Source organism: Amblyomma maculatum, chromosome 1 (genome assembly GCF_055883805.1).
Source record: "Amblyomma maculatum isolate TAMU_Amacu chromosome 1, ASM5588380v1, whole genome shotgun sequence".
In the NCBI taxonomy this organism is placed as follows: domain Eukaryota; kingdom Metazoa; phylum Arthropoda; class Arachnida; order Ixodida; family Ixodidae; genus Amblyomma; species Amblyomma maculatum.
This window is the reverse complement of record NC_139344.1, coordinates 238091175-238379532: the sequence shown is the minus strand read 5'-3', so window position 1 is coordinate 238379532 and position 288358 is coordinate 238091175. Positions and strand designations below refer to the sequence as shown.

At 48.4% G+C, this 288358-nt stretch overlaps 1 protein-coding gene and 4 pseudogenes across 1 annotated transcript; all 5 read left to right on the top strand.

Annotated features, from left to right (window-relative positions):
- The first annotated feature begins 36497 nt into the window (after window positions 1–36497).
- LOC146205996 (uncharacterized) lies at window positions 36498–49625 on the top strand. Its single transcript, XM_084608340.1, has 4 exons — window positions 36498–36680; window positions 40576–40746; window positions 46688–46880; window positions 49435–49625. The coding sequence occupies exons 1-4, from the start codon at window positions 36498–36500 to the stop codon at window positions 49623–49625; spliced, it is 738 nt and encodes a 245-aa protein (XP_084464466.1).
- A 1460-nt stretch (window positions 49626–51085) lies between these two features.
- Window positions 51086–112005, top strand: LOC146205995 (uncharacterized; annotated as a pseudogene).
- Window positions 112006–113465: 1460 nt separating this feature from the next.
- Window positions 113466–183915, top strand: LOC146205994 (uncharacterized; annotated as a pseudogene).
- Window positions 183916–187618: 3703 nt separating this feature from the next.
- Window positions 187619–247745, top strand: LOC146205993 (uncharacterized; annotated as a pseudogene).
- A 3707-nt stretch (window positions 247746–251452) lies between these two features.
- Window positions 251453–252808, top strand: LOC146205992 (uncharacterized; annotated as a pseudogene).
- The last annotated feature ends 35550 nt before the right edge of the window (window positions 252809–288358 follow it).

The following is a 288358-nucleotide window of genomic DNA, read 5'->3' as shown; positions in this document are numbered from 1 at the left end:
GGTATAGCTTGTGTGCCGGCCGAAGTGTAAGGCAGGCTTCTAGTAAATTACCTACCGTCGCCTCCTATAGCAGTAGTAGGAGAGAAAGGGCAGCTCAGGACTTCAGGAGAATCAAGCGTCCCTATAATTTTTTTCTGAAGTTGATTTAGTTTAAATGGCTTATTCTAGAAAACCTAAAATGGTTGCATAGAACAAGCCATTCAAACTGGGCTTTTGCGTTGAGTAAAGATATCTGTTAAAATAGATAGCTCTACTCAACTCAAAAGTCCAGTTTCATGTGTCGGGTATTTGACCTTCTGATAACCTCAAGGTCAAACATTTCAAAGTCAAACCAGAGGAACTCTGGCCGAAATTGAGGAGGCTTGAGCTTCGCCTTAAGAGTAGAGCGAGGGCGCTGATTGCCCGACTTCTAATGCCTGTGACCATCTATCTGCCTCTTAACGAGCGTTTTCCACCTTACTAAGTCTCCTTGGTAGTCAAGCACCACCAAACAAAGCCCCCAGACTATAACACTTATCTTGTACAATGCCAGGCGACGTTGCCGCATTAGTATACCAGCCACATATGTTCCATCAGAGGCGTTCAGACTGAGTGACACAGACACGATATTTCTCGTCTATACCACGATGATTTCATTCCACAGTCACCAATCCCTACTCACTAACCAATGAATGAATGAATCAATCGCATTATCAGTCATCCTTATTCAATCAACTTACCCCGCCGGGGTGGCACAGTGGTTACGGCGCTCGACTACTGTTCCCAAGGACGCGGGATCGAATCCCGGCCTCGGCGGCCGCTTTTCGATGGAGGCGAAAAGCAAGGCGTCCGTGTGCTGTGCGATGTCAGTGCACGTTAAAGAACCCCAGTTGGTCGAAATTTCCGGAGTCCTCCACTACGGCTTCTCTCATAGCCTGAGTTGCTTTGGGACGTTAAACCCCACAAACCAAACCAAACCTATTCAATCAACCAACGCTACGATATCATATTTACTCCACAAGGCATCCATAATTTCTCTGGCGCGTTTTCCGACTCTTGAAGTTTATGCGCAGTTCACACTAAAACGCTGTGGTGCCATGTACGTCGGCAGACACATAAAGTTGGAGTTAGGTGGCCTCCGCATCGGCGCCACCTAAACGTTTTTCCCGGCACGGTTTTCACTTGACCTTGAAAGGTCCATCGGCAACCGTTTTACGGTGACGTTTTTTCGGCATATATTAGCATTACGCTTCGTGTAAAACCTCTCGGTGGGTTCTATGGGGCTGCGGCGCCGCTGCCAGAGCCAAACGCCACGCCGCTATCTCCGGTCACACCCGTGGCCCCGAAAACGGACTCAGGGTGGCACTGTCAGCGGGTCAAGCTGTTTATTGGGATTTCCCAATGTATTCTCGCTTCCTCGGTATAGTGGTAGCACCGATTCACTCCAATGTCTCTGCGTCGTCTCCAGGAGAGTCTCAGGGGGTTCTGAGATCCCCCATCATTATTTAAGAGGGGTCTGAGACCCCATGTGCTCAAATATATAAGGACTGCATGAGTACGCAGCAGGCTGCTATTTTTTTTTTTATTTTTGTCAGTGGTTTCCAAATCATTCATACTGAAATTTCGGTATGAATGTTAATAAGAACCATTAACATATTTTCTAAAAGCCATGACAGAGAAATATATAATCTCTCCTCTTTGTACAAAATGATGTGCGAAGCAGGCCACCAGCCGCTTTCTTTCTGTCTCTCTCTCTGCCTCTTTATTTCTCTTTCCACCCGCACTCGAATCACTAGAGACCCCCCTCCGACGAAGCCAGACTTAAGTTTAAGCAAAGGAAACACGCAAAAAAAAAGGACACGGACGAGAAGTGCTCAAGGACGGGCGCATACTCACGACCGACTGTTCAGAAAAAAACATATATATATATATATATATATATATATATATATATATATATATATATATATATATTCATGCCATTATGTACACAGCACGTGCCAGGAACTTTTATTTCTATACTGTTTGATAGAGAAATTACGTACGCACGTATCACCAGAATATTCAATGAAAACAGCCTCTGTCAACTCACGTGTCGTGAGGTCACGTCTGGCCCTCAAGATTTTAGTTCTACAGCAAGCAAAGGCAGGCATGGATTATCAAGCGTAGCCGAAGAGCATGCCCCGCAATGTAAGGGCAAATTGGACCCTTTTCTGTTATTCACTGAAAGCTGATGCTCTCCCAGTCGTTCATTTATATACCAGCCCGTCACGCGGTGGGTTTAACCTTTACCTACGATATACATGACCGTAATAGATTACAGTATACATATATTAACCTCACCTTAACACTAGTTCACACGTGTTGGATGTACTCGCCTTGAGGGCGGAAAGACCTGTTATCGTTTGAACCTGCACATTCTATGGCGGTAAAACACGTCATTGTTTTGTTATGTCTGAAGAAAGCCTTGCAGAAGTCATGTGTTCACCTGGTGAATGACAGCCTCACCAATCAGGTTACCAGGTATCAGAAAGCTGGTTTCCCCATGTCAATCATAGTTGCTGCAGCAGAGAAGCTTCTAGAAAAGTTGAAAGTTGGAACACCTCCCGAAGGTGGCGACCAACCAAAGAGCAGACTGGCGGTTGTACCCTATATTCATACGGTGTCCCACAACCTAAACAATGTTGCCAATCGCTACGGTGTGCCACCGCGCAAGTTGGCGTCGTTCTGTCCATGAATCGTCTCCGGGGAAAGGTGCGCGCGAGAATGCACGAAACATCACGTCACTCGATATGCAGGTATTCAGCTGAGGTCGTATATGAAATCCTCCAGACATGTGGAAAAGTATACTTATAGGCCAAATGGGCCGGTGTATAAATGAACGACTGGGGGAGCATCAGCTTTCAATGAATAACGGGAAAGCGTCCAATTTTATAGACTGCGGCGCATGCTCTTCGGCTACGCCTGATAAACCATGCCGGTCATTGCTGACTAGAACCAAAATCTTTAGCGCAGTCGTGACTAGACGGCACGTGATGGCAGAGGCTTTCTTCATTCAAAAGTCTGGTGATAAGTGCGTAAGTGATATGTCTTTATCAAACACTATAAAAATTAAAGAAAGCTTCTTGCACGCACACTGTAGATAATGGCATGAAACTATAAATATGTATATCACAGGCTGCCACAAAGTTGGGAGGACCTGCTGACTCGGGTTGCTCATCTGAGGTGGGATAGAAAATAACCTTCCATGGCTCTTGGATGTCGAGTCAGTAATGACACTCCTAGGCATTCCCGGCACGTTCGAACGGCTTAGTTAGAACACGGCATTATATTTATGTCGAGAGGCCGGTTACGACTGGTATTTGGATAGTGGAGTATCTGAGGACTGTATAATAACGTCACAGGATCGCGTGGTCACTTTGTATAAATAGGTTGCACAACCTCTGGCTCGCCGGTCTTGGATCAGGGGCCCAGGAAGGGGGATCATGATGTCCCGCCATGGACACGTCGTGTTCCAACACTGCACATGTTTTAAGGCTAATAAAGCCTTTTATGGCACATGACTCCCCGGGTTGTCCGTTCGCGAGAAATACCACACTTTGTGATATTCCACGGGATACCGCAAGATTGTGGCGTCATCGGCCGTGACAAGACGTGACGTCATGACCGGATGTGACATCATATTGACGTCACGTATGGTCATGACCGATGACATCAACTCGCGATTCACGAATATAGGAAGCTGACATGCAGGGCTTCCGACCCAGGCGACCATGCTGCGTCTTTCATTTGGTGCTTCCTCAAATGGCGCACCACTTAGCCGATGATGTGCCTGGCCAAAGCCGCCCAGTAATTCAGCCGGACGCCAAACTTCTTCGGCGAACGCCTCCTTCACAAACTCTGGATACTTCTCTGCAAAGCACCAGTGCACTAGAGGCGAGCCGTGCCAAAGGGAGAGAAGCGACGTGTTTCAACATGAGCTGAGCGTCCAGACAGCACGGCGCGCCGTGGCCCTGACGGTGAACCCCTTCTCGCCCCGCGGCATATTTGAAGCGAGAGCGCAGCAAGCTCTCCCATTGGCCCTGCGAAAGTGCTGCCTTCGGATTGGACCATTTGAGCGTCAACGGTTTCTCGGTTACGGAGAGTCAAGTGCTTCCGTTCGAGACTCCGAGTGTGAGTTCGTCACTAGCGTCCATCGGGAGCAGTTCGCCCCCTGACAGTGCGGACGCGGCGGAATCTCCCCGGCCGTCGCTGCGCGAGAACAGTCGCGTATGGCTATGTTAGCTTTCGGCCCCAGAGCCGAAATCCTTGTTTAAATACCTGTAAATAGTGTATAAAGCCTTTTCTTCATCTCACCAACGCCGACTTGGATTCATCGCTACTGCCCAGGGAGCTGACAGCCCTCGTTCACGAAACGGGTGACGAGCGCTGCGTTACCAACTCCTTGGCACAACCCTGTTGACGGTGGGCTACTGTGTGATAACCCCACCGGCACAACATTGGTGGCAGCGGTGGGATCGACCGGCGTCAGGCACCTCGGCGCGGTGAGTACCTGAAGTTTCCCTCAAACGCCAGACTTCTCTAACACACAGGGTAGCTTAGAGAAAGGCTGAGCGTAGCATTGTGTTAACCTTGCGTGTTTCAAGCCTACAGGAAGTGTTTTGAAAACCAGGGGATGTTGAGAAGGGAATTAGTGTGAGAAAGGCTTGCGCATCTCTTGCTAGGAGCGAGATAGCGAACGGATAGTACACTATTCTAAAAAGGCAAACAACAAGAGGCCGGTAAAAGATGGAGAGTTACAAGGTCAAAGAACTTCTCCAAATTTGTGAGGAGTTGGGCATCGATTTGGGCTCAACAACAAGGAAAAATGATATTCTTGAGATCATGCAGGCAGAGGAAGTGACGGTTGAGGAAGCCGCAGAGGCCTGGGATGATATTCAAGAGAGAAAAGGGAAGGAGGAAGCCAAAAGGCTAGAACTCCAAAAGCGCGAGGAGCGTGAAAAGCTAGAACGCCAAAGGCGCGATGAGCGTGAAAAGCTAGAACGCCATAAGCAGGAGAAAGAACGTCGCGAGAAAAAGCAGAAGGAACGTCGCGAGAAAGAGGAACGTGAACGTAGAGAACATCACGAGAAAGTGGAACGTGAACGTAGAGAACGTCACGAGAAAGAGATGCGTGAATGCAGGGAACGTCACGAGAAGGAGATGCGTGAACGTAGGGAACGTTTCGAGAAAGAGGACGCCCGCGTAAGGCAACTGATGCAGCTGGAGATTTCAGCACATGGAATGAGCGTGGGAAAGATTAAAGCTTTTAATGCCATTCATTGTAACGGTTCAATACCGCGAGACTGTCCACCACCGTTCCTCATCGCCGAGGATATGGCAGTGTATTTGGCAGACTCCGAGAATGTCTGCAGAAGTAAACGTTTCGAGCGAGATAGTTGGGCGCAGAAGTTGGTAGCTCTTCTCTCCGCTGAAGCGTCGGAAGAAATCAAGCGATTGATTGGCGACCGCTTGAAAAATTACGATGAACTAAAAGAGTCATTGCTGATACGATATCAGATAACGCCTCATGATCTTCGAAAAAGATATGAGAGCGAGAAACATTGTTACAAGTCGTACTCTGATTTGGCCTATCAGTTGAAAGCCACTGTAAGCGAATGGCTAAACAGTGCGGAAGTTCCGGAGCAAATCGAACTTGCACCGGAGTGTGAGAAACAGCTTGGGGAAGCGGCCGAGCAACGCGACCGCAGCAGCGAGCCGATCGAGCCTCGAGCAGAAGTATCTGGGGTTACCTTGGTCGAGCCACTGGCAGCTGAGACGGTTAGAGCCGACTCCATCGGCGAGAAATCCGCAGTGACACCGTCCTGCACGCCGCCTCACGTAGCTGTAAGCAATCCGATTGCACCAATCGAGAGTGGGGAATTGGCAGTAAATCAACCGCCTGACAACTCAGAAGCAGCAGTTGTACAGCGTGGCGGAGATGTAGTCAGGCTAGGAGACGACAAATTGGCAATTTCCGAAGTCAGAGTCGACGTAGATCATGACACACAGAAAAACGAAGTTGTGCTCATGGAAACTGCGCAGCCCACGAGTGTTGAACAGCTATGGCAGACCCATGACGCGGACGCTGTCGAAAATCACACCTGTGAAGTCCACAGCGAGCGACTAGATAGGAGCCACGAATCTTCCTGTCCTGAAAACAACCCTAGTGCAAACATGGACCTCATGCGATCCGAAGCGCCCCAGCTGTCGGACGACCTTGATCGTGCGCCGGTTAGCGCTGAGCGATGCGGCACACCGGCGGATCAGAGTAACTTGAGTGGCGAGCCTGCAGAGGATATGCCTAGCTCGGGGGCTGGCGTGAGCGAGCCTTGTCCTTGTTCGGACGCGACTGGCAGTGAGTCATGGGCTGCTGGCCGCGATGCAGGCGCGGCGCCGCACTCCGAGGATGTTGGCGCCATACTAGCTCCGGTTACCGGCAGCTTGAAAGAGCTGGCACCATAAGAAAGAAAGCAAACATTCAAGTGCAGCCGCCGAAACGAGCGGAAAGGCAGGTGCATGAAAGAATGCTGTCACCGAAAGGTGAGAAAACGCAAACGATCGCGAAATGAAAAGAAGCGGCGATCTCAGCGGCACAAATGCACCCGTGCTGAGAAAATGCGCGATTGGTGCGCAAAGCGTAAGGAACGAGACAGATCGTTCAACAAAGCGAGCAAATTGTGCACGTCAGTTCTTTCACACCCAAAGTGGAAAGAAAGGTCTCGTAGAGAAATGGACAGCCGAGGCTGTAGCGGAGGGAGGAGAGCCAAACCGCCCGAATACTGCTACGCATTCTGCCGCTTGCGGAAGAGAGCAACAGAGTGCGAACTCGGATGCTTTGAGTCATGCATTCGAGACACAGCTACCTTCGACGAGCGTTTCGTCGCTAACGGTAATGCTCAAGGCAGATCGGGAAAAATTGAATGACCTCCTTGCTTCCTCAGGTACGGTCTACGGTCCAAGTGATTTCAAGGAGGCTCTTTTCCATTACTGATTATTACTTTCCCTGCTATTTAATGTACCATTAATGTGCAAGATTGTTGTTTGAACCTTGTACACTGCATCCTATACACTTGTCTCTTGTTGTAGTGGGAGCAAAAAGGGGACAACAATTTATATAGCTAATTGAATTTGAAATTTTGCCTGTCTGGTGTCTGACGGGTGACCGAGGGTACTTGCTTGTGTTGGGTGCTGCCTGTTGTCGGTCGGTTTTGCAAGCTGCAGAAAAGTCTACCGTGACCAGTGGCGAGTGCCAAGGGCATCGGAGCGACCCGAGCGAAGTTGATCGACGTGGCCCGGCAACAAGGCTGTCGGCAGAGATCCTGACCTGGCGAGTGGAACCCGAGGAACGTGAGGCTACCTGGCGCCCGGACACTGGACGTGAGCTTGGAGAACCTGGCGAACGAGCGCGCCCGGCATCCGAGCCACATGCGAGCAGCTCGTCTTCCCGGCGCATTGTCTGATGGCGGGGGTGCTGTTGTGCCTGGCCAAAGCCGCCCAGAAATTCAGCCGGACGCCAAACTTCTTCGGCGAACGCCTCCTTCACAAACTCTGGATACTTCTCTGCAAAGCACCAATGCACTAGAGGCGAGCCGTGCCAAAGGGAGAGAAGCGACGTGTTTCAACATGAGCTGAGCGTCCAGACAGCACGGCGCGCCGTGGCCCTGACGGTGAACCCCTTCTCGCCCCGCGGCATATTTGAAGCGAGAGCGCAGCAAGCTCTCCCATTGGCCCTGCGAAAGTGCTGCCGTCGTATTGGACAATTTTGAGCGTCAACGGTTCTCGGCGACGGAGTCTCAAGTGCTTCCGTTCGAGACTCCGAGTGTGAGTTCGTCACCACTAGCGTCCATCGGGAGCAGTTCGCCCCCTGACAGTGCGGACGCGGCGGAATCTCCCCGGCCGTCGCTGCGCGAGAACAGTCGCGTATGGCTATGTTAGCTTTCGGCCCCAGAGACGAAATCCTTGTTTAAATACCTGTAAATAGTGTATAAAGCCTTTTCTTCATCTCACCAACGCCGACTTGGATTCATCGCTGCCGCCCAGGGAGCTGACAGCCCTCGTTCACGAAACGGGTGACGAGCGCTGCGTTACCAACTCCTTGGCACAACCCTGTTGACGGTGGGCTACTATGTGATAACCCCACCGGCACAACACCGAAGAAAATCGTGCTTCAGTGGGAATCAAACACCTTCCCCTCCGATCACCAGCCGAACATATTGTGAGAAAGTAATCTAAGTTCTCCGTGTCTAGATTTATGCCAACGCGGTTGCCATGGAAACCGCCGCCGACGATGTCATGGCGCATCCTAGCAACAACGTGACGTAATAGGAGAAGACGGCGGCGCGGTGAGTCATGGAAAGAGAGTGGTGGCATCATGGGAAGAAACCTATAAGGTCGTGCGCGTCGAATTCACTTGAGGCGATTCCTGATTGTGTAGATGTCATGTGGTAAGAGCGATGCCGTATGTCCAATCCCACACTTGAATGAGCACTGCAATTGACGCGCGCTAAGGACCGCCAAGGAGAAAAGCTAGTGTGCGACCTTGCGTGCGTCCGTCCGTCCGTTCGCGGAAAGGGTCACATACATGAATAATTAAACGTGATAAACCTTAATGTCTGACTTTGTCGAATCATTTTACAGGGGCTAAAGAGTCAGTAAGCAGTCATCCACAGTTCAGTAAATATAACGCGCAAAAGACTCAAAAACCACCGCACGAAAAACCTTTCACCTCTCTTCACTTTAGCAGTCTAAAGTGCCCCCTGCAATTTTTTCATCCCGGAAATGGGCCGAAGTTACGCTGCCAGCATAGCGGTTATTTCTAAACTTTCTTGGTTCGGGTGAACGCGCGGCCTCTGCGCTCGTACAACTGAACGTCTTGCGCATGGACGATCTATCGTATGTGAACTAACACTGTTATTTCGTCTCTAGGTGCTCTTGTTTTTCATGACCTTCGCATCAGCGGTGAGGTCTGGCGCCACAACAACATATGTGTGAAGTGGGGGCAGCCCATCACTGAAGTCGCTCTGTTTTGTGGAGTTCCTTCCGCCGGCTGTGCCGGCGAATTGCGTTGCTGGTCCACGCGGTGAAAAGCTGACTCCTAAATCGTCTTTTTCGTGCGGAACTTGCTGTCGAAAGATGGCCCCAAGCGCTTACAATTGTGTCTTGGAAGCTGCGCGTAGCGGGGAGATAAGCTCCAGCTAAGATGCAGATGCTTTAGCTCAGGGAGCGTACGCTGACAGGAAACATACGCAAGTCTCTGTTCATACATTTACAGAAAAAAAAAAAAAAACATTGTAGGAAAGAAAGATATGTGCTGCTATTGTAGAATTTAGTGGAGTGCGCGACATAATATCTATTTTTGTGGACATCTAAGCCCATGTGTATGATCCATAATAAGCCTCAAGTTGATGAGATGACGAATTGTGATCGGCTTCTGTTTTGATTGCAGTGAAAACAACTACACTGGCTAAGCGGAAGTGCCTAACACAAATAATTAAGCGAAAAGCTGCTTTCGCGGCGGCATTCCCGCTACAGTTTAACGCCGTTCACGAGTTTGTATACGTGTTTGGCAAGGCACCGCTCATCCAACGGTCTGCGGACACGGCCTATGGGACTAGACGGTGTACTTTAATATTGCAGTACTACAGAGCATAGCTAAGTTACGTTCATCTGACGACGATGTTGCGTGTCCTTCACATTCTGCCTAACATACGCCTCACTTTTCCGTTGCCAGCGATTTTTCGTGCTCACAAGCACACACATTATTTATATCGGGCGAGAATAGCGGTATCACTGAGATGCGCCTTGCAGTCAACATTGTCCGCAATGCATTGCAAGATGGTTTCAGGGTGACCTGTTTTCGACACCTTTAGCATGTTCATATAGTCTATCGTTGATGCAGCGTCCGTCTTGCCGATGTAAAAATGGCCACATGACGTCGGGATCTTATAAACAACCCCAACGCATCAGTCGACAACCTTCTTGTACTTCTTGTGGCAGCTTTTTTTCTTGCTTCCATCGTCGTTCTCTCGTTTGCACAATCCACTCTATTTATTCTTCGCCGAAAGAAACAACCTAACGCCCGCTTTGATCACACGATTAGCTTCGTTAGTAATGTTCATTACGGGATGTCTTCAATAGATATTTCCACAAATTGCAGCGCCGTGCCATCCCCTGTCGGATCCAGGCAAAGCATGATGGGAGACGATCGCCTCCCGCTTCCTCGCATCTTCAGCGCGCTCACATCTCTCGTTTCTCCGTCCGCCACCGTTCGGCTGCTTCTCCGACTCTGCCGGTCTACGTGTTAACCTTTCTATCTCTCGACGACATCGCCACGCTGCTTCACGCTGTTTTCTGGTGAGACATATATTGCATGAAATGTGCGAATGCACAGCCAACTCGGTACTGGCAACAATGGGCCGGCGCAATGAATCTGGTTAGAGAGTGTTTTCTTCTATTCCTGCTTGCTTTCCTCAAAACAGTCTGCAGGAGCATAGCCTCCTTTATACTCTATGCCTGTCAACGCGCCGCGCGAACAAGAGAGCGGCGCCGTCGAGTAAAGTTGCGCGGTCCCCTCGCTGAGGGCGCCGCTGACGTAGGGGTCGAGGCGCACGGGTCGCACGGGTACGAATGTCGGCGCGGGGCGGGAGCGCTGTTATTCGCTAGCGAGATAACTGTTCCTAAGCATGAGTCGTGCATATTCAGCATATTTACTTGTAAGGCCGACATCCACTAAGCATAACAAGTGATCATGATACTTGTTAGGCAATAACACCCAACGCTATATGACATTTTATGTCAGGCTGTTTCAAGAAATTGCGCATGGCTCGAAAAACTGCATGACTGCTCCGCTAACACCAATGGTAATAGAAAAATTACAATGCTAGTCTACGCTGCAATAAAACAAAATTTAAGAAGAAAGGCACCAGCATTTATTTACACATTTCACAACAGCAATTGTGCTTCAAGAGTACCATGTAGAAGTGGTGTGATGAATAGCTGCCACAAGTAGGGAAAAAGTTCACGGTGACTGCTGTCACTGATAGCACTTCAGAAGCCAGCTTGATTTACAGATTACTGGAACAATTGCATCGCAGTATGCCATTGAGATCTGTAAGGAGAACAATTTTGGTATCAGCTGTTACTTTCAATGATTCAGCGCGTCGTACAAACGTTTTTTTTTTTTTTTTAACTAGAAAAACAAGGAAAGACAAATATACACGTTGCATCTTTCTGTTTCGATCACTCCAAAATAATCGTCACAATAGGAAAAGCTCGTGTTTTTTATTTTTTTACAGAATTGCGCAGTTAGCGAAACAAAAAATTCTGCGCTGGAGCACATGTAACATACCACACAGACGAGCTAACCACGGAGGAAGTTCGCATCGCAGTCCAGAAAATACACGTGCACATTTAATATTATTACCTTACTGACGCGTAATAAACACACTTCTGGTGCTGTCATTATTTCTCACAGGCCTTAATGCGGTTGAGTGCGAGAAGGGAAACTAATATAGGCTTTGCAAGATTTGGTTTAACTCACTTTAAAGTAGTCATCTTCACAATAGGTAAATCTTGTGTTTCTATTTTATCACAAATTTTCGTAATTAGCGTATACTGCAAAAAAAAAAAAAAAAGCTTCGCAGGACGTACACTAACACACTACGCAGACGAGCTAGGCAGGGAAGCAATTAGCATTGCAGTCCAGAAAGCACAGGTGCACATCTAACATTACTATTGCAATATTGACGCCTAATAAACACATTGGTGTTGTCACTATTTTTTGCAAGCCTCAAAGCAGCTGAATACTACGCAGCGATCGCCGGAAGGACAAAGCAAAGTTGGCACTTACTAGTTGGTGCAATGCTGTATTCCTGCAGCACCCGAAGGCAGAGAAAAGTAGAAGCATGACCCTGCACACAGCAGAACAGTCCACGAAACAGCGAGACAGCGGCAGTGCGTGGCTATCCGGACCGCTTTGCAACACGGCGCACCCGGCTCTCGCCTGGCGAAGGTGGGTGGACGGACGGACGGACGGGTGGACGGACGGGTGGATGGATTGGATGGATGGATGGATGGATGGATGGATGGATGGATGGATGGATGGATGGATGGATGGATGGATGGGTGGATGGATGGATGGATGGATGGATGGATGGATGGATGGATGGATGGATGGATGGATGGATGGATGGATGGATGGATGGATTGGATGGATTGGATGGATGGTGTTACGTTTCTCCACCGAGAAGTGGGACAGCTGACGCGGCCACCGCATAGCAACAGGCAGAACCGCGAGCGGATCGGCCATTTCGGCGCCGTTCATCGGCCGCGCAACGTTTCTTCCCGCCGACAAGTCTCAACGTGATCCTGCCACGCGCCAAATGTGTGTGCGTGTGTGTGCAAAAGCTGGCCAAGCCTGGAGCTCCAGGGAGAGTGCGTCGCCCTCTCATGTCTGCAGGAGGTGGAGGAGATGAGGTCGGAACACCTACGATTGAGTCATTCGTCGTGAACCAACATGTTTGGCTCTCCCTTTCCTGTGAGGGTTTACCCTTTCCCTGTGAACTGGAAAAACTATAAAAAGCAGCGGCCGACTCCGCTGAGATAGAGACTACTCTGACGCGCCGTTGGCACGACGCTAGACACCAGCTGTGTGAGAGTGTCTGTAATCTCTCCGGGTCAGCTTCACTGCCCGTTTCTTCATGATGTTGCAGTAAAGGTTGTTTCGTTAAAAGACGCCTCGTCTTTGCTGGCACCTTTGATGCCGTCCGCCGTCCACGGAGCCGCCAGGCCAACGCTACCGAGGGGCCGCGCGACGCACGTAATAACTGCTGGCAGCGGTACGCTACCCAGAGCCACGCGACCCAAACCTAACAATTGGTGGCAGCGGTGCGATACCGAGGCGCACGCTACACCAACTGTAACAATTGGTGAACAGCGGTGGGACGACGACGACCAAGCCGTAACCGTGGTTGGAGGGACGAGCCAGGCGATACCGTCGTCCAACAACTGGTGAACAGCGGAGAGACGAGGACGACCAAGCAGTGACCGTGGTCAGTGAAACGAGCCAGGCCTGACCGAGGTGCAACATCTGGTGGGAAGAGCGGAGATGTCCGAGGCGTGACCCGTGAATCAAGCAGCTTAGCGAAAAAGCGGGAGCAGTGCAACGAGCCCTGTGTGATGACTGGTTGCCTGCAGCGGAACGACTGCGTTGGATTCTTGGCTGCGAGGTTTGGTGAGTGCGGGACTTTCTTCTACTGAGTTTTGCCAGGCTTTTGTTAAGTAGAGAACAGAGCTGGTAATTGTGTTGTCATTGTTACTGGGTTAATTGCAGCAAGGCAATAGTGGGCAGTAGAGAAGGCAGCATTCGCAACAGCCATGGGTTTGGATTTGAAGTCGTTGCGGAAACCGAAATTGCTGGAGCTTGCGGAGGAGCTGGGTCTGAATTTGTCAGACAAACTCAGAAAACCAGAAGTGTTAAAGGCTATTCTTGCGTTGGAAGCTGAAGGTGACGAGCTTTCGGAATGCCTTGAGATCATTGACGAACGTCACGAGAAAGAGGAACGTGAACGTCACGAGAAAGAGATGCGTGAACGTAGGAAACTGATGCAGCTGGAGATTTCAGCACATAGAAGGAGCGTGGAAGGGATTAAAGCTTGCAATGCCATTCAGTGTAACGGTTCAATACCGCGAGATGGTCCGCCACCGTTCCTCATTGCCGAGGATGTGGCCGAGTATTTGGCAGAGTTCGAGAATGTCTGCAGAAGTAAACGTTTCGAGCGAGATGGTTGGGCGCAGAAATTGGTAGCTCTTCACTCCGCTAAAGCGTCGGAAGAAATCGAGCGATTGGTTGGCGACCACTTGAAAAATTACGATGAACTAAAAGAGTCATTGCTGATACGATATCAGATAACGCCTCAGGATCTTCGGAAAAGATATGAGAGCGAGAAACATTGTAACACGCCATACTTTGATTTGGCCTATCAGTTGAAAGCCGCTGTAAACGAATGGCTAGACAGTGCGGAAGTTCCGGAGCAAATCGGACTTGCACCGGAGTGTGAGAAACAGCTTTGGGAAGCGGCCGAGCAACGTGACTGCAGTAGCGAGCAGACCGAGCCTCAAACAGAGGAGTATTGTGTTACCTTGGTCGAGCCACTAGCCGGGACGGTTAGCGCAGGCTTAATCGGCGAGAAGTCCGAATTGACGCCGTTAAGCGAGGTGAACTGCATGCCGACCCATGTAGCTGCAGGGGATACAGTTCCATCAAATGAGTGTGGGCAACTATCAGTAACTGAACCGTCTCTCGAGTCAGAAGCAGAAGCTTGTGTAGAGCGCGACGGAGCTGGAAACGAGCTAGGAGAGGAGAAAATTTCGGCTTCCGAAATCAGCTGTCTCGTAGAGCAGGGCACGCAGAAAAACGAAGTGCCGATCAGGGACACTGCGCGGCCCGCGAGTTGTGATCAGCCAGGGCAGACCGACGAGGAGTGCGCGTCCGCTGTGGAGAGCGAGACTTGCGAAGGCGACAGCGAACGACCAGAGCGGAGTCAGAATCGTTCGTGCCCCAATACCATGCTAGGTTGTATTCGCGAAAGCAACCTCAGTGAGAACGCGTACGTGGCACATATGACCCTCGTGCAATCCGAAGCGCCCCAGCTGTCGAAGGAGCTTGATCGTGCCCCGGTTAGCTCTGAGCGAGGCGACGCACTGAGTGGCGAGCCGCCAGAGCAAATGCCTAGAAGGGGGATTGACGCGACTGGCGTGAGCAGTTGTTGTTCGGACTTGTCTGAAGGTGAGTCATGCGCTGCTGGCCTCGATGCAGACGCGGCACCGCACTTTGACTGCTTTGACCAATTCGATGACACCGGTGTCCTACTAGCTCCGGTTACCGCTAGCTTGCCAGAGCTCGCGCCGAAAGAAAGTAGGACTAGAGTATTCAAGTGCTGCTACCGAAAAATGCGGAAAGGCAGGCGCGAGAAAGAATGCTGCCATCCTAAGGAGAGCAAACGATTGCAGAAAGAAAGCAGAAGGCTAGTATTCCCGTGCTGCCGACGAAAAACGCGAAAGGGCAGGCGCGATAAAGAATGCTGCCATCGTAAGGAGAGGACACTCAAACGATTGCGAAAAGAAAGCAAAACGCCTGTGTTCCAGTGCTGCCGTAGAAAAAACCGGAAAGGCAGTCGCGAGAAAGAATGGAGCAAGTTGAGGCTATCGCGAAAAAGAAAGCGACTATCCCGAAGGCACAAATGCGCCCGTGCCGAAAAATCGCGTGACTGGTGCGCAAAGCGTAAGGAGAGGGATAGGCTGTTCAGAAAAATGAGTGACTCGTGCTCATGTGTTTCTTTGCCCAGAAACAGGAAGGTAAGGTTGTCCCGCGAAACGGACAGCCGTAGCTTTAGTGAAAAGGGTGATCTCAACGGTAACACCGATGGCTAAAGTCGGAGCCCATGACGTGAGAAGAAGCCTGTATTCACTAGTTGGTGTTTTTCTTCCTGGCATAGGATTTTGAACCTTTGTATTGTATTATCTTTGTTTGAAGTGCTGTTTTGAAAATGCGATTTTCAAATTTGTGGACGCGTTCCAAGTGCTGCTGAGCTGCCCTTTAATATAAATGCGGGCATAAGAGGGAAATAGTCTGGCATAACTTAGTGAAGATTGTGCCGTGCTTGCTGGCTGACCAGTTGAGTTGTTAGCGTGGTTGTGACGTTGTGGGTTGTCAGAAATCTCTCCTGAAGACAAGTTGCAGTGCCTTGGAAACCCGGACTTGCCAAGGGCTTCTTCAGGCTGACTGGCTCAAGAGAAACAGAGTCGGGCGACCCCGGTTAGCAGCAACATCCCGATCCCTCCGGACAGCGGATGCAGTCCCCTGCCCTTCGGGATCTCCCTCCCCCGGCGGGGCAGTCTGTTACGTTTCTCCACCGAGAAGTGGGACAGCTGACGCGGCCACCGCATAGCAACAGGCAGAACCGCGAGCGGATCGGCCATTTCGGCGCCGTTCATCGGCCGCGCAACGCTTCCTCCCGCCGACAAGTCTCAACGTGATCCTGCCACGCGCCAAATGTGTGTGCGTGCGTGTGTGTGCAAAAGCTGGCCAAGCCTGGAGCTCGAGGGAGAGTGCGTCGCCCTCTCCTGTCTGCAGGAGGTGGAGGAGATGAGGTCGGAACACCTGCGATTGAGTCATTCGTCGTGAACCAACATGTTTGGCTCTCCCTTTCCTGTGAGGGTTTACCCTTTCCCTGTGAACTGGAAAAACTATAAAAAGCAGCGGCCGACTCCGCTGAGATAGACACTACTCTGACGCGCCGTTGGCACGACGCTAGACACCAGCTGTGTGAGAGTGTCTGTAATCTCTCCTGGTCAGCTTCACTGCCCGTTTCTTCATGATGTTGCAGTAAAGGTTGTTTCGTTAAAAGACGCCTCGTCTTTGCTGGCACCTTTGGTGCCGTCCGCCGTCCACGGAGCCGCCAGGCCAACGCTACCGAGGGGCCGCGCGCCGCACGTAATAACTGCTGGCAGCGGTACGCTACCCAGAGCCACGCGACCCAAACCTAACAATTGGTGGCAGCGGTGCGATACCGAGGCGCAAGCGACACCAACTGTAACAATGGATGGATGGATGGATGGATGGATGGAATATAGGAGCGTCCCCTTTGAAACGGGGTGGTAGCAGTAGCTATCATGCTCATCTTTCTCCCTATATCTTAATTATTGATTTAGAATGGTTAACTAAACCATCATTCTATTTATTAAATTTGTTCCTACATTACTAACATTATGTCACTTCTCTGCCTTTAAGCCACCAATCTTCCAGTCGTTTTTTGCTAGTTTCCACCGCGGGTTTATTCACCCGGCCACTGTTATCTCTAAACCCCAGAGCTTCAGGAACAGTGATTGCGCCTGCACCAACTTCCGGATGGATACCATTACATTCAAGTATAATATGGGCAATTGTTTGACTGGAGTTTCCACATATAGCACATGCGTCATCACCATTGTTAATTGTCTTTTTGTAGCTGCGTTTTCTAAGGCACCCTGATCTAGCTTCAAAAAGTAGGGCACTGCATCTTGAGTTATCAAAGAAATCTTCCTTCCTGATCTGCATTTTCCACTTTCGGTGTAATTCCACACCCTGTTTCTTTTCCATCGAATTTATCCAATTTTTACCTTCTGTGTTTTTCACCTGTTGCTTAATGCTCTTTATTTCTCCGTCCTTGTTACTAGCATACTTACTAGTTAGTTTCCTAGTTCTTTTCCTCCATTGTGAGTCAACGCTTTTTAGGTACAGGTATTTAAATACTTTAGCTGCCCATCTGTTACTGTACAATTTCCTCAGGCGTTCCTCAAATAATATTTTACTCTGAGCTTCCCGCACTTCGAAAGATGCCCAGCCCATATCTCCCTGTTCCGCCTCATTTGTAGTTTTGCCGTGGGCACCTAGTGCTAATCGTCCAACGGATCTCTGATTTGTTTCTAATGTCGACTGTACCTCTGATTTTAGGCACGAAACCGCATTTCCGAAAGTAAGTCCGGGCACCATAATTCCTTTCCAAATACCTCTCAAAACCTCATACCTATTGTATCCCCACAATGCCTTATGCTTCATTATCCAGGCATTCCTTCGCCCTTTGGCCTTAAGTGATTGCTCATGCTTTCCAATGTATGCCAATCCTTCGTTTACCCATACCCCCAGATATTTATATTCTGCTACTCTAGGTATTTCAAGGCCTTGTATTTTAAGACCCTGATCAGTTGAGCCGTTGAAAATCATCAGACCCGACTTAATTGCGCTGAAACTGAAGCCTAGAGCGTCCCCTTCGTCTCCGCAATACTTAACTAGAGTTTGCAATTCTTCCAGACTCTCAGCTAGCAGCACAATATCGTCTGCATACATCAAACCGGGGAGGCGCTGCTCTACCGCCTTTCCACCTAATCTATATGACAGGTTAAAACCTAGGTTACTGTCTTGTATCCTCCGTTCCAGGTTTATCGTATAAAGCATGAACAGCACCGGTGATAGAGGACAGCCTTGTCTTAATCCTTTGCATACTTTGACATCCTCCGTACTTCTTATCCCTTCCCACGTAATTTCTACTTTGTTATCCCGGTATATTTCCTGTAGGAACTCTATTATCTCATAACCGATACCTTCTTTTAATATGTTCCACGGGAGTTCCCTGCTTACGTTGTCGTACGCCCGTTTATGTCCAGGAAGGCCAAATACAAAGGTCTATTTTCCACTCTAGATATTTCGTTGCATTGGGTAAGCACGAACAGGCTATCATCTAAGCGCCTACCATTTCACCATTTCTAAAGCCGTTCTGAAGTTCTCCGAGCATCTTGTTACTTTCAACCCATGCTTGCACCATTAATTTCACCGCCTGCATAGCTAACCTGTACATAACAGATGTTATGGTAATCGGCCTGTAGGATTTTATGTGCATCCTGTCTCCTTTCCCTTTATACATCAAATTCATTTTACTCTGCCGCCAGCTGTCCGGAATTTGCTTATTCGTTATGACTGTTTCCAGAGCTTTTAACAGCGTTTCCTTACTTTTTGGACCGAGTTCATTAATCAGCTTGATCGGAATTCCATCTCCTGTAGATGTGTTTTTAGGAATATTTTTTTCTGCCTTTTCCCAGTTTAGATTGGTCAGTTCTAAGCTGCTTTGTATTCTGCTACCTTGTGTTGCTTCCTGATTTGCGGAGATTACCCTATCGTCGCTCTTAAATGACTCGGCTATAACTGATGTAATGTAGTTCACTGCGTTATCTCCCTTTAAACAATTTCCCTCGTTATCTTGAATCCGATCCTGCTTTCTTTGATTCTTCTTCCCTAGCCAGCTTATATGGTTCCAAAATTTTCTTGCTCCGCCTCTCGAGGCATCGTGTATATCAGCCATCCAGCGATCGGTGGACTGTCTTATTTTACTTTGGACGAGGGCCTGCACCTGAAGTTTCTTTTGTCGATATGATTCCCATTTTTGGTCGATTTCCTCCTGAGATACCTGTGCTTTCTTTGCCATTCGGTGTTCCCTTGAAGCAGCCCGTGACCCTACGTCGCTTTCGCCATCTCTCGGCAGCCAGCGGCGTAACTTGTCAACGGAGCAGGAGCGACGGCCGCGGAGCGCGGAGTTGACAGGCACAGAGTATATAAAGGAGGCTATGACAGGAGGTATGCACGTGACGTCACAGCCAGGGGCGCGGCATTCGCCATATGCATGGTCGTGTGTGCGGGCGCCGCAACCAGCGCGGCAGTAAACTCGTGATCCTGCCTGCGCTTTTCGTCTCTTGTCGGAATTTCTCCGTGCGCCAGCGATAACCGTGAGAAGATATGTACTTGCACCCGTGTACTTCGTGGAACAAGAAAAACGTCGGCCTCGATAAACTGTTCGACTTCGTGAAAACATCGGCTCGTACGACTGCTAACTTCGACGTGGTGTGCGGCGTACTACAAGACCACTGCTTCGCATTGAATTCCTCGATATCGGGGCCTGCTTGTGAAGTGCACTCACAAGTTTTGCGACAGATGAAGATATTAAAACGTACAAATCGATGCAAGTGTTAACTTTTGAACAAGAGAGCGAAGCCAAGAGCCACGCGTGTGTGAGAGCGTCGACGGCCGGCGTGCCGTTTTTAGAGGCGAGTAAATTGCGATGTGACTGCTGTTTTAGCTAGCGCTTGACTTGCAAGTGACGTGTTACAACTGTATCAAAAGTTATCGCTGCACATCGCGTTGCTGTGAACCTAGGTTTCGTAGGTTATGTGCATTTTAAGCAGATCTACGTTGCTCAAATATGCTCGCTAGGTGAACCGTTTATGTAGCGAGTGTGTGAAAGTATTTGCTCGACCTTCTGTCACCCAAATTAAGCAACTGCATTGCTTCGCTTTACTGTTGGAACAGCGCCTATGTAAGCTTCGACCTGCAGTTTGTCGACTAGCGCCACTAGAAATGTGCATTCCTTGCCCACGTCAGTTTGGAATTGGGGCCATTAATAATGCGCTCTCTCTTCAAGATGTGTTCTGCCTCAATGGCACCTAACAACAAATTTAATGAGCTGCAAGTCGTGTAGCGCCCAACGGGCAGCCGGCCACTTCTGCTGTTTAGCTGTTGCATGGGTGAATCCGTGTTCCAACACCGAACAGGCAGTGTTATGTACCGGAGCACGAAAGTGCCGCTCCAGACTCCATGTGCATAAAGGGCTCCACAACGAAAGTGGATGTGGAAGTATTTAACAAATTGATCAATCTTTACGGATCACTTCCAATGTACGGCGGGCCCCTGAGAGCGAACCTGATACTGGGAGCGCCGATACCACCGACGACCTCTGATATGGCGGGCGAGGCGTGACGATGGACGCGCCATCTGGTAGTACGACCTCAGAGAGAGAGAAAACTTTATTTACACCGGCATGGACCTCGCGGCAGGGGCTCAGCCAGGGGGAGGATCTTCTTGCCGGCTTTCCTGCGCCGTGGCCGCAGAGAAAGTCTTTGAGTAAGCCTCCTCTGCCAGGCGTAGAACGATCTTCTGTTCATCCGCATTTGAGCTGCGGACATAGGAATCCCAGGTAATTTGATCAATGGGATCAGTTTCTTTCTCTCCCGGAGAATTGGGGCACATATGAAATGATTTTGACTCAGAGGTACGTTTCAGAGATTGCAAGCCTCTCGGTCAGCTGTGAACTCATTATGCAGAGTAACATGAGGAAAGAAACTATTGGCCTGAATTTTTCGCCAAGCCCTGCATTCTGACGGTGTTAAGGACCTATCTGGTGATGAGTAGATCCTTCTGCTTAGTCTGGGAGTTTCAGAGAGCTCCTTGTAGGTAATGAGGGGTACTTTGTTTTCGGGTAGCGGTGTCTCTATGGCCGCTCGGGCGTATACATCTCGAGCGAGGCAATGGGCAGCCTCATTGCCTGGAAGACCCTCGTGAGCTGGAACCCAGATGACTGAAACCTCCCGTTTTGAGAGCGCTTTCTTAGTAGACTGGCCACCTGCTTGGAAAATAGGCTTTGAAGAAGTTCCTAGCGGCCGCCTTATTATCTGAGAGGATAGATTTGGCTTTAGAGTGCATGCTAGCGCTATCGCAGCCTCTTCAGCTATTAATGCGTTACGCGAAATAATGGATCCAATGACTTTCTTGGAGTAGTTCCCATCTGCCACTGCTATGACCGCGGCCCATTTTAGCCCGCAGGCAGCATCGCAATAGGCTGATTCCTCAGGAGGGTCGTTTATTAGTTTGCTTTGAATAAATTTTGCTCTATGCGTTCTTCGTTCCTTGTCATGAATCGGGTGCATATTCTTATCGATAATTGCAATTTTAAATAGTTTCAGCGTCTCAAGCTCCAGGAGTTCAGCGACACAGGGTAGCACACCGGACGGAAGCTGTTGTTGTTATAGTATTTTTAGGCCCACTATTGTGGAGTTGAGCCGCCAGATCTGGGCCTCCCTGACCGCTTCAGCAATCTCTTCCCAGGTATTATGCATTCCCATAGCTAGAAGCTTCTCTGTTGACGAGTTGGGGGGGGGGGGAGGTGATGCCTAAAGCCCTTTAGAATGACGTTCTGATCACTTTCTCTAACTTCTCTTCTTCACCAGGATTGAGATTGAGAAAGGGGGTGCCACAAGCTATCTTCCTGATTATGAAGGCACGAAGCTATTGGGCAGTGTTCTCTGAGGCCTTTGTTCCTGAGAGAGATGCCTGAATATCCCCGTTACCTGGTTGACATACGTCTGATGCTTTTTAAGGATGGTGGCGTTTTTCCTATTCTGCTGTAGGAAATATCCCAGGATCCTAATGGTGCTGACTCTCGGTACCTGGCTCCCTCCCACATATACCTCCACTGGTTTGTGTAGGTGCGGTAGGTGGGATTCTCGTGTTAGTTGTGCTTTGCTGCACATTGAGAACAGTGGAGATTTTTGAGGAAAGCAAGATAGTCCTCTATCTAGGGCGTAGGTCTCAACTATATACGCCGCTTCTTGCAGCCTACACGTGAATGCCTCCTATACTCCTTTAAAACTACGCGCCCTCTTTCCTATTTGCATTGGTGCATAAGCGAGCAATGCCATAACGCATGAGCTTGCTGTCAGTCAACCACGGGAGTGGCATGTGATCGGTGCGTCAGCAGGGAAAGATAAAGACAGCGGTAGCGAGGCACAGGGAGTTTGGCGGGAGTCCATCGGAGCGGGTGCGCAGTCCGCGAACGACATGGGCCCGCCTGACGCACACGGACGGTGGAGCGGAGCCTTTTCCGGACGAAGAAGTAGTTGGAAGCCAGCCGGGGACCACCTTTGGGCCTATATTGGCCGAGAAAACATCACATCAAAGAGCATAATTGCATATTTAAGTTCAAAACAAGCGAGCAGTTTCGTCCTCGGGATTCCCGTCCACGCGCCTCGGAAAACCGGTCGCGCTCTCCGCGACGGCTGGTGGCGCGACGGCGCGTAAGTGAATGGCGATGCAAAATCAAACATTTATATCTGGTCATGCATAACAGTTACAGATAAGCTTTCAGGTACACAGGTAAAAATTGCTTAAACTTTACTTTAGCAAAGTTTAATCAATGTAGCTTAAATATTCCGTTTCCCTGAGCATCGAAATATGATGGAGCCCACGAGCCATGAAAAATACGCCTCTTCACATTACTTTATCACTGACCGCGCCTTTAATTTAAAGTATTGCGGCAAGCTTTCGGAGTATGCTCTAGCTTTACGAAAATGCAGAGTATTTTACATTTGAGTGGCGCAAAACGTTTCCTGTACTGTTTTTTAGTAAACATGCATTCCCCTCATCGGCAAGAACCATGTGGCGTCCTCTTTCGATGTGTTTGACCTGGTGCATGTCAGCGCTTTGGTTGGTTCATTTAAATAGGTTGTGCCTGCCCTATGAATGCACACTTTTCTCAAAAGTGCCCCCATGAGCGCGACTACAATCATGCTGCTACAAGAAAGCGTGCACCCTCTATGAGGTGTACAGAGGAGATTGTAATGGGGCTGTTTTTATTGACTGGAATTATTACTGCAAGCACTTACATGTAGTGAGCGCATAGACATGAGGGATGGTGCAATAGCGTGCACTGCACATTAACCGTACAAAGCAATCAAGCTCCCTGGTAGGAAATAGGAAAATGCTGACTTCCCGGATGCTCATACTGAAAGTTCCCACAGCGATGGTCATGGTTCTTGCATAGTGCATCGCAGATATTAATGTCATATATAACCACTGCATTTTAGCGCGTATGTTATTAGCCTCAACATCAGTTAGCTCTGCAAACATTTCGGCGACGTGGTGAAAATGCAGCATGGACACGTTGACGTGAATGCAGTCTGTAAGGGTTGTAGTATTTTGGGCGTCAAACATGCATGGTGCTGCCTTTTGTGTTTGGTGCACTCGTCGATTGTGTGCAATAGTTAATATCTTCAATGAAAAAATTCATACTTCACAGTATTTCTTCTAGACTGTTAAATTGCACCAGATGAATCAATCGTTCGCCGCCGATAAAGGCTCTTTGCTTTTGCGTAATCAGAGGTAATTTCCCCAATCACGACGGAGATAAGATAAAAAAAAGGTGGCATGCTGTGAACTGTTCTGACAAGTTTGCCTTGTGGTCGGCAGGAAGCTACGCATTTACTGAAAGTTGCATTACGAATACAGAGTCAAATCATGGCTGAATGGTGTCGATTATGATTTCGGTTTAAGAGAGAAATGCGCACCTAAAAATAAGTTCTTGTTGGAAAACACAGCGCTAAAAATCTGTCTCAATTTATTCTTCAAGTTTGAGGTGGCGATCCATGGCACTTTGGCTACTTGTGCGTGGACCGGACTTGCGATCCATTAGCAACAGGACACTATGTGCACATGGCCTTAAATATACAGTGAACTTATATGTGTTATGTGAAACAGGCTCCAGACACTGGTGCGTGAACGGTGAAAACTGTTTACATTTTGGGCTTAGTAAATACTCTGCAAAGGGTGCAAGGTCCTTCCCATCTTCTGGCTCTCATCAGTAATTCTCCTTTGCATTATGCTCATTTTACATTGTGACGTTTACTTGGGGTTTTTGCCAGTAAACCACTCTAAACACATCTTCAAGGTGTGTCTACGAAGGAGCTGTAAATCGCCAGATTTCGAAACACTAATAAATAACCACTTACTACTACTGGGGGCGCGAGAAGAGAGAGTGGTTCCTAAGGAACGATTAACATTCTCCCGCTTCTGATAGATATATGCGCCATGACTCAAACAGGGGCCCTATTCTCGACAATTCGCCATTTTGTTCAAATTGTGACGTACGCGTGACGTGTGGAGTAGGACGGTGCCAGGTTACGTAAGCACACAATCGGGTTACGCATTGTGAAGAAAAAGAGAAATAAAGTGACAGAAAAAAGCGCGCTGTCGTCTGCTACTATATATTGGCGCCAAGTATGAAAATCGACGGTGCTCCTGCAGGAATCGATACTCTGCAGTGCATTCCGTGATTCGGAAGCCTCGGGTTGCAGTGAGGCGAGTGAAGTATATTGTGGCGTTGCGGTATCGGTGTGTCATGACATACTTGCGGTCGAACATTCGGCATCAGCTACGCACGGAAAGGCTGCGCGAGTTTCAGCTGAAGAGCTTAAATAATGGAATAATCGCAGTGGGTTGGTGCAAAATGAGAGGGGGAAGTAGCATTGCTGTTCATAAGCGCTGATGACCTCTCACATTCACTTAGCGGCTTTGAAATGCAGAAACTAAAACGTTTAAGGACTTGGTCGAAAACAGAAGGAATCGACAGATTTCCAAAGTAGCTCCAGATGTCCATCCGTGAGGACAACGCTCGCAGTCTCAAAGTATCAATTACTGTTAGATACTCGCTGTGCTACCCATCTTTTTCTTTTTCGAAAAACAGCGTTATGAAAAGCTACGGTTATAACATATTGTGTCGGCTTGAGCTGTGTAGAGCGCGGAAAGCAGCGCAGAGAGAAAAAGTGTGTTGGATGCTGCAACCCGCATATCAAACTCGACATCGACATCGCCAAACCTCATAAAATTAGACAATGCCACCCTGCTTTTAACAAGAAAGGAGCACCTCTGGCGCCGTACACGTGCTCTTATACCTCCGTGTACGGTAAGCCTCCCCCGCGGTCTAACCCGTGCAGAGGAGGTGGCGCTTCGGAGGATTAGAGTTGGGGTGGCCCTAACACCAGCAGTGATCCGAAAGTGGCCACAATTTCGGTATTTATATCCACACCCTGGGTGCCCCATCTGCAAGTCTGAAAATATAGAAGCAGACATCCATCACCTACTGTGGGATTGCCCAGCGTTGAAGCCAACGCGGATCCGGCACCTGGTGTCACGAAATCGGCGCCCATTTTCATCAAGCCGGTACGGCGCGAGGCCCGCACGGCGTCGCGTGGAAGGCATGGAGAGCAAAGCCCCTTCCCCGCGCGGGAGAGCGCGTAGCTTTGTACGCGTTGCCGTCACCCTCTTTCCCATTGCCTGGGGAGGACGGTGATTCATCGGACTGGAATCAGCCAGAAAATTCTAGCATCTTCTATGGGACCTAGCCAATGACGACGCGCGGCTCGACGGGAGGAGAAGAGGGAGCTATAACCAGCGAAGCTATGTGTGTGTGTGCGCTAGCTTTGGCGCATGTTAACAAACAGACGCGGCGCGCCCTATTTAAAGCGACCGCGCCGCTTGTTGAGTCAGTCAGTCATTCAGTTCGTCAGCGTTTTGCTACGTGATCGCCTGCGCTTCGGCTGGACTCCCGGGGATCACCCGCTGCTGGCAAGCCCACGGACTTTCAAGGGAGCGGCGCTCGTCTCGTATGGCGGCCACATCGTGACTCTTGAGGCGTCGGACTGCAACAGTGCCCGGTGAACAATTTGGTGTTTGTTTATGTAACTCTCTCGTGTTTGATCTATTGTAAAGCCTCTACGTTATTGGATACCTGTGTAATTGCATGCTTAGCGTTTGTATTCTGTGAACCTCTCGTCTATGTATTTCAAGTGATCTTGTGTATTCCTTTGTATCGTCTCTTGCTGTGCATAAATTGTGTTTTGTTTGTTACTTCTGACTCCGATCCTTTCTCTGGTTTGAACCGGCGACCGCTGGGCACCAAACGACCACCCCCTTCTGTCACCACAAGGTAGTTGATTTCCGGCTGAGCTTGCCACGCAGGTCGAGGGCATCTCCTTTGCGACCGGAACAGCTACCCCCACTCACTCAAAGGGTGTCTGGGAGTGTGCGCACCGTTAAGGGCGCATCGTTAATAATACCCCCTTAATTATTAACGGGTGACACCTGGTGGCAGCTGGCCTCTCCCCCCATAATCCGGAGTCATATGCTGCTTGGACACTGGGACCGCATCATCGTACACTCCTCGACTTCATTGCATCAGCCAACCTTTTTTCATTTATTTGACCACATCCCTCATCCATCATGACATTCCTCTTATGCCCTGAGGCAATAAACTTCGCAAAAAAAAAAAAAAGAAAGTGTGTTCCACACACACACGACGTAGAAGGCATACGCTAGGCCTCACTCCTAGTCGGTTAAATTTTCATGCGCTGGCGTGCGATAAGCTCTTGCGAAACGCAAAAGATATCCGAGAAAGAGAACAAAACAGAACTGAATAGCAGGAAGGTTAATTAGGCGATTCTCAGCTTACCGTACACGTGCAGAGGGGGATAAACGGACAATAAGAAAAGAAAGCGAAAGATGATTGAGGAAATCATGGTGGCAGTCTCCTTCGGATCTTCGAGGGGAACGGACACGCGTCTTTCGCTCCCCTTCGACTAGGCGCGTTCCGCGTCAGTCGCCTCTCAGAGCTCGGCGAGAGCGGGTGCGTGCGGCGCTCGCTCCGCCGAGCTCGTGCGTTCCCGCTCTCGCCGCGCTCTCGTCAGCCTTGACCGACCCTCACGCATTCGTGCGTCCTGTTCGCCCCCTTCGGGGGTTCAGTCCTCCCTGCTCCAGCCCGCTGGTGCACATTCCCTGGGTCATCGTCCCCATATCGCTGGCTTCTGCCAACCTTCCTGCTGCCGTAGTGCCCCGGACCCGTGACTTCCTTCGCGCACCTCGTAGCTGCTGCGTGAGAGGTGCGACCCAGTGCTGCAACCGACTCCAGGATCACCGGACCCTCACAGTGTGCCCCTTCCGCCCTCGAGGCGTCGACCCAGTGCTGTGCCGGTGACCTGGATTTCCCCGCGGCACTCCCCTCGTTGCCTCCACGTTTGCGGCGCGCCCTTGCTTTGGACCGGGCTCATGGCTACTGCGGCGGCCCACTGCAGCTCCTCCGTGGGCGCATCCCTGCTGGCCACTGCCAGTCTCCCGCGGACTTCACGGTCCGCGGGCCCTGACGCACCCGCGTCCCCTGCCGCTTCTGCGGTTTCCCCGCTGCTTCGCCAGCATTCCCGTGGGTCTTGTGCTCACGGCCCTCGACGCGCCGCCTTGCCAGCGGTTTCTTCAGCGTCAACCGCCGCACCTCTGCCACGGCAGAGGTAAATCAGCGGTCCTCCCTGCTGCCGCCCGGATTCTCGAGCGACACAGTTTCCCGTGGGCTCCCTGCTCGCGGGCCTCGGCGCGCTGTCTACGGACGGTCTCCACAGCGCCACCCGCCGCACTGCTGCCTTGGCAGCAGTCTATCGCGGTCTCCCCTGCTGCGGCGGTTGCCCCAATCGCCGTGGTGTCCTGCTGTAACTAGCAGTCCTTCCTGTGCCTCGCAGAGGCGCAGTACCAGGCCTCGCCTGGACCACCCGCAAGCGCTGCTGCACCGGAGGCTGCGCACCGGACCACCGACCTGCCGACGCTCATCGGGCTGTTTGCTTGGTGCGGGCCACGACGACAAGACGATCTCCCCCCCCCCACCCCTCCCAACATCCCACTTCCCCATCCCCCGGACACCAAGAGTGCCGCCGCGACATTAGGCCGGCATAACCCGTGTCCGGTTCCCCCCCCTCCCCCCCCCCCCCCCCCGTGAATATCCCAAAGTTCCCAACCAACCAACCAATCATGGTATGAAGCTAGGGCGGCTCCGCGCGCGCGTATTCCTTACTGTCGAAACGGTAAAATGCAAATCAATAAAGTGAGAATATTTTGAGGGTGTATTAAAAAAAAGGAATCAACACAAAATGTCACTCAACTACATCATATGATTAGAGCGTACCGTCATAACGTGCTCCGGAGTACTTATTTCTTTCTAAAAAACAAGCAAATGGTGAGCCCGCATGCATATTAAAAGAAAACTTTATATACGAAACACATCACATATGGCAAGCGAACATGTGCCATGTACATGAAACATACATTTCTTTATTAAAATAGAAGCTGTGAGTATTTTTGCTTGCTTTGCTCATCGTAGAAAGGCTGTTCAATTCATTAACATTGCAGTGAGTGAATAATGCAAGGTAAAAAGGGCAGTGTTTAGGGCCAACGTTTAAGAAAGTCTTTGGTGATCCCTCGCTGCCTGTCGCTGTTCCTGCACAACCATCGAATCATATGACCACTCAGGTTGTACTCACGAACCAATCAGACAGATAATTAGAAGGTACCGTGGTGCTCTTTGAGATTCATGATGGTTTGGTGGACGCTGTTTAACACAGAAATAAAGAGAAGAAAACACAGAACTGGTGCCTTTATTTCTCTTCTTCTTTTTTTGTCTCTGTGTTAAACAGCGCCCACGAAACCATCATCAACAACCTACAACTTGCCCAACTTCCCCTTCTGTTGCTCTCTAAAATGCCTCGTCTCGCGCAGATTAAGCGCTTGAGTTAGCGGGCCGCATTGCTGCGCTGGGCAACGACGACGCGGATCGATGGTTTCTCTATGAGAGCAAAGCATTTGCAACGGGAGGGTAGGTACAACACTCTGTAAATCTGCGTCTTCATTATTAATCTTCTAAAAGATGACGCAGCTGATAATTTCCCTTATAACGTCGTTTCAGTGCTTTCTGCAATTACAAAAGATGTGTCAGCTTACTTAACAACCCACCAAAATCTGTACCAAACTGCGGTGAGTTAACAGCCGCCTACATTGCACGTCGAATTCGCCACGTTTGTTTCCCGTCCGCCTCGAGTAGCCCAAATTCCGCGCCCAACTATAGTACCTAGAATATACTGGCTAGTGTGACGAGCGCCCGCGCTTCCCTATGGGCGAGGATGGCGCTATTTGCAATGAAAGCCAATCGTTAGCGGCAGAGGGCGCTGCTTGTCGGGAGGGTGCCGCCTGAGCAGACGACGCAGTTTTCTCTCTTCAGAATAAGAATACGGCAATCTGTTGGTGTTGTGCGTGCGTGTTAAACCTGCTTCTGCGCGTCTTTTGCTTTCACGAAGGTGCAGTAGTTTATTTACGGTGTAGGTGTTTGCTCATGCGAGTCGTTCCGCACTTCCACCTGCTCGGCGACGATTGCATCGGTTTTTTTTTCTCGTTTTGTGCGCGCGTTCTGTGCTCGCCTGTATCCCTTCTTTTTTTACTGTGTCGCCAGTGGAGAAGCACGGTTCCCGATTGTTGTTTCCCCAGTGCCTCTCACTAGACTGCAGAGTAAAATGCCAAAGAGAAAGCGGTGGTGCACAGAGAAGACTTGCTTTTTTGGCAAACGGGGCTACCGCTAGAACAAGGAGCGTACGTATTACTGCGCTATCCGATGCTACGTAAGTACGCATTCTGTACAATGGAAACGAAGCATCGATAGAAATGACGGAAGGTAAACGGCAACTGCTTTTGTTGGCGAGACACATTTTTAGAGCATGCAGTTATATTCACAAGGATGCAAACCTGGGCGAGTCGGTAACGGTGCTCCATAGCAGTGTGTAGCACAGAGTGTACACAATCAGGCGCTACAGACAACACCTGTACGTGTTGTGTACCTTTTCTGTGTCCCTCGATTGTCCTTTTGCGCTACACATATATCATATGGATGCAGTTATATATTAGGCGCATGTTTCACCGTAAGCGCGGCATTACCAACGAGCTTCATCGCGATTATAACCTGCCGCATCTCGTGCATATTGTGTATCTGATAAAAAAAAAAAAAAAAAAAAAAAAAACCTCGTCAGCTTCTTCATTCAAAAGATGGTGACTTCAGCAAAACCTTGTGCAATCGCAGGCCGCGATGTACCTTAATTAGCCGCTGTAAGTAAAGGTTCCTCGTTTGTGTTCTGCTGTTTTTTTTTATTAATTTTTTTTATTCAAATACCTCACGGGCTCCGATTGGAGTATTATGTGAGGGGGGTTACATAACTGGGGTGCGAAACAAAAGCATGTAGAAGATGGTTATATGAACATCGTTATTTTCAAAACATTAACATTATACCCTCCACACCTTGTGCCCAAGACGGCACCAAAAAGGAAGGAAAGAAACATATGCGAGCAGCAACCAGCTCGTAAACGCCATAAGCGGGACGCAGGGACTGGACCCGGCGATTCGGGCTCGGAAATCAACGAGGGCTCCTGTTTTCTCGAAGCTGGCTTTCAAGACTGCAACGACTCCTCCGGCTCCAGTGAATCGGGCATTGCGGGTGAACAGAGTAGCAGCCAGGCTACACTGCAGACACCACCACGGAGGCCGTCATCCGTTTGAGGACATTCTCATTCCGGTTACATGGAGGCGGATACCTTCCGTGGATGACAGCCTAGCTTATGCTTAAGACCCAATAACTTTGAAAAGATGAAGGTTGACCTTGCATTCCAACTTTTTGGAGATGAGGTTATTAAAGGACTTTTTTTGCACCGGCGGGATGTGGAGACTATATACACTTGGGTGCAACCAACAGAAGACTTCGTCAAGCTAATCAATCGCCTGATACGAGTAATGAACTCCAGGATAACCAAGCGTGCACTTAAGCCGGGTAGCCCATGCGTTTCTTGGAAGACTTTTTAGGATATCTGGACAAGTGGGAAGAACATGCCAGCATTGCCTTCCACTCGCATTGTCACCTTTGATTAAACATGCTGCCTTCGTTCTATTAAACCGAATCTGTGTTTCGTGACTTGTATTCTTTGAGTTTGAATTCCTCCAAACGCGAAAGCTCTCATGTGCGTTTACCTGGTTAGCGTGTGGCTCACGTACCGATTGAGCTTTCAAGTTCGAGCAATCTGCACAAAGCAATTCGATATTAACATTAGCACGTTAAAACGTTATATCAATCCTAAGCTCCTGAAAGAGCGTTAAAAACAAAGTATTAAACGTGAGCCAAAGCAACGCGCAGCTCCCTTTCCAACTCTCAGCAGCGCGGCGCAATGTGCGCGAGAAACCGGCTCGCACCCTCTCGCACCACAGCGCCGCTATGCGGCCGCCGGCGGCTTTCATTGCTGTTCGAGCCATCCCAGCCGGCGCGCTCGACACACTAGTCAGTATATTCTAGGCACTATAGCCCAACTTAGGTCATTTACAGCAATGACAGAACATCCTTTACGTAATGAAACGTCATTTTGACGTCATCAATAAATGTTTATGTTTGACGTATTTTCCGCCACACAACGTCAGCCAATCAGATTTCAGGAGTCGGCTCTTGACAATGGGTGGTTCATTTCAGCCCATTCGTAATGCAAGCGTAATAAGTGCTTCCCTTTCTGTCATATATACCTCTGTTTTCCCTCCACAGTTACTTATATATACCCTCCATGCATCATGAATACCGCTGCTAAAAATCCGTTTTCACGCTCGCGTCATTCTTACGTCACCGCAAAAAGCTAATTCGACACTGCTGAAAAATTGCAATAGCGCTCGCTTGCGTTGGAACGGAAGCCAGCATAGTTATTAGTGACAGCAAAACAGCTGTCTGGAACTTTGGAAAAGGGAGGGTCTCGAAGGAGGCAGCCAAAATATTAGAGAAAGGAAAACTTGAAAGAAAGATTCGAAATATTTGGACCCTCGCGCACTAGTCCGTCCCCGGCAACGAGGCGGCGCACGAGCTAGCCCGAGCTCTCTACTTCCGGGCAGCCGTAGAGCCGCCTGATTGCGATGGGATGGACGATAGGCTGCAAACTTATAAGGAAATTTTAGAACACTACCGACTTAGCAGAAGGTCCCTGCCACCACCGGACCGAACGCTAACTAACAAGGCAGCCGTCGCTTGGCGGCGCCTGCAAGCTGGGAATTTCCCAAGTCCCGTCTAGCTTTTCCACGCGCAAGTAGAGGAAAAGGCGGACGATAAATGCGAAACCTGCGGAGAAAGGGGTACTCTGGATCCATAATCTAGCAATGCCTTGATTCCCCTGGCGCCAAGGAAAACATAAATAGTAGAGAAGCCTGGGAACTGCTACTGCGGAGCGAGTCCCCCGCCAACCAGCAGCAAGCTGTCCGCCTCGCGGCTGAAGTCGCGAAGAAACACTGTCGCTTCGCCTGTCTTTAGTCGCGGAGGCCCCGGCCTCCGTCCCATAGGCCTGCGTGCCGGGGGCGGGGAGTAGGGGGCCTCCTACATCGGTGGAAAATAAAGTTCATAACAACAACAACTAATTAGACACACCAAAATTTCGCGCCACAAATTTGAAACACGTGACTGTTCTGCGAAACAATCAGAGAACAAAAATGGCGCCGAACTGCAGCCATGTGTGTCGAGAATAGGGCCCCAGGATCTTCCTATGCAGGCTTGGATCTGTCTGAACATAGTGGTTCTGCCTAAGTCAATACGATTTTAGTTTCGATGCCTGGGCGCAGCCATCTTAGTTTTATGGTGGCGCCCCGTATGAGCCAAACTGCGAAAGTCCGCTCCGGCTCCTCCTGACGCCATCTTGAATTCTGTGCTGTGCCTGTTGATGCCGCGGTGCGGCCGTATAAAAGTGCTGTTTCGCGGTGTTTGTGAAAGCTATCCTACACCTTGGTACTATTTTGTGTTTTATTTGAGCGCGCCAGCAAACCGTATACAATCCGTTTGGCATGACGGCAGCTGTTGGAAACAGCACTAACGGCCGTGGCGACTGCGAAGGACTGCGCTCCGCTTCCGCACGCCGAACTCGTCAGAGATAACTGTGAGGATGTACCTATTGTATCTTTGACGATACACGTACATTAATTTATATTTTATATTCGCAATGGTTACTGTACACACAAACACACAGCAAATGAACCGCACGGGCAGCTATCGAACGCGGAATACACATACTGCGAAAGATGATTTCCCAGTCATCGCCGCATTAATTTAACTTGAAGTACGACCCATTTTATGTCATGTATTTCCTCTCGACCGTGCATATTTATATTCGATGTTGCACTGCTTTCATTTCGCATTAAAGGCACGGGCAGCGTTCACCGAGGTTATGCCGCTAACCGCTGCTATCACGTATACCGAGCTTGGCGAATGCATGCGTTTCTGTGATGCGCCGGCTACCAAGTGAGAACAGCATACAATCGAGCTGTCCTGCTTCAACGAGGTATACTTTCAAGTTACACCACGGTTCAAGAACAGCACATAAAAAAAAGTAGTGTCTAAAGCTCCAACCGTCGACGTTTTTACCCAGGTACGTATATGGTGATCCACTTCTAGCTATAACACGGTCACTGCTTTCAAAACAGCATTGCGTCGGATACAGGCGCTTATCGAAGCAAAGCGACATATGCACAGTGGGACGCGGAGGTGATCCTTCGCATGGCCTGCCGCCTAGCTTTATGGAATGGCCGAGTCGGGCGCAATGATGCTTTGAGTGCAGTGGCCGTGTTATATAGCTAGGATTTGATCACGCTGTACGTCCGGCGGCGCAGCAACTTCGTATCCCCGTCCTGTAGTAGCGGCATCATTTGCACGACGTATTGTTGAGCAAAACGTCGAAAAACGTGCGCTCTCAGCTGCACCATTAACGAAGACGACAAATTCGCAGCACGTGCCGCAGCGCTTAGGAAGGCGGTGCGCCTGCCGGTGCGGCGGACGACGACACTCTCGCCAAGTACTTCTCCCTAGCCGTCGCTAGGCCTTAATTGTTTCGCATCGAAGGCACATCCGACGGTGCTTTGTAATTACTCAGCGCTAGAGTAAACTGTCTCTCGTCGAACTGCCTCACTGCCGATCCCATTGTATCAGTAAAAGAAAGAGTAAATTTCGGTGACATCATATCAGCGGAGCCAGCCTGCAGACGATGAGCCACGCGCGCCGCACCAGAGGCTGTAGCAGGCTGTGTTGAGAAACTTGTTCGTATTGAAATTACTAACAACGCGGTATGGATCAGAGATCTACAAGGAAGTTCTTGTTTTTTTTTTTGTTGTTGTTGTTGTCGGCTTATTATTTAAGTGAAGAACCGATTTTAGCACGCTCTTCTGGCGCTGGCGGAAGAGATCCGCCGATAGTATCGTTGGCGCGGAGGGCTATCGGGAGGCACGGCCTGCCCGGCGCGCGTGTTTACTACAGCGGAGGAAGTAAAATGGGCATCATATTCGTGAGTCCGTCATTGGTACTAATTCTGCGTGGCTTACACAAAACGTTCATAGGCGAATTAAATCAGGATGGACTGTAAAGCGGTGAAGCAGAAACATATCACAGCCGCACTCGGCCTTGCATGCTTCCCGCATAGGTCCTCGGCAATCATCTTGCGATTTCTTTGATTGTTTGTGCAGTCCATAAACACGCATTGCTGTCCCGATGGCATTACCACTAAAAAGGAGTGATAGTAAAGGTGTTTAGGTCTCTCAAATGACAATATATCGAGGTGCAAAGCCACTCTGCTATGCATGAAGCGTGCGCTGCACAGTTCACTCGGTACTGGCAATAGTGGGCCAGTGCAATGAATTTGGTTAGAGAGTATTTTCCTCCTCTTCTGCTTGCTCTCGGTAAAACGGTGTATATGCGCGAACACAGCCCTGTACGTGTTCGCGCTTGCTCAAAACCAGCATGACTCCCAATGAGTGTACTAAGCATGTTTCTGAAAACTGAACACAGACTGTAGTGAATCACGATTTAGTTCTTGCCACACACCCACCTTCAGCGCGACCGCCGCCATCGTCCGCGGCAGCCCTGTCCCCGCCGCCGGAAACAACGCCACGCCGGCCGTGCCCATCGAGCCTTCCGCAAGCCGTCCGCGCCAGCGATACGGCAGATCTCCTGCGCCAGTGTTAGAAAAGCGTGCTGAAATTTAATTTTCTCGTAATAATTTTAGGACCCGGGAAGGGGAATTTAAAAACATAAATCCTTTTTGAGAAATGTTCACCCATATACGTTTGGAGTTTTTCTTCCGCCGATGTGGTGGCTATGTTTTATACTCATGCTCTGCTGCTAAAACATCGACGAAAATAATTTTCTTCACTACAAAACAATGGGGTTGACAGGAAGTTTCATGATTGAGTGACCCTTTTAATAAAACGTCTCGCTGATCACTTACAAAATGGCGTCCGCTGTGGCTTCCATGCTAAGCAATGTAGGCCTAGCGACGATTATGGAGAAGTAGACGGCCAGAGCGCCGTCGTCAGCAGCGCTCGTGGGCGGCACCATTGCTGTAAGCTTACGGCATCCTGTTCTGCAAGCCTCATGAGCTTAATTTATAGTTTCATGACGCGGTTGAGGCGAGACATGGGCCTAACAACGAGCAACTAAACGATCGATGCAGCTAAGAAGGGACGGGGTGTTCGGTACCTCGATGGAGCGTGCCGCACCTTATATATACATTATACGCAGCTGCGCTGTCGGGCGCTACTCGAAGACTACAAAAGCGCAGGTCGGTCCTGTACGCATATTACGTGTTCCTTTTGAGACGTGTATCAGAGTGCAGTGTATACGTTGTTCGAGCGGGCCAGCTCATATGCGGCGCAAAAGCGCTAACAGAGATCGAAAATCAGTTTGCGGTAACCTCGGTTAGCGGCATGATTACTATTTGGTCCGGTAAATCGGCTGCGCGCAACTATAGCGTGTAACTCGTGCACAGAACATGCAGAAAGCGACGCGGCATCGGTTTATGTCGTAACCGGCTACGCCGGTGGTCAGATCGGCCAGCGGTTGCCGCAAAGAAAAAAAAATACTGTAGTTTGAAAAATATCTGCGCAGCTCCGATAGGGTTGAAGCTTTGAAGTTTAGTTCTTGCCACATCAGGAATAAGATGTACTACACTGTTAATATTTTAAAATTGGTGTCATGGGCCCTTGAAGAGGCTTCTCTGCACTAAAAACACTTTTTTCCGCGGTCCTCTTCTTCCTCGGTGCCAATGGCTCATACCCACAGTGGGGTCATTTGTGCGCTTTTGATTTCTTTTTCTTCTAATTGACCTTTCCTAATTATTCTGTTCGGCGTCTTCCTCTTTTCGTTTATATTTAATTGGTTTTACCTGCGATAGCATCTGGTTCGGTATTTCATTTCTCTCCCATTTATTTCCCTGTGTCTTGAGAGTTTCACAATAAAGGGGCCTGAAGTTGCGCCAGTCACTTCCGCTGAGAGCGGTTGCCTCTCGCGGCAAGTTGCAGCAGCACGTGAGCCGTTGGCAGACTGGCGAGCGCTTCCCCGACAAAGAGGAGGAAGAAGACGGGGTCTGCGAAGCCATTTTTTCCAGAGGCCTACAGCAACAAGAGTTCCTGATCGCTGGTGGCTACGAGATGAACGAGTCGGCGACTGCGTCAGACACAGGAACATCGCTCCAAAGAGCGTCATCCATGGCGAGTGAGCAGCAGCAGCGAGCGGACCCGGCTGGCGATCGTAGCCCGTCACCCATCTGCCTCCCGGAGGTGGACATCAAAGACATGCTGAGAATCTGGTGCACTCTGAGCCACCCGAGCCAGGTACGCCCCGTACGGCCCGCAGCCGGCTACGTTATGCGCAACGCAGACGAAAACAACGGTCCTTGCCGCATGAGATCGACTCCCAGGCGGACGAGTTTCGAGTCGCCGTAAGCTGACGTGGCCATAGAACAAACCTGGGTTTCTGTAGCCTATTCTACTTATCCCTGTACGAGTGTTGCGGTCAACAATAGGCGGTTTAGCGACGTTCTTTCGCGTCTTCAATACACAGTGCTTTCAGGTATTTGCCCTATTGCCCGGATCGAAGGGACATCGCTGCAGAGTACGAACCAGTCCACCTAAAATAGAGGAAAGGGGATGATGGTGCTGGGCAGCTGCGCTGCCCTGCGATCAGTGGTTTTTGCTTCATGACGTTATTAACGCGAGAGCGTTACCTCGCTATGTTCGAAGATTTCTGTCCGCAGACCATGTCCGCAGACTGTGTCTGCAGCAGTTGCAAGTAGAGAAGAGGTAGAGGTTAATGAGTGGTATCAATCAACAGAGGCTACCGTAATGTTGGTGCGGAAAGAATAATTAGGCAATAAGTTAATCAGGTAATTAATTATAGGCAAAAAATGTAAAAGTTGTCCACAGTAGTTGTAATTGCGAAGTGGTAGAGGTTAATGAGTGGTGTCAATCGATAGAGGGTGACGTAATATTGTGTCCAAAATAATGAGGTCAGTAAACTAATTAGGTTAATAATAGAGGCAAAACACGCAAAATCGTGTCCGCAGCAGCTGTGAGTTATTTAAAAGTCGTAGAGATTAACGAGTGGTGTCAATCTATAGAGGTAGACGTACTGCGAGCGAAAAAAAGTAGGGTAATAAGTTAAATAAGTAATTATTTAGAGGCAAAAAAATGAGAAAGTAAAGGCGAAAATGGTCAAATTAGCTAGGGACAACATTTGAATGTATCACATACCTAAATATAATTAAATCAGTCAATAAAGGTGACGTCAAGTATGTGACCTCACGCAAACGGAAGTAGAGCAGAAAAAGGACGCAGGAAGGGTTTGGCACGCAACTTAAAAATACCAAAGACTAAAATGAATAAACAAGAGGTGAATTGATGTGACGAATATGATGTGACGTCACGCAACCGAAAGTAGAGCCGGAAAAGGGTATAGGAAGGGATTGGCGCGCAATTTGCAAAATCGTGACCGCAGCAGTTGTGAGTAATTGAGAAGTCGTAGAGGTTAATGAGTAGTGTGAATCGATACAGCGTGATGTAATGTTGTGGGCGAAAAAATGATTAGGCCATTCGGTTAATTAGGTTAATAATTAGAGGCATAAAATGAAAAAGTAATGGCAAAAACGGTCTCATTCGCGATTGGCTTGGCGCCTAATTTCAATGTATCAAATATTACAATTGTTATTTAAATTAGTCAATTAGGTTGACGTCAAAATGTGACATCACGCAACCTGAAGACGAGCCAAAAATGGGCATAGGAAAGAATTAGTGCGCAATTTGGAAGTACCAAAGACTAAAGTAGTTAAGGCAGTCAATTAGGGTGACGTCAAGGAGGTAACGTCACGCAACCGGAAGTAGAGCCGAAAATAGGCATAGGAAGTGATTGACGCGCAATTTGAAAGTACCAAAGACTAAGTAGTTAGCTAAAGCAGTCAATTAGGGTGACGTCAAGGATGTGACATCACGCAACAAGAATTAGAGCCGAAAAAGGGAATAGGAAGGGATTGACGCGCAATTTGAAAGTACCAAAGACTAAAATGAATAAACAAGAAGTGAATTAATGTTATGCAGATAGAGGTTGTGACGTCACGCAACCGGAAGTAGAGCCGGAAAAGGGTATAGGAAGGGATTGGCGCGCAATTTGCAAAATCGTGACCGCCGCAGTTGTTGGTAATGGAAAAGTTGTGGAGGTTAAGGAGTGTCAATCGATACAGCGTGATGTAATGTGGGCAAAAAATGATTAGGCCATTAGGTAATTAGGTTAATAATTAGAGGCATAAAATGAAAAAGTAATGGCAAAAACGGTCACATTCGCGAATGGCTTGGTGCCTCATTTCAATGTATCAATTACTACAATTGTTAAATAAATTAGTCAATTAGGGTGACGTCAAAATGTGACATCATGCAACCTGAAGACAAGCCAAAAATGGGCATAGGAAGGGATTGGTGCGCAATTTGGAAGTACCAAAGACTAAAGTATTAAGGCAGTCAATTAGGGTGATGTCAAGAAGGTGACGTCACGCAACCGGAAGTAGAGCCAAAAAAGGCATAGGAAGGGATTGACACGCAATTTTAAAGTACCAAAGACTAAAGTAGTTAGCTAAGGCAGTCAATTAGGGTGATGTCAAGGATGTGACGTCACACAACGAGAAGCAGAGCCGAAAAAGGGAATAGGAAGGGATTGACGCGCAATTTGAAAGCACCAAAGACTAAAGTAGTTAAGGCAGTCAGTTAGGGTGACGTCAAGTATGTGACGTCACGCAACCGGAAGTAGAGCCGAAAAAGGGCACAGGAAGGGATTGGCGCGCCACTTGAAAGTACCAAAGACTAAAATGAATAAACAAGAGGTGAATTGATGTGACGTAGATGATGCAAGGTCACGCAACCGAAAAAGGGTATAGGAAGGGACTGGCGCGCAATTTGCAAAATCGTGACTGCAGCAGCTGTGAGTAATTGAGAAGTCGTAGAGGTTAATGAGTAGTGTCAATTGATACAGCGTGATGTAATTTTGTGGGCGAAAAAATGATTAGGCCATTAGGTTAATTAGGTTAATAATTAGAGGCATAAAATGAAAACGTAATGGCAAAAACGGTCTCATTCGCGAATGGCTTGGCGCCTCATTTCAATGTATCAAATACTACAATTGTCAATACTACAGTCAATTAGGGTGACATCAAAATTTGACATCATGCAACCTGAAGACGAGCCAAAAATGTGCATAGGAAAGAATTGGTGCGCAATTTGGAAGTACCAAAGACTAAAGTAGTTAAGGCAGTGAATTATGGTGACATCAAGGAGGTGACGTCACGCAACCGGAAGTAGAGCCAAAAAAAGGCATAGGAAGGGATTGACGCGCAATTTAAAAGTACCAAAGACTAAAGTAGTTAGTTGATGCAGTCAATTAGGGTGACGTCAAGAATGTGACGTCACGCAACCGGAAGTAGAGCCGGAAAAGCTGATTGGAAGGGGATTGGTGCGTAATTTGAAAGTACCAAAGAGTAAAATGAATAAACAAGTGAATTAATGTTACCTAGATAGAGGATATGACGTCACGCAACCGGAAGTAGAGCTGAAAAAGGGCATTGAAGGGATTAGCGGGTAATTTGAAAGCACCAAAGACAAAAATGGGCAAACAAGAAGTGAAGCAACTAGAAGGAACCAGAAGCAACCAAAAACAGCATCCGTGCTTTCGCGTTACTCCAATACATATCCTCGAGAGCTCTTTAATTTTTTGCTTACGCCCTCTAGGGACATATTTATGCGGCATTGGATCTTTTGTGGAGTTCTTTACGCGAACTTCAGATGTGACTGCACATATTAATTGCTCAATGGCCCCGAAATGTATTATCGACATTCTTATTGCAGTCAATCTTGTACAATGCTAATAGGAGCTCGTACAAACAAAAACGCTCGGTATCGGATTCTCAAACATTGATGAGCAGCAGCTACAAAAGCTCAGTTTCTTGGTTCTTCTTGAATACTCAGCTCTTCGGCAAAGCGTTCACTTTTCATACGATATTTTCTGACTGAATCTGAAATCAGGACCTTCTTCTATTATGTTAGAACGCAAGACATCTGCATGCCTACCCGCCGGCCAAAACAAAGCCTAATACAAGTGCTTCATGAACGTCTCACTTCTGACGAAGCGCACGCGCTGTACGTATTCGTCGCGTGCCTGCAAGAATCTTCTTTTTCCGGTCGTCGGCAGCTGGCAACAAAGGGCGGCCCCAGCGCCTGGATGGCCGCGGAGCTGGAGACGACATGTGGCGAGGTGATCGAGATCAACTTCAACCTTCCTGCCGGGGATGTTTCGCCAGTCAAGGGATATCGAAAAAAGAAACGCCGACAACCAAGATATCCCAAAAAATCACGTCTACAGGTGCGTAATTGCGCGAACATCCGCGGCGGCTTTCGACTCGAGGTAGGCCCTATATTTTGCTGCTCTGGCGTGCAATGCGGGTTCCATTGTCAAACTTTTATTTCCCACCGGCCGATAGCTAGAGAGAAGGAAAAAAGACGAATGATGAAAATAAATCACAGACAGAGTTTGCTATGTTTGAATAATATTCGTAATTTTCTGAAATTCTCGGCTAATCTGGTGGAATCCGCCGAAATCCTGTAAGATGCTTACTGCCCGCTAGCTCCCCTACGAGGTACCGTTGACTGCGTAATCGAAGCCCTTTCACAGCAGCAAGGACTGGTTTTTAGCCCTGCTGAGCCATCAGGAGAGCGCAGTAGATAGAGACCCTCTTGAAACGACAAGTTACCGCACTAAGACCTATTTGGCCGCCTATTTTCTCGCCGGCAGAACGAAACTGGCAGGATGTACTAATTTCAGTAACCTTTTATCGGAGTGCGCTTGATCTCTTACATGCATGTCGGCACGATAGCGGCAGAAGGCAAGATAGTGCCTTCTCGGCCTCTCATATTCTTGACGGACACATTCTGCAACAGTGCGCAACACGAAATTTATACCCTATTAAACACCCAAAATTAAACAAGTTGTGTCACCTTGGGCCACAAAATGGTACTGTGCGCCGAAACGAGAAGGCTGCACAGAAATGGCACGTCATATTTATGAGAGAGAAACAGCGAGTGCCTCCTATGTCAAGTCTTACTGAAGCGGTCGATGCTGGTTGCCCCAGGACGTTTCGTGAAATGTAGCGTATACAGTCGACTTCCCCGTGACGATATCAATGTCTCGTAGAATGCGAAGTCCATCATCTAACCTTTCTAGGCGGAAAAGACGTCAGACCTATTGTGCCTATGCATTATGCAGCTATTCTCTATTAAAGCATGGTTTGAAAATGTCGTAAATGTACTGTTTGCAAGCGCATCTTTTCAAACACAGGCATAACTTGGTGATTTCGAATGCCGTGTGCGCGACATTTATGCTTTATATTTTCTTGTAGAGAAGCGAAGCCAGTTTTGTCAGCAGACTAAATAAATAGCCATCAATATGTAGAAGGAACTCGCGGTTTTCGTGGCTGTTTTTGAAAAGAATGCATCGTTGTCATCGCTGTTCTTACATCGCCAATCATTACAGACTCCGCAGCCGTCAATTATGCGCCGGGTGCACACATTTTACATTCTGCTTGTAGCCATTTTGTTTCGATAGCATTTAGTAGAATCATAAACTAAAGCAAGAGGTCGCCCGATGGTAGTGTCAACAGGATATCGATTAATATTACCTTAATATGGTGACAATAATTGAAAGTGTGCCGATATATAGTTGCTCGCAAGCATCTTCAAAAGCGCACTAGGTTGCCTGGGCTGGTTGGTTTTTAAAACCGAGGATTTGGAGGTAAAGAAAAGCTTTTTGCGGTTTAGTAATATCAGTGTTGGCGGACGTCAAAAATTAAAGTTCTTAATTAAATATTGATGGTAAATAATTACCTATTGGCGATAGGCACCCGTTTGTAATTAGTGATTTGTAGCCGGCCATTAGTTATAACACGATAAACATTTAGAATTTTGAAAATGCGATTACCCTCTCCGCTTTGGCTCGACTATTTTAGACCATTTCTCGTGCCATTTGAAAACCGCGGGCCGGCGGCGGGGCAAAAAGTGACGTCAATCAAACATGTCACTCTGTCACGTGGTCTGCACTGCCCCAAGACCCAGGCTTGAACACCGTGGCAATGCACGCGTCTGCTCGCGCTGCGCCGATGAAAAGTGATAAGGTGTAAGGTACTCCCGCTACATCCGCGGAGAGCATATATATGCTTTGCTGATGCATGGCGAGCGTGATAAACGCCGATAAAGCCTGCAGTACAGCACAAAGCGGCGCGAAGTATTCAGAAATAAAACAAGAATGAAAGCAGCGGAGACAGCTTAGGAAACGTCTTGGAGTCATCACCTTGCAAGCAGACTGTTTTCGCGTCAGTTGAGCGCTGACAGGGCCGCAGCCAAGGCCCATGTCGCAGGGAAGTATTTTAGGGCGTCTACTTTTTAATCTATATCTGAATGATATCGTCAATATTAACTCCAATGCAAAATTTATTAATTCAGACGACACTAGTATTTTTTCAGCCGGCAATGATATTAATCTCCTTGTTGAACAATGTAACAGTGCAATGAAATCTTTAGAGGAAGGGTCGAAAGTGAATGCAATCAAGATAAATGGAAGGAAAATAAAAGCGATTATATTAATCAAGATAATAAAATAAACTCACGATGCATCGATTTAGTGGAGCATTTCAAATGCCTTGGTGTCACCTCTTCCGCTAACCTGTCCTGGGCTAATGATGTCAAGCATGTTCTCAGCAGAATAAGTCAAATAACTAGTGTAATAGGTCGTTTAAAATATATTCTTCCCACACGCATCAAACTTTTGCTTTATAATTCACTCTTTCAATCCCGAACTATTGTCAGTTAGTATGGGGAAACACAACATCCACTAATATAGAATACATCCACCTGTTACAGAAAAAGTATCTCCGACACACATATAATGCTTCTTATACTGCTTCGACATCAACTTTCTTTAATAAGTCTGGTGTAATTACCGTTTACAATCTTTATAGATATCGCTAAGTCGTATGTACAAACAGGAAAGCCACAGGAACGTGAACAATCTACGTAACCTATCCCAATGACAGGACAGAATTCTAAGTTACATCACGAGACATTTCGAAGATTGGTCAGTACCGTCGTCGCGTTCAAATTACGGGAAACAGCATCTTAAGTACACAATACTGACACTTTTAAATTATTATAATTCTGTCCGTTTCGATCTTTTCACGGCATCCTACAAAGACCTCCGGGAGATGTATTTGATTTCTACGTAGTATTGTCTAGCATGCTGGTGTTTTCTTTTCCATTTGTAACAATGAGTTCCTATGTTCTCTTGGTTTAAATTTTTACTAATGTGTGCTATGTTTACATAATATTAACTACGTATGTGTATGCGTGTTTTAATGAAGAGTATGTGTACATATGTAATGCTGCCATGCTGCCGAAATAAGGGATTGCGGACCCGTCAAGCTGTCCATGGACAGATTTTTTTCTACAATCCCCCCATCTGTATTTGATGGCAAATAAAAGATTTCGTTCATTCCACTCGGGCAGCATACATGCTATGACACGTGTACCGAGCTGTGCCAGTTCAGTTGACGCGAAATCACAGAAAATCGAGGTAAATCGTCTAAACCACGCCAGTGATAATTCATGGTCATCCCCAGGCTAAAATGCTCTGTGGTTCCTATATTTTACCCTTCTAGCTTTACGAGAAACACCGAAATCAGGAAATCAATGCATAAGTCAGGGCTTAATTACTGTTGAATCTGACAGTTGATCGAGAGTGGTTAACTGAGCTGGGCACGCCGAATGACTGATAATTCTGCTTCAGGTACATCTTCGCTAAGTAAACATGACAGAAATCATTTGTTTTCTAATATTAATGTGGTGATTGTATGTCGGAAAGACCTGTATTGATCGCCGTGATCTCGAAATCACGAGACATGTTTAATTTCATCAAACAATCACGGTTTCAAGTATACAAAGTGGTATTTTGTAGCGGCGAATATTGCGATGTAGTCATCCTCGTTCGTCGAAAAAGATTTTTTTTTTTTTTTCAGAAAGGGTAATATATTTAGGTTCCAGTTGAGGATACCTTCGCTCCTACCTGGCCTTACTCCAAGATAATGCCTGATGTGTATCAAGTAAATCACAGCGCGAAACCTGTTAGTCATATCGAGAGCTGTATACGACAGCATTTTTCCGCGGATTATGTCACCCATGGTCGTCCGTTCTCAGCGTTGTATGCAGTAGCTGAAAACTGCACACGAACCCTATTCTTGATTTGCTGGTGCCTGTTTCGGCTCCAGTGAACTTGACGAAGTGAGAGAGTGTATAGCGAGGGGAAGAATATGGCTACACCGTATGAAAGAGAATCGAACTATAGGGTAAAGGGGGAACCTCTGCTCACAAGACAACTTTTGGTCTGGAGGACTAATTCGCACAGACGAGTCTCATCGTCGAAACGTTGGTTTGCGAACTGAGGCTCGCTCTCAACCCTTGTTCGGTTGTTTCACAAAGTGAGACAATGTTACTGTTTTCAAGGGTCCTGTTAGCCTCAATCGATAAGCTACCGCAAGTTATGCCACATGTATGCAAACAACAAGAAAACCAGAATAATTATAAGATCAGGCTTCAAACTGAAGCACAATTTCTCCATCACCGGCCAATATCGCAGGTAAAGTGCGACGCGTCATCGTCACTTTTGACACAGATATCAGAGGCCAGGCTACGTGACAATTCGCATCATAGAGGTGATCACGGGCTCTTTTTCTGTGCTAAAGTCACGCGTGTGAGTCGAGGGGCATGGCATTTACCTGCAGAAGGAGTACATGTAGCGATCCCGAATAAAAAAAAAAAATGAGCGTGTGTATATATTAACATAAATGTGGTCAGACTGCGCTTTCATCCCGCGGGAGATAGGCAAGCTTCCTTGGCCACTGCACGAGAGCACTACGCCATACCTAATCAGTGTAATTCTGCCACTCTCTCGCGCTGTGCACACAGCACGTCGTCGTGCTCATCAATCCATCCGTGCACAGTAACTCCAGAATGCAACCATATCGCATAGTCCTTGTAAGCGGCTTTATGCTTTCCCAAAATTTTATTGAAAGGAAGGTCACCAGTCACCGATTTCTCCCATATTTGAATGAAGCCTGAACTTGAAACTCAATCTTCGAGCTGAAAGCGAAGTGAAACGCGAAAATGCTAACGCGCATACTTCACATTAAGCCAAATAGCCTAAATCGACTGTAATAGTTTCTCTCCCCGCCGGAGAAGCACCGACAGAAAAAGAGATATAAAACTCATATTTCTCTCAGTAAAAATCGCACATGATGAGATTGGCATCTGTGCGTGATTATTGCTTTTCTTCTGGACGTTAGTTACTTTTTACCACCCATGTAAATAAATGACAGGTGACAACGAAATGAAGAGAAAAACTTTGTCGCCCCGTCTTCTACGTATCTTTTTTGTCTGGCTTTGCACCCGGTCTCCACCTGCCAGAGGCATGATCTGCATTTTTCGAGGCTGCAAGGCTTAATAAGAGAAGTGCAAGGATCCCAGTGTGTACGATGGAGCAATGGAGCTGTCCTAGTTGGCAGCTGCTTCCATCTCGACCATGTCGTCTGGTTTCGTGAAGTCACACAAGCCACCGATCCAACAGTGCCTTGCCGTATCACTCACCAGCTGCCGCCTTCCAGAGGTGGTGATTTTTGAAGGCTACGAGGCCTCAAAGGATCGACACCGATGGTGGCGGGTAATATTTCCCTGCCGTGATGGCTGTAAGGCTCACTCGTTAAAAGTAGACATTGGATTTAGTTAACTTTAGTACCCACTATCAACGTGCACGCATCCTCAGGATTGTAGCCGAGGAGAGCAGTCACGATGGCCGAAGCGACGGGGAGATAAAACCGCGTGGTGCTTGAATTCAACTTTCAGACATCACGTGCAATTCATCGCTATAACAGCAACAAGAATGAAGCGAAAGTGTAACGTGATAGCATGAACGCCTAATTGAAGCCGAAATTCCGCTTCCTACTGTATCGACCTAAGTAAGGTTTTTGGTCTTCACGGGGATACAGTAGATTCGACTTCCGGCCACAGAGAGCGGCGGGCGTGTTTGCGAGTGTGCTACTGCCTAACTGGACTGTTATTTCCCGCTTCAGTGACTGCTGTCTGGGACGCTGCTATCTGAGCCCATAATTGTCCCTGCCATCCGGCTTTCTGTTGGCGGCCACCGCTGCCAGGTATTACCCCGTCGAAGTTCTCTTTTCTTTTTTCTTGCTTGTTTGACCTCGCAGGACCACAACAAACGACCAGGTGTCGTCCCCGAAGGTGTCGACCTTGCGTCAGAAACCGCTGTGGGCCAGTCAAGCCCATGGATTCTTGTGAAGAATGCGCAAGGGGCCGTAATGGCTCCAAGGATGCAGCTGCTGCCATGCAGCAACCGCTTTTCTGCCCTTGCCGACATTGAGGAGTCTAACAGCACGGAAGGCAAGTGTCAGAATACTTTTCATGAATCTCGCTTCATTTCCACCGCCCCAAACGGACTGAAAAGAGCGCGAGAACCGTTCCTGTTGACGATCGACCGGCAATACACTACCCGCAGCATGTACGACTATCCCCAGACGACTGGCCAAAGTCAATTAAACGCTGCCCACTCCCATTATTTCTCGGAACGAAGGAGGCGTCTGGAACAAAGTTATCAGCGGTAAAAACAGAATGGCACGAAAGGCGTGTCAACGCCGACCGACAGGGCCCCGCGCAAATATACCAACACACCATCATCCTTTGTCCTAAACAACCATGGCGCATCATTGATGAATACTTTACACGGACAGACAGTCATTACGCGCCACATTTAACTCATCACCGTCTCCCTGAGGAAGATGTAAAACCAGAGTTTTCGGTCCACTACTTAGGCCACAGCATCCAGCTCACCGTTGACGTGGTGGATCAGGAGGCTCGCAATGCACTTCTCGGTACATAGGCTGTCGCAGCTAACTTGGACACCGTTTTTTAGAAAATACGGTATGACCTGGCACAGTGAATCAAATTCGGATATGTTCAGAGTTGCCTATATGCTAGCCTCCAGTACCTTTTCATTCACTACAGTTGGTTAATTTGTAAAGACTAATTAGTTATTTGTTTTAATTAAAAACAGCTACCTACATTATTTCCATCAAACTAGCGTTTACACAAAGGGATATTTTTACCTGCCGAAAACGACGCCTGACGCAATAAAAAAATTTCTCATGACTGCGGCGTCACTTTAAACCCTCGAGACGCGTCCGAGATAACAAAAGCCGCTTTTCTTGGTCGTGCTCTCTACGATTAAGGTGGATGTACGCACAAGGCAAATGATTTAAAATAACAGCTGGTCACGTGACATTTTTTTTTTGAAAACCTATAAATATTTAGGCGTAAGTCGTAGCGTGATGGAAACTACGTAGCTATCCGTTTCTCGAGAAGACCTATGACATTTACATTCACACTTTTTTTCTAAAGTCAATAATAAAAAATAGCTGATTCGTCTATACTAGTTATTCAACTGTAGTGAAAAAAAAATACTGGAGGTTAGCATAGGCGACTCTGAACCCCTCTGAATTTCTTTTACGGTGCTAGGGCAAACCGAATGTTCTAAAACGTTGGTCCAAGTTAGCTGGGTGCCGATCAGTGGGAAGGACGCCCCGTTTCAAGCATGCGAAACCTCTGACCATAATAAAATCAGAGGAATTGTTAGAAATGCGGGCGATATGACTTCTGAGGAAGTAATGAGCTATTTGTATTGCCACAAGGGCAAAATCCTGCAGGTGCGCCCACTTGGTGACAAAGGCATTGCCATGATCACTTTTGAAGGCAACAGCCTGCCCTACAAAGTCGGACTGCCGTCACAGTCCGTGTGTTTTCGTACCGTCCACGAGTTGTGGCTTGTGGTATATATCACAAGGTTGGGCATCGTAAGGAGCAATGCCCCAACGCGGACGCATCAGGATTCTCCACTTGCGGCTTGTAGCGACAGGCACGCCATACATTAACACGAAACCGAGATGCCGGAATTGCGGTGGTTCTCATTTGACTACGGCCAAAAATGGTCCAAAATGGTGTCAAGTAAACTAACAAATTGCGCAAAAAGCGTAAACCGCCTGCAAAACATGAACGCAAGAAAAGGCGAGCACGGGGCCGCCAGAACAGCGAATACGAGAACGGAATGGAACAAAACTCGTCCACACCGGTAGCCAAGGTAACACGGCGCAGTTTCTACACCACCTCGCAGACCTAGAAAGCAGCCAAACACCTACGCAAAAGTTGCTGAACAGAAGAAAGACGAATAACAGCCAGTCATAAAAATGCTTCGTCAGTTTCACCAAGTTCACCCAGTGCGCTCACTAAGCAGTCTGTTTTGTAAGGAACGCCAAAGTCAACTCAAAAGGAAGTAGATAAGCTAAAGACAGGGCTCTTGCAGTATCCTCACAATTAGAGCAGTTCATACGCCAGGGTCCAACAACGTATTAGCCAGGCCATAGAAACAAGCATCCACACCAACATGGAGCGCCTTATGCTTTCGGACACGTTTCCCGTTGGCACTATTCATCCAACAACCGCGGCAGCGCGTGCTCTAGCTACCTCTCAGGCAGGTCCAAACTGAAGTATCTCTAACGCCACACAGCCTCACCATGGCTAACTCCTGAGGGCCATTGTTGTGAGAAACCGTCCCACAATGCAATTACGGTCGCTTCGCAGCAAACGTGCGGACATAATCGCCCGGTTCTTCAGCAGGCAAGAGTCCGAGGTAAGACGATTAGCTATCGCCCTTCAGGAGGTCAATGGGCCAGGGCTGCAAATAATGGGCTATGATGAATATTACGGGCTGGCACTTCTTCAACACATCCCAAACCCACACTTGTATAGGAGAGACATGTCCTCAAGTAGACGCACACGCCACCAGATCTTACACTGAGCACCCGTCCACAAAAATTTCGATGGTAGTTGTTGGATGACTGCATGGGATGTGAACACTTTCCTATACTTATACATTTTCGCACAGGCCATGTCAACACGAAGGTTAAGCAAGCCGCCACTACAAGGCTAAGCCACACTGCACACTGCGATAAATTCCGTGAGGTACTGGGGCAGACGTCTCCACCCAAGAACATTAAAAAGTTGGTGCTACAACTATGCGAAGCCGAACGAGGGCCGCCAAGAGCCTTCGGGTTCTTCCTGGCCACCCGAGCCTGATCGGCCTTTGTCAACCTATGGAATAAAAGACGTTGGATTCCCGGACAGTACAGGAGGCCTGGTCGTGCTGCGTACCACAAAACAAGGTTACATAACATAACGCTCCGTTGAAAATTATACAAATACGCTCTCATCAGACCGCTCGATGAGATGACTATGTGTGAATCTGTTAACGAGCAAACTCATCCATCTAAATTTTGGGCCATCCGGCGTTCTCTTCTCTGCCAGCGGAAGACCGGCGTGCGTGGTACTCCAAGAAATAATCTGGGCTCAATCAGGCCGCTCAGGTATTCTTCCTGCAGATGTCTTGAACCACAGACACCATGTACGAAGGATGAACCTTTCGAGGACAGGGAACCACGCATCAGACCCTTCCCTATGCCGAGCTGGAGCATGCCCCGCATTATGCTAATGCGCGTAGTACTCCGGGAGTCCATCAGGTAGGAGTACGTGGCCGGCCTACGCAGTTTACCCCCAACTACAAGCAAGCTTTCCACGAAGAGTTTAACTGAGTCTGGGATGCTGTGGTACTGCCCTCCACTCGGAAGTTCTCAGCGGTAAAAGCCATTCCGAAGCTTGACAAGCCACTACACACCTCATCCAACCTCCGTCCTATCTCCTTAATCTATTGCGTGTGTAAAGAGTAATGAATATCATGGTCAACATGCGATTGATGTGGTACCTTGCAGATGTCAACATTTTGCCCCCTACACAGTATGCATGGATTCCTCCTTGGACTATGCACACAAGATGTACTGCTCCGTCTCAAAGAGGATACCCTTGACCCTACCTCGGTGCAACCACGGGCTGTTTGTAGTGGACAGGCAAACAGTTTGTTGGTGTCTCACACGGCACCATTATGACAAAAGTTCGCAACCTTGGATTAAAAGAGAAAATATACAACTTCATAGCTAGTATCTAAGAGGGGCGAAGCTACCAGTTCCACGTTGGCCAGGAGACCAGTTCTATCCGCGTGAACTAGGTAGGCGTCCCTCCGGGTTCCGTGATCTTCCCAACTTTTTTTTTATATAGTTATGAACGAGCTACCGAGACACCTTATGGACTTGCTGAAGCGAGTGGTTTAAGCCGACAACGTCACAGTGTTTACACATCACGGGTCTATCGGTGAGCAGGAGGATGTCTTACAAAGAGTTCTGACATCATTCATGACTACGTCAAGGAAACTGGTTTACACACTTCCCCGGATAAAACCGAGTGCGTTGTCATTCACGGTGGCCGGTCCACCTCAAGAAAACAGGAAGAGAAACAGCATTTAGAACTTTCCATCGGCAACCAATCCTTCGAGCAGCGAAAACCCGCTATCCAAATGCTTGGTATGCACCTGGACGAAAAATTCACAGCTAACACTTGTATCAAAGGCGTCGCGAAGACTACCAAAGAAATTCTGCACGTTTTTCGCATAATCAGTGACCCGCTCAGGCACAGTAAACGGACGTGAAATGCGGCAATTCTTCGAAGGTTTTCTCGACGCCAGCATCATGTACTGCCGTATCATCCTCTAAACCGTACCCAGTTGCTCGCGCTCAACCGCTTGCTGAACGAGGCCAGACGCATCGTCACGGGATTTCTGAAGTACACACCTCTTAATGCGCTCAAGAGCTTCAGCAAGCTCAATGACCTGTCAGAGCTCCTTGACATGCACACTCGCACGCAGGAGACGAGGCTCCTTAGCACAAACGCTGGGCAGCACATACTCTTGCTCCTCGGGCACGATGACCACGTATCGCCCATTTTTCCAGCAAGACTTCGCCGTTGGAAATCACGTCACCCACTGAGGGGAACCCACTTCCACTTCATATGGATGCTCATTAGCGAATTCGGCGTCGGCATTACGCCAAAAGGCATGCAAAGGCTACGAGCTTATTGCATTCATCTGAACGTGTAGTGTGCACGGACGCTGCACTTCCTGCAGAGGGCAGCAGTCAAACTTGCTATGCCACTGCTTCGTACGACGAGACAACCGGAAATCAGGACCGATATCACCATACATTGGCATTAGCGCCATTCAGTACCCAGTACCCAGGCCGAGCTAATGGCCATCTTAGACTATTTGGAATCGGTTTTCACAACTTCGTTTCAAACTGATCCCATTCACAGTCACGTGTATACAGACTGTCAAGTTGCCTGTCGGGCATGCGCCAACGTTATAATAAGGGCTCTGTACTGCAGAAGACAAGGCATAACGCATCCTTGGGCCGCGAACGCGGTCAGCATGTCACCATTCATTGAGTCCACGGTCATTGCGGTATCCCTGAAAATGAGAAGGCTCATAGACTAGCGCGTGCTGATCTCTCTACTGCGCTAGCCAGAGTTTCCGATGCTCCATCTCCTTCCTTCGTTACCACATTAGGTAGCAGATCCTATCGCGTACAGTCATTCGATCAAACTACATCGTGCCGCCTACCTCACGCCAGTGGGCAACCCCCTCTCTATATTTGCGCTTCTACCGAAGGTATTTACGCGGCGAGAATCGATCCTGCTGCGGCGGATACAGCCACCATTCTTACGCCTTTCTTGCTGAACCGTTTTTCCCGAGGTGGCACGACGCCCGCTGTGTCCACTTGTTATGGAAATGTCCGCTCAATATATAATCTCGGCTTCGTGCTCTAGACACCATTAAACGGGGACCATGGCCTTCTCCTCTCTGGACCTGTGCCTGCCTTAATCTTTCACCTCATACAGTGCCATCGCGCTCTGGCGGCCAGTCCTTGCACTTATCCGTCGGAGCTAGGTGCCGCTGGTCGCCGATCAGCTCCACAACGTCCACGAGACGCATGCAGCTACCACTTAGCTAACCCCATGAAGTCCGTCGATAAAACGGAAGCAGATTATTTCTTCTATTTTACCACGCCCTCCCTCCTTTTCACCGTAGTGGCTTCGAATGTAGAATAAACGTGGTTTCAATCTATCAGTCGGGTTACGGCGGAGCACCAGAAGGTGTGCAACATATCAGGCTCCCAGGACCGAATTGCCCGTGCCCGGCGTACGTCCCTGGCACGCGCCGCTCCAATTTTCTCCGCAGTCCGCCGCTTGTGCGCTACAGGCCTCATCATCCTACCAACCAGCGGAATGAAGAGGGGGGGGGGGGGGGGGGGGGGGCGCTTGGGGGTACCCTATCCTGCCTAGACTGGACGGTGAAATGGATGCTGCTGAGAGGCCATTTTCCATTTTATGTGTCCTCTCGAACTGAGAAAAAAAAAAAAAAAAAAAAAAAAAAAAAGTGAGAGGGAGTCCGGACCAGCAAAAGCTTTGCCAGCCTTAAAACCAATTAAAAATAACTAAAAAAGAGCAGAAGCTCGAGATAAAAAAAAAAGCACTTTTTAAAAGCGATAGAAGGTATTAAAAAAAATTAAAAAAAAAAACCAGGTCCATGTCGCAAGGTGGTCCACGCTGGTTTAAGAAGAATAAAAGGAAAAACCCAGAAGGTAGCATCAAGACCTGCAAATGAAACAAAACAGGAACCAGAACCAGAAAAGAAGGGAACAGCAGCAAAACAACAGTCATACCAAATGACAAATAACGTACGGAGAGGGAGGCTGACGTACAAAACCCGAAACATAAGAAAAAGGAAGACTGAGGTAGAAAAGTAAACAGGACCGTCCAAAACAAAGAAACAAAAATCGGGTGAACAATAGAGAATTGCAGTCTTTTACGGCATTGTAATCGTTGGTCCACAAATTAAAGAGAAAAAAAAATACTGATTTTAGGAACAGAAGAATCAAGCAAAAGAAAAAAAATTGCCGACACCACAGACAAGAGGTAGGAGATGAGAAAGAATGGCAAAACCTAGACAAAACATTAAGAGAGAAAAAAAAACTATTAAATCTTTTCTGATGCGAAAAGACGTCCGTCACTAAACCAAATTATATTAACCGCAAAATGCACGGGTAAGAGAAACGATGGAGGAAGATGCATAAAAAAAAAAAAAAAAACTACTGCATCACGATACCGGACTCGTGTGACAACCGCAGCAGAAAAGGCAAAATAAGTAAAATGCCACATATCACAGAGGAATAAGAAAAATAAACACGACTCCACTCATTTCATAGCAGTATGCATGCTGCCCATACGGACCTGGCTCTGTAGGCAAGAGTGACTGCAGTCACGGGCACATCCAGAAAAACTAAAAGGCATGCCTTAAGCACTCTGCTCAACACAGGAGCACGGAGCCCTCCCCTGTGCAGAGCGTGGTAGGGGGTCTTCAGGACTCTCCGATGAGACCCTCGCCCCCACCACCGTCAGGCTCAAGCACAGGATCAGCAGGTCGTCCGCTGGTGCTTGTAAAAACCAAGATGGAGAGTTGGCGGCATCGATGGGCACGCCACGACCTGCGCACTACAGTCTAATGGACACGTAGAAACGTGATCCAGTAGGCATAAGTGACCTGCGCACTACAGCCATAGGCGCCCCCATGCAGGCAAGTGGGCGTGTCCGAATCAGACAGGCTGAAAGGAAGAGCAATCTTCCTCCTCTGTACAGAGCGTGGTTGGGGGTCGGCAGAATACTCCGAGGAGTCCCTCATTCCCAGTCTCAAGTACAGGATCTAACGGAAATCCACTGGTGCTTGTAGAGCCAAGGATGGACTGTTGGCAGCAGCAGCGTGCACGCCACAACAGGACACAGGTCAAAAATGCACCCAAGTAATGAGGCAGCCAGAAAAAAAAAAAGAAAAGAGGGAAGAAAAACAATGGATTCAAGAAAAATATTATATATATATATATATATATATATATATATATATATATATACTGGATTAGGACAGAAATAAAGCGAAAAAGAAAACGCAAAGGTAACCTTTCAGAGGAGATACGTAGCAAAATAAACCCTGCGGCACATAATTTAAAGAATGCGAAATAGCAAGCAAATTGTTCACTTAACAGAATGATGTCAGCGACAATAGTCAGGTATAGTGCTGCTTATGTGTTGAACCATTTGAATTAAAATTGCACAAGCGACCGGATTCCGAAGCAACGTCGGGTATTGAGACGTTGTTATATCTGATGAGCAAAAAGACTTCAGGCGAGAAACAAAAGGAGCAGTAAGAGAGCAGTCTTGGAAGTAGTGACTACTTCCTACTACTACTAGGGCGGAATAGAGAACGGCGGATACGCCGACGAGATCAAGGAAGCTCAGCGGGAGGTTTCTCGAGGTAGGCCGGCTTAAGACGGTCCAGCGACACCACCTCTTCGCGACCCCTTAGTAGGATTGTCAGTCTTGGGCGTCTTGTAGAGGACAAGATAGGGCCTATTGTAGGAGGGTGTATGAGGCGCCTTTACAGTGTCTCGCCGGATAAAAACGTGGGTGAAAGACCCTAGGTCAGTAAGCGAAAAATGCGCCGTTCAGAACAGAGGTGGGCATGGGCGCCGCTGCTGAATGCAGTGTTGAAGACGTTGCGTGTTGAACAGCTTGTTGTAAATAGGTAGTTGCGTTCTTTGTTTACTTTCTTCAGATACATATATATATATATATATGTATATATTAAATCCATGTTTTTCCCTCTAAATTACGTTTTTGTTCTCATTTTGGGCGTTTAGCTCCTTTTATTTTATCCTAAAGTGCATTAAGCTCGGCAAAGCTTCGCTGCTCCGGGCTCCCTCTCTCGTTCTATTACATTTTTTTTTGCCATATTCTGAGAGGATTCATAAAAGATAAAAACAGGTGCATTGAAGGCCGTGACAAGGGAGCTGAAGGAACGAACTAGTCTCCGGGCAGCCGGTAGGTACTCCGAAGACGAGTTCGGCTGCTGAGCAGCTCAGTTCGTGACGAAGGACGGAGCGTAGGCCCAGGACCATTGGAAGCGGTCGACCCTGTGCTCCCGGTCCAGGCGCGTAGTGAGAGCAGCCTTGCGCTTACGATGAAACCGTTCGACCATGCTGTTTGCGCAAGGGTGGCACTGCAGTGCTTAGTGTAAACAAATTGTTGACGTAAGTTAAGAGGGTATAATCAAATTGGCCGCCCCCATCCGTTGTAACAATGCTGGGGCAGTCGATGTGGGAAACCCACTTTGATACAGAGTATTTCGCAATAGTTTCCGCAGTGATGTCCGAAATGGACACGGCTTCAGGCCAACGGGTGACGCGGTCAACCATTGTGACAATGTACCGGCACTCGTGAGATGGGGGTGGCGGTCCAACCAAGTCGAAATGTACGGGGTTGAAGCGAGCGCTAGGTGGCAGAAAAGACTGGTTGGAGTTCCCTTGATACTTTGAAAGTTACGCCAATTGAACTTTGCCGCCGTCGCGTTACCTCCTGGCCTCCTCCTCGCCCCTTGCGCGCCCCTTCGCTGAAGGCCGGCTCTCCGCCCAATTTCCTGAGCGACGATTGGTCTCCCTGCCGTTGCCCTTGGAAACCAACGCGCGTCCGGCGTTTTCCTTGTGTTTTTCTTTTTCCTTCGCGCCCTTTTTCTCCTAGGCTCGGCGAGCGAATATTGCGCGCTGTACTTTTATTGCAGTGTGCAAGTTCTATGCCGTGCAGTTGCGCGTACAACTGCAGCAAGCGGCCTGAAGATGGTTATGCGGTATTCATGATACCTCAAGGCAAGCTGACGGCTTGCGCAAGTCAATGGATTCACAAGATTAGTCGAAAGAAGTTTATTCCTAGAAAGAACAGATTTGTTTGCGACGTAAGGCGCCTTTCTCACTCCCCGTAATAACGCGTCACCTGACGCTGCGTTTTCTATTCCTGCTTGTTCCTCAATCCTTTTGCAGCGGCACAACGTTCATTGTATAAAAATAAGGTTGTCCTCTGCAGCATGCTGAATATTCGGCGAGGCTCCATCATTTCACACGCTGTCGACTTCTGTACAGTCAGACATACGGCACTATAACTGCTTCTTGCTGTCAGTGATAACTGGAAAAGTACAGTCTCTCGATTGAATTTGTCGCGATCATGCTAGGATCCCTGGCCTCCTTCACTAAAAATCAAAATTGGGGCCTGTAGACTAGCTAGTCTTTCCAGCTTGTACTTGTAGCGTGCATCGGTTACTCAGGAGCAATGAATGCTGGCCCTGAAAAACTCTGTAGCAAGTAAACCCGAGGTATTGCGGGTGATCTGCACTAGTTAGGTCGTACAGCATTTTTTTTTTTTTTTTCAATTCTTGAATGTGTCCTGCTATGCTTCGACGCATGCGTGGGTTAAAAAATATGCCTTCGTTTTATCAGGGATACGGCCAATGGGCAGGGGGTGTTCACATGATCACACACGCTTCACTTTGACCATGACTACTAGGCGTTGGCAGGTTGCCTTCACTTTGAAGCTGGAGCTCTAAAACCGCGATTCCGCTTATTCATTTACTGCGAGAAAAGTTTTCGCATCGATGTCAAATCAGTCGGAATCATTGCATCAATTTTCTGTATTTACGAAACTTAATCAATCAATAATGTAGTTATGATGTAAAAGTAGGGGAACATTTTGGGAGCAACAATTCTTAGCACTGTAACATATTACTAATTTCAATTGTATGCAAGAAGATTTTTTTGTTCACCTAGCCTGGGTGATTAACTCCTCGCTCTATGTTCTAGCTACATTTCACTGAAGACCAGTTTGAGCCGCCAATATTACACGAACTCGAAAAAAAAAAAAAAAAAAGCTGAGGCCCAACGCAGTTCCATCAATGTTCTCACCGACCTGTCCTAAATAAAGCAAAGGAAGCCTCCTCGACAGAAACATGAACGTCGCGCTGATAGTAGTCAGTTATTTCTGTGGCTTGCTCTTTTCCTACCTCCATTTATGAGAAAACAAGAAAGTATAAGAATTAAAAGTCAATGTATAGTTGTCTCGTCAGATATTATGAGATAATAGAGATATGACTGACAACGTAAGTCAATGAAAATTGAGGTATATGAATGGGTCATGGGACGGCATCAGATTAAATAGTGGTGGTTATGAATAGTGATAGCTAATGATTGTGACTGTTACGGATATTAATAGTAAATGATAGTAATAGGCCCGTATAGTTAGGTGATAGTGTTCTTTGCGGATAGTGAAAGTTATGATAGGTTACTTGACGGCATTAGTAGATATAGTGATAGATTGGATAGCGATAGTTAATGAATTGGCTGTTATATGCTTTCTCATTTCCGAACGTTGAAGACTTATGTGCACCCTGTAATTTTTTTTATTGTTGCGTCCAACGAAATTACGCTCTTTTACATAGCGCATGAGGGCACAGCATGCTTTCCCCAGAACTTAAGTGTGTCGGCAATAGGGCCCACCACTTCTCCCAGTGTACTCTGCTGTCTTTTAACCCCATGCGAAGTCAGTGAGTGGCCGTGTACTCATAAAATTATTTAATTCCTCCATCAGCATCATATCAAGACTGCCGTGGCAAACATGTTCCTTGCCCCGAAGCGGCAAGGAACAGCTCAAAGTTTGCTTTTATACAAAAATAACTAATTAACGCAGATTATTGTGGATCGCAAACTAGCACAGTGCCATTACACTTGGCCTAAGCTTTCCAACGGTATACGGTTCGATGCTGCAGCTAAAATGTAGATTTTAATTGCAATTTACTAAATTCAATATAATTTGGGCCAGAAATTGATCAAAATACATGTACAATTAACCAATAATCCAATCTCATGGTTGATCACGTGACATATACTACGCTTAGACAGATAGTTTGACAGTATCGAGATAGACTGCCCTGCTTTGACCTTCTCTGATCTTGAAGTTCAAAGCACCAGCCTGGATCGTTTTCCGAAGTCTTACCGCGGTGACAGATTTCACGCTTTAAAAAAAACATAAAGTCAGAGGCAGTACTAGATTAGGTGCACAAAGTAAAACACCTTATCATGTGACTTAAAAAGTGTCTGCAGCACAGAACTCGCCTGAATGCTTTGTTTATCAGTATTCCCCATTCAAAAAGTTCTAAGAAGAAACCAATCAATTCATGAACGTTACTTGCGGCATTCTAGATGCTTTTCTCGCAATTTTTCAAAACTTTTTTGCACTCCTGTAGCGCAGACCTGGCCTAAAAGCTCGCGCTTCACTCACTGCTGCGGCCGGCCGGCGGGCGCCAAGGAGAAAAAGCGTGTCGTGCGCAGCGCTCGCCGCCGCCGTGCGAGGAGAATCGAGGAGGAAAGCGCGGCCCGGAGGACAGTGTCGCTACTTTCAAATTATCAAGGGATTTTAGTTGGAGTCTGTGTGCCGGGTCACTTTGGCGGTCTGACAGGCCAGACACAAGCAGGCCCACCGGTGACCATCAGTGGATACAGAAGCTCAGCGCAGCGCGTATTAAACCGTCGTAGAAAATGACTAGGCCCAGAAACTCTTGCAGCTTGCACAGGGTAGTGGGAGCTAAAAAGTCTAGTTTTGACTGCCATGATGAGGGAAGCAGTGGACATATTCCGAACATCAAGATTTGGTGTCCCAGGAACTCGAGCTCAGAAGACTCGAGGATACAGTTCTGGGCGCTGACCATAGGCCAAATGGTTGACATCGGTGAAAGAGTTCACGAAGGTGACGCTTGTGCTCTTGAGGTTTCGAACTCGCTATGAGGATGTCATCGATGTAGGCGAATACAGCCGAAGGTCCACGCGTCATCTTAGAAATACATCGTTCAAATATCTGAGCTGCGTTGCGAAGGCCGAAGGGCATGCGTACATACTCAAACAGGTCGAAAGGTGTGATGGCTGTCTTTTGCATATCTGCAGGCTCAACGGGGATCTGGTAGTAAGCGTTTCAAGGTTCATTTCGCTGAAGATCTTGCATGCTTCCATGTGTGCGGTGAAATCTTAGATGTGTGGGAGGGGATAGCTGCCGTGAACCGTTCGAGCATTGAGTGCCTGGAAGTCTCCGCATGGTCTCCAGTCTCCTGGGTCCATCTTAGGCACCCGGTGTAGTGGTGAGGCCAAAGTGCTGGACGAAGGTCGAATTTCGCCCAGTTGGGAGCATGTGCTCGAATTCCCGTTTAGCAATTGCCAGACTCTCACCGAAGATGCGACGTGGGCGTGCGGCGACGAGTTGACCACAAGTATACAATGTGCTGGGTGGCACTGTGCCTCCGTGGTTAGTTGAAGTTGCAGGGCTTCGCGACATCTCGAAAGTCTTCAAGCACATTAGCGTACGCACGTCGGAATTAGCTTGCGGATGCCAGTGAGACAGCCGATATAATGCCAGTGAAAGACACGTCTCGCTGTCGATGAGGCAATTGCGGAGCATTCTGACGTCTAGGTGGAAATAGGTAAGAAAGTCGCAGCCGAAGATAGGGTGATGAGCGTCGGCAACAATGAAGACCAGTCGGAACGTCCGTCGCAGGCAAATGTCGAGAGTGAGCGACCACAGACCATACGTGGTGATGGAAGAAGAGATCGGCGCCCGGAGAGCAGGTTCAATCGGCAAACATGTGTGGTCAGTCTTGAGACCGACAGTACGCTAACCTCTGCGCCTATGTTGACGAGAAAGCGCGGGCCGGAAATGCGGTCCAGGACTAAGAAAAGGCGGTAAATTTGGTCAAAAAGCGAGGTCACATGCCGCCATCACTGATCTCGCATCGCGTTTCCTGACCAATTGCATTAGAAGTGCGCCGGTAAGCACAAGCTGGAAAGTACGGTGATACCAGCGAACAGTGAGGTCGGAGATTTGCCCGAGCGGGTGCCAAGCGAGGAAGGAGAACGGCGGTGACCACCTGGGGAGGAACCACGATGGCCTTGTGAGGACGTCCGAAGGTATTGAACCGAAACGGCGTGCTGCGCAGTCCCTGCCTCTTGTCAGGGAGATGGCGGAGGACTGAGTTGTAGAAGTGAGGGCGGCGACCTAACGAGATATCGCGTCGTGAAGTCGATCAGCTAACTGTGCGAGATTGCCGAAAGACACTTACTCTGCAACAGCCAAGATGAGGCCGATGGGCTGCCGCAAACGCTGTAGGTAGCGCGCCTTCTACAGCGCAGCGTTAAAATAGACCGCGCTTTCTTCCAGGAGCTACCGCGTGCTATAGTGAGCAGCTGGGATGGGCGACGGTCTCTGAGCACTTCGCCGATGAGCAGGAACTGAAGGCGCGCGTCTCGAATACCATGGTGCGGTCCAGAATGCTCTGCTCGACATGGCAGCTACTATGGGGCATGACACACTAGTCCAGAGATGACGTCCGCGACCGCATCAGCCACCTCTGAGGAGAGGTTTGAAAGTTGGTGCTCGTACCGAGAAGTCTCTGAGGTGACGCGGTGAAGGTGGAAGATGGCTTCCACCTGGGGGAATCACATATGAGTGTTCTTGCGCCCGAACGATTTAAGTTGAAGCTGAATGGCCGCAACGTCCTGTGGGTGCGAGGTAGTGCCAGGTGGAAGGTCGCCTGAAGAGGCAGGGTTACCGGGGTCGGTAATTTCTAAGCCCGGATCATCACTGTCAGTCTTCACAGGGTTACATGCGGAGCACCAGAAAAAGATGTTGAACGTATCAGCCTCCCGGAATTGATGTGCGCGTGCCCGGCTTGCGCCCCGAACACACACCGCTCGACTTTATTTTCTTTTTATTCACATTCCTCTGCGTGGGTGATACAAGGTCATTCAGACCTCGTGAAATGGCCGAAAATATGGTCACATTAGTCTAGCGTGGTGATGGGATCGGCGACAGTTGGCAGCTGCGTGTGGTTTTTTGCGCACATGTCTAGGCAGCTCTGTGTATCAAGTTGAACTGGAGGCACGAATCCGTGCTACATTTGTGTCTACTGTATAGATTGGAGAATACGAGTATCTCAGTGAAGACAGAGCGTTGGCAGGTGCACAGTCTGAGCGTATAGGGCCAGCGCCAATGGCTGAATAAAGGAAGCAGGGCGAGCAGACTTCCTATTTTAATGCAATCGCTTTCTCAAGATGTGATGTAATTAAGGGTCCCCTAATTTGTAAAGCGCTTTATCTCTTTTCCGCTCTCTGCAGAAGGAGCTCACGATTCGGCTGAAGAGAGTTCAATCCCCAGCAACCGAACTCGATCGGCGATCCTGAGCAGCAGATCTGGATCTGCGAAGGGGAAGAAGGAAACGGTGCTGGTCCATGACCAGTGAACAACGACGAGGACTCGTTTTTTTTTTTTTTTTTTACCTTCAGCGCTATGTCCTCATTTTTCCTTCACTGGAAAGGAAACTTGTGCAACTAGTTGCATTTGTAAATAAAGAGCACATGTGTGGTTTTATTTTTCATCCCGGATTCAAGGAGAAGGCAAACGCAGCGAGGTTGGGGCAGGAATCCAGGCGAGTGTACGCAATCGGTAAGCATGAGACCATATACACCGTGGCCTAACCTCTCACAGAACAAACAGGGTTATTTGGTGGTTCACGAGAGTGGCTATTTGTGTACCGCACCGGGTATAAGCCTGTTGAGGACGATGGCATACTTCAAGCTATTAATACGAAGCATGAGAGTCTAATTGGGCAGAAATTCCGGGATTCGAAAAGTTTTCCTAACTGATGACGCCCGACGAGGGCGATATTGCAGAGAGTTAATTGGTCGCCAGGGTAGGTGATGTCATGAGACCACGTACATGCTCGAGTTTTCAAGTGGGCTAGAACTAGGCAGATGTGCTGGTCACCTGGCCTGGCCGAGAGCGTCGGGGGTAGATTGAATTCACAGCCGCCTAAAAATTAACACGAAAGGAGCACATCTGGCTGCAGGGCAAACATATAGCAAGGAAATGGTGTTGCAAGCCTATCGAAGACAATTTTTCACGTACCTGGCGCCCTTCGGCATAAGTGACCTAGACGTATAAAAGCAGGTGGGGGCCACGTGTCAAGAAAATTGTGTCATGAGGTTGGCCAGAGCAAGGTATAGCTTGTGTGCCGGCCGAAGTGTAAGGCAGGCTTCTAGTAAATTACCTACCGTCGCCTCCTATAGCAGTAGTAGGAGAGAAAGGGCAGCTCAGGACTTCAGGAGAATCAAGCGTCCCTATAATTTTTTTCTGAAGTTGATTTAGTTTAAATGGCTTATTCTAGAAAACCTAAAATGGTTGCATAGAACAAGCCATTCAAACTGGGCTTTTGCGTTGAGTAAAGATATCTGTTAAAATAGATAGCTCTACTCAACTCAAAAGTCCAGTTTCATGTGTCGGGTATTTGACCTTCTGATAACCTCAAGGTCAAACATTTCAAAGTCAAACCAGAGGAACTCTGGCCGAAATTGAGGAGGCTTGAGCTTCGCCTTAAGAGTAGAGCGAGGGCGCTGATTGCCCGACTTCTAATGCCTGTGACCATCTATCTGCCTCTTAACGAGCGTTTTCCACCTTACTAAGTCTCCTTGGTAGTCAAGCACCACCAAACAAAGCCCCCAGACTATAACACTTATCTTGTACAATGCCAGGCGACGTTGCCGCATTAGTATACCAGCCACATATGTTCCATCAGAGGCGTTCAGACTGAGTGACACAGACACGATATTTCTCGTCTATACCACGATGATTTCATTCCACAGTCACCAATCCCTACTCACTAACCAATGAATGAATGAATCAATCGCATTATCAGTCATCCTTATTCAATCAACTTACCCCGCCGGGGTGGCACAGTGGTTACGGCGCTCGACTACTGTTCCCAAGGACGCGGGATCGAATCCCGGCCTCGGCGGCCGCTTTTCGATGGAGGCGAAAAGCAAGGCGTCCGTGTGCTGTGCGATGTCAGTGCACGTTAAAGAACCCCAGTTGGTCGAAATTTCCGGAGTCCTCCACTACGGCTTCTCTCATAGCCTGAGTTGCTTTGGGACGTTAAACCCCACAAACCAAACCAAACCTATTCAATCAACCAACGCTACGATATCATATTTACTCCACAAGGCATCCATAATTTCTCTGGCGCGTTTTCCGACTCTTGAAGTTTATGCGCAGTTCACGCTAAAACGCTGTGGTGCCATGTACGTCGGCAGACACATAAAGTTGGAGTTAGGTGGCCTCCGCATCGGCGCCACCTAAACGTTTTTCCCGGCACGGTTTTCACTTGACCTTGAAAGGTCCATCGGCAACCGTTTTACGGTGACGTTTTTTCGGCATATATTAGCATTACGCTTCGTGTAAAACCTCTCGGTGGGTTCTATGGGGCTGCGGCGCCGCTGCCAGAGCCAAACGCCACGCCGCTATCTCCGGTCACACCCGTGGCCCCGAAAACGGACTCAGGGTGGCACTGTCAGCGGGTCAAGCTGTTTATTGGGATTTCCCAATGTATTCTCGCTTCCTCGGTATAGTGGTAGCACCGATTCACTCCAATGTCTCTGCGTCGTCTCCAGGAGAGTCTCAGGGGGTTCTGAGATCCCCCATCATTATTTAAGAGGGGTCTGAGACCCCATGTGCTCAAATATATAAGGACTGCATGAGTACGCAGCAGGCTGCTATTTTTTTTTTATTTTTGTCAGTGGTTTCCAAATCATTCATACTGAAATTTCGGTATGAATGTTAATAAGAACCATTAACATATTTTCTAAAAGCCATGACAGAGAAATATATAATCTCTCCTCTTTGTACAAAATGATGTGCGAAGCAGGCCACCAGCCGCTTTCTTTCTGTCTCTCTCTCTGCCTCTTTATTTCTCTTTCCACCCGCACTCGAATCACTAGAGACCCCCCTCCGACGAAGCCAGACTTAAGTTTAAGCAAAGGAAACACGCAAAAAAAAAGGACACGGACGAGAAGTGCTCAAGGACGGGCGCATACTCACGACCGACTGTTCAGAAAAAAACATATATATATATATATATATATATATATATATATATATATATATATATATATATATATATATATATATATATATATATATTCATGCCATTTTGTACACAGCACGTGCCAGGAACTTTTATTTCTATACTGTTTGATAGAGAAATTACGTACGCACGTATCACCAGAATATTCAATGAAAACAGCCTCTGTCAACTCACGTGTCGTGAGGTCACGTCTGGCCCTCAAGATTTTAGTTCTACAGCAAGCAAAGGCAGGCATGGATTATCAAGCGTAGCCGAAGAGCATGCCCCGCAATGTAAGGGCAAATTGGACCCTTTTCTGTTATTCACTGAAAGCTGATGCTCTCCCAGTCGTTCATTTATATACCAGCCCGTCACGCGGTGGGTTTAACCTTTACCTACGATATACATGACCGTAATAGATTACAGTATACATATATTAACCTCACCTTAACACTAGTTCACACGTGTTGGATGTACTCGCCTTGAGGGCGGAAAGACCTGTTATCGTTTGAACCTGCACATTCTATGGCGGTAAAACACGTCATTGTTTTGTTATGTCTGAAGAAAGCCTTGCAGAAGTCATGTGTTCACCTGGTGAATGACAGCCTCACCAATCAGGTTACCAGGTATCAGAAAGCTGGTTTCCCCATGTCAATCATAGTTGCTGCAGCAGAGAAGCTTCTAGAAAAGTTGAAAGTTGGAACACCTCCCGAAGGTGGCGACCAACCAAAGAGCAGACTGGCGGTTGTACCCTATATTCATACGGTGTCCCACAACCTAAACAATGTTGCCAATCGCTACGGTGTGCCACCGCGCAAGTTGGCGTCGTTCTGTCCATGAATCGTCTCCGGGGAAAGGTGCGCGCGAGAATGCACGAAACATCACGTCACTCGATATGCAGGTATTCAGCTGAGGTCGTATATGAAATCCTCCAGACATGTGGAAAAGTATACTTATAGGCCAAATGGGCCGGTGTATAAATGAACGACTGGGGGAGCATCAGCTTTCAATGAATAACGGGAAAGCGTCCAATTTTATAGACTGCGGCGCATGCTCTTCGGCTACGCCTGATAAACCATGCCGGTCATTGCTGACTAGAACCAAAATCTTTAGCGCAGTCGTGACTAGACGGCACGTGATGGCAGAGGCTTTCTTCATTCAAAAGTCTGGTGATAAGTGCGTAAGTGATATGTCTTTATCAAAGACTATAAAAATTAAAGAAAGCTTCTTGCACGCACACTGTAGATAATGGCATGAAACTATAAATATGTATATCACAGGCTGCCACAAAGTTGGGAGGACCTGCTGACTCGGGTTGCTCATCTGAGGTGGGATAGAAAATAACCTTCCATGGCTCTTGGATGTCGAGTCAGTAATGACACTCCTAGGCATTCCCGGCACGTTCGAACGGCTTAGTTAGAACACGGCATTATATTTATGTCGGGAGGCCGGTTACGACTGGTATTTGGATAGTGGAGTATCTGAGGACTGTATAATAACGTCACAGGATCGCGTGGTCACTTTGTATAAATAGGTTGCACAACCTCTGGCTCGCCGGTCTTGGATCAGGGGCCCAGGAAGGGGGATCGTGATGTCCCGCCATGGACACGTCGTGTTCCAACACTGCACATGTTTTAAGGCTAATAAAGCCTTTTATGGCACATGACTCCCCGGGTTGTCCGTTCGCGAGAAATACCACACTTTGTGATATTCCACGGGATACCGCAAGATTGTGGCGTCATCGGCCGTGACAAGACGTGACGTCATGACCGGATGTGACATCATATTGACGTCACGTATGGTCATGACCGATGACATCAACTCGCGATTCACGAATATAGGAAGCTGACATGCAGGGCTTCCGATCCAGGCGACCATGCTGCGTCTTTCATTTGGTGCTTCCTCAAATGGCGCACCACTTAGCCGATGATGTGCCTGGCCAAAGCCGCCCAGTAATTCAGCCGGACGCCAAACTTCTTCGGCGAACGCCTCCTTCACAAACTCTGGATACTTCTCTGCAAAGCACCAGTGCACTAGAGGCGAGCCGTGCCAAAGGGAGAGAAGCGACGTGTTTCAACATGAGCTGAGCGTCCAGACAGCACGGCGCGCCGTGGCCCTGACGGTGAACCCCTTCTCGCCCCGCGGCATATTTGAAGCGAGAGCGCAGCAAGCTCTCCCATTGGCCCTGCGAAAGTGCTGCCTTCGGATTGGACCATTTGAGCGTCAACGGTTTCTCGGTTACGGAGAGTCAAGTGCTTCCGTTCGAGACTCCGAGTGTGAGTTCGTCACTAGCGTCCATCGGGAGCAGTTCGCCCCCTGACAGTGCGGACGCGGCGGAATCTCCCCGGCCGTCGCTGCGCGAGAACAGTCGCGTATGGCTATGTTAGCTTTCGGCCCCAGAGCCGAAATCCTTGTTTAAATACCTGTAAATAGTGTATAAAGCCTTTTCTTCATCTCACCAACGCCGACTTGGATTCATCGCTACTGCCCAGGGAGCTGACAGCCCTCGTTCACGAAACGGGTGACGAGCGCTGCGTTACCAACTCCTTGGCACAACCCTGTTGACGGTGGGCTACTGTGTGATAACCCCACCGGCACAACATTGGTGGCAGCGGTGGGATCGACCGGCGTCAGGCACCTCGGCGCGGTGAGTACCTGAAGTTTCCCTCAAACGCCAGACTTCTCTAACACACAGGGTAGCTTAGAGAAAGGCTGAGCGTAGCATTGTGTTAACCTTGCGTGTTTCAAGCCTACAGGAAGTGTTTTGAAAACCAGGGGATGTTGAGAAGGGAATTAGTGTGAGAAAGGCTTGCGCATCTCTTGCTAGGAGCGAGATAGCGAACGGATAGTACACTATTCTAAAAAGGCAAACAACAAGAGGCCGGTAAAAGATGGAGAGTTACAAGGTCAAAGAACTTCTCCAAATTTGTGAGGAGTTGGGCATCGATTTGGGCTCAACAACAAGGAAAAATGATATTCTTGAGATCATGCAGGCAGAGGAAGTGACGGTTGAGGAAGCCGCAGAGGCCTGGGATGATATTCAAGAGAGAAAAGGGAAGGAGGAAGCCAAAAGGCTAGAACTCCAAAAGCGCGAGGAGCGTGAAAAGCTAGAACGCCAAAGGCGCGATGAGCGTGAAAAGCTAGAACGCCATAAGCAGGAGAAAGAACGTCGCGAGAAAAAGCAGAAGGAACGTCGCGAGAAAGAGGAACGTGAACGTAGAGAACATCACGAGAAAGTGGAACGTGAACGTAGAGAACGTCACGAGAAAGAGATGCGTGAATGCAGGGAACGTCACGAGAAGGAGATGCGTGAACGTAGGGAACGTTTCGAGAAAGAGGACGCCCGCGTAAGGCAACTGATGCAGCTGGAGATTTCAGCACATGGAATGAGCGTGGGAAAGATTAAAGCTTTTAATGCCATTCATTGTAACGGTTCAATACCGCGAGACTGTCCACCACCGTTCCTCATCGCCGAGGATATGGCAGTGTATTTGGCAGACTCCGAGAATGTCTGCAGAAGTAAACGTTTCGAGCGAGATAGTTGGGCGCAGAAGTTGGTAGCTCTTCTCTCCGCTGAAGCGTCGGAAGAAATCAAGCGATTGATTGGCGACCGCTTGAAAAATTACGATGAACTAAAAGAGTCATTGCTGATACGATATCAGATAACGCCTCATGATCTTCGAAAAAGATATGAGAGCGAGAAACATTGTTACAAGTCGTACTCTGATTTGGCCTATCAGTTGAAAGCCACTGTAAGCGAATGGCTAAACAGTGCGGAAGTTCCGGAGCAAATCGAACTTGCACCGGAGTGTGAGAAACAGCTTGGGGAAGCGGCCGAGCAACGCGACCGCAGCAGCGAGCCGATCGAGCCTCGAGCAGAAGTATCTGGGGTTACCTTGGTCGAGCCACTGGCAGCTGAGACGGTTAGAGCCGACTCCATCGGCGAGAAATCCGCAGTGACACCGTCCTGCACGCCGCCTCACGTAGCTGTAAGCAATCCGATTGCACCAATCGAGAGTGGGGAATTGGCAGTAAATCAACCGCCTGACAACTCAGAAGCAGCAGTTGTACAGCGTGGCGGAGATGTAGTCAGGCTAGGAGACGACAAATTGGCAATTTCCGAAGTCAGAGTCGACGTAGATCATGACACACAGAAAAACGAAGTTGTGCTCATGGAAACTGCGCAGCCCACGAGTGTTGAACAGCTATGGCAGACCCATGACGCGGACGCTGTCGAAAATCACACCTGTGAAGTCCACAGCGAGCGACTAGATAGGAGCCACGAATCTTCCTGTCCTGACGTGCTCAATTGTGTTGGCGAAAACAACCCTAGTGCAAACATGGACCTCATGCGATCCGAAGCGCCCCAGCTGTCGGACGACCTTGATCGTGCGCCGGTTAGCGCTGAGCGATGCGGCACACCGGCGGATCAGAGTAACTTGAGTGGCGAGCCTGCAGAGGATATGCCTAGCTCGGGGGCTGGCGTGAGCGAGCCTTGTCCTTGTTCGGACGCGACTGGCAGTGAGTCATGGGCTGCTGGCCGCGATGCAGGCGCGGCGCCGCACTCCGAGGATGTTGGCGCCATACTAGCTCCGGTTACCGGCAGCTTGAAAGAGCTGGCACCATAAGAAAGAAAGCAAACATTCAAGTGCAGCCGCCGAAACGAGCGGAAAGGCAGGTGCATGAAAGAATGCTGTCACCGAAAGGTGAGAAAACGCAAACGATCGCGAAATGAAAAGAAGCGGCGATCTCAGCGGCACAAATGCACCCGTGCTGAGAAAATGCGCGATTGGTGCGCAAAGCGTAAGGAACGAGACAGATCGTTCAACAAAGCGAGCAAATTGTGCACGTCAGTTCTTTCACACCCAAAGTGGAAAGAAAGGTCTCGTAGAGAAATGGACAGCCGAGGCTGTAGCGGAGGGAGGAGAGCCAAACCGCCCGAATACTGCTACGCATTCTGCCGCTTGCGGAAGAGAGCAACAGAGTGCGAACTCGGATGCTTTGAGTCATGCATTCGAGACATAGCTACCTTCGACGAGCGTTTCGTCGCTAACGGTAATGCTCAAGGCAGATCGGGAAAAATTGAATGACCTCCTTGCTTCCTCAGGTACGGTCTACGGTCCAAGTGATTTCAAGGAGGCTCTTTTCCATTACTGATTATTACTTTCCCTGCTATTTAATGTACCATTAATGTGCAAGATTGTTGTTTGAACCTTGTACACTGCATCCTATACACTTGTCTCTTGTTGTAGTGGGAGCAAAAAGGGGACAACAATTTATATAGCTAATTGAATTTGAAATTTTGCCTGTCTGGTGTCTGACGGGTGACCGAGGGTACTTGCTTGTGTTGGGTGTTGCCTGTTGTCGGTCGGTTTTGCAAGCTGCAGAAAAGTCTACCGTGACCAGTGGCGAGTGCCAAGGGCATCGGAGCGACCCGAGCGAAGTTGATCGACGTGGCCCGGCAACAAGGCTGTCGGCAGAGATCCTGACCTGGCGAGTGGAACCCGAGGAACGTGAGGCTACCTGGCGCCCGGACACTGGACGTGAGCTTGGAGAACCTGGCGAACGAGCGCGCCCGGCATCCGAGCCACATGCGAGCAGCTCGTCTTCCCGGCGCATTGTCTGATGGCGGGGGTGCTGTTGTGCCTGGCCAAAGCCGCCCAGAAATTCAGCCGGACGCCAAACTTCTTCGGCGAACGCCTCCTTCACAAACTCTGGATACTTCTCTGCAAAGCACCAATGCACTAGAGGCGAGCCGTGCCAAAGGGAGAGAAGCGACGTGTTTCAACATGAGCTGAGCGTCCAGACAGCACGGCGCGCCGTGGCCCTGACGGTGAACCCCTTCTCGCCCCGCGGCATATTTGAAGCGAGAGCGCAGCAAGCTCTCCCATTGGCCCTGCGAAAGTGCTGCCGTCGTATTGGACAATTTTGAGCGTCAACGATTCTCGGCGACGGAGTCTCAAGTGCTTCCGTTCGAGACTCCGAGTGTGAGTTCGTCACCACTAGCGTCCATCGGGAGCAGTTCGCCCCCTGACAGTGCGGACGCGGCGGAATCTCCCCGGCCGTCGCTGCGCGAGAACAGTCGCGTATGGCTATGTTAGCTTTCGGCCCCAGAGCCGAAATCCTTGTTTAAATACCTGTAAATAGTGTATAAAGCCTTTTCTTCATCTCACCAACGCCGACTTGGATTCATCGCTGCCGCCCAGGGAGCTGACAGCCCTCGTTCACGAAACGGGTGACGAGCGCTGCGTTACCAACTCCTTGGCACAACCCTGTTGACGGTGGGCTACTATGTGATAACCCCACCGGCACAACACCGAAGAAAATCGTGCTTCAGTGGGAATCAAACACCTTCCCCTCCGATCACCAGCCGAACATATTGTGAGAAAGTAATCTAAGTTCTCCGTGTCTAGATTTATGCCAACGCGGTTGCCATGGAAACCGCCGCCGACGATGTCATGGCGCATCCTAGCAACAACGTGACGTAATAGGAGAAGACGGCGGCGCGGTGAGTCATGGAAAGAGAGTGGTGGCATCATGGGAAGAAACCTATAAGGTCGTGCGCGTCGAATTCACTTGAGGCGATTCCTGATTGTGTAGATGTCATGTGGTAAGAGCGATGCCGTATGTCCAATCCCACACTTGAATGAGCACTGCAATTGACGCGCGCTAAGGACCGCCAAGGAGAAAAGCTAGTGTGCGACCTTGCGTGCGTCCGTCCGTGCGTTCGCGGAAAGGGTCACATACATGAATAATTAAACGTGATAAACCTTAATGTCTGACTTTGTCGAATCATTTTACAGGGGCTAAAGAGTCAGTAAGCAGTCATCCACAGTTCAGTAAATATAACGCGCAAAAGACTCAAAAACCACCGCACGAAAAACCTTTCACCTCTCTTCACTTTAGCAGTCTAAAGTGCCCCCTGCAATTTTTTCATCCCGGAAATGGGCCGAAGTTACGCAGCCAGCATAGCGGTTATTTCTAAACTTTCTTGGTTCGGGTGAACGCGCGGCCTCTGCGCTCGTACAACTGAACGTCTTGCGCATGGACGATCTATCGTATGTGAACTAACACTGTTATTTCGTCTCTAGGTGCTCTTGTTTTTTATGACCTTCGCATCAGCGGTGAGGTCTGGCGCCACAACAACATATGTGTGAAGTGGGGGCAGCCCATCACTGAAGTCGCTCTGTTTTGTGGAGTTCCTTCCGCCGGCTGTGCCGGCGAATTGCGTTGCTGGTCCACGCGGTGAAAAGCTGACTCCTAAATCGTCTTTTTCGTGCGGAACTTGCTGTCGAAAGATGGCCCCAAGCGCTTACAATTGTGTCTTGGAAGCTGCGCGTAGCGGGGAGATAAGCTCCAGCTAAGATGCAGATGCTTCAGCTCAGGGAGCGTACGCTGACAGGAAACATACGCAAGTCTCTGTTCATACATTTACAGAAAAAAAAAAAAAAACATTGTAGGAAAGAAACATATGTGCTGCTATTGTTGAATTTAGTGGAGTGCGCGACATAATATCTATTTTTGTGGACATCTAAGCCCATGCGTATGATCCATAATAAGCCTCAAGTTGATGAGATGACGAATTGTGATCGGCTTCTGTTTTGATTGCAGTGAAAACAACTACACTGGCTAAGCGGAAGTGCCTAACACAAATAATTAAGCGAAAAGCTGCTTTCGCGGCGGCATTCCCGCTACAGTTTAACGCCGTTCACGAGTTTGTATACGTGTTTGGCAAGGCACCGCTCATCCAACGGTCTGCGGACACGGCCTATGGGACTAGACGGTGTACTTTAATATTGCAGTACTACAGAGCATAGCTAAGTTACGTTCATCTGACGACGATGTTGCGTGTCCTTCACATTCTGCCTAACATACGCCTCACTTTTCCGTTGCCAGCGATTTTTCGTGCTCACAAGCACACACATTATTTATATCGGGCGAGAATAGCGGTATCACTGAGATGCGCCTTGCAGTCTACATTGTCCGCAATGCATTGCAAGATGGTTTCAGGGTGACCTGTTTTCGACACCTTTAGCATGTTCATATAGTCTATCGTTGATGCAGCGTCCGTCTTGCCGATGTAAAAATGGCCACATGACGTCGGGATCTTATAAACAACCCCAACGCATCAGTCGACAACCTTCTTGTACTTCTTGTGGCAGCTTTTTTTCTTGCTTCCATCGTCGTTCTCTCGTTTGCACAATCCACTCTATTTATTCTTCGCCGAAAGAAACAACCTAACGCCCGCTTTGATCACACGATTAGCTTCGTTAGTAATGTTCATTACGGGATGTCTTCAATAGATATTTCCACAAATTGCAGCGCCGTGCCATCCCCTGTCGGATCCAGGCAAAGCATGATGGGAGACGATCGCCTCCCGCTTCCTCGCATCTTCAGCGCGCTCACATCTCTCGTTTCTCCGTCCGCCACCGTTCGGCTGCTTCTCCGACTCTGCCGGTCTACGTGTTAACCTTTCTATCTCTCGACGACATCGCCACGCTGCTTCACGCTGTTTTCTGGTGAGACATATATTGCATGAAATGTGCGAATGCACAGCCAACTCGGTACTGGCAACAATGGGCCGGCGCAATGAATCTGGTTAGAGAGTGTTTTCTTCTATTCCTGCTTGCTTTCCTCAAAACAGTCTGCAGGAGCATAGCCTCCTTTATACTCTATGCCTGTCAACGCGCCGCGCGAACAAGAGAGCGGCGCCGTCGAGTAAAGTTGCGCGGTCCCCTCGCTGAGGGCGCCGCTGACGTAGGGGTCGAGGCGCACGGGTCGCACGGGTACGAATGTCGGCGCGGGGCGGGAGCGCTGTTATTCGCTAGCGAGATAACTGTTCCTAAGCATGAGTCGTGCATATTCAGCATATTTACTTGTAAGGCCGACATCCACTAAGCATAACAAGTGATCATGATACTTGTTAGGCAATAACACCCAACGCTATATGACATTTTATGTCAGGCTGTTTCAAGAAATTGCGCATGGCTCGAAAAACTGCATGACTGCTCCGCTAACACCAATGGTAATAGAAAAATTACAATGCTAGTCTACGCTGCAATAAAACAAAATTTAAGAAGAAAGGCACCAGCATTTATTTACACATTTCACAACAGCAATTGTGCTTCAAGAGTACCATGTAGAAGTGGTGTGATGAATAGCTGCCACAAGTAGGGAAAAAGTTCACGGTGACTGCTGTCACTGATAGCACTTCAGAAGCCAGCTTGATTTACAGATTACTGGAACAATTGCATCGCAGTATGCCATTGAGATCTGTAAGGAGAACAATTTTGGTATCAGCTGTTACTTTCAATGATTCAGCGCGTCGTACAAACGTTTTTTTTTTTTTTTTAACTAGAAAAACAAGGAAAGACAAATATACACGTTGCATCTTTCTGTTTCGATCACTCCAAAATAATCGTCACAATAGGAAAAGCTCGTGTTTTTTATTTTTTTACAGAATTGCGCAGTTAGCGAAACAAAAAATTCTGCGCTGGAGCACATGTAACATACCACACAGACGAGCTAACCACGGAGGAAGTTCGCATCGCAGTCCAGAAAATACACGTGCACATTTAATATTATTACCTTACTGACGCGTAATAAACACACTTCTGGTGCTGTCATTATTTCTCACAGGCCTTAATACGGTTGAGTGCGAGAAGGGAAACTAATATAGGCTTTGCAAGATTTGGTTTAACTCACTTTAAAGTAGTCATCTTCACAATAGGTAAATCTTGTGTTTCTATTTTATCACAAATTTTCGTAATTAGCGTATACTGCAAAAAAAAAAAAAAAGCTTCGCAGGACGTACACTAACACACTACGCAGACGAGCTAGGCAGGGAAGCAATTAGCATTGCAGTCCAGAAAGCACAGGTGCACATCTAACATTACTATTGCAATATTGACGCCTAATAAACACATTGGTGCTGTCACTGTTTTTTGCAAGCCTCAAAGCAGCTGAATACTACGCAGCGATCGCCGGAAGGACAAAGCAAAGTTGGCACTTACCAGTTGGTGCAATGCTGTATTCCTGCAGCACCCGAAGGCAGAGAAAAGTAGAAGCATGACCCTGCACACAGCAGAACAGTCCACGAAACAGCGAGACAGCGGCAGTGCGTGGCTATCCGGACCGCTTTGCAACACGGCGCACCCGGCTCTCGCCTGGCGAAGGTGGGTGGACGGACGGACGGACGGGTGGACGGACGGGTGGATGGATTGGATGGATGGGTGGATGGATGGATGGATGGATGGATGGATGGATGGATGGATGGATGGATGGGTGGATGGATGGATGGATGGATGGATGGATTGGATGGATGGTGTTACGTTTCTCCACCGAGAAGTGGGACAGCTGACGCGGCCACCGCATAGCAACAGGCAGAACCGCGTGCGGATCGGCCATTTCGGCGCCGTTCATCGGCCGCGCAACGTTTCTTCCCGCCGACAAGTCTCAACGTGATCCTGCCACGCGCCAAATGTGTGTGCGTGTGTGTGCAAAAGCTGGCCAAGCCTGGAGCTCGAGGGAGAGTGCGTCGCCCTCTCATGTCTGCAGGAGGTGGAGGAGATGAGGTCGGAACACCTGCGATTGAGTCATTCGTCGTGAACCAACATGTTTGGCTCTCCCTTTCCTGTGAGGGTTTACCCTTTCCCTGTGAACTGGAAAAACTATAAAAAGCAGCGGCCGACTCCGCTGAGATAGAGACTACTCTGACGCGCCGTTGGCACGACGCTAGACACCAGCTGTGTGAGAGTGTCTGTAATCTCTCCGGGTCAGCTTCACTGCCCGTTTCTTCATGATGTTGCAGTAAAGGTTGTTTCGTTAAAAGACGCCTCGTCTTTGCTGGCACCTTTGATGCCGTCCGCCGTCCACGGAGCCGCCAGGCCAACGCTACCGAGGGGCCGCGCGACGCACGTAATAACTGCTGGCAGCGGTACGCTACCCAGAGCCACGCGACCCAAACCTAACAATTGGTGGCAGCGGTGCGATACCGAGGCGCACGCTACACCAACTGTAACAATTGGTGAACAGCGGTGGGACGACGACGACCAAGCCGTAACCGTGGTTGGAGGGACGAGCCAGGCGATACCGTCGTCCAACAACTGGTGAACAGCGGAGAGACGAGGACGACCAAGCAGTGACCGTGGTCAGTGAAACGAGCCAGGCCTGACCGAGGTGCAACATCTGGTGGGAAGAGCGGAGATGTCCGAGGCGTGACCCGTGAATCAAGCAGCTTAGCGAAAAAGCGGGAGCAGTGCAACGAGCCCTGTGTGATGACTGGTTGCCTGCAGCGGAACGACTGCGTTGGATTCTTGGCTGCGAGGTTTGGTGAGTGCGGGACTTTCTTCTACTGAGTTTTGCCAGGCTTTTGTTAAGTAGAGAACAGAGCTGGTAATTGTGTTGTCATTGTTACTGGGTTAATTGCAGCAAGGCAATAGTGGGCAGTAGAGAAGGCAGCATTCGCAACAGCCATGGGTTTGGATTTGAAGTCGTTGCGGAAACCGAAATTGCTGGAGCTTGCGGAGGAGCTGGGTCTGAATTTGTCAGACAAACTCAGAAAACCAGAAGTGTTAAAGGCTATTCTTGCGTTGGAAGCTGAAGGTGACGAGCTTTCGGAATGCCTTGAGATCATTGACGAACGTCACGAGAAAGAGGAACGTGAACGTCACGAGAAAGAGATGCGTGAACGTAGGAAACTGATGCAGCTGGAGATTTCAGCACATAGAAGGAGCGTGGAAGGGATTAAAGCTTGCAATGCCATTCAGTGTAACGGTTCAATACCGCGAGATGGTCCGCCACCGTTCCTCATTGCCGAGGATGTGGCCGAGTATTTGGCAGAGTTCGAGAATGTCTGCAGAAGTAAACGTTTCGAGCGAGATGGTTGGGCGCAGAAATTGGTAGCTCTTCACTCCGCTAAAGCGTCGGAAGAAATCGAGCGATTGGTTGGCGACCACTTGAAAAATTACGATGAACTAAAAGAGTCATTGCTGATACGATATCAGATAACGCCTCAGGATCTTCGGAAAAGATATGAGAGCGAGAAACATTGTAACACGCCATACTTTGATTTGGCCTATCAGTTGAAAGCCGCTGTAAACGAATGGCTAGACAGTGCGGAAGTTCCGGAGCAAATCGGACTTGCACCGGAGTGTGAGAAACAGCTTTGGGAAGCGGCCGAGCAACGTGACTGCAGTAGCGAGCAGACCGAGCCTCAAACAGAGGAGTATTGTGTTACCTTGGTCGAGCCACTAGCCGGGACGGTTAGCGCAGGCTTAATCGGCGAGAAGTCCGAATTGACGCCGTTAAGCGAGGTGAACTGCATGCCGACCCATGTAGCTGCAGGGGATACAGTTCCATCAAATGAGTGTGGGCAACTATCAGTAACTGAACCGTCTCTCGAGTCAGAAGCAGAAGCTTGTGTAGAGCGCGACGGAGCTGGAAACGAGCTAGGAGAGGAGAAAATTTCGGCTTCCGAAATCAGCTGTCTCGTAGAGCAGGGCACGCAGAAAAACGAAGTGCCGATCAGGGACACTGCGCGGCCCGCGAGTTGTGATCAGCCAGGGCAGACCGACGAGGAGTGCGCGTCCGCTGTGGAGAGCGAGACTTGCGAAGGCGACAGCGAACGACCAGAGCGGAGTCAGAATCGTTCGTGCCCCAATACCATGCTAGGTTGTATTCGCGAAAGCAACCTCAGTGAGAACGCGTACGTGGCACATATGACCCTCGTGCAATCCGAAGCGCCCCAGCTGTCGAAGGAGCTTGATCGTGCCCCGGTTAGCTCTGAGCGAGGCGACGCACTGAGTGGCGAGCCGCCAGAGCAAATGCCTAGAAGGGGGATTGACGCGACTGGCGTGAGCAGTTGTTGTTCGGACTTGTCTGAAGGTGAGTCATGCGCTGCTGGCCTCGATGCAGACGCGGCACCGCACTTTGACTGCTTTGACCAATTCGATGACACCGGTGTCCTACTAGCTCCGGTTACCGCTAGCTTGCCAGAGCTCGCGCCGAAAGAAAGTAGGACTAGAGTATTCAAGTGCTGCTACCGAAAAATGCGGAAAGGCAGGCGCGAGAAAGAATGCTGCCATCCTAAGGAGAGCAAACGATTGCAGAAAGAAAGCAGAAGGCTAGTATTCCCGTGCTGCCGACGAAAAACGCGAAAGGGCAGGCGCGATAAAGAATGCTGCCATCGTAAGGAGAGGACACTCAAACGATTGCGAAAAGAAAGCAAAACGCCTGTGTTCCAGTGCTGCCGTAGAAAAAACCGGAAAGGCAGTCGCGAGAAAGAATGGAGCAAGTTGAGGCTATCGCGAAAAAGAAAGCGACTATCCCGAAGGCACAAATGCGCCCGTGCCGAAAAATCGCGTGACTGGTGCGCAAAGCGTAAGGAGAGGGATAGGCTGTTCAGAAAAATGAGTGACTCGTGCTCATGTGTTTCTTTGCCCAGAAACAGGAAGGTAAGGTTGTCCCGCGAAACGGACAGCCGTAGCTTTAGTGAAAAGGGTGATCTCAACGGTAACACCGATGGCTAAAGTCGGAGCCCATGACGTGAGAAGAAGCCTGTATTCACTAGTTGGTGTTTTTCTTCCTGGCATAGGATTTTGAACCTTTGTATTGTATTATCTTTGTTTGAAGTGCTGTTTTGAAAATGCGATTTTCAAATTTGTGGACGCGTTCCAAGTGCTGCTGAGCTGCCCTTTAATATAAATGCGGGCATAAGAGGGAAATAGTCTGGCATAACTTAGTGAAGATTGTGCCGTGCTTGCTGGCTGACCAGTTGAGTTGTTAGCGTGGTTGTGACGTTGTGGGTTGTCAGAAATCTCTCCTGAAGACAAGTTGCAGTGCCTTGGAAACCCGGACTTGCCAAGGGCTTCTTCAGGCTGACTGGCTCAAGAGAAACAGAGTCGGGCGACCCCGGTTAGCAGCAACATCCCGATCCCTCCGGACAGCGGATGCAGTCCCCTGCCCTTCGGGATCTCCCTCCCCCGGCGGGGCAGTCTGTTACGTTTCTCCACCGAGAAGTGGGACAGCTGACGCGGCCACCGCATAGCAACAGGCAGAACCGCGAGCGGATCGGCCATTTCGGCGCCGTTCATCGGCCGCGCAACGCTTCCTCCCGCCGACAAGTCTCAACGTGATCCTGCCACGCGCCAAATGTGTGTGCGTGCGTGTGTGTGCAAAAGCTGGCCAAGCCTGGAGCTCGAGGGAGAGTGCGTCGCCCTCTCCTGTCTGCAGGAGGTGGAGGAGATGAGGTCGGAACACCTGCGATTGAGTCATTCGTCGTGAACCAACATGTTTGGCTCTCCCTTTCCTGTGAGGGTTTACCCTTTCCCTGTGAACTGGAAAAACTATAAAAAGCAGCGGCCGACTCCGCTGAGATAGACACTACTCTGACGCGCCGTTGGCACGACGCTAGACACCAGCTGTGTGAGAGTGTCTGTAATCTCTCCTGGTCAGCTTCACTGCCCGTTTCTTCATGATGTTGCAGTAAAGGTTGTTTCGTTAAAAGACGCCTCGTCTTTGCTGGCACCTTTGGTGCCGTCCGCCGTCCACGGAGCCGCCAGGCCAACGCTACCGAGGGGCCGCGCGCCGCACGTAATAACTGCTGGCAGCGGTACGCTACCCAGAGCCACGCGACCCAAACCTAACAATTGGTGGCAGCGGTGCGATACCGAGGCGCAAGCGACACCAACTGTAACAATGGATGGATGGATGGATGGATGGATGGATGGAATATAGGAGCGTCCCCTTTGAAACGGGGTGGTAGCAGTAGCTATCATGCTCATCTTTCTCCCTATATCTTAATTATTGATTTAGAATGGTTAACTAAACCATCATTCTATTTATTAAATTTGTTCCTACATTACTAACATTATGTCACTTCTCTGCCTTTAAGCCACCAATCTTCCAGTCGTTTTTTGCTAGTTTCCACCGCGGGTTTATTCACCCGGCCACTGTTATCTCTAAACCCCAGAGCTTCAGGAACAGTGATTGCGCCTGCACCAACTTCCGGATGGATACCATTACATTCAAGTATAATATGGGCAATTGTTTGACTGGAGTTTCCACATATAGCACATGCGTCATCACCATTGTTAATTGTCTTTTTGTAGCTGCGTTTTCTAAGGCACCCTGATCTAGCTTCAAAAAGTAGGGCACTGCATCTTGAGTTATCAAAGAAATCTTCCTTCCTGATCTGCATTTTCCACTTTCGGTGTAATTCCACACCCTGTTTCTTTTCCATCGAATTTATCCAATTTTTACCTTCTGTGTTTTTCACCTGTTGCTTAATGCTCTTTATTTCTCCGTCCTTGTTACTAGCATACTTACTAGTTAGTTTCCTAGTTCTTTTCCTCCATTGTGAGTCAACGCTTTTTAGGTACAGGTATTTAAATACTTTAGCTGCCCATCTGTTACTGTACAATTTCCTCAGGCGTTCCTCAAATAATATTTTACTCTGAGCTTCCCGCACTTCGAAAGATGCCCAGCCCATATCTCCCTGTTCCGCCTCATTTGTAGTTTTGCCGTGGGCACCTAGTGCTAATCGTCCAACGGATCTCTGATTTGTTTCTAATGTCGACTGTACCTCTGATTTTAGGCACGAAACCGCATTTCCGAAAGTAAGTCCGGGCACCATAATTCCTTTCCAAATACCTCTCAAAACCTCATACCTATTGTATCCCCACAATGCCTTATGCTTCATTATCCAGGCATTCCTTCGCCCTTTGGCCTTAAGTGATTGCTCATGCTTTCCAATGTATGCCAATCCTTCGTTTACCCATACCCCCAGATATTTATATTCTGCTACTCTAGGTATTTCAAGGCCTTGTATTTTAAGACCCTGATCAGTTGAGCCGTTGAAAATCATCAGACCCGACTTAATTGCGCTGAAACTGAAGCCTAGAGCGTCCCCTTCGTCTCCGCAATACTTAACTAGAGTTTGCAATTCTTCCAGACTCTCAGCTAGCAGCACAATATCGTCTGCATACATCAAACCGGGGAGGCGCTGCTCTACCGCCTTTCCACCTAATCTATATGACAGGTTAAAACCTAGGTTACTGTCTTGTATCCTCCGTTCCAGGTTTATCGTATAAAGCATGAACAGCACCGGTGATAGAGGACAGCCTTGTCTTAATCCTTTGCATACTTTGACATCCTCCGTACTTCTTATCCCTTCCCACGTAATTTCTACTTTGTTATCCCGGTATATTTCCTGTAGGAACTCTATTATCTCATAACCGATACCTTCTTTTAATATGTTCCACGGGAGTTCCCTGCTTACGTTGTCGTACGCCCGTTTATGTCCAGGAAGGCCAAATACAAAGGTCTATTTTCCACTCTAGATATTTCGTTGCATTGGGTAAGCACGAACAGGCTATCATCTAAGCGCCTACCATTTCACCATTTCTAAAGCCGTTCTGAAGTTCTCCGAGCATCTTGTTACTTTCAACCCATGCTTGCACCATTAATTTCACCGCCTGCATAGCTAACCTGTACATAACAGATGTTATGGTAATCGGCCTGTAGGATTTTATGTGCATCCTGTCTCCTTTCCCTTTATACATCAAATTCATTTTACTCTGCCGCCAGCTGTCCGGAATTTGCTTATTCGTTATGACTGTTTCCAGAGCTTTTAACAGCGTTTCCTTACTTTTTGGACCGAGTTCATTAATCAGCTTGATCGGAATTCCATCTCCTGTAGATGTGTTTTTAGGAATATTTTTTTCTGCCTTTTCCCAGTTTAGATTGGTCAGTTCTAAGCTGCTTTGTATTCTGCTACCTTGTGTTGCTTCCTGATTTGCGGAGATTACCCTATCGTCGCTCTTAAATGACTCGGCTATAACTGATGTAATGTAGTTCACTGCGTTATCTCCCTTTAAACAATTTCCCTCGTTATCTTGAATCCGATCCTGCTTTCTTTGATTCTTCTTCCCTAGCCAGCTTATATGGTTCCAAAATTTTCTTGCTCCGCCTCTCGAGGCATCGTGTATATCAGCCATCCAGCGATCGGTGGACTGTCTTATTTTACTTTGGACGAGGGCCTGCACCTGAAGTTTCTTTTGTCGATATGATTCCCATTTTTGGTCGATTTCCTCCTGAGATACCTGTGCTTTCTTTGCCATTCGGTGTTCCCTTGAAGCAGCCCGTGACCCTACGTCGCTTTCGCCATCTCTCGGCAGCCAGCGGCGTAACTTGTCAACGGAGCAGGAGCGACGGCCGCGGAGCGCGGAGTTGACAGGCACAGAGTATATAAAGGAGGCTATGACAGGAGGTATGCACGTGACGTCACAGCCAGGGGCGCGGCATTCGCCATATGCATGGTCGTGTGTGCGGGCGCCGCAACCAGCGCGGCAGTAAACTCGTGATCCTGCCTGCGCTTTTCGTCTCTTGTCGGAATTTCTCCGTGCGCCAGCGATAACCGTGAGAAGATATGTACTTGCACCCGTGTACTTCGTGGAACAAGAAAAACGTCGGCCTCGATAAACTGTTCGACTTCGTGAAAACATCGGCTCGTACGACTGCTAACTTCGACGTGGTGTGCGGCGTACTACAAGACCACTGCTTCGCATTGAATTCCTCGATATCGGGGCCTGCTTGTGAAGTGCACTCACAAGTTTTGCGACAGATGAAGATATTAAAACGTACAAATCGATGCAAGTGTTAACTTTTGAACAAGAGAGCGAAGCCAAGAGCCACGCGTGTGTGAGAGCGTCGACGGCCGGCGTGCCGTTTTTAGAGGCGAGTAAATTGCGATGTGACTGCTGTTTTAGCTAGCGCTTGACTTGCAAGTGACGTGTTACAACTGTATCAAAAGTTATCGCTGCACATCGCGTTGCTGTGAACCTAGGTTTCGTAGGTTATGTGCATTTTAAGCAGATCTACGTTGCTCAAATATGCTCGCTAGGTGAACCGTTTATGTAGCGAGTGTGTGAAAGTATTTGCTCGACCTTCTGTCACCCAAATTAAGCAACTGCATTGCTTCGCTTTACTGTTGGAACAGCGCCTATGTAAGCTTCGACCTGCAGTTTGTCGACTAGCGCCACTAGAAATGTGCATTCCTTGCCCACGTCAGTTTGGAATTGGGGCCATTAATAATGCGCTCTCTCTTCAAGATGTGTTCTGCCTCAATGGCACCTAACAACAAATTTAATGAGCTGCAAGTCGTGTAGCGCCCAACGGGCAGCCGGCCACTTCTGCTGTTTAGCTGTTGCATGGGTGAATCCGTGTTCCAACACCGAACAGGCAGTGTTATGTACCGGAGCACGAAAGTGCCGCTCCAGACTCCATGTGCATAAAGGGCTCCACAACGAAAGTGGATGTGGAAGTATTTAACAAATTGATCAATCTTTACGGATCACTTCCAATGTACGGCGGGCCCCTGAGAGCGAACCTGATACTGGGAGCGCCGATACCACCGACGACCTCTGATATGGCGGGCGAGGCGTGACGATGGACGCGCCATCTGGTAGTACGACCTCAGAGAGAGAGAAAACTTTATTTACACCGGCATGGACCTCGCGGCAGGGGCTCAGCCAGGGGGAGGATCTTCTTGCCGGCTTTCCTGCGCCGTGGCCGCAGAGAAAGTCTTTGAGTAAGCCTCCTCTGCCAGGCGTAGAACGATCTTCTGTTCATCCGCATTTGAGCTGCGGACATAGGAATCCCAGGTAATTTGATCAATGGGATCAGTTTCTTTCTCTCCCGGAGAATTGGGGCACATATGAAATGATTTTGACTCAGAGGTACGTTTCAGAGATTGCAAGCCTCTCGGTCAGCTGTGAACTCATTATGCAGAGTAACATGAGGAAAGAAACTATTGGCCTGAATTTTTCGCCAAGCCCTGCATTCTGACGGTGTTAAGGACCTATCTGGTGATGAGTAGATCCTTCTGCTTAGTCTGGGAGTTTCAGAGAGCTCCTTGTAGGTAATGAGGGGTACTTTGTTTTCGGGTAGCGGTGTCTCTATGGCCGCTCGGGCGTATACATCTCGAGCGAGGCAATGGGCAGCCTCATTGCCTGGAAGACCCTCGTGAGCTGGAACCCAGATGACTGAAACCTCCCGTTTTGAGAGCGCTTTCTTAGTAGACTGGCCACCTGCTTGGAAAATAGGCTTTGAAGAAGTTCCTAGCGGCCGCCTTATTATCTGAGAGGATAGATTTGGCTTTAGAGTGCATGCTAGCGCTATCGCAGCCTCTTCAGCTATTAATGCGTTACGCGAAATAATGGATCCAATGACTTTCTTGGAGTAGTTCCCATCTGCCACTGCTATGACCGCGGCCCATTTTAGCCCGCAGGCAGCATCGCAATAGGCTGATTCCTCAGGAGGGTCGTTTATTAGTTTGCTTTGAATAAATTTTGCTCTATGCGTTCTTCGTTCCTTGTCATGAATCGGGTGCATATTCTTATCGATAATTGCAATTTTAAATAGTTTCAGCGTCTCAAGCTCCAGGAGTTCAGCGACACAGGGTAGCACACCGGACGGAAGCTGTTGTTGTTATAGTATTTTTAGGCCCACTATTGTGGAGTTGAGCCGCCAGATCTGGGCCTCCCTGACCGCTTCAGCAATCTCTTCCCAGGTATTATGCATTCCCATAGCTAGAAGCTTCTCTGTTGACGAGTTGGGGGGGGGGGGAGGTGATGCCTAAAGCCCTTTAGAATGACGTTCTGATCACTTTCTCTAACTTCTCTTCTTCACCAGGATTGAGATTGAGAAAGGGGGTGCCACAAGCTATCTTCCTGATTATGAAGGCACGAAGCTATTGGGCAGTGTTCTCTGAGGCCTTTGTTCCTGAGAGAGATGCCTGAATATCCCCGTTACCTGGTTGACATACGTCTGATGCTTTTTAAGGATGGTGGCGTTTTTCCTATTCTGCTGTAGGAAATATCCCAGGATCCTAATGGTGCTGACTCTCGGTACCTGGCTCCCTCCCACATATACCTCCACTGGTTTGTGTAGGTGCGGTAGGTGGGATTCTCGTGTTAGTTGTGCTTTGCTGCACATTGAGAACAGTGGAGATTTTTGAGGAAAGCAAGATAGTCCTCTATCTAGGGCGTAGGTCTCAACTATATACGCCGCTTCTTGCAGCCTACACGTGAATGCCTCCTATACTCCTTTAAAACTACGCGCCCTCTTTCCTATTTGCATTGGTGCATAAGCGAGCAATGCCATAACGCATGAGCTTGCTGTCAGTCAACCACGGGAGTGGCATGTGATCGGTGCGTCAGCAGGGAAAGATAAAGACAGCGGTAGCGAGGCACAGGGAGTTTGGCGGGAGTCCATCGGAGCGGGTGCGCAGTCCGCGAACGACATGGGCCCGCCTGACGCACACGGACGGTGGAGCGGAGCCTTTTCCGGACGAAGAAGTAGTTGGAAGCCAGCCGGGGACCACCTTTGGGCCTATATTGGCCGAGAAAACATCACATCAAAGAGCATAATTGCATATTTAAGTTCAAAACAAGCGAGCAGTTTCGTCCTCGGGATTCCCGTCCACGCGCCTCGGAAAACCGGTCGCGCTCTCCGCGACGGCTGGTGGCGCGACGGCGCGTAAGTGAATGGCGATGCAAAATCAAACATTTATATCTGGTCATGCATAACAGTTACAGATAAGCTTTCAGGTACACAGGTAAAAATTGCTTAAACTTTACTTTAGCAAAGTTTAATCAATGTAGCTTAAATATTCCGTTTCCCTGAGCATCGAAATATGATGGAGCCCACGAGCCATGAAAAATACGCCTCTTCACATTACTTTATCACTGACCGCGCCTTTAATTTAAAGTATTGCGGCAAGCTTTCGGAGTATGCTCTAGCTTTACGAAAATGCAGAGTATTTTACATTTGAGTGGCGCAAAACGTTTCCTGTACTGTTTTTTAGTAAACATGCATTCCCCTCATCGGCAAGAACCATGTGGCGTCCTCTTTCGATGTGTTTGACCTGGTGCATGTCAGCGCTTTGGTTGGTTCATTTAAATAGGTTGTGCCTGCCCTATGAATGCACACTTTTCTCAAAAGTGCCCCCATGAGCGCGACTACAATCATGCTGCTACAAGAAAGCGTGCACCCTCTATGAGGTGTACAGAGGAGATTGTAATGGGGCTGTTTTTATTGACTGGAATTATTACTGCAAGCACTTACATGTAGTGAGCGCATAGACATGAGGGATGGTGCAATAGCGTGCACTGCACATTAACCGTACAAAGCAATCAAGCTCCCTGGTAGGAAATAGGAAAATGCTGACTTCCCGGATGCTCATACTGAAAGTTCCCACAGCGATGGTCATGGTTCTTGCATAGTGCATCGCAGATATTAATGTCATATATAACCACTGCATTTTAGCGCGTATGTTATTAGCCTCAACATCAGTTAGCTCTGCAAACATTTCGGCGACGTGGTGAAAATGCAGCATGGACACGTTGACGTGAATGCAGTCTGTAAGGGTTGTAGTATTTTGGGCGTCAAACATGCATGGTGCTGCCTTTTGTGTTTGGTGCACTCGTCGATTGTGTGCAATAGTTAATATCTTCAATGAAAAAATTCATACTTCACAGTATTTCTTCTAGACTGTTAAATTGCACCAGATGAATCAATCGTTCGCCGCCGATAAAGGCTCTTTGCTTTTGCGTAATCAGAGGTAATTTCCCCAATCACGACGGAGATAAGATAAAAAAAAGGTGGCATGCTGTGAACTGTTCTGACAAGTTTGCCTTGTGGTCGGCAGGAAGCTACGCATTTACTGAAAGTTGCATTACGAATACAGAGTCAAATCATGGCTGAATGGTGTCGATTATGATTTCGGTTTAAGAGAGAAATGCGCACCTAAAAATAAGTTCTTGTTGGAAAACACAGCGCTAAAAATCTGTCTCAATTTATTCTTCAAGTTTGAGGTGGCGATCCATGGCACTTTGGCTACTTGTGCGTGGACCGGACTTGCGATCCATTAGCAACAGGACACTATGTGCACATGGCCTTAAATATACAGTGAACTTATATGTGTTATGTGAAACAGGCTCCAGACACTGGTGCGTGAACGGTGAAAACTGTTTACATTTTGGGCTTAGTAAATACTCTGCAAAGGGTGCAAGGTCCTTCCCATCTTCTGGCTCTCATCAGTAATTCTCCTTTGCATTATGCTCATTTTACATTGTGACGTTTACTTGGGGTTTTTGCCAGTAAACCACTCTAAACACATCTTCAAGGTGTGTCTACGAAGGAGCTGTAAATCGCCAGATTTCGAAACACTAATAAATAACCACTTACTACTACTGGGGGCGCGAGAAGAGAGAGTGGTTCCTAAGGAACGATTAACATTCTCCCGCTTCTGATAGATATATGCGCCATGACTCAAACAGGGGCCCTATTCTCGACAATTCGCCATTTTGTTCAAATTGTGACGTACGCGTGACGTGTGGAGTAGGACGGTGCCAGGTTACGTAAGCACACAATCGGGTTACGCATTGTGAAGAAAAAGAGAAATAAAGTGACAGAAAAAAGCGCGCTGTCGTCTGCTACTATATATTGGCGCCAAGTATGAAAATCGACGGTGCTCCTGCAGGAATCGATACTCTGCAGTGCATTCCGTGATTCGGAAGCCTCGGGTTGCAGTGAGGCGAGTGAAGTATATTGTGGCGTTGCGGTATCGGTGTGTCATGACATACTTGCGGTCGAACATTCGGCATCAGCTACGCACGGAAAGGCTGCGCGAGTTTCAGCTGAAGAGCTTAAATAATGGAATAATCGCAGTGGGTTGGTGCAAAATGAGAGGGGGAAGTAGCATTGCTGTTCATAAGCGCTGATGACCTCTCACATTCACTTAGCGGCTTTGAAATGCAGAAACTAAAACGTTTAAGGACTTGGTCGAAAACAGAAGGAATCGACAGATTTCCAAAGTAGCTCCAGATGTCCATCCGTGAGGACAACGCTCGCAGTCTCAAAGTATCAATTACTGTTAGATACTCGCTGTGCTACCCATCTTTTTCTTTTTCGAAAAACAGCGTTATGAAAAGCTACGGTTATAACATATTGTGTCGGCTTGAGCTGTGTAGAGCGCGGAAAGCAGCGCAGAGAGAAAAAGTGTGTTGGATGCTGCAACCCGCATATCAAACTCGACATCGACATCGCCAAACCTCATAAAATTAGACAATGCCACCCTGCTTTTAACAAGAAAGGAGCACCTCTGGCGCCGTACACGTGCTCTTATACCTCCGTGTACGGTAAGCCTCCCCCGCGGTCTAACCCGTGCAGAGGAGGTGGCGCTTCGGAGGATTAGAGTTGGGGTGGCCCTAACACCAGCAGTGATCCGAAAGTGGCCACAATTTCGGTATTTATATCCACACCCTGGGTGCCCCATCTGCAAGTCTGAAAATATAGAAGCAGACATCCATCACCTACTGTGGGATTGCCCAGCGTTGAAGCCAACGCGGATCCGGCACCTGGTGTCACGAAATCGGCGCCCATTTTCATCAAGCCGGTACGGCGCGAGGCCCGCACGGCGTCGCGTGGAAGGCATGGAGAGCAAAGCCCCTTCCCCGCGCGGGAGAGCGCGTAGCTTTGTACGCGTTGCCGTCACCCTCTTTCCCATTGCCTGGGGAGGACGGTGATTCATCGGACTGGAATCAGCCAGAAAATTCTAGCATCTTCTATGGGACCTAGCCAATGACGACGCGCGGCTCGACGGGAGGAGAAGAGGGAGCTATAACCAGCGAAGCTATGTGTGTGTGTGCGCTAGCTTTGGCGCATGTTAACAAACAGACGCGGCGCGCCCTATTTAAAGCGACCGCGCCGCTTGTTGAGTCAGTCAGTCATTCAGTTCGTCAGCGTTTTGCTACGTGATCGCCTGCGCTTCGGCTGGACTCCCGGGGATCACCCGCTGCTGGCAAGCCCACGGACTTTCAAGGGAGCGGCGCTCGTCTCGTATGGCGGCCACATCGTGACTCTTGAGGCGTCGGACTGCAACAGTGCCCGGTGAACAATTTGGTGTTTGTTTATGTAACTCTCTCGTGTTTGATCTATTGTAAAGCCTCTACGTTATTGGATACCTGTGTAATTGCATGCTTAGCGTTTGTATTCTGTGAACCTCTCGTCTATGTATTTCAAGTGATCTTGTGTATTCCTTTGTATCGTCTCTTGCTGTGCATAAATTGTGTTTTGTTTGTTACTTCTGACTCCGATCCTTTCTCTGGTTTGAACCGGCGACCGCTGGGCACCAAACGACCACCCCCTTCTGTCACCACAAGGTAGTTGATTTCCGGCTGAGCTTGCCACGCAGGTCGAGGGCATCTCCTTTGCGACCGGAACAGCTACCCCCACTCACTCAAAGGGTGTCTGGGAGTGTGCGCACCGTTAAGGGCGCATCGTTAATAATACCCCCTTAATTATTAACGGGTGACACCTGGTGGCAGCTGGCCTCTCCCCCCATAATCCGGAGTCATATGCTGCTTGGACACTGGGACCGCATCATCGTACACTCCTCGACTTCATTGCATCAGCCAACCTTTTTTCATTTATTTGACCACATCCCTCATCCATCATGACATTCCTCTTATGCCCTGAGGCAATAAACTTCGCAAAAAAAAAAAAAAGAAAGTGTGTTCCACACACACACGACGTAGAAGGCATACGCTAGGCCTCACTCCTAGTCGGTTAAATTTTCATGCGCTGGCGTGCGATAAGCTCTTGCGAAACGCAAAAGATATCCGAGAAAGAGAACAAAACAGAACTGAATAGCAGGAAGGTTAATTAGGCGATTCTCAGCTTACCGTACACGTGCAGAGGGGGATAAACGGACAATAAGAAAAGAAAGCGAAAGATGATTGAGGAAATCATGGTGGCAGTCTCCTTCGGATCTTCGAGGGGAACGGACACGCGTCTTTCGCTCCCCTTCGACTAGGCGCGTTCCGCGTCAGTCGCCTCTCAGAGCTCGGCGAGAGCGGGTGCGTGCGGCGCTCGCTCCGCCGAGCTCGTGCGTTCCCGCTCTCGCCGCGCTCTCGTCAGCCTTGACCGACCCTCACGCATTCGTGCGTCCTGTTCGCCCCCTTCGGGGGTTCAGTCCTCCCTGCTCCAGCCCGCTGGTGCACATTCCCTGGGTCATCGTCCCCATATCGCTGGCTTCTGCCAACCTTCCTGCTGCCGTAGTGCCCCGGACCCGTGACTTCCTTCGCGCACCTCGTAGCTGCTGCGTGAGAGGTGCGACCCAGTGCTGCAACCGACTCCAGGATCACCGGACCCTCACAGTGTGCCCCTTCCGCCCTCGAGGCGTCGACCCAGTGCTGTGCCGGTGACCTGGATTTCCCCGCGGCACTCCCCTCGTTGCCTCCACGTTTGCGGCGCGCCCTTGCTTTGGACCGGGCTCATGGCTACTGCGGCGGCCCACTGCAGCTCCTCCGTGGGCGCATCCCTGCTGGCCACTGCCAGTCTCCCGCGGACTTCACGGTCCGCGGGCCCTGACGCACCCGCGTCCCCTGCCGCTTCTGCGGTTTCCCCGCTGCTTCGCCAGCATTCCCGTGGGTCTTGTGCTCACGGCCCTCGACGCGCCGCCTTGCCAGCGGTTTCTTCAGCGTCAACCGCCGCACCTCTGCCACGGCAGAGGTAAATCAGCGGTCCTCCCTGCTGCCGCCCGGATTCTCGAGCGACACAGTTTCCCGTGGGCTCCCTGCTCGCGGGCCTCGGCGCGCTGTCTACGGACGGTCTCCACAGCGCCACCCGCCGCACTGCTGCCTTGGCAGCAGTCTATCGCGGTCTCCCCTGCTGCGGCGGTTGCCCCAATCGCCGTGGTGTCCTGCTGTAACTAGCAGTCCTTCCTGTGCCTCGCAGAGGCGCAGTACCAGGCCTCGCCTGGACCACCCGCAAGCGCTGCTGCACCGGAGGCTGCGCACCGGACCACCGACCTGCCGACGCTCATCGGGCTGTTTGCTTGGTGCGGGCCACGACGACAAGACGATCTCCCCCCCCCCACCCCTCCCAACATCCCACTTCCCCATCCCCCGGACACCAAGAGTGCCGCCGCGACATTAGGCCGGCATAACCCGTGTCCGGTTCCCCCCCCTCCCCCCCCCCCCCCCCCGTGAATATCCCAAAGTTCCCAACCAACCAACCAATCATGGTATGAAGCTAGGGCGGCTCCGCGCGCGCGTATTCCTTACTGTCGAAACGGTAAAATGCAAATCAATAAAGTGAGAATATTTTGAGGGTGTATTAAAAAAAAGGAATCAACACAAAATGTCACTCAACTACATCATATGATTAGAGCGTACCGTCATAACGTGCTCCGGAGTACTTATTTCTTTCTAAAAAACAAGCAAATGGTGAGCCCGCATGCATATTAAAAGAAAACTTTATATACGAAACACATCACATATGGCAAGCGAACATGTGCCATGTACATGAAACATACATTTCTTTATTAAAATAGAAGCTGTGAGTATTTTTGCTTGCTTTGCTCATCGTAGAAAGGCTGTTCAATTCATTAACATTGCAGTGAGTGAATAATGCAAGGTAAAAAGGGCAGTGTTTAGGGCCAACGTTTAAGAAAGTCTTTGGTGATCCCTCGCTGCCTGTCGCTGTTCCTGCACAACCATCGAATCATATGACCACTCAGGTTGTACTCACGAACCAATCAGACAGATAATTAGAAGGTACCGTGGTGCTCTTTGAGATTCATGATGGTTTGGTGGACGCTGTTTAACACAGAAATAAAGAGAAGAAAACACAGAACTGGTGCCTTTATTTCTCTTCTTCTTTTTTTGTCTCTGTGTTAAACAGCGCCCACGAAACCATCATCAACAACCTACAACTTGCCCAACTTCCCCTTCTGTTGCTCTCTAAAATGCCTCGTCTCGCGCAGATTAAGCGCTTGAGTTAGCGGGCCGCATTGCTGCGCTGGGCAACGACGACGCGGATCGATGGTTTCTCTATGAGAGCAAAGCATTTGCAACGGGAGGGTAGGTACAACACTCTGTAAATCTGCGTCTTCATTATTAATCTTCTAAAAGATGACGCAGCTGATAATTTCCCTTATAACGTCGTTTCAGTGCTTTCTGCAATTACAAAAGATGTGTCAGCTTACTTAACAACCCACCAAAATCTGTACCAAACTGCGGTGAGTTAACAGCCGCCTACATTGCACGTCGAATTCGCCACGTTTGTTTCCCGTCCGCCTCGAGTAGCCCAAATTCCGCGCCCAACTATAGTACCTAGAATATACTGGCTAGTGTGACGAGCGCCCGCGCTTCCCTATGGGCGAGGATGGCGCTATTTGCAATGAAAGCCAATCGTTAGCGGCAGAGGGCGCTGCTTGTCGGGAGGGTGCCGCCTGAGCAGACGACGCAGTTTTCTCTCTTCAGAATAAGAATACGGCAATCTGTTGGTGTTGTGCGTGCGTGTTAAACCTGCTTCTGCGCGTCTTTTGCTTTCACGAAGGTGCAGTAGTTTATTTACGGTGTAGGTGTTTGCTCATGCGAGTCGTTCCGCACTTCCACCTGCTCGGCGACGATTGCATCGGTTTTTTTTTCTCGTTTTGTGCGCGCGTTCTGTGCTCGCCTGTATCCCTTCTTTTTTTACTGTGTCGCCAGTGGAGAAGCACGGTTCCCGATTGTTGTTTCCCCAGTGCCTCTCACTAGACTGCAGAGTAAAATGCCAAAGAGAAAGCGGTGGTGCACAGAGAAGACTTGCTTTTTTGGCAAACGGGGCTACCGCTAGAACAAGGAGCGTACGTATTACTGCGCTATCCGATGCTACGTAAGTACGCATTCTGTACAATGGAAACGAAGCATCGATAGAAATGACGGAAGGTAAACGGCAACTGCTTTTGTTGGCGAGACACATTTTTAGAGCATGCAGTTATATTCACAAGGATGCAAACCTGGGCGAGTCGGTAACGGTGCTCCATAGCAGTGTGTAGCACAGAGTGTACACAATCAGGCGCTACAGACAACACCTGTACGTGTTGTGTACCTTTTCTGTGTCCCTCGATTGTCCTTTTGCGCTACACATATATCATATGGATGCAGTTATATATTAGGCGCATGTTTCACCGTAAGCGCGGCATTACCAACGAGCTTCATCGCGATTATAACCTGCCGCATCTCGTGCATATTGTGTATCTGATAAAAAAAAAAAAAAAAAAAAAAAAAACCTCGTCAGCTTCTTCATTCAAAAGATGGTGACTTCAGCAAAACCTTGTGCAATCGCAGGCCGCGATGTACCTTAATTAGCCGCTGTAAGTAAAGGTTCCTCGTTTGTGTTCTGCTGTTTTTTTTTATTAATTTTTTTTATTCAAATACCTCACGGGCTCCGATTGGAGTATTATGTGAGGGGGGTTACATAACTGGGGTGCGAAACAAAAGCATGTAGAAGATGGTTATATGAACATCGTTATTTTCAAAACATTAACATTATACCCTCCACACCTTGTGCCCAAGACGGCACCAAAAAGGAAGGAAAGAAACATATGCGAGCAGCAACCAGCTCGTAAACGCCATAAGCGGGACGCAGGGACTGGACCCGGCGATTCGGGCTCGGAAATCAACGAGGGCTCCTGTTTTCTCGAAGCTGGCTTTCAAGACTGCAACGACTCCTCCGGCTCCAGTGAATCGGGCATTGCGGGTGAACAGAGTAGCAGCCAGGCTACACTGCAGACACCACCACGGAGGCCGTCATCCGTTTGAGGACATTCTCATTCCGGTTACATGGAGGCGGATACCTTCCGTGGATGACAGCCTAGCTTATGCTTAAGACCCAATAACTTTGAAAAGATGAAGGTTGACCTTGCATTCCAACTTTTTGGAGATGAGGTTATTAAAGGACTTTTTTTGCACCGGCGGGATGTGGAGACTATATACACTTGGGTGCAACCAACAGAAGACTTCGTCAAGCTAATCAATCGCCTGATACGAGTAATGAACTCCAGGATAACCAAGCGTGCACTTAAGCCGGGTAGCCCATGCGTTTCTTGGAAGACTTTTTAGGATATCTGGACAAGTGGGAAGAACATGCCAGCATTGCCTTCCACTCGCATTGTCACCTTTGATTAAACATGCTGCCTTCGTTCTATTAAACCGAATCTGTGTTTCGTGACTTGTATTCTTTGAGTTTGAATTCCTCCAAACGCGAAAGCTCTCATGTGCGTTTACCTGGTTAGCGTGTGGCTCACGTACCGATTGAGCTTTCAAGTTCGAGCAATCTGCACAAAGCAATTCGATATTAACATTAGCACGTTAAAACGTTATATCAATCCTAAGCTCCTGAAAGAGCGTTAAAAACAAAGTATTAAACGTGAGCCAAAGCAACGCGCAGCTCCCTTTCCAACTCTCAGCAGCGCGGCGCAATGTGCGCGAGAAACCGGCTCGCACCCTCTCGCACCACAGCGCCGCTATGCGGCCGCCGGCGGCTTTCATTGCTGTTCGAGCCATCCCAGCCGGCGCGCTCGACACACTAGTCAGTATATTCTAGGCACTATAGCCCAACTTAGGTCATTTACAGCAATGACAGAACATCCTTTACGTAATGAAACGTCATTTTGACGTCATCAATAAATGTTTATGTTTGACGTATTTTCCGCCACACAACGTCAGCCAATCAGATTTCAGGAGTCGGCTCTTGACAATGGGTGGTTCATTTCAGCCCATTCGTAATGCAAGCGTAATAAGTGCTTCCCTTTCTGTCATATATACCTCTGTTTTCCCTCCACAGTTACTTATATATACCCTCCATGCATCATGAATACCGCTGCTAAAAATCCGTTTTCACGCTCGCGTCATTCTTACGTCACCGCAAAAAGCTAATTCGACACTGCTGAAAAATTGCAATAGCGCTCGCTTGCGTTGGAACGGAAGCCAGCATAGTTATTAGTGACAGCAAAACAGCTGTCTGGAACTTTGGAAAAGGGAGGGTCTCGAAGGAGGCAGCCAAAATATTAGAGAAAGGAAAACTTGAAAGAAAGATTCGAAATATTTGGACCCTCGCGCACTAGTCCGTCCCCGGCAACGAGGCGGCGCACGAGCTAGCCCGAGCTCTCTACTTCCGGGCAGCCGTAGAGCCGCCTGATTGCGATGGGATGGACGATAGGCTGCAAACTTATAAGGAAATTTTAGAACACTACCGACTTAGCAGAAGGTCCCTGCCACCACCGGACCGAACGCTAACTAACAAGGCAGCCGTCGCTTGGCGGCGCCTGCAAGCTGGGAATTTCCCAAGTCCCGTCTAGCTTTTCCACGCGCAAGTAGAGGAAAAGGCGGACGATAAATGCGAAACCTGCGGAGAAAGGGGTACTCTGGATCCATAATCTAGCAATGCCTTGATTCCCCTGGCGCCAAGGAAAACATAAATAGTAGAGAAGCCTGGGAACTGCTACTGCGGAGCGAGTCCCCCGCCAACCAGCAGCAAGCTGTCCGCCTCGCGGCTGAAGTCGCGAAGAAACACTGTCGCTTCGCCTGTCTTTAGTCGCGGAGGCCCCGGCCTCCGTCCCATAGGCCTGCGTGCCGGGGGCGGGGAGTAGGGGGCCTCCTACATCGGTGGAAAATAAAGTTCATAACAACAACAACTAATTAGACACACCAAAATTTCGCGCCACAAATTTGAAACACGTGACTGTTCTGCGAAACAATCAGAGAACAAAAATGGCGCCGAACTGCAGCCATGTGTGTCGAGAATAGGGCCCCAGGATCTTCCTATGCAGGCTTGGATCTGTCTGAACATAGTGGTTCTGCCTAAGTCAATACGATTTTAGTTTCGATGCCTGGGCGCAGCCATCTTAGTTTTATGGTGGCGCCCCGTATGAGCCAAACTGCGAAAGTCCGCTCCGGCTCCTCCTGACGCCATCTTGAATTCTGTGCTGTGCCTGTTGATGCCGCGGTGCGGCCGTATAAAAGTGCTGTTTCGCGGTGTTTGTGAAAGCTATCCTACACCTTGGTACTATTTTGTGTTTTATTTGAGCGCGCCAGCAAACCGTATACAATCCGTTTGGCATGACGGCAGCTGTTGGAAACAGCACTAACGGCCGTGGCGACTGCGAAGGACTGCGCTCCGCTTCCGCACGCCGAACTCGTCAGAGATAACTGTGAGGATGTACCTATTGTATCTTTGACGATACACGTACATTAATTTATATTTTATATTCGCAATGGTTACTGTACACACAAACACACAGCAAATGAACCGCACGGGCAGCTATCGAACGCGGAATACACATACTGCGAAAGATGATTTCCCAGTCATCGCCGCATTAATTTAACTTGAAGTACGACCCATTTTATGTCATGTATTTCCTCTCGACCGTGCATATTTATATTCGATGTTGCACTGCTTTCATTTCGCATTAAAGGCACGGGCAGCGTTCACCGAGGTTATGCCGCTAACCGCTGCTATCACGTATACCGAGCTTGGCGAATGCATGCGTTTCTGTGATGCGCCGGCTACCAAGTGAGAACAGCATACAATCGAGCTGTCCTGCTTCAACGAGGTATACTTTCAAGTTACACCACGGTTCAAGAACAGCACATAAAAAAAAGTAGTGTCTAAAGCTCCAACCGTCGACGTTTTTACCCAGGTACGTATATGGTGATCCACTTCTAGCTATAACACGGTCACTGCTTTCAAAACAGCATTGCGTCGGATACAGGCGCTTATCGAAGCAAAGCGACATATGCACAGTGGGACGCGGAGGTGATCCTTCGCATGGCCTGCCGCCTAGCTTTATGGAATGGCCGAGTCGGGCGCAATGATGCTTTGAGTGCAGTGGCCGTGTTATATAGCTAGGATTTGATCACGCTGTACGTCCGGCGGCGCAGCAACTTCGTATCCCCGTCCTGTAGTAGCGGCATCATTTGCACGACGTATTGTTGAGCAAAACGTCGAAAAACGTGCGCTCTCAGCTGCACCATTAACGAAGACGACAAATTCGCAGCACGTGCCGCAGCGCTTAGGAAGGCGGTGCGCCTGCCGGTGCGGCGGACGACGACACTCTCGCCAAGTACTTCTCCCTAGCCGTCGCTAGGCCTTAATTGTTTCGCATCGAAGGCACATCCGACGGTGCTTTGTAATTACTCAGCGCTAGAGTAAACTGTCTCTCGTCGAACTGCCTCACTGCCGATCCCATTGTATCAGTAAAAGAAAGAGTAAATTTCGGTGACATCATATCAGCGGAGCCAGCCTGCAGACGATGAGCCACGCGCGCCGCACCAGAGGCTGTAGCAGGCTGTGTTGAGAAACTTGTTCGTATTGAAATTACTAACAACGCGGTATGGATCAGAGATCTACAAGGAAGTTCTTGTTTTTTTTTTTGTTGTTGTTGTTGTCGGCTTATTATTTAAGTGAAGAACCGATTTTAGCACGCTCTTCTGGCGCTGGCGGAAGAGATCCGCCGATAGTATCGTTGGCGCGGAGGGCTATCGGGAGGCACGGCCTGCCCGGCGCGCGTGTTTACTACAGCGGAGGAAGTAAAATGGGCATCATATTCGTGAGTCCGTCATTGGTACTAATTCTGCGTGGCTTACACAAAACGTTCATAGGCGAATTAAATCAGGATGGACTGTAAAGCGGTGAAGCAGAAACATATCACAGCCGCACTCGGCCTTGCATGCTTCCCGCATAGGTCCTCGGCAATCATCTTGCGATTTCTTTGATTGTTTGTGCAGTCCATAAACACGCATTGCTGTCCCGATGGCATTACCACTAAAAAGGAGTGATAGTAAAGGTGTTTAGGTCTCTCAAATGACAATATATCGAGGTGCAAAGCCACTCTGCTATGCATGAAGCGTGCGCTGCACAGTTCACTCGGTACTGGCAATAGTGGGCCAGTGCAATGAATTTGGTTAGAGAGTATTTTCCTCCTCTTCTGCTTGCTCTCGGTAAAACGGTGTATATGCGCGAACACAGCCCTGTACGTGTTCGCGCTTGCTCAAAACCAGCATGACTCCCAATGAGTGTACTAAGCATGTTTCTGAAAACTGAACACAGACTGTAGTGAATCACGATTTAGTTCTTGCCACACACCCACCTTCAGCGCGACCGCCGCCATCGTCCGCGGCAGCCCTGTCCCCGCCGCCGGAAACAACGCCACGCCGGCCGTGCCCATCGAGCCTTCCGCAAGCCGTCCGCGCCAGCGATACGGCAGATCTCCTGCGCCAGTGTTAGAAAAGCGTGCTGAAATTTAATTTTCTCGTAATAATTTTAGGACCCGGGAAGGGGAATTTAAAAACATAAATCCTTTTTGAGAAATGTTCACCCATATACGTTTGGAGTTTTTCTTCCGCCGATGTGGTGGCTATGTTTTATACTCATGCTCTGCTGCTAAAACATCGACGAAAATAATTTTCTTCACTACAAAACAATGGGGTTGACAGGAAGTTTCATGATTGAGTGACCCTTTTAATAAAACGTCTCGCTGATCACTTACAAAATGGCGTCCGCTGTGGCTTCCATGCTAAGCAATGTAGGCCTAGCGACGATTATGGAGAAGTAGACGGCCAGAGCGCCGTCGTCAGCAGCGCTCGTGGGCGGCACCATTGCTGTAAGCTTACGGCATCCTGTTCTGCAAGCCTCATGAGCTTAATTTATAGTTTCATGACGCGGTTGAGGCGAGACATGGGCCTAACAACGAGCAACTAAACGATCGATGCAGCTAAGAAGGGACGGGGTGTTCGGTACCTCGATGGAGCGTGCCGCACCTTATATATACATTATACGCAGCTGCGCTGTCGGGCGCTACTCGAAGACTACAAAAGCGCAGGTCGGTCCTGTACGCATATTACGTGTTCCTTTTGAGACGTGTATCAGAGTGCAGTGTATACGTTGTTCGAGCGGGCCAGCTCATATGCGGCGCAAAAGCGCTAACAGAGATCGAAAATCAGTTTGCGGTAACCTCGGTTAGCGGCATGATTACTATTTGGTCCGGTAAATCGGCTGCGCGCAACTATAGCGTGTAACTCGTGCACAGAACATGCAGAAAGCGACGCGGCATCGGTTTATGTCGTAACCGGCTACGCCGGTGGTCAGATCGGCCAGCGGTTGCCGCAAAGAAAAAAAAATACTGTAGTTTGAAAAATATCTGCGCAGCTCCGATAGGGTTGAAGCTTTGAAGTTTAGTTCTTGCCACATCAGGAATAAGATGTACTACACTGTTAATATTTTAAAATTGGTGTCATGGGCCCTTGAAGAGGCTTCTCTGCACTAAAAACACTTTTTTCCGCGGTCCTCTTCTTCCTCGGTGCCAATGGCTCATACCCACAGTGGGGTCATTTGTGCGCTTTTGATTTCTTTTTCTTCTAATTGACCTTTCCTAATTATTCTGTTCGGCGTCTTCCTCTTTTCGTTTATATTTAATTGGTTTTACCTGCGATAGCATCTGGTTCGGTATTTCATTTCTCTCCCATTTATTTCCCTGTGTCTTGAGAGTTTCACAATAAAGGGGCCTGAAGTTGCGCCAGTCACTTCCGCTGAGAGCGGTTGCCTCTCGCGGCAAGTTGCAGCAGCACGTGAGCCGTTGGCAGACTGGCGAGCGCTTCCCCGACAAAGAGGAGGAAGAAGACGGGGTCTGCGAAGCCATTTTTTCCAGAGGCCTACAGCAACAAGAGTTCCTGATCGCTGGTGGCTACGAGATGAACGAGTCGGCGACTGCGTCAGACACAGGAACATCGCTCCAAAGAGCGTCATCCATGGCGAGTGAGCAGCAGCAGCGAGCGGACCCGGCTGGCGATCGTAGCCCGTCACCCATCTGCCTCCCGGAGGTGGACATCAAAGACATGCTGAGAATCTGGTGCACTCTGAGCCACCCGAGCCAGGTACGCCCCGTACGGCCCGCAGCCGGCTACGTTATGCGCAACGCAGACGAAAACAACGGTCCTTGCCGCATGAGATCGACTCCCAGGCGGACGAGTTTCGAGTCGCCGTAAGCTGACGTGGCCATAGAACAAACCTGGGTTTCTGTAGCCTATTCTACTTATCCCTGTACGAGTGTTGCGGTCAACAATAGGCGGTTTAGCGACGTTCTTTCGCGTCTTCAATACACAGTGCTTTCAGGTATTTGCCCTATTGCCCGGATCGAAGGGACATCGCTGCAGAGTACGAACCAGTCCACCTAAAATAGAGGAAAGGGGATGATGGTGCTGGGCAGCTGCGCTGCCCTGCGATCAGTGGTTTTTGCTTCATGACGTTATTAACGCGAGAGCGTTACCTCGCTATGTTCGAAGATTTCTGTCCGCAGACCATGTCCGCAGACTGTGTCTGCAGCAGTTGCAAGTAGAGAAGAGGTAGAGGTTAATGAGTGGTATCAATCAACAGAGGCTACCGTAATGTTGGTGCGGAAAGAATAATTAGGCAATAAGTTAATCAGGTAATTAATTATAGGCAAAAAATGTAAAAGTTGTCCACAGTAGTTGTAATTGCGAAGTGGTAGAGGTTAATGAGTGGTGTCAATCGATAGAGGGTGACGTAATATTGTGTCCAAAATAATGAGGTCAGTAAACTAATTAGGTTAATAATAGAGGCAAAACACGCAAAATCGTGTCCGCAGCAGCTGTGAGTTATTTAAAAGTCGTAGAGATTAACGAGTGGTGTCAATCTATAGAGGTAGACGTACTGCGAGCGAAAAAAAGTAGGGTAATAAGTTAAATAAGTAATTATTTAGAGGCAAAAAAATGAGAAAGTAAAGGCGAAAATGGTCAAATTAGCTAGGGACAACATTTGAATGTATCACATACCTAAATATAATTAAATCAGTCAATAAAGGTGACGTCAAGTATGTGACCTCACGCAAACGGAAGTAGAGCAGAAAAAGGACGCAGGAAGGGTTTGGCACGCAACTTAAAAATACCAAAGACTAAAATGAATAAACAAGAGGTGAATTGATGTGACGAATATGATGTGACGTCACGCAACCGAAAGTAGAGCCGGAAAAGGGTATAGGAAGGGATTGGCGCGCAATTTGCAAAATCGTGACCGCAGCAGTTGTGAGTAATTGAGAAGTCGTAGAGGTTAATGAGTAGTGTGAATCGATACAGCGTGATGTAATGTTGTGGGCGAAAAAATGATTAGGCCATTCGGTTAATTAGGTTAATAATTAGAGGCATAAAATGAAAAAGTAATGGCAAAAACGGTCTCATTCGCGATTGGCTTGGCGCCTAATTTCAATGTATCAAATATTACAATTGTTATTTAAATTAGTCAATTAGGTTGACGTCAAAATGTGACATCACGCAACCTGAAGACGAGCCAAAAATGGGCATAGGAAAGAATTAGTGCGCAATTTGGAAGTACCAAAGACTAAAGTAGTTAAGGCAGTCAATTAGGGTGACGTCAAGGAGGTAACGTCACGCAACCGGAAGTAGAGCCGAAAATAGGCATAGGAAGTGATTGACGCGCAATTTGAAAGTACCAAAGACTAAGTAGTTAGCTAAAGCAGTCAATTAGGGTGACGTCAAGGATGTGACATCACGCAACAAGAATTAGAGCCGAAAAAGGGAATAGGAAGGGATTGACGCGCAATTTGAAAGTACCAAAGACTAAAATGAATAAACAAGAAGTGAATTAATGTTATGCAGATAGAGGTTGTGACGTCACGCAACCGGAAGTAGAGCCGGAAAAGGGTATAGGAAGGGATTGGCGCGCAATTTGCAAAATCGTGACCGCCGCAGTTGTTGGTAATGGAAAAGTTGTGGAGGTTAAGGAGTGTCAATCGATACAGCGTGATGTAATGTGGGCAAAAAATGATTAGGCCATTAGGTAATTAGGTTAATAATTAGAGGCATAAAATGAAAAAGTAATGGCAAAAACGGTCACATTCGCGAATGGCTTGGTGCCTCATTTCAATGTATCAATTACTACAATTGTTAAATAAATTAGTCAATTAGGGTGACGTCAAAATGTGACATCATGCAACCTGAAGACAAGCCAAAAATGGGCATAGGAAGGGATTGGTGCGCAATTTGGAAGTACCAAAGACTAAAGTATTAAGGCAGTCAATTAGGGTGATGTCAAGAAGGTGACGTCACGCAACCGGAAGTAGAGCCAAAAAAGGCATAGGAAGGGATTGACACGCAATTTTAAAGTACCAAAGACTAAAGTAGTTAGCTAAGGCAGTCAATTAGGGTGATGTCAAGGATGTGACGTCACACAACGAGAAGCAGAGCCGAAAAAGGGAATAGGAAGGGATTGACGCGCAATTTGAAAGCACCAAAGACTAAAGTAGTTAAGGCAGTCAGTTAGGGTGACGTCAAGTATGTGACGTCACACAACCGGAAGTAGAGCCGAAAAAGGGCACAGGAAGGGATTGGCGCGCCACTTGAAAGTACCAAAGACTAAAATGAATAAACAAGAGGTGAATTGATGTGACGTAGATGATGCAAGGTCACGCAACCGAAAAAGGGTATAGGAAGGGACTGGCGCGCAATTTGCAAAATCGTGACTGCAGCAGCTGTGAGTAATTGAGAAGTCGTAGAGGTTAATGAGTAGTGTCAATTGATACAGCGTGATGTAATTTTGTGGGCGAAAAAATGATTAGGCCATTAGGTTAATTAGGTTAATAATTAGAGGCATAAAATGAAAACGTAATGGCAAAAACGGTCTCATTCGCGAATGGCTTGGCGCCTCATTTCAATGTATCAAATACTACAATTGTCAATACTACAGTCAATTAGGGTGACATCAAAATTTGACATCATGCAACCTGAAGACGAGCCAAAAATGTGCATAGGAAAGAATTGGTGCGCAATTTGGAAGTACCAAAGACTAAAGTAGTTAAGGCAGTGAATTATGGTGACATCAAGGAGGTGACGTCACGCAACCGGAAGTAGAGCCAAAAAAAGGCATAGGAAGGGATTGACGCGCAATTTAAAAGTACCAAAGACTAAAGTAGTTAGTTGATGCAGTCAATTAGGGTGACGTCAAGAATGTGACGTCACGCAACCGGAAGTAGAGCCGGAAAAGCTGATTGGAAGGGGATTGGTGCGTAATTTGAAAGTACCAAAGAGTAAAATGAATAAACAAGTGAATTAATGTTACCTAGATAGAGGATATGACGTCACGCAACCGGAAGTAGAGCTGAAAAAGGGCATTGAAGGGATTAGCGGGTAATTTGAAAGCACCAAAGACAAAAATGGGCAAACAAGAAGTGAAGCAACTAGAAGGAACCAGAAGCAACCAAAAACAGCATCCGTGCTTTCGCGTTACTCCAATACATATCCTCGAGAGCTCTTTAATTTTTTGCTTACGCCCTCTAGGGACATATTTATGCGGCATTGGATCTTTTGTGGAGTTCTTTACGCGAACTTCAGATGTGACTGCACATATTAATTGCTCAATGGCCCCGAAATGTATTATCGACATTCTTATTGCAGTCAATCTTGTACAATGCTAATAGGAGCTCGTACAAACAAAAACGCTCGGTATCGGATTCTCAAACATTGATGAGCAGCAGCTACAAAAGCTCAGTTTCTTGGTTCTTCTTGAATACTCAGCTCTTCGGCAAAGCGTTCACTTTTCATACGATATTTTCTGACTGAATCTGAAATCAGGACCTTCTTCTATTATGTTAGAACGCAAGACATCTGCATGCCTACCCGCCGGCCAAAACAAAGCCTAATACAAGTGCTTCATGAACGTCTCACTTCTGACGAAGCGCACGCGCTGTACGTATTCGTCGCGTGCCTGCAAGAATCTTCTTTTTCCGGTCGTCGGCAGCTGGCAACAAAGGGCGGCCCCAGCGCCTGGATGGCCGCGGAGCTGGAGACGACATGTGGCGAGGTGATCGAGATCAACTTCAACCTTCCTGCCGGGGATGTTTCGCCAGTCAAGGGATATCGAAAAAAGAAACGCCGACAACCAAGATATCCCAAAAAATCACGTCTACAGGTGCGTAATTGCGCGAACATCCGCGGCGGCTTTCGACTCGAGGTAGGCCCTATATTTTGCTGCTCTGGCGTGCAATGCGGGTTCCATTGTCAAACTTTTATTTCCCACCGGCCGATAGCTAGAGAGAAGGAAAAAAGACGAATGATGAAAATAAATCACAGACAGAGTTTGCTATGTTTGAATAATATTCGTAATTTTCTGAAATTCTCGGCTAATCTGGTGGAATCCGCCGAAATCCTGTAAGATGCTTACTGCCCGCTAGCTCCCCTACGAGGTACCGTTGACTGCGTAATCGAAGCCCTTTCACAGCAGCAAGGACTGGTTTTTAGCCCTGCTGAGCCATCAGGAGAGCGCAGTAGATAGAGACCCTCTTGAAACGACAAGTTACCGCACTAAGACCTATTTGGCCGCCTATTTTCTCGCCGGCAGAACGAAACTGGCAGGATGTACTAATTTCAGTAACCTTTTATCGGAGTGCGCTTGATCTCTTACATGCATGTCGGCACGATAGCGGCAGAAGGCAAGATAGTGCCTTCTCGGCCTCTCATATTCTTGACGGACACATTCTGCAACAGTGCGCAACACGAAATTTATACCCTATTAAACACCCAAAATTAAACAAGTTGTGTCACCTTGGGCCACAAAATGGTACTGTGCGCCGAAACGAGAAGGCTGCACAGAAATGGCACGTCATATTTATGAGAGAGAAACAGCGAGTGCCTCCTATGTCAAGTCTTACTGAAGCGGTCGATGCTGGTTGCCCCAGGACGTTTCGTGAAATGTAGCGTATACAGTCGACTTCCCCGTGACGATATCAATGTCTCGTAGAATGCGAAGTCCATCATCTAACCTTTCTAGGCGGAAAAGACGTCAGACCTATTGTGCCTATGCATTATGCAGCTATTCTCTATTAAAGCATGGTTTGAAAATGTCGTAAATGTACTGTTTGCAAGCGCATCTTTTCAAACACAGGCATAACTTGGTGATTTCGAATGCCGTGTGCGCGACATTTATGCTTTATATTTTCTTGTAGAGAAGCGAAGCCAGTTTTGTCAGCAGACTAAATAAATAGCCATCAATATGTAGAAGGAACTCGCGGTTTTCGTGGCTGTTTTTGAAAAGAATGCATCGTTGTCATCGCTGTTCTTACATCGCCAATCATTACAGACTCCGCAGCCGTCAATTATGCGCCGGGTGCACACATTTTACATTCTGCTTGTAGCCATTTTGTTTCGATAGCATTTAGTAGAATCATAAACTAAAGCAAGAGGTCGCCCGATGGTAGTGTCAACAGGATATCGATTAATATTACCTTAATATGGTGACAATAATTGAAAGTGTGCCGATATATAGTTGCTCGCAAGCATCTTCAAAAGCGCACTAGGTTGCCTGGGCTGGTTGGTTTTTAAAACCGAGGATTTGGAGGTAAAGAAAAGCTTTTTGCGGTTTAGTAATATCAGTGTTGGCGGACGTCAAAAATTAAAGTTCTTAATTAAATATTGATGGTAAATAATTACCTATTGGCGATAGGCACCCGTTTGTAATTAGTGATTTGTAGCCGGCCATTAGTTATAACACGATAAACATTTAGAATTTTGAAAATGCGATTACCCTCTCCGCTTTGGCTCGACTATTTTAGACCATTTCTCGTGCCATTTGAAAACCGCGGGCCGGCGGCGGGGCAAAAAGTGACGTCAATCAAACATGTCACTCTGTCACGTGGTCTGCACTGCCCCAAGACCCAGGCTTGAACACCGTGGCAATGCACGCGTCTGCTCGCGCTGCGCCGATGAAAAGTGATAAGGTGTAAGGTACTCCCGCTACATCCGCGGAGAGCATATATATGCTTTGCTGATGCATGGCGAGCGTGATAAACGCCGATAAAGCCTGCAGTACAGCACAAAGCGGCGCGAAGTATTCAGAAATAAAACAAGAATGAAAGCAGCGGAGACAGCTTAGGAAACGTCTTGGAGTCATCACCTTGCAAGCAGACTGTTTTCGCGTCAGTTGAGCGCTGACAGGGCCGCAGCCAAGGCCCATGTCGCAGGGAAGTATTTTAGGGCGTCTACTTTTTAATCTATATCTGAATGATATCGTCAATATTAACTCCAATGCAAAATTTATTAATTCAGACGACACTAGTATTTTTTCAGCCGGCAATGATATTAATCTCCTTGTTGAACAATGTAACAGTGCAATGAAATCTTTAGAGGAAGGGTCGAAAGTGAATGCAATCAAGATAAATGGAAGGAAAATAAAAGCGATTATATTAATCAAGATAATAAAATAAACTCACGATGCATCGATTTAGTGGAGCATTTCAAATGCCTTGGTGTCACCTCTTCCGCTAACCTGTCCTGGGCTAATGATGTCAAGCATGTTCTCAGCAGAATAAGTCAAATAACTAGTGTAATAGGTCGTTTAAAATATATTCTTCCCACACGCATCAAACTTTTGCTTTATAATTCACTCTTTCAATCCCGAACTATTGTCAGTTAGTATGGGGAAACACAACATCCACTAATATAGAATACATCCACCTGTTACAGAAAAAGTATCTCCGACACACATATAATGCTTCTTATACTGCTTCGACATCAACTTTCTTTAATAAGTCTGGTGTAATTACCGTTTACAATCTTTATAGATATCGCTAAGTCGTATGTACAAACAGGAAAGCCACAGGAACGTGAACAATCTACGTAACCTATCCCAATGACAGGACAGAATTCTAAGTTACATCACGAGACATTTCGAAGATTGGTCAGTACCGTCGTCGCGTTCAAATTACGGGAAACAGCATCTTAAGTACACAATACTGACACTTTTAAATTATTATAATTCTGTCCGTTTCGATCTTTTCACGGCATCCTACAAAGACCTCCGGGAGATGTATTTGATTTCTACGTAGTATTGTCTAGCATGCTGGTGTTTTCTTTTCCATTTGTAACAATGAGTTCCTATGTTCTCTTGGTTTAAATTTTTACTAATGTGTGCTATGTTTACATAATATTAACTACGTATGTGTATGCGTGTTTTAATGAAGAGTATGTGTACATATGTAATGCTGCCATGCTGCCGAAATAAGGGATTGCGGACCCGTCAAGCTGTCCATGGACAGATTTTTTTCTACAATCCCCCCATCTGTATTTGATGGCAAATAAAAGATTTCGTTCATTCCACTCGGGCAGCATACATGCTATGACACGTGTACCGAGCTGTGCCAGTTCAGTTGACGCGAAATCACAGAAAATCGAGGTAAATCGTCTAAACCACGCCAGTGATAATTCATGGTCATCCCCAGGCTAAAATGCTCTGTGGTTCCTATATTTTACCCTTCTAGCTTTACGAGAAACACCGAAATCAGGAAATCAATGCATAAGTCAGGGCTTAATTACTGTTGAATCTGACAGTTGATCGAGAGTGGTTAACTGAGCTGGGCACGCCGAATGACTGATAATTCTGCTTCAGGTACATCTTCGCTAAGTAAACATGACAGAAATCATTTGTTTTCTAATATTAATGTGGTGATTGTATGTCGGAAAGACCTGTATTGATCGCCGTGATCTCGAAATCACGAGACATGTTTAATTTCATCAAACAATCACGGTTTCAAGTATACAAAGTGGTATTTTGTAGCGGCGAATATTGCGATGTAGTCATCCTCGTTCGTCGAAAAAGATTTTTTTTTTTTTTCAGAAAGGGTAATATATTTAGGTTCCAGTTGAGGATACCTTCGCTCCTACCTGGCCTTACTCCAAGATAATGCCTGATGTGTATCAAGTAAATCACAGCGCGAAACCTGTTAGTCATATCGAGAGCTGTATACGACAGCATTTTTCCGCGGATTATGTCACCCATGGTCGTCCGTTCTCAGCGTTGTATGCAGTAGCTGAAAACTGCACACGAACCCTATTCTTGATTTGCTGGTGCCTGTTTCGGCTCCAGTGAACTTGACGAAGTGAGAGAGTGTATAGCGAGGGGAAGAATATGGCTACACCGTATGAAAGAGAATCGAACTATAGGGTAAAGGGGGAACCTCTGCTCACAAGACAACTTTTGGTCTGGAGGACTAATTCGCACAGACGAGTCTCATCGTCGAAACGTTGGTTTGCGAACTGAGGCTCGCTCTCAACCCTTGTTCGGTTGTTTCACAAAGTGAGACAATGTTACTGTTTTCAAGGGTCCTGTTAGCCTCAATCGATAAGCTACCGCAAGTTATGCCACATGTATGCAAACAACAAGAAAACCAGAATAATTATAAGATCAGGCTTCAAACTGAAGCACAATTTCTCCATCACCGGCCAATATCGCAGGTAAAGTGCGACGCGTCATCGTCACTTTTGACACAGATATCAGAGGCCAGGCTACGTGACAATTCGCATCATAGAGGTGATCACGGGCTCTTTTTCTGTGCTAAAGTCACGCGTGTGAGTCGAGGGGCATGGCATTTACCTGCAGAAGGAGTACATGTAGCGATCCCGAATAAAAAAAAAAAATGAGCGTGTGTATATATTAACATAAATGTGGTCAGACTGCGCTTTCATCCCGCGGGAGATAGGCAAGCTTCCTTGGCCACTGCACGAGAGCACTACGCCATACCTAATCAGTGTAATTCTGCCACTCTCTCGCGCTGTGCACACAGCACGTCGTCGTGCTCATCAATCCATCCGTGCACAGTAACTCCAGAATGCAACCATATCGCATAGTCCTTGTAAGCGGCTTTATGCTTTCCCAAAATTTTATTGAAAGGAAGGTCACCAGTCACCGATTTCTCCCATATTTGAATGAAGCCTGAACTTGAAACTCAATCTTCGAGCTGAAAGCGAAGTGAAACGCGAAAATGCTAACGCGCATACTTCACATTAAGCCAAATAGCCTAAATCGACTGTAATAGTTTCTCTCCCCGCCGGAGAAGCACCGACAGAAAAAGAGATATAAAACTCATATTTCTCTCAGTAAAAATCGCACATGATGAGATTGGCATCTGTGCGTGATTATTGCTTTTCTTCTGGACGTTAGTTACTTTTTACCACCCATGTAAATAAATGACAGGTGACAACGAAATGAAGAGAAAAACTTTGTCGCCCCGTCTTCTACGTATCTTTTTTGTCTGGCTTTGCACCCGGTCTCCACCTGCCAGAGGCATGATCTGCATTTTTCGAGGCTGCAAGGCTTAATAAGAGAAGTGCAAGGATCCCAGTGTGTACGATGGAGCAATGGAGCTGTCCTAGTTGGCAGCTGCTTCCATCTCGACCATGTCGTCTGGTTTCGTGAAGTCACACAAGCCACCGATCCAACAGTGCCTTGCCGTATCACTCACCAGCTGCCGCCTTCCAGAGGTGGTGATTTTTGAAGGCTACGAGGCCTCAAAGGATCGACACCGATGGTGGCGGGTAATATTTCCCTGCCGTGATGGCTGTAAGGCTCACTCGTTAAAAGTAGACATTGGATTTAGTTAACTTTAGTACCCACTATCAACGTGCACGCATCCTCAGGATTGTAGCCGAGGAGAGCAGTCACGATGGCCGAAGCGACGGGGAGATAAAACCGCGTGGTGCTTGAATTCAACTTTCAGACATCACGTGCAATTCATCGCTATAACAGCAACAAGAATGAAGCGAAAGTGTAACGTGATAGCATGAACGCCTAATTGAAGCCGAAATTCCGCTTCCTACTGTATCGACCTAAGTAAGGTTTTTGGTCTTCACGGGGATACAGTAGATTCGACTTCCGGCCACAGAGAGCGGCGGGCGTGTTTGCGAGTGTGCTACTGCCTAACTGGACTGTTATTTCCCGCTTCAGTGACTGCTGTCTGGGACGCTGCTATCTGAGCCCATAATTGTCCCTGCCATCCGGCTTTCTGTTGGCGGCCACCGCTGCCAGGTATTACCCCGTCGAAGTTCTCTTTTCTTTTTTCTTGCTTGTTTGACCTCGCAGGACCACAACAAACGACCAGGTGTCGTCCCCGAAGGTGTCGACCTTGCGTCAGAAACCGCTGTGGGCCAGTCAAGCCCATGGATTCTTGTGAAGAATGCGCAAGGGGCCGTAATGGCTCCAAGGATGCAGCTGCTGCCATGCAGCAACCGCTTTTCTGCCCTTGCCGACATTGAGGAGTCTAACAGCACGGAAGGCAAGTGTCAGAATACTTTTCATGAATCTCGCTTCATTTCCACCGCCCCAAACGGTCTGAAAAGAGCGCGAGAACCGTTCCTGTTGACGATCGACCGGCAATACACTACCCGCAGCATGTACGACTATCCCCAGACGACTGGCCAAAGTCAATTAAACGCTGCCCACTCCCATTATTTCTCGGAACGAAGGAGGCGTCTGGAACAAAGTTATCAGCGGTAAAAACAGAATGGCACGAAAGGCGTGTCAACGCCGACCGACAGGGCCCCGCGCAAATATACCAACACACCATCATCCTTTGTCCTAAACAACCATGGCGCATCATTGATGAATACTTTACACGGACAGACAGTCATTACGCGCCACATTTAACTCATCACCGTCTCCCTGAGGAAGATGTAAAACCAGAGTTTTCGGTCCACTACTTAGGCCACAGCATCCAGCTCACCGTTGACGTGGTGGATCAGGAGGCTCGCAATGCACTTCTCGGTACATAGGCTGTCGCAGCTAACTTGGACACCGTTTTTTAGAAAATACGGTATGACCTGGCACAGTGAATCAAATTCGGATATGTTCAGAGTTGCCTATATGCTAGCCTCCAGTACCTTTTCATTCACTACAGTTGGTTAATTTGTAAAGACTAATTAGTTATTTGTTTTAATTAAAAACAGCTACCTACATTATTTCCATCAAACTAGCGTTTACACAAAGGGATATTTTTACCTGCCGAAAACGACGCCTGACGCAATAAAAAAATTTCTCATGACTGCGGCGTCACTTTAAACCCTCGAGACGCGTCCGAGATAACAAAAGCCGCTTTTCTTGGTCGTGCTCTCTACGATTAAGGTGGATGTACGCACAAGGCAAATGATTTAAAATAACAGCTGGTCACGTGACATTTTTTTTTGAAAACCTATAAATATTTAGGCGTAAGTCGTAGCGTGATGGAAACTACGTAGCTATCCGTTTCTCGAGAAGACCTATGACATTTACATTCACACTTTTTTTCTAAAGTCAATAATAAAAAATAGCTGATTCGTCTATACTAGTTATTCAACTGTAGTGAAAAAAAAATACTGGAGGTTAGCATAGGCGACTCTGAACCCCTCTGAATTTCTTTTACGGTGCTAGGGCAAACCGAATGTTCTAAAACGTTGGTCCAAGTTAGCTGGGTGCCGATCAGTGGGAAGGACGCCCCGTTTCAAGCATGCGAAACCTCTGACCATAATAAAATCAGAGGAATTGTTAGAAATGCGGGCGATATGACTTCTGAGGAAGTAATGAGCTATTTGTATTGCCACAAGGGCAAAATCCTGCAGGTGCGCCCACTTGGTGACAAAGGCATTGCCATGATCACTTTTGAAGGCAACAGCCTGCCCTACAAAGTCGGACTGCCGTCACAGTCCGTGTGTTTTCGTACCGTCCACGAGTTGTGGCTTGTGGTATATATCACAAGGTTGGGCATCGTAAGGAGCAATGCCCCAACGCGGACGCATCAGGATTCTCCACTTGCGGCTTGTAGCGACAGGCACGCCATACATTAACACGAAACCGAGATGCCGGAATTGCGGTGGTTCTCATTTGACTACGGCCAAAAATGGTCCAAAATGGTGTCAAGTAAACTAACAAATTGCGCAAAAAGCGTAAACCGCCTGCAAAACATGAACGCAAGAAAAGGCGAGCACGGGGCCGCCAGAACAGCGAATACGAGAACGGAATGGAACAAAACTCGTCCACACCGGTAGCCAAGGTAACACGGCGCAGTTTCTACACCACCTCGCAGACCTAGAAAGCAGCCAAACACCTACGCAAAAGTTGCTGAACAGAAGAAAGACGAATAACAGCCAGTCATAAAAATGCTTCGTCAGTTTCACCAAGTTCACCCAGTGCGCTCACTAAGCAGTCTGTTTTGTAAGGAACGCCAAAGTCAACTCAAAAGGAAGTAGATAAGCTAAAGACAGGGCTCTTGCAGTATCCTCACAATTAGAGCAGTTCATACGCCAGGGTCCAACAACGTATTAGCCAGGCCATAGAAACAAGCATCCACACCAACATGGAGCGCCTTATGCTTTCGGACACGTTTCCCGTTGGCACTATTCATCCAACAACCGCGGCAGCGCGTGCTCTAGCTACCTCTCAGGCAGGTCCAAACTGAAGTATCTCTAACGCCACACAGCCTCACCATGGCTAACTCCTGAGGGCCATTGTTGTGAGAAACCGTCCCACAATGCAATTACGGTCGCTTCGCAGCAAACGTGCGGACATAATCGCCCGGTTCTTCAGCAGGCAAGAGTCCGAGGTAAGACGATTAGCTATCGCCCTTCAGGAGGTCAATGGGCCAGGGCTGCAAATAATGGGCTATGATGAATATTACGGGCTGGCACTTCTTCAACACATCCCAAACCCACACTTGTATAGGAGAGACATGTCCTCAAGTAGACGCACACGCCACCAGATCTTACACTGAGCACCCGTCCACAAAAATTTCGATGGTAGTTGTTGGATGACTGCATGGGATGTGAACACTTTCCTATACTTATACATTTTCGCACAGGCCATGTCAACACGAAGGTTAAGCAAGCCGCCACTACAAGGCTAAGCCACACTGCACACTGCGATAAATTCCGTGAGGTACTGGGGCAGACGTCTCCACCCAAGAACATTAAAAAGTTGGTGCTACAACTATGCGAAGCCGAACGAGGGCCGCCAAGAGCCTTCGGGTTCTTCCTGGCCACCCGAGCCTGATCGGCCTTTGTCAACCTATGGAATAAAAGACGTTGGATTCCCGGACAGTACAGGAGGCCTGGTCGTGCTGCGTACCACAAAACAAGGTTACATAACATAACGCTCCGTTGAAAATTATACAAATACGCTCTCATCAGACCGCTCGATGAGATGACTATGTGTGAATCTGTTAACGAGCAAACTCATCCATCTAAATTTTGGGCCATCCGGCGTTCTCTTCTCTGCCAGCGGAAGACCGGCGTGCGTGGTACTCCAAGAAATAATCTGGGCTCAATCAGGCCGCTCAGGTATTCTTCCTGCAGATGTCTTGAACCACAGACACCATGTACGAAGGATGAACCTTTCGAGGACAGGGAACCACGCATCAGACCCTTCCCTATGCCGAGCTGGAGCATGCCCCGCATTATGCTAATGCGCGTAGTACTCCGGGAGTCCATCAGGTAGGAGTACGTGGCCGGCCTACGCAGTTTACCCCCAACTACAAGCAAGCTTTCCACGAAGAGTTTAACTGAGTCTGGGATGCTGTGGTACTGCCCTCCACTCGGAAGTTCTCAGCGGTAAAAGCCATTCCGAAGCTTGACAAGCCACTACACACCTCATCCAACCTCCGTCCTATCTCCTTAATCTATTGCGTGTGTAAAGAGTAATGAATATCATGGTCAACATGCGATTGATGTGGTACCTTGCAGATGTCAACATTTTGCCCCCTACACAGTATGCATGGATTCCTCCTTGGACTATGCACACAAGATGTACTGCTCCGTCTCAAAGAGGATACCCTTGACCCTACCTCGGTGCAACCACGGGCTGTTTGTAGTGGACAGGCAAACAGTTTGTTGGTGTCTCACACGGCACCATTATGACAAAAGTTCGCAACCTTGGATTAAAAGAGAAAATATACAACTTCATAGCTAGTATCTAAGAGGGGCGAAGCTACCAGTTCCACGTTGGCCAGGAGACCAGTTCTATCCGCGTGAACTAGGTAGGCGTCCCTCCGGGTTCCGTGATCTTCCCAACTTTTTTTTTATATAGTTATGAACGAGCTACCGAGACACCTTATGGACTTGCTGAAGCGAGTGGTTTAAGCCGACAACGTCACAGTGTTTACACATCACGGGTCTATCGGTGAGCAGGAGGATGTCTTACAAAGAGTTCTGACATCATTCATGACTACGTCAAGGAAACTGGTTTACACACTTCCCCGGATAAAACCGAGTGCGTTGTCATTCACGGTGGCCGGTCCACCTCAAGAAAACAGGAAGAGAAACAGCATTTAGAACTTTCCATCGGCAACCAATCCTTCGAGCAGCGAAAACCCGCTATCCAAATGCTTGGTATGCACCTGGACGAAAAATTCACAGCTAACACTTGTATCAAAGGCGTCGCGAAGACTACCAAAGAAATTCTGCACGTTTTTCGCATAATCAGTGACCCGCTCAGGCACAGTAAACGGACGTGAAATGCGGCAATTCTTCGAAGGTTTTCTCGACGCCAGCATCATGTACTGCCGTATCATCCTCTAAACCGTACCCAGTTGCTCGCGCTCAACCGCTTGCTGAACGAGGCCAGACGCATCGTCACGGGATTTCTGAAGTACACACCTCTTAATGCGCTCAAGAGCTTCAGCAAGCTCAATGACCTGTCAGAGCTCCTTGACATGCACACTCGCACGCAGGAGACGAGGCTCCTTAGCACAAACGCTGGGCAGCACATACTCTTGCTCCTCGGGCACGATGACCACGTATCGCCCATTTTTCCAGCAAGACTTCGCCGTTGGAAATCACGTCACCCACTGAGGGGAACCCACTTCCACTTCATATGGATGCTCATTAGCGAATTCGGCGTCGGCATTACGCCAAAAGGCATGCAAAGGCTACGAGCTTATTGCATTCATCTGAACGTGTAGTGTGCACGGACGCTGCACTTCCTGCAGAGGGCAGCAGTCAAACTTGCTATGCCACTGCTTCGTACGACGAGACAACCGGAAATCAGGACCGATATCACCATACATTGGCATTAGCGCCATTCAGTACCCAGTACCCAGGCCGAGCTAATGGCCATCTTAGACTATTTGGAATCGGTTTTCACAACTTCGTTTCAAACTGATCCCATTCACAGTCACGTGTATACAGACTGTCAAGTTGCCTGTCGGGCATGCGCCAACGTTATAATAAGGGCTCTGTACTGCAGAAGACAAGGCATAACGCATCCTTGGGCCGCGAACGCGGTCAGCATGTCACCATTCATTGAGTCCACGGTCATTGCGGTATCCCTGAAAATGAGAAGGCTCATAGACTAGCGCGTGCTGATCTCTCTACTGCGCTAGCCAGAGTTTCCGATGCTCCATCTCCTTCCTTCGTTACCACATTAGGTAGCAGATCCTATCGCGTACAGTCATTCGATCAAACTACATCGTGCCGCCTACCTCACGCCAGTGGGCAACCCCCTCTCTATATTTGCGCTTCTACCGAAGGTATTTACGCGGCGAGAATCGATCCTGCTGCGGCGGATACAGCCACCATTCTTACGCCTTTCTTGCTGAACCGTTTTTCCCGAGGTGGCACGACGCCCGCTGTGTCCACTTGTTATGGAAATGTCCGCTCAATATATAATCTCGGCTTCGTGCTCTAGACACCATTAAACGGGGACCATGGCCTTCTCCTCTCTGGACCTGTGCCTGCCTTAATCTTTCACCTCATACAGTGCCATCGCGCTCTGGCGGCCAGTCCTTGCACTTATCCGTCGGAGCTAGGTGCCGCTGGTCGCCGATCAGCTCCACAACGTCCACGAGACGCATGCAGCTACCACTTAGCTAACCCCATGAAGTCCGTCGATAAAACGGAAGCAGATTATTTCTTCTATTTTACCACGCCCTCCCTCCTTTTCACCGTAGTGGCTTCGAATGTAGAATAAACGTGGTTTCAATCTATCAGTCGGGTTACGGCGGAGCACCAGAAGGTGTGCAACATATCAGGCTCCCAGGACCGAATTGCCCGTGCCCGGCGTACGTCCCTGGCACGCGCCGCTCCAATTTTCTCCGCAGTCCGCCGCTTGTGCGCTACAGGCCTCATCATCCTACCAACCAGCGGAATGAAGAGGGGGGGGGGGGGGGGGGGGGGGGGGCGCTTGGGGGTACCCTATCCTGCCTAGACTGGACGGTGAAATGGATGCTGCTGAGAGGCCATTTTCCATTTTATGTGTCCTCTCGAACTGAGAAAAAAAAAAAAAAAAAAAAAAAAAGTGAGAGGGAGTCCGGACCAGCAAAAGCTTTGCCAGCCTTAAAACCAATTAAAAATAACTAAAAAAGAGCAGAAGCTCGAGATAAAAAAAAAAGCACTTTTTAAAAGCGATAGAAGGTATTAAAAAAAATTAAAAAAAAAAACCAGGTCCATGTCGCAAGGTGGTCCACGCTGGTTTAAGAAGAATAAAAGGAAAAACCCAGAAGGTAGCATCAAGACCTGCAAATGAAACAAAACAGGAACCAGAACCAGAAAAGAAGGGAACAGCAGCAAAACAACAGTCATACCAAATGACAAATAACGTACGGAGAGGGAGGCTGACGTACAAAACCCGAAACATAAGAAAAAGGAAGACTGAGGTAGAAAAGTAAACAGGACCGTCCAAAACAAAGAAACAAAAATCGGGTGAACAATAGAGAATTGCAGTCTTTTACGGCATTGTAATCGTTGGTCCACAAATTAAAGAGAAAAAAAAATACTGATTTTAGGAACAGAAGAATCAAGCAAAAGAAAAAAAATTGCCGACACCACAGACAAGAGGTAGGAGATGAGAAAGAATGGCAAAACCTAGACAAAACATTAAGAGAGAAAAAAAAACTATTAAATCTTTTCTGATGCGAAAAGACGTCCGTCACTAAACCAAATTATATTAACCGCAAAATGCACGGGTAAGAGAAACGATGGAGGAAGATGCATAAAAAAAAAAAAAAAAAACTACTGCATCACGATACCGGACTCGTGTGACAACCGCAGCAGAAAAGGCAAAATAAGTAAAATGCCACATATCACAGAGGAATAAGAAAAATAAACACGACTCCACTCATTTCATAGCAGTATGCATGCTGCCCATACGGACCTGGCTCTGTAGGCAAGAGTGACTGCAGTCACGGGCACATCCAGAAAAACTAAAAGGCATGCCTTAAGCACTCTGCTCAACACAGGAGCACGGAGCCCTCCCCTGTGCAGAGCGTGGTAGGGGGTCTTCAGGACTCTCCGATGAGACCCTCGCCCCCACCACCGTCAGGCTCAAGCACAGGATCAGCAGGTCGTCCGCTGGTGCTTGTAAAAACCAAGATGGAGAGTTGGCGGCATCGATGGGCACGCCACGACCTGCGCACTACAGTCTAATGGACACGTAGAAACGTGATCCAGTAGGCATAAGTGACCTGCGCACTACAGCCATAGGCGCCCCCATGCAGGCAAGTGGGCGTGTCCGAATCAGACAGGCTGAAAGGAAGAGCAATCTTCCTCCTCTGTACAGAGCGTGGTTGGGGGTCGGCAGAATACTCCGAGGAGTCCCTCATTCCCAGTCTCAAGTACAGGATCTAACGGAAATACACTGGTGCTTGTAGAGCCAAGGATGGACTGTTGGCAGCAGCAGCGTGCACGCCACAACAGGACACAGGTCAAAAATGCACCCAAGTAATGAGGCAGCCAGAAAAAAAAAAAAGAAAAGAGGGAAGAAAAACAATGGATTCAAGAAAAATATTATATATATATATATATATATATATATATATATATATATATATATATATACTGGATTAGGACAGAAATAAAGCGAAAAAGAAAACGCAAAGGTAACCTTTCAGAGGAGATACGTAGCAAAATAAACCCTGCGGCACATAATTTAAAGAATGCGAAATAGCAAGCAAATTGTTCACTTAACAGAATGATGTCAGCGACAATAGTCAGGTATAGTGCTGCTTATGTGTTGAACCATTTGAATTAAAATTGCACAAGCGACCGGATTCCGAAGCAACGTCGGGTATTGAGACGTTGTTATATCTGATGAGCAAAAAGACTTCAGGCGAGAAACAAAAGGAGCAGTAAGAGAGCAGTCTTGGAAGTAGTGACTACTTCCTACTACTACTAGGGCGGAATAGAGAACGGCGGATACGCCGACGAGATCAAGGAAGCTCAGCGGGAGGTTTCTCGAGGTAGGCCGGCTTAAGACGGTCCAGCGACACCACCTCTTCGCGACCCCTTAGTAGGATTGTCAGTCTTGGGCGTCTTGTAGAGGACAAGATAGGGCCTATTGTAGGAGGGTGTATGAGGCGCCTTTACAGTGTCTCGCCGGATAAAAACGTGGGTGAAAGACCCTAGGTCAGTAAGCGAAAAATGCGCCGTTCAGAAGAGAGGTGGGCATGGGCGCCGCTGCTGAATGCAGTGTTGAAGACGTTGCGTGTTGAACAGCTTGTTGTAAATAGGTAGTTGCGTTCTTTGTTTACTTTCTTCAGATACATATATATATATATATGTATATATTAAATCCATGTTTTTCCCTCTAAATTACGTTTTTGTTCTCATTTTGGGCGTTTAGCTCCTTTTATTTTATCCTAAAGTGCATTAAGCCCGGCAAAGCTTCGCTGCTCCGGGCTCCCTCTCTCGTTCTATTACATTTTTTTTTGCCATATTCTGAGAGGATTCATAAAAGATAAAAACAGGTGCATTGAAGGCCGTGACAAGGGAGCTGAAGGAACGAACTAGTCTCCGGGCAGCCGGTAGGTACTCCGAAGACGAGTTCGGCTGCTGAGCAGCTCAGTTCGTGACGAAGGACGGAGCGTAGGCCCAGGACCATTGGAAGCGGTCGACCCTGTGCTCCCGGTCCAGGCGCGTAGTGAGAGCAGCCTTGCGCTTACGATGAAACCGTTCGACCATGCTGTTTGCGCAAGGGTGGCACTGCAGTGCTTAGTGTAAACAAATTGTTGACGTAAGTTAAGAGGGTATAATCAAATTGGCCGCCCCCATCCGTTGTAACAATGCTGGGGCAGTCGATGTGGGAAACCCACTTTGATACAGAGTATTTCGCAATAGTTTCCGCAGTGATGTCCGAAATGGACACGGCTTCAGGCCAACGGGTGACGCGGTGAACCATTGTGACAATGTACCGGCACTCGTGAGATGGGGGTGGCGGTCCAACCAAGTCGAAATGTACGGGGTTGAAGCGAGCGCTAGGTGGCAGAAAAGACTGGTTGGAGTTCCCTTGATACTTTGAAAGTTACGCCAATTGAACTTTGCCGCCGTCGCGTTACCTCCTGGCCTCCTCCTCGCCCCTTGCGCGCCCCTTCGCTGAAGGCCGGCTCTCCGCCCAATTTCCTGAGCGACGATTGGTCTCCCTGCCGTTGCCCTTGGAAACCAACGCGCGTCCGGCGTTTTCCTTGTGTTTTTCTTTTTCCTTCGCGCCCTTTTTCTCCTAGGCTCGGCGAGCGAATATTGCGCGCTGTACTTTTATTGCAGTGTGCAAGTTCTATGCCGTGCAGTTGCGCGTACAACTGCAGCAAGCGGCCTGAAGATGGTTATGCGGTATTCATGATACCTCAAGGCAAGCTGACGGCTTGCGCAAGTCAATGGATTCACAAGATTAGTCGAAAGAAGTTTATTCCTAGAAAGAACAGATTTGTTTGCGACGTAAGGCGCCTTTCTCACTCCCCGTAATAACGCGTCACCTGACGCTGCGTTTTCTATTCCTGCTTGTTCCTCAATCCTTTTGCAGCGGCACAACGTTCATTGTATAAAAATAAGGTTGTCCTCTGCAGCATGCTGAATATTCGGCGAGGCTCCATCATTTCACACGCTGTCGACTTCTGTACAGTCAGACATACGGCACTATAACTGCTTCTTGCTGTCAGTGATAACTGGAAAAGTACAGTCTCTCGATTGAATTTGTCGCGATCATGCTAGGATCCCTGGCCTCCTTCACTAAAAATCAAAATTGGGGCCTGTAGACTAGCTAGTCTTTCCAGCTTGTACTTGTAGCGTGCATCGGTTACTCAGGAGCAATGAATGCTGGCCCTGAAAAACTCTGTAGCAAGTAAACCCGAGGTATTGCGGGTGATCTGCACTAGTTAGGTCGTACAGCATTTTTTTTTTTTTTTTCAATTCTTGAATGTGTCCTGCTATGCTTCGACGCATGCGTGGGTTAAAAAATATGCCTTCGTTTTATCAGGGATACGGCCAATGGGCAGGGGGTGTTCACATGATCACACACGCTTCACTTTGACCATGACTACTAGGCGTTGGCAGGTTGCCTTCACTTTGAAGCTGGAGCTCTAAAACCGCGATTCCGCTTATTCATTTACTGCGAGAAAAGTTTTCGCATCGATGTCAAATCAGTCGGAATCATTGCATCAATTTTCTGTATTTACGAAACTTAATCAATCAATAATGTAGTTATGATGTAAAAGTAGGGGAACATTTTGGGAGCAACAATTCTTAGCACTGTAACATATTACTAATTTCAATTGTATGCAAGAAGATTTTTTTGTTCACCTAGCCTGGGTGATTAACTCCTCGCTCTATGTTCTAGCTACATTTCACTGAAGACCAGTTTGAGCCGCCAATATTACACGAACTCGAAAAAAAAAAAAAAAAAAGCTGAGGCCCAACGCAGTTCCATCAATGTTCTCACCGACCTGTCCTAAATAAAGCAAAGGAAGCCTCCTCGACAGAAACATGAACGTCGCGCTGATAGTAGTCAGTTATTTCTGTGGCTTGCTCTTTTCCTACCTCCATTTATGAGAAAACAAGAAAGTATAAGAATTAAAAGTCAATGTATAGTTGTCTCGTCAGATATTATGAGATAATAGAGATATGACTGACAACGTAAGTCAATGAAAATTGAGGTATATGAATGGGTCATGGGACGGCATCAGATTAAATAGTGGTGGTTATGAATAGTGATAGCTAATGATTGTGACTGTTACGGATATTAATAGTAAATGATAGTAATAGGCCCGTATAGTTAGGTGATAGTGTTCTTTGCGGATAGTGAAAGTTATGATAGGTTACTTGACGGCATTAGTAGATATAGTGATAGATTGGATAGCGATAGTTAATGAATTGGCTGTTATATGCTTTCTCATTTCCGAACGTTGAAGACTTATGTGCACCCTGTAATTTTTTTTATTGTTGCGTCCAACGAAATTACGCTCTTTTACATAGCGCATGAGGGCACAGCATGCTTTCCCCAGAACTTAAGTGTGTCGGCAATAGGGCCCACCACTTCTCCCAGTGTACTCTGCTGTCTTTTAACCCCATGCGAAGTCAGTGAGTGGCCGTGTACTCATAAAATTATTTAATTCCTCCATCAGCATCATATCAAGACTGCCGTGGCAAACATGTTCCTTGCCCCGAAGCGGCAAGGAACAGCTCAAAGTTTGCTTTTATACAAAAATAACTAATTAACGCAGATTATTGTGGATCGCAAACTAGCACAGTGCCATTACACTTGGCCTAAGCTTTCCAACGGTATACGGTTCGATGCTGCAGCTAAAATGTAGATTTTAATTGCAATTTACTAAATTCAATATAATTTGGGCCAGAAATTGATCAAAATACATGTACAATTAACCAATAATCCAATCTCATGGTTGATCACGTGACATATACTACGCTTAGACAGATAGTTTGACAGTATCGAGATAGACTGCCCTGCTTTGACCTTCTCTGATCTTGAAGTTCAAAGCACCAGCCTGGATCGTTTTCCGAAGTCTTACCGCGGTGACAGATTTCACGCTTTAAAAAAAACATAAAGTCAGAGGCAGTACTAGATTAGGTGCACAAAGTAAAACACCTTATCATGTGACTTAAAAAGTGTCTGCAGCACAGAACTCGCCTGAATGCTTTGTTTATCAGTATTCCCCATTCAAAAAGTTCTAAGAAGAAACCAATCAATTCATGAACGTTACTTGCGGCATTCTAGATGCTTTTCTCGCAATTTTTCAAAACTTTTTTGCACTCCTGTAGCGCAGACCTGGCCTAAAAGCTCGCGCTTCACTCACTGCTGCGGCCGGCCGGCGGGCGCCAAGGAGAAAAAGCGTGTCGTGCGCAGCGCTCGCCGCCGCCGTGCGAGGAGAATCGAGGAGGAAAGCGCGGCCCGGAGGACAGTGTCGCTACTTTCAAATTATCAAGGGATTTTAGTTGGAGTCTGTGTGCCGGGTCACTTTGGCGGTCTGACAGGCCAGACACAAGCAGGCCCACCGGTGACCATCAGTGGATACAGAAGCTCAGCGCAGCGCGTATTAAACCGTCGTAGAAAATGACTAGGCCCAGAAACTCTTGCAGCTTGCACAGGGTAGTGGGAGCTAAAAAGTCTAGTTTTGACTGCCATGATGAGGGAAGCAGTGGACATATTCCGAACATCAAGATTTGGTGTCCCAGGAACTCGAGCTCAGAAGACTCGAGGATACAGTTCTGGGCGCTGACCATAGGCCAAATGGTTGACATCGGTGAAAGAGTTCACGAAGGTGACGCTTGTGCTCTTGAGGTTTCGAACTCGCTATGAGGATGTCATCGATGTAGGCGAATACAGCCGAAGGTCCACGCGTCATCTTAGAAATACATCGTTCAAATATCTGAGCTGCGTTGCGAAGGCCGAAGGGCATGCGTACATACTCAAACAGGTCGAAAGGTGTGATGGCTGTCTTTTGCATATCTGCAGGCTCAACGGGGATCTGGTAGTAAGCGTTTCAAGGTTCATTTCGCTGAAGATCTTGCATGCTTCCATGTGTGCGGTGAAATCTTAGATGTGTGGGAGGGGATAGCTGCCGTGAACCGTTCGAGCATTGAGTGCCTGGAAGTCTCCGCATGGTCTCCAGTCTCCTGGGTCCATCTTAGGCACCCGGTGTAGTGGTGAGGCCAAAGTGCTGGACGAAGGTCGAATTTCGCCCAGTTGGGAGCATGTGCTCGAATTCCCGTTTAGCAATTGCCAGACTCTCACCGAAGATGCGACGTGGGCGTGCGGCGACGAGTTGACCACAAGTATACAATGTGCTGGGTGGCACTGTGCCTCCGTGGTTAGTTGAAGTTGCAGGGCTTCGCGACATCTCGAAAGTCTTCAAGCACATTAGCGTACGCACGTCGGAATTAGCTTGCGGATGCCAGTGAGACAGCCGATATAATGCCAGTGAAAGACACGTCTCGCTGTCGATGAGGCAATTGCGGAGCATTCTGACGTCTAGGTGGAAATAGGTAAGAAAGTCGCAGCCGAAGATAGGGTGATGAGCGTCGGCAACAATGAAGACCAGTCGGAACGTCCGTCGCAGGCAAATGTCGAGAGTGAGCGACCACAGACCATACGTGGTGATGGAAGAAGAGATCGGCGCCCGGAGAGCAGGTTCAATCGGCAAACATGTGTGGTCAGTCTTGAGACCGACAGTACGCTAACCTCTGCGCCTATGTTGACGAGAAAGCGCGGGCCGGAAATGCGGTCCAGGACTAAGAAAAGGCGGTAAATTTGGTCAAAAAGCGAGGTCACATGCCGCCATCACTGATCTCGCATCGCGTTTCCTGACCAATTGCATTAGAAGTGCGCCGGTAAGCACAAGCTGGAAAGTACGGTGATACCAGCGAACAGTGAGGTCGGAGATTTGCCCGAGCGGGTGCCAAGCGAGGAAGGAGAACGGCGGTGACCACCTGGGGAGGAACCACGATGGCCTTGTGAGGACGTCCGAAGGTATTGAACCGAAACGGCGTGCTGCGCAGTCCCTGCCTCTTGTCAGGGAGATGGCGGAGGACTGAGTTGTAGAAGTGAGGGCGGCGACCTAACGAGATATCGCGTCGTGAAGTCGATCAGCTAACTGTGCGAGATTGCCGAAAGACACTTACTCTGCAACAGCCAAGATGAGGCCGATGGGCTGCCGCAAACGCTGTAGGTAGCGCGCCTTCTACAGCGCAGCGTTAAAATAGACCGCGCTTTCTTCCAGGAGCTACCGCGTGCTATAGTGAGCAGCTGGGATGGGCGACGGTCTCTGAGCACTTCGCCGATGAGCAGGAACTGAAGGCGCGCGTCTCGAATACCATGGTGCGGTCCAGAATGCTCTGCTCGACATGGCAGCTACTATGGGGCATGACACACTAGTCCAGAGATGACGTCCGCGACCGCATCAGCCACCTCTGAGGAGAGGTTTGAAAGTTGGTGCTCGTACCGAGAAGTCTCTGAGGTGACGCGGTGAAGGTGGAAGATGGCTTCCACCTGGGGGAATCACATATGAGTGTTCTTGCGCCCGAACGATTTAAGTTGAAGCTGAATGGCCGCAACGTCCTGTGGGTGCGAGGTAGTGCCAGGTGGAAGGTCGCCTGAAGAGGCAGGGTTACCGGGGTCGGTAATTTCTAAGCCCGGATCATCACTGTCAGTCTTCACAGGGTTACATGCGGAGCACCAGAAAAAGATGTTGAACGTATCAGCCTCCCGGAATTGATGTGCGCGTGCCCGGCTTGCGCCCCGAACACACACCGCTCGACTTTATTTTCTTTTTATTCACATTCCTCTGCGTGGGTGATACAAGGTCATTCAGACCTCGTGAAATGGCCGAAAATATGGTCACATTAGTCTAGCGTGGTGATGGGATCGGCGACAGTTGGCAGCTGCGTGTGGTTTTTTGCGCACATGTCTAGGCAGCTCTGTGTATCAAGTTGAACTGGAGGCACGAATCCGTGCTACATTTGTGTCTACTGTATAGATTGGAGAATACGAGTATCTCAGTGAAGACAGAGCGTTGGCAGGTGCACAGTCTGAGCGTATAGGGCCAGCGCCAATGGCTGAATAAAGGAAGCAGGGCGAGCAGACTTCCTATTTTAATGCAATCGCTTTCTCAAGATGTGATGTAATTAAGGGTCCCCTAATTTGTAAAGCGCTTTATCTCTTTTCCGCTCTCTGCAGAAGGAGCTCACGATTCGGCTGAAGAGAGTTCAATCCCCAGCAACCGAACTCGATCGGCGATCCTGAGCAGCAGATCTGGATCTGCGAAGGGGAAGAAGGAAACGGTGCTGGTCCATGACCAGTGAACAACGACGAGGACTCGTTTTTTTTTTTTTTTTTACCTTCAGCGCTATGTCCTCATTTTTCCTTCACTGGAAAGGAAACTTGTGCAACTAGTTGCATTTGTAAATAAAGAGCACATGTGTGGTTTTATTTTTCATCCCGGATTCAAGGAGAAGGCAAACGCAGCGAGGTTGGGGCAGGAATCCAGGCGAGTGTACGCAATCGGTAAGCATGAGACCATATACACCGTGGCCTAACCTCTCACAGAACAAACAGGGTTATTTGGTGGTTCACGAGAGTGGCTATTTGTGTACCGCACCGGGTATAAGCCTGTTGAGGACGATGGCATACTTCAAGCTATTAATACGAAGCATGAGAGTCTAATTGGGCAGAAATTCCGGGATTCGAAAAGTTTTCCTAACTGATGACGCCCGACGAGGGCGATATTGCAGAGAGTTAATTGGTCGCCAGGGTAGGTGATGTCTAGAGACCACGTACATGCTCGAGTTTGCAAGTGGGCTAGAACTAGGCAGATGTGCTGGTCACCTGGCCTGGCCGAGAGCGTCGGGGGTAGATTGAATTCACAGCCGCCTAAAAATTAACGCGAAAGGAGCACATCTGGCTGCAGGGCAAACATATAGCAAGGAAATGGTGTTGCAAGCCTATCGAAGACAATTTTTCACGTACCTGGCGCCCTTCGGCATAAGTGACCTAGACGTATAAAAGCAGGTGGGGGCCACGTGTCAAGAAAATTGTGTCATGAGGTTGGCCAGAGCAAGGTATAGCTTGTGTGCCGGCCGAAGTGTAAGGCAGGCTTCTAGTAAATTACCTACCGTCGCCTCCTATAGCAGTAGTAGGAGAGAAAGGGCAGCTCAGGACTTCAGGAGAATCAAGCGTCCCTATAATTTTTTTCTGAAGTTGATTTAGTTTAAATGGCTTATTCTAGAAAACCTAAAATGGTTGCATAGAACAAGCCATTCAAACTGGGCTTTTGCGTTGAGTAAAGATATCTGTTAAAATAGATAGCTCTACTCAACTCAAAAGTCCAGTTTCATGTGTCGGGTATTTGACCTTCTGATAACCTCAAGGTCAAACATTTCAAAGTCAAACCAGAGGAACTCTGGCCGAAATTGAGGAGGCTTGAGCTTCGCCTTAAGAGTAGAGCGAGGGCGCTGATTGCCCGACTTCTAATGCCTGTGACCATCTATCTGCCTCTTAACGAGCGTTTTCCACCTTACTAAGTCTCCTTGGTAGTCAAGCACCACCAAACAAAGCCCCCAGACTATAACACTTATCTTGTACAATGCCAGGCGACGTTGCCGCATTAGTATACCAGCCACATATGTTCCATCAGAGGCGTTCAGACTGAGTGACACAGACACGATATTTCTCGTCTATACCACGATGATTTCATTCCACAGTCACCAATCCCTACTCACTAACCAATGAATGAATGAATCAATCGCATTATCAGTCATCCTTATTCAATCAACTTACCCCGCCGGGGTGGCACAGTGGTTACGGCGCTCGACTACTGTTCCCAAGGACGCGGGATCGAATCCCGGCCTCGGCGGCCGCTTTTCGATGGAGGCGAAAAGCAAGGCGTCCGTGTGCTGTGCGATGTCAGTGCACGTTAAAGAACCCCAGTTGGTCGAAATTTCCGGAGTCCTCCACTACGGCTTCTCTCATAGCCTGAGTTGCTTTGGGACGTTAAACCCCACAAACCAAACCAAACCTATTCAATCAACCAACGCTACGATATCATATTTACTCCACAAGGCATCCATAATTTCTCTGGCGCGTTTTCCGACTCTTGAAGTTTATGCGCAGTTCACACTAAAACGCTGTGGTGCCATGTACGTCGGCAGACACATAAAGTTGGAGCTAGGTGGCCTCCGCATCGGCGCCACCTAAACGTTTTTCCCGGCACGGTTTTCACTTGACCTTGAAAGGTCCATCGGCAACCGTTTTACGGTGACGTTTTTTCGGCATATATTAGCATTACGCTTCGTGTAAAACCTCTCGGTGGGTTCTATGGGGCTGCGGCGCCGCTGCCAGAGCCAAACGCCACGCCGCTATCTCCGGTCACACCCGTGGCCCCGAAAACGGACTCAGGGTGGCACTGTCAGCGGGTCAAGCTGTTTATTGGGATTTCCCAATGTATTCTCGCTTCCTCGGTATAGTGGTAGCACCGATTCACTCCAATGTCTCTGCGTCGTCTCCAGGAGAGTCTCAGGGGGTTCTGAGATCCCCCATCATTATTTAAGAGGGGTCTGAGACCCCATGTGCTCAAATATATAAGGACTGCATGAGTACGCAGCAGGCTGCTATTTTTTTTTTATTTTTGTCAGTGGTTTCCAAATCATTCATACTGAAATTTCGGTATGAATGTTAATAAGAACCATTAACATATTTTCTAAAAGCCATGACAGAGAAATATATAATCTCTCCTCTTTGTACAAAATGATGTGCGAAGCAGGCCACCAGCCGCTTTCTTTCTGTCTCTCTCTCTGCCTCTTTATTTCTCTTTCCACCCGCACTCGAATCACTAGAGACCCCCCTCCGACGAAGCCAGACTTAAGTTTAAGCAAAGGAAACACGCAAAAAAAAAGGACACGGACGAGAAGTGCTCAAGGACGGGCGCATACTCACGACCGACTGTTCAGAAAAAAACATATATATATATATATATATATATATATATATATATATATATATATATATATATATATATATATATATATATATATATATATATATATATATATATATATATATATATATATATATTCATGCCATTTTGTACACAGCACGTGCCAGGAACTTTTATTTCTATACTGTTTGATAGAGAAATTACGTACGCACGTATCACCAGAATATTCAATGAAAACAGCCTCTGTCAACTCACGTGTCGTGAGGTCACGTCTGGCCCTCAAGATTTTAGTTCTACAGCAAGCAAAGGCAGGCATGGATTATCAAGCGTAGCCGAAGAGCATGCCCCGCAATGTAAGGGCAAATTGGACCCTTTTCTGTTATTCACTGAAAGCTGATGCTCTCCCAGTCGTTCATTTATATACCAGCCCGTCACGCGGTGGGTTTAACCTTTACCTACGATATACATGACCGTAATAGATTACAGTATACATATATTAACCTCACCTTAACACTAGTTCACACGTGTTGGATGTACTCGCCTTGAGGGCGGAAAGACCTGTTATCGTTTGAACCTGCACATTCTATGGCGGTAAAACACGTCATTGTTTTGTTATGTCTGAAGAAAGCCTTGCAGAAGTCATGTGTTCACCTGGTGAATGACAGCCTCACCAATCAGGTTACCAGGTATCAGAAAGCTGGTTTCCCCATGTCAATCATAGTTGCTGCAGCAGAGAAGCTTCTAGAAAAGTTGAAAGTTGGAACACCTCCCGAAGGTGGCGACCAACCAAAGAGCAGACTGGCGGTTGTACCCTATATTCATACGGTGTCCCACAACCTAAACAATGTTGCCAATCGCTACGGTGTGCCACCGCGCAAGTTGGCGTCGTTCTGTCCATGAATCGTCTCCGGGGAAAGGTGCGCGCGAGAATGCACGAAACATCACGTCACTCGATATGCAGGTATTCAGCTGAGGTCGTATATGAAATCCTCCAGACATGTGGAAAAGTATACTTATAGGCCAAATGGGCCGGTGTATAAATGAACGACTGGGGGAGCATCAGCTTTCAATGAATAACGGGAAAGCGTCCAATTTTATAGACTGCGGCGCATGCTCTTCGGCTACGCCTGATAAACCATGCCGGTCATTGCTGACTAGAACCAAAATCTTTAGCGCAGTCGTGACTAGACGGCACGTGATGGCAGAGGCTTTCTTCATTCAAAAGTCTGGTGATAAGTGCGTAAGTGATATGTCTTTATCAAACACTATAAAAATTAAAGAAAGCTTCTTGCACGCACACTGTAGATAATGGCATGAAACTATAAATATGTATATCACAGGCTGCCACAAAGTTGGGAGGACCTGCTGACTCGGGTTGCTCATCTGAGGTGGGATAGAAAATAACCTTCCATGGCTCTTGGATGTCGAGTCAGTAATGACACTCCTAGGCATTCCCGGCACGTTCGAACGGCTTAGTTAGAACACGGCATTATATTTATGTCGGGAGGCCGGTTACGACTGGTATTTGGATAGTGGAGTATCTGAGGACTGTATAATAACGTCACAGGATCGCGTGGTCACTTTGTATAAATAGGTTGCACAACCTCTGGCTCGCCGGTCTTGGATCAGGGGCCCAGGAAGGGGGATCGTGATGTCCCGCCATGGACACGTCGTGTTCCAACACTGCACATGTTTTAAGGCTAATAAAGCCTTTTATGGCACATGACTCCCCGGGTTGTCCGTTCGCGAGAAATACCACACTTTGTGATATTCCACGGGATACCGCAAGATTGTGGCGTCATCGGCCGTGACAAGACGTGACGTCATGACCGGATGTGACATCATATTGACGTCACGTATGGTCATGACCGATGACATCAACTCGCGATTCACGAATATAGGAAGCTGACATGCAGGGCTTCCGATCCAGGCGACCATGCTGCGTCTTTCATTTGGTGCTTCCTCAAATGGCGCACCACTTAGCCGATGATGTGCCTGGCCAAAGCCGCCCAGTAATTCAGCCGGACGCCAAACTTCTTCGGCGAACGCCTCCTTCACAAACTCTGGATACTTCTCTGCAAAGCACCAGTGCACTAGAGGCGAGCCGTGCCAAAGGGAGAGAAGCGACGTGTTTCAACATGAGCTGAGCGTCCAGACAGCACGGCGCGCCGTGGCCCTGACGGTGAACCCCTTCTCGCCCCGCGGCATATTTGAAGCGAGAGCGCAGCAAGCTCTCCCATTGGCCCTGCGAAAGTGCTGCCTTCGGATTGGACCATTTGAGCGTCAACGGTTTCTCGGTTACGGAGAGTCAAGTGCTTCCGTTCGAGACTCCGAGTGTGAGTTCGTCACTAGCGTCCATCGGGAGCAGTTCGCCCCCTGACAGTGCGGACGCGGCGGAATCTCCCCGGCCGTCGCTGCGCGAGAACAGTCGCGTATGGCTATGTTAGCTTTCGGCCCCAGAGCCGAAATCCTTGTTTAAATACCTGTAAATAGTGTATAAAGCCTTTTCTTCATCTCACCAACGCCGACTTGGATTCATCGCTACTGCCCAGGGAGCTGACAGCCCTCGTTCACGAAACGGGTGACGAGCGCTGCGTTACCAACTCCTTGGCACAACCCTGTTGACGGTGGGCTACTGTGTGATAACCCCACCGGCACAACATTGGTGGCAGCGGTGGGATCGACCGGCGTCAGGCACCTCGGCGCGGTGAGTACCTGAAGTTTCCCTCAAACGCCAGACTTCTCTAACACACAGGGTAGCTTAGAGAAAGGCTGAGCGTAGCATTGTGTTAACCTTGCGTGTTTCAAGCCTACAGGAAGTGTTTTGAAAACCAGGGGATGTTGAGAAGGGAATTAGTGTGAGAAAGGCTTGCGCATCTCTTGCTAGGAGCGAGATAGCGAACGGATAGTACACTATTCTAAAAAGGCAAACAACAAGAGGCCGGTAAAAGATGGAGAGTTACAAGGTCAAAGAACTTCTCCAAATTTGTGAGGAGTTGGGCATCGATTTGGGCTCAACAACAAGGAAAAATGATATTCTTGAGATCATGCAGGCAGAGGAAGTGACGGTTGAGGAAGCCGCAGAGGCCTGGGATGATATTCAAGAGAGAAAAGGGAAGGAGGAAGCCAAAAGGCTAGAACTCCAAAAGCGCGAGGAGCGTGAAAAGCTAGAACGCCAAAGGCGCGATGAGCGTGAAAAGCTAGAACGCCATAAGCAGGAGAAAGAACGTCGCGAGAAAAAGCAGAAGGAACGTCGCGAGAAAGAGGAACGTGAACGTAGAGAACATCACGAGAAAGTGGAACGTGAACGTAGAGAACGTCACGAGAAAGAGATGCGTGAATGCAGGGAACGTCACGAGAAGGAGATGCGTGAACGTAGGGAACGTTTCGAGAAAGAGGACGCCCGCGTAAGGCAACTGATGCAGCTGGAGATTTCAGCACATGGAATGAGCGTGGGAAAGATTAAAGCTTTTAATGCCATTCATTGTAACGGTTCAATACCGCGAGACTGTCCACCACCGTTCCTCATCGCCGAGGATATGGCAGTGTATTTGGCAGACTCCGAGAATGTCTGCAGAAGTAAACGTTTCGAGCGAGATAGTTGGGCGCAGAAGTTGGTAGCTCTTCTCTCCGCTGAAGCGTCGGAAGAAATCAAGCGATTGATTGGCGACCGCTTGAAAAATTACGATGAACTAAAAGAGTCATTGCTGATACGATATCAGATAACGCCTCATGATCTTCGAAAAAGATATGAGAGCGAGAAACATTGTTACAAGTCGTACTCTGATTTGGCCTATCAGTTGAAAGCCACTGTAAGCGAATGGCTAAACAGTGCGGAAGTTCCGGAGCAAATCGAACTTGCACCGGAGTGTGAGAAACAGCTTGGGGAAGCGGCCGAGCAACGCGACCGCAGCAGCGAGCCGATCGAGCCTCGAGCAGAAGTATCTGGGGTTACCTTGGTCGAGCCACTGGCAGCTGAGACGGTTAGAGCCGACTCCATCGGCGAGAAATCCGCAGTGACACCGTCCTGCACGCCGCCTCACGTAGCTGTAAGCAATCCGATTGCACCAATCGAGAGTGGGGAATTGGCAGTAAATCAACCGCCTGACAACTCAGAAGCAGCAGTTGTACAGCGTGGCGGAGATGTAGTCAGGCTAGGAGACGACAAATTGGCAATTTCCGAAGTCAGAGTCGACGTAGATCATGACACACAGAAAAACGAAGTTGTGCTCATGGAAACTGCGCAGCCCACGAGTGTTGAACAGCTATGGCAGACCCATGACGCGGACGCTGTCGAAAATCACACCTGTGAAGTCCACAGCGAGCGACTAGATAGGAGCCACGAATCTTCCTGTCCTGACGTGCTCAATTGTGTTGGCGAAAACAACCCTAGTGCAAACATGGACCTCATGCGATCCGAAGCGCCCCAGCTGTCGGACGACCTTGATCGTGCGCCGGTTAGCGCTGAGCGATGCGGCACACCGGCGGATCAGAGTAACTTGAGTGGCGAGCCTGCAGAGGATATGCCTAGCTCGGGGGCTGGCGTGAGCGAGCCTTGTCCTTGTTCGGACGCGACTGGCAGTGAGTCATGGGCTGCTGGCCGCGATGCAGGCGCGGCGCCGCACTCCGAGGATGTTGGCGCCATACTAGCTCCGGTTACCGGCAGCTTGAAAGAGCTGGCACCATAAGAAAGAAAGCAAACATTCAAGTGCAGCCGCCGAAACGAGCGGAAAGGCAGGTGCATGAAAGAATGCTGTCACCGAAAGGTGAGAAAACGCAAACGATCGCGAAATGAAAAGAAGCGGCGATCTCAGCGGCACAAATGCACCCGTGCTGAGAAAATGCGCGATTGGTGCGCAAAGCGTAAGGAACGAGACAGATCGTTCAACAAAGCGAGCAAATTGTGCACGTCAGTTCTTTCACACCCAAAGTGGAAAGAAAGGTCTCGTAGAGAAATGGACAGCCGAGGCTGTAGCGGAGGGAGGAGAGCCAAACCGCCCGAATACTGCTACGCATTCTGCCGCTTGCGGAAGAGAGCAACAGAGTGCGAACTCGGATGCTTTGAGTCATGCATTCGAGACATAGCTACCTTCGACGAGCGTTTCGTCGCTAACGGTAATGCTCAAGGCAGATCGGGAAAAATTGAATGACCTCCTTGCTTCCTCAGGTACGGTCTACGGTCCAAGTGATTTCAAGGAGGCTCTTTTCCATTACTGATTATTACTTTCCCTGCTATTTAATGTACCATTAATGTGCAAGATTGTTGTTTGAACCTTGTACACTGCATCCTATACACTTGTCTCTTGTTGTAGTGGGAGCAAAAAGGGGACAACAATTTATATAGCTAATTGAATTTGAAATTTTGCCTGTCTGGTGTCTGACGGGTGACCGAGGGTACTTGCTTGTGTTGGGTGTTGCCTGTTGTCGGTCGGTTTTGCAAGCTGCAGAAAAGTCTACCGTGACCAGTGGCGAGTGCCAAGGGCATCGGAGCGACCCGAGCGAAGTTGATCGACGTGGCCCGGCAACAAGGCTGTCGGCAGAGATCCTGACCTGGCGAGTGGAACCCGAGGAACGTGAGGCTACCTGGCGCCCGGACACTGGACGTGAGCTTGGAGAACCTGGCGAACGAGCGCGCCCGGCATCCGAGCCACATGCGAGCAGCTCGTCTTCCCGGCGCATTGTCTGATGGCGGGGGTGCTGTTGTGCCTGGCCAAAGCCGCCCAGAAATTCAGCCGGACGCCAAACTTCTTCGGCGAACGCCTCCTTCACAAACTCTGGATACTTCTCTGCAAAGCACCAATGCACTAGAGGCGAGCCGTGCCAAAGGGAGAGAAGCGACGTGTTTCAACATGAGCTGAGCGTCCAGACAGCACGGCGCGCCGTGGCCCTGACGGTGAACCCCTTCTCGCCCCGCGGCATATTTGAAGCGAGAGCGCAGCAAGCTCTCCCATTGGCCCTGCGAAAGTGCTGCCGTCGTATTGGACAATTTTGAGCGTCAACGATTCTCGGCGACGGAGTCTCAAGTGCTTCCGTTCGAGACTCCGAGTGTGAGTTCGTCACCACTAGCGTCCATCGGGAGCAGTTCGCCCCCTGACAGTGCGGACGCGGCGGAATCTCCCCGGCCGTCGCTGCGCGAGAACAGTCGCGTATGGCTATGTTAGCTTTCGGCCCCAGAGCCGAAATCCTTGTTTAAATACCTGTAAATAGTGTATAAAGCCTTTTCTTCATCTCACCAACGCCGACTTGGATTCATCGCTGCCGCCCAGGGAGCTGACAGCCCTCGTTCACGAAACGGGTGACGAGCGCTGCGTTACCAACTCCTTGGCACAACCCTGTTGACGGTGGGCTACTATGTGATAACCCCACCGGCACAACACCGAAGAAAATCGTGCTTCAGTGGGAATCAAACACCTTCCCCTCCGATCACCAGCCGAACATATTGTGAGAAAGTAATCTAAGTTCTCCGTGTCTAGATTTATGCCAACGCGGTTGCCATGGAAACCGCCGCCGACGATGTCATGGCGCATCCTAGCAACAACGTGACGTAATAGGAGAAGACGGCGGCGCGGTGAGTCATGGAAAGAGAGTGGTGGCATCATGGGAAGAAACCTATAAGGTCGTGCGCGTCGAATTCACTTGAGGCGATTCCTGATTGTGTAGATGTCATGTGGTAAGAGCGATGCCGTATGTCCAATCCCACACTTGAATGAGCACTGCAATTGACGCGCGCTAAGGACCGCCAAGGAGAAAAGCTAGTGTGCGACCTTGCGTGCGTCCGTCCGTGCGTTCGCGGAAAGGGTCACATACATGAATAATTAAACGTGATAAACCTTAATGTCTGACTTTGTCGAATCATTTTACAGGGGCTAAAGAGTCAGTAAGCAGTCATCCACAGTTCAGTAAATATAACGCGCAAAAGACTCAAAAACCACCGCACGAAAAACCTTTCACCTCTCTTCACTTTAGCAGTCTAAAGTGCCCCCTGCAATTTTTTCATCCCGGAAATGGGCCGAAGTTACGCAGCCAGCATAGCGGTTATTTCTAAACTTTCTTGGTTCGGGTGAACGCGCGCGCCTCTGCGCTCGTACAACTGAACGTCTTGCGCATGGACGATCTATCGTATGTGAACTAACACTGTTATTTCGTCTCTAGGTGCTCTTGTTTTTTATGACCTTCGCATCAGCGGTGAGGTCTGGCGCCACAACAACATATGTGTGAAGTGGGGGCAGCCCATCACTGAAGTCGCTCTGTTTTGTGGAGTTCCTTCCGCCGGCTGTGCCGGCGAATTGCGTTGCTGGTCCACGCGGTGAAAAGCTGACTCCTAAATCGTCTTTTTCGTGCGGAACTTGCTGTCGAAAGATGGCCCCAAGCGCTTACAATTGTGTCTTGGAAGCTGCGCGTAGCGGGGAGATAAGCTCCAGCTAAGATGCAGATGCTTCAGCTCAGGGAGCGTACGCTGACAGGAAACATACGCAAGTCTCTGTTCATACATTTACAGAAAAAAAAAAAAAAACATTGTAGGAAAGAAACATATGTGCTGCTATTGTTGAATTTAGTGGAGTGCGCGACATAATATCTATTTTTGTGGACATCTAAGCCCATGCGTATGATCCATAATAAGCCTCAAGTTGATGAGATGACGAATTGTGATCGGCTTCTGTTTTGATTGCAGTGAAAACAACTACACTGGCTAAGCGGAAGTGCCTAACACAAATAATTAAGCGAAAAGCTGCTTTCGCGGCGGCATTCCCGCTACAGTTTAACGCCGTTCACGAGTTTGTATACGTGTTTGGCAAGGCACCGCTCATCCAACGGTCTGCGGACACGGCCTATGGGACTAGACGGTGTACTTTAATATTGCAGTACTACAGAGCATAGCTAAGTTACGTTCATCTGACGACGATGTTGCGTGTCCTTCACATTCTGCCTAACATACGCCTCACTTTTCCGTTGCCAGCGATTTTTCGTGCTCACAAGCACACACATTATTTATATCGGGCGAGAATAGCGGTATCACTGAGATGCGCCTTGCAGTCTACATTGTCCGCAATGCATTGCAAGATGGTTTCAGGGTGACCTGTTTTCGACACCTTTAGCATGTTCATATAGTCTATCGTTGATGCAGCGTCCGTCTTGCCGATGTAAAAATGGCCACATGACGTCGGGATCTTATAAACAACCCCAACGCATCAGTCGACAACCTTCTTGTACTTCTTGTGGCAGCTTTTTTTCTTGCTTCCATCGTCGTTCTCTCGTTTGCACAATCCACTCTATTTATTCTTCGCCGAAAGAAACAACCTAACGCCCGCTTTGATCACACGATTAGCTTCGTTAGTAATGTTCATTACGGGATGTCTTCAATAGATATTTCCACAAATTGCAGCGCCGTGCCATCCCCTGTCGGATCCAGGCAAAGCATGATGGGAGACGATCGCCTCCCGCTTCCTCGCATCTTCAGCGCGCTCACATCTCTCGTTTCTCCGTCCGCCACCGTTCGGCTGCTTCTCCGACTCTGCCGGTCTACGTGTTAACCTTTCTATCTCTCGACGACATCGCCACGCTGCTTCACGCTGTTTTCTGGTGAGACATATATTGCATGAAATGTGCGAATGCACAGCCAACTCGGTACTGGCAACAATGGGCCGGCGCAATGAATCTGGTTAGAGAGTGTTTTCTTCTATTCCTGCTTGCTTTCCTCAAAACAGTCTGCAGGAGCATAGCCTCCTTTATACTCTATGCCTGTCAACGCGCCGCGCGAACAAGAGAGCGGCGCCGTCGAGTAAAGTTGCGCGGTCCCCTCGCTGAGGGCGCCGCTGACGTAGGGGTCGAGGCGCACGGGTCGCACGGGTACGAATGTCGGCGCGGGGCGGGAGCGCTGTTATTCGCTAGCGAGATAACTGTTCCTAAGCATGAGTCGTGCATATTCAGCATATTTACTTGTAAGGCCGACATCCACTAAGCATAACAAGTGATCATGATACTTGTTAGGCAATAACACCCAACGCTATATGACATTTTATGTCAGGCTGTTTCAAGAAATTGCGCATGGCTCGAAAAACTGCATGACTGCTCCGCTAACACCAATGGTAATAGAAAAATTACAATGCTAGTCTACGCTGCAATAAAACAAAATTTAAGAAGAAAGGCACCAGCATTTATTTACACATTTCACAACAGCAATTGTGCTTCAAGAGTACCATGTAGAAGTGGTGTGATGAATAGCTGCCACAAGTAGGGAAAAAGTTCACGGTGACTGCTGTCACTGATAGCACTTCAGAAGCCAGCTTGATTTACAGATTACTGGAACAATTGCATCGCAGTATGCCATTGAGATCTGTAAGGAGAACAATTTTGGTATCAGCTGTTACTTTCAATGATTCAGCGCGTCGTACAAACGTTTTTTTTTTTTTTTAACTAGAAAAACAAGGAAAGACAAATATACACGTTGCATCTTTCTGTTTCGATCACTCCAAAATAATCGTCACAATAGGAAAAGCTCGTGTTTTTTATTTTTTTACAGAATTGCGCAGTTAGCGAAACAAAAAATTCTGCGCTGGAGCACATGTAACATACCACACAGACGAGCTAACCACGGAGGAAGTTCGCATCGCAGTCCAGAAAATACACGTGCACATTTAATATTATTACCTTACTGACGCGTAATAAACACACTTCTGGTGCTGTCATTATTTCTCACAGGCCTTAATACGGTTGAGTGCGAGAAGGGAAACTAATATAGGCTTTGCAAGATTTGGTTTAACTCACTTTAAAGTAGTCATCTTCACAATAGGTAAATCTTGTGTTTCTATTTTATCACAAATTTTCGTAATTAGCGTATACTGCAAAAAAAAAAAAAAAGCTTCGCAGGACGTACACTAACACACTACGCAGACGAGCTAGGCAGGGAAGCAATTAGCATTGCAGTCCAGAAAGCACAGGTGCACATCTAACATTACTATTGCAATATTGACGCCTAATAAACACATTGGTGCTGTCACTATTTTTTGCAAGCCTCAAAGCAGCTGAATACTACGCAGCGATCGCCGGAAGGACAAAGCAAAGTTGGCACTTACCAGTTGGTGCAATGCTGTATTCCTGCAGCACCCGAAGGCAGAGAAAAGTAGAAGCATGACCCTGCACACAGCAGAACAGTCCACGAAACAGCGAGACAGCGGCAGTGCGTGGCTATCCGGACCGCTTTGCAACACGGCGCACCCGGCTCTCGCCTGGCGAAGGTGGGTGGACGGACGGACGGACGGGTGGACGGACGGGTGGATGGATTGGATGGATGGATGGATGGATGGATGGATGGATGGATGGATGGATGGATGGATGGATGGATGGATGGGTGGATGGATGGATGGATGGATGGATGGATGGATTGGATGGATGGTGTTACGTTTCTCCACCGAGAAGTGGGACAGCTGACGCGGCCACCGCATAGCAACAGGCAGAACCGCGAGCGGATCGGCCATTTCGGCGCCGTTCATCGGCCGCGCAACGTTTCTTCCCGCCGACAAGTCTCAACGTGATCCTGCCACGCGCCAAATGTGTGTGCGTGTGTGTGCAAAAGCTGGCCAAGCCTGGAGCTCGAGGGAGAGTGCGTCGCCCTCTCATGTCTGCAGGAGGTGGAGGAGATGAGGTCGGAACACCTGCGATTGAGTCATTCGTCGTGAACCAACATGTTTGGCTCTCCCTTTCCTGTGAGGGTTTACCCTTTCCCTGTGAACTGGAAAAACTATAAAAAGCAGCGGCCGACTCCGCTGAGATAGAGACTACTCTGACGCGCCGTTGGCACGACGCTAGACACCAGCTGTGTGAGAGTGTCTGTAATCTCTCCGGGTCAGCTTCACTGCCCGTTTCTTCATGATGTTGCAGTAAAGGTTGTTTCGTTAAAAGACGCCTCGTCTTTGCTGGCACCTTTGATGCCGTCCGCCGTCCACGGAGCCGCCAGGCCAACGCTACCGAGGGGCCGCGCGACGCACGTAATAACTGCTGGCAGCGGTACGCTACCCAGAGCCACGCGACCCAAACCTAACAATTGGTGGCAGCGGTGCGATACCGAGGCGCACGCTACACCAACTGTAACAATTGGTGAACAGCGGTGGGACGACGACGACCAAGCCGTAACCGTGGTTGGAGGGACGAGCCAGGCGATACCGTCGTCCAACAACTGGTGAACAGCGGAGAGACGAGGACGACCAAGCAGTGACCGTGGTCAGTGAAACGAGCCAGGCCTGACCGAGGTGCAACATCTGGTGGGAAGAGCGGAGATGTCCGAGGCGTGACCCGTGAATCAAGCAGCTTAGCGAAAAAGCGGGAGCAGTGCAACGAGCCCTGTGTGATGACTGGTTGCCTGCAGCGGAACGACTGCGTTGGATTCTTGGCTGCGAGGTTTGGTGAGTGCGGGACTTTCTTCTACTGAGTTTTGCCAGGCTTTTGTTAAGTAGAGAACAGAGCTGGTAATTGTGTTGTCATTGTTACTGGGTTAATTGCAGCAAGGCAATAGTGGGCAGTAGAGAAGGCAGCATTCGCAACAGCCATGGGTTTGGATTTGAAGTCGTTGCGGAAACCGAAATTGCTGGAGCTTGCGGAGGAGCTGGGTCTGAATTTGTCAGACAAACTCAGAAAACCAGAAGTGTTAAAGGCTATTCTTGCGTTGGAAGCTGAAGGTGACGAGCTTTCGGAATGCCTTGAGATCATTGACGAACGTCACGAGAAAGAGGAACGTGAACGTCACGAGAAAGAGATGCGTGAACGTAGGAAACTGATGCAGCTGGAGATTTCAGCACATAGAAGGAGCGTGGAAGGGATTAAAGCTTGCAATGCCATTCAGTGTAACGGTTCAATACCGCGAGATGGTCCGCCACCGTTCCTCATTGCCGAGGATGTGGCCGAGTATTTGGCAGAGTTCGAGAATGTCTGCAGAAGTAAACGTTTCGAGCGAGATGGTTGGGCGCAGAAATTGGTAGCTCTTCACTCCGCTAAAGCGTCGGAAGAAATCGAGCGATTGGTTGGCGACCACTTGAAAAATTACGATGAACTAAAAGAGTCATTGCTGATACGATATCAGATAACGCCTCAGGATCTTCGGAAAAGATATGAGAGCGAGAAACATTGTAACACGCCATACTTTGATTTGGCCTATCAGTTGAAAGCCGCTGTAAACGAATGGCTAGACAGTGCGGAAGTTCCGGAGCAAATCGGACTTGCACCGGAGTGTGAGAAACAGCTTTGGGAAGCGGCCGAGCAACGTGACCGCAGTAGCGAGCAGACCGAGCCTCAAACAGAGGAGTATTGTGTTACCTTGGTCGAGCCACTAGCCGGGACGGTTAGCGCAGGCTTAATCGGCGAGAAGTCCGAATTGACGCCGTTAAGCGAGGTGAACTGCATGCCGACCCATGTAGCTGCAGGAGATACAGTTCCATCAAATGAGTGTGGGGAACTATCAGTAACTGAACCGTCTCTCGAGTCAGAAGCAGAAGCTTGTGTAGAGCGCGACGGAGCTGGAAACGAGCTAGGAGAGGAGAAAATTTCGGCTTCCGAAATCAGCTGTCTCGTAGAGCAGGGCACGCAGAAAAACGAAGTGCCGATCAGGGACACTGCGCAGCCCGCGAGTTGTGATCAGCCAGGGCAGACCGACGAGGAGTGCGCGTCCGCTGTGGAGAGCGAGACTTGCGAAGGCGACAGCGAACGACCAGAGCGGAGTCAGAATCGTCCGTGCCCCAATACCATGCTAGGTTGTATTCGCGAAAGCAACCTCAGTGAGAACGCGTACGTGGCACATATGACCCTCGTGCAATCCGAAGCGCCCCAGCTGTCGAAGGAGCTGGATCGTGCCCCGGTTAGCTCTGAGCGAGGCGACGCACTGAGTGGCGAGCCGCCAGAGCAAATGCCTAGAAGGGGGATTGACGCGACTGGCGTGAGCAGTTGTTGTTCGGACTTGTCTGAAGGTGAGTCATGCGCTGCTGGCCTCGATGCAGACGCGGCACCGCACTTTGACTGCTTTGACCAATTCGATGACACCGGTGTCCTACTAGCTCCGGTTACCGCTAGCTTGCCAGAGCTCGCGCCGAAAGAAAGTAGGACTAGAGTATTCAAGTGCTGCTACCGAAAAATGCGGAAAGGCAGGCGCGAGAAAGAATGCTGCCATCCTAAGGAGAGCAAACGATTGCAGAAAGAAAGCAGAAGGCTAGTATTCCCGTGCTGCCGACGAAAAACGCGAAAGGGCAGGCGCGATAAAGAATGCTGCCATCGTAAGGAGAGGACACTCAAACGATTGCGAAAAGAAAGCAAAACGCCTGTGTTCCAGTGCTGCCGTAGAAAAAACCGGAAAGGCAGTCGCGAGAAAGAATGGAGCAAGTTGAGGCTATCGCGAAAAAGAAAGCGACTATCCCGAAGGCACAAATGCGCCCGTGCCGAAAAATCGCGTGACTGGTGCGCAAAGCGTAAGGAGAGGGATAGGCTGTTCAGAAAAATGAGTGACTCGTGCTCATGTGTTTCTTTGCCCAGAAACAGGAAGGTAAGGTTGTCCCGCGAAACGGACAGCCGTAGCTTTAGTGAAAAGGGTGATCTCAACGGTAACACCGATGGCTAAAGTCGGAGCCCATGACGTGAGAAGAAGCCTGTATTCACTAGTTGGTGTTTTTCTTCCTGGCATAGGATTTTGAACCTTTGTATTGTATTATCTTTGTTTGAAGTGCTGTTTTGAAAATGCGATTTTCAAATTTGTGGACGCGTTCCAAGTGCTGCTGAGCTGCCCTTTAATATAAATGCGGGCATAAGAGGGAAATAGTCTGGCATAACTTAGTGAAGATTGTGCCGTGCTTGCTGGCTGACCAGTTGAGTTGTTAGCGTGGTTGTGACGTTGTGGGTTGTCAGAAATCTCTCCTGAAGACAAGTTGCAGTGCCTTGGAAACCCGGACTTGCCAAGGGCTTCTTCAGGCTGACTGGCTCAAGAGAAACAGAGTCGGGCGACCCCGGTTAGCAGCAACATCCCGATCCCTCCGGACAGCGGATGCAGTCCCCTGCCCTTCGGGATCTCCCTCCCCCGGCGGGGCAGTCTGTTACGTTTCTCCACCGAGAAGTGGGACAGCTGACGCGGCCACCGCATAGCAACAGGCAGAACCGCGAGCGGATCGGCCATTTCGGCGCCGTTCATCGGCCGCGCAACGCTTCCTCCCGCCGACAAGTCTCAACGTGATCCTGCCACGCGCCAAATGTGTGTGCGTGCGTGTGTGTGCAAAAGCTGGCCAAGCCTGGAGCTCGAGGGAGAGTGCGTCGCCCTCTCCTGTCTGCAGGAGGTGGAGGAGATGAGGTCGGAACACCTGCGATTGAGTCATTCGTCGTGAACCAACATGTTTGGCTCTCCCTTTCCTGTGAGGGTTTACCCTTTCCCTGTGAACTGGAAAAACTATAAAAAGCAGCGGCCGACTCCGCTGAGATAGACACTACTCTGACGCGCCGTTGGCACGACGCTAGACACCAGCTGTGTGAGAGTGTCTGTAATCTCTCCTGGTCAGCTTCACTGCCCGTTTCTTCATGATGTTGCAGTAAAGGTTGTTTCGTTAAAAGACGCCTCGTCTTTGCTGGCACCTTTGGTGCCGTCCGCCGTCCACGGAGCCGCCAGGCCAACGCTACCGAGGGGCCGCGCGCCGCACGTAATAACTGCTGGCAGCGGTACGCTACCCAGAGCCACGCGACCCAAACCTAACAATTGGTGGCAGCGGTGCGATACCGAGGCGCAAGCGACACCAACTGTAACAATGGATGGATGGATGGATGGATGGATGGATGGATGGAATATAGGAGCGTCCCCTTTGAAACGGGGTGGTAGCAGTAGCTATCATGCTCATTTTTCTCCCTATATCTTAATTATTGATTTAGAATGGTTAACTAAACCATCATTCTATTTATTAAATTTGTTCCTACATTACTAACATTATGTCACTTCTCTGCCTTTAAGCCACCAATCTTCCAGTCGTTTTTTGCTAGTTTCCACCGCGGGTTTATTCACCCGGCCACTGTTATCTCTAAACCCCAGAGCTTCAGGAACAGTGATTGCGCCTGCACCAACTTCCGGATGGATACCATTACATTCAAGTATAATATGGGCAATTGTTTGACTGGAGTTTCCACATATAGCACATGCGTCATCACCATTGTTAATTGTCTTTTTGTAGCTGCGTTTTCTAAGGCACCCTGATCTAGCTTCAAAAAGTAGGGCACTGCATCTTGAGTTATCAAAGAAATCTTCCTTCCTGATCTGCATTTTCCACTTTCGGTGTAATTCCACACCCTGTTTCTTTTCCATCGAATTTATCCAATTTTTACCTTCTGTGTTTTTCACCTGTTGCTTAATGCTCTTTATTTCTCCGTCCTTGTTACTAGCATACTTACTAGTTAGTTTCCTAGTTCTTTTCCTCCATTGTGAGTCAACGCTTTTTAGGTACAGGTATTTAAATACTTTAGCTGCCCATCTGTTACTGTACAATTTCCTCAGGCGTTCCTCAAATAATATTTTACTCTGAGCTTCCCGCACTTCGAAAGATGCCCAGCCCATATCTCCCTGTTCCGCCTCATTTGTAGTTTTGCCGTGGGCACCTAGTGCTAATCGTCCAACGGATCTCTGATTTGTTTCTAATGTCGACTGTACCTCTGATTTTAGGCACGAAACCGCATTTCCGAAAGTAAGTCCGGGCACCATAATTCCTTTCCAAATACCTCTCAAAACCTCATACCTATTGTATCCCCACAATGCCTTATGCTTCATTATCCAGGCATTCCTTCGCCCTTTGGCCTTAAGTGATTGCTCATGCTTTCCAATGTATGCCAATCCTTCGTTTACCCATACCCCCAGATATTTATATTCTGCTACTCTAGGTATTTCAAGGCCTTGTATTTTAAGACCCTGATCAGTTGAGCCGTTGAAAATCATCAGACCCGACTTAATTGCGCTGAAACTGAAGCCTAGAGCGTCCCCTTCGTCTCCGCAATACTTAACTAGAGTTTGCAATTCTTCCAGACTCTCAGCTAGCAGCACAATATCGTCTGCATACATCAAACCGGGGAGGCGCTGCTCTACCGCCTTTCCACCTAATCTATATGACAGGTTAAAACCTAGGTTACTGTCTTGTATCCTCCGTTCCAGGTTTATCGTATAAAGCATGAACAGCACCGGTGATAGAGGACAGCCTTGTCTTAATCCTTTGCATACTTTGACATCCTCCGTACTTCTTATCCCTTCCCACGTAATTTCTACTTTGTTATCCCGGTATATTTCCTGTAGGAACTCTATTATCTCATAACCGATACCTTCTTTTAATATGTTCCACGGGAGTTCCCTGCTTACGTTGTCGTACGCCCGTTTATGTCCAGGAAGGCCAAATACAAAGGTCTATTTTCCACTCTAGATATTTCGTTGCATTGGGTAAGCACGAACAGGCTATCATCTAAGCGCCTACCATTTCACCATTTCTAAAGCCGTTCTGAAGTTCTCCGAGCATCTTGTTACTTTCAACCCATGCTTGCACCATTAATTTCACCGCCTGCATAGCTAACCTGTACATAACAGATGTTATGGTAATCGGCCTGTAGGATTTTATGTGCATCCTGTCTCCTTTCCCTTTATACATCAAATTCATTTTACTCTGCCGCCAGCTGTCCGGAATTTGCTTATTCGTTATGACTGTTTCCAGAGCTTTTAACAGCGTTTCCTTACTTTTTGGACCGAGTTCATTAATCAGCTTGATCGGAATTCCATCTCCTGTAGATGTGTTTTTAGGAATATTTTTTTCTGCCTTTTCCCAGTTTAGATTGGTCAGTTCTAAGCTGCTTTGTATTCTGCTACCTTGTGTTGCTTCCTGATTTGCGGAGATTACCCTATCGTCGCTCTTAAATGACTCGGCCATAACTGATGTAATGTAGTTCACTGCGTTATCTCCCTTTAAACAATTTCCCTCGTTATCTTGAATCCGATCCTGCTTTCTTTGATTCTTCTTCCCTAGCCAGCTTATATGGTTCCAAAATTTTCTTGCTCCGCCTCTCGAGGCATCGTGTATATCAGCCATCCAGCGATCGGTGGACTGTCTTATTTTACTTTGGACGAGGGCCTGCACCTGAAGTTTCTTTTGTCGATATGATTCCCATTTTTGGTCGATTTCCTCCTGAGATACCTGTGCTTTCTTTGCCATTCGGTGTTCCCTTGAAGCAGCCCGTGACCCTACGTCGCTTTCGCCATCTCTCGGCAGCCAGCGGCGTAACTTGTCAACGGAGCAGGAGCGACGGCCGCGGAGCGCGGAGTTGACAGGCACAGAGTATATAAAGGAGGCTAAGACAGGAGGTATGCACGTGACGTCACAGCCAGGGGCGCGGCATTCGCCATATGCATGGTCGTGTGTGCGGGCGCCGCAACCAGCGCGGCAGTAAACTCGTGATCCTGCCTGCGCTTTTCGTCTCTTGTCGGAATTTCTCCGTGCGCCAGCGATAACCGTGAGAAGATATGTACTTGCACCCGTGTACTTCGTGGAACAAGAAAAACGTCGGCCTCGATAAACTGTTCGACTTCGTGAAAACATCGGCTCGTACGACTGCTAACTTCGACGTGGTGTGCGGCGTACTACAAGACCACTGCTTCGCATTGAATTCCTCGATATCGGGGCCTGCTTGTGAAGTGCACTCACAAGTTTTGCGACAGATGAAGATATTAAAACGTACAAATCGATGCAAGTGTTAACTTTTGAACAAGAGAGCGAAGCCAAGAGCCACGCGTGTGTGAGAGCGTCGACGGCCGGCGTGCCGTTTTTAGAGGCGAGTAAATTGCGATGTGACTGCTGTTTTAGCTAGCGCTTGACTTGCAAGTGACGTGTTACAACTGTATCAAAAGTTATCGCTGCACATCGCGTTGCTGTGAACCTAGGTTTCGTAGGTTATGTGCATTTTAAGCAGATCTACGTTGCTCAAATATGCTCGCTAGGTGAACCGTTTATGTAGCGAGTGTGTGAAAGTATTTGCTCGACCTTCTGTCACCCAAATTAAGCAACTGCATTGCTTCGCTTTACTGTTGGAACAGCGCCTATGTAAGCTTCGACCTGCAGTTTGTCGACTAGCGCCACTAGAAATGTGCATTCCTTGGCCACGTCAGTTTGGAATTGGGGCCATTAATAATGCGCTCTCTCTTCAAGATGTGTTCTGCCTCAATGGCACCTAACAACAAATTTAATGAGCTGCAAGTCGTGTAGCGCCCAACGGGCAGCCGGCCACTTCTGCTGTTTAGCTGTTGCATGGGTGAATCCGTGTTCCAACACCGAACAGGCAGTGTTATGTACCGGAGCACGAAAGTGCCGCTCCAGACTCCATGTGCATAAAGGGCTCCACAACGAAAGTGGATGTGGAAGTATTTAACAAATTGATCAATCTTTACGGATCACTTCCAATGTACGGCGGGCCCCTGAGAGCGAACCTGATACTGGGAGCGCCGATACCACCGACGACCTCTGATATGGCGGGCGAGGCGTGACGATGGACGCGCCATCTGGTAGTACGACCTCAGAGAGAGAGAAAACTTTATTTACACCGGCATGGACCTCGCGGCAGGGGCTCAGCCAGGGGGAGGATCTTCTTGCCGGCTTTCCTGCGCCGTGGCCGCAGAGAAAGTCTTTGAGTAAGCCTCCTCTGCCAGGCGTAGAACGATCTTCTGTTCATCCGCATTTGAGCTGCGGACATAGGAATCCCAGGTAATTTGATCAATGGGATCAGTTTCTTTCTCTCCCGGAGAATTGGGGCACATATGAAATGATTTTGACTCAGAGGTACGTTTCAGAGATTGCAAGCCTCTCGGTCAGCTGTGAACTCATTATGCAGAGTAACATGAGGAAAGAAACTATTGGCCTGAATTTTTCGCCAAGCCCTGCATTCTGACGGTGTTAAGGACCTATCTGGTGATGAGTAGATCCTTCAGCTTAGTCTGGGAGTCTCAGAGAGCTCCTTGTAGGTAATGAGGGGTACTTTGTTTTCGGGTAGCGGTGTCTCTATGGCCGCTCGGGCGTATACATCTCGAGCGAGGCAATGGGCAGCCTCATTGCCTGGAAGACCCTCGTGAGCTGGAACCCAGATGACTGAAACCTCCCGTTTTGAGAGCGCTTTCTTAGTAGACTGGCCACCTGCTTGGAAAATAGGCTTTGAAGAAGTTCCTAGCGGCCGCCTTATTATCTGAGAGGATAGATTTGGCTTTAGAGTGCATGCTAGCGCTATCGCAGCCTCTTCAGCTATTAATGCGTTACGCGAAATAATGGATCCAATGACTTTCTTGGAGTAGTTCCCATCTGCCACTGCTATGACCGCGGCCCATTTTAGCCCGCAGGCAGCATCGCAATAGGCTGATTCCTCAGGAGGGTCGTTTATTAGTTTGCTTTGAATAAATTTTGCTCTATGCGTTCTTCGTTCCTTGTCATGAATCGGGTGCATATTCTTATCGATAATTGCAATTTTAAATAGTTTCAGCGTCTCAAGCTCCAGGAGTTCAGCGACACAGGGTAGCACACCGGACGGAAGCTGTTGTTGTTATAGTATTTTTAGGCCCACTATTGTGGAGTTGAGCCGCCAGATCTGGGCCTCCCTGACCGCTTCAGCAATCTCTTCCCAGGTATTATGCATTCCCATAGCTAGAAGCTTCTCTGTTGACGAGTTGGGGGGGGGGGGGGGGGAGGTGATGCCTAAAGCCCTTTAGAATGACGTTCTGATCACTTTCTCTAACTTCTCTTCTTCACCAGGATTGAGATTGAGAAAGGGGGTGCCACAAGCTATCTTCCTGATTATGAAGGCACGAAGCTATTGGGCAGTGTTCTCTGAGGCCTTTGTTCCTGAGAGAGATGCCTGAATATCCCCGTTACCTGGTTGACATACGTCTGATGCTTTTTAAGGATGGTGGCGTTTTTCCTATTCTGCTGTAGGAAATATCCCAGGATCCTAATGGTGCTGACTCTCGGTACCTGGCTCCCTCCCACATATACCTCCACTGGTTTGTGTAGGTGCGGTAGGTGGGATTCTCGTGTTAGTTGTGCTTTGCTGCACATTGAGAACAGTGGAGATTTTTGAGGAAAGCAAGATAGTCCTCTATCTAGGGCGTAGGTCTCAACTATATACGCCGCTTCTTGCAGCCTACACGTGAATACCTCCTATACTCCTTTAAAACTACGCGCCCTCTTTCCTATTTGCATTGGTGCATAAGCGAGCAATGCCATAACGCATGAGCTTGCTGTCAGTCAACCACGGGAGTGGCATGTGATCGGTGCGTCAGCAGGGAAAGATAAAGACAGCGGTAGCGAGGCACAGGGAGTTTGGCGGGAGTCCATCGGAGCAGGTGCGCAGTCCGCGAACGACATGGGCCCGCCTGACGCACACGGACGGTGGAGCGGAGCCTTTTCCGGACGAAGAAGTAGTTGGAAGCCAGCCGGGGACCACCTTTGGGCCTATATTGGCCGAGAAAACATCACATCAAAGAGCATAATTGCATATTTAAGTTCAAAACAAGCGAGCAGTTTCGTCCTCGGGATTCCCGTCCACGCGCCTCGGAAAACCGGTCGCGCTCTCCGCGACGGCTGGTGGCGCGACGGCGCGTAAGTGAATGGCGATGCAAAATCAAACATTTATATCTGGTCATGCATAACAGTTACAGATAAGCTTTCAGGTACACAGGTAAAAATTGCTTAAACTTTACTTTAGCAAAGTTTAATCAATGTAGCTTAAATATTCCGTTTCCCTGAGCATCGAAATATGATGGAGCCCACGAGCCATGAAAAATACGCCTCTTCACATTACTTTATCACTGACCGCGCCTTTAATTTAAAGTATTGCGGCAAGCTTTCGGAGTATGCTCTAGCTTTACGAAAATGCAGAGTATTTTACATTTGAGTGGCGCAAAACGTTTCCTGTACTGTTTTTTAGTAAACATGCATTCCCCTCATCGGCAAGAACCATGTGGCGTCCTCTTTCGATGTGTTTGACCTGGTGCATGTCAGCGCTTTGGTTGGTTCATTTAAATAGGTTGTGCCTGCCCTATGAATGCACACTTTTCTCAAAAGTGCCCCCATGAGCGCGACTACAATCATGCTGCTACAAGAAAGCGTGCACCCTCTATGAGGTGTACAGAGGAGATTGTAATGGGGCTGTTTTTATTGACTGGAATTATTACTGCAAGCACTTACATGTAGTGAGCGCATAGACATGAGGGATGGTGCAATAGCGTGCACTGCACATTAACCGTACAAAGCAATCAAGCTCCCTGGTAGGAAATAGGAAAATGCTGACTTCCCGGATGCTCATACTGAAAGTTCCCACAGCGATGGTCATGGTTCTTGCATAGTGCATCGCAGATATTAATGTCATATATAACCACTGCATTTTAGCGCGTATGTTATTAGCCTCAACATCAGTTAGCTCTGCAAACATTTCGGCGACGTGGTGAAAATGCAGCATGGACACGTTGACGTGAATGCAGTCTGTAAGGGTTGTAGTATTTTGGGCGTCAAACATGCATGGTGCTGCCTTTTGTGTTTGGTGCACTCGTCGATTGTGTGCAATAGTTAATATCTTCAATGAAAAAATTCATACTTCACAGTATTTCTTCTAGACTGTTAAATTGCACCAGATGAATCAATCGTTCGCCGCCGATAAAGGCTCTTTGCTTTTGCGTAATCAGAGGTAATTTCCCCAATCACGACGGAGATAAGATAAAAAAAAGGTGGCATGCTGTGAACTGTTCTGACAAGTTTGCCTTGTGGTCGGCAGGAAGCTACGCATTTACTGAAAGTTGCATTACGAATACAGAGTCAAATCATGGCTGAATGGTGTCGATTATGATTTCGGTTTAAGAGAGAAATGCGCACCTAAAAATAAGTTCTTGTTGGAAAACACAGCGCTAAAAATCTGTCTCAATTTATTCTTCAAGTTTGAGGTGGCGATCCATGGCACTTTGGCTACTTGTGCGTGGACCGGACTTGCGATCCATTAGCAACAGGACACTATGTGCACATGGCCTTAAATATACAGTGAACTTATATGTGTTATGTGAAACAGGCTCCAGACACTGGTGCGTGAACGGTGAAAACTGTTTACATTTTGGGCTTAGTAAATACTCTGCAAAGGGTGCAAGGTCCTTCCCATCTTCTGGCTCTCATCAGTAATTCTCCTTTGCATTATGCTCATTTTACATTGTGACGTTTACTTGGGGTTTTTGCCAGTAAACCACTCTAAACACATCTTCAAGGTGTGTCTACGAAGGAGCTGTAAATCGCCAGATTTCGAAACACTAATAAATAACCACTTACTACTACTGGGGGCGCGAGAAGAGAGAGTGGTTCCTAAGGAACGATTAACATTCTCCCGCTTCTGATAGATATATGCGCCATGACTCAAACAGGGGCCCTATTCTCGACAATTCGCCATTTTGTTCAAATTGTGACGTACGCGTGACGTGTGGAGTAGGACGGTGCCAGGTTACGTAAGCACACAATCGGGTTACGCATTGTGAAGAAAAAGAGAAATAAAGTGACAGAAAAAAGCGCGCTGTCGTCTGCTACTATATATTGGCGCCAAGTATGAAAATCGACGGTGCTCCTGCAGGAATCGATACTCTGCAGTGCATTCCGTGATTCGGAAGCCTCGGGTTGCAGTGAGGCGAGTGAAGTATATTGTGGCGTTGCGGTATCGGTGTGTCATGACATACTTGCGGTCGAACATTCGGCATCAGCTACGCACGGAAAGGCTGCGCGAGTTTCAGCTGAAGAGCTTAAATAATGGAATAATCGCAGTGGGTTGGTGCAAAATGAGAGGGGGAAGTAGCATTGCTGTTCATAAGCGCTGATGACCTCTCACATTCACTTAGCGGCTTTGAAATGCAGAAACTAAAACGTTTAAGGACTTGGTCGAAAACAGAAGGAATCGACAGATTTCCAAAGTAGCTCCAGCACTGATGAAGAGGCGCCGGCGCAGCCGGTAATGTCCATCCGTGAGGACAACGCTCGCAGTCTCAAAGTATCAATTACTGTTAGATACTGGCTGTGCTACCCATCTTTTTCTTTTTCGAAAAACAGCGTTATGAAAAGCTACGGTTATAACATATTGTGTCGGCTTGAGCTGTGTAGAGCGCGGAAAGCAGCGCAGAGAGAAAAAGTGTGTTGGATGCTGCAACCCGCATATCAAACTCGACATCGACATCGCCAAACCTCATAAAATTAGACAATGCCACCCTGCTTTTAACAAGAAAGGAGCACCTCTGGCGCCGTACACGTGCTCTTATACCTCCGTGTACGGTAAGCCTCCCCCGCGGTCTAACCCGTGCAGAGGAGGTGGCGCTTCGGAGGATTAGAGTTGGGGTGGCCCTAACACCAGCAGTGATCCGAAAGTGGCCACAATTTCGGTATTTATATCCACACCCTGGGTGCCCCATCTGCAAGTCTGAAAATATAGAAGCAGACATCCATCACCTACTGTGGGATTGCCCAGCGTTGAAGCCAACGCGGATCCGGCACCTGGTGTCACGAAATCGGCGCCCATTTTCATCAAGCCGGTACGGCGCGAGGCCCGCACGGCGTCGCGTGGAAGGCATGGAGAGCAAAGCCCCTTCCCCGCGCGGGAGAGCGCGTAGCTTTGTACGCGTTGCCGTCACCCTCTTTCCCATTGCCTGGGGAGGACGGTGATTCATCGGACTGGAATCAGCCAGAAAATTCTAGCATCTTCTATGGGACCTAGCCAATGACGACGCGCGGCTCGACGGGAGGAGAAGAGGGAGCTATAACCAGCGAAGCTATGTGTGTGTGTGCGCTAGCTTTGGCGCATGTTAACAAACAGACGCGGCGCGCCCTATTTAAAGCGACCGCGCCGCTTGTTGAGTCAGTCAGTCATTCAGTTCGTCAGCGTTTTGCTACGTGATCGCCTGCGCTTCGGCTGGACTCCCGGGGATCACCCGCTGCTGGCAAGCCCACGGACTTTCAAGGGAGCGGCGCTCGTCTCGTATGGCGGCCACATCGTGACTCTTGAGGCGTCGGACTGCAACAGTGCCCGGTGAACAATTTGGTGTTTGTTTATGTAACTCTCTCGTGTTTGATCTATTGTAAAGCCTCTACGTTATTGGATACCTGTGTAATTGCATGCTTAGCGTTTGTATTCTGTGAACCTCTCGTCTATGTATTTCAAGTGATCTTGTGTATTCCTTTGTATCGTCTCTTGCTGTGCATAAATTGTGTTTTGTTTGTTACTTCTGACTCCGATCCTTTCTCTGGTTTGAACCGGCGACCGCTGGGCACCAAACGACCACCCCCTTCTGTCACCACAAGGTAGTTGATTTCCGGCTGAGCTTGCCACGCAGGTCGAGGGCATCTCCTTTGCGACCGGAACAGCTACCCCCACTCACTCAAAGGGTGTCTGGGAGTGTGCGCACCGTTAAGGGCGCATCGTTAATAATACCCCCTTAATTATTAACGGGTGACACCTGGTGGCAGCTGGCCTCTCCCCGCATAATCCGGAGTCATATGCTGCTTGGACACTGGGACCGCATCATCGTACACTCCTCGACTTCATTGCATCAGCCAACCTTTTTTCATTTATTTGACCACATCCCTCATCCATCATGACATTCCTCTTATGCCCTGAGGCAATAAACTTCGCAAAAAAAAAAAAAAAGAAAGTGTGTTCCACACACACACGACGTAGAAGGCATACGCTAGGCCTCACTCCTAGTCGGTTAAATTTTCATGCGCTGGCGTGCGATAAGCTCTTGCGAAACGCAAAAGATATCCGAGAAAGAGAACAAAACAGAACTGAATAGCAGGAAGGTTAATTAGGCGATTCTCAGCTTACCGTACACGTGCAGAGGGGGATAAACGGACAATAAGAAAAGAAAGCGAAAGATGATTGAGGAAATCATGGTGGCAGTCTCCTTCGGATCTTCGAGGGGAACGGACACGCGTCTTTCGCTCCCCTTCGACTAGGCGCGTTCCGCGTCAGTCGCCTCTCAGAGCTCGGCGAGAGCGGGTGCGTGCGGCGCTCGCTCCGCCGAGCTCGTGCGTTCCCGCTCTCGCCGCGCTCTCGTCAGCCTTGACCGACCCTCACGCATTCGTGCGTCCTGTTCGCCCCCTTCGGGGGTTCAGTCCTCCCTGCTCCAGCCCGCTGGTGCACATTCCCTGGGTCATCGTCCCCATATCGCTGGCTTCTGCCAACCTTCCTGCTGCCGTAGTGCCCCGGACCCGTGACTTCCTTCGCGCACCTCGTAGCTGCTGCGTGAGAGGTGCGACCCAGTGCTGCAACCGACTCCAGGATCACCGGACCCTCACAGTGTGCCCCTTCCGCCCTCGAGGCGTCGACCCAGTGCTGTGCCGGTGACCTGGATTTCCCCGCGGCACTCCCCTCGTTGCCTCCACGTTTGCGGCGCGCCCTTGCTTTGGACCGGGCTCATGGCTACTGCGGCGGCCCACTGCAGCTCCTCCGTGGGCGCATCCCTGCTGGCCACTGCCAGTCTCCCGCGGACTTCACGGTCCGCGGGCCCTGACGCACCCGCGTCCCCTGCCGCTTCTGCGGTTTCCCCGCTGCTTCGCCAGCATTCCCGTGGGTCTTGTGCTCACGGCCCTCGACGCGCCGCCTTGCCAGCGGTTTCTTCAGCGTCAACCGCCGCACCTCTGCCACGGCAGAGGTAAATCAGCGGTCCTCCCTGCTGCCGCCCGGATTCTCGAGCGACACAGTTTCCCGTGGGCTCCCTGCTCGCGGGCCTCGGCGCGCTGTCTACGGACGGTCTCCACAGCGCCACCCGCCGCACTGCTGCCTTGGCAGCAGTCTATCGCGGTCTCCCCTGCTGCGGCGGTTGCCCCAATCGCCGTGGTGTCCTGCTGTAACTAGCAGTCCTTCCTGTGCCTCGCAGAGGCGCAGTACCAGGCCTCGCCTGGACCACCCGCAAGCGCTGCTGCACCGGAGGCTGCGCACCGGACCACCGACCTGCCGACGCTCATCGGGCTGTTTGCTTGGTGCGGGCCACGACGACAAGACGATCTCCCCCCCCCCCCCCCCACCCCTCCCAACATCCCACTTCCCCATCCCCCGGACACCAAGAGTGCCGCCGCGACATTAGGCCGGCATAACCCGTGTCCGGTTCCCCCCCCTCCCCCCCCCCCCACCCCGTGAATATCCCAAAGTTCCCAACCAACCAACCAATCATGGTATGAAGCTAGGGCGGCTCCGCGCGCGCGTATTCCTTACTGTCGAAACGGTAAAATGCAAATCAATAAAGTGAGAATATTTTGAGGGTGTATTAAAAAAAAGGAATCAACACAAAATGTCACTCAACTACATCATATGATTAGAGCGTACCGTCATAACGTGCTCCGGAGTACTTATTTCTTTCTAAAAAACAAGCAAATGGTGAGCCCGCATGCATATTAAAAGAAAACTTTATATACGAAACACATCACATATGGCAAGCGAACATGTGCCATGTACATGAAACATACATTTCTTTATTAAAATAGAAGCTGTGAGTATTTTTGCTTGCTTTGCTCATCGTAGAAAGGCTGTTCAATTCATTAACATTGCAGTGAGTAAATAATGCAAGGTAAAAAGGGCAGTGTTTAGGGCCAACGTTTAAGAAAGTCTTTGGTGATCCCTCGCTGCCTGTCGCTGTTCCTGCACAACCATCGAATCATATGACCACTCAGGTTGTACTCACGAACCAATCAGACAGATAATTAGAAGGTACCGTGGTGCTCTTTGAGATTCATGATGGTTTGGTGGACGCTGTTTAACACAGAAATAAAGAGAAGAAAACACAGAACTGGTGCCTTTATTTCTCTTCTTCTTTTTTTGTCTCTGTGTTAAACAGCGCCCACGAAACCATCATCAACAACCTACAACTTGCCCAACTTCCCCTTCTGTTGATCTCTAAAATGCCTCGTCTCGCGCAGATTAAGCGCTTGAGTTAGCGGGCCGCATTGCTGCGCTGGGCAACGACGACGCGGATCGATGGTTTCTCTATGAGAGCAAAGCATTTGCAACGGGAGGGTAGGTACAACACTCTGTAAATCTGCGTCTTCATTATTAATCTTCTAAAAGATGACGCAGCTGATAATTTCCCTTATAACGTCGTTTCAGTGCTTTCTGCAATTACAAAAGATGTGTCAGCTTACTTAACAACCCACCAAAATCTGTACCAAACTGCGGTGAGTTAACAGCCGCCTACATTGCACGTCGAATTCGCCACGTTTGTTTCCCGTCCGCCTCGAGTAGCCCAAATTCCGCGCCCAACTATAGTACCTAGAATATACTGGCTAGTGTGACGAGCGCCCGCGCTTCCCTATGGGCGAGGATGGCGCTATTTGCAATGAAAGCCAATCGTTAGCGGCAGAGGGCGCTGCTTGTCGGGAGGGTGCCGCCTGAGCAGACGACGCAGTTTTCTCTCTTCAGAATAAGAATACGGCAATCTGTTGGTGTTGTGCGTGCGTGTTAAACCTGCTTCTGCGCGTCTTTTGCTTTCACGAAGGTGCAGTAGTTTATTTACGGTGTAGGTGTTTGCTCATGCGAGTCGTTCCGCACTTCCACCTGCTCGGCGACGATTGCATCGGTTTTTTTTTCTCGTTTTGTGCGCGCGTTCTGTGCTCGCCTGTATCCCTTCTTTTTTTACTGTGTCGCCAGTGGAGAAGCACGGTTCCCGATTGTTGTTTCCCCAGTGCCTCTCACTAGACTGCAGAGTAAAATGCCAAAGAGAAAGCGGTGGTGCACAGAGAAGACTTGCTTTTTTGGCAAACGGGGCTACCGCTAGAACAAGGAGCGTACGTATTACTGCGCTATCCGATGCTACGTAAGTACGCATTCTGTACAATGGAAACGAAGCATCGATAGAAATGACGGAAGGTAAACGGCAACTGCTTTTGTTGGCGAGACACATTTTTAGAGCATGCAGTTATATTCACAAGGATGCAAACCTGGGCGAGTCGGTAACGGTGCTCCATAGCAGTGTGTAGCACAGAGTGTACACAATCAGGCGCTACAGACAACACCTGTACGTGTTGTGTACCTTTTCTGTGTCCCTCGATTGTCCTTTTGCGCTACACATATATCATATGGATGCAGTTATATATTAGGCGCATGTTTCACCGTAAGCGCGGCATTACCAACGAGCTTCATCGCGATTATAACCTGCCGCATCTCGTGCATATTGTGTATCTGAGAAAAAAAAAAAAAAAAAAAAAACCTCGTCAGCTTCTTCATTCAAAAGATGGTGACTTCAGCAAAACCTTGTGCAATCGCAGGCCGCGATGTACCTTAATTAGCCGCTGTAAGTAAAGGTTCCTCGTTTGTGTTCTGCTGTTTTTTTTTATTAATTTTTTTTATTCAAATACCTCACGGGCTCCGATTGGAGTATTATGTGAGGGGGGTTACATAACTGGGGTGCGAAACAAAAGCATGTAGAAGATGGTTATATGAACATCGTTATTTTCAAAACATTAACATTATACCCTCCACACCTTGTGCCCAAGACGGCACCAAAAAGGAAGGAAAGAAACATATGCGAGCAGCAACCAGCTCGTAAACGCCATAAGCGGGACGCAGGGACTGGACCCGGCGATTCGGGCTCGGAAATCAACGAGGGCTCCTGTTTTCTCGAAGCTGGCTTTCAAGACTGCAACGACTCCTCCGGCTCCAGTGAATCGGGCATTGCGGGTGAACAGAGTAGCAGCCAGGCTACACTGCAGACACCACCACGGAGGCCGTCATCCGTTTGAGGACATTCTCATTCCGGTTACATGGAGGCGGATACCTTCCGTGGATGACAGCCTAGCTTATGCTTAAGACCCAATAACTTTGAAAAGATGAAGGTTGACCTTGCATTCCAACTTTTTGGAGATGAGGTTATTAAAGGACTTTTTTTGCACCGGCGGGATGTGGAGACTATATACACTTGGGTGCAACCAACAGAAGACTTCGTCAAGCTAATCAATCGCCTGATACGAGTAATGAACTCCAGGATAACCAAGCGTGCACTTAAGCCGGGTAGCCCATGCGTTTCTTGGAAGACTTTTTAGGATATCTGGACAAGTGGGAAGAACATGCCAGCATTGCCTTCCACTCGCATTGTCACCTTTGATTAAACATGCTGCCTTCGTTCTATTAAACCGAATCTGTGTTTCGTGACTTGTATTCTTTGAGTTTGAATTCCTCCAAACGCGAAAGCTCTCATGTGCGTTTACCTGGTAAGCGTGTGGCTCACGTACCGATTGAGCTTTCAAGTTCGAGCAATCTGCACAAAGCAATTCGATATTAACATTAGCACGTTAAAACGTTATATCAATCCTAAGCTCCTGAAAGAGCGTTAAAAACAAAGTATTAAACGTGAGCCAAAGCAACGCGCAGCTCCCTTTCCAACTCTCAGCAGCGCGGCGCAATGTGCGCGAGAAACCGGCTCCTACCCTCTCGCACCACAGCGCCGCTATGCGGCCGCCGGCGGCTTTCATTGCTGTTCGAGCCATCCCAGCCGGCGCGCTCGACACACTAGTCAGTATATTCTAGGCACTATAGCCCAACTTAGGTCATTTACAGCAATGACAGAACATCCTTTACGTAATGAAACGTCATTTTGACGTCATCAATAAATGTTTATGTTTGACGTATTTTCCGCCACACAACGTCAGCCAATCAGATTTCAGGAGTCGGCTCTTGACAATGGGTGGTTCATTTCAGCCCATTCGTAATGCAAGCGTAATAAGTGCTTCCCTTTCTGTCATATATACCTCTGTTTTCCCTCCACAGTTACTTATATATACCCTCCATGCATCATGAATACCGCTGCTAAAAATCCGTTTTCACGCTCGCGTCATTCTTACGTCACCGCAAAAAGCTAATTCGACACTGCTGAAAAATTGCAATAGCACTCGCTTGCGTTGGAACGGAAGCCAGCATAGTTATTAGTGACAGCAAAACAGCTGTCTGGAACTTTGGAAAAGGGAGGGTCTCGAAGGAGGCAGCCAAAATATTAGAGAAAGGAAAACTTGAAAGAAAGATTCGAATTATTTGGACCCTCGCGCACTAGTCCGTCCCCGGCAACGAGGCGGCGCACGAGCTAGCCCGAGCTCTCTACTTCCGGGCAGCCGTAGAGCCGCCTGATTGCGATGGGATGGACGATAGGCTGCAAACTTATAAGGAAATTTTAGAACACTACCGACTTAGCAGAAGGTCCCTGCCACCACCGGACCGAACGCTAACTAACAAGGCAGCCGTCGCTTGGCGGCGCCTGCAAGCTGGGAATTTCCCAAGTCCCGTCTAGCTTTTCCACGCGCAAGTAGAGGAAAAGGCGGACGATAAATGCGAAACCTGCGGAGAAAGGGGTACTCTGGATCCATAATCTAGCAATGCCTTGATTCCCCTGGCGCCAAGGAAAACATAAATAGTAGAGAAGCCTGGGAACTGCTACTGCGGAGCGAGTCCCCCGCCAACCAGCAGCAAGCTGTCCGCCTCGCGGCTGAAGTCGCGAAGAAACACTGTCGCTTCGCCTGTCTTTAGTCGCGGAGGCCCCGGCCTCCGTCCCATAGGCCTGCGTGCCGGGGGCGGGGAGTAGGGGGCCTCCTACATCGGTGGAAAATAAAGTTCATAACAACAACAACTAATTAGACACACCAAAATTTCGCGCCACAAATTTGAAACACGTGACTGTTCTGCGAAACAATCAGAGAACAAAAATGGCGCCGAACTGCAGCCATGTGTGTCGAGAATAGGGCCCCAGGATCTTCCTATGCAGGCTTGGATCTGTCTGAACATAGTGGTTCTGCCTAAGTCAATACGATTTTAGTTTCGATGCCTGGGCGCAGCCATCTTAGTTTTATGGTGGCGCCCCGTATGAGCCAAACTGCGAAAGTCCGCTCCGGCTCCTCCTGACGCCATCTTGTTCTGTGCTGTGCCTGTTGATGCCGCGGTGCGGCCGTATAAAAGTGCTGTTTCGCGGTGTTTGTGAAAGCTATCCTACACCTTGGTACTATTTTGTGTTTTATTTGAGCGCGCCAGCAAACCGTATACAATCCGTTTGGCATGACGGCAGCTGTTGGAAACAGCACTAACGGCCGTGGCGACTGCGAAGGACTGCGCTCCGCTTCCGCACGCCGAACTCGTCAGAGATAACTGTGAGGATGTACCTATTGTATCTTTGACGATACACGTACATTAATTTATATTTTATATTCGCAATGGTCACTGTACACACAAACACACAGCAAATGAACCGCACGGGCAGCTATCGAACGCGGAATACACATACTGCGAAAGATGATTTCCCAGTCATCGCCGCATTAATTTAACTTGAAGTACGACCCATTTTATGTCATGTATTTCCTCTCGACCGTGCATATTTATATTCGATGTTGCACTGCTTTCATTTCGCATTAAAGGCACGGGCAGCGTTCACCGAGGTTATGCCGCTAACCGCTGCTATCACGTATACCGAGCTTGGCGAATGCATGCGTTTCTGTGATGCGCCGGATACCAAGTGAGAACAGCATACAATCGAGCTGTCCTGCTTCAACGAGGTATACTTTCAAGTTACACCACGGTTCAAGAACAGCACATAAAAAAAAGTAGTGTCTAAAGCTCCAACCGTCGACGTTTTTACCCAGGTACGTATATGGTGATCCACTTCTAGCTATAACACGGTCACTGCTTTCAAAACAGCATTGCGTCGGATACAGGCGCTTATCGAAGCAAAGCGACATATGCACAGTGGGACGCGGAGGTGATCCTTCGCATGGCCTGCCGCCTAGCTTTATGGAATGGCCGAGTCGGGCGCAATGATGCTTTGAGTGCAGTGGCCGTGTTATATAGCTAGGATTTGATCACGCTGTACGTCCGGCGGCGCAGCAACTTCGTATCCCCGTCCTGTAGTAGCGGCATCATTTGCACGACGTATTGTTGAGCAAAACGTCGAAAAACGTGCGCTCTCAGCTGCACCATTAACGAAGACGACAAATTCGCAGCACGTGCCGCAGCGCTTAGGAAGGCGGTGCGCCTGCCGGTGCGGCGGACGACGACACTCTCGCCAAGTACTTCTCCCTAGCCGTCGCTAGGCCTTAATTGTTTCGCATCGAAGGCACATCCGACGGTGCTTTGTAATTACTCAGCGCTAGAGTAAACTGTCTCTCGTCGAACTGCCTCACTGCCGATCCCATTGTATCAGTAAAAGAAAGAGTAAATTTCGGTGACATCATATCAGCGGAGCCAGCCTGCAGACGATGAGCCACGCGCGCCGCACCAGAGGCTGTAGCAGGCTGTGTTGAGAAACTTGTTCGTATTGAAATTACTAACAACGCGGTATGGATCAGAGATCTACAAGGAAGTTCTTGTTTTTTTTGTTGTTGTTGTTGTCGGCTTATTATTTAAGTGAAGAACCGATTTTAGCACGCTCTTCTGGCGCTGTGTCGTGACGCTGGGGCTACGTCGACCCGGCCTTCACTTGGTAGCGTGCAGAGACTCGGGGTTGAAGTAGGATTGAATCTTCGAAGTTGGTGGAATATGTACAAGCAGGTTTAATGGCACTTTGAGAAACTTATTTACAAGATTATTTACACGAAAAAGAAGGGTACATCAGCAAAATGGCAAGCGTTAATAGTTCATAGCGAGAAGCGACTGGATGAGCCGTTTACCCAGGGCCCAGAGCGACATTTCGTGCTCTGCAGCGTCCTTAAAACCCCCTATGTCCAGCCCCTCTCTGAAGATGCCGACCAACCAAATCCAGGGCACGCCCCTCAGGTATCGGCATCCAATCGAACACATCACTGCACTGATGGTCTGAAGCACTGACTGGTCCGGCATTCATTCGTTGGGCGTGATCACTTGTTGGCGGGAAAAGCTTGGGAACGGCGAGGAGAGGAGGGACATTTCTATTCTTCAGCAAAGAAACCACAGGCTGGTTCTGACAAGTGGTTTTACTTCTCAGAAACCCGAGTGCACGTGGCGCCGCATCCGCTCCCAGCATTGTCCGTTTTCGACAATTGCAAATCTTTCCTGCATTCCCGGGAAATCACTTAATGGCCGTATGAGTCATGCTCCTTTCTTGTCCTGCACGTCAGCGGACATGTCACTCTGTCGTCTCCTTTGGATAGGAGGCATTCATCACTGGAGGATAGCACTTCTGGACTGGAAGGGTGAACAAAAGAAAGAAAGCACTTCCTGCTATTTCCCGCAGGGGGACGTTTCTTTGTGTTTTTCCAGACGTTCTCTTGACAGGGTCAATTTGGCATTTGCAGGGTGTCCACAAAGCAAAACAGGCTTACAAAACAGGATTCCTGGAAACAGGCTCACTTAGAGCCAATGGACCATCACCACATTTTCACAATACTTTTCCATGCCCACAGGCGAACAATAGAGCGCGTAAATGCGGATGCACGGTCGTAACAGCCTCCTCCCCCGCCAGAAGAGTCACGGAGGGCAGCAGTCGCCGCTGCTGCATGAAGAGACGACTTAATGGCCTGCACGTGAACGCTTGAAGCTCGCTGTTGCTTGTCGCGTTGTCTTGATTGTTGTAGGCCAAATTTCTCGAGCTGTCTGAAACTCAACCACATGTCTAAACAAGCACTCGGCTCCCGTCTGAAGAGACCAGGTTAAAAGAAAACTGCCATTGTTGTTCGAGAAAAGCCCACTCTCAAGACGTTCAGGACCCACGTATGCCTAGAAAACCAAACGTGCTGCTTTACATAGTCACACATATACAAGCGCACGGAAAAAAAAAAAAAAAAAAAAACCTGATTATCAATTTGGATACATGGTGAGGAACACCTCGGACTGCTTAGAAACAGCGGCTAAGCGCGTGCGCATTCCCATTTAACTTCCCCTTTTTGTATCTTATTTCAAAATTGTACTGCTGTAAAATCAAGCTCCACCTAAGAAGGCGACTGTTCTTCGATGTCGCAGTTTGCAGCCAAGCCAGGGGACAATGGTCCGTCTCTACGGTGAATTTGGCCCCTCCAAGATAGCACTGCAATTTTTGAATGGCCCATACAATGCAAGCGCACTCTTTCTCTGACGCGCAATAAGCCCTCTCTCTAGAACTCAGTTTTCTGCTCAAGTAGAGCACGGGGTGCTCATTACCGTCGTCATCTCTCTGGCAGAGAACAGCACCTAACCCTCGATCACTGGCATCACATTGGACCGTGAATTCTCGGCCATAGTCTGGAGCTCGCAATACCGGACGGCTAATCAGCACAGCCTTCAGGTTTACGAAGGAGGCTTCCTTTTGTTCGTCCCAGACTACATTTGTCGGTTCTGTCTTGCGGAGAGCGTCGGTCAGAGGGCTAGCCAAAGCTGAATAGTTAGGGATGTAGTGATTGTAGTACCCAGTCAGACCCAGGAATGCTCGAATTTCCGTCTTCGTGCTCGGCCGCGGGTAGTCTGCTACCGCAGAAATCTTAATCTCGCTGGGTTTCCTGAAACCTTGACCTACATTGTGACCCAAGTAGTCCACGGTCGCCCTTGCCAGGCAACATTTCTCGGCCTTTACGGTTAGTCCAGCTTGACGCAAAAGGCTCAGTACAGCTCTTAGATGTACCATATGGTCCGCCCATGAGTCGGAAAAAACCGCAATGTCATCTAAATAAGGCACCGCGAATGTTTCACACCCATTTAACACCCTATCCATGAGTCGGGAAAAACAAAATGGAGCATTTTTGAGCCCGAAACTCATCATTGTTGGCTGGTAGCTGCCCGTCGGAGTGACGAAAGCCGCGTATCTGCTGGCGCGTTCAGTGAGCGGTACTTGCCAGTATCCTCGAGTAAGGTCCAGCGTAGTCACATATGCCGCTCTACTGACCTGTTCTACTCTCTCCTCAATATTCGGAATAGGATACACTTGATCCCTGGTGAGAGAATTTAGCTTTCGGTAGTTTACCACAGGCCTAGGGTCTTTACCTGGAGCTTCTACTAAGATCATAGGCGAAGCATAATCGCTTTCCGAGGGTTTTATTACTCCTAATTCCAGCATGCGAGTTACTTCCCTATCCAGAATTTCTCTTTGCCTTGGAGAAAATCGGTAGCACCTTGATCGCACTGGCACGTCTGAAGTCCGCTCAATATCGTGCTCAGTCAAATCAGTCCTGCCTGGCCTGTCCACGAAGCAGGCCTCAAACTCAGTTATTATCTCGCCCAGATCGGACAGCTGGGATTTCTTTAGTTCTCCTCTCTGCTCCGTCTTTTTGAGAAGCTCCTGAGCGTTGCTTCCTTTTTCGCTGAGGCAAATCAAGTTGTCCCCCATCTCCTCGGGGTTTAACGTTAGATTTACCACGGCTTGCTCCATAGCTAAGTCCTCTCGGGTTCCACTTAAAAGTCTTGTGAGATTACTAGACACTGGCGGCAAGATGTTACTCTCAAGAACGTCCTGATTCCGCGTCTCATCAAGCTCACTTTCAAGTTGACTTATCTGAGATGCCTCGCTCTCAAACTTTTCTGACCCGCTATTTTCCGCATTTACCACTGTTTTAACTGCCGTTTCCTCCGCTGTTGATTTTTCTGAAATGAGCAGTGTAGCTAGTTCTCGCGCCTTTGAACGTGTTAAGGCCTGCACATCTCTGTCTCCGAAAATCAGAAGGCAAGCTTTGACCTTCTCGTAGTTGTCCGCGTCCTCCTTGTTTAGCCGCGCGACAACCTCCGCTGCCTCGCAGGGCAGAACCGTCAATAATCTCTGAGACCACGTGTCTCGCTGGAAGGACAGTTCTTCGCAAGTTCGCTCAAAGTTACCCAGATACAGACCGATATCCCCTGATATCACATATGGCTGCATGTACTTTGACATCTTGAAATCTGCCTCCTTGTTGAGAAGAGGTACCGCTAGCTGGGGACAATTGCCCGACCTCTTGCTCAACTCTACTTCTAATTTCCGGAGCTCAATTTCTAGCTCCCGCTTTTTTGCTTCTCTCTCAATTTCACGCTCCCGCCTCTTTTCCTCTTTTTCTCGCTCTTTCTGCTGTATGAGCTGCTCCTCCTTTTTTTGTTCGATGAGGTTCCATGCTTCACTGAGCTCCTCATCATCGGCTCCCAGATCAGTGATTGCCTTTATAATCAAGGGTTTTCGTGCCAAACCACTTGTATCAATTCCCAATTCCTCACACAATAGCAACAGGTCCGGTTTCTGCAGCTTTTGTAGGTCCATGATCGCTCCGAGTGTCGGCTACTTCCAAAACAACTGTGCAAACTACCAAACCTAAAGGCGTTTCAACACTTTTTACCAGTTCTAAAATCTAACCCTGTTCTAGAACCTGGTCCACATCAGAAGAAAAGCCAAGCACTCACCCACACATGCGATCGATGTTCCGAGCTGCTCTCTTGTTGGCCGATTGTTGCGCCTGCTTGTTGCTTGAGATGCCACCTCCGATCACCAGATGTGGCTTGTAGATTCTGATCCACCTCGAATCACCAGATGTTGTAGCTTGTAGATCCAGATCCCACCTCCAATCATCAGATGTTGTGGCTTGTAGATTCAGATCCCACCGCTGCCACCAGTTGTTGTGACGCTGGGGCTACGTCGACCCGGCCTTCACTTGGTAGCGTGCAGAGACTCGGGGTTGAAGTAGGATTGAATCTTCGAAGTTGGTGGAATATGTACAAGCAGGTTTAATGGCACTTTGAGAAACTTATTTACAAGATTATTTACACGAAAAAGAAGGGTACATCAGCAAAATGGCAAGCGTTAATAGTTCATAGCGAGAAGCGACTGGATGAGCCGTTTACCCAGGGCCCAGAGCGACATTTCGTGCTCTGCAGCGTCCTTAAAACCCCCTATGTCCAGCCCCTCTCTGAAGATGCCGACCAACCAAATCCAGGGCACGCCCCTCAGGTATCGGCATCCAATCGAACACATCACTGCACTGATGGTCTGAAGCACTGACTGGTCCGGCATTCATTCGTTGGGCGTGATCACTTGTTGGCGGGAAAAGCTTGGGAACGGCGAGGAGAGGAGGGACATTTCTATTCTTCAGCAAAGAAACCACAGGCTGGTTCTGACAAGTGGTTTTACTTCTCAGAAACCCGAGTGCACGTGGCGCCGCATCCGCTCCCAGCATTGTCCGTTTTCGACAATTGCAAATCTTTCCTGCATTCCCGAGAAATCACTTAATGGCCGTATGAGTCATGCTCCTTTCTTGTCCTGCACGTCAGCGGACATGTCACTCTGTCGTCTCCTTTGGAGAGGAGGCATTCATCACTGGAGGATAGCACTTCTGGACTGGAAGGGTGAACAAAAGAAAGAAAGCACTTCCTGCTATTTCCCGCAGGGGGACGTTTCTTTGTGTTTTTCCAGACGTTCTCTTGACAGGGTCAATTTGGCATTTGCAGGGTGTCCACAAAGCAAAACAGGCTTACAAAACAGGATTCCTGGAAACAGGCTCACTTAGAGCCAATGGACCATCACCACATTTTCACAATACTTTTCCATGCCCACAGGCGAACAATAGAGCGCGTAAATGCGGATGCACGGTCGTAACACGCTGGCGGAAGAGATCCGCCGATAGTATCGTTGGCGCGGAGGGCTATCGGGAGGCACGGCCTGCCCGGCGCGCGTGTTTACTACAGCGGAGGAAGTAAAATGGGCATCATATTCGTGAGTCCGTCATTGGTACTAATTCTGCGTGGCTTACACAAAACGTTCATAGGCGAATTAAATCAGGATGGACTGTAAAGCGGTGAAGCAGAAACATATCACAGCCGCACTCGGCCTTGCATGCTTCCCGCATAGGTCCTCGGCAATCATCTTGCGATTTCTTTGATTGTTTGTGCAGTCCATAAACACGCATTGCTGTCCCGATGGCATTACCACTAAAAAGGAGTGATAGTAAAGGTGTTTAGGTCTCTCAAATGACAATATATCGAGGTGCAAAGCCACTCTGCTATGCATGAAGCGTGCGCTGCACAGTTCACTCGGTACTGGCAATAGTGGGCCAGTGCAATGAATTTGGTTAGAGAGTATTTTCCTCCTCTTCTGCTTGCTCTCGGTAAAACGGTGTATATGCGCGAACACAGCCCTGTACGTGTTCGCGCTTGCTCAAAACCAGCATGACTCCCAATGAGTGTACTAAGCATGTTTCTGAAAACTGAACACAGACTGTAGTGAATCACGATTTAGTTCTTGCCACACACCCACCTTCAGCGCGACCGCCGCCATCGTCCGCGGCAGCCCTGTCCCCGCCGCCGGAAACAACGCCACGCCGGCCGTGCCCATCGAGCCTTCCGCAAGCCGTCCGCGCCAGCGATACGGCAGATCTCCTGCGCCAGTGTTAGAAAAGCGTGCTGAAATTTAATTTTCTCGTAATAATTTTAGGACCCGGGAAGGGGAATTTAAAAACATAAATCCTTTTTGAGAAATGTTCACCCATATACGTTTGGAGTTTTTCTTCCGCCGATGTGGTGGCTATGTTTTATACTCATGCTCTGCTGCTAAAACATCGACGAAAATAATTTTCTTCACTACAAAACAATGGGGTTGACAGGAAGTTTCATGATTGAGTGACCCTTTTAATAAAACGTCTCGCTGATCACTTACAAAATGGCGTCCGCTGTGGCTTCCATGCTAAGCAATGTAGGCCTAGCGACGATTATGGAGAAGTAGACGGCCAGAGCGCCGTCGTCAGCAGCGCTCGTGGGCGGCACCATTGCTGTAAGCTTACGGCATCCTGTTCTGCAAGCCTCATGAGCTTAATTTATAGTTTCATGACGCGGTTGAGGCGAGACATGGGCCTAACAACGAGCAACTAAACGATCGATGCAGCTAAGAAGGGACGGGGTGTTCGGTACCTCGATGGAGCGTGCCGCACCTTATATATACATTATACGCAGCTGCGCTGTCGGGCGCTACTCGAAGACTACAAAAGCGCAGGTCGGTCCTTTACGCATATTACGTGTTCCTTTTGAGACGTGTATCAGAGTGCAGTGTATACGTTGTTCGAGCGGGCCAGCTCATATGCGGCGCAAAAGCGCTAACAGAGATCGAAAATCAGTTTGCGGTAACCTCGGTTAGCGGCATGATTACTATTTGGTCCGGTAAATCGGCTGCGCGCAACTACAGCGTGTAACTCGTGCACAGAACATGCAGAAAGCGACGCGGCATCGGTTTATGTCGTAACCGGCTACGCCGGTGGTCAGATCGGCCAGCGGTTGCCGCAAAGAAAAAAAAATACTGTAGTTTGAAAAATATCTGCGCAGCTCCGATAGGGTTGAAGCTTTGAAGTTTAGTTCTTGCCACATCAGGAATAAGATGCACTACACTGTTAATATTTTAAAATTGGTGTCATGGGCCCTTGAAGAGGCTTCTCTGCACTAAAAACACTTTTTTCCGCGGTCCTCTTCTTCCTCGGTGCCAATGGCTCATACCCACAGTGGGGTCATTTGTGCGCTTTTGATTTCTTTTTCTTCTAATTGACCTTTCCTAATTATTCTGTTCGGCGTCTTCCTCTTTTCATTTATATTTAATTGGTTTTACCTGCGATAGCATCTGGTTCGGTATTTCATTTCTCTCCCATTTATTTCCCTGTGTCTTGAGAGTTTCACAATAAAGGGGCCTGAAGTTGCGCCAGTCACTTCCGCTGAGAGCGGTTGCCTCTCGCGGCAAGTTGCAGCAGCACGTGAGCCGTTGGCAGACTGGCGAGCGCTTCCCCGACAAAGAGGAGGAAGAAGACGGGGTCTGCGAAGCCATTTTTTCCAGAGGCCTACAGCAACAAGAGTTCCTGATCGCTGGTGGCTACGAGATGAACGAGTCGGCGACTGCGTCAGACACAGGAACATCGCTCCAAAGAGCGTCATCCATGGCGAGTGAGCTGCAGCAGCGAGCGGACCCGGCTGGCGATCGTAGCCCGTCACCCATCTGCCTCCCGGAGGTGGACATCAAAGACATGCTGAGAATCTGGTGCACTCTGAGCCACCCGAGCCAGGTACGCCCCGTACGGCCCGCAGCCGGCTACGTTATGCGCAACGCAGACGAAAACAACGGTCCTTGACGCATGAGATCGACTCCCAGGCGGACGAGTTTCGAGTCGCCGTAAGCTGACGTGGCCATAGAACAAACCTGGGTTTCTGTAGCCTATTCTACTTATCCCTGTACGAGTGTTGCGGTCAACAATAGGCGGTTTAGCGACGTTCTTTCGCGTCTTCAATACACAGTGCTTTCAGGTATTTGCCCTATTGCCCGGATCGAAGGGACATCGCTGCAGAGTACGAACCAGTCCACCTAAAATAGAGGAAAGGGGATGATGGTGCTGGGCAGCTGCGCTGCCCTGCGATCAGTGGTTTTTGCTTCATGACGTTATTAACGCGAGAGCGTTACCTCGCTATGTTCGAAGATTTCTGTCCGCAGACCATGTCCGCAGACTGTGTCTGCAGCAGTTGCAAGTAGAGAAGAGGTAGAGGTTAATGAGTGGTATCAATCAACAGAGGCTACCGTAATGTTGGTGCGGAAAGAATAATTAGGCAATAAGTTAATCAGGTAATTAATTATAGGCAAAAAATGTAAAAGTTGTCCACAGTAGTTGTAATTGCGAAGTGGTAGAGGTTAATGAGTGGTGTCAATCGATAGAGGGTGACGTAATATTGTGTCCAAAATAATGAGGTCAGTAAACTAATTAGGTTAATAATAGAGGCAAAACACGCAAAATCGTGTCCGCAGCAGCTGTGAGTTATTTAAAAGTCGTAGAGATTAACGAGTGGTGTCAATCTATAGAGGTAGACGTACTGCGAGCGAAAAAAAGTAGGGTAATAAGTTAACAAAGTAATTATTTAGAGGCAAAAAAATGAGAAAGTAAAGGCGAAAATGGTCAAATTAGCTAGGGACAACATTTGAATGTATCACATACCTAAATATAATTAAATCAGTCAATAAAGGTGACGTCAAGTATGTGACCTCACGCAAACGGAAGTAGAGCAGAAAAAGGACGCAGGAAGGGTTTGGCACGCAACTTAAAAATACCAAAGACTAAAATGAATAAACAAGAGGTGAATTGATGTGACGAATATGATGTGACGTCACGCAACCGAAAGTAGAGCCGGAAAAGGGTATAGGAAGGGATTGGCGCGCAATTTGCAAAATCGTGACCGCAGCAGTTGTGAGTAATTGAGAAGTCGTAGAGGTTAATGAGTAGTGTGAATCGATACAGCGTGATGTAATGTTGTGGGCGAAAAAATGATTAGGCCATTCGGTTAATTAGGTTAATAATTAGAGGCATAAAATGAAAAAGTAATGGCAAAAACGGTCTCATTCGCGATTGGCTTCGCGCCTAATTTCAATGTATCAAATATTACAATTGTTATTTAAATTAGTCAATTAGGTTGACGTCAAACTGTGACATCACGCAACCTGAAGACGAGCCAAAAATGGGCATAGGAAAGAATTAGTGCGCAATTTGGAAGTACCAAAGACTAAAGTAGTTAAGGCAGTCAATTAGGGTGACGTCAAGGAGGTAACGTCACGCAACCGGAAGTAGAGCCGAAAATAGGCATAGGAAGTGATTGACGCGCAATTTGAAAGTACCAAAGACTAAGTAGTTAGCTAAAGCAGTCAATTAGGGTGACGTCAAGGATGTGACATCACGCAACAAGAATTAGAGCCGAAAAAGGGAATAGGAAGGGATTGACGCGCAATTTGAAAGTACCAAAGACTAAAATGAATAAACAAGAAGTGAATTAATGTTATGCAGATAGAGGTTGTGACGTCACGCAACCGGAAGTAGAGCCGGAAAAGGGTATAGGAAGGGATTGGCGCGCAATTTGCAAAATCGTGACCGCCGCAGTTGTTGGTAATGGAAAAGTTGTAGAGGTTAAGGAGTGTCAATCGATACAGCGTGATGTAATGTGGGCAAAAAATGATTAGGCCATTAGGTAATTAGGTTAATAATTAGAGGCATAAAATGAAAAAGTAATGGCAAAAACGGTCACATTCGCGAATGGCTTGGTGCCTCATTTCAATGTATCAATTACTACAATTGTTAAATAAATTAGTCAATTAGGGTGACGTCAAAATGTGACATCATGCAACCTGAAGACAAGCCAAAAATGGGCATAGGAAGGGATTGGTGCGCAATTTGGAAGTACCAAAGACTAAAGTATTAAGGCAGTCAATTAGGGTGATGTCAAGAAGGTGACGTCACGCAACCGGAAGTAGAGCCAAAAAAGGCATAGGAAGGGATTGACACGCAATTTTAAAGTACCAAAGACTAAAGTAGTTAGCTAAGGCAGTCAATTAGGGTGATGTCAAGGATGTGACGTCACACAACGAGAAGCAGAGCCGAAAAAGGGAATAGGAAGGGATTGACGCGCAATTTGAAAGCACCAAAGACTAAAGTAGTTAAGGCAGTCAGTTAGGGTGACGTCAAGTATGTGACGTCACGCAACCGGAAGTAGAGCCGAAAAAGGGCACAGGAAGGGATTGGCGCGCCACTTGAAAGTACCAAAGACTAAAATGAATAAACAAGAGGTGAATTGATGTGACGTAGATGATGCAAGGTCACGCAACCGGAAAAGGGTATAGGAAGGGACTGGCGCGCAATTTGCAAAATCGTGACTGCAGCAGCTGTGAGTAATTGAGAAGTCGTAGAGGTTAATGAGTAGTGTCAATTGATACAGCGTGATGTAATTTTGTGGGCGAAAAAATGATTAGGCCATTTGGTTAATTAGGTTAATAATTAGAGGCATAAAATGAAAACGTAATGGCAAAAACGGTCTCATTCGCGAATGGCTTGGCGCCTCATTTCAATGTATCAAATACTACAATTGTCAATACTACAGTCAATTAGGGTGACATCAAAATTTGACATCATGCAACCTGAAGACGAGCCAAAAATGTGCATAGGAAAGAATTGGTGCGCAATTTGGAAGTACCAAAGACTAAAGTAGTTAAGGCAGTGAATTATGGTGACATCAAGGAGGTGACGTCACGCAACCGGAAGTAGAGCCAAAAAAAGGCATAGGAAGGGATTGACGCGCAATTTAAAAGTACCAAAGACTAAAGTAGTTAGTTGATGCAGTCAATTAGGGTGACGTCAAGAATGTGACGTCACGCAACTGGAAGTAGAGCCGGAAAAGCTGATTGGAAGGGGATTGGTGCGTAATTTGAAAGTACCAAAGAGTAAAATGAATAAACAAGTGAATTAATGTTACCTAGATAGAGGATATGACGTCACGCAACCGGAAGTAGAGCTGAAAAAGGGCATTGAAGGGAATAGCGGGTAATTTGAAAGCACCAAAGACAAAAATGGGTAAACAAGAAGTGAAGCAACTAGAAGGAACCAGAAGCAACCAAAAACAGCATCCGTGCTTTCGCGTTACTCCAATACATATCCTCGAGAGCTCTTTAATTTTTTGCTTACGCCCTCTAGGGACATATTTATGCGGCATTGGATCTTTTGTGGAGTTCTTTACGCGAACTTCAGATGTGACTGCACATATTAATTGCTCAATGGCCCCGAAATGTATTATCGACATTCTTATTGCAGTCAATCTTGTACAGAACTTCAGATGTGACTGCACATATTAATTGCTCAATGGCCCCGAAATGTATTATCGACATTCTTATTGCAGTCAATCTTGTACAATGCTAATAGGAGCTCGTACAAACAAAAACGCTCGGTATCGGATTCTCAAACATTGATGAGCAGCAGCTACAAAAGCTCAGTTTCTTGGTTCTTCTTGAATACTCAGCTCTTCGGCAAAGCGTTCACTTTTCATACGATATTTTCTGACTGAATCTGAAATCAGGACCTTCTTCTATTATGTTAGAACGCAAGACATCTGCATGCCTACCCGCCGGCCAAAACAAAGCCTAATACAAGTGCTTCATGAACGTCTCACTTCTGACGAAGCGCACGCGCTGTACGTATTCGTCGCGTGCCTGCAAGAATCTTCTTTTTCCGGTCGTCGGCAGCTGACAACAAAGGGCGGCCCCAGCGCCTGGATGGCCGCGGAGCTGGAGACGACATGTGGCGAGGTGATCGAGATCAACTTCAACCTTCCTGCCGGGGATGTTTCGCCAGTCAAGGGATATCGAAAAAAGAAACGCCGACAACCAAGATATCCCAAAAAATCACGTCTACAGGTGCGTAATTGCGCGAACATCCGCGGCGGCCTTCGACTCGAGGTAGGCCCTATATTTTGCTGCTCTGGCGTGCAATGCGGGTTCCATTGTCAAACTTTTATTTCCCACGGGCCGATAGCTAGAGAGAAGGAAAAAAGACGAATGATGAAAATAAATCACAGACAGAGTTTGCTATGTTTGAATAATATTCGTAATTTTCTGAAATTCTCGGCTAATCTGGTGGAATCCGCCGAAATCCTGTAAGATGCTTACTGCCCGCTAGCTCCCCTACGAGGTACCGTTGACTGCGTAATCGAAGCCCTTTCACAGCAGCAAGGACCGGTTTTTAGCCCTGCTGAGCCATCAGGAGAGCGCAGTAGATAGAGACCCTCTTGAAACGACAAGTTACCGCACTAAGACCTATTTGGCCGCCTATTTTCTCGCCGGCAGAACGAAACTGGCAGGATGTACTAATTTCAGTAACCTTTTATCGGAGTGCGCTTGATCTCTTACATGCATGTCGGCACGATAGCGGCAGAAGGCAAGATAGTGCCTTCTCGGCCTCTCATATTCTTGACGGACACATTCTGCAACAGTGCGCAACACGAAATTTATACCCTATTAAACACCCAAAATTAAACAAGTTGTGTCACCTTGGGCCACAACATGGTACTGTGCGCCGAAACGAGAAGGCTGCACAGAAATGGCACGTCATATTTATGAGAGAGAAACAGCGAGTGCCTCCTATGTCAAGTCTTACTGAAGCGGTCGATGCTGGTTGCCCCAGGACGTTTCGTGAAATGTAGCGTATACAGTCGACTTCCCTGTGACGATATCAATGTCTCGTAGAATGCGAAGTCCATCATCTAACCTTTCTAGGCGGAAAAGACGTCAGACCTATTGTGCCTATGCATTATGCAGCTATTCTCTATTAAAGCATGGTTTGAAAATGTCGTAAATGTACTGTTTGCAAGCGCATCTTTTCAAACACAGGCATAACTTGGTGATTTCGAATGCCGTGTGCGCGACATTTATGCTTTATATTTTCTTGTAGAGAAGCGAAGCCAGTTTTGTCAGCAGACTAAATAAATAGCCATCAATATGTAGAAGGAACTCGCGGTTTTCGTGGCTGTTTTTGAAAAGAATGCATCGTTGTCATCGCTGTTCTTACATCGCCAATCATTACAGACTCCGCAGCCGTCAATTATGCGCCGGGTGCACACATTTTACATTCTGCTTGTAGCCATTTTGTTTCGATAGCATTTAGTAGAATCATAAACTAAAGCAAGAGGTCGTCCGATGGTAGTGTCAACAGGATATCGATTAATATTACCTTAATATGGTGACAATAATTGAAAGTGTGCCGATATATAGTTGCTCGCAAGCATCTTCAAAAGCGCACTAGGTTGCCTGGGCTGGTTGGTTTTTAAAACCGAGGATTTGGAGGTAAAGAAAAGCTTTTTGCGGTTTAGTAATATCAGTGTTGGCGGACGTCAAAAATTAAAGTTCTTAATTAAATATTGATGGTAAATAATTACCTATTGGCGATAGGCACCCGTTTGTAATTAGTGATTTGTAGCCGGCCATTAGTTATAACACGATAAGCATTTAGAATTTTGAAAATGCGATTACCCTCTCCGCTTTGGCTCGACTATTTTAGACCATTTCTCGTGCCATTTGAAAACCGCGGGCCGGCGGCGGGGCGAAAAGTGACGTCAATCAAACATGTCACTCTGTCACGTGGTCTGCACTGCCCCAAGACCCAGGCTTGAACACCGTGGCAATGCACGCGTCTGCTGGCGCTGCGCCGATGAAAAGTGATAAGGTGTAAGGTACTCCCGCTACATCCGCGGAGAGCATATATATGCTTTGCTGATGCATGGCGAGCGTGATAAACGCCGATAAAGCCTGCAGCACAAAGCGGCGCGAAGTATTCAGAAATAAAACAAGAATGAAAGTAGCGGAGACAGCTTAGGAAACGTCTTGGAGTCATCATCTTGCAAGCAGACTGTTTTCGCGTCAGTTGAGCGCTGACAGGGCCGCAGCCCATGTCGCAGGGAAGTATTTTAGGGCGTCTACTTTTTAATCTATATCTGAATGATATCGTCAATATTAACTGCAATGCAAAGTTTATTAATGCAGACGACACTAGTATTTTTTTAGCCGGCAATGATATTAATCTCCTTGTTGAACAATGTAACAGTGCAATGAAATCTTTAGAGGAAGGGTCGAAAGTGAATGCAATCAAGATAAATGGAAGGAAAATAAAAGCGATTATATTAATCAAGATATTAAAATAAACTCACGATGCATCGATTTAGTGGAGCATTTCAAATGCCTTGGTGTCACCTCTTCCGCTAACCTGTCCTGGGCTAATGATGTCAAGCATGTTCTCAGCAGAATAAGTCAAATAACTAGTGTAATAGGTCGTTTAAAATATATTCTTCCCACACGCATCAAACTTTTGCATTATAATTCACTCTTTCAATCCCGAACTATTGTCAGTTAGTATGGGGAAACACAACATCCACTAATATAGAATACATCCACCTGTTACAGAAAAAGTATCTCCGACACACATATAATGCTTCTTATACTGCTTCGACATCAACTTTCTTTAATAAGTCTGGTGTAATTACCGTTTACAATCTTTATAGATATCGCTAAGTCGTATGTACAAACAGGAAAGCCACAGGAACGTGAACAATCTACGTAACCTATCCCAATGACAGGACAGAATTCTAAGTTACATCACGAGACATTTCGAAGATTGGTCAGTACCGTCGTCGCGTTCAAATTACGGGAAACAGCATCTTAAGTACACAATACTGACACTTTTAAATTATTATAATTCTGTCCGTTTCGATCTTTTCACGGCATCCTACAAAGACCTCCGGGAGATGTATTTGATTTCTACGTAGTATTGTCTAGCATGCTGGTGTTTTCTTTTCCATTTGTAACAATGAGTTCCTATGTTCTCTTGGTTTAAATTTTTACTAATGTGTGCTATGTTTACATAATATTAACTACGTATGTGTATGCGTGTTTTAATGAAGAGTATGTGTACATATGTAATGCTGCCATGCTGCCGAAAAAAGGGATTGCGGACCCGTCAAGCTGTCCATGGACAGATTTTTTTCTACAATCCCCCCATCTGTATTTGATGGCAAATAAAAGATTTCGTTCATTCCACTCGGGCAGCATACATGCTATGACACGTGTACCGAGCTGTGCCAGTTCAGTTGACGCGTGTCACAAACCCCCGCCTTTACGGTCACAAGAGGTGCGGGATCCTCTTTACGATTACTCGTCGTTCCTCTATGAGGGTTGTGAACACATTTAAAAGTTAGGCCGGTCAACCCGTGAAGCACGTGTGTCGGTGTGTGATTGAGGAATAAGTACAAATAGGTCACTTTCTTTTACAAACAATTGAAGGTTTATAAATAGCAGACCAAAATTACACTGATAATAATAGAGTACAATGAAAGAGAATACAACGCCACGACAAGATATTGATAAAGACGAAGAAATAAATGATAAGAGAAAAAAAAAATTAACCCGACAATGAACAAAACACTGTGATAAAAATATGAAGACTATAAAGATAATAAAGCAGGTATTTCAGATATTATAAGTATGAGCAAAAGTTACATAAGAACACAGCGTAAAATACTACTAAGTCAGGTCAAAAGTTAACAAAGCGAAAATAATGTTCGATTGAACAACAGTCCGAAGTTCTCACGTCTTTCTTGTTTGCTGAGGCGTCGAAGGCTGTGTTGCTCGGTAGCGGCGGCCGTACAGGTGCAGAGGACGATGCGTCGATCGCGGGCCCGAAGAACACAATACGCTTTCGGAGCACCGCGGAGTGGCCGGAAGTTTGAATCTTCCCAAACGCACTGGTGAGGGCGTTCTGCTGTCGGTTATTTTATACCCTCGGCCGACTACGCAGCAGCCGCGTCAAGGACAGGCGGTCGCTGCCCCATCGGCTTGTCGAATCTTGTCCAGAGGAGCGACGGAGTCCCGTGAATTTCGCTCTATATTCCAGCCATAAGCTCCCGCATCTTCCGCTGTATAATAGGTGAGGCAGCTTGTGACACTGCCCCCCACTGAAGAATATTGCCTCGGAATATTCTAGAACTCCACAAGCGCCGAGAACGATGTTATTACGCCCCTATAGAGGGGTGCAGTAGATTGGGTCCGTTCAGTGCACTGAAGATCGTTCGTCACTCACTACCGTTCATGACGCGCACCATATACGCACTGATCTGAACCCGCACACACCACAACACTGTAGTTCTTCAGTCATGTCTTGCGCACATGTCACAAGTCACGGATCACTGATAACAATCAAGTGCACATATATACAGGCACATCGTGTACGATTTTCATTACACAATCAACACAATGCAGCTATGCAGTAGTGCAAGCTTAACAACTATTCCAGCCGGCACATGTAATCTGCTCCCACGTTCTCGCTGCCTTTAATATACTCGACACGGAAGTTGTATTCCTGAAGCTTAATACTCCAGCGAAGAACGCGGCTGTTTGCAGATTTTGTTTCTTTTATGAACTTCAAAGGCTGGTGATCCGTCTGGACGAGAAACCTTCTCCCGTAGAGGCAGACTTGAAATTTCTCGATTCCCCAAACGAGCGCTAAAGCCTCTTTCTCAGTGGTTGAATAGGCTACCTCTCGAGGGAGCAACTTGCGGCTCGCATAGGAAACTGGGTGCAGGATTCCGTCATGCGATTGAAGCAGAACGGCTCCAACACCTCTATCAGAAGCATCTGTTCGCAGGACGAATTCCCGGTCAAAGTCTGGCAATTTCAGAATTGGTGCCTCAGCCAGTTTTTCCCGCAAGTTCTTGAAAGCCCGTTCTTGCTCGGGGCCCCAGCTCACGACTGAAGGTTGACCTTTCCGTGTTAGATCTGACAGAGGACAGGTTAGGTCAGCATAGTTCGGGATGAAATCACGGTAGTAACCCGTGAGTCCTAAGAAGGATCGGACCTGCTTCTTTGTTGTCGGCCGTGAAGCTTCTTGTATCTTCTGTAGGGTCTTGGTGAGGGGTGACAATTCTCCGGACGCAATTTGGTGGCCCAGGAATGCGACGGTTTCCATTCCGATCTCGCATTTCAGCGGTTTGATGGTGAGACCAGCCGCTTCAGTTCGAGCAAAGACCTCGTACAATGTTTGGAGATGCTGTTCCCATGTCGCGCTGGCAATGAGAACATCGTCGAAGTAGTACGCCACGTCGGGAATATCGGCCAAGATGTTCCGCATCAGCTTCGTAAAAATGGCTGGCGCCGTCTTAATACCGAAGGGCATATATCGGAATTGAAAGCGCCCCGTGCCAACCGTGAAAGCAGTCATCGCCTTTGAATCGGGTGACAACGGTACTTGCCAATATCCCTTGGATAAGTCCAGCTTGGAAAAGAATTTCTTGCGGCCTACCGAGGCGATAAGGTCGTCCGCACGTGGTAAGGGCTCGGCGTCGTCTGCGATGACTTCGTTTAACTTCCGAAAGTCAATGCATAGCCGATGCGTCCCGTCGGGCTTGCGTACGGCGATCACAGGGGAATTGTAGGGCGACTCCGATGGCTCAATGATGTCTAATCGGAGTAAGTCGTCCACTTCTGATGCAATTGCCTGTCTCAAAGCGTACGGTAGCGGATATTGTTTTACATTTATCGGCCGGTCGCTCTGTAACTTCAGTTGGCACTTGATTAGCGTGGTCTTTCCCGGAAGGTCCGAAAATATACCTTCGTACTGTTGCAGAAGTTTCTTGGCTTCATTCTGCTGTACGTGGCTCAATCTCTCGGAAATGTGTACATCCCCGATAGACTGTGTCTGGGAGGGCTTAGGAAGCTCAATCTCTCCAGCGTCTGTGTCTTCTTCTGCCGATATTACTGCACCGACAGCTGCAACAATGGTGTCGTCTTTCCTTTGCTGGTATCTCTTCAGCATATTGATGTGGAATATTTTTGTGGCATGGCCCAAATCCACTTCATAGTCGACATCGCCCCTGCGGCTGATGACCGAAAAGGGACCCTTCCATTGCATGAGCAGCTTATTGTGCTCTGTGGGAAGAAGAATAAGAACCTTCTCTCCCGGTTTGAGTGAGCGTTTGCGGCTCTTGATGTTGTAGTAGCGGCTGTAACGCTCTCCTGCGCGCTCTAGCTCTTCGTGGGCAAGTTTACAGGTATTTTCCAGTCTGTCCCGTAGAGCAAGCACATACTCGTACGTCGTTCGCAACTCGTTAGGGATGGTTGCATTCGTCCAAAGCTCTCTAAGTACAGCCAGGGGTCCACGCACATTTCGCCCATATAACAGTTCGAATGGGGAAAAGCCGAGGCTTTCTTGGGGCACTTCCCTGTATGCAAACAAAAGTGGAGCCAGGTAGCGATCCCAATCGGTTGGTCTCTCTTGACACATGCGCTTGAGCATTTGTTTAAGCGTGCCGTTAAACCGTTCGACTAGGCCGTTCGCTATCGGGTGGTAGGGAGAGGTATGCAGCTGTTTTACTGACAACAGACGGCTAACCTCCTTCATTACTTCGGACGTAAAATTCGTGCCCCTGTCACTGAGGACCTCTCTGGGCACTCCTACACGGGAAAACATTTCGACAAGTGCTTCGGCTACCCTTTCGGTCTCGACGCTAGGAAGTGCGACTGCATCAGGGTACCGAGTGGCATAGTCCACCATGGTCAGGATGTACCGATTGCCTTGAGCGGACTTCGGGTTGAGTGGACCAACGATGTCGATTGCCACCCTTTGAAACGGTGTCTCAATGACGGGCACTCGAACCAAAGGCGCTCGTGTGGTGTGACCCTTCGGAGTTGTGCGTTGGCACAGATCGCAAGAGGCAACGAACCGCTTAGCGTCAGCCTGCATTGCTGGCCAGAAGAATTCTGTCTGAAGCTTCAGTAGGGTTTTCTTCGCGCCTTGGTGGCCTCCCATCAACCCATCATGTGCCAGCTTGAGAATAGCTGATCTGTACTTTTGGGGCACAACAACTTGAGTGTACTCCCCGCCCGACTCGGCGACGTATTTCCTTTGAAGGACGCCGTTAGCAATGAAAAACTGGTGGCTACCCTTTCCTTTCTTCGCTTGCGGCGGGCCTACGCGATCGAAACACGAGCGTAGGGTCGCGTCATTCTCTTGCTCTTGAACCAACTCTTCGCGGCATACACTAGGGAGGCCTTGCAGGACTTTAAGCTTTTTCAGCGTTTTATCCCTGCACGCCTGCGCTCTAGTCACTACCGGACAAGCTTCAACGGCATCCGAAATGGGTGCGGGGCTCTCGGTGTCAGGCGCTAGCTCTTCAACTTTTACTGCAGTGGACTTCGTAGTCTCGCTTTCTGTTGTCTTGTGCCAGTTCGGATCGGGGTCGTCTGCTGGCCTAGCACCTTCCACATTTCCCAGCACCAAATCGTACAAGGGATTCTCCATACACTTAGCGAGAAGTCGTCCCTGAAAGTACGGGGTGTCGACATCGACCCAAGCTTCTGGGAGCATTAGGACTGAGCGGTCAAGTAGGTAAACTGGAGACTTCGTATCGGTGATATCTTCTTTCCGTACTAAGTCCTTTCTTACCACCACCGTGTTGCAGCCTGTGTCTCTCAGGACTCGGACTGTCTGGCCTCCGATCATGCCGGCTACGACAGGTAAGCATTCCCTGACGGCGCATTCTTTACTGGTGAACCCAGCGTTGATGACGGGGATCTTCCCTCCATCCTTAAGTTCGAGGTATCCGTTCTCAACACATACTGCAGCGGACTCCCGATTTTCTTCTCTCTGTTTCGGGGCCCCATTTGCCCAGCATCTCCAGCTTGGATGACCTGGTTTTCCGCATTTGTGGCATTTCTTGGGCGGTCCCGATCCGTCGGATGGGGCGGCCCGGCAATTTTCGGGGCGGTGTCCCGTGCGTGAACAAATAAAACATTTCTTTTCATCGCTGCTCTTCGCATCCGATGATTGAAGCAAAGTTTCCCTTCTCTCGGTCGTCTTGGAGACGGCGTTTTCTGCCTTATTCTTCGGGGTGCTTCGCTTTCCGAAGTTTGACCAGCCATGGGCCTCCATATACTTTTCTGCCCTTGCTACTGTTTCAGAGAAGGATGTGTCCTTCTTTTCTTTCAAAAACATTTGTAGCGGAGTGGCGCAGTTAGAAAGGAACTGTTCCTTTAGAATCAGGTCAAAGAGATCTGCGTACTCTTTCTTTGTGTCCGACAGCTCTATCCATCTGTCTAGGAAGTTCTGAAGACGCGTCACGAACTGTGAACACGTTTCCTCGTTCCGGGGACTAGCAGACCTGAATTTTTCTCTGAACCCTTCCTCTGTCATACGGAAGCGAATCATGAGTGCCTGCCGGAGCTTGTTGTAGTCCAAGCACTCGGACGCAGACATGCGACTAAAAACGCTGAGCGCTTCGCCGCTTAAACATAGACTAAGGGCTGTAGCCCACTGGTCGCGAGGCCAATTCTGACTCTCAGCGACGCGCTCGAAACGCATGAGGTAAGCGTCAAGGTCGTCCCTGCCCTCATTAAAAACCGGCATCAGCTTGTGCGGGCTTATGCGTTCGGGCCGAGCAGCTTGACTCTCCCCCGTTTCTGACCTTGACTCTCCGGTGCTGTTAGCGTCAGTTGCCGGATTATTAGGTAGGTCTCGTCGGAGCATCAGTAACTCCTTTTCTTTCTCCATCTCCGCCATCCGGAGTTTAGATTCTAGTTCTGCCTCCTCTTTCCGCCGCGTACGTTCCTCATTGCGTTCTTCTCTGCGACGAGCTCGCTCCTGATCTACCCATTTGAGCAGCTCTTGACCCTCAAAGCCAAAAGTTCGGCCATACTCAACAAGCCGTTCTAACTCTGCATCAGCCATGTTAGGTGGAAAGCGTTATGCAGTGCTAGGATACAACACTAAAAAAATTGCACCTACTCCTCTCTCCCTCACCGACACTTGGTTGACCAGTCCTGTTCGCGGACGCCAATTATGTCACAAACCCCCGCCTTTACGGTCACAAGAGGTGCGGGATCCTCTTTACGATTACTCGTCGTTCCTCTATGAGGGTTGTGAACACATTTAAAAGTTAGGCCGGTCAACCCGTGAAGCACGTGTGTCGGTGTGTGATTGAGGAATAAGTACAAATAGGTCACTTTCTTTTACAAACAATTAAAGGTTTATAAATAGCAGACCAAAATTACACTGATAATAATAGAGTACAATGAAAGAGAATACAACGCCACGACAAGATATTGATAAAGACGAAGAAATAAATGATAAGAGAAAAAAAAAAATTAACCCGACAATGAACAAAACACTGTGATAAAAATATGAAGACTATAAAGATAATAAAGCAGGTATTTCAGATATTATAAGTATGAGCAAAAGTTACATAAGAACACAGCGTAAAATACTACTAAGTCAGGTCAAAAGTTAACAAAGCGAAAATAATGTTCGATTGAACAACAGTCCGAAGTTCTCACGTCTTTCTTGTTTGCTGAGGCGTCGAAGGCTGTGTTGCTCGGTAGCGGCGGCCGTACAGGTGCAGAGGACGATGCGTCGATCGCGGGCCCGAAGAACACAATACGCTTTCGGAGCACCGCGGAGTGGCCGGAAGTTTGAATCTTCCCAAACGCACTGGTGAGGGCGTTCTGCTGTCGGTTATTTTATACCCTCGGCCGACTACGCAGCAGCCGCGTCAAGGACAGGCGGTCGCTGCCCCATCGGCTTGTCGAATCTTGTCCAGAGGAGCGACGGAGTCCCGTGAATTTCGCTCTATATTCCAGCCATAAGCTCCCGCATCTTCCGCTGTATAATAGGTGAGGCAGCTTGTGACAACGCGAAATCACAGAAAATCGAGGTAAATCGTCTAAACCACGCCAGTGATAATTCATGGTCATCCCCAGGCTAAAATGCTCTGTGGTTCCTATATTTTACCCTTCTAGCTTTACGAGAAACACCGAAATCAGGAAATCAATGCATAAGTCAGGGCTTAATTACTGTTGAATCTGACAGTTGATCGAGAGTGGTTAACTGAGCTGGGCACGCCGAATGACTGATAATTCTGCTTCAGGTACATCTTCGCTAAGTAAACATGACAGAAATCATTTGTTTTCTAATATTAATGTGGTGATTGTATGTCGGAAGGACCTGTATTGATCGCCGTGATCTCGAAATCACGAGACATGTTTAATTTCATGAAACAATCACGGTTTCAAGTATACAAAGTGGTATTTTGTAGCGGCGAATACTGCGATGTAGTCATCCTCGTTCGTCGAAAAAGATTTCTTTTTTTTTTTTTTTTTTTTTTCAGAAAGGGTAATATATTTAAGTTCCAGTTGAGGATACCTTCGCTCCTACCTGGCCTTACTCCAAGATAATGCCTGATGTGTATCAAGTAAAACACAGCGCGAAACCTGTTAGTTATATCGAGAGCTGTATACGACAGCATTTTTCCGCGGATTATGTCACCCATGGTCGTCCGTTCTCAGCGTTGGATGCAGTAGCTGAAAACTGCACACGAATCCTATTCTTGATTTGCTGGTGCCTGTTTCGGCTCCAGCGAACCTGACGAAGTGAGAGAGTGTATAGCGAGGGGAAGAATATGGCTACACCGTATGAAAGAGAATCGAACTATAGGGTAAAGGGGGAACCTCTGCTCACAAGACAACTTTTGGTCTGGAGGACTAATTCGCACAGACGAGTCTCATCGTCGAAACGTTGGTTTGCGAACTGAGGCTCCCTCTCAACCCTTGTTCGGTTGGTTCACAAAGTGAGACAATGTTACTGTTTTCAAGGGTCCTGTTAGCCTCAATCGATAAGCTACCGCAAGTTATGCCACATGTATGCAAACAACAAGGAAACCAGAATAATTATAAGATCAGGCTTCAAACTGAAGCACAATTTCTCCATCACCGGCCACTATCGCAGGTAAACTGCGACGCGTCATCCTCACTTTTAACGCAGATATCAGAGGCCAGGCTACCCGACCATTCGCATCATAGCGGTGATCACGGGCTCTTTTTCTGTGATAAAGTCACGCGTGTGAGTCGAGGGGCATGGCATTTACTTGCAGAAGGAGTACATGTAGCGATCCCGAATAAAAAAAAAAAAAAATGAGCGTGTGTATATATTAACATAAATGTGGTCAGACTGCGCTTTCATCCCGCGGGAGATAGGCAAGCTTCCTTGGCCACTGCACGAGAGCACTACGCCATCCCTAATCAGTGTAATTCTGCCACTCTCTCGCGCTGTGTACATTGCACGCCGTCATGCTCATCAACTTCTATCCGTGCGCAGTAACTCCAGGATGGAACCATATCGGATTTCCCTCGTAAGGGGCTTTATCATTTCCCAAACGTTTATTGCAAGCCACCACGAAGGTCACCAGTGAAAGCGAAGTGAAACGCGAAAATGCTAACGCGCATACTTCACATTAAGCCAAATAGCCTAAATCGACTGTAATAGTTTCTCTCCCCGCCGGAGAAGCACCGACAGAGAAAGAGATATAAAACTCATATTTCTCTCAGTAAAAATCGCACATGATGAGATTGGCATCTGTGCGTGATTATTGCTTTTCTTCTGGACGTTAGTTACTTTTTACCACCCATGTAAATAAATGACAGGTGACAACGAAATGAAGAGAAAAACTTTGTCGCCCCGTCTTCTACGTGTCTTTTTTGTCTGGCTTTGCACCCGGTCTCCACCTGCCAGAGGCATGATCTGCATTTTTCGAGGCTGCAAGGCTTAATAAGAGAAGTGCAAGGATCCCAGTGTGTTCGATGGAGCAATGGAGCTGTCCTAGTTGGCAGCTGCTTCCATCTCGACCATGTCGTCTGGTTTCGTGAAGTCACACAAGCCACCGATCCAACAGTGCCTTGCCGTATCACTCACCAGCTGCCGCCTTCCAGAGGTGGTGATTTTTGAAGGCTACGAGGCCTCAAAGGATCGACACCGACGGTGGCGGGTAATATTTCCCTGGCGTGATGGCTGTAAGGCTCACTCGTTAAAAGTAGACATTGGATTTAGTTAACTTTAGTACCCACTATCAACGTGCACGCATCCTCAGGATTGTAGCCGAGGAGAGCAGTCTCGATGGCCGAAGCGACGGGGAGATAAAACCGCGTGGTGCTTGAATTCAACTTTCAGACATCACGTGCAATTCATCGCTATAACAGCAACAAGAATGAAGCGAAAGTGTAACGTGATAGAATGAACGCCTAATTGAAGCCGAAATTCCGCTTCCTACTGTATCGACCTAAGTAAGGTTTTTGGTCTTCACGGGGATACAGTAGATTCGACTTCCGGCCACAGAGAGCGGCGGGCGTGTTTGCGAGTGTGCTACTGCCTAACTGGACTGTTATTTCCCGCTTCAGTGACTGCTGTCTGGGACGCTGCTATCTGAGCCCATAATTGTCCCTGCCATCCGGCTTTCTGTTGGCGGCCACCGCTGCCAGGTATTACCCCGTCGAAGTTCTCTTTTTTTTTTTTCCTTGCCTGTTTGACCTCGCAGGACCACAACAAACGACCAGGTATCGTCCCCGAAGGTGTCGACCTTGCGTCAGAAACCGCTGTGGGCCAGTCAAGCCCATGGATTCTTGTGAAGAATGCGCACGGGGCCGTAATGGCTCCAAGGATGCAGCTGCTGCCATGCAGCAACCGCTTTTCTGCCCTTGCCGACATTGAGGAGTCTAACAGCACGGAAGGCAAGTGTCAGAATACTTTTCATGAATCTCGCTTCATTTCCACCGCCCTAAACGGACTGAAAAGAGCGCGAGAACCGTTCCTGTTGACGATCGACCGGCAATACACTACCCGCAGCATGTACGACTATCCCCAGACGACCGGCCAAAGTCAATTAAACGCTGCCCACTCCCATTATTTCTCGGAACGAAGGAGGCGTCTGGAACAAAGTTATCAGCGGTAAAAACAGAACGGCACGAAAGGCGTGTCAACGCCGACCGACAGGGCCCCGCGCAAATATACCAACACACCATCATCCTTTGTCCTAAACAACCATGGCGCATCATTGATGAATACTTTACACGGACAGACAGTCATTACGCGCCACATTTAACTCATCACCGTCTCCCTGAGGAAGATGTAAAACCAGAGTTTTCGGTCCACTACTTAGGCCACAGCATCCAGCTCACCGTTGACGTGGTGGATCAGGAGGCTCGCAATGCACTTCTCGGTACATAGGCTGTCGCAGCTAACTTGGACACCGTTTTTTAGAAAATACGGTATGACCTGGCACAGTGAATCAAATTCGGATATGTTCAGAGTTGCCTATGCTAGCCTCCAGCACCTTTTCATTCACTACAGTTGGTTAATTTGTAAAGACTAATTAGTTATTCGTTTTAATTAAAAACAGCTACCTACATTATTTCCATCAAACTAGCGTTTACACAAAGGGATATTTTTACCTGCCGAAAACGACGCCTGACGCAATAAAAAAATTTCTCATGACTGCGGCGTCACTTTAAACCCTCGAGACGCGTCCGAGATAACAAAAGCCGCTTTTCTTGGTCGTGCTCTCTACGATTAAGGTGGATGTACGCACAAGGCAAATGATTTAAAATAACAGCTGGTCACGTGACATTTTTTTTGAAAACCTATAAATATTTAGGCGTAAGTCGTAGCGTGATGGAAACTACGTAGCTATCCGTTTCTCGAGAAGACCTATGACATTTACATTCACACTTTTTTTCTAAAGTCAATAATAAAAAATAGCTGATTCGTCTATACTAATTATTCAACTGTAGTGAAAAAAATACTGGAGGTTAGCACAGGCGACTCTGAACCCCTCTGAATTTCTTTTACGGTGCTAGGGCAAACCGAATGTTCTAAAACGTTGGTCCAAGTTAGCTGGGTGCCGATCAGTGGGAAGGACGCCCCGTTTCAAGCATGCGAAACCTCTGACCATAATAAAATCAGAGGAATTGTTAGAAATGCGGGCGATATGACTTCTGAGGAAGTAATGAGCTATTTGTATTGCCACAAGGGCAAAATCCTGCAGGTGCGCCCACTTGGTGACAAAGGCATTGCCATGATCACTTTTGAAGGCAACAGCCTGCCCTACAAGGTCGGACTGCCGTCACAGTCCGTGTGTTTTCGTACCGTCCACGAGTTGTGGCTTGTGGTATATATCACAAGGTTGGGCATCGTAAGGAGCAATGCCCCAACGCGGACGCATCAGGATTCTCCACTTGCGGCTTGTAGCGACAGGCACGCCATACATTAACACGAAACCGAGATGCCGGAATTGCGGTGGTTCTCATTTGACTACGGCCAAAAATGGTCCAAAATGGTGTCAAGTAAACTAACAAATTGCGCAAAAAGCGTAAACCGCCTGCAAAACATGAACGCAAGAAAAGGCGAGCACGGGGCCGCCAGAACAGCGAATACGAGAACGGAATGGAACAAAACTCGTCCACACCGGTAGCCAAGGTAACACGGCGCAGTTTCTACACCACCTCGCAGACCTAGAAAGCAGCCAAACACCTACGCAAAAGTTGCTGAACAGAAGAAAGACGAATAACAGCCAGTCATAAAAATGCTTCGTCAGTTTCACCAAGTTCACCCAGTGCGCTCACTAAGCAGTCTGTTTTGTAAGGAACGCCAAAGTCAACTCAAAAGGAAGTAGATAAGCTAAAGACAGGGCTCTTGCAGTATCCTCACAATTAGAGCAGTTCATACGCCAGGGTCCAACAACGTATTAGCCAGGCCATAGAAACAAGCATCCACACCAACATGGAGCGCCTTATGCTTTCGGACACGTTTCCCGTTGGCACTATTCATCCAACAACCGCGGCAGCGCGTGCTCTAGCTACCTCTCAGGCAGGTCCAAACTGAAGTATCTCTAACGCCACACAGCCTCACCATGGCTAACTCCTGAGGGCCATTGTTGTGAGAAACCGTCCCACAATGCAATTACGGTCGCTTCGCAGCAAACGTGCGGACATAATCGCCCGGTTCTTCAGCAGGCAAGAGTCCGAGGTAAGACGATTAGCTATCGCCCTTCAGGAGGTCAATGGGCCAGGGCTGCAAATAATGGGCTATGATGAATATTACGGGCTGGCACTTCTTCAACACATCCCAAACCCACACTTGTATAGGAGAGACATGTCCTCAAGTAGACGCACACGCCACCAGATCTTACACTGAGCACCCGTCCACAAAAATTTCGATGGTAGTTGTTGGATGACTGCATGGGATGTGAACACTTTCCTATACTTATACATTTTCGCACAGGCCATGTCAACACGAAGGTTAAGCAAGCCGCCACTACAAGGCTAAGCCACACTGCACACTGCGATAAATTCCGTGAGGTACTGGGGCAGACGTCTCCACCCAAGAACATTAAAAAGTTGGTGCCACAACTATGCGAAGCCAAACGAGGGCCGCCAAGAGCCTTCGGGTTCCTCCTGACCACCCGAGCCTGATCGGCCTTTGTCAACCTATGGAATAAAAGACGTTGGATTCCCGGACAGTACAGGAGGCCTGGTCGTGCTGCGTACCACAAAACAAGGTTACATAACATAACGCTCCGTTGAAAATTATACAAATACGCTCTCATCAGACCGCTCGATGAGATGACTATGTGTGAATCTGTTAACGGGCAAACTCATCCATCTAAATTTTGGGCCATCCGGCGTTCTCTCCTCTGCCAGCGGAAGACCGGCGTGCGTGGTACTCCAAGAAATAATCTGGGCTCAATCAGGCCGCTCAGGTATTCTTCCTGCAGATGTCTTGAACCACAGACACCATGTACGAAGGATGAACCTTTCGAGGACAGGGAACCACGCATCAGACCCTTCCCTATGCCGAGCTGGAGCATGCCCCGCATTATGCTAATGCGCGTAGTACTCCGGGAGTCCATCAGATAGGAGTACGTGGCCGGCCTACGCAGTTTACCCCCAACTACAAGCAAGCTTTCCACGAAGAGTTTAACTGAGTCTGGGATGCTGTGGTACTGCCCTCCACTCGGAAGTTCTCAGCGGTCAAAGCCATTCCGAAGCTTGACAAGCCACTACACACCTCATCCAACCTCCGTCCTATCTGCTTAATCTATTGCGTGTGTAAAGAGTAATGAATATCATGGTCAACATGCGATTGATGTGGTACCTTGCAGATGTCAACATTTTGCCCCCTACACAGTATGCATGGATTCCTCCTTGGACTATGCACACAAGATGTACTGCTCCGTCTCAAAGAGGATACCCTTGACCCTACCTCGGTGCAACCACGGGCTGTTTGTAGTGGACAGGCAAACAGTTCGTTGGTGTCTCACACGGCACCATTATGACAAAAGTTCGCAACCTTGGATTAAACGAGAAAATATACAACTTCATAGCTAGTATCTAAGAGGGGCGAAGCTACCAATTCCACGTTGGCCAGGAGACCAGTTCTATCCGCGTGAACTAGGTATAGGCGTCCCTCCGGGTTCCGTGATCTTCCCAACTTTTTTTTCATATAGTTATGAACGAGCTACCGAGACACCTTATGGACTTGCTGAAGCGAGTGGTTTAAGCCAACAACGTCACAGTGTTTACACATCAGGGGTCTATCGGTGAGCAGGAGGATGTCTTACAAAGAGTTCTGACATCATTCATGACTATCAAGGAAACTGGTTTACACACTGCCCCGGATAAAACCGAGTGCGTTGTCATTCACGGTGGCCGGTCCACCTCAAGAAAACAGGAAGAGAAACAGCATTTAGAACTTTCCATCGGCAACCAATCCGTCGAGCAGCGAAAACCCGCTATCCAAATGCTTGGTATGCACCTGGACGAAAAATTCACAGCTAACACTTGTATCAAACGCGTCGCGAAGACTACCAAAGAAGTTCTGCACGTTTTTCGCATAATCAGTGACCCGCTCAGGCACAGTAAACGAACGTGAAATGCGGCAATTCTTCGAAGGTTTTCTCGACGCCAGCATCATGTACTGCCGTATCATCCTCTAAACCGTACCCAGTTGCTCGCGCTCAACCGCTTACTGAACGAGGCCAGACGCATCGTCACGGGATTTCTGAAGTACACACCTCTTAATGCGCTCAAGAGCTTCAGCAAGCTCAATGACCTGTCAGAGCTCTTTGACATGCACACTCGCACGCAGGAGAAGAGGCTCCTTAGCACAAACGCTGGGCAGCACATACTCTTGCTCCTCGGGCACGATGTCCACGTATCGCCCATTTTTCCAGCAAGACTTCGCCGTTGGAAATCACGTCACCCACTGAGGGGAACCCACTTCCACTTCATATGGATGCTCATTAGCGAATTCGGCGTCGGCATTACGCCAGAAGGCATGCAAAGGCTACGAGCTCATTGCCTTCATCTGAACGTGTAGTGTGCACGGACGCTGCACTTCCTGCAGAGGGCAGCAGTCAAACTTGCTATGCCACTGCTTCGTACGACGAGACAACCGGAAATCAGGACCGATATCACCATACATTGGCATTAGCGCCATTCAGTACCCAGTACCCAGGCCGAGCTAATGGCCATCTTAGACTTTTTGGAATCGGTTTTCACAACTTCGTTTCAAACTGATCCCATTCACAGTCACGTGTATACAGACTGTCAAGTTGCCTGTCGGGCATGCGCCAACGTTATAATAAGGGCTCTGTACTGCAGAAGACAAGGCATAACGCATCCTTGGGCCGCGAACGCGGTCAGCATGTCACCATTCATTGAGTCCACGGTCATTGCGGTATCCCTGAAAATGAGAAGGCTCATAGATCTAGCGCGTGCTCATCTCTCTACTGCGCTAGCCAGAGTTTCCGATGCTCCATCTCCTTCCTTCGTTACCACATTAGGTAGCAGATCCTATCGCGGACAGTCATTCGATCAAACTACATCGTGCCGCCTACCTCACGCCAGTGGGCAACCCCCTCTATATTTGCGCTTCCACCGAAGGTATTTACGCGGCGAGAATCGATCCTGCTGCGGCGGATACAGCCACCATTCTTACGCCTTTCTTGCTGAACCGTTTTTCCCGAGGTGGCACGACGCCCGCTGTGTCCACTTGTTATGGAAATGTCCGCTCAATATATAATCTCGGCTTCGTGCTCTAGACACCATTAAACGGGGACCATGGCCTTCTCCTCTCTGGACCTGTGCCTGCCTTAATCTTTCACCTCATACAGTGCCATCGCGCTCTGGCGGCCAGTCCTTGCACTTATCCGTCGGAGCTAGGTGCCGCTGGTCGGCGATCAGCTCCACAACGTCCACGAGACGCATGCAGCTACCACTTAGCTAACTCCATGAAGTCCGTCGATAAAACGGAAGCAGATTATTTCTTCTATTTTACCACGCCCTCCCTCCTTTTCACCGTAGCGGCTTCGAATGTAGAATAAACGTGGTTTCAATCTATCAGTCGGGTTACGGCGGAGCACCAGAAGGTGTGCAACATATCAGGCTCCCAGGACCGAATTGCCCGTGCCCGGCGTACGTCCCTGGCACGCGCCGCTCCAATTTTCTCCGCAGTCCGCCGCTTGTGCGCTACAGGCCTCATCGTCCTACCAACCAGCGGAATGAAGAGGGGGGGGGGGGGGGGGGGGGGCGCTTGGGGGTACCCTATCCTGCCTAGACTGGACGGTGAAAAGGATGCTGCTGAGAGGCCATTTTCCATTTTATTTGTCCTCTCGAACTGAGAAAAAAAAACAAAAAAAAGTGAGAGGGAGTCCGGACCAGCAAAATCTTTGCCAGGCTTAAAACCAATTAAAAATAAATAAAAAAGAGCAGAAGCTCGAGATAAAAAAAAAAAAGCACTTTTTAAAAGCGATAGAAGGTATTAAAAAAAAACTAAAAAAAAAACAGGTCCATGTCGCAAGGTGGTCCACGCTGGTTTAAGAAGAATAAAAGGAAAAACCCAGAAGGTAGCATCAAGACCTGCAAATGAAACAAAACAGGAACCAGAACCAGAAAAGAAGGGAACAGCAGCGAAACAACAGTCATACCAAATGACAAATAACGTACGGAGAGGGAGGCTGACGTACAAAACCCAAAACATAAGAAAAAGGAAGACTGAGGTAGAAAAGTAAACAGGACCGTCCAAACAAAGAAATAAAAATCGGGTGAACAATAGGGAATTGCAGTCTTTTACGGCATTGTAATCGTTGGTCCACAAATTAAAGAGAAAAAAAATAATGATTTTAGGAACAGAAGAATCAAGCAAAAGAAAAAAAATTGCCGACACCACAGACAAGAGGTAGGGGATGAGAAAGAATGGCAAAACCTAGACAAAACATTAAGAGAGAAAAAAAAAAACTATTAAATCTTGTCTGATGCGAAAAGACGTCCGTCACTAAACCAAATTATATTAACCGCAAAATGCACGGGTAAGAGAAACGATGGAGGAAGATGCATAAAAAAAAAAAAAAACTACTGCATCACGATACCGGACTCGTGTGACAACCGCAGCAGAAAAGGCAAAATAAGTAAAATGCCACATATCACAGAGGAATAAGAAAAATAAACACGACTCCACTCATTTCATAGCAGTATGCATGCTGCCCATACGAACCTGGCTCTGTAGGCAAGAGTGACTGCAGTCACTGGCACATCCAGAAAAACTAAAAGGCATGCCTTAAGCACTCTGCTCAACACAGGAGCACGGAGCCCTCCCCTGTGCAGAGCGTGGTAGGGGGTCTTCAGGACTCTCCGATGAGACCCTCGCCCCCACCACCGTCAGGCTCAAGCACAGGATCAGCAGGTCGTCCGCTGGTGCTTGTAAAAACCAAGATGGAGAGTTGGCGGCATCGATGGGCACGCCACGACCTGCGCACTACAGCCTAATGGACACGTAGAAACGTGATCCAGTAGGCATAAGTGACCTGCGCACTACAGCCATAGGCGCCCCCATGCAGGCAAGCGGGCGTGTCCGAATCAGACAGGCTGAAAGGAAGAGCAATCTTCCTCCTCTGTACAGAGCGTGGTTGGGGGTCGGCAGAATACTCCGAGGAGTCCCTCATTCCCAGTCTCAAGTACAGGATCTAACGGAAATCCACTGGTGCTTGTAGAGCCAAGGATGGACTGTTGGCAGCAGCAGCGTGCACGCCACAACAGGAAACAGGTCAAAAATGCACCCAAGTAATGAGGCAGCCAGAAAAAAAAAAAAAGAAAAGAGGGAAGAAAAACAATGGATTCAAGAAAAATATTAGAGAGAGAAAAGAAAAGGAAATCAACTTTAAATGATTACGTACATAATTGGAAGGAATGTTTCAAAAAGAATAATATATATATATATATATATATATATATATATATATATATATATATATATATATATATATATATATATATATATATATACTGGATTAGGACAGAAATAAAGAGAAAAAGAAAACGCATAGGTAACCTTTCAGAGGAGATACGTAGCAAAATAAACCCTGCGGCACATAATTTAAAGAATGCGAAATAGCAAGCAAATTGTTCACTTAACAGAATGATGTCAGCGACAATAGTCAGGTCTAGTGCTGCTTATGTGTTGAACCATTTGAATTAAAATTGCACAAGCGACCGGATTCCGAAGCAACGTCGGGTATTGAGACGTTGTTATATCTGATGAGCAAAAAGACTTCAGGCGAGAAACAAAGGGAGCAGTAAGAGAGCAGTCTTGGAAGTAGTGACTACTTCCTACTACTACTAGGGCGGAATAGAGAACGGCGGATACGCCGACGAGATCAAGGAAGCTCAGCCGGGAGGCTTCTCGAGGTAGGCCGGCTTAAGACGGTCCAGCGACACCACCTCTTCGCGACCCCTTAGTAGGATTGTCAGTCTTGGGCGTCTTGTAGAGGACAAGATAGGGCCTATTGTAGGAGGGTGTATGAGGCGCCTTTACAGTGTCTCGCCGGACAAAAACGTGGGTGGAAGACCCTAGGCCAGTAAGCGAAAAATGTGCCGTTCAGAAGAGAGGTGGGCATGGGCGCCGCTGCTGAATGCAGTGTTGAAGACGTTGCGTGTTGAACAGCTTGTTGTAAATAGGTAGTTGCGTTCTTTGTTTACTTTCTTCAGATACATATATATATATATATGTATATATTAAATCCATGTTTTTCCCTCTAAATTACGTTTTTGTTCTCATTTTGGGCGTTTAGCTCCTTTTATTTTATCCTAAAGTGCATTAAGCCCGGCAAAGCTTCGCTGCTCCGGGCTCCCTCTCTCGTTCTATTACATTTTTTTGCCATATTCTGAGAGGATTCATAAAAGATAAAAACAGGTGTATTGAAGGCCGTGACAAGGGAGCTGAAGGAACGAACTAGTCTCCGGACAGCCGGTAGGTACTCCGAAGACGAGTTCGGCTGCTGAGCAGCTCAGTTCGTGACGAAGGACGGAGCGTAGGCCCAGGACCATTGGAAGCGGTCGACCCTGTGCTCCCGGTCCAGGCGCGTAGTGAGAGCAGCCTTGCGCTTACGATGAAACCGTTCGACCATGCTGTTTGCGCCAGGGTGGTACTGCAGTGCTTAGTGTAAACAAATTGTTGACGTAAGTTAAGAGGGTATAATCAAATTGGCCGCCACGATCCGTTGTAACAATGCTGGGGCAGTCGATGTGGGAAACCCACTTTGATACAGAGTATTTCGCAATAGTTTCCGCAGTGATGTCCGAAATGGACACGGCTTCAGGCCAACGGGTGACGCGGTCAACCATTGTGACAATGTACCGGCACTCGTGAGATGGGCGTGGCGGTCCAACCAAGTCGAAATGTACGGGGTTGAAGCGAGCGCTAGGTGGCAGAAAAGACTGGTTGGAGTTCCCTTGATACTTTGAAAGTTACGCCAATTGAACTTTGCCGCCGTCGCGTTACCTCCTGGCCTCCTCCTCGCCCCTTGCGCGCCCCTTCGCTGAAGGCCGGCTCTCCGCCCAATTTCCTGAGCGACGATTGGTCTCCCTGCCGTTGCCCTTGAAAACCAACGCGCGTCCGGCGTTTTCCTTGTGTTCTTCTTTTTCCTTCGCGCCCTTTTTCTCCTAGGCTCGGCGAGCGAATATTGCGCGCTGTGCTTTTATTGCAGTGTGCAAGCTCTATGCCGTGCTGTTGCGCGTACAACTGCAGCAAGCGGCCTGAAGATGGTTATGCGGTATTCATGATACCCCAAGGCAAGCTGACGGCTTGCGCAAGTCAATGGATTCACAAGATTAGTCGAAAGAAGTTTATTCCTAGAAAGAACAGAGTTGTTTGCGACGTAAGGCGCCTTTCTCACTCCCCGTAATAACGCGTCACCTGACGCTGCGTTTTCTATTCCTGCTTGCTCCTCAATCTTTTTGCAGCGGCACAATGTTCATTGTATAAAAATAAGGTTGTCCTCTGCAGCATGCTGAATATTCGGCGAGGCTCCATCATTTCACACGCTGTCGACTTCTGTACAGTCAGACATACGGCACTATAACTGCTTCTTGCTGTCAGTGATAACTGGACAAGTACATTCTCTCGATTGAATTTGTCGCGATCATGCTAGGATCCCTGGCCTCCTTCACTAAAAATCAAAATTGGGGCCTGTAGACTAGCTAGTCTTTCCAGCTTGTACTTGTAGCGTACGTCGGCTACTCAGGAGCAATGAATGCTGGCCCTGAAAAACTTTTTGGGAAGTAAACCCGCGGTATTGCGGGTAATCTGCACTAGTTAGGTCGTACAGCATTTTTTTTTTTTTTTTCAATTCTTGAATGTGTCCTGCTATGCTTCGACGCATGCGTGGGTTAAAAAATATGCCTTCGTTTTATCAGGGATACGGCCAATGGGCAGGGGGTGTTCACATGATCACACACGCTTCACTTTGACCATGACTACTAGGCGTTGGCAGGTTGCCTTCACTTTGAAAGCTGGAGCTCTAAAACCGCGATTCCGCTTATTCATTTACTGCGAGAAAAGTTTTCGCATCGATGTCAAATCAGTCGGAATCATTGCATCAATTTTCTGTATTTACGAAACTTAATCAATGAATAACGTAGTTATGATGTAAAAGTAGGGGAACATTTTGCAAGCAACAATTCTTAGCACTGTAACATATTACTAATTTCAATTGTATGCAAGAAGATTTTTTTGTTCACCTAGCCTGGGTGATTAACTCCTCGCTCTATGTTCTAGCTACATTTCACTGAAGACCAGTTTGAGCCGCCAATATTAGACGAACTCGAAAAAAAAAAAAAAAAAGCTGAGGCCCAACGCAGTTCCATCAATGTTCTCACCGACCTGTCCTAAATAAAGCAAAGGAAGCCTCTTCGACAGAAACATGAACGTCGCGCTGATAGTAGTCAGTTATTTCTGTGGCTTGCTCTTTTCCTACCTCCATTTATGAGAAAACAAGAAAGTATAAGAATTAAAAGTCAATGTATAGTTGTCTCGTCAGATATTATGAGATAATAGAGATATGACTGACAACGTAAGTCAATGAAAATTGAGGTATATGAATGGGTCATGGGACGGCATCAGATTAAATAGTGGTGGTTATGAATAGTGATAGCTAATGATTGTGACTGTTACGGATATTAATAGTAAATGATAGTAATAGGCCCGGATAGTTAGGTGATAGTGTTCTTTGCGGATAGTGACAGTTATGATAGGTTACTTGACGGCATTAGTAGATATAGTGATAGATTGGATAGCGATAGTTAATGAATTGGCTATTATATGCTTTCTCATTTCCGAACGTTGAAGACTTATGTGCACCCTGTAATTTTTTTTTATTGTTGCGTTCAACGAAATTACGCTCTTTTACATAGCGCATGAGGGCACAGCATGCTTTCCCCAGAACTTAAGTGTGTCGGCAATAGGGCCCACCACTTCTCCCAGTGTACTCTGCTGTCTTTTAACCACATGCGAAGTCAGTGAGTGGCCGTGTACTCATAAAATTATTTAATTCCTCCACCAGCATCATATCAAGACTGCCGTGGCAAACATGTTCCTTGCCCCGAAGCGGCAAGGAACAGCTCAAAGTTTGCTTTTATACAAAAATAACTAATTAACGCAGATTATTGTGGATCGCAAACTAGCACAGTGCCATTACACTTGGCCTAAGCTTTCCAACGGTATACGGTTCGATGCTGCAGTTAAAATGTAGATTTTAATTGCAATTTACTAAATTCAATATAATTTGGGCCAGAAATTGATCAAAATACATGTACAATTAACCAATAATCCAATCTCATGGTTGATCACGTGACATATACTACGCTTAGACAGATAGCTTGACAGTATCGAGATAGACTGTCCTGCTTTGACCTTCTCTGATCTTGAAGTTCAAAGCACCAGCCTGGATCGTTTTCCGAAGTCTTACCGCGATGACAGAGTTCACGCTCTAAAAAAAACATAAAGTCAGAGGCAGTACTAGATTAGGTGCACAAAATAAAACACCTTATCATGTGCCTTAAAAAGTGTCTGCAGCACAGAACTAGCCTGAATGCTTTGTTTATCAGTATTCCCCATTCAAACAGTTCTAAGAAGAAACCAATCAATTCATGAACGTTACTTGCGGCATTCTAGATGCTTTTCTCGCAATTTTTCAAAACTTTTTTGCACTCCTGAAGCGCAGACCTGGCCTAAAAGCTCGCGCTTCACTCACTGCTGCGGCCGGCCGGCGGGCGCCAAGGAGAAAAAGCGTGTCGTGCGCAGCGCTCGCCGCCGCCGTGCGAGGAGAATCGAGGAAGAAAGCGCGGCGCGGAGGAGAGTGTCGCTAGTTTCAAATTATCAAGGGATTTTAGTTGGAGTCTGTGTGCCGGGTCACTTTGGAGGTCTGACAGGCAAGACACAAGCAGGCCCACCGGTGACCATCAGTGGATACAGAAGCTCAGCGCAGCGCATATTAAACCGTCGTAGAAAATGACTAGGCCCAGAAAATCTTGCAGCTTGCACAGGGTAGTGGGAGCTAGAAAGTCTAGTTTTTACTGCCATGATGAGGGAAGCAGTGGACATATTCCGAACATCAAGATTTGGTGTCCCAGGAACTCGAGCTCAGAAGACCCGAGGATACAGTTCTGGGCGCTGACCATAGGCCAAATGGTTGACATTGGTGAAAGAGTTCACGAAGGTGACGCTTGTGCTCTTGAGGTTTCGAACTCGCTATGAGGATGTCATCGATGTAGGCGAATACAGCCGAAGGTCCACGCGTCATCTTAGAAATACATCGTTGAAATATCTGAGCTGCGTTGCGAAGGCCGAAGGGCATGCGTACATACTCAAACAGGTCGAAAGGTGTGATGGCTGTCTTTTGCATATCTGCAGGCTCAACGGGGATCTGGTAGTAAGCGTTTCAAGGTTCATTTTGCTGAAGATCTTGCATGCTTCCAAGTGTGCGGTGAAATCTTAGATGTGTGGGAGGGGATAGCTGCCGTGGACCGTTCGAGCATTGAGTGCCTGGAAGTCTCCGCATGGTCTCCAGTCTCCTGGGTCCATCTTAGGCACCCGGTGTAGTGGTGAGGCCAAAGTGCTGGACGAAGGTCGAATTTCGCCCAGTTGGGAGCATGTGCTCGAATTCCCGTTTAGCAATTGCCAGACTCTCACCGAAGATGCGACGTGGGCGTGCGGCGACGAGTTGACCACAAGTATACAATGTGCTGGGTGGCACTGTGCCTCCGTGGTTAGTTGAAGTTGCAGGGCTTCGCGACATCTCGAAAGTCTTCAAGCACATTAGCGTACGCACGTCGGAATTAGCTTGCGGATGCCAGTGAGACAGCCGATATAATTCCAGTGAAAGACACGTCTTGCTGTCGATGAGGCAATTGCGGAGCATTCTGACGTCTAGGTCGAAATGGGTCAGAAAGTCGCAACCGAAGATAGGGTGATGAGCGTCGGCAACAATGAAGACCAGTCGGAACGTCCGTCGCAGGCAAATGTCGAGAGTGAGCGACCACAGACCATACGTGGTGATGGAAGAAGAGATCGGCGCCCGGAGGGCAGGTTCAATCGGCAAACATGTGTGGTCAGTCTTGAGACCGACAGTGCACGCTAACCTCTGCGCCTATGTTGACGAGAAAGCGCGGGCCGGAAATGCTGTCCAGGACTAAGAAAAGGCGGTTTGGTCAAAAAGCGAGGTCACATGCCACCATCACTGATCTCGCATCGCGTTTCCTGACCAATTGCATTAGAAGTGCGCCGGTAAGCACAAGCTGGAAAGTACGGTGATACCAGCGAACAGTGAGGTCGGAGATTTGCCCGAGCGGGTGCCAAGCGAGGAAGGAGAACGGCGGTGACCACCTGGGGAGGAACCACGATGGGCTTGTGAGGACGTCCGAAGGGATTGAACCGAAACGGCGTGCTGCGTAGTCCCTGCCTCTTGTCAGGGAGATGGCGGAGGACTGAGTTGTAGAAGTGAGGGCGGCGACCTAACGAGATATCGCGTCGTGAAGTCGATCAGCTAACTGTGCGAGATTGCCGAAAGACACTTACTCTGCAACAGCCAAGATGAGGCCGATGGACTGCCGCAAACGCTGTAGGTAGCGCGCCTTCTACAGCGCAGCGTTAAAATAGACCGCGCTTTCTTCCAGGAGCAACCGCGTGCTAGTGAGCAGCTGGGATGGGCGACGGTCTCTGAGCACTTCGCCGATGAGCAGGAACTGAAGGCGCGCGTCTCGAATACCGAGAAGTCTCTGAGGTGACGCGGTGAAGGTGGAAGATGGCGTCCACCTGGGGGAATCACATCTGAGTGTTCTTGCGCCCGAACGATTTAAGTTGAAGCTGAATGGCCGCAACGTCCTGTGGGTGCGAGGTAGCGCCAGGTGGAAGGTCGCCTGAAGAGGCAGGGTTACCGGGGTCGGTAATTTCTAAGCCCGGATCATCACTCTCAGTCTTCACAGGGTTACATGCGGAGCACCAGAAAAAGATGTTGAACGTATCAGCCTCCCGGGATTGATGTGCGCGTGCCCGGCTTGCGCCCCGAACACACACCGCTCGACTTTTTCTTTTTATTCACATTCCTCTGCGTGGGTGATACAAGGTCATTCAGACCTCGTGAAATTGCCGAAAATATGGTCACATTAGTCTAGCGTGGTGATGGGATCGGCGACAGTTGGCAGCTGCGTGTGGTTTTGTGCGCACATGTCTAGGCAGCTCTGTGTATCAAGTTGAACTGGAGGCACGAATCCGTGCCACATTTGTGTCTACTGTATAGATTGGAGAATACGAGTATCTCAGTGAAGACAGAGCGTTGGCAGGTGCACAGTCTGAGCGTATAGGGCCAGCGCCAATGGCTGAATAAAGGAAGCAGGCCGAGCAGACTTCCTATTTTAATGCAATCGCTTTCTCAAGATGTGATGTAATTAAGGGTCCCCTAATTTGTAAAGCGCTTTATCTCTTTTCCGCTCTCTGCAGAAGGAGCTCACGATTCGGCTGAAGAGAGTTCAATCCCCAGCAACCGAACTCGATCGGCGATCCTGAGCAGCAGATCTGGATCTGCGAAGGGGGAGAAGGAAACGGTGCTGGTCCATGACCAGTGAACAACGACGAGGACTCGTTTTTTTTTTTTTTTTTTTTGACCTTCAGCGCTATGTCCTCATTTTTCCTTCATTGGAAAGGAAACGTGTGCAACTAGTTGCATTTGTAAATAAAGAGCACATGTGTGGTTTTATTTTTCATCCCGGATTCAAGGAGAAGGCAAACGCAGCGAGGTTGGGGCAGGAAATCAGGCGAGTGTACGCAATCAGTAAGAATGAGACCATATACACCGTGGCCTAACCTCTCACAGAACAAACAGGGTTATTTGGTGGTTCACGAGAGTGGCTATTTGTGTACCGCACCGGGTATAAGCCTGTTGAGGACGATGGCATACTTCAAGCTATTAATACGAAGCATGAGAGTCTAATTGGGCAGAAATTCCGGGATTCGAAAAGTTTTCCTAACTGATGACGCCCGACGAGGGCGATATTGCAGAGAGTTAATTGGTCGCCAGGGTAGGTGATGTCTAGAGACCACGTACATGCTCGAGTTTGCAAGTGGGCTAGAACTAGGCAGATGTGCTGGTCACCTGGCCTGGCCGAGAGCGTCGGGGGTAGATTGAATTCACAGCCGCCTAAAAATTAACGCGAAAGGAGCACATCTGGCTGCAGGGCAAACATATAGCAAGGAAATGGTGTTCCAAGCCTATCGAAGACAATTTTTCACGTACCTGGTGCCCTTCGGCATAAGTGACCTAGACGTATAAAAGCAGGTGGGGGCCACGTGTCAAGAAAATTGTGTCATGAGGTTGGCCAGAGCAAGGTATAGCTTGTGTGCCGGCCGAAGTGTAAGGCAGGCTTCTAGTAAATTACCTACCGTCGCCTCCTATAGCAGTAGTAGGAGAGAAAGGGCAGCTCAGGACTTCAGGAGAATCAGTTAAGCGTCCCTATAATTTTTTCTGAAGTTGATTTAGTTTAAATGGCTTATTCTAGAAAACCTAAAATGGTTGCATAGAACAAGCCATTCAAACTGGGCTTTTGCGTTGAGTAGAGATATCTGTTAAAATAGATAGCTCTACTCAACTCAAAAGTCCAGTTTCATGTGTCGGGTATTTGACCTTCTGATAACCTCAAGGTCAAACATTTCAAAGTCAAACCAGAGGAACTCTGGCCGAAATTGAGGAGGCTTGAGCTTCGCCTTAAGAGTAGAGCGAGGGCGCTGATTGCCCGACTTCTAATGCCTGTGACCATCTATCTGCCTCTTAACGAGCGTTTTCCACCTTACTAAGTCTCCTTGGTAGTCAAGCACCACCAAACAAAGCCCCCAGACTATAACACTTATCTTGTACAATGCCAGGCGACGTTGCCGCATTAGTATACCAGCCACATATGTTCCATCAGAGGCGTTCAGACTGAGCGACACAGACACGATATTTCTCGTCTATACCACGATGATTTCATTCCACAGTCACCAATCCCTACTCACTAACCAATGAATGAATGAATCAATCGCATTATCAGCCATCCTTATTCAATCAACTTACCCCGCCGGGGTGGCACAGTGGTTACGGCGCTCGACTACTGTTCCCAAGGACGCGGGATCGAATCCCGGCCTCGGCGGCCGCTTTTCGATGGAGGCGAAAAGCAAGGCGTCCTTGTGCTGTGCGATGTCAATGTACGTTAAAGAACCCGAGTTGGTCGAAATTTCCGGAGTCCTCCACTACGGCTTCTCTCATAGCCTGAGTTGCTTTGGGACGTTAAACCCCACAAACCAAACCAAACCTATTCAATCAACCAACGCTACGATATCATATTTACTCCACAAGGCATCCATAATTTCTCTGGCGCGTTTTCCGACTCTTGAAGTTTATGCGCAGTTCACACTTAAACGCTGTGGTGCCATGTACGTCGGCAGACACATAAAGTTGGAGTTAGGTGGCCTCCGCATCGGCGCCACCCAAACGTTTTTCCCGGCACGGTTTTCACTTGACCTTGAAAGGTCCATCGGCAACCGTTTTACGGTGACGTTTTTTCGGCATATATTAGCATTACGCTTCGTGTAAAACCTCTCGGTGGGTTCTATGGGGCTGCGGCGCCGCTGCCAGAGCCAAACGCCACGCCGCTATCTCCGGTCACACCCGTGGCCCCGAAAACGGACTCAGGGTGGCACTGTCAGCAGGTCAAGCTGTTTATTGGGATTTCCCAATGTATTCTCGCTTCTTCGGTATAGTGGTAGCACCGATTCACTCCAATGTCTCTGCGTCGTCTCCAGGAGGGTCTCAGGGGGTTCTGAGATCCCCCATCAGTATTTAAGAGGGGTCTGAGACCCCATGTGCTCAAATATATAAGGACTGCATGAGTACGCAGCAGGCTGCTATTTCTTTTATTTTTGTCAGTGGTTTCCAAATCATTCATACTGAAATTTCGGTATGAATGTTAATAAGAACCATTAACATATTTTCTAAAAGCCATGACAGAGAAATATATAATCTCTCCTCTTTGTACAAAATGATGTGCGAAGCAGGCCACCAGCCGCTTTCTTTCTGTCTCTCTCTCTGCCTCTTTATATATTTCTCTTTCCACCCGCACTGGAATCACTAGAGACCCCCCTCCGACGAAGCCAGACTTTAGTTTAAGCAAAGGAAACACGCAAAGAAAAAGGACACGGACGAGAAGTGCTCAAGGACGGGCGCATACTCACGACTGACTGTTCAGAAAAAAAAAAAAATATATATATATATATATATATATATATATATATATATATATATATATATATATATATATATATATATATATATATATATATATATATATATATATATATATATATATTCATGCCATTATGTACACAGCACGTGCCAGGAACTTTTATTTCTATACTGTTTGATAGAGAATTTACGTACGCACGTATCACCAGAATATTCAATGAAAACAGCCTCTGTCAACTCACGTGTCGTGAGGTCACGTCTGACGTCTGGCCCTCAAGATTTTAGTTCTACAGCCAGCAAAGGCAGGCATGGATTATCAAGCGTAGCCGAAGAGCATGCCCCGCAATGTAAGGGCAAATTGGACCCTTTTCTGTTATTCACTGAAAGCTGATGCTCTCCCAGTCGTTCATTTATATACCAGCCCGTCACGCGGTGGGTTTAACCTTTACCTACGATATACATGACCGTAATAGATTACAGTATACATATATTAACCTCACCTTAACACTAGTTCACGCGTGTTGGATGTACTCGCCTCGAGGGCGGAAAGACCTGTTATCGTTTGAACCTGCACATTCTATGGCGGTAAAACACGTCATTGTTTTGTTATGTCTGAAGAAAGCCTTGCAGAAGTCATGTGTTCACCTGGTGAATGACAGCCTCACCAATCAGGTTACCAGGTATCAGAAAGCTGGTTTCCCCATGTCAATCATAGTTGCTGCAGCAGAGAAGCTTCTAGAAAAGTTGAAAGTTGGAACACCTCCCGAAGGTGGCGATCAACCAAAGAGCAGACTGGCGGTTGTACCCTATATTCATACGGTGTCCCTCAACCTAAAGAATGTTGCCAATCGTTACGGTGTGCCACCGCGCAAGTTGGCGTAGTTCTGTCCCTGAATCGTCTCCGGGGAAAGGTGCGCGCGAGAATGCACGAAACATCACGTCACTCGATATGGAGGTATTCAGTTGAGGTCGTATATGAAATCCTCCAGACATGTGGAAAAGTATACTTATAGGCCAAATGGGCCGGTGTATAAATGAACGACTGGGGGAGCATCAGCTTTCAATGAATAACGGGAAAGCGTCCAATTTTATAGACTGCGGCGCATGCTCTTCGGCTACGCCTGATAAACCATGCCGGTCATTGCTGACTAGAACCAAAATCTTTAGCGCAGTCGTGACTAGACGGCACGTGATGGCAGAGGCTTTCTTCATTCAAATGTCTGGTGATAAGTGCGTAAGTGATATGTCTTTATCAAACACTATAAAATTAAAGAAAGCTTCTTGCACGCACACTGTAGATAATGGCATGAAACTATAAATATGTATATCACAGGCTGCCACAAAGTTGGGAGGACCTGCTGACTCGGGTTGCTCATCTGAGGTGGGATAGAAAATAACCTTCCATGGCTCTTGGATGTCGAGTCAGTAATGACACTCCTAGGCATTCCCGGCACGTTCGAACGGCTTAGTTAGAACACGGCATTATATTTATGTCGGGAGGCCGGTTACGACTGGTATTTGGATAGTGGAGTATCTGAGGACTGTATACTAACGTCACAGGATCGCGTGGTCACTTTGTATAAATAGGTTGCACAACCTCTGGCTCGCCGGTCTTGGATCAGGGGCCCAGGAAGGGGGATCGTGATGTCCCGCCATGGACACGTCGTGTTCCAACACTGCACATGTTTTAAGACTAATAAAGCCTTTTATGGCCCATGACTCCCCGGGTTGTCCGTTCGCGAGAAATACCACACTTTGTGATATTCCGCGGGATACCGCAAGATTGTGGCGTCATCGGCCGTGACAAGACGTGACGTCATGACCGGATGTGACATCATATTGACGTCACGTATGGTCATGACCGATGACATCAACTCGCGATTCACGAATATAGGAAGCTGACATGCAGGGCTTCCGACCCAGGCGACCATGCTGCGTCTTTCATTTGGTGCTTCCTCAAATGGCGCACCACTTAGCCGATGTTGTGCCTGGCCAAAGCCGCCCAGTAATTCAGCCGGACGCCAAACTTCTTCGGCGAACGCCTCCTTCACAAACTCTGGATACTTCTCTGCAAAGCACCAGTGCACTAGAGGCGAGCCGTGCCAAAGGGAGAGAAGCGACGTGTTTCAACATGAGCTGAGCGTCCAGACAGCACGGCGCGCCGTGGCCCTGACGGTGAACCCCTTCTCGCCCCGCGGCATATTTGAAGCGAGAGCGCAGCAAGCTCTCCCATTGGCCCTGCGAAAGTGCTGCCGTCGGATTGGACCATTTTGAGCGTCAACGGTTCTCGGCGACGGAGTCTCAAGTGCTTCCGTTCGAGACTCCGAGTGTGAGTTCGTCACTAGCGTCCATCGGGAGCAGGACGCGGCGGAATCTCCCCGGCCGTCGCTGCGCGAGAACAGTCGCGTATGGCTATGTTAGCTTTCGGCCCCGAGCCGAAATCCTTGTTTAAATACCTGTAAATAGTGTATAAAGCCTTTTCTTCATCTCACCAACGCCGACTTGGATTCATCGCTACCGCCCAGGGAGCTGACAGCCCTCGTTCACGAAACGGGTGACGAGCGCTGCGTTACCAACTCCTTGGCACAACCCTGTTGACGGTGGGCTACTGTGTGATAACCCCACCGGCACAACATTGGTGGCAGCGGTGGGATCGACCGGCGTCAGGCACCTCGGCGCGGTGAGTACCTGAAGTTTCCCTCAAACGCCAGACTTCTCTAACACACAGGGTAGCTTAGAGAAAGGCTGAGCGTAGCATTGTGTTAACCTTGCGTGTTTCAAGCCTACAGGAAGTGTTTTGAAAACCAGGGGATGTTGAGAAGAGAATTAGTGTGAGAAAGGCTTGCGCATCTCTTGCTAGGAGCGAGATAGCGAACGGATAGTACACTATTCTAAAAAGGCAAACAACAAGAGGCCGGTAAAAGATGGAGAGTTACAAGGTCAAAGAACTTCTCCAAATTTGTGAGGAGTTGGGCATCGATTTGGGCTCAACAAAAAGGAAAAAGGATATTCTTGAGATCATGCAGGCAGAGGAAGTGACGGTTGAGGAAGCCGCAGAGGCCTGGGATGATATTCAAGAGAGAAAAGGGAAGGAGGAAGCCAAAAGGCTAGAACTCCAAAAGCGCGAGGAGCGTGAAAAGCTAGAACGCCAAAGGCGCGATGAGCGTGAAAAGCTAGAACGCTATAAGCAGGAGAAAGAACGTCGCGAGAAAGAAGGGAAGGAACGTCGCGAGAAAGAGGAACGTGAACGTAGAGAACATCACGAGAAAGTGGAACGTGAACGTAGAGAACGTCACGAGAAAGAGATGCGTGAACGCAGGGAACGTCACGAGAAGGAGATGCGTGAACGTAGGGAACGTTTCGAGAAAGAGGACGCCCGCGTAAGGCAACTGATGCAGCTGGAGATTTCAGCACATGGAATGAGCGTGGGAAAGATTAAAGCTTTTAATGCCATTCATTGTAACGGTTCAATACCGCGAGACTGTCCACCACCGTTCCTCATCGCCGAGGATATGGCAGTGTATTTGGCAGACTCCGAGAATGTCTGCAGAAGTAAACGTTTCGAGCGAGATAGTTGGGCGCAGAAGTTGGTAGCTCTTCTCTCCGCTGAAGCGTCGGAAGAAATCAAGCGATTGATTGGCGACCGCTTGAAAAATTACGATGAACTAAAAGAGTCATTGCTGATACGATATCAGATAACGCCTCATGATCTTCGAAAAAGATATGAGAGCGAGAAACATTGTTACAAGTCGTACTCTGATTTGGCCTATCAGTTGAAAGCCACTGTAAGCGAATGGCTAAACAGTGCGGAAGTTCCGGAGCAAATCGAACTTGCACCGGAGTGTGAGAAACAGCTTGGGGAAGCGGCCGAGCAACGCGACCGCAGCAGCGAGCCGATCGAGCCTCGAGCAGAAGTACCTGGGGTTACCTTGGTCGAGCCACTGGCAGCTGAGACGGTTAGAGCCGACTCCATCGGCGAGAAATCCGCAGTGACACCATCCTGCACGCCGCCTCACGTAGCTGTAAGCAATCCGATTCCACCAATCGAGAGTGGGGAATTGGCAGTAAATCAACCGCCTGACAACTCAGAAGCAGCAGTTGTACAGCGTGGCGGAGATGTAGTCAGGCTAGGAGACGACAAATTGGCAATTTCCGAAGTCAGAGTCGACGTAGATCATGACACACAGAAAAACGAAGTTGTGCTCATGGAAACTGCGCAGCCCACGAGTGTTGAACAGCTAAGGCAGACCCATGACGCGGACGCTGTCGAAAATCACACCTGTGAAGTCCACAGCGAGCGACTAGATAGGAGCCACGAATCTTCCTGTCCTGACGTGCTCAATTGTGTTGGCGAAAACAACCCTAGTGCAAACATGGACCTCATGCGATCCGAAGCGCCCCAGCTGTCGGACGACCTTGATCGTGCGCCGGTTAGCGCTGAGCGATGCGGCACACCGGCGGATCAGAGTAACTTGAGTGGCGAGCCTGCAGAGGATATGCCTAGCTCGGGGGCTGGCGTGAGCGAGCCTTGTCCTTGTTCGGACGCGACTGGCAGTGAGTCATGGGCTGCTGGCCGCGATGCAGGCGCGGCGCCGCACTCCGAGGATGTTGGCGCCATACTAGCTCCGGTTACCGGCAGCTTGAAAGAGCTGGCACCATAAGAAAGAAAGCAAACATTCAAGTGCAGCCGCCGAAACGAGCGGAAAGGCAGGTGCATGAAAGAATGCTGTCACCGAAAGGTGAGAAAACGCAAACGATCGCGAAATGAAAAGAAGCGGCGATCTCAGCGGCACAAATGCACCCGTGCTGAGAAAATGCGCGATTGGTGCGCAAAGCGTAAGGAACGAGACAGATCGTTCAACAAAGCGAGCAAATTGTGCACGTCAGTTCTTTCACACCCAAAGTGGAAAGAAAGGTCTCGTAGAGAAATGGACAGCCGAGGCTGTAGCGGAGGGAGGAGAGCCAAACCGCCCGAATACTGCTACGCATTCTGCCGCTTGCGGAAGAGAGCAACAGAGTACGAACTCGGATGCTTGAGTCATGCATTCGAGACATAGCTGCCTTCGACGAGCGTTTCGTCGCTAACGGTAATGCTCTAGGCAGATCGGGGCAAAATTGAATGACCTCCTTGCTTCCTCAGTTACGGTCTACGGTCCAAGCGATTTCAAGGAGACTCTTTTCCATTACTGATTATTACTTTCCCTGCTATTTAATGTACCATTAATGTGCAAAATTGTTGTTTGAACCTTGTACACTGCATCCTATACACTTGTCTCTTGTTGTAGTGGGAGCAAAAATGGGACAACAATTTATATAGCTAATTGAATTTGAAATTTTGCCTGTCTGGTGTCTGACGGGTGACCGAGGGTACTTGCTTGTGTTGGGTGTTGCCTGTTGTCGGTCGGTTTTGCAAGCCGCAGAAAAGTCTACCGTGACCAGTGGCGAGTGCCAAAGGCATCGGAGCGACCCGAGCGAAGTTGATCGGCGTGGCCCGGCAACAAGGCTGTCGGCAGAGATCCTGACCTGGCGAGTGGAACCCGAGGAACGTGAGGCTACCTGGCGCCCGGACACTGGACGTGAGCTTGGAGAACCTGGCGAACGCGCGCCCGGCATCCGAGCCACACGCGAGCAGCTCGTCTTCCCTGCGCATTGTCTGATGGCGGGGGTGCTGTTGTGCCTGGCCAAAGCCGCCCAGAAATTCAGCCGGACGCCAAACTTCTTCGGCGAACGCCTCCTTCACAAACTCTGGATACTTCTCTGCAAAGCACCAGTGCACTAGAGGCGAGCCGTGCCAAAGGGAGAGAAGCGACGTGTTTCAACATGAGCTGAGCGTCCAGACAGCACGGCGCGCCGTGGCCCTGACGGTGAACCCCTTCTCGCCCCGCGGCATATTTGAAGCGAGAGCGCAGCAAGCTCTCCCATTGGCCCTGCGAAAGTGCTGCCTTCGGATTGGACCATTTGAGCGTCAACGGTTTCTCGGTTACGGAGAGTCAAGTGCTTCCGTTCGAGACTCCGAGTGTGAGTTCGTCACTAGCGTCCATCGGGAGCAGTTCGCCCCCTGACAGTGCGGACGCGGCGGAATCTCCCCGGCCGTCGCTGCGCGAGAACAGTCGCGTATGGCTATGTTAGCTTTCGGCCCCAGAGCCGAAATCCTTGTTTAAATACCTGTAAATAGTGTATAAAGCCTTTTCTTCATCTCACCAACGCCGACTTGGATTCATCGCTACCGCCCAGGGAGCTGACAGCCCTCGTTCACGAAACGGGTGACGAGCGCTGCGTTACCAACTCCTTGGCCCAACCCCGTTGACGGTGGGCTACTGTGTGATAACCCCACCGGCACAACACCGAAGAAAATCGTGCTTCAGTGGGAATCAAACACCTACCCCTCCGATCACCAGCCGAACATATTGTGAGAAAGTAATCTAAGTTCTCCGTGTCTAGAATTATGCCAACGCGGTTGCCATGGAAACCGCCGCCGACGATGTCATGGCGCATCCTAGCAACAACGTGACGTCATAGGAGAAGACGGCGGCGCGGTGAGTCATGGAAAGAGAGTGGTGGCATCATGGGAAGAAACCTATAAGGTCGTGCGCGTCGAATTCACTTGAGGCGATTCCTGATTGTGTAGATGTCATGTGGTAAGAGCGATGCCGTATGTCCAATCCCACACTTGAATGAGCACTGCAATGGACGCGCGCTAAGGACCGCCAAGGAGAAAAGCTAGTGTGCGACCTTGCGTGCGTCCGTCCGTCCGTTCGCGGAAAGGGTCACATACATGAATAATTAAACGTGATAAACCTTAATGTCTGACTTTGTCGAATCATTTTACAGGGGCTAAAGAGTCAGTAAGCAGTCATCCACAGTTCAGTAAATATAACGCGCAAAAGACTCAGCAACCACCGCACGAAAAAGCTTTCACCTCTCTTCACTTTAGCAGTCTAAAGTGCCCCCTGCAATTTTTTCTCCCCGGAAATGGGCCGAAGTTACGCAGCCAGCATAGCGGTTATTTCTAAACTTTCTTGGTTCGGCTGAACGCGCGGCCTTTGCGCTCGTACAACTGAACGTCTTGCGCATGGACGATCTATCGTATGTGAACTAACACTGTTATTTCGTCTCTAGGTGCTCTTGTTTTTCATGACCTTCGCATCAGCGGTGAGGTCTGGCGCCACAACAACATATGTGTGAAGTGGTGGCAGCCCATCACTGAAGTCGCTCTGTTTTGTGGAGTTCCTTCCGCCGGCTGTGCCGGCGAATTGCGTTGCTGGTCCACGCGGTGAAAAGCTGACTCCTAAATCGTCTTTTTCGTGCGGAACTTGCTGTCGAAAGATGGCCCCAAGCGCTTACAATTGTGTCTTGGAAGCTGCGCGTAGCGGGGAGATAAGCTCCAGCTAAGATGCAGATGCTTCAGCTCAGGGAGCGTACGCTGACAGGAAACATACGCAAGTCTCTGTTCATACATTTACAAAAAAAAAAAAAAACATTGTAGGAAAGAAAGATATGTGCTGCTATTGTTGAATTTAGTGGAGTGCGCGACATAATATCTATTTTTGTGGACATCTAAGGCCATGTGTATGATCCGTAATAAGCCTCAAGTTGATGAGATGACGAATTGTGATCGGCTTCTGTTTTGATTGCAGTGAAAACAACTACACTGGCTAAGCGGAAGTGCCTAACACAAATAATTAAGCGAAAAGCTGCTTTCGCGGCGGCATTCCCGCTACAGTTTAACGCCGTTCACGAGTTTGTATACGTGTTTGGCAAGGCACCGCTCATCCAACGGTCTGCGGACACGGCCTATGGGACTAGACGGTGTACTTTAATATTGCAGTACTACAGAGCATAGCTAATCTACGTTCATCTGACGACGATGTTGCGTGTCCTTCACATTCTGCCTAACATACGCCTCACTTTTCCGTTGCCAGCGATTTTTCGTGCTCACAAGCACACACATTATTTATATCGGGCGAGAATAGCGGTATCACTGAGATGCGCCTTGCAGTCTACATTGTCCGCAATGCATTGCAAGATGGTTTCAGGGTGACCTGTTTTCGACACCTTTAGCATGTTCATATAGTCTATCGTTGATGCAGCGTCCGTCTTGCCGATGTAAAAATGGCCACATGACGTCGGGATCTTATAAACAACCCCAACGCATCAGTCGACAACCTTCTTGTACTTCTTGTGGCAGCTTTTTTTCTTGCTTCCATCGTCGTTCTCTCGTTTGCACAATCCACTCTATTTATTCTTCGCCGAAAGAAACAACCTAACGCCCGCTTTGTTCACACGATTAGCTTCGTTAGTAATGTTCATTACGGGATGTCTTCAATAGATCTTTCCACAAATTGCAGCGCCGTGCCATCCCCTGTCGGATCCAGGCAAAGCATGATGGGAGACGATCGCCTCCCGCTTCCTCGCATCTTCAGCGCGCTCACATCTCTCGTTTCTCCGTCCGCCACCGTTCGGCTGCTTTTCCGACTCTGCCGGTCTACGTGTTAACCTTTCTATCTCTCGACGACATCGCCACGCTGCTTCACGCTGTTTTCTGGTGAGACATATATTGCATGAAATGTGCGAATGCACAGCCAACTCGGTACTGGCAACAATGGGCCGGCGCAATGAATCTGGTTAGAGAGTGTTTTCTTCTATTCCTGCTTGCTTTCCTCAAAACAGTCTGCAGGAGCATAGCCTCCTTTATACTCTATGCCTGTCAACGCGCCGCGCGAACAATAGATCGGCGCCGTCGAGTAAAGTTGCGCGGTCCCCTCGCTGAGGGCGCCGCTGACGTAGGGGTCGAGGCACACGGGTCGCACGGGTACGAATGTCGGCGCGGGGCGGGAGCGCTGTTATTCGCTAGCGAGATAACTGTTCCTAAGCATGAGTCGTGCATATTCAGCATATTTACTTGTAAGGCCGACATCCACTAAGCATAACAAGTGATCATGATACTTGTTAGGCAATAACACCCAACGCTATATGACATTTTATGTCAGGCTGTTTCAAGAAATTGCGCATGGCTCGAAAAACTGCATGACTGCTCCGCTAACACCAATGGTAATAGAAAAATTGCAATGCTAGTCTACGCTGCAATAAAACAAAATTTAAGAAGAAAGGCACCAGCATTTATTTACACATTTCACAACATCAATTGCGCTTCAAGAGTACCATGTAGAAGTGGTGTGATGAATAGCTGCCACAAGTAGGGAAAAAGTTCACGGTGACTGCTGTCACTGATAGCACTTCAGAAGCCAGCTTGATTTACAGATTATTGGAACAATTGCATCGCAGTATGCCATTGAGATCTGTAAGGAGAACAATTTTGGTATCAGCTGTTACTTTCAATGATTCAGCGCGTCGTACAAACGTTTTTTTTTTTTTTTTTTTAACTAGAAAAACAAGGAAAGACAAATATACACGTTGCATCTTTCTGTTTCGATCACTCCAAAATAATCGTCACAATAGGAAAAGCTTGTGTTTTTTATTTTTTTGCAGAATTGCGCAGTTAGCGAAACAAAAAATACTGCGCTGGAGCACATGTAACATACCACACAGACGAGCTAACCAGGGAGGAAGTTCGCATCGCAGTCCAGAAAATACACGTGCACATTTAATATTGCCACCTAGCGTTGCCAGGTGGCGCATGACTGAGTGAAGAACGACGAAGTGTCGCTTGCGGGTTTTGCGTCTGTGCTGCTCACCGCTGTTGTATCGGAGCTAACCCCTTTGCTATTCTTTATATCCTCAATCACCTTGTACGTGACATTCTGGTGGAGGTGCGGGGTAAGATCACCTATGCAAGAGTCTCCATCTGAAAGACGTCGCGCCAGCCCTGTGCCATTGGACACCCCCGTGCATCGCTGCAGTCGACGGCTCCAGGGACTGTCTCCGGAGTTTCAGCCATCACCCGCCGCCATGACATCTAGTGCTTCTGCTCAGCAGGTAACGGGCGTCGCACCGGCCTGTAACTACACCTTGCAGGCCCCTCGAGTACCGAAGCCTTTTCATGGTGACCTCTTTGAGGATGTGGAGGACTGGTTCCTTCAGTTTGAGCGTGTCGCTGCTTTGAACCAGTGGGACGATACTGCCAAACTAAGGAACGTCTACTTCAGCCTTGAGGATGGCGCCCGGATCTGGTTCGAGAACCGAGAGCAAATGTTAACATCGTGGCAGGAATTCCGTCGTCAACTGCTCGAGGCCTACACTAGCGCGGATCGTCGCGAACATGCAGAACGTGCCATTCACTCCCGCATCCAGATGCCGAATGAGAGTGTCCAAGCATACGTCGAGGACATGACGCGCCTCTTCAGGCGAGCCGATCCCGCCATGTCCGAGGACAAAAAGGTCAGGCACTTAATGCATGGTTTGAAAGAGCAACTGTTCGCAGGACTTGTGCGCAACCCACCGTCGACTGTAAATGAATTTCTTGCGGAGGCCGCCACAATGGAAAGGGTGCTCCAACAACGTGCCGCGGCTTATAACCAACCTCTCCATACTGGCACAACTGCGGAGTCATTTGCATCTTCCGAGCGGCATCCTGATGCTTTGCGCGAACTAATTCGCAGTGTCGTGCGCGAAGAACTGAGAAAATTCTGGAACCCCCTGCAGCAATCGCCAGCTTCCGTTTCTGCTATAGTGCAAGAGGAGGTACGACAGGCGCTCAAGAGCCCTCTTTCGCCTCTAGTTACGAGCCCGCCATTGCTGTCGGGGACCGAAAACCGTCCCACATATGCGGAAGTTCTGCAGAGTCAGGCTCCTCCTTCACCGCCACCCATTCCCGCGCCGCCTACAGTTCCGCTGCCCTCGGTGCAACCAGTGCAGTACTTCAACGAACGTCCCCTGCCCCGACGCAAAGCCGACATTTGGCGCACGCCTGACCGCCGTCCACTCTGCTTCCACTGCGGTGAACCAGGCCATCTCTACCGGGATTGTCCTTATCGACGCCTCGGTCTTCAAGGCTTCCGCATCGACTCGCCTCCTCCCCGGTTTGGTCAACGACCCCGCGTTATTGAAGAGTACCTGGCGGAACAGCGTTCATCTCGTTCGCAGCGTCAGTCCCGCTCCCCTTCACCAAGGCGCTCATCGACGTCCACCCAAGGCTCCTCGCGAGAGGGGCAAGGCCGCTCGTCTAGCCCTGGTCGGGAAAACTGAAAACAGCGACGTTCGGGGGCGAGGCCGCTGGTAGTCGCTGCGTTGAAGACCTCCCGTCGTCGCCGCTTCGATCCGACCGCGAGCTGCTGGTACCGTCCCCTAGGGAAGCCAAAAGCGTTTCTCTGGACATTCCTGTTATTTTAGACGGTCGCACTCCAGTCAATGCATTAGTGGACACCGGTGCGGATTATTCGATTTTGAGTGGTCGCATGGCGACTGTTTTGAGGAAGGTGCTCACTGCTTGGCCAGGTGTGTACCTTCGAACCGCCGGCGGTCATATAGTTACCCCAAAGGGGATGTGCACGGCTCGTATTCAGATTAACAGATATACGTTCATCGTTAGTTGCGTCGTTTTGAGTGACTGTTCCCGTGACCTTATCCTCGGCATTGACTTTCTGCGCTTTCTGCGAGAATACGGAGCAGTTATCGACCTGCGAAATAGACGTGTCACATTTTCGATGGGACAATCTGCCGAACGAGATAGTAACAGTCCTTGCAGTGCCGCACTTCGCGTTTCCGCCGAGAGCGTCTCGCTGCCGCCGCGAAGCAGTGTTCTTGTGGAAGTCACCTGTGACGATTTCCGTGCCGGCGATGCTGTAGCGGAAGCGAACCATTCACTCCTGCTTGCTCAAGGCATCTGCGCTGCTCGAAGTTTATTGTCGCTTCACAATGGCCGGGCTGCACTCCTTGTCACAAATTTTTCTAATGAGCACCGGCACTTGTTTCCGGGAACTGCTATCGCTTTCGCTGACCCTGTTACGCACGATCCGGTCTGTTTTACATCCACGGCAGTCGAAACTAATGAGCCATCTCTTGACAACATCGACATTAACTGCCTTTTGTCGAAGGAGAAACGGCGGGCCTTAGAGCTACTGTTGCTGGACTTCAAGCACAGTTTTGCTTCTTCCTCGAAGGTTCGTCAAACGCCCATCACGCAACATCGCATCATTACTTACGAAGACGCTCGCCCTATACGACAGCAGCCTTATCGTGTGTCTGCCAAAGAACGAGAAGTGATCCAGACGCAGGTTCAGGAGATGCTGGATGATGGTGTTGTGCAGCCTTCACAAAGCCCGTGGTCCTCACCAGTAGTCCTGGTCAAGAAGAAAGACGGCACTCTTCGATTTTGCGTCGACTATCGGAAATTGAATAATGTGACAAAGAAAGATGTATACCCGTTGCCGCGCATCGATGACTCACTGGACAGATTGCGACGTGCGAAGTATTTTTCATCTATTGATTTGAAAAGCGGCTATTGGCAAATCGAAGTAGACGAAAGAGACCGAGAAAAAACCGCATTTGTAACTCCAGATGGCCTATATGAATTCAAAGTACTCCCATTTGGATTGTGCTCTGCCCCAGCTACATTCCAAAGGATGATGGACACCGTCCTCACTGGCCTCAAGTGGCAGATCTGTCTTGTGTACTTGGACGACGTAGTTGTTTTTTCCGAAACATTTGACCAACACCTCGAACGCCTTCGAGCTGTACTGGAAGCGCTCCGTTCTGCTGACCTCACGCTGAAGCCCGAGAAATGCCACTTCGGGTATACACAACTCAAGTTCCTTGGCCATGTTGTGAGCGCCGATGGGGTGCGCCCGGATCCCGAAAAGACTGCTGCCGTCGCACGGTTTCCCGTTCCAGCTAACAAGAGGGCTGTTCAGCGCTTTCTCGGCCTGTGCGCATATTATCGGCGGTTCATTGCGGACTTCTCTCAAATAGCGGAACCTCTAACGCGCCTCACAAGGAAGGACACCGCCTTTGTGTGGAACTCTGAGCAGCAGACGGCCTTTTCTTTGCTTCGCGAGCGCCTTCAAACATCCCCTGTTCTGGCGCACTTCGATGAAGCGGCTGACACAGAGGTGCACACTGACGCCAGTAGTATCGGTCTTGGCGCGGTCCTTGTTCAGCATCAAGACGAGATTGAGCGAGTAATAGCCTATGCTAGCCGCACACTCTCTCGCGCCGAAACCAACTACTCCACCTCGGAAAAGGAATGCCTGGCGGTCGTGTGGGCCACTATGAAGTTTCGCCCCTATCTTTACGGCCGACCATTTAAAGTCGTCACGGACCATCATTGTTTATGCTGGTTGGCAAATCTGCGAGATCCATCGGGACGACTTGCACGCTGGAGTTTACGACTTCAGGAATTTGACATAACTATTGTTTATAAGTCACGCCGCAAACACGAAGACGCTGACGCGCTGTCACGAGCCCCCGTTGACACTGACGATGCTGCAACCGATAGCGACAACGGCTTTCTAGGAGCTCTCAGTGCATCTGAGCTCAGGGATCGACAAAGAGCTGATCCAGACATCCTTCCATTCATCGATTATCTGGAAGGGCGTGATACGACGCTCCCTCGACGCCTATCTCGGCACATTGGTTCATTCTGTATGCAGCAAGGCGTCTTGTATAAAAGAAACTCCCAAGGCCAAGAAAGCTTTCCTCCTGGTAGTACCATGCGAGCTCCGTGCGGATATTCTACTTGCTTGCCACGACGAACCGACGTCTGGTCATTTGGGTTACTCACGGACGCTTGCTCGAGTCCGCAACATGTATTACTGGCCAGGACTCTCCGCAACTGTGAAACGCTATGTAAGAAGCTGTCGCGAATGCCAGCGCCGTAAAACACCGCCCCTGAAGCCTGCCGGATTTCTCAAGCCCGTTAGAGCACCACGTATTCCGTTCGACCAAATCGGCATGGACCTCCTTGGTCCTTTCCCTTTGTCGCAGGCGGGAAACAAATGGATAGTAGTCGCTACTGACTACCTGACCCGATACGCTGAGACAAAGGCAATCCCTCATGCCACAGCTTCCGAAGTAGCCGAGTTTTTCATGCATAACATAGTCTTGCGGCATGGCGCCCCTTCGTATGTCATTACCGACAGAGGGACAGCTTTCACTTCGCAGCTCATCGACCACATATTTGAGTTGAGTTACACGACGCTTGCCCGTATGCACATCGGGCGGCAGCAGACCTCTGACGCGGACCGCTACAACCTCCGGCACCGCCAGGTTCACTACAAACCTGGGGATCAAGTCTGGGTGTGGACACCAGTTCGCCGTCCAGGCTTGTCAGAGAAACTCCTTTCCCGCTACTTCGGGCCGTACAAAGTGTTGCGTCGTGTGAGTGATGTCAGTTATGAAGTTATTCCAGACGGCGCCGCACTTTCAAAACATCGAAAGCCCAGCTCGGACATTGTGCACATTGTGCGGCTGAAGCCGTACTACCAACGATAACGCACGGCCACCTCCTGTGACGACTCTCTTACTTTGCACACCGTTCTCACCGCCCGTGTTCACTTCTTTTTTTTCTTTTTTTTTTTCGGAAGAGGGAGTAATGCCACCTAGCGTTGCCAGGTGGCGCATGACTGAGTGAAGAACGACGAAGTGTCGCTTGCGGGTTTTGCGTCTGTGCTGCTCACCGCTGTTGTATCGGAGCTAACCCCTTTGCTATTCTTTATATCCTCAATCACCTTGTACGTGACAATATTATTACCTTACTGACGCGTAATAAACACACTTCTGGTGCTGTCATTATTTCTCACAGGCCTTAATGCGGTTGAGTGCGAGAAGGGAAACTAATATAGGCTTTGCAAGATTTGGTTTAACTCACTTTAAAGTAGTCATCTTCACAATAGGTAAATCTTGTGTTTCTATTTTATCACAAATTTTCGTAATTAGCGTATACTGCAACAAAAAAAAAAAAAGCTTCGCAGGACGTACACTAACACACTACGCAGACGAGCTAGGCAGGGAAGCAATTAGCATTGCAGTCCAGAAAGCACAGGTGCACATCTAACATTACTATTGCAATATTGACGCCTAATAAACACATTGGTGCTGTCACTATTTTTTGCAAGCCTCAAAGCAGCTGAATACTACGCAGCGATCGCCGGAAGGACAAAGCAAAGTTGGCACTTACCAGTTGGTGCAATGCTGTATTCCTGCAGCACCCGAAGGCAGAGAAAAGTAGAAGCATGACCCTGCACACAGCAGAACAGTCCACGAAACAGCGAGACAGCGGCAGCGCGTGGCTATCCGGACCGCTTTGCAACACGGCGCACCCGGCACACAAACGGCGCACCCGGCTCTCGCCTGGCGAAGGTGGGTGGACGGACGGACGGACGGACGGGTGGACGGACGGGTGGATGGATTGGATGGATGGATGGATGGATGGATGGATGGATGGATGGATGGATGGATGGATGGATGGATGGATGGATTGGATGGATGGTGTTACGTTTCTCCACCGAGAAGTGGGACAGCTGACGCGGCCACCGCATAGCAACAGGCAGAACCGCGAGCGGATCGGCCATTTCGGCGCCGTTCATCGGCCGCGCAACGTTTCCTCCCGCCGACAAGTCTCAACGTGATCCTGCCACGCGCCAAATGTGTGTGCGTGCGTGTGTGTGCAAAAGCTGGCCAAGCCTGGAGCTCGAGGGAGAGTGCGTCGCCCTCTCATGTCTGCAGGAGGTGGAGGAGATGAGGTCGGAACACCTGCGATTGAGTCATTCGTCGTGAACCAACATGTTTGGCTCTCCCTTTCCTGTGAGGGTTTACCCTTTCCCTGTGAACTGGAAAAACTATAAAAAGCAGCGGCCGACTCCGCTGAGATAGAGACTACTCTGACGCGCCGTTGGCACGACGCTAGACACCAGCTGTGTGAGAGTGTCTGTAATCTCTCCGGGTCAGCTTCACTGCCCGTTTCTTCATGATGTTGCAGTAAAGGTTGTTTCGTTAAAAGACGCCTCGTCTTTGCTGGCACCTTTGATGCCGTCCGCCGTCCACGGAGCCGCCAGGCCAACGCTACCGAGGGGCCGCGCGCCGCACGTAATAACTGCTGGCAGCGCTACGCTACCCAGAGCCACGCGACCCAAACCTAAAAATTGGTGGCAGCGGTGCGATACCGAGGCGCACGCGACACCAACTGTAACAATTGGTGAACAGCGGTGGGACGACGACGACCAAGCCGTAACCGTGGTTGGAGGGACGAGCCAGGCGATACCGTCGTCCAACAACTGGTGAACAGCGGAGAGACGAGGACGACCAAGCAGTGACCGTGGTCAGTGAAACGAACCAGGCCTGACCGAGGTGCAACATCTGGTGGGAAGAGCGGAGATGTCCGAGGCGTGACCCGTGAATCAAGCAGCTTAGCGAAAAGGCGGGAGCAGTGCAACGAGCCCTGTGTGATGACTGGTTGCCTGCAGCGGAACGACTGCGTTGGATTCTTGGCTGCGAGGTTTGGTGAGTGCGGGACTTTCTTCTACTGAGTTTTGCCAGGCTTTTGTTAAGTAGAGAACAGAGCTGGTAATTGTGTTGTCGTTGTTACTGGGTTAATTGCAGCAAGGTAATAGTGGGCAGTAGAGAAGGCAGCATTCGCAACAGCCATGGGTTTGGATTTGAAGTCGTTGCGGAAACCGAAATTGCTGGAGCTTGCGGAGGAGCTGGGTCTGAATTTGTCAGACAAACTCAGAAAACCAGAAGTGTTAAAGGCTATTCTTGCGTTGGAAGCTGAAGATGACAAGTTTTCGGAATGCCTTGAGATCATTGACGAACGTCACGAGAAAGAGGAACGTGAACGTCACGAGAAAGAGATGCGTGAACGTAGGAAACTGATGCAGCTGGAGATTTCAGCACATAGAAGGAGCGTGGAAAGGATTAAAGCTTGCAATGCCATTCAGTGTAACGGTTCAATACCGCGAGATGGTCCGCCACCGTTCCTCATTGCCGATGATGTGGCCGAGTATTTGGCAGAGTTTGAGAATGTCTGCAGAAGTAAACGTTTCGAGCGAGATGGTTGGGCGCAGAAGTTGGTAGCTCTTCTCTCCGCTGAAGCGTCGGAAGAAATCGAGCGATTGGTTGGCGACCGCTTGAAAAATTACGATGAACTAAAAGAGTCATTGCTGATACGATATCAGATAACGCCTCAGGATCTTCGGAAAAGATATGAGAGCGAGAAACATTGTAACACGGCATACTTTGATTTGGCCTATCAGTTGAAAGCCGCTGTAAACGAATGGCTAGACAGTGCGGAAGTTCCGGAGCAAATCGAACTTGCACCGGAGTGTGAGAAACAGCTTTGGGAAGCGGCCGAGCAACGTGACCGCAGTAGCGAGCAGACCGAGCCTCAAACAGAGGAGTATTGTGTTACCTTGGTCGAGCCACTAGCCGGGACGGTTAGCGCAGGCTTAATCGGCGAGAAGTCCGAATTGACGCCGTTAAGCGAGGTGAACTGCATGCCGACCCAAGTAGCTGCAGGAGATACAGTTCCATCAAATGAGTGTGGGCAACTATCAGTAACTGAACCGTCTCTCGAGTCAGAAGCAGAAGCTTGTGTAGAGCGCGACGGAGCTGGAAACGAGCTAGGAGAGGAGAAAATTTCGGCTTCCGAAATCAGCTGTCTCGTAGAGCAGGGCACGCAGAAAAACGAAGTGCCGATCAGGGACACTGCGCAGCCCGCGAGTTGTGATCAGCCAGGGCAGACCGACGAGGAGTGCGCGTCCGCTGTGGAGAGCGAGACTTGCGAAGGCGACAGCGAACGACCAGAGCGGAGTCAGAATCGATCGTGCCCCAGGTTGTATTCGCGAAAGCAACCTCAGTGAGAACGCGTACGTGGCACATATGACCCTCGCGCAATCCGAAGCGCCCCAGCTGTCGAAGGAGCTTGACCGTGCCCCGGTTAGCTCTGAGCGAGGCGACGCACTGAGTGGCGAGCCGCCAGAGCAAATGCCTAGAAGGGGGATTGACGCGACTGGCGTGAGCAGTTGTTGTTCGGACTTGTCTGAAGGTGAGTCATGCGCTGCTGGCCTCGATGCAGACGCGGCACCGCACTTTGACTGCTTTGACCAATTCGATGACACCGGTGTCCTACTAGCTCCGGTTACCGCTAGCTTGCCAGAGCTCGCGCCGAAAGAAAGTAGGACTAGAGTATTCAAGTGCTGCTACCGAAAAATGCGGAAAGGCAGGCGCGAGAAAGAATGCTGCCATCCTAAGGAGAGCAAACGATTGCAGAAAGAAAGCAGAAGGCTAGTATTCCCGTGCTGCCGACGAAAAACGCGAAAGGGCAGGCACGATAAAGAATGCTGCCATCGTAAGGAGAGGACACTCAAACGATTGCGAAAAGAAAGCAAAACGCCTGTGTTCCAGTGCTGCCGTAGAAAAAAACCGGAAAGGCAGTCGCGAGAAAGAATGGAGCAAGTTGAGGCTATCGCGGAAAAGAAAGCGATTATCCCGAAGGCACAAATGCGCCCGTGCCGAGAAATCGCGTGACTGGTGCGCAAAGCGTAAGGAGAGGGATAGGCTGTTTAGAAAAATGAGTGATTCGTGCTCATGTGTTTCTTTGCCCAGAAACAGGAAGGTAAGGTTGTCCCGCGAAACGGACAGCCGTAGCTTTAGTGAAAAGGGTGATCTCAACGGTAACACCGATGGCTAAAGTCGGAGCCAATGACGTGAGAAGAAGCCTGTATTCACTAGTTGGTGTTTTTCTTCCTGGCATAGGATTTTGAACCTTTGTATTGTATTATCTTTGTTAAGTGCTGTTTTGAAAAGGCGATTTTCAAATTTGTGGACGCGTTCCAAGTGCTGCTGAGCTGCCCTTTAATATAAATGGGGGCATAAGAGGGAAATAGTCTGGCATAACTTAGTGAAGATTGTGCCGTGCTTGCTGGCTGACCAGTTGAGTTTTTAGCGTGGTTGTGACGTTGTGGGTTGTCAGAAATCTCTCCTGAAGACAAGTTGCAGTGCCTTGGAAACCCGGACTTGCCAAGGGCTTCTTCAGGCTGACTGGCTCAAGAGAAACAGAGTCGGGCGACCCCGGTTAGCAGCAACATCCCGATCCCTCCGGACAGCGGATGCAGTCCCCTGCCCTTCGGGATCTCCCTCCCCCGGCGGGGCAGTCTGTTACGTTTCTCCACCGAGAAGTGGGACAGCTGACGCGGCCACCGCATAGCAACAGGCAGAACCGCGAGCGGATCGGCCATTTCGGCGCCGTTCATCGGCCGCGCAACGTTTCCTCCCGCCGACAAGTCTCAACGTTATCCTGCCACGCGCCAAATGTGTGTGCGTGCGTGTGTGTGCAAAAGCTGGCCAAGCCTGGAGCTCGAGGGAGAGTGCGTCGCCCTCTCCTGTCTGCAGGAGGTGGAGGAGATGAGGTCGGAACACCTGCGATTGAGTCATTCGTCGTGAACCAACATGTTTGGCTCTCCCTTTCCTGTGAGGGTTTACCCTTTCCCTGTGAACTGGAAAAACTATAAAAGGCAGCGGCCGACTGCGCTGAGATAGAGACTACTCTGACGCGCCGTTGGCACGACGCTAGACACCAGCTGTGTGAGAGTGTCTGTAATCTCTCCGGGTCAGCTTCACTGCCCGTTTCTTCATGATGTTGCAGTAAAGGTTGTTTCGTTAAAAGACGCCTCGTCTTTGCTGGCACCTTTGGTGCCGTCCGCCGTCCACGGAGCCGCCAGGCCAACGCTACCGAGGGGCCGCGCGCCGCACGTAATAACTGCTGGCAGCGGTACGCTACCCAGAGCCACGCGACCCAAACCTAACAATTGGTGGCAGCGGTGCGATACCGAGGCGCAAGCGACACCAACTGTAACAATGGATGGATGGATGGATGGATGGATGGATGGATGGATGGATGGATGGAATATAGGAGCGTCCCCTTTGAAACGCTCAAGTTGGTGGCGCAAGCGACACCAACTGTAACAATGGATGTATGGATGGATGGATGGATGGATGGATGGATGGATGGATGGATGGATGGATGGATGGATGGATGGATGGATGGATGGATGGATGGATGGATGGATGGATGGATGGAATATAGGAGCGTCCCCTTTGAAACGCTCAGCTATCATGCTCATTTTTCTCCCTATATCTTAATTATTGATTTAGAATGGTTAACTAAACCATCATTCTATTTATTAAATTTGTTCCTACATTACTAACATTATGTCACTTCTCTGCCTTTAAGCCACCAATCTTCCAGTCGTTTTTTGCTAGTTTCCACCGCCGGTTTATTCACCCGGCCACTGTTATCTCTAAACCCCAGAGCTTCAGGAACAGTGATTGCGCCTGCACCAACTTCCGGATGGATACCATTACATTCAAGTATAATATGGGCAATTGTTTCACTGGAGTTTCCACATATAGCACATGCGTCATCTCCATTGTTAAATGTCTTTTTGTAGCTGCGTGTTCTAAGGCACCCTGATCTAGCTTCAAAAAGTAGGGCACTGCATCTTGAGTTATCAAAGAAATCTTCCTTCCTGATCTGCATTTTCCACTTTCGGTATAATTCCACACCCTGTTTCTTTTCCATCGAATTTATCCAATTTTTACCTTCTGTGTTTTTCACCTGTTGCTTAATGCTCTTTATTTCTCCGTCCTTGTTACTAGCATACTTACTAGTTAGTTTCCTAGTTCTTTTCCTCCATTGTGAGTCAACGCTTTTTAGGTACAGGTATTTAAATACTTTAGCTGCCCATCTGTTACTGTACAATTTCCTCAGGCGTTCCTCAAATAATATTTTACTCTGAGCTTCCCGCACTTCGAAAGATGCCCAGCCCATATCTCCGTGTTCCGCCTCATTTGTAGTTTTGCCGTGGGCACCTAGCGCTAATCGTCCAACGGATCTCTGATTAGTTTCTAATGTCGACTGTACCTCTGATTTTAGGCACGAAACCGCATTTCCGAAAGTAAGTCCGGGCACCATAATTCCTTTCCAAATACCTCTCAAAACCTCATACCTATTGTATCCCCACAATGCCTTATGCTTCATTATCCAGGCATTCCTTCGCCCTTTGGCCTTAAGTGATTGCTCATGCTTTCCAATGTATGCCAATCCTTCGTTTACCCATACCCCCAGATATTTATATTCTGCTACTCTAGGTATTTCAAGGCCTTGTATTTTAAGACCCTGATCAGTTGAGCCGTTGAAAATCATCAGACCCGACTTAACCGCGCTGAAACTGAAGCCTAGAGCGTCCCCTTCGTCTCCGCAATACTTAACTAGAGTTTGCAATTCTTCCAGACTCTCAGCTAGCAGCACAATATCGTCTGCATACGTCAAACCGGGGAGGCGCTGCTCTACCGCCTTTCCACCTAATCTATATGACAGGTTAAAACCTAGGTTACTGTCTTGTATCCTCCGTTCCAGGTTTATCGTATAAAGCATGAACAGCACCGGTGATAGAGGACAGCCTTGTCTTAATCCTTTGCATACTATGACATCCTCCGTACTTCCTATCCCTTCCCACGTAATTTCTACTTTGTTATCCCGGTATATTTCCTGTAGGAACTCTATCATCTCATAACCGATACATTCTTTTAATATGTTCCACGGGAGTTCCCTGCTTAGGTTGTCGTACGCCCGTTTATGTCCAGGAAGGCCAAATACAAAGGTCTATTTTCCACTCTAGATATTTCGTTGCATTGGGTAAGCACGAACAGGCTATCATCTAAGCGCCTACCATTTCTAAAGCCGTTCTGAAGTTCTCCGAGCATCTTGTTACTTTCAACCCATGCTTGCACCATTAATTTCACCGCCTGCATGGCTAACCTGTACATAACAGATGTTATGGTAATCGGCCTGTAGGATTTTATGTGCATCCTGTCTCCTTTCCCTTTATAAATCAAATTCATTTTACTCTGCCGCCAGCTGTCCGGAATTTGCTTATTCGTTATGACTGTTTCCAGAGCTTTTAACAGCGTTTCCTTACTTTTTGGACCGAGTTCATTAATCAGCTTGATCGGAATTCCATCTCCTGTAGATGTGTTTTTAGGAATATTTTTTTCTGCCTTTTTCCAGTTTAGATTGGTCAGTTCTAAGCTGCTTTGTATTCTGCTACCTTGTGTTGCTTCCTGATTTGCGGAGATTACCCTATCGTCGCTCTTAAATGACTCGGCTATAACTGATGTAATGTAGTTCACTGCGTTATCTCCCTTTAAACAATTTCCCTCGTTATCTTGAATCCGATCCTGCTTTCTTTGATTCTTCTTCCCTAGCCAGCTTATACGGTTCCAAAATTTTCTTGCTCCGCCTCTCGAGGCATCGTGTATATCAGCCATCCAGCGATCGGTGGACTGTCTTATTTTACTTCGGACGAGGGCCTGCACCTGAAGTTTCTTTTGTCGATATGATTCCCATTTTTGGTCGATTTCCTCCTGAGATACCTGTGCTTTCTTTGCCATTCGGTGTTCCCTTGAAGCAGCCCGTGACCCTACGTCGCTTTCGCCATCTCTCGGCAGCCAGCGGCGTAACTTGTCAACGGAGGAGGAGCGGCGGCGACGGCCGCGGAGCGCGGAGTTGACAGGCACAGAGTATATAAAGGAGGTTATGACAGGAGGTATGCACGTGACGTCACAGCCAGGGGCGCGGCATTCGCCATATGCATGGTCGTGTGTGCGGGCGCCGCAACCAGCGCGGAAGTAAACTCGTGATCCTGCCTGCGCTTTTCGTCTCTTGTCGGAATTTCTCCGTGCGCCAGCGATAACCGCGAGAAGATATGTACTTGCACCCGTGTACTTCGTGGAACAAGAAAAACGTCGGCCTCGATAAACTGTTCGACTTCGTGAAAACATCGGCTCGTACGACTGCTAACTTCGTCGTGGTGTGCGGCGTACTACAAGACCACTGCTTCGCATTGAATTCCTCGATATCGGGGCCTGCTTGTGAAGTGCACTCACAAGTTTTGCGACAGATGAAGATATTAAAACGTACAAATCGATGCAAGTGTTAATTTTTGGACAAGAGAGCGAAGCCAAGAGCCACGCGTGTGTGAGAGCGTCGACGGCCGGCGTGCCGTTTTTAGAGGCGAGTAAATTGCGATGTGACTGTTGTTTTAGCTGGCGTTTGACTTGCAAGTGACGTGTTACAACTGTATCAAAAGTTATCGCTGCACATCGCGTTGCTGTGAACCTAGGTTTCGTAGGTTATGTGCATTTTAAGCAGAGCTACGTTGCTCAAATATGCTCGCTAGGTGAACCGTTTATGTAGCGAGTGTGTGAAAGTATTTGCTCGACCTTCTGTCACCCAAATTAAGCAACTGCATTGCTTCGCTTTACTGTTGGAACAGCGCCTATGTAAGCGTCGACCTGCAGTTTGTCGACTAGCGCCACTAGAAATGTGCATTCCTTGGCCACGTCAGTTTGGAATTGGGGCCATTAATAATGCGCTCTCTCTTCAAGATGTGTTCTGCCTCAATGGCACCTAACAACAAATTTAATGAGCTGCAAGTCGTGTAGCGCCCAACGGGCAGCCGGCCACTTCTGCTGTTTAGCTGTTGCATGGGTGAATCCGTGTTGCAACACCGAACAGGCAGTGTTATGTACCGGAGCACGAAAGTGCCGCTCCAGACTCCGTGTGCATAAAGGGCTCCACAACGAAAGTGGATGTGGAAGTATTTAACAAATTGATCAATCTTTACGGATCACTTCCAATGTACGGCGGGCACCTGAGAGCGAACCTGATACTGGGAGCGCCGATACCACCGACGACCTCTGATATGGCGGGCGAGGCGTGACGATGGACGCGCCATCTGGTAATACGACCTCAGAGAGAGAGAAAACTTTATTTACACCGGCATGGACCTCGCGGCAGGGGCTCAGCCAGGGGGAGGATCTTCTTGCCGGCTTTCCTGCGCCGTGGCCGCAGAGAAAGTCTTTGAGTAAGCCTCCTCTGCCAGGCGTAGAACGATCTTCTGTTCATCCGCATTTGAGCTGCGGACATAGGAATCCCAGGTAATTTGATCAATGGGATCAGTTTCTTTCTCTCCCGGAGAATTGGGGCACATATGAAATGATTTTGACTCAGAGGTACGTTGCAGAGATTGCAAGCCTCTCGGTCAGCTGTGAACTCATTATGCAGAGTAACATGAGGAAAGAAACTATTGGCCTGAATTTTTCGCCAAGCCCTGCATTCTGACGGTGTTAAGGACCTATCTGGTGATGAGTAGATCCTTCTGCTTAGTCCGGGAGTCTCAGAGAGCTCCTTGTAGGTAATGAGGGGTACTTTGTTTTCGGGTAGCGGTGTCTCTATGGCCGCTCGGGCGTATACATCTCGAGCGAGGCAATGGGCAGCCTCATTGCCTGGAAGACCCTCGTGAGCTGGAACCCAGATGACTGAAACCTCCCGTTTTGAAAGCGCTTTCTTAGTAGACTGGCCACCTGCTTGGAAAATAGGCTTTGAAGAAGTTCCTAGCAGCCGCCTTATTATCTGAGAGGATAGATTTGGCTTTAGAGTGCATGCTAGCGCTATCGCAGCCTCTTCAGCTATTAATGCGTTACGCGAAATAATGGATCCAATGACTTTCTTGGAGTGGTTCCCATCTACCACTGCTATGACCGCGGCCCATTTTAGCCCGCAGGCAGCATCGCAATAGGCTGATTCCTCAGGAGGGTCGTTTATTAGTTTGCTTTGAATAAATTTTGCTCTATGCGTTCTTCGTTCCTTGTCATGAATCGGGTGCATATTCTTATCGATAATTGCAATTTTAAATAGTTTCAGCGTCTCAAGCTCCAGGTGTTCAGCGACATAGGGTAGCACACCGGACGGAAGCTGTTGTTGTTATAGTATTTTTAAGCCCACTATTGTGGAGTTGAGCCGCCAGATCTGGGCATCCCTGACCGCTTCAGCAATCTCTTCCCAGGTATTATGCATTCCCATAGCTAGAAGCTTCTCTGTTGACGAGTTGGGGGGGGGGGGGGGGGGTGATGCCTAAAGCCCTTTAGAATGACGTTCTGATCACTTTCTCTAACTTCTCTTCTTCACCAGGATTGAGATTGAGAAAGGGGGTGCCACAAGCTATCTTCCTGATTATGAAGGCACGAAGCTATTGGGCAGTGTTCTCTGAGGCCTTTGTTCCTGAGAGAGATGCCTGAATATCCCCGTTACCTGGTTGACATACGTCTGATGCTTTTTAAGGATGGTGGCGTTTTTCCTATTCTGCTGTAGGAAATATCCCAGGATCCTAATGGTACTGACTCTCGGTACCTGGCTCCCTCCCACATATACCTCCACTGGTTTGTGTAGGTGCGGTAGGTGGGATTCTCGTGTTAGTTGTGCTTTGCTGCACATTGAGAACAGTGGAGATTTTTGAGGAAAGCAAGATAGTCCTCTATCTAGGGCGTAGGTCTCAACTATATACGCCGCTTCTTGCAGCCTACACGTGAATACCTCCTATACTCCTTTAAAACTACGCGCCCTCTTTCCTATTTGCATTGGTGCATAAGCGAGCAATGCCATAACGCATGAGCTTGCTGTCAGTCAACCACGGGGGTGGCATGTGATCGGTGCGTCAGCAGGGAAAGATAAAGACAGCGGTAGCGAGGCACAGGGAGTTTGGCGGGAGTCCATCGGAGCGGGTGCGCAGTCCGCGAACGACATGGGCCCGCCTGACGCACACGGACGGTGGAGCGGAGCCTTTTCCGGACGAAGAAGTAGTTGGAAGCCAGCCGGGGACCACCTTTGGGCCTATATTGGCCGAGAAAACATCACATCAAAGAGCATAATTGCATATTTAAGTTCAAAACAAGCGAGCAGTTTCGTCCTCGGGATTCCCGTCCACGCGCCTCGGAAAACCGGTCGCGCTCTCCGCGACGGCTGGTGGCGCGACGGCGCGTAAGTGAATGGCGATGCAAAATCAAACATTTATATCTGGTCATGCATAACAGTTACAGATAAGCTTTCAGGTACACAGGTAAAAATTGCTTAAACTTTACTTTAGCAAAGTTTAATCAATGTAGCTTAAATATTCCGTTTCCCTGAGCATCGAAATATGATGGAGCCCACGAGCCATGAAAAATACGCCTCTTCACATTACTTTATCACTGACCGCGCCTTTAATTTAAAGTATTGCGGCAAGCTTTCGGAGTATGCTCTAGCTTTACGAAAATGCAGAGTATTTTACATTTGAGTGGCGCAAAACGTTTCCTGTACTGTTTTTTAGTAAACATGCATTCTCCGCATCGGCAAGAACCATGTGGCGTCCTCTTTCGATGTGTTTGACCTGGTGCATGTCAGCGCTTTGGTTGGCTCATTTAAATAGGTTGTGCCTGCCCTATGAATGCACACTTTTCTCAAAAGTGCCCCCATGAGCGCGACTACAATCATGCTGCTACAAGAAAGCGTGCACCCTCTATGAGGTGTACAGAGGAGATTGTAATGGGGCTGTTTTTATTGACTGGAATTATTACTGCAAGCACTTACATGTAGTGAGCGCATAGACATGAGGGATGGTGCAATAGCGTGCACTGCACATTAACCGTACAAAGCAATCAAGCTCCCTGGTAGGAAATAGGAAAATGCTGACTTCCCGGATGCTCATACTGAAATTTCCCACAGCGATGGTCATGGTTCTTGCATAGTGCATCGCAGATATTAATGTCATATATAACCACTGCATTTTAGCGCGTATGTTATTAGCCTCAACATCAGTTAGCTCTGCAAACATTTCGGCGACGTGGTGAAAATGCAGCATGGACACGTTGACGTGAATGCAGTCTGTAAGGGTTGTAGTATTTTGGGCGTCAAACATGCATGGTGCTGCCTTTTGTGTTTGGTGCACTCGTCGATTGTGTGCAATAGTTAATATCTTCAATGAAAAAATTCATACTTCACAGTATTTCTTCTAGACTGTTAAATTGCACCAGATGAATCAATCGTTCGCCGCCGATAAAGGCTCTTTGCTTTTGCGTAATCAGAGGTAATTTCCCCAATCACGACGGAGATAAGATAAAAAAAAGGTGGCATGCTGTGAACTGTTCTGACAAGTTTGCCTTGTGGTCGGCAGGAAGCTACGCATTTACTGAAAGTTGCATTACGAATACAGAGCCAAATCATGGCTGAATGGTGTCGATTATGATTTCGGTTTAAGAGAGAAATGCGCACCTAAAAATAAGTTCTTGTTGGAAAACACAGCGCTAAAAATCTGTCTCAATTTATTCTTCAAGTTTGAGGTGGCGATCCATGGCACTTTGGCTACTTGCATGCGTGGACCGGACTTGCGATCCATTAGCAGCAGGACACTACGTGCACATGGCCTTAAATATACAGTGAACTTATATGTGTTATGTGAAACAGGCTCCAGACACTGGTGCGTGAACGGTGAAAACTGTTTACATTTTGGGCTTAGTAAATACTCTGCAAAGGGTGCAAGGTCCTTCCCATCTTCTGGCTCTCATCAGTAATTCTCCTTTGCATTATGCTCATTTTACATTGTGACGTTTACTTTGGGTTTTTGCCAGTAAACCACTCTAAACACATCTTCAAGGTGTGTCTACGAAGGAGCTGTAAATCGCCAGATTTCGAAACACTAATAAATAACCACTTACTACTACTGGGGGCGCAAGAAGAGAGAGTGGTTCCTAAGGAACGATTAACATTCTCCCGCTTCTGATAGATATATGCGCCATGACTCAAACAGGGGCCCTATTCTCGACAATTCGCCATTTTGTTCAAATTGTGACGTACGCGTGACGTGTGCAGTAGGACGGTGCCAGGTTACGTAAGCACACAATCGGGTTACGCATTGTGAAGAAAAAGAGAAATAAAGTGACAGAAAAAAGCGCGCTGTCGTCTGCTACTATATATTGGCGCCAATTATGAAAATCGACGGTGCTCCTGCAGGAACCGATACTCTGCAGTGCATTCCGTGATTCGGAAGCCTCGAGTTGCAGTGAGGCGAGTGAAGTATATTGTGGCGTTGCGGTATCGGTGTGTCATGACATACTTGCGGTCGAACATTCGGCATCAGCTACGCACGGAAAGGCTGCGCGAGTTTCAGCTGAAGAGCTTAAATAATGGAATAATCGCAGTGGGTTGGTGCAAAATGAGAGGGGGAAGTAGCATTGCTGTTCATAAGCGCTGATGACCTCTCACATTCACTTAGCGGCTTTTAAATGCAGAAACTAAAACGTTTAAGGACTTGGTCGAAAACAGAAGGAATCGACAGATTTCCAAAGTAGCTCCAGCACTGATGAAGAGGCGCCGGCGCAGCCGGTAATGTCCATCCGTGAGGACAACGCTCGCAGTCTCAAAGTATCAATTACTGTTAGATACTGGCTGTGCTACCCATCTTTTTCTTTTTCGAAAAACAGCGTTATGAAAAGCTACGGTTATAACATATTGTGTCGGCTTGAGCTGTGTAGAGCGCGGAAAGCAGCGCAGAGAGAAAAAGCGTGTTCCACACACACACGACGTAGAAGGCATACGCTGGGCCTCACTCCTAGTCGGTTAAATTTTCATGCGCTGGCGTGCGATAAGCTCTTGCGAAACGTAAAAGATATCCGAGAAAGAGAACAAAACAGAACTGAATAGCAGGAAGGTTAATTAGGCGATTCTCAGCTTACCGTACACGTGCAGAGGGGGATAAACGGACAATAAGAAAAGAAAGCGAAAGATGATTGAGGAAATCATGGTGGCAGTCTCCTTCGGATCTTCGAGGGGAACGGACACGCGTCTTTCGCTCCTCTGCGACTAGGCGCGTTCCGCGTCAGTCGCCTCTCAGAGCTCGGCGAGAGCGGGTGCGTGCGGCGCTCGCTCCGGCGAGCTCGTGCGCTCCCGCTCTCGCCGCGCTCTCGTCAGCCTTGACCGTCCCTCACGCATTTGTGCGTCCTGTTCGCCCCCTTCGGGGGTTCAGTCCTCCCTGCTCCAGCCCGCTGGTGCACATTCCCTGGGTCATCGTCCCCATCTCGCTGGCTTCTGCCAACCTTCCTGCTGCCGTAGTGCCCCGGACCCGTGACTTCCTTCGCGCACCTCGTAGCTGCTGCGTGAGAGGTGCGACCCAGTGCTGCAACCGACTCCAGGATCACCGGACCCTCACAGTGCGCCCCTTCCGCCCTCGAGGCGTCGACCCAGTGCTGTGCCGGTGACCTGGATTTCCCCGCATAACTCCCCTCGTTGCCTCCACGTTTGCGGCGCGCCCTTGCGTTGGACCGGGCTCATGGCTACTGCGGCGGCCCACTGCAGCTCCTCCGTGGGCGCATCCCTGCTGGCCACTGCCAGTCTCCCGCGGACTTCACGGTCCGCGGGCCCTGACGCACCCGCGTCCCCTGCCGCTTCTGCGGTTCCCCCGCTGCTTCGCCAGCATTCCCGTGGGCCTTGTGCTCACGGCCCTCGACGCGCCGCCTTGCCAGCGGTTTCTTCAGCGTCAACCGCCGCACCTCTGCCACGGCAGAGGTAAATCAGCGGGCCTCCCTGCTGCCGCCCGGATTCTCCAGCGACACAGTTTCCCGTGGGCTCCCTGCTCGCGGGCCTTGGCGCGCTGTCTACGGACGGTCTCCACAGCGCCACCCGCCGCACTGCTGCCTTGGCAGCAGTCTATCGCGGTCTCCCCTGCTGCGGCGGTTGCCCCAATCGGCGTGGTGTCCTGCTGTAACTAGCAGTCCTTCCTGTGCCTCGCAGAGGCGCAGTACCAGGCCTCGCCTGGACCACCCGCAAGCGCTGCTGCACCGGAGGCTGCGCACCGGACCACCGACCTGCCGACGCTCATCGGGCTGTTTGCTTGGTGCGGGCCACGACGACAAGACGATCTCCCCCCCCCCCCCACCCCTCCCAACATCCCACTTCCCCATCCCCCGGACACCAAGAGTGCCGCCGCGACATTAGGCCGGCATAACCCGTGTCCGGTTCCCCCCCTCCCCCCCCCCCTCCCCGTGAATATCCCAAAGTTCCCAACCTACCAACCAATCATGGTATGAAGCTAGGGCGGCTCCGCGCGCGCGTATTCCTTACTGTCGAAACGGTAAAATGCATATCAATAAAGTGAGAATATTTTGAGGCTGTATTAAAAAAAAGGAATCAACACAAAATGTCACTCAACTACATCATATGATTAGAGCGTACCGTCATAACGTGCTCCGGAGTACTTATTTCTTTCTAAAAAACAAGCAAATGGTGAGCCCGCATGCATATTAAAAGAAAACTTTATATACGAAACACATCACATATGGCAAGCGAACATGTGCCATGTACATGAAACATACATTTCTTTATTAAAATAGAAGCTGTGGGTATTTTTGCTTGCTTTGCTCATCGTAGAAAGGCTGTTCAATTCATTAACATTGCAGTGAGTGAATAATGCAAGGTAAAAAGGGCAGTGTTTAGGGCCAACGTTTAAGAAAGTCTTTGGTGATCCCTCGCTGCCTGTCGCTGTTCCTGCACAACCATCGAATCATATGACCACTCAGGTTGTACTCACGAACCAATCAGACAGATGATTAGAAGGTACCGTGGTGCTCTTTGAGATTCATGATGGTTTGGTGGACGCTGTTTAACACAGAAATAAAGAGAAGAAAACACAGAACTGGTGCCTTTATTTCTCTTCTTCTTCTTTTGTCTCTGTGTTAAACAGCGCCCACGAAACCATCATCAACAACCTACAACTTGCCCAACTTCCCCTTCTGTTGCTCTCTAAAATGCCTCGTCTCGCGCAGATTAAGCGCTTGAGTTAGCGGGCCGCATTGCTGCGCTGGGCAACGACGACGCGGATCGATGGTTTCTCTATGAGAGCAAAGCATTTGCAACGGGAGGGTAGGTACAACACTCGTGCGGCTGTAAATCTGCGTCTTCATTATTAATCTTCTAAAAGATGACGCAGCTGATAATTTCCCTTATAACGTCGTTTCAGTGCTTTCTGCAATTACAAAAGATGTGTCAGCTTACTTAACAACCCACCAAAATCTGTACCAAACTGCGGTAAGTTAACAGCCGCCTACATTGCACGTCGAATTCGCCACGTTTGTTTCCCGGCCGCCTCGAGTAGTCCAAAATGCGGCGCCCAACTTAGGTCATTTACAGCAATGACAGAACATCCTTTACGTAATGAAACGTCATTTTGACGTCATCAATAAATGTTTATGTTTGACGTATTTTCCGCCACACAACGTCAGCCAATCAGATTTCAGGAGTCGGCTCTTGACAATGGGTGGTTCATTTCAGCCCATTCGTAATGCAAGCGTAATAAGTGCTTCCCTTTCTGTCATATATACCTCTGTTTTCCCTCCACAGTTACTTATATATACCCTCCATGCATCATGAATACCGCTACTAAAAATCCGTTTTCACGCTCGCGTCATTCTTACGTCACCGCAAAAAGCTAATTCGACACTGCTGAAAAATTGCAATAGCGCTCGCTTGCGTTGGAACGGAAGCCAGCATAGTTATTAGTGACAGCAAAACAGCTGTCTGGAACTTTGGAAAAGGGAGGGTCTCGAAGGAGGCAGCCAAAATTTTAGAGAAAGGAAAACTTGAAAGAAAGATTCGAATTATTTGGACCCTCGCGCACGAGTCCGTCCCCGGCAACGAGGCGGCGCACGAGCTAGCCCGAGCTCTCTACTTCCGGGCAGCCGTAGAGCCGCCTGATTGCGATGGGATGGACGAGAGGCTGCAAACTTATAAGGAAATTTTAGAACACTACCGACTTAGCAGAAGGTCCCTGCCACCACCGGACCGAACGCTAACTAACAAGGCAGCCGTCGCTTGGCGGCGCTTGCAAGCTGGGAATTTCCCAAGTCCCGTCTAGCTTTTCCACGCGCAAGTAGAGGAAAAGGCGGACGATAAATGCGAAACCTGCGGAGAAAGGGGTACTCTGGATCACATAATCTAGCAATGCCTTGATTCCCCTGGCGCCAAGGAAAACATAAATAGTAGAGAAGCCTGGGAACTGCTACTGCGGAGCGAGTCCCCCGCCAACCAGCAGCAAGCTGTCCGCCTGGCGGCTGAACTCGCGAAGAAACACTGTCGCTTCGCCTGTCTTTAGTCGCGGAGGCCCCGGCCTCCGTCCCATAGGCCTGCGTGCCGGGGGCGGGGAGTAGGGGGCCTCCTACATCGGTGGAAAATAAAGTTCATAACAACAACAACTAATTAGACACACCAAAATTTCGCGCCACAAATTTGAAACACGTGACTGTTCTGCGAAACAATCAGAGAACAAAAATGGCGCCGAACTGCAGCCATGTGTGTCGAGAATAGGGCCCCAGGATCTTCCTATGCAGGCTTGGATCTGTCTGCAGCATAGTGGTTCTGCCTAAGTCAATACGATTTTAGTTTCGATGCCTGGGCGCAGCCATCTTAGTTTTATGGTGGCGCCCCGTATGAGCCAAACTGCGAAAGTCCGCTCCGGCTCCTCCTGACGCCATCTTGTTCTGTGCTGTGCCTGTTGATGCCGCGGTGCGGCCGTATAAAAGTGCTGTTTCGCGGTGTTTGTGAAAGCTATCCTACACCTTGGTACTATTTTGTGTTTTATTTGAGCGCGCCAGCAAACCGTATACAATCCGTTTGGCATGACGGCAGCTGTTGGAAACAGCACTAACGGCCGTGGCGACTGCGAAGGACTGCGCTCCGCTTCCGCAGGCCGAACTCGTCAGAGATAACTGTGAGGATGTACCTATTGTATCTTTGACGATACACGTACATTAATTTATATTTTATATTCGCAATGGTCACTGTACACACAAACACACAGCAAATGAACCGCACGGGCAGCTATCGAACGCGGAATACACATACTGCGAAAGATGATTTCCCAGTCATCGCCGCATTAATTTAACTTGAAGTACGACCCATTTTATGTCATGTATTTCCTCTCGACCGTGCATATTTATATTCGATGTTGCACTGCTTTCATTTCGCATTAAAGGCACGGGCAGCGTTCACCGAGGTTATGCCGCTAACCGCTGCTATCACGTATACCGAGCTTGGCGAATGCATGCGTTTCTGTGATGCGCCGGCTACCAAGTGAGAACAGCATACAATCGAGCTGTCCTGCTTCAACGAGGTATACTTTCAAGTTACACCACGGTTCAAGAACAGCACATAAAAAAAAGTAGTGTCTAAAGCACCAACCGTCGACGTTTTTACCCAGGTACGTATATGGTGATCCACTTCTAGCTATAACACGGTCACTGCTTTCAAAACAGCATTGCGTCGGATACAGGCGCTTATCGAAGCAAAGCGACATATGCACAGTGGGACGCGGAGGTGATCCTTCGCATGGCCTGCCGCCTAGCTTTATGGAATGGCCGCGTCGGGCGCAATGATGCTTTGAGTGCAGTGGCCGTGTTATATAGCTAGGATTTGATCACGCTGTACGTCCGGCGGCGCAGCAACTTCGTATCCCCGTCCTGTAGTAGCGGCATCATTTGCATGACGTATTGTTGAGCAAAACGTCGAAAAACGTGCGCTCTCAGCTGCACCATTAACGAAGACGACAAATTCGCAGCACGTGCCGCAGCGCTTACGAAGGCGGTGCGGTGCGCCTGCCGGTGCGGCGGACGACGACACTCTCGCCAAGTACTTCTCCCTAGCCGTCGCTAGGCCTTAATTGTTTCGCATCGAAGGCACATCCGACGGTGCTTTGTAATTACTCAGCGCTAGAGTAAACTGTCTCTCGTCGAACTGCCTCACTGCCGATCCCATTGTATCAGTAAAAGAAAGAGTAAATTTCGGTGACATCATATCAGCGGAGCCAGCCTGCAGACGATGAGCCTCGCGCGCCGCACCAGAGGCTGTAGCAGGCTGTGTTGAGAAACTTGTTCGTATTGAAATTACTAACAACGCGGTATGGATCAGAGATCTACAAGGAAGTTCTTGTTTTTTTTTTGTTGTTGTTGTTGTTGTTGTCGGCTTATTATTTAAGTGAAGAACCGATTTTAGCACGCTCTTCTGGCGCCGGCGGAAGAGATCCGCCGATAGTATCGTTGGCGCGGAGGGCTATCGGGAGGCACGGCCTGCCCGGCGCGCGTGTTTACTACAGCGGAGGAAGTAAAATGGGCATCATATTCGTGAGTCCGTCATTGGTACTAATTCTGCGTGGCTTACACAAAACGTTCATAGGCGAATTAAATCAGGATGGACTGTAAAGCGGTGAAGCAGAAACATATCACAGCCGCACTCGGCCTTGCATGCTTCCCGCATAGGTCCTCGGCAATCATCTTGCGATTTCTTTGATTGTTTGTGCAGTCCATAAACACGCATTGCTGTCCCGATGGCATTACTACTAAAAAGGAGTGCTAGTAAAGACATTTAGGTCTCTCAAATGACAATATATTGAGGTGCAAAGCCACTCTGCTATGCATGAAGCGTGCGCTGCACAGCTCACTCGGTACTGGCAATAGTGGGCCAGGGCAATGAATTTGGTTAGAGAGTATTTTCCTCCTCTTCTGCTTGCTCTCGATAAAACGGTGTATATGGGCGTGAGTACGCCTATATGCGCGAACACAGCCCTGTACGTGTTCGCGCTTGCTCAAAACCAGCATGACTCCCAATGAGTGTACTAAGCATGTTTCTGAAAACTGAACACAGACTGTAGTGAATCGCGATTTAGTTCTTCCCACACACCCACCTTCAGCGCGACCGCCGCCATCGTCCGCGGCAGCACTGCCCCGGCCGCCGGAAACAACGCCACGCCGGCCGTGCCCTTCGAGCCTTCCGCAAGCCGTCCGCGCCAGCGATACGGCAGCTCTCTTGCTCCAGTGTCAGAAAAGTGTGCTGAAATTTAATTTTCTCGTAATAATTTTAGGACCCAGGCAGGGGAATTTAAAAACATAAATCCTTTTTGAGAAATATTCACCCATATACGTTTGGAGTTTTTCTTCCGCCGGTGTGGTGGCCATGTTTTATACTCATGCTCTGCTGCTAAAACATCGACGAAAATAATTTTCTTCACTACAAAACAATGGGGTTGACAGGAAGTTTCATGATTGAGTGACCCTTTTAATAAAACGTCTCGCTGATCACTTACAAAATGGCGTCCGCTGTGGCTTCCATGCTAAGCAATGTAGGCCTAGCGACGATTATGGAGAAGTAGACGGCCAGAGCGCCGTCGTCAGCCGCGCTCGTGGGCGGCACCATTGCTGTAAGCTTACGGCATCCTGTTCTGCAAGCCTCATGAGCTTAATTTATAGTTTCATGACGCGGTTGAGGCGAGACTTGGGCCTAACAACGAGCAACTAAACGATCGATGCAGCTAAGAAGGGACGGGGTGTTCGGTACCTCGATGGAGCGTGCCGCACCTTATATATACATTATACGCAGCTGCGCTGTCGGGCGCTACTCGAAGACTACAAAAGCGCAGGTCGGTCCTGTACGCATATTACGTGTTCCTTTTGAGACGTGTATCAGAGTGCAGTGTATACGTTGTTCGAGCGGGCCAGCTCATATGCGGCGCAAAAGCGCTAACAGAGATCGAAAATCAGTTTGCGGTAACCTCGGTTAGCGGCATGATTACTATTTGGTCCGGTAAATCGGCTGCGCGCAACTATAGCGTGTAACTCGTGCACAGAACATGCAGAAAGCGACGCGGCATCGGTTTATGTCGTAACCGGCTACGCCGGTGGTCAGATCGGCCAGCGGTTGCCGCAAAGAAAAAAAAATACTGTAGTTTGAAAAATATCTGCGCAGCTCCGATAGGGTTGAAGCTTTGAAGTTTAGTTCTTGCCACATCAGGAATAAGATGCACTACACTGTTAATATTTTAAAATTGGTGTCATGGGCCCTTGAAGAGGCTTCTCTGCACTAAAAACACTTTTTTCCGCGGTCCTCTTCTTCCTCGGTGCCAATGGCTCATACCCACAGTGGGGTCATTTGTGCGCTTTTGATTTCTTTTTCTTCTAATTGACCTTTCCTAATTATTCTGTTCGGCGTCTTCCTCTTTTCGTTTATATTTAATTGGTTTTACCTGCGATAGCATCTGGTTCGGTATTTCATTTCTCTCCCATTTATTTCCCTGTGTCTTGAGAGTTTCCCAATAAAGTGGCCTGAAGTTGCGCCAGTCACTTCCGCTGAGAGCGGTTGCCTCTCGCGGCAAGTTGCAGCAGCACGTGAGCCGTTGGCAGACTGGCGAGCGCTTCCCCGACAAAGAGGAGGAAGAAGACGGGGTCTGCGAAGCCATTTTTTCCAGAGGCCTACAGCAACAAGAGTTCCTGATCGCTGGTGGCTACGAGATGAACGAGTCGGCGACTGCGTCAGACACAGGAACATCGCTCCAAAGAGCGTCATCCATGGCGAGTGAGCTGCAGCAGCGAGCGGACCCGGCTGGCGATCGTAGCCCGTCACCCATCTGCCTCCCGGAGGTGGACATCAAAGACATGCTGAGAATCTGGTGCACTCTGAGCCACCCGAGCCAGGTACGCCCCGTACGGCCCGCAGCCGGCTACGTTATGCGCAACGCAGACGAAAACAACGGTCCTTGCCGCATGAGATCGACTCCCAGGCGGACGAGTTTCGAGTCGCCGTAAGCTGACGTGGCCATAGAACAAACCTGGGTTTCTGTAGCCTATTCTACTTATCCCTGTACGAGTGTTGCGGTCAACAATAGGCGGTTTAGCGACGTTCTTTCGCGTCTTCAATACACAGTGCTTTCAGGTATTTGCCCTATTGCCCGGATCGAAGGGACATCGCTGCAGAGTACGAACCAGTCCACCTAAAATAGAGGAAAGGGGATGATGGTGCTGGGCAGCTGCGCTGCCCTGCGATCAGTGGTTTTTGCTTCATGACGTTATTAACGCGAGAGCGTTACCTCGCTATGTTCGAAGATTTCTGTCCGCAGACCATGTCCGCAGACTGTGTCTGCAGCAGTTGCAAGTAGAGAAGAGGTAGAGGTTAATGAGTGGTATCAATCAACAGAGGCTACCGTAATGTTGGTGCGGAAAGAATAATTAGGCAATAAGTTAATCAGGTAAATAATTATAGGCAAAAAATGTAAAAGTTGTCCACAGTAGTTGTAATTGCGAAGTGGTAGAGGTTAATGAGTGGTGTCAATCGATAGAGGGTGACGTAATATTGTGTCCAAAATAATGAGGTCAGTAAACTAATTAGGTTAATAATAGAGGCAAAACACGCAAAATCGTGTCCGCAGCAGCTGTGAGTTATTTAAAAGTCGTAGAGATTAACGAGTGGTGTCAATCTATAGAGGTAGACGTACTGCGAGCGAAAAAAAGTAGGGTAATAAGTTAAATAAGTAATTATTTAGAGGCAAAAAAATGAGAAAGTAAAGGCGAAAATGGTCAAATTAGCTAGGGACAACATTTGAATGTATCACATACCTAAATATAATTAAATCAGTCAATAAAGGTGACGTCAAGTATGTGACCTCACGCAAACGGAAGTAGAGCAGAAAAAGGACGCAGGAAGGGTTTGGCACGCAACTTAAAAATACCAAAGACTAAAATGAATAAACAAGAGGTGAATTGATGTGACGAATATGATGTGACGTCACGCAACCGAAAGTAGAGCCGGAAAAGGGTATAGGAAGGGATTGGCGCGCAATTTGCAAAATCGTGACCGCAGCAGTTGTGAGTAATTGAGAAGTCGTAGAGGTTAATGAGTAGTGTGAATCGATACAGCGTGATGTAATGTTGTGGGCGAAAAAATGATTAGGCCATTCGGTTAATTAGGTTAATAATTAGAGGCATAAAATGAAAAAGTAATGGCAAAAACGGTCTCATTCGCGATTGGCTTGGCGCCTAATTTCAATGTATCAAGTATTACAATTGTTATTTAAATTAGTCAATTAGGTTGACGTCAAAATGTGACATCACGCAACCTGAAGACGAGCCAAAAATGGGCATAGGAAAGAATTAGTGCGCAATTTGGAAGTACCAAAGACTAAAGTAGTTAAGGCAGTCAATTAGGGTGACGTCAAGGAGGTAACGTCACGCAACCGGAAGTAGAGCCGAAAATAGGCATAGGAAGTGATTGACGCGCAATTTGAAAGTACCAAAGACTAAGTAGTTAGCTAAAGCAGTCAGTTAGGGTGACGTCAAGGATGTGACATCACGCAACGAGAATTAGAGCCGAAAAAGGGAATAGGAAGGGATTGACGCGCAATTTGAAAGTACCAAAGACTAAAATGAATAAACAAGAAGTGAATTAATGTTATGCAGATAGAGGTTGTGACGTCACGCAACCGGAAGTAGAGCCGGAAAAGGGTATAGGAAGGGATTGGCGCGCAATTTGCAAAATCGTGACCGCCGCAGTTGTTGGTAATGGAAAAGTTGTAGAGGTTAAGGAGTGTCAATCGATACAGCGTGATGTAATGTGGGCAAAAAATGATTAGGCCATTAGGTAATTAGGTTAATAATTAGAGGCATAAAATGAAAAAGTAATGGCAAAAACGGTCACATTCGCGAATGGCTTGGTGCCTCATTTCAATGTATCAATTACTACAATTGTTAAATAAATTAGTCAATTAGGGTGACGTCAAAATGTGACATCATGCAACCTGAAGACAAGCCAAAAATGGGCATAGGAAGGGATTGGTGCGCAATTTGGAAGTACCAAAGACTAAAGTATTAAGGCAGTCAATTAGGGTGATGTCAAGAAGGTGACGTCACGCAACCGGAAGTAGAGCCAAAAAAGGCATAGGAAGGGATTGACACGCAATTTTAAAGTACCAAAGACTAAAGTAGTTAGCTAAGGCAGTCAATTAGGGTGATGTCAAGGATGTGACGTCACACAACGAGAAGCAGAGCCGAAAAAGGGAATAGGAAGGGATTGACGCGCAATTTGAAAGCACCAAAGACTAAAGTAGTTAAGGCAGTCAGTTAGGGTGACGTCAAGTATGTGACGTCACGCAACCGGAAGTAGAGCCGAAAAAGGGCACAGGAAGGGATTGGCGCGCCACTTGAAAGTACCAAAGACTAAAATGAATAAACAAGAGGTGAATTGATGTGACGTAGATGATGCAAGGTCACGCAACCGGAAAAGGGTATAGGAAGGGACTGGCGCGCAATTTGCAAAATCGTGACTGCAGCAGCTGTGAGTAATTGAGAAGTCGTAGAGGTTAATGAGTAGTGTCAATTGATACAGCGTGATGTAATTTTGTGGGCGAAAAAATGATTAGGCCATTAGGTTAATTAGGTTAATAATTAGAGGCATAAAATGAAAACGTAATGGCAAAAACGGTCTCATTCGCGAATGGCTTGGCGCCTCATTTCAATGTATCAAATACTACAATTGTCAATACTACAGTCAATTAGGGTGACATCAAAATTTGACATCATGCAACCTGAAGACGAGCCAAAAATGTGCATAGGAAAGAATTGGTGCGCAATTTGGAAGTACCAAAGACTAAAGTAGTTAAGGCAGTGAATTATGGTGACATCAAGGAGGTGACGTCACGCAACCGGAAGTAGAGCCAAAAAAAGGCATAGGAAGGGATTGACGCGCAATTTAAAAGTACCAAAGACTAAAGTAGTTAGTTGATGCAGTCAATTAGGGTGACGTCAAGAATGTAACGTCACGCAACCGGAAGTAGAGCCGGAAAAGCTGATTGGAAGGGGATTGGTGCGTAATTTGAAAGTACCAAAGAGTAAAATGAATAAACAAGTGAATTAATGTTACCTAGATAGAGGATATGACGTCACGCAACCGGAAGTAGAGCTGAAAAAGGGCATTGAAGGGATTAGCGGGTAATTTGAAAGCACCAAAGACAAAAATGGGTAAACAAGAAGTGAAGCAACTAGAAGGAACCAGAAGCAACCAAAAACAGCATCCGTGCTTTCGCGTTACTCCAATACATATCCTCGAGAGCTCTTTAATTTTTTGCTTACGCCCTCTAGGGACATATTTATGCGGCATTGGATCTTTTGTGGAGTTCTTTACGCGAACTTCAGATGTGACTGCACATATTAATTGCTCAATGGCCCCGAAATGTATTATCGACATTCTTATTGCAGTCAATCTTGTACAATGCTAATAGGAGCTCGTACAAACAAAAACGCTCGGTATCGGATTCTCAAACATTGATGAGCAGCAGCTACAAAAGCTCAGTTTCTTGGTTCTTCTTGAATACTCAGCTCTTCGGCAAAGCGTTCACTTTTCATACGATATTTTCTGACTGAATCTGAAATCAGGACCTTCTTCTATTATGTTAGAACGCAAGACATCTGCATGCCTACCCGCCGGCCAAAACAAAGCCTAATACAAGTGCTTCATGAACGTCTCACTTCTGACGAAGCGCACGCGCTGTACGTATTCGTCGCGTGCCTGCAAGAATCTTCTTTTTCCGGTCGTCGGCAGCTGACAACAAAGGGCGGCCCCAGCGCCTGGATGGCCGCGGAGCTGGAGACGACATGTGGCGAGGTGATCGAGATCAACTTCAACCTTCCTGCCGGGGATGTTTCGCCAGTCAAGGGATATCGAAAAAAGAAACGCCGACAACCAAGATATCCCAAAAAATCACGTCTACAGGTGCGTAATTGCGCGAACATCCGCGGCGCCTTTCGACTCGAGGTAGGCCCTATATTTTGCTGCTCTGGCGTGCAATGCGGGTTCCATTGTCAAACTTTTATTTCCCACGGGCCGATAGCTAGAGAGAAGGAAAAAAGACGAATGATGAAAATAAATCACAGACAGAGTTTGCTATGTTTGAATAATATTCGTAATTTTCTGAAATTCTCGGCTAATCTGGTGGAATCCGCCGAAATCCTGTAAGATGCTTACTGCCCGCTAGCTCCCCTACGAGGTACCGTTGACTGCGTAATCGAAGCCCTTTCACAGCAGCAAGGACCGGTTTTTAGCCCTGCTGAGCCATCAGGAGAGCGCAGTAGATAGAGACCCTCTTGAAACGACAAGTTACCGCACTAAGACCTATTTGGCCGCCTATTTTCTCGCCGGCAGAACGAAACTGGCAGGATGTACTAATTTCAGTAACCTTTTATCGGAGTGCGCTTGATCTCTTACATGCATGTCGGCACGATAGCGGCAGAAGGCAAGATAGTGCCTTCTCGGCCTCTCATATTCTTGACGGACACATTCTGCAACAGTGCGCAACACGAAATTTATACCCTATTAAACACCCAAAATTAAACAAGTTGTGTCACCTTGGGCCACAACATGGTACTGTGCGCCGAAACGAGAAGGCTGCACAGAAATGGCACGTCATATTTATGAGAGAGAAACAGCGAGTGCCTCCTATGTCAAGTCTTACTGAAGCGGTCGATGCTGGTTGCCCCAGGACGTTTCGTGAAATGTAGCGTATACAGTCGACTTCCCTGTGACGATATCAATGTCTCGTAGAATGCGAAGTCCATCATCTAACCTTTCTAGGCGGAAAAGACGTCAGACCTATTGTGCCTATGCATTATGCAGCTATTCTCTATTAAAGCATGGTTTGAAAATGTCGTAAATGTACTGTTTGCAAGCGCATCTTTTCAAACACAGGCATAACTTGGTGATTTCGAATGCCGTGTGCGCGACATTTATGCTTTATATTTTCTTGTAGAGAAGCGAAGCCAGTTTTGTCAGCAGACTAAATAAATAGCCATCAATATGTAGAAGGAACTCGCGGTTTTCGTGGCTGTTTTTGAAAAGAATGCATCGTTGTCATCGCTGTTCTTACATCGCCAATCATTACAGACTCCGCAGCCGTCAATTATGCGCCGGGTGCACACATTTTACATTCTGCTTCTAGCCATTTTGTTTCGATAGCATTTAGTAGCGAGAGGTCGCCCGATGGTAGTGTCAACAGGATATCGATTAATATTACCTTAATATGGTGACAATAATTGAAAGTGTGCCGATATATAGTTGCTCGCAAGCATCTTCAAAAGCGCACTAGGTTGCCTGGGCTGGTTGGTTTTTAAAACCGAGGATTTGGAGGTAAAGAAAAGCTTTTTGCGGTTTAGTAATATCAGTGTTGGCGGACGTCAAAAATTAAAGTTCTTAATTAAATATTGATGGTAAATAATTACCTATTGGCGATAGGCACCCGTTTGTAATTAGTGATTTGTAGCCGGCCATTAGTTATAACACGATAAACATTTAGAATTTTGAAAATGCGATTACCCTCTCCGCTTTGGCTCGACTATTTTAGACCATTTCTCGTGCCATTTGAAAACCGCGGGCCGGCGGCGGGGCAAAAAGTGACGTCAATCAAACATGTCACTCTGTCACGTGGTCTGCACTGCCCCAAGACCCAGGCTTGAACACCGTGGCAATGCACGCGTCTGCTGGCGCTGCGCCGATGAAAAGTGATAAGGTGTAAGGTACTCCCGCTACATCCGCGGAGAGCATATATATGCTTTGCTGATGCATGGCGAGCGTGATAAACGCCGATAAAGCCTGCAGTACAGCACAAAGCGGCGCGAAGTATTCAGAAATAAAACAAGAATGAAAGTAGCGGAGACAGCTTAGGAAACGTCTTGGAGTCATCACCTTGCAAGCAGACTGTTTTCGCGTCAGTTGAGCGCTGACAGGGCCGCAGCCAAGGCCCATGTCGCAGGGAAGTATTTTAGGGCGTCTACTTTTTAATATATATCTGAATGATATCGTCAATATTAACTCCAATGCAAAATTTATTAATTCAGACGACACTAGTATTTTTTCAGCCGGCAATGATATTAATCTCCTTGTAGAACAATGTAACAGTGCAATGAAATCTTTAGAGGAAGGGTCGAAAGTGAATGCAATCAAGATAAATGGAAGGAAAATAAAAGCGATTATATTAATCAAGATATTAAAATAAACTCACGATGCATCGATTTAGTGGAGCATTTCAAATGCCTTGGTGTCACCTCTTCCGCTAACCTGTCCTGGGCTAATGATGTCAAGCATGTTCTCAGCAGAATAAGTCAAATAACTAGTGTAATAGGTCGTTTAAAATATATTCTTCCCACACGCATCAAACTTTTGCTTTATAATTCACTCTTTCAATCCCGAACTATTGTCAGTTAGTATGGGGAAACACAACATCCACTAATATAGAATACATCCACCTGTTACAGAAAAAGTATCTCCGACACACATATAATGCTTCTTATACTGCTTCGACATCAACTTTCTTTAATAAGTCTGGTGTAATTACCGTTTACAATCTTTATAGATATCGCTAAGTCGTATGTACAAACAGGAAAGCCACAGGAACGTGAACAATCTACGTAACCTATCCCAATGACAGGACAGAATTCTAAGTTACATCACGAGACATTTCGAAGATTGGTCAGTACCGTCGTCGCGTTCAAATTACGGGAAACAGCATCTTAAGTACACAATACTGACACTTTTAAATTATTATAATTCTGTCCGTTTCGATCTTTTCACGGCATCCTACAAAGACCTCCGGGAGATGTATTTGATTTCTACGTAGTATTGTCTAGCATGCTGGTGTTTTCTTTTCCATTTGCAACAATGAGTTCCTATGTTCTCTTGGTTTAAATTTTTACTAATGTGTGCTATGTTTACATAATATTAACTACGTATGTGTATGCGTGTTTTAATGAAGAGTATGTGTACATATGTAATGCTGCCATGCTGCCGAAATAAGGGATTGCGGACCCGTCAAGCTGTCCATGGACAGATTTTTTTCTACAATCCCCCCATCTGTATTTGATGGCAAATAAAAGATTTCGTTCATTCCACTCGGGCAGCATACATGCTATGACACGTGTACCGAGCTGTGCCAGTTCAGTTGACGCGAAATCACAGAAAATCGAGGTAAATCGTCTAAACCACGCCAGTGATAATTCATGGTCATCCCCAGGCTAAAATGCTCTGTGGTTCCTATATTTTACCCTTCTAGCTTTACGAGAAACACCGAAATCAGGAAATCAATGCATAAGTCAGGGCTTAATTACTGTTGAATCTGACAGTTGATCGAGAGTGGTTAACTGAGCTGGGCACGCCGAATGACTGATAATTCTGCTTCAGGTACATCTTCGCTAAGTAAACATGACAGAAATCATTTGTTTTCTAATATTAATGTGGTGATTGTATGTCGGAAGGACCTGTATTGATCGCCGTGATCTCGAAATCACGAGACATGTTTAATTTCATCAAACAATCACGGTTTCAAGTATACAAAGTGGTATTTTGTAGCGGCGAATATTGCGATGTAGTCATCCTCGTTCGTCGAAAAAGATTTTTTTTTTTTTTCAGAAAGGGTAATATATTTAGGTTCCAGTTGAGGATACCTTCGCTCCTACCTGGCCTTCCTCCAAGATAATGCCTGATGTGTATCAAGTAAATCACAGCGCGAAACCTGTTAGTCATATCGAGAGCTGTATACGACAGCATTTTTCCGCGGATTATGTCACCCATGGTCGTCCGTTCTCAGCGTTGTATGCAGTAGCTGAAAACTGCACACGAACCCTATTCTTGATTTGCTGGTGCCTGTTTCGGCTCCAGTGAACCTGACGAAGTGAGAGAGTGTATAGCGAGGGGAAGAATATGGCTACACCGTATGAAAGAGAATCGAACTATAGGGTAAAGGGGGAACCTCTGCTCACAAGACAACTTTTGGTCTGGAGGACTAATTCGCACAGACGAGTCTCATCGTCGAAACGTTGGTTTGCGAACTGAGGCTCGCTCTCAACCCTTGTTCGGTTGTTTCACAAAGTGAGACAATGTTACTGTTTTCAAGGGTCCTGTTAGCCTCAATCGATAAGCTACCGCAAGTTATGCCACATGTATGCAAACAACAAGAAAACCAGAATAATTATAAGATCAGGCTTCAAACTGAAGCACAATTTCTCCATCACCGGCCAATATCGCAGGTAAACTGCGACGCGTCATCGTCACTTTTGACACAGATATCAGAGGCCAGGCTACGCGACAATTCGCATCATAGAGGTGATCACGGGCTCTTTTTCTGTGCTAAAGTCACGCGTGTGAGTCGAGGGGCATGGCATTTACTTGCAGAAGGAGTACATGTAGCGATCCCGAATAAAAAAAAAAAAATGAGCGTGTGTATATATTAACATAAATGTGGTCAGACTGCGCTTTCATCCCGCGGGAGATAGGCAAGCTTCCTTGGCCACTGCACGAGAGCACTACGCCATACCTAATCAGTGTAATTCTGCCACTCTCTCGCGCTGTGCACACAGCACGTCGTCGTGCTCATCAATCCATCCGTGCACAGTAACTCCAGAATGCAACCATATCGCATAGTCCTTGTAAGCGGCTTTATGCTTTCCCAAAATTTTATTGAAAGGAAGGTCACCAGTCACCGATTTCTCCCATATTTGAATGAAGCCTGAACTTGAAACTCTATCTTCGAGCTGAAAGCGAAGTGAAACGCGAAAATGCTAACGCGCATACTTCACATTAAGCCAAATAGCCTAAATCGACTGTAATAGTTTCTCTCCCCGCCGGAGAAGCACCGACAGAAAAAGAGATATAAAACTCATATTTCTCTCAGTAAAAATCGCACATGATGAGATTGGCATCTGTGCGTGATTATTGCTTTTCTTCTGGACGTTAGTTACTTTTTACCACCCATGTAAATAAATGACAGGTGACAACGAAATGAAGAGAAAAACTTTGTCGCCCCGTCTTCTACGTATCTTTTTTGTCTGGCTTTGCACCCGGTCTCCACCTGCCAGAGGCATGATCTGCATTTTTCGAGGCTGCAAGGCTTAATAAGAGAAGTGCAAGGATCCCAGTGTGTTCGATGGAGCAATGGAGCTGTCCTAGTTGGCAGCTGCTTCCATCTCGACCATGTCGTCTGGTTTCGTGAAGTCACACAAGCCACCGATCCAACAGTGCCTTGCCGTATCACTCACCAGCTGCCGCCTTCCAGAGGTGGTGATTTTTGAAGGCTACGAGGCCTCAAAGGATCGACACCGACGGAGGCGGGTAATATTTCCCTGGCGTGATGGCTGTAAGGCTCACTCGTTAAAAGTAGACATTGGATTTAGTTAACTTTAGTACCCACTATCAACGTGCACGCATCCTCAGGATTGTAGCCGAGGAGAGCAGTCACGATGGCCGAAGCGACGGGGAGATAAAACCGCGTGGTGCTTGAATTCAACTTTCAGACATCACGTGCAATTCATCGCTATAACAGCAACAAGAATGAAGCGAAAGTGTAACGTGATAGCATGAACGCCTAATTGAAGCCGAAATTCCGCTTCCTACTGTATCGACCTAAGTAAGGTTTTTGGTCTTCACGGGGATACAGTAGATTCGACTTCCGGCCACAGAGAGCGGCGGGCGTGTTTGCGAGTGTGCTACTGCCTAACTGGACTGTTATTTCCCGCTTCAGTGACTGCTGTCTGGGACGCTGCTATCTGAGCCCATAATTGTCCCTGCCATCCGGCTTTCTGTTGGCGGCCACCGCTGCCAGGTATTACCCCGTCGAAGTTCTCTTTTCTTTTCTCTTGCTTGTTTGACCTCGCAGGACCACAACAAACGACCAGGTGTCGTCCCCGAAGGTGTCGACCTTGCGTCAGAAACCGCTGTGGGCCAGTCAAGCCCATGGATTCTTGTGAAGAATGCGCACGGGGCCGTAATGGCTCCAAGGATGCAGCTGCTGCCATGCAGCAACCGCTTTTCTGCCCTTGCCGACATTGAGGAGTCTAACAGCACGGAAGGCAAGTGTCAGAATACTTTTCATGAATCTCGCTTCATTTCCACCGCCCCAAACGGACTGAAAAGAGCGCGAGAACCGTTCCTGTTGACGATCGACCGGCAATACACTACCCGCAGCATGTACGAATATCCCCAGACGACCGGCCAAAGTCAATTAAACGCTGCCCACTCCCATTATTTCTCGGAACGAAGGAGGCGTCTGGAACAAAGTTATCAGCGGTAAAAACAGAATGGCACGAAAGGCGTGTCAACGCCGACCGACAGGGCCCCGCGCAAATATACCAACACACCATCATCCTTTGTCCTAAACAACCATGGCGCATCATTGATGAATACTTTACACGGACAGACAGTCATTACGCGCCACATTTAACTCATCACCGTCTCCCTGAGGAAGATGTAAAACCAGAGTTTTCGGTCCACTACTTAGGCCACAGCATCCAGCTCACCGTTGACGTGGTGGATCAGGAGGCTCGCAATGCACTTCTCGGTACATAGGCTGTCGCAGCTAACTTGGACACCGTTTTTTAGAAAATACGGTATGACCTGGCACAGTGAATCAAATTCGGATATGTTCAGAGTTGCCTATGCTAGCCTCCAGTACCTTTTCATTCACTACAGTTGGTTAATTTTTAAAGACTAATTAGTTATTTGTTTTAATTAAAAACAGCTACCTACATTATTTCCATCAAACTAGCCTTTACACAAAGGGATATTTTTACCTGCCGAAAACGACGCCTGACGCAATAAAAAAATTTCTCATGACTGCGGCGTCACTTTAAACCCTCGAGACGCGTCCGAGATAACAAAAGCCGCTTTTCTTGGTCGTGCTCTCTACGATTAAGGTGGATGTACGCACAAGGCAAATGATTTAAAATAACAGCTGGTCACGTGACATTTTTTTTTGAAAACCTATAAATATTTAGGCGTAAGTCGTAGCGTGATGGAAACTACGTAGCTATCCGTTTCTCGAGAAGACCTATGACATTTACATTCACACTTTTTTTCTAAAGTCAATAATAAAAAATAGCTGATTCGTCTATACTAGTTATTCAACTGTAGTGAAAAAAAAAATACTGGAGGTTAGCATAGGCGACTCTGAACCCCTCTGAATTTCTTTTACGGTGCTAGGGCAAACCGAATGTTCTAAAACGTTGGTCCAAGTTAGCTGGGTGCCGATCAGTGGGAAGGACGCCCCGTTTCAAGCGTGCGAAACCTCTGACCATAATAAAATCAGAGGAATTGTTAGAAATGCGGGCGATATGACTTCTGAGGAAGTAATGAGCTATTTGTATTGCCACAAGGGCAAAATCCTGCAGGTGCGCCCACTTGGTGACAAAGGCATTGCCATGATCACTTTTGAAGGCAACAGCCTGCCCTACAAAGTCGGACTGCCGTCACAGTCAGTGTGTTTTCGTACCGTCCACGAGTTGTGGCTTGTGGTATATATCACAAGGTTGGGCATCGTAAGGAGCAATGCCCCAACGCGGACGCATCAGGATTCTCCACTTGCGGCTTGTAGCGACAGGCACGCCATACATTAACACGAAACCGAGATGCCGGAATTGCGGTGGTTCTCATTTGACTACGGCCAAAAATGGTCCAAAATGGTGTCAAGTAAACTAACAAATTGCGCAAAAAGCGTAAACCGCCTGCAAAACATGAACGCAAGAAAAGGCAAGCACGGGGCCGCCAGAACAGCGAATACGAGAACGGAATGGAACAAAACTCGTCCACACCGGTAGCCAAGGTAACACGGCGCAGTTTCTACACCACCTCGCAGACCTAGAAAGCAGCCAAACACCTACGCAAAAGTTGCTGAACAGAAGAAAGACGAATAACAGCCAGTCATAAAAATGCTTCGTCAGTTTCACCAAGTTCACCCAGTGCGCTCACTAAGCAGTCTGTTTTGTAAGGAACGCCAAAGTCAACTCAAAAGGAAGTAGATAAGCTAAAGACAGGGCTCTTGCAGTATCCTCACAATTAGAGCAGTTCATACGCCAGGGTCCAACAACGTATTAGCCAGGCCATAGAAACAAGCATCCACACCAACATGGAGCGCCTTATGCTTTCGGACACGTTTCCCGTTGGCACTATTCATCCAACAACCGCGGCAGCGCGTGCTCTAGCTACCTCTCAGGCAGGTCCAAACTGAAGTATCTCTAACGCCACACAGCCTCACCATGGCTAACTCCTGAGGGCCATTGTTGTGAGAAACCGTCCCACAATGCAATTACGGTCGCTTCGCAGCAAACGTGCGGACATAATCGCCCGGTTCTTCAGCAGGCAAGAGTCCGAGGTAAGACGATTAGCTATCGCCCTTCAGGAGGTCAATGGGCCAGGGCTGCAAATAATGGGTTATGATGAATATTACGGGCTGGCACTTCTTCAACACATCCCAAACCCACACTTGTATAGGAGAGACATGTCCTCAAGTAGACGCACACGCCACCAGATCTTACACTGAGCACCCGTCCACAAAAATTTCGATGGTAGTTGTTGGATGACTGCATGGGATGTGAACACTTTCCTATACTTATACATTTTCGCACAGGCCATGTCAACACGAAGGTTAAGCAAGCCGCCACTACAAGGCTAAGCCACACTGCACACTGCGATAAATTCCGTGAGGTACTGGGGCAGACGTCTCCACCCAAGAACATTAAAAAGTTGGTGCCACAACTATGCGAAGCCAAACGAGGGCCGCCAAGAGCCTTCGGGTTCCTCCTGACCACCCGAGCCTGATCGGCCTTTGTCAACCTATGGAATAAAAGACGTTGGACTCCCGGACAGTACAGGAGGCCTGGTCGTGCTGCGTACCACAAAACAAGGTTACATAACATAACGCTCCGTTGAAAATTATACAAATACGCTCTCATCAGACCGCTCGATGAGATGACTATGTGTGAATCTGTTAACGAGCAAACTCATCCATCTAAATTTTGGGCCATCCGGCGTTCTCTTCTCTGCCAGCGGAAGACCGGCGTGCGTGGTACTCCAAGAAATAATCTGGGCTCAATCAGGCCGCTCAGGTATTCTTCCTGCAGATCTCTTGAACCACAGACACCATGTACGAAGGATGAACCTTTCGAGGACAGGGAACCACGCATCAGACCCTTCCCTATGCCGAGCTGGAGCATGCCCCGCATTATGCTAATGCGCGTAGTACTCCGGGAGTCCATCAGGTAGGAGTACGTGGCCGGCCTACGCAGTTTACCCCCAACTACAAGCAAGCTTTCCACGAAGAGTTTAACTGAGTCTGGGATGCTGTGGTACTGCCCTCCACTCGGAAGTTCTCAGCGGTAAAAGCCATTCCGAAGCTTGACAAGCCACTACACACCTCATCCAACCTCCGTCCTATCTCCTTAATCTATTGCGTGTGTAAAGAGTAATGAATATCATGGTCAACATGCGATTGATGTGGTACCTTGCAGATGTCAACATTTTGCCCCCTACACAGTATGCATGGATTCCTCCTTGGACTATGCACACAAGATGTACTGCTCCGTCTCAAAGAGGATACCCTTGACCCTACCTCGGTGCAACCACGGGCTGTTTGTAGTGGACAGGCAAACAGTTTGTTGGTGTCTCACACGGCACCATTATGACAAAAGTTCGCAACCTTGGATTAAAAGAGAAAATATACAACTTCATAGCTAGTATCTAAGAGGGGCGAAGCTACCAGTTCCACGTTGGCCAGGAGACCAGTTCTATCCGCGTGAACTAGGTAGGCGTCCCTCCGGGTTCCGTGATCTTCCCAACTTTTTTTTTATATAGTTATGAACGAGCTACCGAGACACCTTATGGACTTGCTGAAGCGAGTGGTTTAAGCCGACAACGTCACAGTGTTTACACATCACGGGTCTATCGGTGAGCAGGAGGATGTCTTACAAAGAGTTCTGACATCATTCATGACTACGTCAAGGAAACTGGTTTACACACTTCCCCGGATAAAACCGAGTGCGTTGTCATTCACGGTGGCCGGTCCACCTCAAGAAAACAGGAAGAGAAACAGCATTTAGAACTTTCCATCGGCAACCAATCCGTCGAGCAGCGAAAACCCGCTATCCAAATGCTTGGTATGCACCTGGACGAAAAATTCACAGCTAACACTTGTATCAAAGGCGTCGCGAAGACTACCAAAGAAATTCTGCACGTTTTTCGCATAATCAGTGACCCGCTCAGGCACAGTAAACGGACGTGAAATGCGGCAATTCTTCGAAGGTTTTCTCGACGCCAGCATCATGTACTGCCGTATCATCCTCTAAACCGTACCCAGTTGCTCGCGCTCAACCGCTTACTGAACGAGGCCAGACGCATCGTCACGGGATTTCTGAAGTACACACCTCTTAATGCGCTCAAGAGCTTCAGCAAGCTCAATGACCTGTCAGAGCTCCTTGACATGCACACTCGCACGCAGGAGACGAGGCTCCTTAGCACAAACGCTGGGCAGCACATACTCTTGCTCCTCGGGCACGATGTCCACGTATCGCCCATTTTTCCAGCAAGACTTCGCCGTTGGAAATTACGTCACCCACTGAGCGGAACCCACTTCCACTTCATATGGATGCTCATTAGCGAATTCGGCGTCGGCATTACGCCAAAAGGCATGCAAAGGCTACGAGCTCATTGCATTCATCTGAACGTGTAGTGTGCACGGACGCTGCACTTCCTGCAGAGGGCAGCAGTCAAACTTGCTATGCCACTGCTTCGTACGACGAGACAACCGGAAATCAGGACCGATATCACCATACATTGGCATTAGCGCCATTCAGTACCCAGTACCCAGGCCGAGCTAATGGCCATCTTAGACTATTTGGAATCGGTTTTCACAACTTCGTTTCAAACTGATCCCATTCACAGTCACGTGTATACAGACTGTCAAGTTGCCTGTCGGGCATGCGCCAACGTTATAATAAGGGCTCTGTACTGCAGAAGACAAGGCATAACGCATCCTTGGGCCGCGAACGCGGTCAGCATGTCACCATTCATTGAGTCCACGGTCATTGCGGTATCCCTGAAAATGAGAAGGCTCATAGACTAGCGCGTGCTGATCTCTCTACTGCGCTAGCCAGAGTTTCCGATGCTCCATCTCCTTCCTTCGTTACCACATTAGGTAGCAGATCCTATCGCGGAGAGTCATTCGATCAAACTACATCGTGCCGCCTACCTCACGCCAGTGGGCAACCCCCTCTCTATATTTGCGCTTCCACCGAAGGTATTTACGCGGCGAGAATCGATCCTGCTGCGGCGGATACAGCCACCATTCTTACGCCTTTCTTGCTGAACCGTTTTTCCCGAGGTGGCACGACGCCCGCTGTGTCCACTTGTTATGGAAATGTCCGCTCAATATATAATCTCGGCTTCGTGCTCTAGACACCATTAAACGGGGACCATGGCCTTCTCCTCTCTGGACCTGTGCCTGCCTTAATCTTTCACCTCATACAGTGCCATCGCGCTCTGGCGGCCAGTCCTTGCACTTATCCGTCGGAGCTAGGTGCCGCTGGTCGGCGATCAGCTCCACAACGTCCACGAGACGCATGCAGCTACCACTTAGCTAACCCCATGAAGTCCGTCGATAAAACGGAAGCAGATTATTTCTTCTATTTTACCACGCCCTCCCTCCTTTTCACCGTAGTGGCTTCGAATGTAGAATAAACGTGGTTTCAATCTATCAGTCGGGTTACGGCGGAGCACCAGAAGGTGTGCAACATATCAGGCTCCCAGGACCGAATTGCCCGTGCCCGGCGTACGTCCCTGGCACGCGCCGCTCCAATTTTCTCCGCAGTCCGCCGCTTGTGCGCTACAGGCCTCATCATCCTACCAACCAGCGGAATGAAGAGGGGGGGGGGGGGGGGGGGGGGGGGGGGGCGCTTGGGGGTACCCTATCCTGCCTAGACTGGACGGTGAAATGGATGCTGCTGAGAGGCCATTTTCCATTTTATGTGTCCTCTCGAACTGAGAAAAAAAAAAAAACAAAAAAAAAGTGAGAGGGAGTCCGGACCAGCAAAAGCTTTGCCAGCCTTAAAACCAATTAAAAATAACTAAAAAAGAGCAGAAGCTCGAGATAAAAAAAAAGCACTTTTTAAAAGCGATAGAAGGTATTAAAAAAAAATTAAAAAAAAAAAACCAGGTCCATGTCGCAAGGTGGTCCACGCTGGTTTAAGAAGAATAAAAGGAAAAACCCAGAAGGTAGCATCAAGACCTGCAAATGAAACAAAACAGGAACCAGAACCAGAAAAGAAGGGAACAGCAGCAAAACAACAGTCATACCAAATGACAAATAACGTACGGAGAGGGAGGCTGACGTACAAAACCCGAAACATAAGAAAAAGGAAGACTGAGGTAGAAAAGTAAACAGGACCGTCCAAAACAAAGAAACAAAAATCGGGTGAACAATAGAGAATTGCAGTCTTTTACGGCATTGTAATCGTTGGTCCACAAATTAAAGAGAAAAAAAAATACTGATTTTAGGAACAGAAGAATCAAGCAAAAGAAAAAAAATTGCCGACACCACAGACAAGAGGTAGGAGATGAGAAAGAATGGCAAAACCTAGACAAAACATTAAGAGAGAAAAAAAAACTATTAAATCTTTTCTGATGCGAAAAGACGTCCGTCACTAAACCAAATTATATTAACCGCAAAATGCACGGGTAAGAGAAACGATGGAGGAAGATGCATAAAAAAAAAAAAAAAAAAACTACTGCATCACGATACCGGACTCGTGTGACAACCGCAGCAGAAAAGGCAAAATAAGTAAAATGCCACATATCACAGAGGAATAAGAAAAATAAACACGACTCCACTCATTTCATAGCAGTATGCATGCTGCCCATACGAACCTGGCTCTGTAGGCAAGAGTGACTGCAGTCACTGGCACATCCAGAAAAACTAAAAGGCATGCCTTAAGCACTCTTCTCAACACAGGAGCACGGAGCCCTCCCCTGTGCTGAGCGTGGTAGGGGGTCTTCAGGACTCTCCGATGAGACCCTCGCCCCCACCACCGTCAGGCTCAAGCACAGGATCAGCAGGTCGTCCGCTGGTGCTTGTAAAAACCAAGATGGAGAGTTGGCGGCATCGATGGGCACGCCACGACCTGCGCACTACAGCCTAATGGACACGTAGAAACGTGATCCAGTAGGCATAAGTGACCTGCGCACTAAAGCCATAGGCGCCCCCATGCAGGCAAGTGGGCGTGTCCGAATCAGACAGGCTGAAAGGAAGAGCAATCTTCCTCCTCTGTACAGAGCGTGGTTGGGGGTCGGCAGAATACTCCGAGGAGTCCCTCATTCCCAGTCTCAAGTACAGGATCTAACGGAAATACACTGGTGCTTGTAGAGCCAAGGATGGACTGTTGGCAGCAGCAGCGTGCACGCCACAACAGGAAAGAGGTCAAAAATGCACCCAAGTAATGAGGCAGCCAGAAAAAAAAAAAGAAAAGAGGGAAGAAAAACAATGGATTCAAGAAAAATATTTGAGAGGATGTTCCGCAAGGAATGTTTCGAAAAGAATATATATATATATATATATATATATATATATATATATATATATATATATATATATATATATATATATATATATATATATATATACTGGATTAGGACAGAAATAAAGAGAAAAAGAAAACGCATAGGTAACCTTTCAGAGGAGATACGTGGCAAAATAAACCCTGCGGCACATAATTTAAAGAATGCGAAATAGCAAGCAAATTGTTCACTTAACAGAATGATGTCAGCGACAATAGTCAGGTATAGTGCTGCTTATGTGTTGAACCATTTGAATTAAAATTGCTCAAGCGACCGGATTCCGAAGCAACGTCGGGTATTGAGACGTTGTTATATCTGATGAGCAAAAAGACTTCAGGCGAGAAACAAAAGGAGCAGTAAGAGAGCAGTCTTGGAAGTAGTGACTACTTCCTACTACTACTAGGGCGGAATAGAGAACGGCGGATACGCCGACGAGATCAAGGAAGCTCAGCGGGAGGCTTCTCGAGGTAGGCCGGCTTAAGACGGTCCAGCGACACCACCTCTTCGCGACCCCTTAGTAGGATTGTCAGTCTTGGGCGTCTTGTAGAGGACAAAATAGGGCCTATTGTAGGAGGGTGTCTGAGGCGCCTTTACAGTGTCTCGCCGGATAAAAACGTAGGTGGAAGACCCTAGGTCAGTAAGCGAAAAATATGCCGTTCACAAGAGAGGTGGGCATGGGCGCCGCTGCTGAATGCAGTGTTGAAGACGTTGCGTGTTGAACAGCTTGTTGTAAATAGGTAGTTGCGTTCTTTGTTTACTTTCTTCAGATATATATATATATATATATATATATATATATATATATATATATATATATATACCGGGTGTCCCAGCTAACTTGAACGAAGGGGTACAAAATAATATATTTGAGGTAGGTCAGTGAAACCAATTGCATACAACTGCCAGCCTGTTTGCGCACTACAGGCAATTTTTTGTTCTGCAATTACTTAATTTGCCAGTTATGTTAATTTCTCTAATTTATTAAATATTGACTTTAGACCAAAAATGTGAATTGGAAAGTTGTAGAGCACCTTCAGAAACCCCCATTCCATTAATTGCGATAAAGAAAGTCTCACGTGTATCTTTTTTTCCGGGCTCAGAAGAAAGCCCGCGAAATACAAATAATACCACGTGACTAGCGCATTTGTGCGCCGCGATTGTGGTGCTCTCAGTCGTGGTTTGAGCGAACGACATAAGCTGCGGCCGTGACCCGATGGTCCCGTTGCAGCGGCAGGCAGAAATGTTAGCGATGGTTCGAGCAGCTCGAGCTCGCCCGTCGCCACCGCGATTTTGGCCAGGCCTGCGCACCGCAGCAGCCTACATCACGACAGGCGGATGACGATAAAGAACCAGCAAATGAAGGTGCAGCGCTAATTTTAGTCGAGTCACATGATGTCATCTCGCCCCTTTACCCAAGCCTGTATGCGCAGATTCAGTGGCTGATACCTTATCGCTCATTCGTTTGTCGTGACGTTCGCTGATAGGAGAGAAGGAGGCCTTGTTAGAATGTCGGTGGTGTCGGCTTGCCGCTCTCGCTGATACTGCTACTGCACTGTCACGTGGGCCGGCTGTCTGAGGCGGGCGAAGAAGCCATCGCAGGCATATCGGCCTGCCGCTTTTACGGGGCCAAGAAGACACGGCCGCTGCTGATTTCGTTCGCTCAAACCACGACTGAGAGCACCACAATCGCGGCGCACAAATGCACTAGTCACGTGGTATTATTTGTATTTCGCGGGCTTTCTTCTGAGACCGGAAAAAAAGATACACGTGAGACTTTCTTTATCGCAATTAATGAAATGGGGGTTTCTGAAGGTGCTCTACAACTTTCCAATTTACATTTTTGGTCTAAAGTCGATATTTAATCAATTAGAAAAATTAACATAATTAGCTAATTAAGTAATTGCAAAACAAAAAATCGCCTGTAGTGCGCAAGGAGGCTGGCAGTTGAATGCAATTGGTTTCACTGACCTACCTCAAATATATTATTTTTTACCCCTTGGTTCAAGTTAGCTGGGACACCCGGTATATATACATATTAAATCCATGTTTTTCCCTCTAAATTACGTTTTTGTTCTCATTTTGGGCGTTTAGCTCCTTTTATTTTATCCTAAAGTGCATTAAGCCCGGCAAAGCTTCGCTGCTCCGGGCTCCCTCTCTCGTTCTACTACATTTTTTTTTGCCATATTCTGAGAGGATTCATAAAAGATAAAAACAGGTGCATTGAAGGCCGTGACAAGGGAGCTGAAGGAACGAACTAGTCTCCGGGCAGCCGGTAGGTACTCCGAAGACGAGTTCGGCTGCTGAGCAGCTCAGTTCGTGACGAAGGACGGAGCGTAGGCCCAGGACCATTGGAAGCGGTCGACCCTGTGCTCCCGGTCCAGGCGCGTAGTGAGAGCAGCCTTGCGCTTACGATGAAACCGTTCGACCATGCTGTTTGCGCAAGGGTGGCACTGCAGAGCTTAGTGTAAACAAATTGTTGACGTAAGTTAAGAGGGTATAATCAAATTGGCCGCCACGATCCGTTGTAACAATGCTGGGGCAGTCGATGTGGGAAACCCACTTTGATACAGAGTATTTCGCAATAGTTTCCGCAGTGATGTCCGAAATGGACACGGCTTCAGGCCAACGAGTGACGCGGTCAACCATTGTGACAATGTACCGGCACTCGTGAAATGGGGGTGGCGGTCCAACCAAGTCGAAATGTACGGGGTTGAAGCGAGCGCTAGGTGGCAGAAAAGACTGGTTGGAGTTCCCTTGATACTTTGAAAGTTACGCCAATTGGTGGTGGTGACTATGGTTTATTTTTGGGGAGGGGGTACTGGTCACGTACCCCCTCCCCAAAAAAATAAACCATAGTCACCACCACCAATTGGCGTAACTTTCAAAGAATTGAACTTTGCCGCCGTCGCGTTACCTCCTGGCCTCCTCCTCGCCCCTTGCGCGCCCCTTCGCTGAAGGCCGGCTCTCCGCCCAATTTCCTGAGCGACGATTGGTCTCCCTGCCGTTGCCCTTGGAAACCAACGCGCGTCCGGCGTTTTCCTTGTGTTTTTCTTTTTCCTTCGCGCCCTTTTTCTCCTAGGCTCGGCGAGCGAATATTGCGCGCTGTGCTTTTATTGCAGTGTGCAAGCTCTATGCCGTGCTGTTGCGCGTACAACTGCAGCAAGCGGCCTGAAGACGGTTTATGCGGTATTCATGATACCTCAAGGCAAGCTGACGGCTTGCGCAAGTCAATGGATTCACAAGATTAGTCGAAAGAAGTTTATTCCTAGAAAGAACAGAGTTGTTTGCGACGTAAGGCGCCTTTCTCACTCCCCGTAATAACGCGTCACCTGACGCTGCGTTTTCTATTCCTGCTTGCTCCTCAATCTTTTTGCAGCGGCACAATGTTCATTGTATAAAAATAAGGTTGTCCTCTGCAGCATGCTGAATATTCGGCGAGGCTCCATCATTTCACACGCTGTCGACTTCTGTATAGTCAGACATACGGCACTATAACTGCTTCTTGCTGTCAGTGATAACTGGAAAAGTACAGTCTCTCGATTGAATTTGTCGCGATCATGCTAGGATCCCTGGCCTCCTTCACTAAAAATCAAAATTGGGGCCTGTAGCCTAGCTAGTCTTTCCAGCTTGTACTTGTAGCGTGCGTCGGTTACTCAGGAGCAATGAATGCTGGCCCTGAAAAACTTTTTGGGAAGTAAACCCGCGGTATTGCGGGTAATCTGCACTAGTTAGGTCGTACAGCATTTTTTTTTTTTTTTCAATTCTTGAATGTGTCTTGCTATGCTTCGACGCATGCGTGGGTTAAAAAGTATGCCTTCGTTTTATCAGGGATACGGCCAGTGGGCAGGGGGTGTTCACATGATCACACACGCTTCACTTTGACCATGACTACTTCGCGTTAGCAGGTTGCCTTCACTTTGAAAGCTGGAGCTCTAAAACCGCGATTCCGCTTATTCATTTACTGCGAGAAAAGTTTTCGCATCGATGTCAAATCAGTCGGAATCATTGCATCAATTTTCTGTATTTACGAAACTTAATCAATGAATAACGTAGTTATGATGTAAAAGTAGGGGAACATTTTGCAAGCAACAATTCTTAGCACTGTAACATATTACTAATTTCAATTGTATGCAAGAAGATTTTTTTGTTCACCTAGCCTGGGTGATTAACTCCTCGCTCTATGTTCTAGCTACATTTCACTGAAGACCAGTTTGAGCCGCCAATATTAGACGAACTCGAAAAAAAAAAAAAAAAAAAGCTGAGGCCCAACGCAGTTCCATCAATGTTCTCACCGACCTGTCCTAAATAAAGCAAAAGAAGCCTCTTCGACAGAAACATGAACGTCGCGCTGATAGTAGTCAGTTATTTCTGTGGCTTGCTCTTTTCCTACCTCCATTTATGAGAAAACAAGAAAGTATAAGAATTAAAAGTCAATGTATAGTTGTCTCGTCAGATATTATGAGATAATAGAGATATGACTGACAACGTAAGTCAATGAAAATTGAGGTATATGAATGGGTCATGGGACGGCATCAGATTAAATAGTGGTGGTTATGAATAGTGATAGCTAATGATTGTGACTGTTACGGATATTAATAGTAAATGATAGTAATAGGCTCGGATAGTTAGGTGATAGTGTTCGTTGCGGATAGTGACAGTTATGATAGGTCACTTGACGGCATTAGTAGATATAGTGATAAATAGGATAGAGATAGTTAATGAATTGGCAGTTATATGCTTTCTCATTTCCGAACGTTGAAGACTTATGTGCACCCTGTAATTTTTTTTATTGTTGCGTTCAACGAAATTACGCTCTTTTACATAGCGCATGAGGCCACAGCATGCTTTCCCCAAACTTTAGTGTGTCGGCAATAGGGCCAACCACTTCTCCCAGTGTACTCTGCTGTCTTTTAACCACACGCGAAGCCAGTGAGTGGCCGTGTACTGATAAAATTATTTAATTCCTCCATCAGCATCATATCAAGACTGCCGTGGCAAACATGTTCCTTGCACCGAAGCGGCAAGGAATTCAGCTCAAAGTTTGCTTTTATACAAAAATAACAAAGTAACGCAGATTATTGTGGATCGCAAACTAGCACAGTGCCATTACACTTGGCCTAAGCTTTCCAACGGTATACGGTTCGATGCTGCAGCTAAAATGTAGATTTTAATTGCAATTTACTAAATATCAATATCATTTGGGCCAGAAATTGATCAAATACATGTACAATTAACCAATAATCCAATCTCATGGTTGATCACGTGACATATACTACGCTTAGACAGATAGCTTGACAGTATCGAGATAGACTGCCCTGCTTTGGCCTTCTCTGATCTTGAAGTTCAAGGCACCAGCCTGGATCGTTTTCCGAAGTCTTACCGCGGTGACAGATTTCACGCTCTAAAAAAAACATAAAGTCAGAGGCAGTACTAGATTAGGTGCACAAAGTAAAACACCTTATCATGTGACTTAAAAAGTGTCTGCAGCACAGAACTCGCCTGAATGCTTTGTTTATCAGTATTCCCCATTCAAACAGTTCTAAGAAGAAACCAATCAATTCATGAACGTTACTTGCGGCATTCTAGATGCTTTTCTCGCAATTTTTCAAAACTTTTTTGCACTCCTGAAGCGCAGACCTGGCCTAAAAGCTCGCGCTTCACTCACTGCTGCGGCCGGCCGGCGGGCGCCAAGGAGAAAAAGCGTGTCGTGCGCAGCGCTCGCCGCCGCCGTGCGAGGAGAATCGAGGAGGAAAGCGCGGCGCGGAGGACAGTGTCGCTACTTTCAAATTATCAAGGGACTTTAGTTGGAGTCTGTGTGCCGGGTCACATTGGCGGTCTGACAGGCAAGACACAAGCAGGCCCACCGGTGACCATCAGTGGATACAGAAGCTCAGCGCAGCGCGTATTAAACCGTCGTAGAAAATGACTAGGCCCAGAAACTCTTGCAGCTTGCACAGGGTAGTGGGAGCTAAAAAGTCTAGTTTTGACTGCCATGATGAGGGAAGCAGTGGACATATTCCGAACATCAAGATTTGGTGTCCCAGGATCTCGAGCTCAGAAGACTCGAGGATACAGTTCTGGGCGCTGACCATAGGCCAAATGGTTGACATCGGTGAAAGAGTTCACGAAGGTGACGCTTGTGCTCTTGAGGTTTCGAACTCGCTATGAGGATGTCATCGATGTAGGCGAATACAGCCGAAGGTCCACGCGTCATCTTAGAAATACATCGTTCAAATATCTGAGCAGCGTTGCGAAGGCCGAAGGGCATGCGTACATACTCAAACAGGTCGAAAGGTGTGATGGCTGTCTTTTGCATATCTGCAGGCTCAACGGGGATCTGGTAGTAAGCGTTTCAAGGTTCATTTCGCTGAAGATCTTGCATGCTTCCAAGTGTGCGGTGAAATCTTAGATGTGTGGGAGGGGATAGCTGCCGTGGACCGTTCGAGCATTGAGTGCCTGGAAGTCTCCGCATGGTCTCCAGTCTCCTGGGTCCATCTTAGGCACCCGGTGTAGTGGTGAGGCCAAAGTGCTGGACGAAGGTCGAATTTCGCCCAGTTGGGAGCATGTGCTCGAATTCCCGTTTAGCAATTGCCAGACTCTCACCGAAGATGCGACGTGGGCGTGCGGCGACGAGTTGACCACAAGTATACAATGTGCTGGGTGGCACTGTGCCTCCGTGGTTAGTTGAAGTTGCAGGGCTTCGCGACATCTCGAAAGTCTTCAAGCACATTAGCGTACGCACGTCGGAATTAGCTTGCGGATTCCAGTGAGACAGCCGATAGCCAGTGAAAGACACGTCTTGCTGTCGATGAGGCAATTGCGGAGCATTCTGACGTCTAGGTGGAAATGGGTCAGAAAGTCGCAGCCGAAGATAGGGTGATGAGCGTCGGCAACAATGAAGACCAGTCGGAACGTCCGTCGCAGGCAACTGTCGAGAGTGAGCGACCACAGACCATACGTGGTGATGGAAGAAGAGATCGGCGCCCGGAGGGCAGGTTCAATCGGCAAACATGTGTGGTCAGTCTTGAGACCGACAGTACGCTAACCTCTGCGCCTATGTTGACGAGAAAGCGCGGGCCGGAAATGCGGTCCAGGACTAAGAAAGTCGGTAAATTTGGTCAAAAAGCGAGGTCACATGCCGCCATCACTGATCTCGCATCGCGTTTCCTGACCAATTGCATTAGAAGTGCGCCGGTAAGCACAAGCTGGAAAGTACGGTGATACCAGCGAACAGTGAGGTCGGAGATTTGCCCGAGCGGGTGCCAAGCGAGGAAGGAGAACGGCGGTGACCACCTGGGGAGGAACCACGGTGGCCTTGTGAGGACGTCCGAAGGTATTGAACCGAAACGGCGTGCTGCGCAGTCCCTGCCTCTTGTCAGGGAGATGGCGGAGGACTGAGTTGTAGAAGTGAGGGCGGCGACCTAACGAGATATCGCGTCGTGAAGTCGATCAGCTAACTGTGCGAGATTGCCGAAAGACACTTACTCTGCAACAGCCAAGATGAGGCCGATGGGCTGCCGCAAACGCTGTAGGTAGCGCGCCTTCTACAGCGCAGCGTTAAAATAGACCGCGCTTTCTTCCAGGAGCTACCGCGTGCTATAGTGAGCAGCTTGGATGGGCGACGGTCTCTGAGCACTTCGCCGATGAGCAGGAACTGAAGGCGCGCGTCTCGAATACCATGGTGCGGTCCAGAATGCTCTGCTCGACATGGCAGCTACTATGGGGCATGACACACTAGTCCAGAGATGACGTCCGCGACCGCATCAGCCACCTCTGAGGAGAGGTTTGAAAGTTGGTGCTCGTACCGAGAAGTCTCTGAGGTGACGCGGTGAAGGTGGAAGATGGCTTCCACCTGGGGGAATCACATATGAGTGTTCTTGCGCCCGAACGATTTAAGTTGAAGCTGAATGGCCGCAACGTCCTGTGGGTGCGAGGTAGTGCCAGGTGGAAGGTCGCCTGAAGAGGCAGGGTTACCGGGGTCGGTAATTTCTAAGCCCGGATCATCACTGTCAGTCTTCACAGGGTTACATGCGGAGCACCAGAAAAAGATGTTGAACGTATCAGCCTCCCGGGATTGATGTGCGCGTGCCCGGCTTGCGCCCCGAACACACACCGCTCGACTTTATTTTCTTTTTATTCACATTCCTCTGCGTGGGTGATACAAGGTCATTCAGACCTCGTGAAATGGCCGAAAATATGGTCACATTAGTCTAGCGTGGTGATGGGATCGGCGACAGTTGGCAGCTGCGTGTGGTTTTTTGCGCACATGTCTAGGCAGCTCTGTGTATCAAGTTGAACTGGAGGCACGAATCCGTGCTACATTTGTGTCTACAGTATAGATTGGAGAATACGAGTATCTCAGTGAAGACAGAGCGTTGGCAGGTGCACAGTCTGAGCGTATAGGGCCAGCGCCAATGGCTGAATAAAGGAAGCAGGCCGAGAAGACTTCCTATTTTAATGCAATCGCTTTCTCAAGATGTGATGTAATTAAGTGTCCCCTAATTTGTAAAGCGCTTTATCTCTTTTCCGCTCTCTGCAGAAGGAGCTCACGATTCGGCTGAAGAGAGTTCAATCCCCAGCAACCGAACTCGATCGGCGATCCTGAGCAGCAGATCTGGATCTGCGAAGGGGGAGAAGGAAACGGTGCTGGTCCATGACCAGTGAACAACGACGAGGACTCGTTTTTTTTTTTTTTACCTTCAGCGCTATGTCCTCATTTTTCCTTCACTGGAAAGGAAACTTGTGCAACTAGTTTCATTTGTAAATAAAGAGCACATGTGTGGTTTTATTTTTCATCCCGGATTCAAGGAGAAGGCAAACGCAGCGAGGTTGGGGCAGGAAATCAGGCGAGTGTACGCAGTCGGTAAGCATGAGACCATATACACCGTGGCCTAACCTCTCACAGAACAAACAGAGTTATTTGGTGGTTCACGAGAGTGGCTATTTGTGTACCGCACCGGGTATAAGCCTGTTGAGGACGATGGCATACTTCAAGCTATTAATACGAAGCATGAGAGTCTAATTGGGCAGAAATTCCGGGATTCGAAAAGTTTTCCTAACTGATGACGCCCGACGAGGGTGATATTGCAGAGAGTTAATTGGTCGCCAGGGTAGGTGATGTCATGAGACCACGTACATGCTCGACTTTGCAAGTGGGCTAGAACTAGGCAGATGTGCTGGTCACCTGGCCTGGCCGTGAGCGTCGGGGGTAGATTGAATTCACAGCCGCCTAAAAATTAACGCGAAAGGAGCACATCTGGCTGCAGGGCAAAAATATAGCAAGGAAATGGTGTTCCAAGCCTATCGAAGACAATTTTTCACGTACCTGGCGCCCTTCGGCATAAGTGACCTAGACGTATAAAAGCAGGTGGGGGCCACGTGTCAAGAAAATTGTGTCATGAGGTTGGCCAGAGCAAGGTATAGCTTGTGTGCCGGCCGAAGTGTAAGGCAGGCTTCTAGTAAATTACCTACCGTCGCCTCCTATAGCAGTAGTAGGAGAGAAAGGGCAGCTCAGGACTTCAGGAGAATCAAGCGTCCCTATAATTTTTTCTGAAGTTGATTTAGTTTAAATGGCTTATTCTAGAAACCTAAAATGGTTGCATAGAACAAGCCATTCAAACTGGGCTTTTGCGTTAAGTAAAGATATCTGTTAAAATAGATAGCTCTACTCAACTCAAAAGTCCAGTTTCATGTGTCGGGTATTTGACCTTCTGATAACCTCAAGGTCAAACATTTCAAAGTCAAACCAGAGGAACTCTGGCCGAAATTGAGGAGGCTTGAGCTTCGCCTTAAGAGTAGAGCGAGGGCGCTGATTGCCCGACTTCTAATGCCTGTGACCATCTATCTGCCTCTTAACGAGCGTTTTCCACCTTACTAAGTCTCCTTGGTAGTCAAGCACCACCAAACAAAGCCCCCAGACTATAACACTTATCTTGTACAATGCCAGGCGACGTTGCCGCATTAGTATACCAGCCACATATGTTCCATCAGAGGCGTTCAGACTGAGCGACACAGACACGATATTTCTCGTCTATACCACGATGATTTCATTCCACAGTCACCAATCCCTACTCACTAACCAATGAATGAATGAATCAATCGCATTATCAGCCATCCTTATTCAATCAATTTACCCCGCCGGGGTGGCACAGTGGTTACGGCGCTCGACTACTGTTCCCAAGGACGCGGGATCGAATCCCGGCCTCGGCGGCCGCTTTTCGATGGAGGCGAAAAGCAAGGCGTCCGTGTGCTGTGCGATGTCAGTGCACGTTAAAGAACCCCAGTTGGTCGAAATTTCCGGAGTCCTCCACTACGGCTTCTCTCATAGCCTGAGTTGCTTTGGGACGTTAAACCCCACAAACCAAACCAAACCTATTCAATCAACCAACGCTACGATATCATATTTACTCCACACATTTAAGGCATCCATAATTTCTCTGGCGCGTTTTCCGACTCTTGAAGTTTATGCGCAGTTCACCAGAGGTGGGCATTTGACCTCAAAAACCTCGACCTCACCTCAAACTCAAAAAATATTTGGCGACCTCACTCAACCTCAACCTCAACAATTGAGGTTGAGGTCCCCCAGGCGACCTCACCTCACTTTTCAGGTGACCATTGGCGACCTCACTCAACCTCACCTCAAACTCAAAATGTGAGGTTGAGGTCGGGCGCTCGACCTCAAAAAAAAAAAAAAAAGAATGATTAAATTAAACCGCAACTTAAAGCTAATATACATTTCTCGGTAATCCTAGGGTATATAGGCTAGCCAGAATTTTTTCGTATGAAGGCTGTATTTTACTCCTAATTTTATACAACAATTAATATCCCGAATAAAAGCAGAAAAACTCCGGACACTACATGTCCAACTCTGCACTAAAGTGGCAATCCTCTCCCCCTCCTCGCCTACCCTTTTGTGGTCGGTTTCAATCTAAGGCCTATATGGGTACAACGTTACTACGCATAGGCCCATAACGCAATACAAAGAGTTTATCCCATCTGACCCACGTGAATAAGATTCGTATTATAAATAAAACAAGCCAGTTCTTACTATAAACTGAAAAGACAAACGCTGTTGACCCTAGTGACGACGACAACAATGACGATATGCTCTTTCTTTTCTTGCCACATAGCGCTAAACAGACAGGGACACAGCGAGACACACGGGACGGGCGCTTTTTTTTATCGCCTGTCCAGTATGTCTGGCTGTGTCCCTGTCTGTTTAGCGCTATGAGGCAAGGAAGCCGGCACCAACTCGCCCAAGCTTCCATTCTTGCTCTTTTTCTTAATTCGAAAAAAAAAAATTGATGATTGCCGAGCTTTTTTTTAGTACACTGTACATTGTTTTGTGACAGAATACATTAAATTAGGAAAAAATAGGAATACATTCGTGCCTCGTTAGTACGGACGCTTTGGTTTCCGACCAAAGCTGTCCATAAAGCGAGTCATCCATAATAACGACTCATGAATAAAAACGAAAAGTATATAATTGAGAAAAAATTTATAATTAATGGCTGCTGTTTTAATTAACCCGGTATATAAACACAGCCGAGATGTTGATACTACCCTCTTCTCCATAGATCCGTCGACCCGAAACGTCATGTCTGTTCTTAAACCTTGTCAGCCATCCTCTTGAGCAGCTGAAGTCAGTAACGCCTAGACAGAGCGTAGAATAATATTTCTCAGTAAACATCCCACTGTTTTACTGAACAAAAATTCCGTAAGTCATCACAGGTAAAACCTATCAAGACGGAGGAGAAGAAGCACTCATAATGTTGCCGAGGCAACGAGCCTTCTTTTGAAGCATTTCGTCGCTCACGACAGCACCATCCGCGTGCACATTCCCGAACCACATTAACAATGCTGAATCCATTTCTTCGAACTGTGCTTAGCGCTGTCGGACTGTGGCTTTCGCTGCGATGCCGACGTTGAGTCATTTATCGGAGTCCTGTAGTATATATATAGATGGTATACCGTCGACCTGGCGAGGCTGAGGCCTAGTTGAACTTGAGTCCAGTCTTTCATGGCTTGGATTGACTGAGATGGCTTTTGCCGCTTGTATTCAGATTTCCCGCTTCGCGCCTAAGTTCAGCTCCATTCTTTTACGTTTAACTCCCGCCATGCCAAAAATCAGACTAAAGTTGAAAGTTACAGGCTCCTGCTTCTTTGCACTCTTTTCCCCTAGTTAACCTCCCTGACTTTCCGTTCTTCTGATTCTCTTTCTTGCCTTGTACTGTTTCCGTAAGGAAGCGAGGGAGTCAAGTTGACAGGCTACTATACAGAGGGCTATCAAACAGCCCTTTCCAGTGCCGTTTGTATGTGTTCCTATGAAACAAACACTGCAAGCTGAAGTACAGTTTAGAACGACGGCTAGCCGACTACGAAGAGCTCAGACCTTGTCAAGGCCGCATCGTTGACTCAAGGCGAAGCCGACATGCGGACCTCCCGGGGTGCAAAATGGGCAGTTCGGCAGCCCAACAGTGACGAAAACCAGGAGCATGAGAAGGAAGGGCCTCCAGGATGGGACGCCCGGTCCTGGTTGCGTGCTCGTCGCCTTTCTTTCGTCGCTCTACTTCGTGAGTGTGTCTTAACCCTGACCGAAAAGCGTTAATGGCTTCATGGAACACATGTGTTCTGGGATAGAAAAACTTCAGTTCCCACCCCCAATTTCGGCGCTTGTCTTTCCTCTTATTGTTTCTTTCTTACGCTTTTACCGGCCTCTCTCCTGTTCACTTTCAGCAGAATTTATTGCGAACACATGTTTCTGTTTTCCCGACTGCGGCCTCTAGTTGCGGCGCTGCCGCTGCACACAGAAATCTCCCGGTTCCCTCCTTTTGGGGTCTTAGTTAGCTGACCCTCGGTTTGCTGTGTACGATCCCTGCCATCCACCCTCCTTTTCTCCTCCGCCTCCTCCCTTACTTTCCGCTCTCGCCCCCCCCCCCCCCCCTCCTAATACGACGACACGCCCGCTTTGGTTCTTTCCAACTCCACAGGACTCGTTCAGGCATCCGACCGTATCGGCTGTCGCATAGGTTCCCGGCCTGCGCACCCTTCTTTAACTTGCGTTCGGACTCCCCTGATTTTTTCAAACGATGTCCATATTAACGCGATAAAAATACATGGGCCGAATAGGCTGTGTGCATTCATCCCCTGTCCATTGTTCAGAGAGCGAGTTTCTATATTAACGAGGCATAAATACATTGAAAAATCTTCGCCCCAGAAAACTGTCCATAATTCGGGTCCTCCATATTAACGGATGTCATATTAACGGGGCACAAATTTTTCACAATAGCCACTCATGAAACGACTTATGAAGACTAAATCGTCAACAAAACAAACAAAAGAGGAAAAGACAGCAAAACACCAATTAATCATAAAACTCGGCCAACGCCGAATAAACCGTCAGAAAATTTCCAAGAGGAATGCTGTTTATCTTATGAGGTCCCAACCAGCGACTCCTGGACGTTTGTTTATAATTCTGTGATCCCGTGGCGTATTGCAAGAATTGGCGGAATTGCTTCTTCGAACACCACGCTTACATTAAAAAATTACAAGGGTCGGAATTGCTAGGAAAAAGGGTTATATGTGAACCACTTTGCTGTCGCGAACATTGGCTCGCCCGTCAAATTTCGCCGGTGCAAAATGTCCAACTCGTACCCGCCTTAAAAAAAAAAGAAAAAAGAAAAAAAAAACATGATATAAATACTTGTACGTCTTAACTTAATGCTGGATGCCATTTCGCCAACAATTCTGAGACGAGCTTCTTTCTAGTATTCACCTGTTTTCCTTTAAAGACTAAACTAATAAATTGCACGGTGGTGTCTCCGAAGCTGCTTCGCCGCATGCACCGTACGTGAATCTAGAGAAACCGTTTCCCCGTTAGTGTCGTATAGTTACAGCACATAAACGTAAAATAAAGACAAGAACAACAGAAAGGAGGCCAGCAAGCAGCCCGGAGGGACCGCGCTCCCTGCTGTGCACGCGCTCCTCCCTTCGCAGTCCGTCTCCATGGCATCTGGTTTTGCTCATGCAGTGAATGCCGAACTGTCACCAATACACACCAAAGGCAGTCGGGTATGTGTGTCAGCTCCGCTTCCAGAGACTTCATCGCGCTTTTCAATACTTGCAAAAAGAAAAAAACCAAATGACCGCGCCGGTAAGTGGAAAGGAGGGTCGGGCTATGGGCCTCTGAATAGATGCCAAAGAAAGAGCCTAATGTGAGGGAAAAAGTCTGTTCTCTGTTCGGCAGTGTACGAACTTAATTGACATACAAGGAAATATATATGAAGAAATATCATGTTGACGAAAGTAATAACAAATGTCGCACACTAAACACAGAAGAGAACTGCGCTTCCCAGAGCGTATAGAAGGTTTGAGACATCGACTTAGTACTGCATTCCTCAGTGCTAGCATGTAATTGGCCTCATTCACGTATATCTAAATTGATTTTTAAAGAAAGAGACAAATGTCTGAAGAAATTATTCCGAGATCTGGCCACAAAAATTTTCATCCGATTGATTTGTCCGTCTGGAGCAGACGGGAGCACAAAAGAGACACGCTCAGTTCGCTTCACCAATTCGTCCGTCTAGACACCAAAATGTCGAGCCGGAAACCATCTCAATACTTTCTAGCTCACAAAAACATGTAGGAGAACGCTTTTTCTCTTTTTTGTTTTCTGCGCCTGAATAAGAGATTTCAAGAGAAACCTGATATTATGAAGTTAAGAGTCCCTTATTCTCCTCCTTTCTCCTGCATTGCTTGATTTCACTAGAATTTGAGAGAGAAACAAGGGGCCTTAGCGGAGCGAAATCATTTTTTTTTTTAATGGGCTTCACTGTATGCAAGCCCCATATATTTTTTTTTTTGTCTCTTCTGTCTCGGCAAATAGTTAACATGTGCAGGCTTCTTTCCTGTATACCACTGCGTCTTATAAGATGTGCCGTCCGTTTCATCCTCTTGCATGTTTTACCGCTATATTGGTTATATACGGAACGCTAGCACCTTCATCCCATTGCAGTTTTTCGGGGCCACCTGTGAATCTATTAGAAGGAACAAGCAGCACAAGACCAAAGAGAGGTTGTTTTGGAGAATACAAGAATATAAATTTACAGGACCGGAATATAGAACGATGGCGTACAATTACAAAGGGAGGACTTCGATAAAATGCTCAGATGGTATTGTGCCTGTTTTCCTGGTTTGTTCATGTTCTCCTTTTTTTTTATCTGTCAGTATCACGTCCTCTAACAATTTCGCTGCACCATTTTCTGTTAAGTTTCCGTGTAATGTACAGTGCGGTCCTTTATCGAATGTAAGGCAGCAGCCGTGACGTTAGCGCCTGGAAACGGGCATGCACACGACAAACAGTTCTGCTCCGCGCCGTCTGCGCAAAGACAGTTTGCTTCACTTTTTAGTTTGCTTGTTTCTTTGCGGCATCCGACAAAAGCACCGCGGGTCAACGTGAGTTATGTGCTTTGTGCGCTCCTGGGTGTTTGAGCCGGCGGCAAGCATCGGCAAAAACAAGTCAGAGGAAACGGGGGTGGCGGGCGGGGGGCATGGGGAGTTCGTGAAGTAAACAAAAAAAAAAATATCTCCTTCCAAGAAGACCAGAGGGAAGCGTCCTCGGGCTGCGGACATTACGGTGGAATGCCGAAAGCTGGGGCAGGGGCTACGGCATCCGGTCGTCCGAACGGGGGGTAACCAAACACCGAGAGCCGGCGGGCACACCGCGGCAGTACGCTCGAGCTCCGCGTCGAAAGGGGCGCTCTTCGAAGAAAGCCGCGGCAACAGCAAAAAGCCTGGACCTCACAATTTCGACCTCACACAATGACGACCTCACTCAACCTCAAACTCACGCGTGAGGTTGAGGTCCAATTTCGTGACCTCACTCAAAAAATTTCGAGCTGTCACCGACCTCACCTCAACCTCACCTCACTCCGTGAGGTTGAGGTCATTTTGAGGTTGAGGTCGACCTCATGAGGTCGAAACCTCATGAGGTTGCCCACCTCTGCAGTTCACACTAAAACGCTGTGGTGCCACGTACGTCGGCAGACACATAAAGTTGGAGTTAGGTGGCCTCCGCATCGGCGCCACCTAAACGTTTTTCCCGGCACGGTTTTCACTTGACCTTGAAAGGTCCATCGGCAACCGTTTTACGGTGACGTTTTTTCGGCATATATTGGCATTACGCTTCGTGTAAAACCTCTCGGTGGGTTCTATGGGGCTGCGGCGCCGCTGCCAGAGCCAAACGCCACGCCGCTATCTCCGGTCACACCCGCGGCCCCGAAAACGGACTCAGGGTGGCACTGTCAGCGGGTCAAGCTGTTTATTGGGATTTCCCAATGTATTCTCGCTTCCTCGGTATAGTGGTAGCACCGATTCACTCCAATGTCTCTGCGTCGTCTCCAGGAGAGTCTCAGGGGGTTCTGAGATCCCCCATCATTATTTAAGAGGGGTCTGAGACCCCATGTGCTCAAATATATAAGGACTGCATGAGTACGCAGCAGGCTGCTATTTTTTTTTTTATTTTTGTCAGTGGTTTCCAAATCATTCATACTGAAATTTCGTTATGAATGTTATTAAGAACCATTAACATATTTTCTAAAAGCCATGACAGAGAAATAAAAGCCATGATAGAGAAATAGAGAAAAGTGGGCGCGGCGAGAGCTTTGGAACCATGCATCTAAAGAATCCCTTCTTGTTCTTGATACAGGCCGTGATTTGTATCAGCCACAGCGATGCGGCTTCAGCTACTGAGTGCGACCCAACTACGGTGAAGCTGACGGAATTGCACGGACACCAGCGCAATGCATCGACAGGCTTTCCTGCAGACGACACACCGGGTCTGCACAGCTGGACGACGCACTTGGACCGACATCGAGCGCCACCATCCGCTACGTCACCACTGTCAGAGCGTATAAAAGGGACTCAAGCGTGGCAGGCGATCAGTGGGCGCGGCGAGAGCTTTGGAACCATGCATCTAAAGAATCCCTTCTTGTTCTTGATACAGGCCGTGATTTGTATCAGCCACAGCGATGCGGCTTCAGCTACTGAGTGCGACCCAACTACGGTGAAGCTGACGGAATTGCACGGACACCAGCGCAATGCATCGACAGGCTTTCCTGCAGACGACACACCGGGTCTGCACAGCTGGACGACGCACTTGGACCGACATCGAGCGCCACCATCCGCTACGTCACCACTGTCAGAGCGTATAAAAGGGACTCAAGCGTGGCAGGCGATCAGTGGGCGCGGCGAGAGCTTTGGAACCATGCATCTAAAGAATCCCTTCTTGTTCTTGATACAGGTGAGAGACTACCGCCAGGCTTCTGGCTATCGTAGTGACGATGTGTGCCTTTTGCTCTTGCCGTGCCCACGGTCGTTTATTGATGTGCTAAAAAATGTATACCATTGTTTTGTTAACTTACTGGCTTCCTGCGGGGACGTTGAATTAAATCCAGGCCCCCCTACTGAAATAATGCTGCAAACAATAATGGATGACTTGCGAGAGCTTAAAGAAAGCGTGGCCACAACAAACCGACGCTTAGATGAAAGCATTGTTAAGTTAGCTTCCATTGACCGAAAAGTGGAGGATATTTCGACCACTGTTAAGACCTACACAGCCAAGGTGGACGATCTTCAGAAAACTGTTGACAGCCTACTGTTAAAAGTAGATGACCTCGAAAATCGAAGCCGGAGGAACAATTTAATACTTTATGGCTTACCGGAACCAACGGAAGAACCGTCCCAATCTTTGGAACAAGAGGTTTCGAAAAAGATCTTTCAGGACATACTAAAAGTTTCAAACGTGTCAATGGAGCGCGTCCACAGAATAGGGAAGCCTAGGGACGGCAAATGTCGCCCAGTAATACTCAAGCTTTCGGACTACCGAGACAAATTAAAAATACTGAAAGCATGCAGCGCCTTCAAAAACACTGACTATAGCATTTCTGAGGACTTCTCTTCTAGGGTCCAAGCAATAAGGAAAAACCTTTGGACTTGGACGAAAGAAAACCGAGACAGAGGACACAAGGTGTTTCTAACCTTTGACAAAGTTAGAATCAATGGCAAGACTTTTAGATGGGACGAAGCACTGAATAAGGGAGTTCCATATGCAACGAATTGACAAACCCGGTCTACTTCCAGTCAAAAACAGCTCAAAAGTAAAATTAAATCTCAATCGTTGGAATCATCCCATGCGTTCAGTCCGCTATCTGTATTAACTGTTAACGCCCGGAGCGTCGTGAATAAGTCTGACGACCTTGAAAGCCTACTTCTTAGTTACAACCCGGACGTCACGCTACTAACGGAAACATGGCTTCATGATGCTATTCCTGATTCCGACATAATACCCAGCTCGTACAACATACTTCGCCAGGACCGTGGCTCGAGAGGGGGCGGTGTCGCGGCCATAATAAAAAAGGGCATTCCATTCACATCCATTGCTCACAATACTTGCGTTGAGATGGCTTGGATCCTTGTGCCGTCGTTCAGGTGCAACGTTCTTATTGGTGTAGTATACAGGCCTCCGAATGCAGACACCTCAATTTTGGAATCGCTGCACGATTTTCTTTACGCCCATAGTAAACGCTACACTCATATTATCTTGTGCGGTGACTTTAATCTGCCCATGATCAACTGGGACGATCTCTGTGCTCGACCTTCTTGTCAGCACGCAGATTTGTTGATCGATTTGGCATTTTCTTTTAACCTTAGACAGGTAGTAGGAACACCTACACGTGTCACTTCAAACTCGCGAACTATCCTCGACATTGTTCTTATCTCTGAAGCTGTCAGTGAAACAGGATTTACTGTAGAAGTTTTACCAGGCATATCAGATCATGGTGCGGTCCTCTTTAGAAGCAATCTACCGCAAAAAACGCTACGTTGTCCAGACAAAGAATTCATGGATTTTAAGAATGCGGCAGATGAAAGTGTACTAGACTACTTAGAACAAGATTTCGACACTTTTTCTCAAAAATTTATCCAGGGGGAATTCAGTGTTAATGATTTATGGTTGCATTTTAAACACACAGTCCAAGAATGTATGCACAGGTACATTCCAACAAAGCGCAAGAGAATGGTTCGCAACAACCCTTGGATCACTCGAGACATATTGCAGCTAAAGCGCCGCTTAAAACGCCTGTCACGTTCCAATTCATCTGTCGACCGTTCTCTGCTACAGTCAATGCGCACAGAACTTAGGAACAAAATAAAAGACTCAAAGTATCATTTCTTCAATGTTAAGCTGCACCATTTTTTTACTAACGCTCCAAGGAAGTTTTGGATGCACATAACGGAAAAAAAGGATCCGGTCACCAAAGTTAGAGTGAATGATACCGAGTCAAGTGATAACCAGAATATTGCCGAAGCGTTCAACGAGTACTTTGCCTCGGTATTTCTACGCGGTAGTGATGACAATAATCCAGAATTTTCAGGTTCTGGCTGTGAACTTCCGGACCTTTTTGTTTCTGAAGAAGGTATTCTTTCGTCCCTACTAAGCATAGATATAAAGAAATCTGCTGGTCCCGATGACATCCCAAATAATTTTCTTTTTAGGTACGCGGAGTGGTGCGCAAAATATCTGTTTATAATATTTAATGAAAGTCTAAGGCAAGGTGTCCTTCCTAATGATTGGACAGCAGCAAAGGTAATACCCATTTATAAGTCCGGAGATAAACTCAGTATTACTAATTACAGACCCGTTTCTCTTCTGTGCACCGCTAGTAAGGTGATGGAGCACTTTATTTTTAAGCACGTGATTAGCTTTCTAGAAAATAATAGTTTCTTTTCCGAAAAACAACATGGATTTCGGCGTGGCCTATCCACAGTTACACAGCTTCTACACATTACCAATGAGGTCATGGCAGCGCTGGACCGGGGCGGGCAAATAGACGTGCTTTTTCTCGATTTTCAGAAAGCGTTCGATCGTGTTTGTCACAATAGACTAAAACTGAAGCTACAATGCGTGCTAAAGAATGAACAAATTCTCCGCTGGCTTGACTCCTATTTATCTAACCGAACACAGTACGTCCGTATAGGAAACTCAATTTCTCTACCTGCTCCCGTACTTTCCGGTGTACCGCAAGGTTCAGTACTTGGACCCCTTCTCTTTTTATTTATCTAAATGATTTGACCTTTGATTCCCCGGTACGATGCCGGTTCTTCGCAGATGATTGCATTGTGTATCATAACATTCAATCACTGCACGATCAGACTGCCATACATGATTACCTAACTGCAATCAATAATTGGTGTCAGTCCTGGCGCATGAACTTAAACGCGTCAAAATGCACACACATGGTCATTACAAGGAAGAAAACACCATTAATTTGTACATATAAAATCAACAATGTAGCAATTAAGCCGGTTGACAAATTTAAATACCTGGGTGTAGTAATTGACTCGAAGCTAACCTGGAATGCTCATGTTGAATATGTCGTTTCGGCGTCGCTAAGGAGACTATGGCTACTTAAACACCGGCTGAAGCATTGCACTAGTAGGACTAAACTCGCTGCCTATACGACACTCATTAGACCATTGCTCGATTACGCCGATGTTGTGTGGGATCCCCACACAAAAACTGCCATCAATAACATTGAAAACGTGCAAAAGAAAGCCCTTAGATTTATTTATAATACTTACAGTAGAAGAGCCTCGGTCACTGAACTCAGAACACGGTCCGGCCTCCCAAAATTAGAATTTCGGCGTAGACTACATCACCTACAAACGTTGTTTAATATAGTTAATAAACAAACAAAAATGGATTCCGACATCTACATCAATTTTAATAAGAGAAGAGAAACAAGAGGCAAGCATAGCAAAACAATTGTGATGCCACAGGCTAAGACTAGCGCTTATCGCTTCTCGTTCTTCCCTCGAACTATAGCAGAGTGGAATGCCCTACCGCAAGAAGTCGCCAATATGACCTCGGTCGAATCCTTTGCGTCTGCTGTGCACTCTTTGCAATGAAGTATGTTAATTTTAGAGTGTCCAGTCTCTTGTTTTTGCAGTTTGCAGATGTGTGTGTGTGTTTTTTTTTTTTTTTTTGTTCTTTTTAATGTTCTTTTTTGTAATTTTGTATAAGCTGCTTTTGCCCGCGCAATAATCTGTATTGCAAGTCATTTCCTTATGTTTTCTTGTCACTCACATTCTTGTTTACCTTGATTTGTAGTGCCGACTGTACTTACTCACTCCTGCTTGGACTGCCAAGAGGCAGTTGGCAGTATCAAATAAATAAATAAAATAAATAAATAAATATAATCTCTCCTCTTTGTACAAAATGATGTGCGAAGCAGGCCACCAGTCGCTTTCTTTCTGTCTCTCTCTCTGCCTCTTTATTTCTCTTTCCACCCGCACTCGAATCACTAGAGACCCCCCTCCGACGAAGCCAGACTTTAGTTTAAGCAAAGGAAACACGCAAAAAAAAGGACACGGACGAGAAGTGCTCAAGGACGGGCGCATACTCACGACCGACTGTTCAGAAAAAAACATATATATATATATATATATATATATATATATATATATATATATATATATATATATATTCATGCCATTATGTACACAGCACGTGCCAGGAACTTTTATTTCTATACTGTTTGATAGAGAATTTACGTACGCACGTATCACCAGAATATTCAATGAAAACAGCCTCTGTCAACTCACGTGTCGTGAGGTCACGTCTGACGTCTGGCCCTCAAGATTTTAGTTCTACAGCCAGCAAAGGCAGGCATGGATTATCAAGCGTAGCCGAAGAGCATGCCCCGCAATGTAAGGGCAAATTGGACCCTTTTCTGTTATTCACTGAAAGCTGATGCTCTCCCAGTCGTTCATTTATATACCAGCCCGTCACGCGGTGGGTTTAACCTTTACCTACGATATACATGACCGTAATAGATTACAGTATACATATATTAACCTCACCTTAACACTAGTTCACACGTGTTGGATGTACTCGCCTCGAGGGCGGAAAGACCTGTTATCGTTTGAACCTGCACATTCTATGGCGGTAAAACACGTCATTGTTTTGTTATGTCTGAAGAAAGCCTTGCAGAAGTCATGTGTTCACCTGGTGAATGACAGCCTCACCAATCAGGTTACCAGGTATCAGAAAGCTGGTTTCCCCATGTCAATCATAGTTGCTGCAGCAGAGAAGCTTCTAGAAAAGTTGAAAGTTGGAACACCTCCCGAAGGTGGCGACCAACCAAAGAGCAGACTGGCGGTTGTACCCTATATTCATACGGTGTCCCACAACCTAAACAATGTTGCCAATCGCTACGGTGTGCCACCGCGCAAGTTGGCGTCGTTCTGTCCATGAATCGTCTCCGGGGAAAGGTGCGCGCGAGAATGCACGAAACATCACGTCACTCGATATGGAGGTATTCAGCTGAGGTCGTATATGAAATCCTCCAGACATGTGGAAAAGTATACTTATAGGCCAAATGGGCCGGTGTATAAATGAACGACTGGGGGAGCATCAGCTTTCAATGAATAACGGGAAAGCGTCCAATTTTATAGACTGCGGCGCATGCTCTTGGGCTACGCCTGATAAACCATGCCGGTCATTGCTGACTAGAACCAAAATCTTTAGCGCAGTCGTGACTAGACGGCACGTGATGGCAGAGGCTTTCTTCATTCAAAAGTCTGGTGATAAGTGCGTAAGTGATATGTATTTATCAAACACTATAAAAATTAAAGAAAGCTTCTTGCACGCACACTGTAGATAATGGCATGAAACTATAAATATGTATATCACAGGCTGCCACAAAGTTGGGAGGACCTGCTGACTCGGGTTGCTCATCTGAGGTGGGATAGAAAATAACCTTCCATGGCTCTTGGATGTCGAGTCAGTAATGACACTCCTAGGCATTCCCGGCACGTTCGGACGGCTTAGTTAGAACACGGCATTATATTTATGTCGGGAGGCCGGTTACGACTGGTATTTGGATAGTGGAGTATCTGAGGACTGTATACTAACGTCACAGGATCGCGTGGTCACTTTGTATAAATAGGTTGCACAACCTCTGGCTCGCCGGTCTTGGATCAGGGGCCCAGGAAGGGGGATCGTGATGTCCCGCCATGGACACGTCGTGTTCCAACACTGCACATGTTTTAAGGCTAATAAAGCCTTTTATGGCACATGACTCCCCGGGTTGTCCGTTCGCGAGAAATACCACACTTTGTGATATTCCACGGGATACCGCAAGATTGTGGCGTCATCGGCCGTGACAAGACGTGACGTCATGACCGGATGTGACATCATATTGACGTCACGTATGGTCATGACCGATGACATTAACTCGCGATTCACGAATATAGGAAGCTGACATGCAGGGCTTCCGACCCAGGCGACCATGCTGCGTCTTTCATTTGGTGCTTCCTCAAATGGCGCACCACTTAGCCGATGTTGTGCCTGGCCAAAGCCGCCCAGAAATTCAGCCGGACGCCAAACTTCTTCGGCGAACGCCTCCTTCACAAACTCTGGATACTGCTCTGCAAAGCACCAGTGCACTAGAGGCGAGCCGTGCCAAAGGGAGAGAAGCGACGTGTTTCAACATGAGCTGAGCGTCCAGACAGCACGGCGCGCCGTGGCCCTGACGGTGAACCCCTTCTCGCCCCGCGGCATATTTGAAGCGAGAGCGCAGCAAGCTCTCCCATTGGCCCTGCGAAAGTGCTACCGTCGGATTGGACCATTTTGAGCGTCAACGGTTCTCGGCGACGGAGTCTCAAGTGCTTCCGTTCGAGACTCCGAGAGTGAGTTCGTCACTAGCGTCCATCGGGAGCAGTTCGCCCCCTGACAGTGCGGACGCGGCGGAATCTCCCCGGCCGTCGCTGCGCGAGAACAGTCGCGTATGGCTATGTTAGCTTTCGGCCCCAGAGCCGAAATCCTTGTTTAAATACCTGTAAATAGTGTATAAAGCCTTTTCTTCATCTCACCAACGCCGACTTGGATTCATCGCTGCCGCCCAGGGAGCTGACAGCCCTCGTTCACGAAACGGGTGACGAGCGCTGCGTTACCAACTCCTTGGCACAACCCTGTTGACGGTGGGCTACTGTGTGATAACCCCACCGGCACAACACCGAAGAAAATCGTGCTTCAGTGGGAATCAAACACCTACCCCTCCGATCACCAGCCGAACATATTGTGAGAAAGTAATCTAAGTTCTCCGTGTCTAGATTTATGCCAACGCGGTTGCCATGGAAACCACCGCCGACGATGTCATGGCGCATCCTAGCAACAACGTGACGTCATAGGAGAAGACGGCGGCGCGGTGAGTCATGGAAAGAGAGTGGTGGCATCATGGGAAGAAACCTATAAGGTCGTGCGCGTCGAATTCACTTGAGGCGATTCCTGATTGTGTAGATGTCATGTGGTAAGAGCGATGCCGTATGTCCAATCCCACACTTGAATGAGCACTGCAATGGACGCGCGCTAAGGACCGCCAAGGAGAAAAGCTAGTGTGCGACCTTGCGTGCGTCCGTCCGTCCGTTCGCGGAAAGGGTCACATACATGAATAATTAAACGTGATAAACCTTAATGTCTGACTTTGTCGAATCATTTTACAGGGGCTAAAGAGTCAGTAAGCAGTCATCCACAGTTCAGTAAATATAACGCGCAAAAGACTCAACAACCACCGCACGAAAAAGCTTTCACCTCTCTTCACTTTAGCAGTCTAAAGTGCCCCCTGCAATTTTTTCATCCCGGAAATGGGCCGAAGTTACGCAGCCAGCATAGCGGTTATTTCTAAACTTTCTCGGTTCGGCTGAACGCGCGGCCTTTGCGCTCGTACAACTGAACGTCTTGCGCATGGACGATCTATCGTATGTGAACTAACGCTGTTATTTCGTCTCTAGGTGCTCTTGTTTTTCACGACCTTCGCATCAGCGGTGAGGTCTGGCGCCACAACAACATATGTGTGAAGTGGTGGCAGCCCATCACTGAAGTCGCTCTGTTTTGTGGAGTTCCTTCCGCCGGCTGTGCCGGCGAACTGCGTTGCTGGTCCACGCGGTGAAAAGCTGACTCCTAAATCGTCTTTTTCGTGCGGAACTTGCTGTCGAAAGATGGCCCCAAGCGCTTACAATTGTGTCTTGGAAGCTGCGCGTAGCGGGGAGATAAGCTCCAGCTAAGATGCAGATGCTTCAGCTCAGGGAGCGTACGCTGACAGGAAACATACGCAAGTCTGTGTTCATACATTTACAGAAAAAAAAAAAAAAAAACATTGTAGGAAAGAAAGATATGTGCTGCTATTGTTGAATTTAGTGGAGTGCGCGACATAATATCTATTTTTGTGGACATCTAAGCCCATGTGTATGATCCATAATAAGCCTCAAGTTGATGAGATGACGAATTGTGATCGGCTTCTGCTTTGATTGCAGTGAAAACAACTACACTGGCTAAGCGGAAGTGCCTAACACAAATAATTAAGCGAAAAGCTGCTTTCGCGCCGGCATTCCCGCTACAGTTTAACGCCGTTCACGAGTTTGTATACGTGTTTGGCAAGGCACCGCTCATCCAACGGTCTGCGGACACGGCCTATGGGACTATAGACGGTGTACTTTAATATTGCAGTACTGCAGAGCATAGCTAATCTACGTTCATCTGACGACGATGTTGCGTGTCCTTCACATTCTGCCTAACATACGCCTCACTTTTCCGTTGCCAACGATTTTTCCTGCTCACAAGCACACACATTATTTATATCGGGCGAGAATAGCGGTATCACTGAGATGCGCCTTGCAGTCTACATTGTCCGCAATGCATTGCAAGATGGTTTCAGGGTGACCTGTTTTCGACACCTTTAGCATGTTCATATAGTCTATCGTTGATGCAGCGTCCGTCTTGCCGATGTAAAAATGGCCACATGACGTCGGGATCTTATAAACAACCCCAACGCATCAGTCGACAACCTTCTTGTACTTCTTGTGGCAGCTTTTTTTCTTGCTTCCATCGTCGTTCTCTCGTTTGCACAATCCACTCTATTTATTATTCGCCGAAAGAAACAACCTAACGCCCGCTTTGTTCACACGATTAGCTTCGTTAGTAATGTTCATTACGGGATGTCTTCAATAGATCTTTCCACAAATTGCAGCGCCGTGCCATCCCCTGTCGGATCCAGGCAAAGCATGATGGGAGACGATCGCCTCCCGCTTCCTCGCATCTTCAGCGCGCTCACATCTCTCGTTTCTCCGTCCGCCACCGTTCGGCTGCTTCTCCGACTCTGCCGGTCTACGTGTTAACCTTTCTATCTCTCGACGACATCGCCACGCTGCTTCACGCTGTTTTCTGGTGAGACATATATTGCATGAAATGTGCGAATGCACAGCCAACTCGGTACTGGCAACAATGGGCCGGCGCAATGAATCTGGTTAGAGAGTGTTTTCTTCTATTCCTGCTTGCTTTCCTCAAAACAGTCTGCAGGAGCATAGCCTCCTTTATACTCTATGCCTGTCAACGCGCCGCGCGAACAATAGAGCGGCGCCGTCGAGTAAAGTTGCGCGGTCCCCTCGCTGAGGGCGCCGCTGACGTAGGGGCCGAGGCGCACGGGTCGCACGGGTACGAATGTCGGCGCGGGGCGGGAGCGCTGTTATTCGCTAGCGAGATAACTGTTCCTAAGCATGAGTCGTGCATATTCAGCATATTTACTTGTAAGGCCGACATCCACTAAGCATAACAAGTGATCATGATACTTGTTAGGCAATAACACCCAACGCTATATGACATTTTATGTCAGGCTGTTTCAAGAAATTGCGCATGGCTCGAAAAACTGCATGACTGCTCCGCTAACACCAATGGTAATAGAAAAATTGCAATGCTAGTCTACGCTGCAATAAAACAAAATTTAAGAAGAAAGGCACCAGCATTTATTTACACATTTCACAACATCAATTGCGCTTCAAGAGTACCATGTAGAAGTGGTGTGATGAATAGCTGCCACAAGTAGGGAAAAAGTTCACGGTGACTGCTGTCACTGATAGCACTTCAGAAGCCAGCTTGATTTACAGATTATTGGAACAATTGCATCGCAGTATGCCATTGAGATCTGTAAGGAGAACAATTTTGGTATCAGCTGTTACTTTCAATGATTCAGCGCGTCGTACAAACGTTTTTTTTTTTTTTTTAACTAAAAAAACAAGGAAAGACAAATATACACGTTGCATCTTTCTGTTTCGATCACTCCAAAATAATCGTCACAATAGGAAAAGCTCGTGTTTTTTATTTTTTTACAGAATTGCGCAGTTAGCGAAATAAAAAATACTTCGCTGGAGCACATGTAACATACCACACAGACGAGTTAACCAGGGAGGAAGTTCGCATCGCAGTCCAGAAAATACACGTGCACATTTAATATTGCCACCTAGCGTTGCCAGGTGGCGCATGACTGAAGAACGACGAAGTGTCGCTTGCGGGTTTTGCGTCTGTGCTGCTCACCGCTGTTGTATCGGAGCTAACCCCTTTGCTATTCTTTATATCCTCAATCACCTTGTACGTGACATTCTGGTGGAGGTGCGGGGTAAGATCACCTATGCAAGAGACTCCATCTGAAAGACGTCGCGCCAGCCCTGTGCCATTGGACACCCCCGTGCATCGCTGCAGTCGACGGCTCCAGGGACTGTCTCCGGAGTTTCAGCCATCACCCGCCGCCATGACATCTAGTGCTTCTGCTCAGCAGGTAACGGGCGTCGCACCGGCCTGTAACTACACCTTGCAGGCCCCTCGAGTACCGAAGCCTTTTCATGGTGACCTCTTTGAGGATGTGGAGGACTGGTTCCTTCAGTTTGAGCGTGTCGCTGCTTTGAACCAGTGGGACGATACTGCCAAACTAAGGAACGTCTACTTCAGCCTTGAGGATGGCGCCCGGATCTGGTTCGAGAACCGAGAGCAAATGTTAACATCGTGGCAGGAATTCCGTCGTCAACTGCTCGAGGCCTACACTAGCGCGGATCGTCGCGAACATGCAGAACGTGCCATTCACTCCCGCATCCAGATGCCGAATGAGAGTGTCCAAGCATACGTCGAGGACATGACGCGCCTCTTCAGGCGAGCCGATCCCGCCATGTCCGAGGACAAAAAGGTCAGGCACTTAATGCATGGTTTGAAAGAGCAACTGTTCGCAGGACTTGTGCGCAACCAACCGTCGACTGTAAATGAATTTCTTGCGGAGGCCGCCACAATGGAAAGGGTGCTCCAACAACGTGCCGCGGCTTATAACCGACCTCTCCATACTGGCACAACTGCGGAGTCATTTGCATCTTCCGAGCGGCATCCTGATGCTTTGCGCGAACTAATTCGCAGTGTCGTGCGCGAAGAACTGAGAAATTTCTGGAACCCCCTGCAGCAATCGCCAGCTTCCGTTTCTGCTATAGTGCAAGAGGAGGTACGACAGGCGCTCAAGAGCCCTCTTTCGCCTCTAGTTACGAGCCCGCCATTGCTGTCGGGGACCGAAAACCGTCCCACATATGCGGAAGTTCTGCAGAGTCAGGCTCCTCCTTCACCGCCACCCATTCCCGCGCCGCCTACAGTTCCGCTGCCCTCGGTGCAACCAGTGCAGTACTTCAACGAACGTCCCCTGCCACGACGCAAAGCCGACATTTGGCGCACGCCTGACCGCCGTCCACTCTGCTTCCACTGCGGTGAACCAGGCCATCTCTACCGGGATTGTCCTTATCGACGCCTCGGTCTTCAAGGCTTCCGCATCGACTCGCCTCCTCCCCGGTTTGGTCAACGACCCCGCGTTATTGAAGAGTACCTGGCAGAACAGCGTTCATCTCGTTCGCAGCGTCAGTCCCGCTCCCCTTCACCAAGGCGCTCATCGACGTCCACCCAAGGCTCCTCGCGAGAGGGGCAAGGCCGCTCGTCTAGCCCTGGTCGGGAAAACTGAAAACAGCGACCTTCGGGGGCGAGGCCGCTGGTAGTCGCTGCGTTGAAGACCTCCCGTCGTCGCCGCTTCGATCCGACCGCGAGCTGCTGGTACCGTCCCCTAGGGAAGCCAAAAGCGTTTAGACGGTCGCACTCCAGTCAATGCATTAGTGGACACCGGTGCGGATTATTCGATTTTGAGTGGTCGCATGGGGACTGTTTTGAGGAAGGTGCTCACTGCTTGGCCAGGTGTGTACCTTCGAACCGCCGGCGGTCATATAGTTACCCCAAAGGGGATGTGCACGGCTCGTATTCAGATTAACAGATATACGTTCATCGTTAGTTGCGTCGTTTTGAGTGACTGTTCCCGTGACCTTATCCTCGGCATTGACTTTCTGCGAGAATACGGAGCAGTTATCGACCTGCGAAATAGACGTGTCACATTTTCGATGGGACAATCTGCCGAACGAGATAGTAACAGTCCTTGCAGTGCCGCACTTCGCGTTTCCGCCGAGAGCGTCTCGCTGCCGCCGCGAAGCAGTGTTCTTGTGGAAGTCACCTGTGACGATTTCCGTGCCGGCGATGCTGTAGCGGAAGCGAACCATTCACTCCTGCTTGCTCAAGGCATCTGCGCTGCTCGAAGTTTATTGTCGCTTCACAATGGCCGGGCTGCACTCCTTGTCACAAATTTTTCTAATGAGCACCGGCACTTGTTTCCGGAAACTGCTATCGCTTTCGCTGACCCTGTTACGCACGATCCGGTCTGTTTTACATCCACGGCAGTCGAAACTAATGAGCCATCTCTTGACAACATCGACATTAACTGCCTTTTGTCGAAGGAGAAACGGCGGGCCTTAGAGCTACTGTTGCTGGACTTCAAGCACTGTTTTGCTTCTTCCTCGAAGGTTCATCAAACGCCGATCACGCAACATCGCATCATTACTTACGAAGACGCTCGCCCTATACGACAGCAGCCTTATCGTGTGTCTGCCAAAGAACGAGAAGTGATCCAGACGCAGGTTCAGGAGATGCTGGATGATGGTGTTGTGCAGCCTTCACAAAGCCCGTGGTCCTCACCAGTAGTCCTGGTCAAGAAGAAAGACGGCACTCTTCGATTTTGCGTCGACTATCGGAAATTGAATAATGTGACAAAGAAAGATGTATACCCGTTGCCGCGCATCGATGACTCACTGGACAGATTGCGACGTGCTAAGTATTTTTCATCTATTGATTTGAAAAGCGGCTATTGGCAAATCGAAGTAGACGAAAGAGACCGAGAAAAAACCGCATTTGTAACTCCAGATGGCCTATATGAATTCAAAGTACTCCCATTTGGATTGTGCTCTGCCCCAGCTACATTCCAAAGGATGATGGACACCGTCCTCACTGGCCTCAAGTGGCAGATCTGTCTTGTGTACTTGGACGACGTAGTTGTTTTTTCCGAAACACTTGACCAACACCTCGAACGCCTTCGAGGAAGCGCTCCGTTCTGCTGATCTCACGCTGAAGCCCGAGAAATGCCACTTCGGGTATACACAACTCAAGTTCCTTGGCCATGTTGTGAGCGCCGATGGGGTGCGCACGGATCCCGAAAAGACTGCTGCCGTCGCACGGTTTCCCGTTCCAGCTAACAAGAGGGCTGTTCAGCGCTTTCTCGGCCTGTGCGCATATTATCGGCGGTTCATTGCGGACTTCTCTCAAATAGCGGAACCTCTAACGCGCCTCACAAGGAAGGACACCGCCTTTGTGTGGAACTCTGAGCAGCAGACGGCCTTTTCTTTGCTTCGCGAGCGCCTTCAAACATCCCCTGTTCTGGCGCACTTCGATGAAGCGGCTGACACAGAGGTGCACACTGACGCCAGTAGTATCGGTCTTGGCGCGGTCCTTGTTCAGCATCAAGACGGGATTGAGCGAGTAATAGCCTATGCTAGCCGCACACTCTCTCGCGCCGAAACCAACTACTCCACCTCGGAAAAGGAATGCCTGGCGGTCATGTGGGCCACTATGAAGTTTCGCCCCTATCTTTACGGCCGACCATTTAAAGTCGTCACGGACCATCATTGTTTATGCTGGTTGGCAAATCTGCGAGATCCATCGGGACGACTTGCACGCTGGAGTTTACGACTTCAGGAATTTGACATAACTATTGTTTATAAGTCACGCCGCAAACACGAAGACGCTGACGCGCTGTCACGAGCCCCCGTTGACACTGACGATGCTGCAACCGATGGCGACAACGGCTTTCTAGGAGCTCTCAGTGCATCTGAGCTCAGGGATCGACAAAGAGCTGATCCAGACATCCTTCCATTCATCGATTATCTGGAAGGGCGTGATACGACGCTCCCTCGACGCCTATCTCGGCACATTGGTTCATTCTGTATGCAGCAAGGCGTCTTGTATAAAAGAAACTCCCAAGGCCAAGAAAGCTTTCCTCCTGGTAGTACCATGCGAGCTCCGTGCGGATATTCTACTTGCTTGCCACGACGAACCGACGTCTGGTCATTTGGGTTACTCACGGACGCTTGCTCGAGTCCGCAACATGTATTACTGGCCAGGACTCTCCGCAACTGTGAAACGCTATGTAAGAAGCTGTCGTGAATGCCAGCGCCGTAAAACACCGCCCCTGAAGCCTGCCGGATTTCTCAAGCCCGTTAGAGCACCACGTATTCCGTTCGACCAAATCGGCATGGACCTCCTTGGTCCTTTCCCTTTGTCGCAGGCGGGAAACAAATGGATAGTAGTCGCTACTGACTACCTGACCCGATACGCTGAGACAAAGGCAATCCCTCATGCCACAGCTTCCGAAGTAGCCGAGTTTTTCATGCATAACATAGTCTTGCGGCATGGCGCCCCTTCGTATGTCATTACCGACAGAGGGACAGCTTTCACTTCGCAGCTCATCGACCACATATTTGAGTTGAGTTACACGACGCATCGCAAGACCACAGCGTACCATCCGCAGAGCAATGGTCTTACCGAAAGGTTAAATAAGACGATTGCGGACATGTTATCAATGTACGTCGATGTGCAGCACAAGACCTGGGACGAGGTGCTGCCGTACGTCACATTTGCGTATAATACAGCCCAACAGGAAACAACGCGCTTCACACCATTTCGACTTGTGTACGGGCGTGAAGTTCAAAGCATGCTCGATTCCATGCTCCCATGCCCAGATGATGACCAGCTTCCGCCAGATGCCCAGCAGTACGCCGTCCGCGCTGAGGAAGCCCGCCAGCTTGCCCGTATGCACATCGGGCGGCAGCAGACCTCTGACGCGGACCGCTACAACCTCCGGCACCGCCAGGTTCACTACAAACCTGGGGATCAAGTCTGGGTGTGGACACCAGTTCGCCGTCCAGGCTTGTCAGAGAAACTCCTTTCCCGCTACTTCGGGCCGTACAAAGTGTTGCGTCGTGTGAGTGATGTCAGTTATGAAGTTATTCCAGACGGCGCCGCACTTTCAAAACATCGAAAGCCCAGCTCGGACATTGTGCACATTGTGCGGCTGAAGCCGTACTACCAACGATAACGCACGGCCACCTCCTGTGACGACTCTCTTACTTTGCACACCGTTCTCACCGCCCGTGTCCACTTCTTTTTTTTTCTTTTCGGAAGAGGGAGTAATGCCACCTAGCGTTGCCAGGTGGCGCATGACTGAGTGAAGAACGACGAAGTGTCGCTTGCGGGTTTTGCGTCTGTGCTGCTCACCGCTGTTGTATCGGAGCTAACCCCTTTGCTATTCTTTATATCCTCAATCACCTTGTACGTGACAATATTATTACCTTACTGACGCGTAATAAACACACTTCTGGTGCTGTCATTATTTCTCACAGGCCTTAATGCGGTTGAGTGCGAGAAGGGAAACTAATATAGGCTTTGCAAGATTTGGTTTAACTCACTTTAAAGTAGTCATCTTCACAATAGGTAAATCTTGTGTTTCTATTTTATCACAAATTTTCGTAATTAGCGTATACTGCAACAAAAAAAAAAGCTTCGCAGGACGTACACTAAAACACTACGCAGACGAGCTAGGCAGGGAAGCAATTAGCATTGCAGTCCAGAAATCACAGGTGCACATCTAACATTACTATTGCAATATTGACGCCTAATAAACACATTGGTGCTGTCACTATTTTTTGCAAGCCTCAAAGCAGCTGAATACTACGCAGCGATCGCCGGAAGGACAAAGCAAAGTTGGCACTTACCAGTTGGTGCAATGCTGTATTCCTGCAGCACCCGAAGGCAGAGAAAAGTAGAAGCATGACCCTGCACACAGCAGAACAGTCCACGAAACAGCGAGACAGCGGCAGCGCGTGGCTATCCGGACCGCTTTGCAACACGGCGCAACCGGCACACAAACGGCGCACCCGGCTCTCGCCTGGCGAAGGTGGGTGGACGGACGGACGGACGGGTGGACGGACGGGTGGATGGATTGGATGGATGGATGGATGGATGGATGGATGGATGGATGGATGGATGGATGGATGGATGGATGGATGGATGGATGGATGGATGGATTAAATGGATTGGATGGATGGTGTTACGTTTCTCCACCGAGAAGTGGGACAGCTGACGCGGCCACCGCATAGCAACAGGCAGAACCGCGAGCGGATCGGCCATTTCGGCGCCGTTCATCGGCGGCGCAACGTTTCCTCCCGCCGACAAGTCTCAACGTGATCCTGCCACGCGCCAAATGTGTGTGCGTGCGTGTGTGTGCAAAAGCTGGCCA

Coding starts and splice junctions, on each gene's coding strand:
- LOC146205996 (XM_084608340.1), top strand. CDS start 36,498: ATGAACGAGTCGGCGACTGCGTCAGACACAGGAACATCGCTCCAAAGA. Junction 36,681..40,575: donor CTCTGAGCCACCCGAGCCAG/GTACGCCCCGTA, acceptor GGTCGTCGGCAG/CTGGCAACAAAGGGCGGCCC. Junction 40,747..46,687: donor CCAAAAAATCACGTCTACAG/GTGCGTAATTGC, acceptor TTGACCTCGCAG/GACCACAACAAACGACCAGG.